The 288,358-nt window shown below is 44.0% G+C and overlaps 3 protein-coding genes and 1 pseudogene across 4 annotated transcripts; all 4 read left to right on the forward strand.

Moving 5' to 3' along the window:
* Positions 1-77,340: 77,340 nt before the first annotated feature.
* LOC121535236 (short transient receptor potential channel 3-like) lies at positions 77,341-182,954 on the forward strand. Of its 2 annotated transcripts, none has more exons than XM_041842111.2 (13): positions 77,341-77,357; positions 93,108-93,882; positions 94,303-94,353; positions 116,092-116,277; positions 129,772-129,936; positions 137,691-137,907; positions 144,789-145,022; positions 150,575-150,839; positions 152,186-152,381; positions 166,699-166,908; positions 175,043-175,117; positions 176,365-176,440; positions 176,800-177,208. In XM_041842111.2, coding segments are annotated over exons 1-13 (2,604 nt in total). In that variant the 5' UTR covers positions 77,341-77,355; the 3' UTR covers positions 176,952-177,208. The 2 variants fall into 2 exon arrangements, with proteins under 2 accessions (XP_041698045.2, XP_041698035.2); XM_041842101.2 differs by lacking the exon at positions 77,341-77,357 and adding an exon at positions 182,866-182,954 and having other exon boundaries at positions 93,131-93,882; positions 176,800-176,993.
* Positions 182,847-186,199, forward strand: LOC121535972 (annotated as a pseudogene).
* Positions 186,200-188,724: 2,525 nt separating this feature from the next.
* Positions 188,725-195,969, forward strand: LOC121535268 (glutathione S-transferase P). The gene is made up of 7 exons (XM_041842158.1): positions 188,725-188,820; positions 189,699-189,734; positions 190,952-191,058; positions 194,727-194,814; positions 194,941-195,044; positions 195,214-195,315; positions 195,569-195,969. Coding segments are annotated over exons 1-7 (627 nt in total). The 5' UTR covers positions 188,725-188,819; the 3' UTR covers positions 195,758-195,969.
* Positions 195,970-196,553: 584 nt separating this feature from the next.
* LOC121535261 (protein farnesyltransferase/geranylgeranyltransferase type-1 subunit alpha) lies at positions 196,554-206,911 on the forward strand. The gene is made up of 9 exons (XM_041842145.2): positions 196,554-196,777; positions 197,181-197,266; positions 197,427-197,541; positions 197,686-197,790; positions 198,066-198,192; positions 198,835-198,983; positions 199,370-199,432; positions 203,573-203,744; positions 205,261-206,911. The coding sequence occupies exons 1-9, from the start codon at positions 196,581-196,583 to the stop codon at positions 205,438-205,440; spliced, it is 1,194 nt and encodes a 397-aa protein (XP_041698079.2). The 5' UTR covers positions 196,554-196,580; the 3' UTR covers positions 205,441-206,911.
* Positions 206,912-288,358: the final 81,447 nt, after the last annotated feature.

Here is a 288,358-nt window from a genome sequence, read left to right on the forward strand (position 1 = left end):
CTTCAAGAACGACACCATCTCTGCAACACTCCACAAATCAGGCCTTTATGGTAGAGTTGCCAGACGGAAGCCACTCCTCAGTAAAAGGCACATGACAGCCCACTTGGAGTTTGCCAAAAGGCACCTAAGGGACTCTCAGACCATGAGAAACAAGATTCTCTGGTCTGATTAAAGTAAGATTGAACTCTTTGGCCTGAATGCCAAGCGTCACGTCTGGAGGAAACCTGGCACCATCCCTACAGTGAAGCATGGTGGTGGCAGCATCATGCTGTGGGGATGTTTTTCAGTGGCAGGGACTGGGAGACTAGTCAGGATCGAGGGAAAGATGAACGGAGCAAAGTACAGAGAGATCCTTGATGAAAACCTGCTCCAGAGCACTCAGGACCTCAGACTGGGGCGAAGGTTCACGTTCCAACAGACAACGACCCTAAGCTGACAGCCCCCGCACATTGACTATACACCGGTACCCCCCTGTATATAGCCTCCCTACTGTTATTTTATTTTACTGCTTGATAATGTAGTGATTGCTCACAGGCAGGGCAGGACTGAACCTTCAGGCAGGGCCGTAAGCAAGATTTGGTTGCGTGCTTCCCCCCTACCAAGCGGGTACATTTTGGCCCCCCTCTTAAGGGTGGAAAGAAACATTTACCTCTTAAAGTTAATTTCCTGCAATTCTACACATTTGGCATAGAGAAAATGTTGCAGTTTTAAAGCAAGTTATCTACAGTTCTTAACATTTTCCCATGGGGCGGAGAGAATATCTTGCTATTTTATAACATATTTCATGCAATTCTACTCATTTTGTCATTGGGTGGAGATACATTTTTGCAGTTTTAAAGCGAATTTCCTGCAATTCTACACATTTTCCCATGACTTATGCCATGTTAATATGACATCTGAGTGAGAGTGACTAACAAAATCAACGGGGGCCCCTGGGCACATGCCCTGCGTGCCCGGTCAGTATTCGGCCATGATTCTACAAGTTTAGATAGGCTAGACTAACTTACCAATATAAAATTGTTAGCTGACATGACTGTCAGTGACTGACATAAAATAAAAAAACTCCTGATGCACAGACACATTTCAAACTTGCACCTTATGTATTGTATCATTCTAATTCTCGACTGGCATGCCTTTTGTATATTATTATTTGCGTCACCAATCTGACCTGCTTGCGTCGGCCGACTACAGTGTCTCAGACTACATGTAGTTAGTCATGGGCCCTGGTGAGTACACTAGCTGTCTCCTTGGCCATTTAAATACAACACCTCATTCCCTTGCCTGACATTTCACGTTAAATGCTTCCACTCAGAGAAGTTACAGGATTTAGCTTATCCTGGCTTCCAAAGATTGTGCGAGAGTAGGAATTTGGATCGAGCAGCTAACCAGGACATACAGTGGGGGAAAAAAGTATTTAGTCAGCCACCAATTGTGCAAGTTCTCCCACTTAAAAAGATGAGAGAGGCCTGTAATTTTCATCATAGGTACACGTCAACTATGACAGACAAATTGAGATTTTTTTTTCCAGAAAATCACATTGTAGGATTTTTTATGAATTTATTTGCAAATTATGGTGGAAAATAAGTATTTGGTCACCTACAAACAAGCAAGATTTCTGGCTCTCACAGACCTGTAACTTCTTCTTTAAGAGGCTCCTCTGTCCTCCACTCGTTACCTGTATTAATGGCACCTGTTTGAACTTGTTATCAGTATAAAAGACACCTGTCCACAACCTCAAACAGTCACACTCCAAACTCCACTATGGCCAAGACCAAAGAGCTGTCAAAGGACACCAAAAACAAAATTGTAGACCTGCACCAGGCTGGGAAGACTGAATCTGCAATAGGTAAGCAGCTTGGTTTGAAGAAATCAACTGTGGGAGCAATTATTAGGAAATGGAAGACATACAAGACCACTGATAATCTCCCTCGATCTGGGGCTCCACGCAAGATCTCACCCCGTGGGTCAAAATGATCACAAGAACGGTGAGCAAAAATCCCAGAACCACACGGGGGACCTAGTGAATGACCTGCAGAGAGCTGGGACCAAAGTAACAAAGCCTACCATCAGTAACACACTACGCCGCCAGGGACTCAAATCCTGCAGTGCCAGACGTGTCCCCTGCTTAAGCCAGTACATGTCCAGGCCCGTCTGAAGTTGGCTAGAGTGCATTTGGATGATCCAGAAGAGGATTGGGAGAATGTCATATGGTCAGATGAAACCAAAATATAACTTTTTGGTAAAAACTCAACTCGTCGTGTTTGGAGGACAAAGAATGCTGAGTTGCATCCAAAGAACACCATGCCTACTGTGAAGCATGGACCATGACCTGTTTTTCTGCAAAGGGATCAGGACGACTGATCCGTGTAAAGGAAAGAATGAATGGGGCCATGTATCGTGAGATTTTGAGTGAAAACCTCCTTCCATCAGCAAGGGCATTGAACATGAAACGTGGCTGGGTCTTTCAGCATGACAATGATCGCAAACACACCGCCCGGGCAACGAAGGAGTGGCTTCGTAAGAAGCATTTCAAGGTCCTGGAGTGGCCTAGCCAGTCTCCAGATCTCAACCCCATAGAAAATCTTTGGAGGGAGTTGAAAGTCCGTGTTGCCCAGAGACAGCCCCAAAACATCACTGCTCTAGAGGAGATCTGCATGGAGGAATGGGCCAAAATACCAGCAACAGTGTGTGAAAACCTTGTGAAGACTTACAGAAAACGTTTGACCTGTGTCATTGCCAACAAAGGGTATATAAGAAAGTATTGAGAAACTTTTGTTATTGACCAAATACTTATTTTCCACCATCATTTGCAAATAAATTCATTAAAAATCCTACAATGTGATTTTCTGGATTTTTTTTCTCATTTTGTCTGTCATAGTTGACGTGTACCTATGATGAAAATTACAGGCCTCTCTCATCTTTTTAAGTGGGAGAACTTGCACAATTGGTGGCTGATTTAAATACTTTTTTCCCCCACTGTAATAATTAGAGCTACTGACATCAGTGGAGTGCATACTTTTCCATTTGTAATACAAACGTTGATCATTAACTCTTCAAAACACACACACACACACACACTGCAACATGCACTCACACTGACTAGCTAGCACAAAGCTTTGCCAGAGCTCTAAATTATATTAGCCTTTTATATCCAACCTCCCCTCCACTCACCCTCATCCCACAAAACTCTCCAATTTACTGCTGTGATGAAGCACTGGAGATAAACACACACAGCAGGGCAAAGACCAATCACCGGCCGGGCCTCGCTTCACTAATCACTCATATACAGATGAGAGAGTGCAGGGGAAAAGGGGTCTATATTTCAAAAGGGGTGAGATATGACTCTAGAGTCCATACAACATTCACACAGTAGGAAGGAACGAAGGACACATTTATCATTTTAGGCATGACTCCCAGTCCCAGCGCACTCGTTGGGAGACTGTTTGTTTGTTTGTTTGTTTGTTTGTTTGTTTTCCAGGGAGCAACTCCGAACTGGGTCTGTTTAAAAAATTTAATGAACTGACACACAAGATCAGCTAATCAACTCCTTCATCCTCGTGCTTTTATTGTTTGCAATTAAGACTTCAGCTTCTAACAAATCTCTGACACCCCATTGTCACAGCATCACAAAATCACCACTATGACTCACTGGTTGGTTTCAGGTTCCTCAAGGAGCAGTACATAATTGCCCCAATTTTAGAGGAACAGGAGGTTGTTCTCATGGGGAATGGGAAGTAGCAGGGTGTGGTGAAAGTCGAGTGAGGGAGAGAATACTAATAGTTGATGGTCAGACAGCTTCCTATCCTCACTAACGCCTGGCATATTTATGAGCTAGGAACTAAATTTGGGAAGGAATGTTGGGAATGATTCCAAACCTCACCCTCTCTATCCATGCATTCACTCTCTTGGTGATGGGTAATGGAGTGTATCTATCTGAAACTGTCTGCAAAACTTGATTAGAGTCGGGGGAAATTATATTAAGTGAACTCTAACGTGAATTTGTCTCAAGTGGCTGCACAAGGGAGGCTGGTTTTGGAGTGAATAACATTGCAGAGGATGTTAATAGATTATTATTAGTCGGTTGGGTCAATATGTTCATTCCTTTCATCAACAATGCTGCTGGACAATGCTAATGTGTCCCATGGCACATTTCTTAACTGGACAGCTGGACCCCCAAAAAATATTTGACCAAAAACACATTACACTAGGATTTTGTGCCACTTTTCTGTTATGTTACTGAGATAAGCCAAACCAAGCGGAACTGCGCTGTACTGTGCTAGCTGGATACACAGTATGGTTTGGGTTGGAAAAATAATGTGAAAAGGGTTCATCAAAGTTCTTACATATTTTCAGGTCTCAGAAGAATGATCAATATCTATTATCAAGATCATGGAGCAGATACTGTATCATTGCATGCAGAGGTCATCAGAGACTGCGTGGCGCAGCACATACTCCTTTCTTTAGTGTAAAGCAGCTTCTGTAGAGCAAATGTGTACAGTACAATGGATGAATGCCCTATGAGCTACACTAGTGGATTACTGTGGAGAACTGTAAAGGGTTTATCAGTGAAGTTGGAGTTTGTAAAGCATGTGCCGGGGCTCTGTCTCGAACCACAAAACCCTGGATCACACTCCGGGTTGCACTCCAGTGAATGCAGTATCCGCAGGAGAATACTGATGTTCATTTTAAGCTTTAATTGCTAGCCTCTTTTGTTCCCGGGCTCATCAAAAGGCTGGCTACAAAGTTAATTATTAATGTTTTCCTTACGTAGCAACACAGGAGTCTATGAGAGGGAATGGAAGAGCTACTATACAGTAGTCTTTGACTGGGCACAAACTGGCTGAATCAACATTGTTTCAATACAAATTGTCAACGTATTGTGACGTGGAATCTACGTGGAAAATACATTGGATTTGAAAAAAAGTCAATGTAAATTGTTGTTTTGAGGTACAAAATTTACCACAGGATTATGTCATCATGGTAACCACATTTTACGTAGACAACCCTTGTATAAAATATGTTTAATTTGTACCTTTAAAATAACGTCAGATTTACAACATTATATCCACTATCAGAAAAAATATATAAAATTGGCTTGGCAGCACCTCCTATTGGAGGACTGATCTATCTACAGCTACCCTGTCACGTTGTATAATGATTTGAAGACAGGCGCAGGAATACGTATTAGGGTTTTTATTTACTCCACCCAACACAAACACGTGTGTATACAGTTGAAGTCGGAAGTTTACATACACTTAGGTTGGAGTCATTAAAACTTGTTTTTCAACCACTCCACAAAATGTCTTGTTAACAAACTATAGTTTTGGCAAGTCGGTTAGGACATCTACTTTGTGCATGACACAAGTCATTTTTCCAACAATTGTTTACAGACAGATTATTTCACTTATAATTCACTTTTCACAATTCCAGTGGGTCAGATGTTTACATACACTAAGTTGACTGCCTTTAAACAGCTTGAAAAATTCCAGAAAATTATGTAATGGCTTTAGAAGCTTCTAATAGGCTAATTGACATAATTTGAGTCAATTCGAGGTGTACCTGTGGATGTATTTCAAGACCTACCTTCAAACTCAGTGCCTCTTTGCTTGACATCATGAGAAAATCAAAATAAATCAGCCAAGACCTCATCCTTGGGAGCAATTTACAAATGCCTAAAGGTACCACATTCATCTGTACAAACAATAGTACGCAAGTATAAACACCATGGGACCACACAGCCGTCATACCACTCAGGAAGGAGACGCCTTCTGTCTCCTAGAGATGAACATACTTTGGTGCGAAAAGTGCAAATCAATCCCAGAACAACAGCAAAGGACCTTGTAAAGAAGCTGGAGGAAACAGGTACAAACGTACAGTGGGGAGAACAAGTATTTGATACAATGCCGATTTTGCAGGTTTTCCTAATTACAAAGCATCTAGAGGTCTGTAATTTTTATCATAGGTACACTTCAACTGTGAGAGACAGAATCTAAAACAAAAATCCAGAAAATCACATTGTATGATTTTTAAGTAATTAATTTGCATTTTATTTTATGACATAAGTATTTGATCACCTACCAACCAGTAAGAATTTCGGCTCTCACAGACCAGTTCGTTTTTCTTTAAGAAGCCCTCCTGTTCTCCACTCATTACCTGTATTAACTGCACCTGTTTGAACTCGTTACCTGTATAAAAGACACCTGTCCACACACTCAATCAAACAGACTCCAACCTCTCCACAATGGCCAAGACCAGAGAGCAGTGTAAGGACATCAGGGATAAAATGGTAGATTCTAAATGGTGGCCTAGCCAGTCTCCAGACCTGAACCCAATAGAACATCTTTGGAGGGAGCTGAAAGTCCGTATTGCCCAGCGACAGCCCCGAAACCTGAAGGATCTGGAGAAGGTATGTATGGAGGAGTGGGCCGAAATCCCTGCTGCAGTGTGTGCAAACCTGGTCAAGACCTACAGGAAACATATGATCTCTGTAATTGCAAACAAAGGTTTCTCTAACAAATATTAAGTTCTGCTTTTCTGATGTATCAAATACTTATGTCATGCAATAAAATGCAAATTAATTACTTAAAAATCATACAATGTGATTTTCTGGATTTTTGTTTTAGATTCCGTCTCTCACAGTTGAAGTGTACCTATGATAAAAATTACAGACATCTACATGCTTTGTAAGTAGGAAAACCTGCTAAATCGGCAGTGTATCAAATACTTGTTCTCCCCACTGTATCTATATCCACAGTAAAACAAGTCCTATATCGACATAACCTGAAAGGCCGCTCAGCAAGGAAGAAGGCACTGCTCCAAAACCACCATAAAAAATCCACATTACGGTATGCAACTGCACATGGGGACAAAGATTGCACTTTTTGGAGAAATATCCTATGGTCTGATGAAACAAAATTAGAACTGTTTGGCCATAATTACCATTGTTATGTTTGGAGGAAAAAGGGGGATGCTTGCAAGCCGAAGAACAACATCCCAACCGTGAAGCACGGGGGTGTTAGAATCATGCTGTGGGGGTCCTTTGCTGCAGGAGGGACTGGTGCACTTCATAAAATAGATGGCATCATGAGGAAGGAAAATTATGTGGATATATTGAAGCAACATCTCAAGACATCAGTCAGGATGTTAAAGCTTGGTCGCAAATGGGTCTTCCAAATGGACAATGACCCCAAGCATACTTCCAAAGTTGTGGCAAAATGGCTTAAGGACAACAAAGTCAAGGTATTGGATTGGCCATCCCAAAGCCCTGACCTCAATCCTATAGAAAATGTGTGGGCAGAACTGAAAAAGCATTTGCGAGCAAGGAGGCCTACAAACCTGTCTCAGTTACACCAGCTCTGTCAGGAGGAATGGGCCAAAATTCACCCAACTTATTGTGGGAAGCTTGTGGAAGGCTACCCGAAACGTTTGACCCAAATTATACAATTGAAAGGCAATGCTACCAAATATGAATTGAGTGTATGTAAACTTCTGACCCACTGGGAATGTGATGAAAGAAATAAAAGCTGAAATAAATCATTCTCTCTACTATTATTCTGACATTTCACATTCTTAAAATAAAGTGGTGATCCTAACTCTTCTAAGACACGGACATTTTACTACGATTAAATGTCAGGAATTGTGAAACACAGAGTTTAAATGTATTTGGCTAAGGTGTATGTACATTTCCGACTTCAATTGTATATACAAAAGGCATGTAACCCAAACAAAAAGAGTGAGGTGTAACCCCTACAAAATACACGGGACGAGACCCGCAAACAACAAGAGCACTATACACGACTCGACCTCGGTTCCGCCCGTTTCCCAAACCGCGGAACCCCAGTCCAGGGCCAGTCCTTTGTGCCGAGATGACTGTGGCAACCCTGTCTCTCCAGGAGACAGCCTCGGTGTAGTGAGCGAGGTACAGGTCCCATTGCAGAAGGAATCCCTTGCATCTCACTGGCGTGCCGTCAAAGCGCTCCGGGAGGGACAGGGGTATTCCGCGGACCGGCTCAGATGGAACGGAGGCAGGTAGTGGTGGTGTGGAGGCTGGTGCCGGAACCAGTGCAGGATGGTTGCCAGCACGCTGTACATGGCGCTGCCGAGTCTGCAGAGACAGTCCTCGTGATGCTGGACTGTCTCTACTGTGGTCGCCAGCTCGGGATTTCCCGCTGTCTCCATTTTTATCGGTTGATTATTCTGTCACGTTGTATAATGATTTGAAGACAGGCACAGGAATACGTATTAGGGGTTTTATTTACTCCACCCAACACAAACACGTGTATATAAACTCAACAAAAAAAGAAACGTCCTCTCACTGTCAACTGCGTTTATTTTCAGCAAACTTAACATGTGTATACATATATTTGTATGAACATAACAAGATTCAACAACTGAGACATAAACCTAACAAGTTCCACAGACATGTGACTAACAGAAATGGAATAATGTGTCCCTGAATAAAGAGGGGGTCAAAAGTAACAGTCAGTATCTGGTGTGGCCACCAGCTGCATTAAGTACTGCAGTGCATCTCCTCCTCATGGACTGCACCAGATTTGCCAGTTCATGCTGTGAGATGTTAACCCACTCTGCCACCAAGGCACCTGCAAGTTCCCAGACATTTCTGGGGGGAATGGCCCTAGCCGTCACCCTCCGATCCAACAGGTCCCAGACGTGCTCAATGGGATTGAGATCCGGGCTCTTTGCTGGCCATGACAGAACACTGACATTCCTGTCTTGCAGGAAATCACGCACAGAACGAGCAGTATGGCTGGTGGCATTGTCATACTGGAGGGTCACGTCAGGATGAGCCTGCAGGAAGGCTACCACATGAGGGAGGAGGATGTCTTCCCTGTAACGCACAGCATTGAGATTGCCTGCAATGACAACAAGCTCAGTCCGATGATGCTGTGACACATCGCCCCAGACCATGACGGACCCTCCACCTCCAAATCGATCCCACTCCAGAGTACAGGCCTCGGTGTAACGCTCATTCCTTCGACGATAAACGCGAATCCGACCATCATCCCTGGTGAGACAAAACCGTGACTCGTCAGTGAAGAGCACTTTTTGCCAGTCCTGTCTGGTCCAGCGACGGTGGGTTTGTGCCCATAGGCGACGTTGTTGCTGGTGATGTCTGGTGAGGACCTGCCTTACAACAGGCCTACAAGCCCTCAGTCCAGCCTCTCTCAGCCTAATGCGGACAGTCTGAGCACCAATGGAGGGATTGTGCGTTCCTGGTTTAACTCGGGCAGTTGTTGTTGCCATCCTGTACCTGTCCCGCAGGTGTGATGTTCGGATGTACCAATCCTGTGCAGGTGTTGCTACACGTGGTCTGCCACTGCGAGGACGATCAGCTGTCCTTCTTGTCTCCCTGTAGTGCTGTCTTAGGCGTCTCACAGCACGGATATTGAAATGTATTACCCTGGTCACATATGCAGTCCTCATGCCTCCTTGCAGCATGCCTAAGGCACATTCACGCAGATGAGCAGGGATCTGGGCTTTCTTTTGGTGTTTTTCAGAGTCAGTAGAAAGGCCTCTTTAGTGTCCTAAGTTTTCATAACTGTGACCTTAATTGCCTACCGTCTGTAAGCTGTTAGTGTCTTAACGACCATTCCACAGGTGCATGTTCATTAATTGTTTATGGTTCATTGAACAAGCATGGGAAACAGTGTTTAAACCCTTTACAATGAAAATCTTTGAAGTTATTTGGATTTTTACAAATTATCTTTGAAAGACAGGGTCCTGAAAAAGGGAGTTTATATACAAAAGGGATGTAACCCAAACAAAGAGCGAGGTGTAACCTCTACACAATACACAGGATGAGACCCGCAAACAACAAGAGCACTATACACGGTACTCACGAGACCAATGGACATGGGACAATAATCGACAAGGACAATGGGGAACAGAGGGCTCATACAGTGGGGAGAACAAGTATTTGATACACTGCCGATTTTGCAGGTTTTCCTACTTACAAAGCATGTAGAGGTCTGTAATTTTTATCATAGGTACACTTCAACTGTGAGAGACGGAATCTAAAACAAAAATCCAGAAAATCACATTGTATGATTTTTAAGTAATTAATTTGCATTTTATTGCATGACATAAGTATTTGATACATCAGAAAAGCAGAACTTAATATTTGGTACAGAAACCTTTGTTTGCAATTACAGAGATCATACGTTTCCTGTAGGTCTTGACCAGGTTTGCACACACTGCAGCTGGGATTTTGGCCCACTCCTCCATACAGACCTTCTCCAGATCCTTCAGGTTTCGGGGGCTGTCGCTGGGCAATACGGACTTTCAGCTCCCTCCAAAGATGTTCTATTGGGTTCAGGTCTGGAGACTGGCTAGGCCACTCCAGGACCTTGAGATGCTTCTTACGGAGCCACTCCTTAGTTGCCCTGGCTGTGTGTTTCGGGTCGTTGTCATGCTGGAAGACCCAGCCACGACCCATCAATGCTCTTACTGAGGGAAGGAGGTTGTTGGCCAAGATATCGCGATACATGGCCCCATCCATCCTCCCCTCAATACGGTGCAGTCGTCCTGTCCCCTTTACAGAAAAGCATCCCCAAAGAATGATGTTTCCACCTCTATGCTTCACGGTTGGGATGGTGTTCTTGGGGTTGTACTCATCCTTTTTCTTCCTCCAAACACGGCGAGTGGAGTTTAGACCAAAAAGCTCTATTTTTGTCTCATCAGACCACATGACCTTCTCCCATTCCTCCTCTGGATCATCCAGATGGTCATTGGCAAACTTCAGACGGGCCTGGACATGCGCTGGCTTGAGCAGGGGGACCTTGCGTGCACTGCAGGATTTTAATCCATGACGGCGTAGTGTGTTACTAATGGTTTTCTTTGAGACTGTGGTCCCAGCTCTCTTCAGGTCATTGACCAGGTCCTGCCGTGTAGTTCTGGGCTGATCCCTCACCTTCCTCATGATCATTGATGCCCCACGAGGTGAGATCTTGCATGGAGCCCCAGACCGAGGGTGATTGAACGTCATCTTGAACTTCTTCCATTTTCTAATAATTGCGCCAACAGTTGTTGCCTTCTCACCAAGCTGCTTGCCTATTGTCCTGTAGCCCATCCCAGCCTTGTGCAGGTCTACAATTTTATCCCTGAAGTCCTTACACAGCTCTATGGTATTGGCCATTGTGGAGAGGTTGGAGTCTGTTTGATTGAGTGTGTGGACAGGTGTCTTTTATACAGGTAACGAGTTCAAACAGGTGCAGTTAATACAGATAATAATATATAATATAATATATAATAAATATAATATAATATGCCATTTAGCAGACGCTTTTATCCAAAGCGACTTACAGTCATGTGTGCATACATTTTTACGTATGGGTGGTCCCGGGGATTGAACCCACTAGTGAGTGGAGAACAGGAGGGCTTCTTAAAGAAAAACTAACAGGTCTGTGAGAGCCGGAATTCTTACTGGTTGGTAGGTGATCAAATACTTATGTCATGCAATAAAATGCAAATGAATTACTTAAAAATCATACAATGTGATTTTCTGGATTTTTGTTTTAGATTCCGTCTCTCACAGTTGAAGTGTACCTAGGATAAAAATTACAGACCTCTAGATGCTTTGTAATTAGGAAAACCTGCAAAATCGGCAGTGTATCAAATACTTGTTCTCCCCACTGTAACTTAGATTTTTGGTTGAGATGGAGACGTGAATCCAACATACTGTATGTAAGGGATAAAAGCCAACGTTCTGTACATTACATTGGAAATGTTGGATGGCCCAGCGGGACGACGCAGCAGGGCAATATTCTTTAAATTTGATGTTTTGGTGCCTCTAGGGCAATTCAGGAAGCTGATTGAGGACCTTATTACTGATTGATTAATGTGTTTTCTTTTTTTTATGGCAGTATTCTTCTTTCTTTCTGCTTGCAATTTGTATTTTGATGTGTGTATTTTCTGTAATTCAGGGTTCATCTGTAAAAGAGAGCTTGGTCTCAGTATGACTCCCTAAAATAAATGTATGTTAAAATAAAGTAAAGTTGTCCGTATATCTTTTCCAACTGTCCCGTTATCTGGTTTTATTGTCCATTCTAGAATGCCCTTCTAGCCAATCAGAAACGAGTATTCAACAATGCTGTTGTATAACAATTAAACATTTTCATACAACGGGTGGGTCTAATCCTGGAAGCTGATTAGTTAAAACCGCATTCCAGCCGGTGTCTATTACACAAGTTACCACCGGCTAAAGCTATGATGTTGAAATGCCTACAGTTGAAGTCGGAAGTTCATATAGACCTTAGCCAAATACATTTAAACTCAGTTTTTCACAATTCCTGACATTTAATCCTAGTAAAAATTCCCTGTTTTAGGTCAGTTAGGATTATTTTAAGAACGTGAAATGTCAGAATAATATTAGAGAGAATGTTTTATTTCTTTCATCACATTCCCAGTGGGTCAGAAGTTAACATACACTCAATTAGTATTTGGTAGCATTGCCTTTAAATTGTTTAACTTGGGTCAAACGTTTCGGGTAGCCTTCCACAAGCTTCCCACAATAAATTGGTTGAATTTTGGCCCATTCCTCCTGACAGAGCTGGTGTAACTGAGTCAGGTTTGTAGGCCTCCTTGCTTGCACACGCTTTTTCAGTTCTGCCCACACATTTTCTATAGGATTGAGGTCAGGACTTTGGGATGGCCACTCCAATACCTTTGAGGTCCTTAAGCCATTTTGCCACAACTTTGGAAGCATGCTTGGGGTCATTGTCCATTTGGAAGACCCATTTGCGACCAAGCTTTAACTTCCTGACTGATGTCTTGAGATGTTGCTTCAATATATCCACATAATTTTCCTTCCTCATGATGCCATCTATTTTGTGAAGTGCACCAGTTCCTCCTGCAGCAAAGCACCCCCACAGCATGATGCTGCCACCCCCGTGCATGGTTGGGATGGTGTTCTTCGGCTTGCAAGCATCCCCCTCTTACTCCAAATATAACGATGGTCATTATGGGCAAAAAGTTATATTTTTGTTTCATCAGACATGAGGACATTTCTCCAAAAAGTATAATCTTTGTCCGCATGTGCAGTTGCAAACCGTAGTCTGGCTTTTTTATGGCTGTTTTGGAGCAGTGGCTTCTTCCTTGCTGAGCGGCCTTTCAGGTTATGTCGATATAGGACTCGTTTTACTGTGGATATAGATACTTTTGTACCTGTTTCCTCCAGCATCTTCACAAGGTCCTTTGCTGTTGTTCTGGGATTGATTTGCACTTTTCTCACCAAAGTACGTTCCTCTCTAGGAGACAGAACGTGTCTCCTTCCTGAGCGGTATGACGGCTGTGTGGTCCCATGGTGTTTATACTTGCGTACTATTGTTTGTACAGATGAATGTGGTACCTTCAGGCATTTGGAAATTGCTCCCAAGGATGAACCAGACTTGTGGAGGTCTACAATGTTTTTTTCTGAGGTCTTGGCTGATTTCTTTAGATTTTCCCATGATGTCAAGCAAAGAGGCACTGAGTTTGAAGGTAGGCCTTGAAATACATCCACAGGTACACCTCCAATTGACTCAAATGATTTTCTGGAATTTTCCAAGCTGTTTAAAGGCACTGTCAACTTAGTGTATGTAAACTTCTGACCCACTGGAATTGTGATACAGCGAATTATTAGTGAAATAATCTGTCTGTAAACAATTGTTGGAAAAATTACTTGTGTCGTGCACAATGTAGATGTCCTAACCGACTTGCCAAAACTATAGTTTATTAACAAGAAATTTGTGGAGTGATTGAAAAACAAGTTTTAATGACTCAAACCTAAGTGTACGTAAACTTCAGACTTCAACTGTATTTACTCTGTTCCATCTCACTGTCTCATCAGCCCAGCCAGACAATTTATAAACTTGATTTCCACTGTAAAAATGATCTACACATTATCTCCCATTTCTTTTAGACCAGCAATTGGTTTTCAATAGCAGAGATTTGTATAAACCTGATTGTCTGTCTCTCTGACATTTGGAACATTGTTTCAGTATTGACATTCGATCTCCAGCTGTCCCATAGTAATTAACGTGTAGGGGTCGGGAGTCGTGATGAGACTAACAGGCAAGCAGCTTTTCTCAGCCAGTCGAAATCATGATTCAGCATAATTTTTATGGATATATACAAGGAAATGTCAATAGAACACAGTTAAAACGAAATGAAGTGCAGCTAGTTTGCAGTCTTTCCAGCTTCAGTTTGAAGTGATTGTGTTAGCTGTGTTCTTGGCTAGCTCCTCTGAACAACAGTCCTGATGAGGGAGCACATTTTCTATGCCAGGTGAAATTGCGCATCATTAGCTCATTTTGATGGATGTATCCAAATAAACGTCACTAGAAAACAGCTTAAACAAATGCAAATGCAGCTACTTTGTTGTTATTCTGGTTGCACTGTTTGACATGACCGTAATTTAGTCGTAGTTGGCTAGCTAGCAAGCAAGGGATAAGAACGTTGCCAACATTTATAACAAACGACTGGGTCACGTCCATAGATGAAGAACAAAAATACTTAATGACTGGGTCATGTCTCTGGCAACCGAACCGATAGAACGAATGACCAGCCGGCTTGGGTAGTAACCCTAGATTTGTGTTGGGACTATATCTTGTGTAAGGATGAAATAGTATGAATAAATTCATCAAAACAACGTTTTTAATGAAAATATGTAAATCATTATTTGAATATGTTGGTAACCCGTAGTATAAAAGTGATAATGCCCTCGAAGCCGGTGTTTGGAGGATATATTGGCACGGTTTTCCGACCCTCGACTTCGTCTCGGGCCTAACAACACCCATGCCAATATATCCTCCAATCACCGGCTTCTCTGGCATTATAACTTAAGTAGACAAACTGGAATTAAAGCCAGACTAAGTCAATATCACAGATGGAACTATCCAAGCAGAAGATACATCTCCTTTAAATGTTGATATTTAGTTGTGTTGACAACCAAACACAATACAATATCACTTTTGAAATACAATAACACATCCATGTCCACATTGAGGTTACTGTAACTATACATTTCTTCTTATGTAATCATATAAAACTTCAAGATGGCATGCATAGTTCATCGCAGGGCTGTGGAGATCTTGACAATTGCTGTAATAATCTGTGCAGAATCTCGAAAGGCATTGATCACTTGCACTATGTACATTTAATGTAATCTCAACTGCAATCCAGGTCATTTGGTTCTGCTATTAGATGAAGCTGTAGTATCTGAACAGTTTATAATTTTGGCTGACATTTGCAAATGGTGTGTTAGATGAACTTTACTTTGCCTTGCTGAAACATCTGGAAAGCATTACTATAGGGGCCCCTTGAAACAGAGGAGACTTGGATATGTGGAAGCCAGGGATTGGTCTATTCAAAACACCCATATTATGTTACATAGGATAAATACCATGTTTGAACAAAGGACTGGGAGAATAATCATTTTTAGATTGGTTAGTTGTTCTCCGGATTTCTGCAGAAATCTGTAAATTGATGCTGGAACCTTTGATATAATAAACCTTTATAATCAAGTACAGTGTCAGCTGATTCCTTGTCTACACAGCATATCAGCATCGTTGTCTCGACACCACAAAGCACAGGGATATCACATTTTATCTGTTATATAAATAAACACAATATCTGACTTTGTATTCCCATTCGAACTTTGCTGTACTTTTAAATGGTTGAATGTGCAGTGAGGTACATCTGGGTGACAACTAAACCAAAAATCAGACAATGTTTTGCGATTGGAATTTGGTTGTGCTTTCAGATAGCTGAAAGCATAGTGATAATAAGTGATCAATAAGTGATAATAAGTTGACGACGGACTCGCTCAAGCTGTTGGGACTAACCCACAACGTTAGACACGGACACAAATTATCTGCTTGGCATGTTGACACACTGGTGGTTTGTTGTGACCGAGTATTGGTGCTAAACCGTGTTGTTGGAGGCTGGCATGCTAGTTGGCTGTGGCGTCATAGGATTCGGTGCCCTGGACGGTTTTCACTGAATAATACTGTACCAAGTAAGCTAACTGAATAAACTAAGTTAGTCTATTCCTAGAAAACATTGAACCGCTGTAGTTTACAACAATTATAGTTTCTGAGGTGGAAGTTGGGAGAGTTATATTTGGGTGTTTCAGTGAAACGTAAGTTCCCAGATGTTTAGTTCATTTCATTCCGACCTCCTTTGCATTATTGTAGCCATTTTCTGTAGCCTGTCAACTATGCGTCTGTCTATCCCTGTTCTCTCCTCTCTGCACAGGCCATACAAACGCCTCACACCGCGTGGCTGCTGCCTCTCTAACCTGGTGGTCCCTGCACGCACGACCCACGTGGAGTTCCAGGTCTCCGGCAGCCTCTGGAACTGCCATTTCTGCGGCCAACAAGGCAGAGTTAATCTCAGCCTATGTTACCCTCCAGTCCCTCGACTTCTTGGCGCTGACGGAAACATGGATTACCACTGAAAACACTGCTACTCCTACTGCTCTCTCCTCGTCTGACCATGTGTTCTCGCATACCCCGAGAGCATCTGGTCAGCGGGGTGGTGGCACAGGAATCCTCATCTCTCCCAAGTGGACATTCTCTCTTTTTCCCCTGACCCATCTGTCTATCTCCTCATTTGAATTCCATGCTGTCACAGTCACTAGCCCATTCAAGCTTAACATCCTTATCATTTATTGCCCTCCAGGTTCCCTTGGAGAGTTCATTAATGAGCTTGACGCCTTGATAAGTTCCTTTCCTGAGGATGGCTCACCCCTCACACTTCTGGGTGACTTTAACCTCCCTACGTCTACCTTTGACACATTTCTCTCTGCCTCCTTCTTTCCACTCCTCTCCTCTTTTGACCTCACCCTCTCACCATCCCTCCCTACTCACAAGGCAGGCAATATGCTTGACCTCATCTTTACTAGATGCTGTTCTTCTACTAATCTCAATGCAACTCCCCTCCATGTCTCCGACCACTACTTTGTATCCTTTTCTCTCTCACTCTCCTCCAACACTACTCACTCTGCCCCTACTCAGATGGTAATGCGCCGTCGCAACCTTCACTCTCTCTCTCCCGCTACTCTCTCCTCTTCCATCCTATCATCTCTTCCCTCTGCTCAATCCTTCTCCCTCCTGATTCTGCCTCCTCAACCCTCCTCTCCTCCCTTTCTGCATCCTTTGACTCTCTATGTCCCCTATCCTCCCGGCCGGCTCGGTCCTCCCCTCCTGCTCCGTGGCTTGACGACTCATTGCGAGCTCACAGAACAGGGCTCCGGGCAGCAGAGCGGAAATGGAGGAAAACTAGACTCCCTGCGGACCTGGCATCTTTTCACTCCCTCCTCTCTACATTTTCTTCCTCTGTTTCTGCTGCTAAAGCCACTTTCTACCACTCTAAATTCCAAGCCTCTGCCTCTAACCCTAGGAAGCTCTTTGCCACCTTCTCCTCCCTGCTGAATCCCCCCCCCCCTCCTCCCTCTCTGTGGATGACTTCGTCAACCATTTTGAAAAGAAGGTTGACGACATCCGATCCTCGTTTGTTAAGTCAAATGACACTGCTGGTCCTGCTCACACTGCCCTACCCTATGCTTTGACTTCTTTCTCCCCTCTCTCTCCAGATGAAATCTTGCGACTTGTGATGGCCGGCCGCCCAACAACCTGCCCGCTTGACCCTATCCCCTCCTCTCTTCTCCAGACCATTTCCGGAGACCTTCTCCCTTACCTCACCTCGCTCATCAACTCATCCTTGACCCTTCTCAAAAAACCTACATTCGATCCCTCCGATGTCAACAACTACAGACCAGTATTCCTTCTTTCTTTTCTCTCCAAAAGTCTTGAGCGTGCCGTCTTTAGCCAACTCTCTTGCTATCTCTCTCAGAATTACCTTCTTGATCCAAACCAGTCAGGTTTCAAGACTGGTCATTCAACTGAGACTGCTCTTCTCTGTGTCACGGAGGCTCTCCGCACTGCTAAAGCTAACTCTCTCTCCTCTACTCTTGTCCTTCTAGACCTGTCTGCTGCCTTTGACACTGTGAACCATCAGATCCTCCTCTCCACCCTCTCCGAGTTGGGCATCTCCGGCGCGGCTCACTCTTGGATTGCGTCCTACCTGACAGGTCGCTCCTAGCAAGTGGCGTGGCGAGAATCTGTCTCCGCACCACGTGCTCTCACCACTGGTGTCCCCCAGGGCTCAGTTCTAGGCGCTCTCCTATTCTCGCTATACACCAAGTCACTTGGCTCTGTCATATCCTCACATTGCTTCTCCTATCATTGCTACGCAGACGACACACAACTAATCTTCTCCTTTCCCCCTTCTGATAACCAGGTGGCGAATCGCATCTCTGCATGTCTGGCAGACATATCAGTGTGGATGACGGATCTCCACCTCAAGCTGAACCTCGGCAAGACGGAGCTGCTCTTCCTCCCGGGGAAGGACTGCCCATTCCATGATGTTGCCATCACGGTTGACAACTCCGTTGTGTCCTCCTCCCAGAGTGCAAAAAGCCTTGGCGTGACCCTGGACAACACCCTGTCGTTCTCCGCTAACATCAAGGCGGTGACCCGATCCTGTAGGTTCATGCTCTACAACATTTGGAGAGTACGACCCTGCCTTACACAGGAAGCGGCACAGGTCCTAATCCAGGCATTTGTCATCTCCCGTCTGTATTACTGCAACTCGCTGTTGTCTGGGCTCCCTGCCTGTGCCATTAAACCCCTACAACTCATCCAGAATGCCGCAGCCCGTCTGGTGTTCAACCTTCCCAAGTTCTCTCACGTCACCCCGCTCCTCCACACACTCCACTGGCTTCCAGTTGAAGCTCGCATCTGCTACAAGACCATGGTGCTTGCCTACGGAGCTGTGAGGGGAACAGCACCTCCGTACCTTCAGGCTCTGATCAGTCCCTACACCCAAACGAGGGCATTGCGTTCATCCACCTCTGGCCTGCTGGCCCCCCTACCTCTGCGGAAGCACAGTTCCCGCTCAGCCCAGTCAAAACTGTTCGCTGCTCTGGCACCCCAATGGTGGAACAAGCTCCCTCCCCAGGACGGCGGAGTCACTCACCATCTTCCGGAGACACCTGAAACCCCACCTCTTTAAGGAATACCTTGGATAGGAGAAAGTAATCCTTCTACCCCCCCAAATAAAAGAAGAAAAAAATACATATTGTAAAGTGGTTATCCCACTGGCTATAAGGTGAATACACCAATTTGTAAGTCGCTCTGGATAAGAGCGTCCACTAAATGACGTAAATGTAAATGTAAATGTAAATGTGATAACATATTGGAAATTCAACTAACTTTTAGTTGTCTTTTTGAGTGGGTGAATATAGGTTGTAATCTAATTGATCACTGTCTCAATCAAAGGTTACCCAATTATCTACGTTGAAATGACGTAATGTTTATTTTGTTAATTGGATAGACACAGTGGAGAATGACAGGAAAGGCGAGTAGAAGTGTTATTTTGCATTGCCGGGTGGGGCAGACAGGTGTGCTAGACCAGCCCACCAATGGACCATAGTTGTCAATCAAATGTATTTGGTGTGTTGTTTTCACAGTTCTTTTAACAGGCACTGGGTGTCGGTAAACTAAAGCAAGGGTAATACTTTACTTGACTCCCAGCGTCATAACACGTTATGACATGGTCATAACCATGTCATAATATGTCATAGCTGACATAACGTTATAATATGATCAAAACATGACACATATTGAAAGTTGTAGTGACATATATTGCGTTATTTTATGACTGGTTATGACACCTACATAAGAATGTCAAAGTCTAACACACAACGCAAAACATTCCATTACACCATAGCCTACGTGTCAACCATACGTTTGTTATTTTTATATATACACTACCGTTCAAAAGTTTGGGGTCACTTAAAAATGTCCTTGTTTTTGAAAGAGAAGCAATTTTTTTGTCCATTAAAATGACATCAAATTGATCAGAAATACAGTCTAGACATTGTTAATGTTGTAAATGGCTAATGTAGCTGGAAACGGCTGATTTTTAATGGAATATCTACATAGGCGTACAGAGGCCCATTATCAGCAACCATCAGTCCTGTGTTCCAATGGGACGTTGTGTTTGCTAATACAAGTTTATCATTTTAAAAGGCTAATTTATCATTAGAAAACCCTTTTGCAATTATGTTAGCACAGCTGAAAACTGTTGTGCTGATTACAGAAGCAATATATCCTTCTTGAGACTAGTTGAGTATCTGGAGCATCAGCAATTGTGGGTTCGATTACAGGCTCAAAGTGGCCAGAAATAAATAACTTTCTTCTGAAACTCGTCAGTCTATTCTTGTTCAAGGAAATGAAGGCTATTCCATGCGAGAAATTGCCAAGAAACTGAAGATTTCGTACAACGCTGTGAACTACTCCCTTCACAGAACAGCGAAAAACTGGCTCTAACCAGAATAGAAAGAGGAGTGGGAGGCCCGGTGCACACCTGAGCAAGAGAACAAATACATTAGAGTGTGTAGTTTTAGAAACAGACGCCTCACAGGTCCACAACGGGCAGCTTCATTAAATAGTACCCGCAAAACACCAGTCTCAACGTCAACAGTGAAAATCAGCCATTTCCAGCTACAATAGCCATTTACAACATTAACGATGTCTACACTGTATTTCTGATCAATTTGATGTTATTTTAAATGGACCAAAAAATTGCTTTTCTTTTGAAAACAAGGACATTTCTAAGAGACCCCAAACTTTTGAACAGTAGTGTGTGTGTGTGTGTGTGTGTGTGTGTGTGTGTGTGTGTGTGTATATATATACAGTACCAGTCAAATGTTTGGACACACCTACTCATTCCAGGGTTTTTCTTTATTTTGACTCTTTTCTACATTGTAGAATAATAGTGAAGACATCAAAACTATGAAATAACACATATGGAATCATGTAGTAACCAAAAAAGTGTTAAACAAATGAAAATATATTTGTATATTTGAGATTCTTCAAATAGCCACCCTTTGCCTTAATGACAGCTCTGCACACTCTTGGCATTCTCTCAACCGGCTTCACCTGGAATGCTTTTCCAACAGTCTTGAAGGAGTTCCCACATTTGTTGAGCACTTGTTGTCTCCTTTTCCTTCACTCTGCGGTCCGACTCATCCCAAACCATCTCAATTGGGTTGAGGTCGGGGGATTGTGGAGGCCAGGTCATCTGATGCAGCACTCCATCACTCTCCTTCTTGGTAAAATAGCCCTTACACAGCCTGGCGGTGTGTTGGGTCATTGTCCTGTTGAAAAACAAATGATAATCCCACTAAGCCCAAACCAGATGGGATGGCGTATCACTGCAGAATGCTGTGGTAGCCATGCTGGTTAAGTGTATCGTATGTAAAAATCATCTGTCCTCGGTTGCAACACTCACTACCGAGTTCCAAACTACCTCTGTAAGCAACATCAGCACAAGAACTGTTCGTCGGGAGCTTCATGAAATGGGTTTCAATGGCCGAGCAGCAACACACAAGCCTAAGATCACCATGCGCAATGCCAAGCGTCGGCATTGGACTCTGGAGCAGTGTAAACGCGTTCTCTGGAGTGATGAATCGAACTTCACCATCTGGCAGTCCGACGGATAAAACTGGGTTTGGCGAACGCCAGGAGAACGCTACCTGCCCCAATGCATAGTGCAAACTGTGAAGTTTGGTGGAGGAGTAATAATGGTTTGGGGTTGTTTTTCATGGTTTGGGCTAGGCCCCTTAGTTAATGTGAAGGGAAATCTTAACGCTAGAGCATACAATTACATTCTAGACAATTTTGTGCTTCCAACTTTGTGGCACCAGTTTGGGGAAGGCCCTTTCCTGTTTCAGCATGACTATGGCCCTGTGCACAAAGCGAGGTCCATACAGAAATGATTTGTCGAGATCGGTGTGGAAGAACTTGACTGGCCTGCACATAGGCCTGACCTCAACCCCATGGAACACCCTTGGGATGAATTGGAACGCCGACTGAGAGCCAGGCCTAACTGCCCAATATCAGTGCCCGACCTCACTAATGCTCTTGTGGCTGAATGGAAGCAAGTCCCTGCAGCAATGTTCCAACATCCAGTGGAAAGCCTTCCCTGAAGAGTGGAGGCTGTTATAGCAGCAAAGGGGGGACCAACTCCATAATAATGCCCATGATTTTGGAATAAGATGTTCGATGAGCAGGTGTCCACATACTTTTGTCATGTAGTGTGTGTGTGTGTGTGTATGTATATATACACTGCTCAAAAAAATAAAGGGAACACTAAAATAACACATCCTAGATCTGAATGAATGAAATCATCTTGTTAAATACTTTTTTCTTTACATAGTTGAATGTGCTGACAACAAAATCACACAAAAATGATCAATGGAAATCAAATTTATCAACCCATGGAGGTCTGGATTTGGAGTCACCCTCAAAATTAAAGTGGAAAACCACACTACAGGCTGATCCAACTTTGATGTAATGTCCTTAAAACAAGTCAAAATGAGGCTCAGTAGTGTGTGTGGCCTCCACGTGCCTGTATGATCTCCCTACAACACCTGGGCATGCTCCTGATGAGGTGGCGGATGGTCTCCTGAGGGATCTCCTCCCAGACCTGGACTAAAGCATCCGCCAACTCCTGGACAGTCTGTGGTGCAACGTGGCGTTGGTGGATGGAGCGAGACATGATGTCCCAGATGTGCTCAATTGGATTCAGGTCTGGGGAACGGGCGGGCCAGTCCATAGCATCAATGCCTTCCTCTTGCAGAAACTGCTGACACACTCCAGCCACATGAGGTCTAGCATTGTCTTGCATTAGGAGGAACCCAGGGCCAACCGCACCAGCATATGGTCTCACAAGGGGTCTGAGGATCTCATCTCGGTACCTAATGGCAGTCAGGCTACCTCTGGCGAGCACATGGAGGGCTGTGCGGCCCCCCAAAAGAAATGCCACCCCACACCATGACTGACCCACCGCCAAACCGGTCATGCTGGAGGATGTTGCAGGCAGCAGAACGTTCTCCACGGCGTCTCCAGACTCTGTCACGTCTGTCACATGTGCTCAGTGTGAACCTGCTTTCATCTGTGAAGAGCACAGGGCGCCAGTGGCGAATTTGCCAATCTTGGTGTTCTCTGGCAAATGCCAAAAGTCCTGCACGGTGTTGGGCTGTAAGCACAACCCCCACCTGTGGACGTCGGGCCCTCATACCACCCTCATGGAGTCTGTTTCTGACCGTTTGAGCAGACACATGCACATTTGTGGCCTGCTGGAGGTCATTTTGCAGGGCTCTGGCAGTGCTCCTCCTGCTCCTCCTTGCACAAAGGCAGAGGTAGCAGTCCTGCTGCTGGGTTGTTGCCCTCCTACGGCCTCATCCACGTCTCCTGATGTACTGGCCTGTCTCCTGGTAGCGCCTCCATGCTCTGGACACTACGCTGACAGACACAGCAAACCTTCTTGCCACAGCTCGCATTGATGTGCCATCCTGGATGAGCTGCACTACCTGAGCCACTTGTGTGGGTTGTAGACTCTGTCTCATGCTACCAATAGAGTGAAAGCACCGCCAGCATTCAAAAGTGACCAAAACATCAGCCAGGAAGCATAGGAACTGAGAAGTGGTCTGTGGTCACCACCTGCAAAACCAGTCCTTTATTGGGGGTGTCTTGCTAATTGCCTATAATTTCCACCTGTTGTCTATTCCATTTGCACAACAGCATGTGAAATTTATTGTCAATCAGTGTTGCTTCCTAAGTGGACAGTTTGATTTCACAGAAGTGTGATTGACTTGGAGTTACATTGTGTTGTTTAAGTGTTCCCTTTATTTTTTTGAGCAGTGTATATAAGAGTGAATAAAAGTGCCTATTAGGGTGTCGTGCCTGGCCTGTAATTATGCAATCCAAAAGGTGTTATGCCTTCTGCTGACATTTTTAAAACATTCCAAATTATTACAAATGTGTTATGCAAGACATCTCTAAGATTTGAATGTTTGTTTCAGACTCTGTAGCATCCAGAGCGGAGGGTGTAGCATCCAGAGCGGAGGGTGTAGCATCCAGAGCGGAGGGTGTAGCATCCAGAGCGGAGGGTGTAGCATCCAGAGCGGAGGGTGTAGCATCCAGAGCGGAGGGTGTAGCATCCAGAGCGGAGGGTGTAGCATCCAGAGCGGAGGGTGTAGCATCCAGAGTGGAGGGTGTAGCATCCAGAGCGGAGGGTGTAGCATCAAGAGCGGAGGGTGTAGCATCCAGAGCGGAGGGTGTAGCATTCAGAGCGGAGGGTGTAGCATCCAGAGCGGAGGGTGTAGCATCCAGAGCGGAGGGTGTAGCATCCAGAGCGGAGGGTGTAGCATCCAGAGCGGAGGGTGTAGCATCCAGAGTGGAGGGTGTAACATCCATAGCGGAGGGTGTAGCATCCATAGCGGAGGGTGTAGCATCCAGAGCGGAGGGTGTAGCATCCAGAGCGGAGGGTGTAGCATCCATAGCGGAGGGTGCAGCATCCAGAGCGGAGGGTGTAGCATCCAGAGCGGAGGGTGTAGCATCCAGAGCGGAGGGTGTAGCATCCAGAGCGGAGGGTGTAGCATCCATAGCGGAGGGTGTAGCATCCAGAGCGGAGGGTGTAGCATCCAGAGCGGAGGGTGTAGCATCCATAGCGGAGGGTGTAGCATCCAGAGCGGAGGGTGTAACATCCATAACGGTCATTTTTGCTCTCTAAAATAATAATGGAAATCTTTTCAAAATTATCATTTTTGTGTTCAGCTATTTTGACCTAAGACTTACAAACTCACAGACTTTTACTAATATGTTCAGTCTCCCCCAAAAGTTGGTCCATTTCATGTAACATCCATGACACTTCTTATTTGCTTTATTTCTCCAACATGCCAATATTTAGAAGTCCGTTTTTTGGGGTATACACTCCCCCCAATAGGTACTATACATTTCAAAAGTTTCATTCATATTTTGTTTGTACATTCTGTGAGACATTAAAATTGTGACTTTGGGTAACGGCCATATCGCTGTGATCGACCATATATTTTTTTATGTGCAAAAAAAGTGCAAGAACAATCACAAGCCTTCTAATGAACTGCATGTTTGATGGGATTATCCAGTTCAAAACGTGAATGCACCCAACTCGTATTTAAGACTTCACAACAGGTAATTACCACCTTCCCACTTTGTTATGAATGCAGCATATATCTCTTTCCATTACACCCCAAAATATGTTTATTATGAACTTGTGTAGTAATATACTACAAATAATTTGCTGCCGTTGGCTTGGGGGCAATAATTACGTTTCTGTGTGTCTGTCCATCCTTCACTTATTCAATTTGACAATCCTTTTCTGATGCAATTGCATCATCCATTACTATAATGCCTATCTCTGAAATTCAAGAGAACTTGTGTTCAAAATAATTTGTGAATGTGTAAGAGGTTATGAGAGAAATATGAAGAGAGCAAGAGTGTACTGTAGCAGTCTGACACTGTATTGCAAAAGTTATTTGACAAAAGAGCTTCGTCGGAAACGTGCCAGCAATAAACATTAATGTAGGGAATTAAGCTACCATCCTGAACCTTCTTTTACTGAAGGTGAAATGGATGTTGAGAATTTCTCAACATTAGTCAGATGGCCAGGAAACAGGGTGGTGTAGGAGGGAGGGGGGATGTTGATCATAATATCATTCAGCTTCTGTCATCGCCACCGGAAAACGCCCAGAGGTCACAGGAGACACAAGCTGCAATGACACACAGACGTTCTGTCTGTAACTCGCAATTCACTTACCAGCCACCATCTTGCATTGAATTAGATTGGTAAATTTAGCACTACTGCTTTTTACTCCCCCTCTATACCAGAGCAGGTTGGCATTTATTGTCATGAATCTAGCTGGCACAGCCATAAAGTCATAACATCTGATTTGAAACCTAAACTTAACCACACTGCTAACCCTAATGCCTAACCTTAAATTAAGATTAAAAAGCTAAAAATAAATTCAAAGATTTTTACGATATAGCCAATTTTGACTTGCATCTGTCTCATCTATTGGAAATCGCTCAGTTCTGCCTCCAGGGCAAGATTCATGACAAACGTCAACTTGCTATACATGATTGCTCAGATTCATATTTCTTTCTGTCCTTTCATGCAAAGAATATATCTTGATTGAATGTGTTAAATTTAAATATTAATTTTCTATCTCTACTATGCCAGCTAGATTTTATATGTAATTGTGCTTGGGTTGGTCTTGAAAAGGACTTGTAAGCAAGACTCCTACCACCTATGTAAATGTCTTTATTTAAAATGTGAACTTTAGAGGATGCTCTGATATTACACCCTGCAGCTACCTCTAAGCTCTACAAATCTATATTTGATCTAGGGAATACTATCACAAGACCTTCATGTTCACCTGTCCACTTTTATCAGTTTTTACTGACCCATTGTTTTGCCAGGGAATCAAAGCAGTCTGGCTTCAATAAAAGCCCCCTCACTCTCTTACGGTCTTCAGAAGCTGCCAGCGTCATACTTCAAAGCCAAAACAGACACAGAAGTGCTGGCCATAATCATGTTAGCATAGCATGGCTGATGCAAGACAGACAGTTTAAGGATGAAATGTTTGTTTTGTCTCTGAGTGGTGGTTTTTATCCAGTGAGGGGCAAAAACGACTATAAATCCTCCCAGTCATGAAGATTTTATGTCAAAACATGAGCCAAGAGAAAGAAATCATAAGAATGTACAAAAAGACGAGCATACTGTATGCCATGGCTCCCAGACCTCAACCCAATTGCACACTTATGGGAGATTCTGGAGCAGTGCCAGAGAAGGGTTTTCCACCACCATCAACAAAACACCACATTTATTGTGGAAGAATGGTGTCACCTCCCTCCAATAGTTCCAGTCACTTGTAGAGTCTATGCAAAGGAACATTGAAGCTGTTCTGGTGGCTCATGATGGCCCAACGCCCTATTACATGTAAGACACTTTATGTTGGTGTTTCCTTTATTTTAGCAGTTACCTGTATATAGTGTATCAAAGAGTTAGAATAATATGATTTTATACATGTTACATTCCTAGTCTTAATAAGACATTTGGAACTACCAGAGAAATCATTACTATTTTGTCAAAGGAAGAGTACAACCAACTCTTTCAGTCATAGGAGGTAAACTCTAACATTAAAGGCCCAATGCAGCCTTTTTTTATATCAATATCAAATCATTTCTGATTTACTTTTATAGATTTCCATTAAAATGGGCAAAATAGCTTTGAGCAAAAATCTATTTCTCAAGCAAGAGTTTTGCTAGGACTGTCTGGGAGTGGTTTGAGTGGGAGGGGGGAAAATAGAAAACTAGCTGTTATTGGCAGAGAGGTATGGAACTCTTTGTTATTGGTCTAACCAATTTACTGCATGGTGATGTCACCATGGAAAGCATAAACTCCTGCCCATGCAAACCTGCTGATTAGAAGGTCCTGTGTAGATTATTGTATTTTCAACCAGCAACTATCAGGAAATAACACTGATCAAATGTTTTCACACTTTACAGTGTTAGTTTAATCAGCTGTTGTACGATATGATAAACACAGGAGAAATAATTTTGACTGCACTGGGCTTTTAAACTCAAAGGCACACTGGGAAATATGCAGATACAGTGAGGGAAAAAAGTATTTGATCCCATGCTGATTTTGTATGTTTTCCCACTGACAAAGACATGATCAGTCTATAATTTTAATGGTAGGTGTATTTGAACAGTGAGAGACAGAATAACAACAAAATAATCCCAAAAAACGCATGTCAAAAATGTTATAAATTTATTTGCATTTTAATGAGGGAAATAAGTATTTGACCCCTCTGCAAAACATGACTTAGTACTTGGTGGCAAAACCCTTGTTGGCAATCACAGAGGTCAGACGTTTCTTGTAGTTGGCCACCAGGTTTGCACACATCTCAGGAGGGAATTTGTTCCACTCCTCTTTGCAGATCTTCTCCAAGTCATTAAGGTTTCGAGGCTGACGTTTGGCAACTCGAACCTTCTGCTCCCTCCACAGATTTTCTATGGGATTAAGGTCTGGAGACTGGCTAGGCCACTCCATGACCTTAATGTGCTTCTTATTGAGCCACTCCTTTGTTGCCTTGGACGTGTGTTTTGGGTCATTGTCATGCTGGAATACCCATCCACGACCCATTTTCAATGCCCTGGCTGAGGGAAGGAGGTTCTCACCCAGGATTTGACGGTACATGGCCCCGTCCATCGTCCCTTTGAAGCGGTGAAGTTGTTCTGTCCCCTTAGCAGAAAAACACCCCCAAAGCATAATGTTTCCACCTCCATGTTTGACGGTGGGGATGGTGTTCTTGGGATAGGCAGCATTCCTCCTCCTCCAAACACGCGAGTTGAGTTGATGCCAAAGAGCTCGATTTTGGTCTCATCTGACCACAACACTTTCACCCAGTTCTCCTCGGAATCATTCAGATGTTCATTGGCAAACTTCAGACGGCCCTGTATATGTGCTTTCTTGAGCAGGGGGACCTTGCGGGCGCTGCAGGATTTCAGTCGTTCACGGTGTAGTGTGCTACCAATTGTTTTCTTGGTGACTATGGTCCCATTTGCCTTGAGATCATTGCCAAGATCCTCCCGTGTAGTTCTGGGCTGATTCCTCACCGTTCTCAAGATCATTGCAACTCCACGAGGTGAGATCTTGCATGGAGCCCCAGGCCGAGGGAGATTGACAGTTCTTTTGTGTTTCTTCCATTTGCAAATAATCGCACCAACTGTTGTCACCTTCTCACCAAGTTGCTTGGCGATGGTCTTGTAGCCCATTCCAGCCTTGTGTAGGTCTTCAATCTTGTCCCTGACATCCTTGGAGAGCTCTTTGGTCTTGGCCATGGTGGAGAGTTTGGAATCTGATTGATTGATTGCTTCTGTGGACAGCTGTCTTTTATACAGGTAACAAACTGAGATTAGGAGCACTCCCTTTAAGAGTGTGCTCCTAATCTCAGCTCGTTACCTGTATAAAAGACACATGGGAGCCAGAAATCTTTCTAATTGAGAGGGGGTCAAATACTTATTTTCCTCATTAAAATGCAAATCAATTTATAATATTTTTGACATGCGTTTTTCTTGATTTTTGTTTTGTTATTCTGTCTCTCACTGTTCAAATAAACCTACCATTAAATCATAGACTGATCATTTCTTTGTCAGTGGGCAAACGTACAAAATCAGCAGGGGATCAAATACTTTTTTCCCTCACTGTAATGCATCAACAGCACAATATGGTGTATGTAAAGGTTATTTGTTCACCACATATTTGTTCAACACACGGCTTTAGATCACACCCTGCTAGACCTGTGCTCATATATATATATATATATATATATATATATATATATATATATATATATATATATATATATATACATAAAAAATCCAACCTCAAACCCCGCCCATCTGGCACTCCAGGCAGTATGGAGCAAAACATCAACATAGTTGAATGATTTCAAATAGTATTTGAAGCCAGGTCTTCACCCTGCCTCGCTCATCAAACAGCAGCGAACATACAGTACATACCATAGAGTACTAAACAGCAGCAAACATACCATAGAGTACTCGTAATGAAAAGATAACTCATTCAACTGTGCCAGAGCTATTCACTCATGTTGCGTGCCCTTGCTCAGACATTGCATGCATCAAAATGTTTGCGTGCCACGTCATCGACGGATCCGTTGGGCAACAGATTGCTATACAAAATGATGTGGTTTGCTGATATGTAAAATACCTATTCAGGCGTAAGATCTGGCATGCGTCAGCAATGTCTGAGCAGAGGAACACAACCTCAATCTTAAGCTCATTAGAAAGACTGCTTCCCTGACCGGGGACTTATAAAGCAACAGGTGTTGCTAATGTTATCCTTTTTCAATAATGCTTCCTAATTCAATCTGAGATGTTCCCACTACATGCTGTTCAGCTGACTCAACATATTGAAGGATTTCACTGAGGCAAGACAGGTTAAGAGCTTTTATTGAGGGCACGCCAGGACAACAGCTTCCCTTTAGCCCACACTGACAGCATGCTAATTTATGCTAATGTAGATATACAACTTTATCACGATGGACACTTTTAAATGGCTAAATGTTTTGAGCCACTACGAACTGACCGACATGTTGTCTCGACGCAATGCGCAACATTCTTCAACTATCTCATTTCAAATTTTAACATGAATGCTAATTTGGTTAGTTTGTGAGGCATACTGTATAACTACACTTAACACAAATATAAACACAACATGTAAAGTGTTGGTCCCGTGTTTCATGAGGTGAAATAAAAGATCCCAGACATTTTCCATACGGACAAAAACCTTATTTCTCTCAAATTTGGTTCACAAATCTGTTTACATCCCTGTTAGTGAGCATTTCTCCTTTGCCAAGATAATCCATCCACCTGACAGGTGCGGCATATCAAGAAGCTGATTAAACAGCATGATCATTACACAGGTAGCACCTTGTGCTGGGGACAATAAAAGGCCAAAAGGTGCAGTTTTGTCACAGAACACAATGCCACAGATGTCTCAAGTTTTGGCATGGTGACTGCAGGAATGTCCACCAGAGCTGTTGCCAGATAATTTAATGTTAATTTCTCTACCATAAGCCGCCTCCAACGTCGTTTTAGAGAATTTGGCAGTATGTCCAACCGGCCTCACAACCGTAGACCACGTGTATGGCGTTGTGTGGGCAAGCGGTTTGCTGATGTGAACAGAGTGCCCCATGGAGGCGGTGGGGTTATGGTATGGGCAGGCATAAGCTACGGACAACGAACGCAATTGCATTTTATCGATCCTGAGGCCCATTGTTGTGCCATTCATCCGCCGCCATCACCTCAAGTTTCAGCATGATAATGGACGGCCCCATGTCGCAAGGATCTGTACAACATTCCTGGAAGCTGAAAATGTCCCAGTTCTTCCATGGCCTGCATACTCACCAGACATGTCACCCATTGAGCATGTTTGGGATGCTCTGGATCGACGTGTACGACAGCGTGTTCCAGTTCCTGCCAATATCCAGCAACTTCGCACGGCCATTGAAGAGGAGTGGGAAAACATTCCACAGGCCATAATCAACAGCCTGATCAACTCTATGCGAAGGAGATATGTCACGCTGCATGAGGAAAATGGTGGTCACACCAGATACTGACAGATTTTCTGATCCACAGCCCTACTTTTTTTTAAGGTATCTGTGACCAACAGATACATATCTGTATTCCCAGTCATGTGAAATCAATAGACTAGGGCCTAATGAATTTATTTCAATTGACAGATTTTGTTATATGAACTGTAACTCAGTAAAATCTTTGAAATTGTTGCATTTATATTTTTGTTCAGTATACACATTTATTTTAATTGAATTTTGGGTAAACAATTTGTACAGTTAAAAACTATATAAAAGTACAAAGATCCCTACAGGATGACCTATTAAAGCGATAAAAACACTTATTTCCAATGTGGTCCTTGTGTAGAACAAATTTTGACATTCTAATGAGACCATGTTGATTCTTGCGCTCTACCAAGTGAGCCACCACCTTGACCTTACCTGTCAACCTATCATATTGCCCACTGGGTCTCTGGACAGGTACATTTCATGCATGTGGCTAAAGCTGTGTTATACGGATCAGCCAGGAGTAAATTACCCTTTTAGCCTTTCCCCAGTAGAATGGCCTCCAGAGGATGTCCACAGTAATTGAACTGGCAAATGTAATTGATAGCTTTCCCTTCAGTCTCATTAAAATAACCTTTTCTTTGGCGGGATTAATAAGAAATCAGAACAGTGTGTGCTAAGACCATTAAAAAACGTTTATGCCGTTATATACCTCTGGCATATAGCGATATAGCTAACTAATCTAACCATAATTTTTACATTTGCAGTTATTGTGAGAGTGACAGAGGAGACTCGATTCAGATGGCAGAGAATTACCTCAAACTATGCTGCATTCACTTTCTCATAGGAACTTGGATTTTTTTCAGTTATGAAGTCGTCCAACATGATTGTGTTCAAGTGCTTTTGAAGTCAGAATGATTCTTCAAATAATGAGATTTTAGCTAGCTAGATGAGCTAGCTAACGTCGCTTGCTAATTATAAAGTTAGCAAGCTTGCTTAACGTTGACAATATGGTCAAACTTGCTACATTATCCACACTGATACATTTGCTTAATCATCTTTTGCTTGAAAAGGTGAATGGTTAGTGATGAAAATCTGACTTTGGAGGGTCGTACAACTTGTTATCTAGTCGGAAGCTCGTATTTCCTTCTTCCAAGCAACATTTCAAGGCACCATAAGACCTTATATAAGTATTAGATTAGGACGAGGCAACAGATTTGTGTCTCGTGAAATGTTCCAATGCTTTGTGCGAATACAATTGGAATGATATATTATTTATGTCCTTACCAAACAATCCACGTTGCATTCAGGCCACCTCCTGAACTAAGTCATTGCATCGCTATCTTAAGATTAGCAGTATATTTACAATGCTGTACACAATTATGTGCACTGTACAGAACCCATAGGGCTCTGATCAAAAGTAGTGCACTGTATAGGGAATAGGGTGCCATTTGGGACGCTATTTCAGACTCATGAAAATACATGCGTCATAGACAGTGAGGAACAAACCATTGGAGAAATGGGGTGGATGTAGATTGGCTGTTTTTGTTTGTTTGTTTGTTTGTTTGTTTATATAGTGCTAGGAGGAATTTACAATTACGGGACAGACTAAGTTCTGTTTTATGTGGGACAATACTAGCACTGCCTGAAATATCCTAAAATATTGAATTATTAATGAAAGACAACAATAGTCCTTGCAGTATTTATGTTAAAGCCACAAAGAAGGAGCCTCTAGCTTCGTTCTTATTGGCCTTAACACAGCACAAAAAACTTGTTTCTACAGAAGTTTAATGGAGTTCTCTATTGCTGTTGCTAGCCCTAAGGAACACAGCACAACATATTTAAAGTTAAGTTTGACAGTTTTGAAAAATACATCCACTTACAGTGATGGTTCTAGCTTGGCAGGGTCAGACTCAAAATAGGAATGTTTATTGAAGGACCACACAGAGATTGACGTAACTATTTAGAAATATTCTGAACCATTATTATTAATAGTTAATAAGCAAGACATATATTTTTGTTTGTATTCATATTGTGAATATTTCTATATTTATTTTTACTCTGGAAGTGTAGAGAACTGTAGGTTGTATAGATAATTAAAACAAATCCTAAATTGTAGTTCGCTGAACACCTCATATAGACAAAGCAATATAATAAATGTATCTGCAAGCAGCAATGAATGGTGACAAAGGTAGAGTGCGGACATATTTGAATGCAGCAAAAAATAAATCTCAACCATTAAAGACTGAGGTAATGAGTCCAAATGTGGTGGCCAGTGGATAAACTAATGATCAGTTGAACATACGTCTGAACATTTTGCCAGTGGTGTAATCATGTCTAACCAGTTTGCTAATGTAGCCTGTGTGCCCATGAGCTCTTGAGCTACTTTTCAGTCATAAACTAGCTATGTGTTGTACATACAGTGAGGGAAAAAAGAATTTGATCCCCTGCTGATTTTGTACGTTTCCCCACTGAATAAGAAATGATCAGTCTATACTTTTAATGGTAGGTTTATTTGAACAGTGAGAGACAGAATAACAACAAACAAAATCCAGAGAAACGCATGTAAAAAATGTTATAAATTGATTTGCATTTTAATGAGGGAAATAAGTATTTGACCCCCTCTCAATCAGAAAGATTTCTGGCTCCCAGGTGTCTTTTATACAGGTAACGAGCTGAGATTAGGAGCACACTCGTAAAGGGAGTGCTCCTAATCTCAGCTTGTTACCTGTATAAAAGACACCTGTCCACAGAAGCAATCAATCAATCAGATTCCAAACTCTCCACCATGGCCAAGACCAAAAAGCTCTCCAAGGATGTCAGGGACAAGATTGTAGACCTACACAAGGCTGAAATGGGCTACAAGACCATCGCCAAGCAGCTTGGTGTGAAGGTGACAACAGTTGGTGCGATTATTCGCAAATGGAAGAAACACAAAAGAACTGTCAATCTCCCTCGGCCTGGGGCTCCATGCAAGATCTCACCTCGTGGAGTTGCAATGATCATGAGAACGGTGAAGAATCAGCCCAGAACTACACGGGAGAATCTTGTCAATGATCTCAAGGCAGCTGGGACCATAGTCACCAAGAAAACAATTGGTAACACACTACGCCGTGAAGGACTGAAATCCTGCAGCGCCCGCAAGGTCCCCATGCTCAAGAAAGCACATATACAGGGCCGTCTGAAGTTTGCCAATGAACATCTGAATGATTCCGAGGAGAACTGGATGAAAGTGTTGTGGTCAGATGAGACCAAAATCGAGCTCTTTGGCATCAACTCAACTCGCGTGTTTGGAGGAGGAGGAATGCTGCCTATAACCCCAAGAACACTATCCCCACCGTCAAACATGGAGGTGGAAATATTATGCTTTGGGGGTGTTTTTCTGCTAAGGGGACAGGACAACTTCACCGCATCAAAGGGACGATGGACGGGGCCATGTACCGTCAAATCTTGGGTGAGAACCTCCTTCCCTCAGCCAGGGCATTGAAAATGGGTCGTGAATGGGTATTCCAGCATAACAATGACCCAAAACACACGGCCAAGGCAACAAAGGAGTGGCTCAAGAAGAAGCACATTAAGGTCCTGGAGTGGCCTAGCCAGTCTCCAGACCTTAATCCCATAGAAAATCTGTGGAGGGACCTGAAGGTTTGAGTTGCCAAACGTCAGCCTCGAAACCTTAATGACTTGGAGAAGATTTGCAAAGAGGAGTGGAACAAAATCCCTCCTGAGATGTGTGCAAACCTGGTGGCCAACTACAAGAAATGTCTGACCTCTGTAATTGCCAACAAGGGTTTTGCTACCAAGTACTAAGTCATGTTTTGCAGAGGGGTCAAATACTTATTTCCCTCATTAAAATGCAAATCAATTTATAACATTTTTGACATGCGTTTTTCTGGATTTTTTGGTTGTTATTCTGTCTCTCACTGTTCAAATATACCTACCATTAAAATTATAGACTGATCATGTCTTTGTCAGTGGGCAAACGTACAAAATCAGCAGAAGATCAAATACTTTTTTCCCTCACTGTATGTGTCTGAATTTCTCTATGGGGGCTTATGCCAAATGTAGTGATTTTCCGAGTGAGAGTAGCAGGTATAACTCCAGGTAAAAATACACTTTATCTTGTCTTTGGCCTATATCCTAACCTGACTTTGGTGCAGGTAATGTTCGTCTTCACATTATTGTCTCTGGTAAACACACACTATATCAAACCACATAAATTCTGATAAAAGTTTATTTGTCTCATGCACAGGATACAGCAGGTGTAAACGGTACAGTGAAATGCTGACTGCAGTATCAATATCAAAAATAGAAAAAGTGTAAATATAAAAGTATCAATATAAACAAATAGAAAAAGTGTCAATGCCAGTACAGAAAGAACACAATAATATACAGTATGTACAAGACCAATATCAAAAATGATGGCAGTGATACTGGTGCTAGATGAGGTAGTTACAGTATATGCATATAATCAGGGGTGGAGTGTCTGAGCAGCAGGATACATTTATAATAGGAGTCATGTGAGTGTGCATAATCGGTGCAGATAATCCGAGGGTGCAGGTAGACAGCCATTGATTAGCTGTTCAGCAGCCTTACTGTAGTGATGGACTGGGTTGTCTGCATCATGCATCAACAAGGGAATCTATATTCTGAGAGCTTGTTTCTGTCCTGCCCCCGACTTTGATGCAGTGCATGTGATGTCCATGGTCTCTTCATCGCAAAACTCCCTGATCTTCTTAAAAATATAGGCTTGTCGAGCTGTGTCCAGTCCGTGTGGTGTTTGTACAGGCAGACCATCTCTGGGAGGAAGAACGTCAGCGTTGCGCAGCTGCTGAAACCTGGCCCTGATTGAGTCTGAACACTCCTTGGCGACAACACCAGGCTGTAGGCTTACCCAGACACACTTGGCTAAGTTGATGGACCATAATAGCTGGCTATGAACACCACCAGACACATCTAGCTAAGTGGATGGGTCTTTTGTTTAGACATGTAAACATGTTCATGAACCACACAACAAACAAGAAATAAGACAAAAAAACAGAAAACTTCAGCGTGCATAACTATTCACCCCCCCCCCCAAAGTCAATACTTTTAGAGCCACCTTTTGCAGCAATTACAGCTGCAAGTCTCTTGGGGTATGTCTCTATAAGCTTGGCACATCTAGCCACTGGGATTTGTGCCCATTCTTCAAGGCAAAACTGCTCCTTCAAGTTGGATGGGTTCCGCTGGTGTACAGCAATCTTTGAGTCATACTACAGATTTTCAATTGGATTGAGGTCTGGGCTTTGACTAGGCCATTCCAAGACATTTAAATGTTTCCCCTTAAACCACTCAAGTGTTGCTTTAGCAGTATGCGTAGGGTCATTGTCCTGCTGGAAGGTGAACCTCCATCCCAGTCTCAAATCTCTGGAAGACTGAAACAGGTTTCCCTCAAGAATATCCCTGTATTTAGCGCCATCCATCATTCCTTCAATTCTGACCAGTTTCCCAGTCCCTGCCACCACCATGCTTCACTGGGGGGATGGTGTTCTCGGGGTGATGAGAGGTGTTGGGTTTGCGCCAGACATAGCATTTTCCTTGATGGCCAAAAAGCTCAATTTTAGTCTCATCTGACCAGAGTACCTTCTTCCATATGTTTGGGGAGTCTTCCACATGCCTTTTGGCAAACACCAAACGTGTTTGCTTCTTTTTTTCTTTAAGCAATGGCTTTTTTCTGGCCACTCTTCCGTAAAGCCCAGCTCGGTGGAATGTATGGACAGATACAGTGGTCCTATGGACAGATACTCCAATCTCCGCTGTGGAGATTTGCAGCTCCTTCAGGGTTATCTTTGGTCTCTTTGGTTTAATGGTGCTCCGTGGGATGTTCAAAGTTTCGGATATTTTTTTATAACCCAACCCTGATCTGTACTTCTCCACTACTTTGTCCCTGACCTGTTTGGAGAGCTCCTTCATCTTCATGGTGCCTCTTGCTTGGTGGTGCCCCTTGCATAGTGGTGTTGCAGACTCTGGGGCCTTTCAGAACAAGTCTATATATACTGAAATCATGTGACAGATCATGTGACACTTAGATTGCACACAGATGGACTTTATTTAACTAATTATGTGACTTCTGAAGGTAATTGTTTGCACCAGATCTTATTTAGGGGCTTCAGAGCAAAGGGGGTGAATACATATGCACACACCACTTTTTCAGTTTCATTATTTTGTATAATTTTTTGAAACAAGTCATTTTTTTCATTCCACTTCACCAATTTTGACTATTTTGTGTATGTCCATTACATGAATTGGAAATAAAAATCCATTAAAATTACAGGTTGTAATGCAAGAAAATAGGAAAAACACCAAGGGGGATGAATACTTTTGCAAGGCACTGTAACTAAACAGATTGTCATACTAGTGTTGCTAAAGTAGGGGTATATCTTTAAAATACAATCGTGCATTATGGGTAATGTAGTAAATTAACTTTTGTTTTTTTGATGGAATTGTTGTGTGACAGAGAGGTAGCGGAACTGTGAGATACGCTCTTTTTGCTCCATTAGCCCACTATTTTATTTTGTCATACAGACTACCTCATTTACAAGTTTAATAAATGTAAACTACTTCAGTGGAATTCCAGACATATTCATCATTAGCAGCGGATAAGATCCCTAAATGTGGGAATTACCCCAGAGCATCCGTAAATTGCTCTGGCCCTGGAGCTAGCAAGTGAAGGCTCCCCTGAGCCGTCCCAACTACGGTCTGGAGGCGAGCCAGGAAAGGTAACACTGGGGGCTCGTCCGGGTTTAATCCTGCCTGCATCGGTGAGTTTTTATTTATTTATTATTATTTCACCTTTATTTAACCAGGTAAGCCAGTTGAGAACAAGTTCTCATTTACAACTGCGACCTGGCCAAGATAAAGCAAAGCAGTGCAATTAAAAACAACAACACAGAGTTACATATGGGGTAAACAAAACATAAAGTCAAAAATAGAACAGAAAATATACATACAGTGTGTGCAAATGTTCCAAGTTATGGAGGTAAGGCAATAAATAGGCCATAGTGCAAAATAATTACAATTTAGTATTAACACTGGAATGATAGATGTGCAAGAGATTATGTGCAAATAGAGTTACTGGGGTGCAAATGAGCAAAATAAAAAACAATATGGGGATGAGGTAGTTGGGTGGGCTAATTTCAGATGGGCTGTGTACAGGTGCAGTGATCGGTAAGGTGCTCTGACAACTGATGCTTAAAATTAGTGAGGGAGATAAGAGTCTCCAGCTTCAGAGATTTTTGCAGTTCGTTCCAGTCATTGGCAGCAGAGAACTGGAAGGAATGGTGGCCAAAGGAGGTGTTGGCTTTGGGGATGACCAGTGAAATATACCTGCTGGAGCGCATACTACGGGTGGGTGTTGCTATGGTGACCATTGAGCTAAGATAAGGCGGGGATTTGCCTAGCAGTGATTTATAGATGACCTGGAGCCAGTGGATTTGGCGACGAATATGTAGTGAGGACCAGCCAACAAGAGCGTACAGGTCACAGTGGTGGGTAGCATATGGGGCTTTGGTGACAAAACAGATGGCACTGTGATAGACTACATCCAATTTGCTGAGTAGAGTGTTGGAGGCTATTTTGTAAATGACATCGCCGAAGTCAAGGATCGGTAGGATAGTCAGTTTTACGAGGGCATGTTTGGCAGCATGAGTGAAGGAGGCTTTGTTGCGAAATAGGAAGCCGATTCTAGATGTAACTTTGGATTGGAGATGCTTAATGTGAATCTGGAAGGAGAGTTTACAGTCTAACCAGACACCTAGGTATTTGTAGTTGTCCACATACTCTAGGTCAGACACGCCGAGAGTAGTGATTCTAGTCGGGTGGGCGGGTGCCAGCAGCGTTCGATTGAAGAGCATGCATTTAGTTTTACTAGTGTTTAAGAGCAGTTGGAGGCTACGGAAGGAGTGTTGTATGGCATTGAAGCTTGTTTGGAGGTTTGTTAACACAGTGTCCAATGAAGGGCCAGATTTATACAAAATGGTGTCCTCTGCGTAGAGGTGGATCTGATAGTCACCAGCAGCAAGAGCGACATCATTGATATACACAGAGAATAGAGTCGGCCTGAGAATTGAACCCTGTGGCACCCCCATAGAGACTGCCATAGGTCCAGACAACAGGCCCTCCGATTTGACACATTGAACTCTATCTGAGAAGTAGTTGGTGAACCAGGCGAGGCAGTCATTTGAGAAACCAAGGCTATTTATTCTGCCAATAAGAATGCGGTGGTTGACAGAGTTGAAAGCCCTTGCCTGGTCGATGAAGACGGCTGCACAGTACTGTCTATTATCGATCGCGGTTATAATATCGTTTAGGACCTTGAGCGTGGCTGAGGTGCACCCATGACCAACTCAGAAACCGAATTGCATAGCGGAGAAGGTACGGTGGGATTCGAAATGGTCGGTGATCTGTTTGTTAACTTGGGGCTTTCAAAAACTTTCGAAAGGCAGGGCAGGATGGATATAGGTCTGTAACAGTTTGGATCTAGAGTGTCACCCTCTTTGAAGAGGGGGATGACCGCGGTAGCTTTCCAATCTCTGGGGATCTCAGACGTTACGAAAGTGAGGTTGAACAGGCTAGTAATAGGGGTTGCGACAATTTCGGCAGCTAATTTTAGAAAGAAAGGGTCCAGATTGTCTAGCCCAGATGATTTGTAGGGGTCCAGATTTTGCAGCTCTTTCAGAACATCAGCTGTCTGAATTTGTGTGAAGGAGAAGTGGGGGGAGGGGGAATGGGCAAGGTGCAGCAAAATGCTTGTTGAAATTCTCGATTATTGTAGATTTATCGGTGGTGATAGTGTTTCCTAACCTCAATGCAGTGGGCAGCTGGGAGAAGGTGCTCTTATTCTCCATGGACTTTACAGTGTCCCAATACGTTTTGGAGTTAGTGCTACAGGATGCACATTTCTGTTTGAAAAAGCTAGCATTTGCTTTCCTAACTGATTGTTTATATTGGTTCCTAACTTCCCTGAAAAGTTGCATATCGTGGGGGCTATTCGATGCTAATGCAGTACGCCACAGGATGTTTTTGTGCTGGTCAAGGGCAGTCAAGGCTGAGGAGAACCAGGGGCTATATCTGTTCTTAGTTCTGAATTTTTTGAATGGGGCATGCTTATTTAAGATTGAGAGGAAAGCACTTTTAAAGAACAACCAGGCATCCTCTACTGACGGAATGAGATCGACGTCCATCCAGGATACCTGGGCCAGGTCAATTAGGAAGGCCTGCTCGCTAAAGTGTTTTAGGGAGCGTTTGACAGTGATGAGGGGTGGTCGTTTGACCACGGACCCGTCACGGACGCAGGCAATAAGGCAGTGATCGCTGAGATCCTGGTTGAAGACAGCGGAGGTGTATTTAGAGGGTGAGTTAGTCAGGATGATATCTATGAGGGTGCCCATGTTTACGGATTTAGGGTTGTACCTGGTAGGTTCCTTGATAATTTGTGTGAGATTGAGGGCATCTAGTTTGGATTGTTGGTTGGCCGGGGAGTTAAGTATATCCCAGTTTAGGTCACCAAGCAGTACGAACTCTGAGGATAGATGGGGGGCAATCAATTCAGATATGGTATCCAGGGCACAGCTGTGGGCTGAGGGGAGTCTGTAGCAAGCGGCAACAGTGAGAGACTTATTTCTGGAAAGGTGGATTTTTAGAAGTAGGAGCTCAAACTGTTTGGTCACAGACCTGGATAGTATGATAGAGCTCTGCAGGCTATCTCTACAGTAGATTGCAACTCCACCCCCTTTGGCAGTTCTATCTAGACGGAAAATGATGTAGTTGGGGATGGACATTTCAGAATTTCTGGTGGCCTTCTTAAGCCAGGATTCAGACACTGCTAGAACATCAGGGTTGGCGGAGTGTGCTAACGCAGTGAATAACTCAAACTTAGGGAGGAGGCTTCTGATGTTAACATGCAAAAAACCAAGGCTTTTATGGTTACAGAAGTCAACAAATGATAGTTCCTGGGGAGTAGGAGTGATACTGGGGGCTGCAGGGCCTGCATTAGCCTTTACATCACCAGAGGAACAGAGGAGGACTAGAATAAGGATACGGCTAAAGGCTTTAAGAACTGGTCTTCTAGTGCGTTGGGTACAGAGAATTAAAGAGGCAGATTTCCGTGCGTTGTAGAATAGATTCAGGGCATTATGTACAGACAAGGATATGGAAGGCTATGAGTACAGTGGAGGTGAACCTAAGCGTTGGGTAACAATGAAAGAGATAACATCACTGGAGGCACCGATTGAGCCGCTCTCCGCGTGTTTTGGGGGTGCAACAAAGGAGCTATTTGAGGCAGTTTGAGAGGGACTTGGGGCTCTACATTCTACATTCTACCGGAATATCAAAGAGAAATAATAATAAATACAAAAACTAGAATTGGACTTTCACGAGGTAGCGTAAACGGCTAACACATTTAATCATCATTGTCTGAGTAGTGGCTGATGTTCTAGCTAAAGTTGTGAAATGGCAGCTACACACAGAAACTCTGTTATTATGAGAAAGAATTTGCCTGAGGATTCGACGTGCTACTCAAACCCATTCATGTCGCTAAATACAGTGAACAAAGAAATGCAATCACAATGCAATCCAACTGGATGAACGAATTTGATGTTGCAAATGCCAACAGTAACTGCAATCCATTTATTCCAAGTTCAGATGTAGCTAATATGCAGCCAGCCACAGCTAATATGGCTGACTCATGCCGTGAATCAAAGACGTCTCCTCGACAGCCAAGGAGAGAAACGAATCCATTCAAGTCTCATGTGAAAAACATGAGACAGTGGAATCGAATCACAACTAAGTCACAACCAGAACTATGCCAGCTGGCATGCTAGATGCTCACCTGAAAATGCTATCTCTGGAAATGTGTTTCAGCCAACTACTGAAATGCTGCATTCTCCATGCACTAACCCTTCCAACTCTGCCAACCACAGACTCTATGCAGCGAGTACACCTGTAGATGCAGCTTACTCCCATTACCCACGCAGGATGCCAGCAGCTCTGCCCTCCATTCCAGCCATGCCTCGCAGGACAGAAGGCAATGAAATGTACTGAAGGTAATGAAATGTACTGTTATAAAAATGAACAGTCTCGCCCCAGGCGAGCAAGATCCAGTTCACATAGCAGGCAGCCCTGGCGTGTACATTATGATATCTCATCTGACAGTGAGGATGAATACGCTACTCAGAAGGAGAGGATCCCCACACTATGACCAGGTCCTATTTGATGGTTCTGGCTCATGGAAAGAGTTCTTACACTGCTTTGAGAGCTGTGCTAAAGCTAATGTCAGTCCAGCTGAGATTCTGTTTGGTGGGCGCTGCAGGGGCTATGGTCCACAAGAACCCTAGGTCTTCCCATTGGGACTACTTACGCATAGTGGGGGAGGTGGACTCGGCATACGGGCCAGCATCAGAGCATGCAGCTGCCATTGGCATTGAGTTGAGGCAGAGAGTGTGCAAACCACGTGAATCACTGCATATATTGAGAGATGACATTTTATGAGAAAGTGTCCATTGTGTGTGCAGATCGCTCTGAGGGAGAACAGGACTCCATCAGTGTGGAGGTCTTCACTAACACCATGGGAGACGCCGGCATTGTGCAGAAGCTACTGGAGAAGCATCCACGCACATTGGCATGAGCCTACGAGGTCGCCCACAGGTACGAAGCCACCAAGCGAGCAGCTAACAGTGTTGCTCAACTAAAGCAGTCTGGTTTGTGAACTACAGAGCGGAGAGCCAGAGCAGCTACCTTACGGGAATGCATCGACCACAGCGAAGATGAAGGCGAGAGTTGGACGACACCACCTGTAGAACGGAGTCGGAAACCTCCAAAGTCCAGCTTCAAGCCACACAAACCAAAGACTGGTGAGTGCAAAAATACAAATTGGAACGAAATCAGATGCCACAACTGCCAAGGCATTGGACACATGAAACAGAGCTGTCCATCACCAAGGATGTCAGCTAAGCCGCGGGCAGTCCCCGACTCGCCCAATTCCACTGAAAGCCAGAACACACTTGCTGTTCTCAGTGTCAAGGGCACAGGTCCCGAAATGTGTATCCACCGACTAATGTAGGACATGGAGGTATGTGCTCTTTTGGACAGTGGGGCACGGCGAAATGTGCTGCCTTGGTGCTGTTACGACACAGGCCAATAACCAAATCCCCATCAGGCTCTACAACCCAGGAACAGAGTCAGTGAAAGTAAGGAAGGAAGGGTGCTATCGCCAGATTCCTCCAGGCAGCTGATGTTGTTCAGCCCAGTGATATTTCTTCCATGTCACCACAAACTAGTTTAATCTCTCCAGAGGTTCACTTACAGTCGGTGTATATGGAAAGCTCTACTGCGCTAAGTGCAGATGAACGTTGTGGGCTGGCTCAACTCCTTAGTGCCTACGGGGATGTCTTCTCTACTGGACCCACTGATCTTGGTCGCACTAGTCTTGTACAGCATGACATTTGGACGTTGCCTGGACCCCCTGTGAAGCAGCAACCGCAGCGGATGGCATTCAAAAAGCAGCTCAATGCAGACCAGCAGATCCAACAAAGTCTTGAAATTAGAGTAGCCTCTCCAAGCCACGGCAGCTGGGCTTCTCCGATAGTCATGGTATGCAAAAAGGACCAGACATACCATCTATGTGTGGACTACAGGGCTCTGATTGAGCGTACTGTTAAGGATGCATATCCTCTTCCTCATTTCCAAGACACTCTAGAGACCCTGTCGACGACCACAGCAGCCTTTGGTGGCTCATAAGGATGAAGGAACCAGAAGGTCAACTGGCGAGGTGGCTCGAGAAGCTTGGGGAGTATAACTTCAAGGTCATACATCGTCCAGGACGCCACCCCAAAAATGCTGACGTCCTGTCCAGGAGGTCCTGCCGCCAGACTTGCCTCTGCACTATACAGGACCCTACCCAGAACAATGACCGTTTCAGGCACCAGAAAGTGCAGTGTGACCTCAGCCCCAGCATAGCTGATTATGCTGTGGAAGCTACGTTTATGGAGCTCCGCTCAGTGGGGGTATGAGAAGACCCCTGCCTACAGCCTGCACTCCCTGGAGCTTCTGGAGCTGCCTTCGACGTGGAGTCGGGTCATCGGGACAGTGAAGATGGCATGTAGGACATGGAAAAGATTTGCCTCACCGACGCAAGTGACACTGTTCTGTTCCATGGATGGACTACTGAGGAATTACGTCAAGCTCAGATGGCTGACTCTGACATGTGCCCCGTAAAGAGATGGCTCGAGGAAGGACAGGAACGCCCATCGTGGGGAGATGTGTCGCCTTTCGGGCCCGCGACTAAGGCTTATTGGATCCAATGAAAGAGACTATATGTCAAGGACGGCATTCTCTTACGGTGCTTCTACTATACCTAAGGTGCAGTTTTACCCACAGATACTTCTATCTCGTGTGTTCCGGACAGACATCATGAAGCAGATGCATGACGGCCCAGTAGGCGGTCACTTTGGCGTGGAATGCACACTTGACCGGCTGCAGACAAGATACTACTGGTACCGAATGAGAGAGGATGTCACCCTATGGTGTCGTACATTTACCAGCTGTGCCGTTAAAGCCAGACCTCCAAGGAAGCCCCAAGCACCTATGGGCACTGTCCGCGTGGGAGTACCTATGGAGAGGCTCGTCATTGATCTCACGGGCCCCATGAACGAGACCGAACGCTACAATCGCTACATATTGGTGGTTCAAGACTATTTCACAAAGTGGGTGGAAGCCTACCCTCTGCCCAACGATCAAGCCGTGACAGTGGCTGAAGTTCTGACAGCTGAATGGGTGTGTCACTCTGGAGCCCCACAGACACACCACAGCGATCAAGGCTCCAACTTCGAGTCTGAAGTCTTCCAAAGAATGTGTGAACTGTTAGGAATCTAAAAGACTCACACAACCCCCTTCAGACCGCAATCTGACAGGCAAGTCGAAAGATTTAATGCCACTCTACAGAAGATCAGGAAAGGTAACACTAGGCAAGACAAACTCATTTTCACGATTTCACTAATATCATCAAAATCAATAAATCATAGCATGTTTTTGGGCTCATTCAGTAGTATTTACCTGATTAAGTAGAATCTTGTTGAAACACAACGTTAAAAGGTATTCTACATGTAACTGTCGATAGAATACTTTCGCAAGCCACTGTATACCCAAGAAGCCTCAACCAATCACCCAACGGATATGAATGACTTGACCGGATATGCAATAACCCAGCATCTCCCAAAAATGGATGTTGAGAAAAATGTATCTAAGAAAAGTGAATTGTTAATAGTGTCCTTAGTTTTGCAGATATCAATACCAAACTTAGTCATCATGGTAATGTCTTTGATGGCCTTAAAAAGTTTCAAGTTGATAGCCCATTATGGAGTGTATTTACACATGGAGATGTAAAATCTGAGTTCCTGATTTCTCAATCACTCAGCCTTCTCTTAACCAATCCCTTAGCTTTTCTCAATCTACTGTAAGTTAAGAGATGTACCATGTGCCTACATACCAAATGGTGGCACTTCTTATAACAGTGCCACCTATAGGCCAATTGGTGCCATTATTTTAGACCAAGTTACTCATGGCCTTTAGTTTCTGTGTGCCAAATTAGAAAAAAAAGTTACCAATGTATGCTTCAGTTATTTGACCATGTCAATAAAAAATGTATCTAAGAACCCCTAATAATATGCTTTGCTGTGAACCCCTAATAATACGCTCCATCTGCCACCCCAGTCCTTGAGAAAGATGAGCTATTGTTCCATCTGTCTGTGTCTCCTCCACCTTGCTCTATAAGTGCTGCTCTGCTGCTTTCATCTCCTCTCCTGCATCAGTGTAGCGTCTGTCATGGCTGACAAAGAGCCAAGACTTATGGCAGGGCTGATGTGCAATAAGACAATCAAGACACGAGGCAGCCAGCCAGGCACAAAGCCCTCAAGCTCTCCCCAAGTAGACAATAACAATTCCGCACTTTTGTACTCAGCTATAGGGACCTAGCAGTGATTTTTTGGGATGTCACTTCCTGCCACTGGGGGGGCAGTAATACATACGGTAATGGGCCAGGACCATAAACTTGGATAGACAAAACATCTCTGTATCCGTGTCATGATGGCATCTGTGAGAGCATGGGCAGCGCCATCTCTATCTTGAAATAGTCATTTTTCTTTTTCACAAGTAAAATGAATGGGCTAATCCCTCCTGATGAACTGGTTGTCACAACTCCATGATTCATCAGTTCATGCCAACCGGGTCATTAGGAGGGATCAGCCAATGAAGTTGGAATTCCTGCCCAGCAGACTAAATCAAGATGGCAAAGTCCTCAATGGCGCTGCCCATGCTAACAGAGGCTTTTGACCACTAGAGGACTCCATACAACTCCATGTCCAGGACATACACTACATGTCCCAAAGTATGTGGATACCTGCTCGACGAACATCTCATTCCAAAATCATGGGCATTAATATGGAGTTGGTGCCCCCTTTGCTGCTATAACAGCCACTCTTCTGGGAAGGCTTTCCACTAGATGTTGGAACATTGCTGCAGGGACTTGCGTCCATTCAGCCACAAGAGCATTAGTGAGGTCGGGCGCTGATGTTGGGGGATTAGACCTGGCTTGCAGTCGGCGTTCCAATTCATCCCAAAGGTGTTCGATGAGGTTGAGGTCATGGCTCTGTGTAGGCCAGTCAAGTTCTTCAACACCGATCTCGACAAACCATTTCTGTATGGACCTCGCTTTGTGCATGAGGCATTGTCATGCTGAAACAGGAAAGGGCCTTCCCCAAACTGTTGCCACAAAGTTGAAAGCACAGAATCGTCTAGAATGTCTGACATTGCTTCCAGAGGCAGTTTGGAACTCGGTCAGGACAGACAAATTTTACGCGCTACAGCACTTGGTGGTCCAGTTCTGTGATCTTGTGTGGCCTACCACTTCACGGCTGAGCCGTTGTTGCCCCTAGACGTTTCCACTTCACAATAACAGCACTTACAGTTGACTGGGGCAGCTCTAGCAGGGCAAAAATTTGACAAACTGACTTGTTGGAAAGATGGCATTTTTTTTAATTTTTTTTATTAATTTCACCTTTATTTAACCAGGTAAGCCAGTTGAGAACAAGTTCTCATTTACAACGGCATCCCATGACAGTGCAACGTTGAAAGTCACTAAGCTCTTCAGTAAGGCCATTCTACTGCTAATGTTTGTCTATGTGGATTGCATGGCTGTGTGCTCGATTTTATAAACCTGTCAGCAACGGGTGTGTCTGAAATAGCCGAATCCACTAATTTGAATGGGTGTCCACATACTTTTGTGTATATATATAATCTAGGTTTTGTTAGGTTTAAATTATATATAAATCAATCCTATTGTGACTTAGATTTAAAAGATAAGTGCCTGGACTGGTGCAAGAAATATGGTCGAAGGAAACTCTCTTGCCCATGTTTACACCAATCCAATGCTTTTTAAAACTTTACAAGAAGATGTAAGAAGAATCAAGTACCTTTACCTTTATCTGACATAAAGAGAGAGGAAAAAAACAACAAATGGAGTAATGGCACATTTGACATGTTATGTTTTTGAAATATTAAACATGTATCACTGACTAACCCCTTCAAATAGGGTTAATAAAAACAGCTGCAACAACAGCAAAAACATAAGCAATATAACACTTCTTCATAAACTATCAGTTCACAGCCAGACAGCTTGTCTGTGTGCATGTACTGTGTGTGTGTGTGTGTTTCTGTTCAACCAAACAAGATTTTCTGGTTTATCTTCAAGAAGACTGCGTTCCAGAGAGGTGGTCGTTCGGTTTCTCAAGCCTGATGACAGTTGTCCACAGACAGAGAACATGTGACCAACATTTGAAATGGTGTGTTTTACATTGGTTAAAAGTAGAGACTCAGAGCTAGAAAATGGTACATCATACACTGCAGCTGAGGAACAGTGGAAAAGTAATTCTGCTTTGGAAGTTGATAAACTTGTAACCCCACATTTGCGAAAATAGCCCTTGAATGTTTTGGTAAACCTACTTGAGAACTCTTCTTTGTCTACACCCATTCAGAAAAGTTCACACCCTTTTAAGCCTTAGCCCCACCCATCTCTTTAGGGATTCACAAGTGAGGCCATGTGCTAAACAGAGTGAGTAAACAACCAAAGATTTCAAGACTAAAAGTAGTAAAAGTAGTAGCCTACAATAAGGAAAAACTCCAGGTAAAAATACACTTTATCTAGTCCTTGGCCTATATCCTAATCTGATTTAGGTAAAATCTAAGTTCATTTTTCACATGCACAGGATACAGAAGGTGTAAACAGTACAGTGAAATGGTTACTTGCATAGTAGCAATATCAAAAACAGAAAGTGTCCAGATAATTATTAGATGACGCTTACCCAGACACACTTATCTAAATTGATGGATCATGTGAAATAAATGATATAACCACTCCCCAGCCACATCTAGCTAAGTGGATAAGTCACAATTGTCTAGACATGTACAGTGCCTTGCAAAAGTATTCATCCCCCTTGGCGTTTTTCCTATTTTGTTGCTTTTCAACCTGTAATTTAAATTGATAATTTTTTTTCCATTTCATGTAATGGACATACACAAAATAGTCCAAATTGGTGAAGTGGAATGAAAAAAATAACTTGCTAAATGCTAAAGAATAATGAAACGGAAAAGGGGTGCGTGCATATGTATTCACCCCCTTTGCTATGAAGCCCCTAAATAAGGTCTGGTGCAACCAATTACCTTCAAAAGTCACATAATTAGTTAAATAAAGTCCCCCTGTGTGCAATCTAAGTGTCACATGATCTGCCACATGATCTCAGTATATATACACATGTTATGAAAGGCCCCAGAGTCTGCAACACCACAAAGCAAGGGGCACTACCAAGCAAGCGGCACCATGAAGACGAAGGAGCTCTCCAAACAGGTTAGGGACAAAGTTGTGGAGAAGTACAGATCAGGGTTGGGTTATGAAAAAATATCTGAAACTTTGAACATCCCACGGAGCACCATTAAATCCATTATACATTTTTTAAAAGAATATGGCACCACAACAAACCTGCCAAGTGAGGGCCCCCCACCAAAACTCACGGACCAGGCAAGGAGTGCATTAATCAGAGAGGCAACAAAGAGACCAAAGATAACCCTGAAGGAGCTGAAAAGGTCCACAGCGGAGATTGGAGTATCTGTCCATAGGACCACTTTAAGCCGTACACTCCACAGAGCTGGGCTTTACGGAAGAGTGGCCAGAAAAAAGCCATTGCTTCAAGAAAAAAATAAGCAAACACGTTTGGTGTTCACCAAAAGCCATGTGGGAGATTCCCCAAACATATGGAAGAAGGTACTCTGGTCAGATGAGACTAAAATTTGAGCTTTTTGGCCATCAAGGAAAACGCTATGTCTGGCGCAAACCCAACACCTCTCATCACCCCGAAGGAATGATGGATGACGCTAAATACAGGGAAATTCTTGATGGAAACCTGTTTAAGTCTTCCAGAGATTTGAGACTGGGATGGAGGTTCACCTTCCAGCAGGACAATGACCCTAAGCATACTGCTAAAGCAACACTTGAGTGGTTTAAGGGGAAACATTTAAATGTCTTGGAATGGCCTAGTCAAAGCCCAGACCTCAATCCAATTGAGAATCTGTGGTATGACTTAAAGATTGCTGTACACCAGCGGAACCCATCCAACTTGAAGGAGCAGTTTTGCCTTGAAGAATGGGCACAAATCCCAGTGGCTAGATGTGCCAAGCTTATAGAGACATACCCCAAGAGACTTGCAGCTGTAATTGCTGCAAAAGGTGGCTCTAAAAGTATTGACTTTGGGGGGGGGGGTGAATAGTTATGCACGCTGAAGTTTTCTGTTTTTTTGTCTTATTTCTTGTTTGTTGTGTGGTTCATGAACATGTTTACATGTCTAAACAAAAGACCCATCCACTTAGCTAGATGTGTCTGGTGGTGTTCATAGCCAGCTATTATGGTCCATCAACTTAGCCAATCTCGGCTATCTTGAGGGAATTAGAAGGACCTGGTGGCCCGCTTCCCTGATTCTCTCCAGAGTTGCTGGAATCAGGGGGAAGGTGTATAGCCTCTTCCTCTGCCACTCGTGTTCCAGGGCATCTAGGCCAAGTGGTCTGGGGGGTTGGATATCGAGAACCAGAGGGGGCACTGTGTGTTCCTCTCTGAGGCGCACAGATCCACCTCCGCTTCCCCAAAGAATACCCACATGCAACTCACTATTCGGGGATGTAGTCGCCACTCCCCTTCCGGAGGGCCTTCCCTGGACTGCCGCAGTGTTCAGGTTCCCTGGGAGGTGTACAGCTCTTAGTGAGGCCAGATTCTTCTATGACCACAGCAGAAGGTTTATGTACACTACCACTGTGGTGATGTCTGTCTGTACCAGCACATGTTTGTCCCGCAGTTGTGGAAGAAAGTTGAGCAGAGCAAGTTGGATGTTGATGTGGAGTTTGGGCCAGCAGGGCCTCCATGTCCCGTTGACCATCCACCCCCTCAAAACTGCTCCCCAGCTTGTCAAGGAGGTGTCTGTTTGAACCAGTTCCCTTTGCCCGAGGTTTCCCACCTGAAAGGAATTTCAGGGATCCCCAGTGCTCACGTGCATTCATTGGACACAGTCAGGCAATAATACCTGTGTTCCTTGGGATGTAAATCTTGAGCACTGAATCACCTCTGCAAGGGTTTCAAGTGTAGAAGGCCCAATAAGGTCAAAAGAGAGGCTGCGGAGAGGAGACCCATCAGTCTCTGACATTTGAAGAACAGTCATCTTCTGGTCTTGGACAAAAGGATTGAGGTGATCTACAATTTTCTGGACTCGCTCTTCGGCTCATTAGAGACGAGTTGATCCGCATGCCCACAAACGTCACAGTTTGTGTGGGGACCAGGTGGCTTTTTTGCCTGTTCAACCTGAGGCCTAGCTCTGACATGTGCTTCAGGAGAGATGTTGTGTCTGCTGCTGCCTGTTCTTGTGACTGAGTGCAGATTAGCTAATCGTCGAGGTAATTTAGTACTATCATCCCATAAAGGGTTTCTTCATAGATGCCGACAGCTGTCTGCGAGACGAGATAACCGTAGATAGGGCTTTGCCATTATCTCAGTGATATCTCAGCATTTAAGAGGGAGAGGAGTGTGGACACCTGAGTAATTTCATCTGTCAGCTCAGGGTCACCGTCGGTGGACAGGCGAGCTATCAGACTGTGCAGGTATACCTGCAGCAGAGTGGTCGCATTTGTGAGGCGAGCCACCATGGCCAAGGTCAGGAAGGTATCCTTTAAGTGGTTGTCAGCAGCCCGATGAGGTCCCGGAGGAAAGCGGGGAGACCTATCAATGATCTCCTTGTCTGGGAGGACCATGGCTGTAACAATGGGGTCCATGACCGGGTACTGGTCCAGTCCCAAGTCCTCGGGGAAGCCATGAAGGTCCAAGGCTTGCACTGGCTTGAGACATGGAACCTTGAGTTCACCTTAGCCCAAGTTTGATGCAGTTCATTGGAGAACTTCTGAAACTGGGGAATGTACACTCTGCCCGGTCTTCTGTTAGGGCCTGGATTAATATCCAGAGCTTTCAGAACCCTAGAGAGGAGCTCCTGTATATCAGCTGATGAACAGGGAGCTTCACTCTCAGCCCTCTCTGAGCCATGGATCGCTGACCCAGAACCGGCATCAGATGTCTCTTCGTATAGGTCTTTACCAGCAAAGATGGAGATAGCATCAGGATCCTGTCTTAAGTCTTCAACGGAGCCTGTCGGGCTGAGAGAGCGGAGCTGCGAAGACAGAGAGGCTGCCTGGGCCTCCAACTCATCCAGAGTAGGTCTCCTGTCCTTCTAGGACTGCTTGGTGGGCGGGCCCGCTGCTGAGGAGGGTTGTTTACGCTTCACTCTGCTCCTGGAGCCTCTAGTATTTGTCTCCTTCATCATAGCTAATCATGCTTCACATAGGCATGGGCCAAGAGTAGCATAATACATGCAGCTGAAGGGGGAATTCACAGCCTGAATGGCATACTCTAATCCTAGGCACATCATATAGGTGGAATGGGCAAGCCAAGCCAGCATTGCATTTATCGAAGTAGTATGGAATGGACAATCCTCTCCCTGTCTAGACAGAAGCAGAAATACAGATATGTCTTATAGAACAGTTAATCTGTATAATACCCCTTTAATACTATACTAGGTGTAAATATAAAGTAGTTCTGTTCTCAGGGCAATATGTGAATTAAGTAAGAATACAGTGAGGGAAAAAAGAATTTGATCCCCTGCTGACAAAGGAATGATCAGTCTATAATTTTAAGGGTAGGTTTATTTGAACAGTGAGAGACAGAATAACAACAAAAAAATCCAGAAAAACGCATGTCAAAAATGTTATAAATTGAATTGCATTTTAACGAGGGAAATAAGTGTTAGGCCTACTGCTGATAGGTAGCTCTCTCTGCTCTCTCCCTCCCCTCTGTCTGTCCTTGATTGCAGGAGTGAAGTCTGGTGTGCGGGAGTCAGGGTTCCAGCTGCAGCTCATTCACTATAATCACCTCAGCCTTTAAGACCCGGTCAAACTTACCACTCATCGTCAGATCATAGTCAAGACGACCATGTTAGTCTCGCTGCCGACTCAACCTGGTTATTTTTGCTCTTTGTGTTTTTGGTCTGTTCTATTTACTTTTTCTCCTGTGCCACAGATATTTGGAACCTGACTCCTGCCTCCGCTTCACTCCTGCCACCACCATCCTGCTCTCCATTACCGGACCTCTCTTTTGGACTCACCACGGACACTAGGACATTACGGTACCACACCTGCCCTGATCTGGATCTGTTACCCTCCCTGTACCTGGACTTGCTCTTCCCATATATTTGGAAACCTGGACTTTGAACATTGTAAATAAACCTGTTAAAACTTCTCTGGCTTGGTGTACTTGTCTGCATTTTGGTTCTTATCCAGTTAAATCATAACAATAAGTATTTGACCCCCTCTCAATCAGAAAGATTTCTGGCTCCCAGGTGTCTTTTATACAGGTAACGAGCTGAGATTAGGAGCACACTCTTAAAGAGAGTGCTCCTAATCTCAGTTTGTTACCTGTATAAAAGACACCTGTCCACAGAAGCAATCAATCAATCAGATTCCAAACTCTCCACCATGGCCAAGACCAAAGAGCTCTCCAAGGATGTCAGGGACAAGATTGTAGACCTACACAAGGCTGGAATGGGCTACAAGACCATCGCCAAGAAACTTGGTGAGAAGGTGACAACAGTTGGTGCGATTATTCGCAAATGGAAGAAACACAAAAGAACTGTCAATCTCACTCGGCCTGGGGCTCCATGCAAGATCTCACCTCGTGGAGTTGCAATGATCATGAGAACGGTGAGAAATCAGCCCAGAACTACACGGGAGGATCTTGTCAATGATCTCAAGACAGCTGGGACCATAGTCACCAAGAAAACAATTGGTAACACACTACGCCGTGAAGGACTGAAATCCTGCAGCACCTGCAAGGTCCCCCTGCTCAAGAAAGCACATATACAGGGCCGTCTGAAGTTTGCCAATGAACATCTGAATGATTCAGAGGAGAACTGGGTGAAAGTGTTGTGGTCAGATGAGACCAAAATCGAGCTCTTTGGCATCAACTCAACTCGCCGTGTTTGGAGGAGGAGGAATGACCCCAAGAACACCATTCCCACCGTCAAACATGCAGGTGGAAACATTATGCTTTGGGGGTGTTTTTCTGCTAAGGGGACAGGACAACTTCACCGTATCAAAGGCACGATGGACGGGGCCATGTACCGTCAAATCTTGGGTGAGAACCTCCTTACCTCAGCCAGGGCATTGAAAATGGGTCGTGGATGGGTATTCCAGCATGACAATGACCCAAAACACATGGCCAAGGCAACAAAGGAGTGGCTCAAGAAGAAGCACATTAAGGTCCTCGCCTAGCGAGTTTCCAGACCTTAATCCCATAGAAAATCTGTGGAGGGAGCTGAAGGTTCGAGTTGCCAAACGTCAGCCTCGAAACCTTAATGACTTGGAGAAGATCTGCAAAGAGGAGTGGAACAAAATCCTTCCTGAGATGTGTGCAAACCTGGTGGCCAACTACAAGAAACGTCTGACCTCTGTGATTGCCAACAAGGGTTTTGCCACCAAGTACTAAGTCATGTTTTGCAGAGGGGTCAAATACTTATTTCCCTCATTAAAATGCAAATAAATGTATAACATTTTTGACATGCGTTTTTCTGGATTTTTGTTGTTGTTATTCTGTCTCTCACTGTTCAAATAAACCTACCATTAAAATTATAGACTGATCATGTCTTTGTCAGTGGGCAAACGTACAAAACCAGCAGGGGATCAAATATTTTTTTCCCTCACTGTAGGTGTGTCCAAACTTTTGACTGGTACTGTATGTCAAATCTAAAAGCAAAGGAATTGTATCTGTTATTTATGCAAAAATGGTTGATGGTACAAACAAACCCTTTAAGACTAATTAAACATGGAATAATGAGTTTCCAGTATTAGTGGGAGACATTGAGTGGGAAACTGTGGATTAACATAAGTCAAGCATCATGGAACCCTAATCACCATACAACTATTTTAAACTTAATTCATAAAACGTATGCTACTCCACACAAAATATATAAAATGTATTTAGTACCCTCCCCTTTATGTACCTTCTGTTTACAGAAGGCCATCGGCTCATTTATGCATGTAATGTGGATTTTTCCTCAGGTGTATTGTTTTTGAAAAAAGATCACTATATCCCTATCCAACATACTTGGGAGTCGATGTACCTTGCTCTCCTGTTCTGTTGCTGTTGAATGACAGCCCATCAGTATCAATGTCGTTAGATCAATAAAGGACAGTGGCTAGCAGGCATACCACTGCAAAAATTATTATTGCCTAAGATGGAAGCCCCCACATACATTGGCATGGCTCCAATGGGTCTTCTCGTTTTTAGATGCTGTTCTTTTAGAATTGACCACTGCTCATTCTCATGGTGCCAATGAAAGAACCATATTAATGTGGTCAAATGCAGCTGAAAGTGTAAGATCTCTTGCTATGAGAAGTTAAATCAAAAGGGTCACTCGGGTGGGAGGGGTGGGATGGGTTTTATTTTGGGTTTATTTTCTAATTAATCTTGTTTTATGTTTTACTTGCAATGGTGGAATCAATTAGAGTAGCATCTACTGTTGCTTGGTAGGTGCATGTACAATGAATGTACCTTATGTTATTGATAAGCATGTAATTATTATAATGTGATATGGACGTGCGGTGACATGGTATGTCATTTGTCCAATGCTGTTTATTCTGCCGATTTAATTGAATAAAGAATAATAATACAAATTGTAAAACATTTAATGAAAATAAAACATCCCATCATGCTTAGGGTCATGTATACAAATGCTGGGCAGGCCATTATTTTGCCCATTATTGTGGTTACCATGGCTATGCTCCCATAGGATGACAATATCCCGATCCACAGGGCACGAGTGGTCACTGAATGGTTTGATGAGCATGAAAACAATGTAAACCATATGCCATGTCCGTCTCAGTCAACAGATCTCAACCCAATTGAACACTTAGGGGATATTCTGGAGCGGCGCCTGAGACAGCGCTTTCCACCACCCTCAACAAAACACTAATAGACCACCCCAATAGAGTTTTCAGACACTGTTCTGTCTTGTAGTGGCCCAACGCCCTATTAAGACACTTTATGTTGGTGTTTCCTTTATTTTGGCAGTTACCTGTATGTGTGCAGTGGTAGAAAACGACATGCTCTCAAGAACATTTACATAATATGGTATTACTACATTATGATATCAAAGCTCTTGCGTTGAACAATTTAAATAATTTCATAGAGATTTTTGTCAGAACCGCCTCTTACCGTTCAGGCTTATTAAATATTTTGATGTGTCTTTGCATCTATAATGAGGTAGCTAGCCTGCTATGCAAACACACACACACACACACACACACAGTTTCAAATATACAGGGCTTCAAACATCTGAGACTGCCCGTCTCCCTCTCTGTCAGCTCGGATTAATTCAGATGGAGGGATCTGACTTATCAAACTCGACAACACACACTCCAACTAATCAAAGAACATACAGTATGGACCCAGACCCAGGAATATCATTATCTGAACAAAGTAAAAGTACCATTACCCAGGCAAATGGAAGTCTGGGGAACTTATTTGCGCATGTGTGTGTTCGCGTGTGTGTGGTGGGAGCGTGTGTAAGAGCGGGTGTGTCTCCAGAAACGGTTAGCTGGATCTCTCTGTTCTGCGCATGGACTATGTATGATGATTAACTATCCATCCCTGTGCCCGCATCAGTACCACTCATGTGTAATTGGGTTGGCTGGCATTTGTCTGAATCAGTCGGGGCAGATACACGGAACGGAAGGCTTGAGCAGGGGAAACTTACTCAAGTGTTCTGTTTCAGGGAAATGTACAGTCCCAACCTCCTTACTAAACTCACCATAAACTCACTATAGTAACCATAGAGTATAGCTCAGTAACACAAATACTATAAAATTGACTAGGTTAAATGCTAGCCATTCTGCTCACAGAGCCAATCATTTGTATATACAGGTAGATAACCAACCACCAACTTCAGGGTTTATAGCAGGGTTGGCGGCAATTCCAATCGAAATTCACTTTCTGAATTGAAAATAGCCAATTAAGGTCTGTGAAGATATTGTCAATTCACTTCGTGAAATTATCAAATTGAAAAAGGAATTGACCCTGGTGTTTAGATTACAGTCACTTCAGAGCCAATGTGTTGCTTCGCTGACCACCAACACGGCATTGGTATCATAGTATAATATAACCACTAAGCATAGAGTATTGCTCCCAGAGCCTTGGAAGACAGGACAGCAGCAGACAGAGGACAAGCCATTAATAAACCTATTTACATGAATAACACAGCCCACATGCCAAATCTACAGCTGCCGCCAGAGGCTCTGGTTGCATCCCAAATGGCACCCTATCCCCTTTATCGTGCACTACTTTTGGCCAGAGTCCTATGGGGCCCTGGTCAAAAGTAATGCACTATAAACGGAATAGGGTGCCATTGGGGACGTAGCCTCCGAGACCGTTGCCACATCCTCCTGTCACACGAGCATCAAACGATGTGGCTATAGCACTGCCTGGCTGCAAGATAGATCATATTTCATAAGAACTAGCCAGTCTGGAGCCATACACTAATGCAAAGGCTTTTGGCAGCCGGGAGCTGTTGATCGTAGTGCAGGGGTACTATGTCATTGGTTAAGGGTGGGGGGAGGGTTGTGTGTGTGTGTGTGTGCTCGTGCGTGATCGTGCGTGCGTGTTTGCATCTGTGTTAGTGGACAATAGAAAATGTCCGACAAGCAGTAACCCTGACACTTTTCTGACAGTAACAAATGCCATAGGCAGAGTTATTGGAAATAGAGATTAGGAGGGATGAAGGTACAGCAAAGAAAAAGGGAGACCTTGAGAAGAAGTCAATAACATAAACATGTATCAGGTAATATGTATATATTACCTGATATATACATAAGGGATGTTTTTCAGCGGCAAGGACTGGGAGAGTAGTCAGGATCAAGGCAAAGATGAACGGAGAGAGATCCTCGATGAAAACCTGCTCCAGAGCGTTCAGAACCTCAGACTGGGGAGAAGGTTGACCTTCCAACAGGACAACGACCCTAAGCACACAGCCAAGACAACGCAGGAGTGGCTTCGGGACAAGTCTCTGAATGTCCTTGAGTGGCCCAGCCAGAGCCCGGACTTGAACCCGATCGAACATCTCTGGAGAGACCTGAAAATAGCTGTGCAGCAACGCCCCCCATCTGCAGAGAAGAATGGGAGAAACTCCCCAAATACAGGTGTGCCAAGCTTGTAGCGTCATACCGAAGAAGACTCGATGCTGTAATCGCTGCAAAAGGTGCTTCAACAAAGTACTGAGTAAAGGGTCTGAATACTTATGTAAATGTGACATTTCCTTTTTTTATTTTTAATAAATTAGCAAAAAAGTATTTTTATTATATTTTTGCTTTGTCATTATGGGATATTGTGTGTAGATTGGTGAGAAAAAAGCTATTCAATCAATTTTAGAATAAGGCTGTACGCAACAAAATGTGGAAAAAGTCAAGGGGTCTGAATACTTTCCGAAGGGACTGTATGTTGCAGTGCAGCCTACAATCCACAAAGGCAGAAATAAAATTTAAGGGAAAAAAGTGATCCTTCTCAAATGTTTTTCCTAATTTGTGTGCTGCCAGAACTGCCAGACGTATCAATGCTTAAATGTTACTTTCGGTATTGCCCTGAAACCATTATTATAACACACCAGGTTAATGAGGTCTCCTTCGTCTTATTGAGATACAGAATCAACCTACAGAGTGACTTTAAAGCCTGAATCCTGAATGGTGAAACCGCCACATCCGTTTGCGAACAAATAAGTTGCTGCAAACAACGAACACTGTTTCTTCCCCTCGGACATCATTGCACACGCAAAGAGCACAATATTTACTGCAATTATTATATATTTTTTCACCATGCTGCGTGAAGTCTCCTCAGCTCGGCAACAGAAACAATAACAACGATGGTGGGGCGGCCGTGGCACTGTTTCCACCTACTGCGGAAAAAATTATAACTGGAAAAGAATAACCATTTTAAATGTTTATAGCTTTCTAATGTCAAATTATCTTTATGTCTTTGGAAGAGTCATTTTTACTTAACCAGGTAGTCCCATTGATGGCAGAAGACCTCTTTCCCAAGGGAGAATGACAGACCACTTGAAGAGAGTGACAGATCTGGATAATAAAAAACTATATAGACAATCAAAAAGAAAGCATGGGCGGATTGGCAAATGGCAGAAGGGCCGCACCATCTTTTATTGGGGTGGGCTGGTTGAAATAACGACAAAAAGAAAAAAGTATATATTTTAAAAATGTCCAGAGGCCCATGGGCCTGTTTTTTTAATAACATTTGTGCTATTTCTCTGTTGTCATAAACATCTATATTGAGCATTTGGCTGACCAGTGGGCAACAGCCTGCCCCCCTACCAAGATGGGCCGGCCCGTTTTCTGATTGGCTGAGCTGAGGTGGCGCAAAAAGGTGGTACCGAAAAAATTAGACCAAAAAAGGGCTCTTGAGGCCGACGCTGCTAAATGTGTGAAATGAACTGACTTATTTGCTAAAAGTTCTGATTCTGCTGGTCCGAGTGCTGTGTCTGTGTCTGTGAGAAATTACAGATCAGCTGCTGTGGTACAGTCGAAGTAGGAAAGACATTCAAGCACACTGACACAGATCATGTAGCCTACAGTTGCCAGTTGGGCCTAATATTTTGGCTGTATATTGTATTAAATATATTTCATACCTGCTATATACTGTAGTAGGCTAATTAGGGAAGGAGGATTCAGGGGAACATTTAGACACTAGGCTACTTGCAAAATAGCCTAAGAAGTCATTAGATTGGCTTTTATAACACATAGGTAAGGCAATAGGCTAACAAGTAGGCCTAACGAACAGCAAAAGCACTAGCCTATGTCAATCTACTATCCCCCATAGTACAAAAGCTGACCTATTCTAGTCTGTGCGAGAAATAAATATTCCAAACAGTCTGGGACAGTTGTGGGATTCGATAGATCCCAAATTAATACAACCACTAGCATGAAAAAAACTTTTTTACACAATGAGGCTTATGTAACAGATCAGAACGTTTAGCTTAAAATGTGATAAACTATTAGGCTATTTCTTCACATTATAAGCGCAGCAATGGGATACACGGCAGTAGCAGGAAAACACCATTCACAAAAGTGACTGCAAATGCGATCACGCACGTAATGCTTTTATTATAAAGGTGCATTTTTATGGTGAACATTATCTTCCCTAAACTTGAAGCTCATGCGCTGCTTATGTATGCCAGTTAGGCTCTACACCCCCTGTAAAGAGGATTAATGTGCTTAATTTTAAGAAGTTATTTGGCCACTTTAGTAAATAACCTTCTCAAAATATATAGGCCTATGGGCTAGGCTACATGAGGTGTGTGACTATGATTCAAAAAAGTAGCAAAGAAAGGCTTTGTTTCTTGCCTTACGCTGAGCATCATTCACAAGTGATAATATATAATTCACAAGTGATAGGCTAATATTGTCACCCATCAGACTATTCTTGATTTAATCTTTAAATTTACTAAATAATATACGTGTGAAATATGTTTTGATTTAGAATGGACCATTATCATGCACCTGTCTCGAAAAAGGGGCAGGTGGAAAAAAATACATGTCATCTATGCACTTAAATAGGACTAGGATGCTTTTCCCATTGTTCATTTTCAAGCCAGCCAGGTAGGCTATACTCCTGTTGTAAAGATAAGCAATGTGCTTAATATTAGGAAAGTTGAGAAAATATAGTAGGCCTAGCCTATAGAAAGCTGATGGGATCCTCCTCTTTTTAATAGAGGCCATCGCTCTGTTTTATAAATTATATATATGTGGCGCCGGAGAAGATGGCTGTCGTTTTACAGCTCTCTAACCAATTGTACTATTATGTTTTATTGTGTTTTTTCGCGTTATTTGTAATTTATTCTGTACATAATGTTTCTGCCATCGTCTCTTATAACCAAAAAGAGCTTCTGGATATCAGGACAGTGATTACTCACCTCATATTGGACAAAGATTTTTTCTTCAACGAGTCGGACGCAAAGGAAATCCTACAGACACCCGACAAGGCCCAAATCCCTGTCATTCGTAGGAGAAAGAGACAGAGATATCGTGGACGTAGGTCGGGGTGCCTTGTAAGGATCCGATGGCGAGCGAGTAAACTGCCTCTTCCATCAATCCTATTAGCCAATGTTCAATCATTTGAAAATAAATTAGATGACCTAATATTACGGTTATCCTACCAACGGGACATTAAAAACTGTAATATCTTATGTTTCACCGAGTCGTGGCTGAACGACGACATGGACAACATACAGCTGACGGGATAAACGCTACATCGGCTGGATAGAATGGCTGACTCCGGTAAGACAAGGGGTGGCGGACTGTGTATATTTGTAAACAACAGCTGGTGCACAAAATCAAATACTCAGGAAGTCTCAAGGTTTTGCTCGCCTGAGGTAGAGTATCTTATGATAAGCTGTAGACCACACTATTTACCAAGAGAGTTTTCATCTATATTTTTCATAGCTGTCTATTTACCACCACAAACCAATGCTGGCATTAAAGATTGCACTTAATGAGCTGTGAGGGAAAAAACTTATTTGATTCCCTGCTGATTTTGTACGTTTGCCCACTGACAAAGACATGATCAGTCTATAATTTTAATGGTAGGTTTATTTGAACAGTGAGAGACAGAATAATAACAAAAAAATCAAGAAAAACGCATGTCAAAAATGATATAAATTGATTTGCATTCTAATGAGGGAAATAAGTATTTGACCCCTCTGCAAAACATGACTTAGTACTTGGTGGCAAAACCCTTGTTGTCAATCACAGAGGTCAGACGTTTCTTGTAGTTGGCCACCAGGTTTGCACACATCTCAGGAGGGATTTTGTCCCACTCCTCTTTGCAAATCTTCTCCAAGTCATTAAGGTTTCGAGCCTGATATTTGGCAACTCGAACCTTCAGCTCCCTCCACAGATTTTCTATGGGATTAAGGTCTGGAGACTGGCTAGGCCACTCCAGGACCTTAATGTGCTTCTTCTTGAGCCACTCCTTTGTTGCCTTGGCCATATGTTTTGGGTCATTGTCATGCTGGAATACCCATCCACGACCCATTTTCAATGCCCTGGCTGAGTGAAGGAGGTTCTCACCCAAGATTTGACGGTACATGGCCCCGTCCATCGTCCCTTTGATGCGGTGAAGTTGTCCTGTCCCCTTAGCAGAAAAACACCCCCAAAGCATAATGTTTCCACCTCCATGTTTGACGGTGGGGATGGTGTTCTTGGGGTCATAGGCAGCATTCCTCCTCCTCCAAACACGGCGAGTTGAGTTGATGGCAAAGAGCTCGATTTTGGTCTCATCTGACCACAACACTTTCACCCGGTTCTCCTCTGAATCATTCAAATGTTCATTGGCAAACTTCAGACGGCCCTGCATATGTGCTTTCTTGAGCAGGGGGACCTTGCGGGCGCTGCAGGATTTCAGTCCTTCACGGCGTAGTGTGTTACCAATTGTTTTCTTGGTGACTATGGTCCCAGCTGCCTTGAGATCATTGACAAGATCCTCTCGTGTAGTTCTGGGCTGATTCCTCACCATTCTCATGATCATTGCAACTCCACGAGGTGAGATCTTGCATGGAGCCCCAGGCCGAGTGAGATTGACAGTTCTTTTGTGTTTCTTCCATTTGCGAATAATCGCACCAAGTGTTGTCACCTTCTCACCAAGCTGCTTGGCGATGGTCTTGTAGCCCATTCCAGCCTTGTGTAGGTCTACAATCTTGTCCCTGACATCCTTGGAGAGCTCTTTGGTCTTGGCCATGGTGGAGAGTTTGGAAACTGATTGATTGATTGCTTCTGTGGACAGGTGTCTTTTATACAGGTAACAAACTGAGATTAGGAGCACTCCCTTTACGAGTGTGCTCCTAATCTCAGCTCGTTACCTGTATAAAAGACACCTGGGAGCCAGAAATCTTTCTGATTGAGAGGGGGTCAAATATTTATTTCCCTCATTAAAATGCAAATCAATTTATAACATTTTTGACATGCGTTTTTCAGGATTTTTGTTGTTTTTATTCTGTCTCTCACTGTTCAAATAAACCTACCATTAAAATTACAGACTGATCATTTCTTTGTCAGTGGGCAAACATACAAAATCAGCAGGGGATCAAATACTTTTTTCCCTCACTGTATAAGACCATAACTAAACAGGAAAACGCTCATCCAGAGGCAGCGCTCCTAGTGGCCGAGGACTTTAATGCAGGGAATCTTAAATCCGTTCTACCTAATGTTAAATTTGCAACCAGAGGGAAAAAAAAACTCTAGAGCACCTTTACTCCACACACAGAGATGCCTACAAAGCTCTCCCTCGCCCTCCATTTGGCAAATCTGACCATAACTCTATCCTCCTGATTCCTGCTAATAAGCAAAAACCAAAGCAGGAAGCACCAGTGACTCAGTTAATAAAAAAGTGGTCAGATGACGCAGATGCTAAGCTACAGGACTGTTTTGCTAGCACAGACTGGAACATGTTCCGGGATTCTTAGATTGCAATTAGGAGTACACCACATCAGTCACTGGCTTCATCAATAAGTGCATCGATGACGACCACTTACCAGACAACCGGACGACCACTTCTATGTTCGCTTCGAGGCAAGCAACACTGAAGCATGCATGAGAGCACCAGCTGTTCCAGATGACTATGTGATCACGCTCTCTGTAGCTGATGTGAGTAAGACTTTTAAGCAGGTCAACATTCACAAGGCCGCAGGGCCAGACGATTACCAGGACGTGTACTCTGAGCATGTGCTGACCAACTGGCAAGTGTCTTCACTGACATTTTCAACATGTCCCTGACTGAGTCTGTAATACCAACATGTTTCAAGTAGACCACCATAGTCCCCGTGCCCAAGGACACTAAGATAACCTGCCTAAATGACTACCGACCCGTAGCACTAACGTCTGTAGCCATGAAGTGCTTTGAAAGGCTGGTCATGGCTCACATCAACACCATTATCCCAGAAACCCTAGACCCACTCCAATTTGTATACTGCCCCAACAGATCCACAGATGATGTAATCTCTATTGCACTCCACACTGCCCTTTCCCTCCTGGACAAGAGGAACACCTACGTGAGAATGCTATTCATTGACTACAACTCAGCGTTCAACACCATAGTGCCCTCAAAGCTCATCACTAAGCGAAGGATCCTGGGACTAAACACCTCCCTCTGCAACTGGATCCTGGACTTCCTGATGGGCAGCCCCTCAGGGGTGGTAAGGGTAGGTAACAACACATCTGCCACGCTGATCCTCAACACAGGGGCCCCTCAGGGGTGCGTGCTCAGTCCCCTCCTGTACTCCCTGTTCACCCATGACTGCATGGCCAGGCACGACTCCAACACCATCATTAAGTTTGCCGACGACACAACAGTGGTATGCTGATCACCGACAACGATGAGACAGCCTATAGGGAGGAGGTCAGAGACCTGGCCGTGTGGTGCCAGGATAACAACCTCTCCCTCAACGTGACCAAGACAAAGGAGATGATTGTGGACTACAGGAAAAAAATGACAACTGAGCACGCCCCCATTCTCATCGACGGGGCTGTAGTGGAACAGGTTGAGAGCTTCAAGTTCCTTGGTGTCCACAACACCAACAAACTATCATGGTCCAAACACACCAAGACAGTCGTGAAGAGGGCACGACAAAGCCTATTCCCCCTCAGGAGACTGAAAAGATTTGGCATGGGTCCTCAGATCCTCAAAAAGTTCTACAGCTGCACCATCGAGAGCATCTTGACTGGTTGCATCACCGCCTGGTATGGCAACTGCTCGGCCTCCGACCACAAGGCACTACAGAGGGTAGTGCGTACGGCCCAGTACATCACTGGGGCCAAGCTTCCTGCCAACCAGGACTTCTATACCAGGCTACCAAGTCTAGGTCCAAATGGCTTCTCAACAGCTTCTACCCCCAAGCCATAAGACTCCTGAACATCTAATCATGGCTACCCGGACTACTTGCACAGCCCCCCCACCCCCACCCCATCTTTTTACACTGCTGCTACTCTGTTAATTATTTATGCATAGTCACTTTGACTCTACCCACATGTACATATTATCTGCACCGGTACCCCCCTGTATATAGCCTCCCTACTGTTATTTTATTTTACTTCTGCTCTTTTTTTCTCAACACTTTTTTGTTGTTGTTTTATTTTACTTTTTTATTAAAAAATAAATGCATTGTTGGTTAAGGGCTATAAGTAAGCATTTCACAGTAATGTCTACACCTGTTGTATTCGGCGCATGTGGCAAATAAAATTTGATTTGATTTTGTGTGTTCACCTTTTATTAAAGGTTCACTATGCAGAAATCTCTCTGCCATTTCCTGGTTGCTAAAATTTCAGTTTATGTGACAAAAGAAGCAAGTATAATGTAGAGAATCATTGTACCATCTAAACCGTTGTAAAAGCTGGTGTACAAAACCGAAAGTAAAAGATGCAAAAACTATCATAAACTTAAGAATGGGAAGCACGGAAACAGTGCACATAGAACAGATCTACCGCTTTTTAGACTTGCTTTTAATGAGAATGACGGATCTATACCTCACATTTCTTTGTGTATTTAGTTGGGTCGTCCAAAAAGTTTCATATTGAAGCTTTAATCATTACTCCCACATTAATAAACCATTTACTAATACTTACTCAAGTATTTTTGCAGTTCCTAATCTAAGCGCTATTTATACTTTATAAATGTTTTGGGTGACCATTGTAATTTCTCACAAAAAGATGGGCATGCCACTGGTAGCCATTCCTGCTGCATGTGGGCTTGTGTCGCTGAAATGCCAGGGCAGAATTTTTGTCCCAATCCGCCCCTGCAAGAAAGACACCCAAATGTACTGTACTATTAGCATGACCTACATTTATCGCTTATGCTCAAAGCTGCTAGTCCATAGGGACTAACATCATCAAAGCCTGTCTGGATCGTAAGAATACGAACAAATGCTAATGTGAATGCACGGATATAAATTAATGCTAAATGCTAAAAAGCTAATATTGCTAAAATATGATTTCCATTGTTGTCAATTGTTTCCTAAATGATACTGTTAGATATTCAGACAGCCTTGAACAAGGTCAAATGATTGCCTTTTCCGCCAACATGCGATAACAATTTAGGCCTACACAATATTAAGCATATCACACATTTCTCAATTTACTCATTTGGTACATATATCATGAGAACAGCTTTTCAGATGAATAATCAAATTATCTGTCCCCATATCGCAAACAGACCACTGTAGACAGAATTACAAATATGATTGGTGTACCAAGAGGTCATCTGGAGGTCAGTGCCACTTGCAGCCTACAGGTTTTCACTGATGGGCAATTGTATTAATTCCACCCACAGTGTCAGGTCATGTCTCACTATCCCCAGTCCTGTATGTGTAACATCTCAGAGTAGGAAAGTTCTGAGAGGAGAGAAAATGTAGTTCTACTTTTTGATGGCCTGATAAATCCTACCCCCGCAACCATATTTGAACTTTCCTCCACATCTAAATGTGATGAGTTAGCGGCATATTTCAGAGATAAGATAACAAACATTAGGCTGGGTATCAGTCAAGCAAGACCTGATGAGAATGTGATGTTATGTGCCCTAGCCTACCACGCAAAGGCAGTAAGGCACTATGGATTTATTTTCCCTGGTTGACACAGACATGCTCAGGAAAGTGATATCACAACTTAAGAATTCTACTTGCCTTCTCGATTCTATCCCCACCAACTTCTTCAAAACAGTTTTTAATTACATATCTGAAGAAGTGCAAGTTATTGTTAATCACTCCCTGTTCACAGGCACTTTCCCCACTGCACTAAAAACTGCTATGGTGAAACCCCTATGAAAATAAAAATAATCTAGATTCTTCAGTTCTTATCAATTTTCGGCCAATCTCCAATCTTACATTCTTAAGCAAAATTGCTTTTCAAACAGCTAAATTATTTTTAAATGCCAACTGCATTTTAGAATAATTTCTATCTGATTTTCGTGCCAATCACAGCACATAGACAGCCTTAATTAAAGTGGTAAATGATCTTAGAGCCAACACAGATGCCAAACAGCTCTCTGTCCTTGTACTTTTGGATTTAAGTGCTGCATTCGACAATGTTGACCATTATGTCCTTCTGGACAGACTGGAGAGGTGGGTTGGCCTCTATGGTCCAGTTCAAAATTGGTTTAGGACCTATTTAACCGGTCAAGAGTTTTCTGTCACCCTTGGTGAACATAACTCAGAGAAAATACATATCACGTGGCGTTCTACAAGGTTCGATTTTGGGTCCGGTACTGTTCAGTTTACAGTATATATGTTACTCCTTGGAAGTGTTATCAGAAAGCACAACATTGATTTTCACTGCTACGCAGACGATGCACAACTTTACATTTCTGTGTCACCAGAGGATTTTAGCTCCACAGATAAATTATAATACTGCATTAGTGATTTAAATACTTGAATGGCTCACAACTTCCTCCAGCTAAATCAAGACAAGATTGAAGTACTTATTGTTGGAGCCAAAGCACAGAGAGAGAATATGGCCGCACATTTTAATTCACAGGCAATAAAGATAAAACCCCAGGTAAAAAACCTAAGGGTTATTTTAGATTCTGAACTCAATTTTGAATCACATATTAGCAATGTGACCAAAATAGCTGTTTACCACCTGAGGAACATTGCCAAGGTGTGGACGTTTCTCTCTCAGGCTGATACAGTGAGACTCATCCATGCTTTTATTACAAGCAGGCTTGACTACTGTAATGTTCTCATGTCTGGTCTACCCAAGAAAGCCATTGGTCAACTGCAAAACATACAGAATGCTGCAGCAAGGGTACTGACTAAGTCCAGACGGAGAGCACACATTATACTGGTTAAAAGGTCTCTGCAGTGGCTGCCTGTGACTTTTAGAATTAATTTAAGAGTATTCTATTGTTTTTTAAATCAATCCACGATCGTGCACCCCAATACATGTCTGACATGCTTTTAAGTTATGTTATGTTTCTCTGCAAGTTAATGGAAAAAATATTATTCTTCTTCTTGTTTTTCTTATTTTGTAGTGAACCACATTCATTTCATGATTAACCTTGCTTGAGACCTGAAGACTTGCATTAGCTCGGCAAGCTATTGCCTAGATTTTAGCTCAGTGGGCTAACACAGTCTTGTACAAAGGAGACCTGTGTTCGAAACCCAGTGGGTCACACTGGCAGTTATAAACTCTGATCAAGCAATGCCAGGCAATGGCTAAATAGACACTGCATTTGTCAGGTTTTGGCCATGACTGTTCGGGTTTTGGTCACTAGATGTCCCCATTGCACCTTTTTTGTACCTTTTGTTTTTCTTGCTCTAATTATTGTTTGCACCTGTAGGTCATTCCCTTGTTAGTATTTATACCCTGTGTGTTCCTCAGTTCCTTGCTCAGTGTTTGTAAGTTAGCACCCAGCCCCAGCCCAAGCCTTGTTTTATATAGATATTTCTCTGGTGGGATTTTCCAGAGGTTCTCTGGTTTAGTTCTTGTGTTTTGTTTGAGTAGTCTTTTGAGGTTTGTTTTTCCCTGCTGTTTTTTACCACTTTGTGGAGTTTCTTTTGTTTTTTGGAGGTTTTCCTCTTTGTGCCTCTTGGCTTTATTTTTGGACATTGTGGATTTAGTTTCTTTGCCTGAAGATTTTGTTCTTTAATTAAACCACCATCTCTAGTACAGCTGTGTCTGCCTCATCTTCTGGGTTCTGACAATTATTAGTGACTGTTTCTCGCACCGGGTCGTGACAGAAACACTGAGCCATTATTATGAACCCAGAGGCAGCCAGTACCCAGGATCTTTTTTCCATGCTGTCCCACCATGAGGGGGACTGTCCAACGCCACGAAGCTGCTCTGGTTCAGCAAGAGGCCTTAATGGCTAGACATTCTCAACTTCTGTCAGAGATGCTGACTTCCATAAAGCAGATTTCGGATCGACTTTCCCCGGCAACCGCTTCTGCTCCAGTTCATCCGATTCAAGGGCCCCTGGCAGTTAATCCCCTGGCTGAACCTCGTCTGCCGCCTCCCCAACGGTTCTCAGGGGATCCGAGTGTTTGTAAGGGGTTTTTCACCCAATGTTCTCTCTCCTTTGAGCTGCAACCATCGTCGTTTCCCACCGACCGGTCCAAGATAGCATATATCATCACCCTGCTGTCGGAAAAGGCCCTAGCCTGGGCTACTGCTGTGTGGGATGCCCAAAGTCCCTGCTGTGCCAGCTACTCTACCTTTGCTGAAGAATTCAAGCGAGTGTTTCAAGGTCCTACCAACGGCCCTGACTCAGCCAAACAGCTCCTGACTCTCCGCCAAGGTCGGCGCAGCGTGACGGACTATGCCATCCAGTTCCGCACTGTGGCAGCAGCAAGTGGCTGGAACGACGAGGCGCTCACAGTGTGTTTTTTGAAGGGTCTTTCTGACACCATCCAAGATGAACTGGCCACTCGGGAACCACCGGACAACCTCGAGTCCCTTATCAAGTTGGCTTCACGCATAGACCAGCGTCTGAGAGAGAGAGAACAAAACCATAGACCGCTCACCCTAGCTCCTATCGGTTCCAGCTCCGAGTCTCCACCTTTATCCTCGCTGGCTCCACCAGAACCCATGCAGGTTGGACGCATCTCCCAGGCTGAGAGAGACCGCCGGATGAGGGAGCGATGCTGTCTATATTGCGGCAAACCGGGCCATTTCCGCTCCACGTGTCCCGGGCTCCAGGGAAACGCACTCTCCCGTGCAGGCCTGGGAGGACTGTAACGGGAAACATAACCTCCTCCCATCCATCCAACTCCCGCCTGCTCATTCCAGTTACCCTTTCCTGGGACAACCACGAGTTTTCTCTTCAAGCCTTGGTAGACTCTGGAGCCGCAGGTAACTTCATGGATGGGATCTGGGCGAAGGAGAATGGCGTTCCTTCTGAACCTCTAAGTGACCCCATAAGGGTTACTACGTTGGATAGAAGTCCTTTGGGATCTGGACTTGTCACTCATGCCACTACCCCCTTACGACTTTCAGTTTCCCAACACCAGGAAGTGATGAACTTTCATCTGATCTCCTGTTCCGAGTTTCCTCTCGTCCTTGGTTATCCCTGGCTTCACAGCCATAACCCTCACATCGACTGGTCTGTGGGCACTATCAAGCAGTGGGGTCCTACGTTTCAAGCCACTTGTATCTTCCCGAGTTCCCAGAGTTCTCCTTCCGAGTCTCTAGAATCCATCGACTTGTCCCGAGTTCCCGAGTGTTACCATGACCTCAAACTGGTATTTAGCAAACAGAGGGCCACCAAACTACCACCCCATAGACCTTACGATTGCACCACCGACCTGTTGCCGGGGACCTGCCCTCCCAGGGGTCGGATCTTTTCCCTTTCTCCTCCCGAACGAGCTGCTATGGATACCTACATCAAGGACGCTCTGACAGCAGGCCTCATGCGTCCATCTACCTCGCCGGCGGGAGCAGGGTTTTTCTTTGTGGCCAAGAAAGACGGTGGATTACAACCTTGCATCGACTACCGGGGACTCAATGCCATAACCGTCCGTAACCGCTACCCGCTACCCCCTTATGGCCACAGCCTTTGAGCTGCTCCAGGAAGCAGTTGTCTTCACTAAGCTTGACCTGCGGGAACGCATACCATCTTGTGCGGATCAAACCCGGGGACGAGTGGAAGACCGCTTTCAACACGCCTACTGGTCACTACGAATACTCGGTGATGCCCTTCGGCCTGACCAACGCTCCGGCTGTGTTCCAAGCGCTCATAAACGATGTGCTTAGGGATATGCTTAACATCTTTGTGTTTGTTTACTTGGATGACATCCTCATCTTTTCGAGCTCCCTTCAAGAACACACTAAGCATGTCAGACAAGTGCTCAAACGCCTCCTAGACAGCCATTTGTACGTTAAGCCGGAGAAGTGTGAATTCCATTCCTCTCGAGTACAATTCCTGGGATTTATAGTGGAACCCGGACAAGTCCAGATGGACCCCAAGAAGGTAGAGGCGGTAGCGGATTGGCCCACCCCCAAGTCCGTTAAGGAAGTTCAGCGCTTTCCTGGGCTTCACCAACTTTTACCGCAAGTTCATCAAGAACTTCAGCTCGGTGGCAGCCCTCTCTCGGCGGTAACCAAGGGTGGCAACACAAGGTTTCTGTGGGGTAGAGAAGCTGAGACGGCCTTCCAAGGACTCAAGCAGCGCATCCTCTCTGCTCCCATCCTGACACTACCAACGGCGGATGAACCTTTTGTGGTGGAGGTAGACGCATCAGAGGTTGGGGTTGGAGCTGTCCTGTCTCAGAGGGGTGAAGACAAGAAGCTTCATCCTTGCGCCTTCTTCTCTCACCGGCTTACCCCCGGCCGAGAGGAATTACGATGTGGGGGATCGTGAACTCCTAGCGGTTAAGATGGCATTGAAGGAATGGAGACACTGGCTCGAGGGGGCTTCTCAACCGTTTCAAGTGCTTACGGACCACAAGAATCTGGAGTATATCCAGCAGGCGAAGCGGTTGAACGCCAGACAAGCTCGATGGTCTCTTTTCTTCAGCCGATTTCAGTTTATCCTCACCTATAGACCCGGGTCGAAGAATCTCAAACCGGACGCCTTGTCACGAATCTACTCTCCTGCCATTCGAGAAGATACTGACATGACTGTCCTTCCGGCCGCTAAGATCGTGGCTCCGATCTCGTGGCAAGTGGAGGATACCGTGAAACAAGCTCAAGCCATCGAACCGGGCCCTGGAGGAGGTCCTGCTAATCGGTTGTTTGTTCCCAAGGCAGCAAGGTCCCAAGTCCTTCGGTGGGGGCACTCCTCTCGCCTCACCTGTCACCCGGGCGTAGGCCGCACCTTGGAGTTCATCCAGCGTAAGTTCTGGTGGCCCACCATAAAAGAAGACGTTGCCACTTTCATCAAGGCCTGTTCCGTGTGCTGCCAGGGCAAATCTTCTCACCTCCGCCCTCAAGGACTCCTTCACCCTCTATCTATTCCCCACCGACCCTGGTCCCATATCTCGTTGGACTTTATTACTGGCCTTCCTCCGTCCCATGGTAACACTACGATCCTAGTCATCATCGACAGGTTTTCTAAGGCGGCCAGGTTTGTTCCTTTGACCAAATTACCTTCTGCCAAGGAAACAGCTGAGTTGGTGATTAACCATGTGTTCCGAGTCTTTGGGATTCCACAAGATATGGTTTCCGACAGAGGTCCCCAGTTCGCCTCAAGGTTTTGGAAGGCCTTCTGCCAACTCATAGGGGCCACGGCCAGTTTATCTTCAGGGTACCATCCGAGTCCAATGGCCAAACTGAGAGGATGAATCAGGAGCTGGAAACCACCCTCAGATGCATGGTTTCCAACAACCCGTCCACTTGGTCATCCTTCATTGTTTGGGCCGAGTACGCGCACAACACCTTGTGCTCCTCCTCCACTGGTATGTCCCCGCATGAGTGTCAGTTTGGCTATGCGCCTCTATTGTTCCCCGACCAGGAGGCAGAAGTCAGAGTGCCTTCAGCCTCGAGGTTCATCAGACGCTGTCGGCTTACGTGGAAGAAGGCACGTCTTAATCTTCTGCGTTCCTCTCAGCAGTACCAACGACAAGCCAACAGAGGTCGCCGTCCCGGTCCTACCCTGTACCCCGGCCAGAGAGTATGGCTCTCAACTAAGAACCTACCACTACGGGTGGAGTCTCGCAAGCTGTCCCAGAGGTTCATCGGTCCCTTTAAGATTGCCAGGAGAGTCAATCCCGTTACTTTTCGCCTGCACTTACCCAGATCACTTAAGATCAATCCAACATTTCACATTTCTTTATTAAAACCTGTTGTTTTTTCTCCCCTTATCCCGGCAGGCAGACCTCCCCCTCCGCCCCGTGTCATCGGTGGCCAGTCGGCTTATACCGTCCACCGGATACTGGATTCCCGCCGGGTGCAGCGGTCCTGGCAGTATCTGGTGGACTGGGAAGGCTACGGTCCCGAGGAGCGCTCCTGGGTTCCTGCCAAGGACATACTGGACCCTGACCTCATTCGTCAGTTCAGGGCCCTCCACCCTGAGAAGGCTGGTAGGAACGTCAGGAGCCATTCCTAGGAGGGGGATTCTGTCAGGTTTTGGCCATGACTGTTCGGGTTTTGGTCACTAGATGTCCCCATTGCACCTTTTTTGTACCTTTTGTTTTTCTTGCTCTAATTATTGTTTGCACCTGTAGGTCATTCCCTTGTTAGTATTTATACCCTGTGTGTTCCTCAGTTCCTTGCTCAGTGTTTGTAAGTTAGCACCCAGCCCCAGCCCAAGCCTTGTTTTATATAGATATTTCTCTGGTGGGATTTTCCAGAGGTTCTCTGGTTTAGTTCTTGTGTTTTGTTTGAGTAGTCTTTTGAGGTTTGTTTTTCCCTGCTGTTTTTTACCACTTTGTGGAGTTTCTTTTGTTTTTTGGAGGTTTTCCTCTTTGTGCCTCTTGGCTTTATTTTTGGACATTGTGGATTTAGTTTCTTTGCCTGAAGATTTTGTTCTTTAATTAAACCACCATCTCTAGTACAGCTGTGTCTGCCTCATCTTCTGGGTTCTGACAATTATTAGTGACTGTTTCTCGCACCGGGTCGTGACAGCATTAACATCTGAATGGAGGGAGTTTACACTTGATTTAGGAATTGGCAGTCCCATTCAAGCTCATTTTGATATCACTCGCTACCATTCAACTTCCTGCTACAAATGTGGCTCCTGCTTTGCACCAGTCTGTGATCTAAGACTTCCAAGACACACCATAATGCTGGAACAAGCCTGTTGCCCAACAGGCTCAAAACACTACAGTTCACCTCCTGTTCTCAATGATAACTTATTTTGAGGCCATCAAAAATCCACCAACTCAAACATTTTGTAACACGATCTGTCAGTTGGTTGAAGACAGAGTACTCCCACCACATTGTGGAGCCCCAAAAAACAGACTGTTCTGTCTGACTGAGACATCTTCCGCACTTCAAGCACAGACACACAGAGCTTATTGTGCCAAGTGGGCCACACTCAGCAATAGAGGAGCTGTACCAATCAATCCCTCTAGTGAACTCCTCCATTGCCTCTGCACATCACTCAATAGAGGTCTGGTTATGCTGCAGGCGGTCTCTCTCTTTATTGGCTAACGGCCCTTATTTTTAGAGGGAGCACAGAGGGCTATGTGCTAATCATTGTTAATGGAAACTAAAACCCAAAGGACAGCCTGGTAGCTGGTTGGATGGCAACATCAGTGTTCTAGCATTCACATGGTCAAGCCTGGAGTTATCACACTCACTGGGGACCTATGGGGCATACATGACTGTACAGTACAAGTGAGAAGTGATATTTTGATTTAGGCTACTATAGCTCATATGATTGATAGATCATTATTACTGGTGCATTTCTACCAGCAGGAAATGAAAGATGAGGGTAGGACAGCAAATACTTTCCATAAACTGCAGTGAGCTCAGTGATGCTGTACAACAAACTAGTAATCTGTCTGAACCTATAGCTAGTCTCCAGTCTTCCAGTCCCCAATGCACCTTCTGATACGTCCATTCATATTGGCCATGAACTTAAATCCAGTTGGCAGCATATGTTGAATGATTTGAGTCAGAATACCAACTTGGCATTGGGCCAAATGTGTGCCCACAGTGATTCCTCTGCTTGCCTTGATGTGCGAGGTGCCAGGAACACTCTAAATGAAATCCTTCCTGCCCTGTACCCCCTGGACTCTTCCGGTGCCTGTTGTGTTCTTTGTCCTCATCAGAAGACACAACATAAAGGTTGTGAGATCTGGGAATGTCACATCCTCTTCTGCTACTCCTTCTTCTATGCAGCCTTCTAGTGACTTAAGACGACTGCTGTCCACCCTCAAAATATGAACTGATTACCTGGCATTGGTATATTAATGAGGCATGCAGTTGCACATTAATTCAAAGCCAGTACATTGATTTGAATCCCTTACATATTTTAGCAGTGGTGCCATCTGCACAGTGCGACAAATCTCTGCATAGGATGATCTGTTTGTTGTCTGAAAAAGTTGATGTTTCCCAAACCAGAAACTTGCAGCATGCAAGTGAATATCTCCTCCAACCCCTTGGGGTTCAATTGGAGTAAACGAAATAGCTTAGCTCACTTTGTACCATATGGTCTGGATGGGCAGACAAATGCTGATCAGCTGCACAGTCGTGCTGAGTGAGTAACGCTGCAGTGCTGTCCTTGGTGAGCAGGCTGCTGTGGCGAGTCGAGCTGTCCATGGTGCTGAAATGGGAGCCAAAATTGAGCTTTAGTACACAGAGCTATCTATGGTGCTAGAGTTGCCAATAAGGTACTTAGTGGCATTGTCCATGGCACTGTAATGATGGCCAACACGGTACTATAGTACATCTTGCTGTCTATGTTGCTGAATGGCCATTTTGGTACTTAGTGGAGCTGCCTATGGATCTGAAATGAACAGCACTGCATTGAGTTGATCTGTCTTGCCATAGGTTTTCAGCACAATTAATCGAATTCACATCAAAATCGCAGTGATGTAAAGTACTTAAGTAAAAATACTTTAAAGTATTTTGACTTTTACTCAATTTGTATTTTACTGGGTGATTTTCACTTTTACCTGAGTAATTTTCTATTAAGGTATCTTTACTTTTACTCAAGTATGACAATAGGGTACTTTTTCCACCACTGCAAAATTGCAATATTGACATGTGCAATATCCATTTGTGCAAGAGATCCATATCGCATGCAATATGTTTTAACGCATCTCAGCCACATTTAACCCCCTAGAGTCGATTGATGCACCAGTGTGTCAATTTAATTTACATAACAAAATAATCCCCATCAAAATCCATCACTTTAAGCTAGAGATATCTGTTTTTTTGCTAGAGATATCTGTTTTTATTGCATTGGATGAGTTTCACTCCACCACATCCGACAGTGTTGCATTTCCGCATCTCTGGTGAAAGATGGCAGAGCTAGAGCAGTGTTTGTCAGACCCACGTAAATGTCTGTAGCGTTCGAGCCGTTTGGGCTACAAACTAATGGGACCCCACTGATTCTCAGTTTTGCTCCAGGACCACAAGTGTCATGGGACCCGTCTGAAGGTAACCGGTACCAGTTAAAAAAACGAATTGAAGTATGAAGGTAGTTTTGTATGAACCCAAAAAATAACCAAAATATTTCCTGAGTTTTTTTTATATCTCCTAGATTTAGAACAGACACAAAATCTTATTTCTTATGATTACATTTTTGACTGTCCTTGAATGTGATCTTCAATGTGTTTCTATGGGCTTTAGTAGTAAAGGCCAAAATCACTATTTTATCAAACAATTTTGTAATATATATTTTCTATACCTGAAGGGGTCCTAAAATTAAAAATCAAATAGCTAAATTATCCATAGTATGACCATCTTAAAACCATCTTAAAACAATTCCATAATTATGTCTTAGACTCAAAATATTTGTTTTATATACTTTTTTAAATAGTTTTATAGTCTGCTATAGTGTGTTTTCTATTGTCGCTCATGACCTTTGGGGTCAAACATTTCACATATCAAACATTTCACCCTAACATTTTACACATCCCCCCCTGTCACACCCACTTTTTGTTTTCTCTGAAAATATAGGCTATTGGTGTAATGTTATGGTTTTAATTTGGGCCTGCCTGATATTCATGGTAAAACCTCTCCTGTATTACAGGTCAACCAGATGATGATCTTGGGAAAATATTTCCTCTGAAATCACACACACACACACACACACACACACACACACACACACACACACACACACACACACACACACACATATATAACACACAAACACACACAACAAACAGACACACACACACACTTGAGATCAAAGAGGTGATACAGAGGTGGCCAGTAATTAAGGGTCTTACATCTAGCATTTACTGTGTGCATATTTCATGTGCAATATGCCAAATGTTTGAATCATGTAACAGTACCTTGGGGGATATGGTGCCACCATGCATACATACTTTCATAAGCAATTAGAACCACTCTAGAAACTGAGAAGCAGATTAGATGCAGATTAGATTGCTGTAAGAGTGCTGTAAGAGTGCTGCACTAGTATTCAGATGGCTGAGGGCTACATCAAACCAACAGCTCTGTGATTTATAATCCAAAGAAAGCAATAATGGAAAGCAAGCAAACATCTTTCAGTTCCAAGGCAAATACTTAACCTTCTACTTGTGTGCTTTTAGTAACCTAGTGGTGGTGGTGGTAGTGGTAATGATGAATACGGTGATTGATGAGCGTTCATTTGGCAGAAATGGGCTGGGCCACTACAACCTCCCATTCAGTTCACTTGTGCAAACTAGCCCACAGTTGTACAACGGCCTGGGGAAATAGACCGTAGGCTGGCTACCTGCTGAGAACGCAAGCACGAGCCGGCTTCATTCCGAAGCCAAAACGGACGTGCTGACTTCAGAATTTTGCCGCCAAAAAGGAGACAGTAGAAAGTGACTACTGCCCATAAATTCACGAAGGGCTGAAAGTATCACAAGAGAGGATCGTTCTCCGAAGAGGAGGATGAACAGTGCTGGATAGAGGAAAACAGCGTTGTGGATGCACATTACCTAATATCCGTCCAAAAACTCCGGGACTCATCGGGATATTATGCTTATAATATGTGAGTAGACTAGCCTACTGTCTACGCATAACTCATGGGAGGCTAGATAAAGCTGGCACAATAATTTAGATACTATCTTTGTGTGGATTAAGATTTTTACTTAAAACTGTTGATATTTCATTAATTATTATTTTAGGACACAGGCTACTTTAAATTGACTTTTCTGCCTTTGGTCCAATGAAAAATCAACATTTCTCATGCGCTCTTCGAAGATCAAGCCTATTCATATTTGTTGCACTGACAGGTCATAGAAAGTCCTCCGATATGAATCCTTTAACTGGTAGCTAATAGTGCAATGATGTTGTTTTGGGCCAAACCCAAATGTATAATTATAGTCTATTATCAAATCTACCTACATCTTTGGACATTGGCAGCATTTGTGATAACACTTGCGCCACTTCGTTCGTGATCACACATGACGTAATGCAGACGAGAGAACATGATGCTGTCTTCACTCCCAGTTAGGCTGATAATGCATAAACCGACATGTAGTTTACATACACTACATGACCAAAAGTATGTGGACACCTGCTCGTGGAACATCTCATTCCAAAATCATGGGCATTAATATGGAATTTGTCCCCCCTCTGCTGCTATAACAACCTCCACTCTTCTGGGAAGGCTTTCCACTAGATGTTGGAACATTGCTGCGGGGACTTGCTTCCATTCAGCCACAAGAGCATTAATGAAATCGGGCACTGATGTTGGGCGATTAGGCCTGGCTCGCAGTCGGCGTTCCAATTCATCCCAAAGGTGTCCGATGGGGTTGAGGTCAGGGCTCTGTGCAGGCCTGTCAAGTTCTTCCACACCAATCTCGACAAACCATTTCTGTATGGACCTCGCTTTGTGCACGGGGGCATTGTCATGCTGTAACAGGAATGGGCCTTGCCCAAACTGTTGCCACAAAGTTGGAAGCACAGAATCATCTAGAATGTCATTGTATGCTGTAGCGTTACGATTTCCCTTCACTGGAAATAAGGGGCCTAGCCCGAACCATGAAAAACTGCCCCAGACCATTATTCATCCTCCATCAAACTTTACAGTTGGCACTATGCATTCGGGTAGGTAGTGTTCTCCTGGCAACCGCCAAATTCAGATTCGTCCGTCGGACTGCCAGGTGGTGAAGCGTAATGGCTACACCCATGGTGGCGATCTTTACACAGTTTGGAACTCGGTAGTGAGTGTTGCAACTGAGGACAGATGATTTTTACGCTCTACACACTTCGCGGTTGAGCCGTTGTAGCTCCTAGACGTTTCCACTTCACAATAACAGCACTTACAGTTGACCAGGGCAGCTCTAGCAGGGCAGAAATTTTGCGAACTGACTTGGAATGGTGGAATCCTATGACGGTGCCACGTTGAAAGACACTGAGCTCTTCAGTAAGGCCATTCTACTGCCAATATTTGTCTATGGAGAGTGCATGGCTGTGTGCTCGATTTTATACACTTGTCAGCAACAGGTTTGCCTGAAATAGCCGAATCCACTAATATGAAGTGGTGTCCACATACTTTTGCTGAAAAATGAATTTGTCTCCCAGCGTCTGTTGGAAAGAAAACTGAACCCGGTTTTCCTCTAGGATGTTGCATGTGCTAAGCTCTATTCCGTTTCTTTTTATCCTAAAAACTCCCTAGTCCTGCCGATGACAAGCATACCCATAACATGATGCAGCCACCACCATGTTTGAAAATATGAAGAGTGGTACTCAGTTATGTGTTGTGTTGGATTTGCCCCAAACATAACATGTTGTTTTACTTTAGTTTCTTATTGCAAACAGGATGCATGTTTTGGAATATTTTTATTCTGTACAGGCTTTCTTCTTTTCACGCTGTCGTTTAGGTTAGTATTGTATAGTAAAGACAATGTTGTTGATCCATCCTCAGTTATCTCCTATTAGAGCCATTAAACTCTGTAATGGTTTTATAGTCACAAATAGCCTCATGGTTAAATCCCTGAGCGGTTTCCTTCCTCTCCGGAAACTGAGTTAGGAAGGACGCCTGTGTCTTTGTAGTGAATGGGTGTATTTATACACCATCCAAAGTGTAATTAATAACTTCACCATGCTCAAAGGGATATTCAATGTCTGCTAATAGGTGCCCTGCTTTGCGAGGCATTGGAAAACCTCTCTGGTCTTTGTGGTTGAATCTGTGTTTGAAATTCACTGCTTCGCTGAGGGACCTTACAGATAATTGTATGTGTGGGGAACAGAGATGAGGTCGTCATTCAAAAATCATGTTAAAAACTATTATTGCACAGTCCATGCAACTTATTATGTAACTTCTTAAGCAAATTGTTACTCCTGAACTTTTTTAGGCTTGCCATAACAAAGGGGTTGAATACTTATTGACTCAAGACATTTCAGCTTTTCATTTTTAATTAATTTGTAAACATTTCTAAAAACATAATTCCACTTTGACATTATGGGGTATTGTGTTTAGGCCAGTGACTCAAAATCTCAAATTAATCCATTTGATATAAATCCCAAACTATAACACAACAGAATGTGGAAAAGGTCAAGGGGTGTGAATACTTTATGAAGGCACTGTACATGTAGCACAGGGCTATGGTAAGTAGTATAGTGTTTAACATCCTTCTAACTATGGATGTAAACTCTGCGTTTTGGATGTTCTTTATGATTAGCAAGCTGGTGCCATCTTACATTGTCAGGCTAAGCTGAGTTTACGGCTGTATATTAAAAATCCTGTTTGAAAAGTCAGTAGAAATACTTTAAAATGAACCTGTCAAACAATAGTAGGCCTACCACAGTCCCACAACCATGCTGTGTTGGGGATAGTAATAGCTCAAGTCTTGTGTGTTGAAATTTTTATATTTACTTAGATATTCCTTAGGTATATGTTCAGTTTGTGAATACAACAAAAGTGGATGTCTTGCATTTTAAGATACCAATGCCATTTTATGCCTTGCCAATGGTATGCCTTGCCATCATGTGATTTGCGCCCTAGGTGTAGAGACCCTAGCCTGGTCTCAGATCTGTTTGTGCTCTTACCAAATCCATTGCTCATTGCCAAGCCAAACATGTTTGACATGACAATCAGTGACAAGGAATTGGCATGATAACACAACCAGACTGGCACGCAGGCTACGCAGGCTACGCAGGCATAGAATTAGAATGAGTATAATTTATATATATATATTTCTTCAGTCCATGGATTTTATTAGTGGTCCACTCAATATGGCAACACAATAGTCACTTGTGTGAGTAGAATAGTGAGAGAATTCTGACAGTATTTTCAGCAGAAGATTCTCACTGACAGAGAAAGCATTGTTCGACCTCGACCACCCAGGAATTAAAGTTAATGAATTCCTCCAGGCAGTGAAATTTATCCTCTGAGAAGATCATCTGTGACCTTCCAAGAGCTGCCATTGTCTTATGGTCTTTAGCCTAGACAAAAACAAAAACATTAAGACCATGTACTGGGTCGTTCCACGAATTGAGTTCCTTTTGCATCTCTTTGATAATTTAAGTAGAAATTGTGCACAAATATAGAATTTCAAAAGCCTGCTATATTAAATGAAGTGCTCTTTATTATAGACCACTTGGAAAATTCTACCAAACTGATTGAATAAAGACTTGCTAAAGTGCCAAATTTCAGCATTTTCAGTGCATCCTCTGTGACTTCTAGGAATATTTTAACCCACTTAATCCCAACATTTACCCAATAATTCACCATCATTGGAAAGCCCTAGTTATGTTGTTGCTTTGACAAAGTAATTTCTGAAGATTATTATTTATTTAATGTCATTAGTGATTCAAGGGGAAAAAATAAAAATAAAACTGTCCCTCATTTTAAGGTCAACCCTGTTACGTGAACTGAACTCTCGTTTTAATATGAAATCAAAGTTTATTGGTCGCGTACACAGTTGAGCAGGGGTTATAGTGGGTGCAGCGAAATGCTTATGTTACAACTCCTAACAATGCAGTAAAATGTCAAACAATGAAATGTAAGAACATAAAAAACTACATGAAATCAAGAACGGCAGGACGAATCTGATTAACAACCCAAATACCACTGTAGCAGTAATCAAATGCAATCTGTAAGTATGTACATACACTGGGAGAATTTACACAATATCAGCTAAGAACGATATGTACAGCAGGAGATACTGTATATTAGAGTAAGCAATGTCAAAAATCCAGTGTATAAATAAATATGCAATGTGTATAAACAGTGTAACCGAAATACAATGTACAGTAATATATTTATTATGATGAACTACGTCGGGGATACAATATTTAAATGCACAGTGTGAAACGGGAAGTGACCAGTGGTTCAATGTCTCTAGCATGGGACAGCAGCGTTGGTCCTTAATGATTTTCTTGGCCTTCCTTTGACACTGGGTGCTGTAGATGTCCGGGAGGGCAGGCTCCGTGCCCCCGGAGGTGAAACTATTCCTTTTCAAATAATGTCAAATCATAGTGTAAAAGCAGGTGAGCTGGTTCTACTCTTTTTGGCCATTTTCTGGTGGCCAAAAAGTGAGCAGGTCGAGCACAACACGATAACCCTGTTACCCATAGATAGACAAGCTAGAAATGTTTGAACAATTTCAATGTTTTAGTGAAGCTTGCATTCAATTGCCCCTCCCTGTTGCACACAACATGGGGATTTACAGTGCCTTGCAAAGGTATTCATCCCCCTTGGCATTTTTCCTGTTTTGTTGCATTACAACCTGTAATTTAAATGTTTTTTTTATTTGGACTTCATGTAATGGACATACACAAAATAGTCCAAATTGGTGAAATGAAAAAAATAACTTGTTTCAAAAAATTCTATAAAATAAATAACGGAAAAGTGGTGCGTGCATATGTATTCACCCCCTTTGCTATGAAGACCCTAAATAAGATCTGGTGCAACCAATTAACTTCAGAAATCACATAATTAGTTAAATAAAGTCCACCTGTGTGCAATCTAAGTGTCACATGATCTGTCACATGATCTCAGTATATATACACCTGTTCTGAAAGGCCCCAGAGTCTGCGACATCACTAAGCAAGGGGCACCACCAAGCAAGAGGCACCATGAAGACCAAGGAGTTCTCCAAACAGGTCAGGGACAAAGTTGTGGAGAAGTACAGATCAGGGTTGGGTTATGAAAAAATATCTGAAACTTTGAACATCCCACGGAGCACCATTAAATCCATTATTAAAAAATGGAAAGAATATGGCACCACAACAAACCTGCCAAGAGAGGGCCACCCACCAAAACTCACGGACCAGGCAAGGAGGGCATTAATCAGAGAGGCAACAAAGAGACCAAAGATAACCCTGAAGGAGCTGCAATGCTCCACAACGGAGATTGGAGTATCTGTCCATAGGACCCCTTTAAGCCGTACACTCCACAGAGCTGTGGTGGCAGCATCATGCTGTGGGGATGTTTTTCATCGGCAGGGACTGGGAAACTGGTCAGAATTGAAGGAATGATGGATGGCGCTAAATACAGGAAAATTCTTGAGGGAAACCTGTTTCAGTCTTCCAGAGATTTGAGACTGGGACGGAGGTTCACCTTCCAGCAGGACAATGACCCTAAGCATATTGCTAAAGCAACACTTGAGTGGTTTAAGGGGAAACATTTAAATGTCTTGGAATGGCCTAGTCAAAGCCCAGACCTCAATCCAATTGAGAATCTGTGGTATGACTTAAAGATTGCTGTACACCAGCGGAACGCATCCAACTTGAAGGAGCTGGAGCAGTTTTGCCTTGAAGAATGGGCAAAAATCCCAGTGGCTAGATGTGCCAAGATTATAGAGACATACCCCAAGAGACTTGCAGCTGTAATTGCTGCAAAAGGTGGCTCTACAAAGTATTGACTTTGGGGAGTTGAATAGTTATGCACGCTCAAGTTTTCTGTTTTTTAAATCTTATTTCTTGTTTGTTTCACAAAAAAATAATATTTTGCATCTTCAAAGTGGTAGGCATGTTGTGTAAATCAAATGATACAAACCCCCCAAAATCAAATTTAATTCCAGGTTGTAAGGCAACAAAATAGGAAAAATGCCAAGGGGGGTGAGTACTTTTGCAAGCCACTGTATGTTACGGTCAATCCTGTTACTTTATTTGGCACTAAATAGGCACTTACTATAGTAATTTTATTTAACCTCTTAAAATGGAAAACATGTTATTTATTAAGTTGAACATGTGTTCTTTATGAATGTTAAAATTATGTGAAATAACATGTATTTTTTCACCAAGTTACACTACTCAAAAGGCACCTAATTGGTGGAACAACCCTACTATTGTACTGGATGTGTCTTTACACATTGGATTGGGGTTCTAATTATGGTGCAAAGCAACTGTATTGTCAAACCAAAATGTTTTGGTAGTTTGTTCCAGCGCTGTGGTAATATTTCCCTTTCCTGCCAGAATTGGCAAAGTTCTGACCTTTCATATGCTTTCTTTTGGACTTAAGGTATATCAGACAAGCTACTGGATCAGTGATTTATTAATGAATGTAATTAACAGACCTGTTCAACATGTAGTCCTGATCATGTGACCTAATGTCACTCAAAGTATTGCAGATTCTCACAATGCACTCTGCACTGTAAATTGTTATCATGACACTTGTACCTGTCTTACCTGTACTAAAACCCTCTGGAGTGTCATGGAAATAGTGTAGGCCTACAATAGTAATTAGGACAATAATAAGGCCCTGCAATAGACTAGCATACTGTCCAGTAGGTGTACTTGTACGTTAAGCAGCCTCACGCTACAGAATCAGGAGACAGTCCCCTGCACTATGGGCCATTCTGGCTCTGACAAGGCTACCTACAATATCAATTGAGGCTTTTGTATTGTATAATTAGTTGGGGCGAAGCTGGGACTAAATGGCTTTGTCAGGTCCAGGCATTTTCTTAGGCAGTGTATTAGGCTCTGGCCAGTCTGTGTCGCCACCGGCTGTGACTGTAAAAAAGGCCAAGCCTGTGCATGTGACTTTCCCCGATGTCAGCAGATGAAGACACAAGTTTGGCTGCCGACCAAGTTATCAGTGTTTACTAGAAAATTGTGCGTGTCTCTTATACAGAGGCAGTGAAAATTGTCGAAGCAGCAAGTAGAGACGATGAAGCCATGGCAGTGGATGCCCAACAGTCTGTGGATGTCAGTCAGTTGAGAGATCCTGAAACACAAATCGTGAAGAAGGTTGATTTTGTTGCGTTTATTGCGCAGGTTATTAATTGTACAGGACAAACTAACAAAAAATCGAAGAAACTGGAAATCATTGTGAAAGCGGCTAAAAGGTTCTTGGATCTCCAGGATTTCACGGCTGAAACATTGCAGAGAATACTGTCTGAAGAAGCTTCCCCCTCTCAGGCCTCAGAGCCTGTGTAGGGATCTGAGTACATTGACTTTGTTTACCCCACCCAGTAGGTGGCGGCAATACACCTTTTTGGATGTAGTACACCAATAAAACTTTAAAGAAGAACAAGAACATTGTGCACACATCCATAAAGTGAGTTGTGGGTTTACTGTTGTGGGTTTTATGCTGTTAGCAATGCTCAGTCACTTATAGTTACTTTCTTACATTTGTAACTGTGCATAAAGTACTGTTTGTAACATTCAGCTAATGTTTGTGTATATTTCAGATATAACATCTGCATGTTGTTTATATTGTCTGTGCCAGCATTGCCTTAATTGCATGAGTATTTATGCATAATATGTTAGTTTAGAGATGCTTATTGTATAGCCTGTAGTTTATGCTCATGCTAGTTTATGCACATGGCGTGTTTCTAGAACCTAATAGAAGTTTCAGAGAAGGTTCTTGGATCTGGAGCATGCACAGTGTAATTTACGACCCTGTGGCACCAGGGCAGATCAGATAAGATCTCCACCAGTCCGCAGAGGGCCATAAATCTAGCCCGTCAGAGTAATTTGTTTCTTCTCTCTCCTTTTCATTCCTGTTATATATTCCTATTGCATGTACAACTATATTAATACTGTCATATGTATATGTTTCTTCTCTTTAGAACCACAAGTCCATCCTATGCACAAATATACTTCTATGGGGTGTGTGTGCAACTGTGTGGTGGTGACCAAGATATAATAAACCTCTGGATATGGACACACCTGCCTTGTTCTTGCCGGACAGCCTGTAGCGAGTCAGAACCAAACCAATCATCATTAAGTACTAGTGGGTGAGGGCATTCACAGCCAACCACAAAGACGAACTCCAGCTAGCAGTTTTTACATGGTCCTTCATTTCGCCGGATTTAACAACCAACAGTTTTTACATGGTCCTTCATATCGCCGGATTCTGACCTGGCTACAGTGAAGATGTTCCAGTACCCAAAAGAGGAGTTGTTTCTGCACCCCAGGATACAGAGAAGTTATCCTGCAATCCTAAGCCGTATGGGGCTGCTGTCACGCACCTCTCTCATCCTACAGTTGACCAGACCTGCTCCAGGCCTCCTCACCAGGGGTTAGCTGCTGAGGGAATATGAGGACCTAAGTCATGAAGCGCAAGAGATCACGAGGGTGTACTCTAGGCTCTCCCGGTCTGAGTCACCGCCACAGGAGCACCGGTACCGCCGCTACTCTCCTGACCACCACCGCTCTAGGCCTCCCCGGCTAGAGCCATCGTCAGCGCCACATGAGCGCCACCACAGCCAATACTCCCAGAGTCAGCCCGTCTACTCCAGGCCCACCTGGTCTGAGCGTTCGCCCCCTCTAAGGGAACATTGAGACCCCCACTACGTCCCGAGGTGGCCCAGCTATTCAACAGATCGTTGTCGCTCCAAGCCCCCCCTGCTGGAGCCTACATTGTATCTACCAGAACGCCACCTCCCCCCGAGGTGGTCCAACCGCTCTCCCGACCGACGTCCCTCTAGGCCCCCCGGCCAGAGGCACGGCAGCGTCGGGTCCACTTCAGCTCACCAGAGCGGCTTAGCTCCCCAGCAGATGAAGATAACTCCAGAGTGCACAGTCCACCACACTAAGGTCTGCACCCCCCTCAGCCAGAGCCTCGACTAGCCATAGTTAAGGAGACTTCCACTCCAGTCGTGGAGCCACAGCCAGCCGCTGCCATGGGGCCTGTTCTGGTTGCAGTTGCGGAGTCATCCTCTACTTTCTGTGAGGAGACCATGCTATTCGAGGCAGATGCTCGGGTGCCCGAGGTTCGACTGTCTGCTACCCTGGAACCTTCAGCCACAAAGACTCCACCTAGTCTCCATCAGGAGCTCCTCCCTGCTCCTGGCCCAGAGTCCAAGCCTGCACTGGATTATTTGCCCGCTCCTAGGAGGGAGCCACAGCCAGCCACTGCCATGGGGCCTGTTCTGGTTGCAGTTGCAGAGTCGTCCTCTACTCCCTGTGAGGAGACCATGCTAGTCGTGGCAGATGCTCGGGTCCCAGAGGTTTGAATGTCTGCTACCCACGGCCTGGTGGGATCAGCCCCGGCCTGTCTTCGAAGTTCAGCTTTCGCTGTCAATTTCCAGGCTGCGGCCACAAGGACTCAGACCACTTCTGCTAGTCCCAGGCCTGAGGACCCTGCTGGCCCGCTTGCTAGCACCCTGCTAGCTCCAGCCTTGAGGACCCCGATTCTTCCAGACCTCGCCTCAGGGGACCCTCCAGTCCTCTCCATGGGGGTCACCAGACATCACCCCGGGTGACCCACCAGAAGGCACCTTCAATGACCCCCTGACCTAGATGTAGGGTCAGAGTTCCCTGTCTCCCTCTTGGGGTTTACGTTTCCTGTCTTCCCAGTAGGCCAAGTGTTTCCCCAAGTAAGGTTAGAGTTCCCTGCCTTCCCGGTAGGTCCAGTCTATTTTGCCCCCTCGGTAGGTCAAGAGTATTCTGGCCCTTCGGTAGGTCAGATGTATTCTGTCCCCCAGTAGGCTCTCAGTTTCCGTGATGCAACCGGTCAGGATGCTCTCGATGGTGCAGCTGTAGAACCTTTTGAGGATCTTTTCAGTCTCCTGAGGAGGAATAGGCTTTGTCGTGCCCTCTTCACGACTGTCTTGGTGTGTTTGGACCATAATAGTTTGTTGGTGATGTGGACACCAAGGAACTTGAAACTCTCGACACGCTCCACTACAGCCTCGTCAATGTTAATGGGGGCGTCTTCGGCCCTCCTTTTCCTGTAGTCCACGATCATCTCCTTTGTCTTGCTCACATTGAGGGAGAGGTTGTTGTCCTGGCAACACACTGCCAGGTCTCTGACCCCGTCCCTATAGGCTGTCTCATCGTTGTCGGTGATCAGGCCTACCACTGTTTTGTCATCAGCAAACTTAATGATGGTGTTGGAGTCGTGCTTGGCCACTAGGTCTGCAACCTTTGCCCTGAGTTGGTCCGCAGTCCCCAGCCTCAATCGGCAAGCAGTCAGCTCCCTTAGTGCTATACGCCAAACCTCCTACCCTAGTTCTAGTTCCTGGGTATCCCATCCCGCTAGGTTCTGAGTTTTCTGCTCCTCTAGGTGTGCAGTCCCATCCCCTAGCCAGTTCGCAGCCCCAAGCCTCAGCCGCCGCCCAATCGCCTATATTAGCACTAGGCTATAAGTTCCCTGCTCAGCTAGGTTTGCAGCCTCCCCCCATACCTGGCTTGCAGTCCTCAGTCTTAGTAGTAGGTTCCAAGTCCCCTGCCCTGTCAGGCCCCGAGTTTCCTGCCCTCAGCCCCCTGACCCGGGGGGCCTGCTGTCTTTATTTCTGTTATGTTATTCTGCAATCTGGACTCAGGGGTAGACGTAATATTGTAAACATATATACAACACTGCAATTAGAATGATATGTTATGTTTTGTGTGGTATGTATTAATTTGTGGATGTCCATCATCCATTTTGTATGATATGTTACGAATTATAATTTGTTGTGGCTAGCGTTATACGCACACCCATCCACCCCGACCACCCTACTTTAATATTTGCTTTAAGTAACCTTCTGTCTTATCTAACTATACCAAACGTAACATACAGTGGGGAAAAAAAGTATTTAGTCAGCCACCAATTGTGCAAGTTCTCCCACTTAAAAAGATGAGAGAGGCCTGTAATCATAGGTACACGTCAACTATGACAGACAAATTGAGAGAAAAAAATTCCAGAAAATCACATTGTAGGATTTTTAATGATTTTATTTGCAAATTATGGTGGAAAATAAGTATTTGGTCACCTACAAACAAGCAAGATTTCTGGCTCTCACAGACCTGTAACTTCTTATTTAAGAGGCTCCTCTGTCCTCCACTCGTTACCTGTATTAATGGCACCTGTTTGAACTTGTTATCAGTATAAAAGACACCTGTCCACAACCTCAAACAGTCACACTCCAAACTCCACTATGGCCAAGACCAAAGAGCTGTCAAAGGACACCAGAAACAAAATTGTAGACCTGCACCAGGCTGGGAAGACTGAATCTGCAATAGGTAAGCAGCTTGGTTTGAAGAAATCAACTGTGGGAGCAATTATTAGGAAATGGAAGACATACAAGACCACTGATAATCTCCCTCGATCTGGGGCTGCACGAAAGATCTCACCCCGTGGGGTCAAAATGATCACAAGAACGGTGAGCAAAAATCCCAGAACCACACGGGGGGACCTAGTGAATGACCTGCAGAGAGCTGGGACCAAAGTAACAAAGCCTACCATCAGTAACACACTATGCCGCCAGGGACTCAAATCCTGCAGTGCCAGACGTGTCCCCCTGCTTAAGCCAGTACATGTCCAGGCCCGTCTGAAGTTTGCTAGAGTGCATTTGGATGATCCAGAAGTGGATTGGGAGAATGTCATATGGTCAGATGAAACCAAAATAGAACTTTTTGCTAAAAACTCAACTCGTCGTGTTTGGAAGACAAAGAATGCTGAGTTGCATCCAAAGAACACCATACCTACTGTGAAGCATGGGGGTGGAAACATCATGCTTTGGGGCAGTTTTTCTGCAAAGGGACCAGGACGACTGATCCGTGTAAAGGAAAGAATGAATGGGGCCATGTATCGTGAGATTTTGAGTGAAAACCTCCTTCCATCAGCAAGGGCATTGAAGATGAAACGTGGCTGGGTCTTTCAGCATGACAATGATCTCAAACACACCGCCCGGGCAACAAAGGAGTGGCTTCGTAAGAAGCATTTCAAGGTCCTGGAGTGGCCTAGCCAGTCTCCAGATCTCAACCCCATAGAAACTCTTTGGAGGGAGTTGAAAGTCCGTGTTGCCCAGCGACAGCCCCAAAACATCACTGCTCTAGAGGAGATCTGCATGGAGGAATGGGCCAAAATACCAGCAACAGTGTGTGAAAACCTTGTGAAGACTTACAGAAAACGTTTGACCTGTGTCATTGCCAACAAAGGGTATATAACAAAGTATTGAGAAACTTTTGTTATTGACCAAATACTTATTTTCCACCATAATTTGCAAATAAATTAATAAAAAATCCTACAATGTGATTTCTTTGAATTTTTTTTCTCATTTTGTCTGTCATAGTTGACGTGTACCTATGATGAAAATTACAGGCCTCTCTCATCTTTTTAAGTGGGAGAACTTGCACAATTGGTGGCTGACTAAATACTTTTTTTCCCAACTGTACTTAACTCCCCGGCCATCCAACAATCCAAACTAGATGCCCTCAATCTCACACAAATTATCAAGGAACCTACCAGGTACAACCCTAAATCCGTAAACATGGGCACCCTCATAGATATCATCCTGACTAACTTACCCTCTAAATACACCTCCGCTGTCTTCAACCAGGATCTCAGCGATCACTGCCTTATTGCCTGCGTCCGTAATGGGTCCGCGGTCAAACGACCACCCCTCATCACTGTCAAACGCTCCCTAAAACACTTTAGCGAGCAGGCCTTCCTAATTGACCTGGCCCAGGTATCTTGGATGGACATCGATCTCATTCCGTCAGTAGAGGATGCCTGGTTGTTCTTTAAAAGTGCTTTCCTCTCAATCTTAAATAAGCATGCCCCATTCAAAAAATGCAGAACTAAGAACAGATATAGCCCCTGGTTCTCCTCAGCCTTGACTGCCCTTGACCAGTACAAAAACATCCTGTGGCGTACTGCATTAGCATCGAACAGCCCCCGCGATATGCAACTTTTCAGGGAAGTCAGGAAGCAATATACACAATCAGTTAGGAAAGCAAAGGCTAGCTTTTTCAAACAGAAATTTGCATCCTGTAGCACTAACTCCAAAAAGTTTTGGGACACTGTAAAGTCCATGGAGAATAAGAGCACCTCCTCCCAACTGCCCACTGCACTGAGGCTAGGAAACACTGTCACAACAGATAAATCTACAACAATCGAGAAATTCAACAAGCATTTTGCTACGGCTGGCCATGCTTTCCACCTGGCTACCACTACCCTGGCCACCAGCTCTGCACCCTCCGCTGCAACTTGCTTCTCCTTTACACAAATTCAGACAGCTGATGTTCTGAAAGAGCTGAAAAATCTGGACCTCTACAAATCAGCTGGGCTAGATAATCTGGACCCTTTCTTTCTAAAATTGTCGCAATCCCTATTAATAGCCTGTTCAATCTCTATTTCGTAATGTCTGAGATCCCCAGAGATTGGAAAGCTGCCGCGGTCATCCCCCTCTTCAAAGGGGGTGACACTCTAGATCCAAACTGTTACAGACCTATATCCATCCTGCCCTGCCTTTCGAAAGTTTTTGAAAGCCAGGTTAACAAACATATCACCGACCATTTCGAATGCCACCGTACCTTCTCCGCTATGCAATCCGGTTTCCGAGCTGGTCATGGGTGCACCTCAGACTGTAAACTCTCCTTCCAGACTCACATTAAGCATCTCCAATCAAAAGTTAGATCTAGAATCGGCTTCCTATTTCGCAACAAAGCCTCCTTCACTCATGCTGCCAAACATGCCTTCGTAAAACTGACTATCCTACCGATCCTTGACTTCGGCGATGTCATTTAGAAAATAGCCTCCAACATTCTACTCAGCAAATTGGATGTAGTCTATCACAGTGCCATCCGTTTTGTCACCAAAGCCCCATATACTACCCACCATTGTGACCTGTACACTCTTGTTAGCTGGCCCTCAATACATATTCCTCACCAAACCCACTGGCTCCAGGTCATCTATAAATCAATGCTAGGCAAATCCCCGTCTTATCTTAGCTCACTGGTCACCATAGCAACACCCATCCGTAGTATGCGTCCAGCAGGTATATCTCACTGGTCATCCCCAAAGCCAACACCTCCTTTGGCCGCCATTCTTTACAGTTCTCTGCTGCCAATGACTGGAACGAACTGCAAAAATCTCTGAAGCTGGAGACTCTTATCTCCCTCACTAACTTTAGGCGTAAGTTGTCAGAGCAGCTTACCGATCACTGCACCTGTACACAGCCAATCTGTAATTAGCCCACCCAACTACCTCATCCCCATATTGTTATTTATTTTGCTAATTTGCACCCCAGTATCTCTATTTGCACATCATCTTTTGCACATCTATCATTCCAGTGTTAATACGAAATTGTCACTATTTTGCACTATGGCCTATTTATTGCCTTACCTCCATAATTTACTACATTCGCACACACTGTATATATATTTTCTGTTGTATTTTTGACTTTATGTTTTGTTTACCCCATATGTAACTCTGTGTTGTTATTTTTATCGCACTGCTTTGCATTATCTTGGCCAGGTCGCAGTTGTAAATGAGAACTTGTTCTCAACTGGCTTACCTGGTTAAATAAAGTAGAAAAAAAGAATAAAAAAAATAGGACAGAAGCCTATCTCCTGTTCCTGAAGCTTGAGGCAGCTTGATGTACAAGTACTCCCCCTTGTCTATCAGGGCATTATTTGAATGTATGATCCTCCAGTGTTCTTGCCTTATGACTCAAACTGAAATTGAGTTGGATGTTTTTAATCAAAACTGGACTTGAGTTGAATTGGCCCAGAGAGGGAATGGAACCGAATTGAATTAATGGAATAGACTATTAATTGGCTACTCATTTATTTTGATAAATGTGTATTTTCATATCAAGCATTATTTGGTCCATTTGAGGTGGGCTGGTTTAATAATAATTTCCAAGTTCAAGTACATTTTATGGACCAACTCCTACTACTCAATTACCAATGGTGTACAAATACTTACCAAATACCCTCGGATATTATTAAGCCACTATCAAAAATAAGTAATCCAACGTATTTTATGACTATGGCTCTCATCTCTGGCAAGTGCAGTTGCTTGAGTTCATACCTGGCACAGAAACCCATGATATATCAGTGCAACCTGTAGTTGTATCACTCAGGCATCTGTTGTGTGTCATTAAAATGCTATTAACACCACAAGGATTTCTCACACAGTCTGTGGGGTGCTCTGTCACTGGCTCACCTCTCACTAAGACGGCTGGGGTGGCTAGGTTCTAATGAATACACTGCTGTCCGGCTGCCACTCTCCACTCTGTTGTGAACGTAGGGGTGGCATGGGGTGGTGGAATTATGTGGCTGTGGGCCAAGGAACAACAGAAACTGTGCAGACATCAAAGATGATGCTCTAGATAAGCCCTTGTGCCAGAACGCAACAAAAGCGCCGAGCTTATATCACTGGTCTCTTTGAATGGTGAAGGGTCATTTAGTAGACTTTGTAAAACATAGGCCTACAACTGAAGTCATCTATTTATAGTTGAAGGACAAAGCAGCTTGTTTTAACTTGTAGGGTAGTTTATCTTTACTATCCCAGAGGGGCAATTGTCTTTATAGCTGGTAGTCAGTCAAACTTGGTGGTAAATATGTTTGCAAAAGTCAAGGCTCTTCACAGAGGAAGTAACCATGATGTCGTTTTCTCTGTCTCTGCAAGGAAATCCGCAGCGGAACTCGAGCTCCCCGCCCACCAGCGGATGACGGCGGCGCGGGAGAAGGGTCGCCGACCGGCGATGCGCGGGCCGGCCTTCATGTTCAACGACCGCACCACCAGCATGACCGCCGAGGAGGAGCGCTTTCTGGACGCTGCCGAGTACGGCAACATCCCTGTGGTCCGCAAGATGCTGGAGGAGTCCACCACGCTCAATGTCAACTGCGTGGACTACATGGGCCAGAACGCATTGCAGCTGGCGGTGGGCAACGAGCACCTGGAGGTGACGGAACTGCTGCTGAGGAGGGACAACCTGGCGCGCATCGGTGACGCCCTACTCCTGGCTATCTCGAAAGGCTATGTCAGGATCGTGGAAGTAATCTTGGCCCATCCGTCCTTCCAAGCCAGCGAGCGGCTGACGCGGAGTCCGTGCGAGCTGCAGGACGACGACTTCTACTCGTACGACGAGGACGGTACACGCTTCTCGCCCGACATCACCCCCATCATTCTGGCTGCGCACTGCCAGAAGTATGAGGTGGTGCACATGCTGCTGTTGAAGGGTGCGCGCATCGAGCGGCCACATGACTACTTTTGCAAGTGTGCAGAATGCACCGAGAAACAGGGCAAAGACTCTTTCAGCCACTCACGCTCGCGCATCAATGCCTACCGGGGCCTGGCTAGCCCAGCTTACCTGTCGCTGTCTAGCGAGGACCCGGTGCTCACCGCACTGGAGCTCAGCAACGAACTGACCAAGTTGGCCAACATCGAGAAGGAGTTCAAGGTAGGACACTTATGAACTACTCGCACAGGGTTGCAAAATTCTGGAAACGTTCCCAAATCGCAGGTTTTTCAGAAATCTATTTCTAAGAACGCTCTCAATATTGTTAGCTTTTTCAGAAAAACCTAGGAATTTTGGGAAATTTCACAGAATTTTGGAAACCTTCTACTCAGAAGCTAATGCGCGATGTCTGTTTTTTCGACATTTATTTTGATGGCATAACCATGTTTGATCGGTTTCTTGACATAGTACTAACAAGATTGATGATTGTTATCAGGTAAAGTCTTGTACAATAGCAATGTGTTGATGCTGCTTATCTACACCTAATTTCTGCCTCATGTTTTCATTTTAACACAGATGTTGTCATGTAATGAATCTTCAACCTGTGTGTGTGTTTGTGTGTTATGCTGCTGTCGCCACCAGGATAAAAAGAGCCATAAAAAAGAGACCATGCAGCACAATTGCTTTTCCCTGGTAAATATGTTTAACTACATCAATTCATTGACATTGATTTAAAAAATGCCTAGCCTCACACTGGCTAATTACTTGCTGTTACTTCAAGGGTAAACTGTCTTTTAGCATTTCTGGCTGACTGTCAGCTTGTGCATTAAGTTGTTATTTAGACACACATTGTGAAAGAGACTTGAATTACAAGACTAGTTAATGGGAGAGAGGGAAAACTGTGGTGTTTCAAAAAACAAATGTCCTCTCCTTTAAGAACTGCTTTGATTTTTTTAAAATTATTTGTCTAATTTGTATTGATTGTAAAAATGAGTTCACTGAACCATATTGCCACAAAAGCTTATTACCCAAATTTGCTAAAGTGTTCCATGCTGTTAAACATATTAACAACCATTTTGAGCTTGGCATGATGCAACAAGCTGGACTGAATTTGTTTTAAATTAGAACATTTTAGGAAAGGATGCTTGTTTGTAGTCTGGATACCAGTCTTTTTAGCTAACATTCCACTCCTTGCCACTCCCCACTGGGCACAAACTGGTTAAATCAGTGTTGTTTCAACGTAATTTCTCAATGTATTGTGACGTGCAATCTACGTGGAAAATACATTGGATTTGAAAAAAGTATTTGTTTTGAGGGTGAAATTACAACCACATGACTGGCATCATGGTAACCAATTTTCAACATTGACAAACCTTGTATAAAATATGTTGAATTTGTACCTTTGAAACAATGTCAGATCTTCAATGTAATGTCCACTATAAGAACAAACTATAGGCTGGGCAGCACCTCCTACTGGAAAGTTGATCTATCTACAGTTACCTTTTGGTATCCCATCCAGGGTTTTAACCAAGCCCAGTCCTGCTTAGCTTTGATATTTGTCACCAGCTGTTACCAATGTGCTATCGTGAGGATGATTGTTGAGAAATCTCCACTAAATAGATTCACTGTTGCTATCAAAGTCATTTCAACAGGTAGGTTTAACAGAGAAAATGAAATTTAACCATACTGTATCAATCATATATCATCATGATGCTATTTGGGCATGTATAGCATTTGGGAAGTCATCAACAGCTATTGTTTAAATTCAACCCAGGATTCAACTAAAAATAGACAATACATATAGGCCTAGGTTACATAGCTCTCAATATCGGACCTCATACAGGGCTTGTTATGTTTTGTGCTGATACCTGTTTTCTTCAATCTGTTCTCTGAATTGTCCTTTTGCTTCCCTCTGTGAGAGATGCAGTGAGATGATGGAGGTATATCGGAACATGTTCTAGTGAATCAAATGCAGTAAATGGTTCACTGCCTCTTACCACATGGTGCAATGCTTCACTTTAGAGTTGGAACATAATGTTCAGTTATGAGTGACTGGAAATGTAGGGTTTGGACTTGCCAAAAACTGCATTCAAATTGTCTCCCATTCTATGTCTTTGGACAGATGGATTAGGACAAATCGATCATAATTAGAAAGAATAAAGCAAAGACATAAACAAAGTGGCAGATGCACTCTGAACAAAGTCTAGTTGTTCCATGGAAATTAAATCCAGAATAAATGCTCTCAGCAAACAATCACATTTAAAAGCACATTGACTGTTCTCCATGCTCCTATCTGGCAGGCGGTATCAAGGCTTAGACCAAAAGACTCATAAACAGCTTCTATCCCCTGGCCATAAGACTGTTAAATGGCTAACAACTACTGCTCCCCCTCACACCTACGCTGCTGCTAAAATGATTATTGATTCGATATATTACTACCATTACGCTGCTGTTCATTGAAGATTGATTGCCATTAGTATCTATCTATTTATCCTGCTACTGGTCACTATTACTCCTGTTTACATGTATAGTACCAGTGAAAAGTTTGGACACACCTACTCATTCAAGGGTTTTTCTTTATTTTTAATATTTTCTACATTGTAGAATAATAGTGAAGACATCAAAACTATGAAATAACACATATGGAATCATGTAGTAACCAAAAAAGTGTTAAACAAATCAAAATGTATGTTATATTTTAGATTCTTCAAAGTAGCCACCCTTTGCCTTGATGACAGCTTTGCACACTCTTGGCATTCTCTCAACCAGCTTCACCTGGAATACTTTTCCAACAGTCTTGAAGGAGTTCCCACATATGCTGAACACTTGTTGGCTGATTTTCCTTCACTCTTCGGTCCGTCTCATCCCAAACCATCTCAATTGGGTTGAGGTCGGGTGATTGTGGAGGCCAGGTCATCTGATGCAGCACTCCATCACTCTACTTCTTGGTCAAATAGCCCTTACACAGCCTGGAGGTGTGTTTTGGGTCATTGTCCTGTTGAAAAACAAATGATAGTCCCACTAAGCGCTAACCAGATGGGATGGCGTATCGCTGCAGAATGCTGTGGTAGCCATGCTGGTGTTTCTTGGCTCAAGCAAGTCTCTTCTTTGCAGCAATTCGACCTTGGCCTGATTCACGCAGTCTCTTCTGAACAGTTGATGTTGAGATGTGTCTGTTACTTGAACTCTGTGAAGCATTGAGGGTTGAAGTCAGAAGTTTACATACACTTAGGTTGGAGTCATTAAAACTAGTTTTCAACCACTTGCAAAAACCTATAGTTTTTGCAAGTCAGTTAAGACATCTACTTTGTGCATGACACAAGTAATTTTTCCAACAATTGTTTACAGACAGATTATTTAATTTTTTATTTACTGTATCACAATTCCAGTGGGTCAGAAGTTTACATACACTAAGTTGAATGTGCCTTTAAACAGCTTGGAAAATTCCAAAAAATATGTCATGGCTTTAGAAGCTTCTGATAGGCTAATTGACATAATTTCAGTCAATTGGAGGTGTACCTGTGGAAATCAGCCAAGACCTCAGAAAAAAAATTGTAGACCTCCACAACTCTGGTTCATCCTTGGGAGCAATTTCCAAACGCCTGAAGGTACCACGTTCATCTGTACAAACAATAGTACGCAACTATAAACACCATGGGACCACGCAGCCGTCACAGGAAGGAGACGCGTTCTGTCTCCTGGAGATGAACATACTTTGGTGCGAAAAGTGCAAATCAATCCCAGAACAACAGCAAAGGACCTTGTGAAGATGCTGGAGGAAACAGGTACAAAAGTATCTATATCTACAGTAAAACAAGTCCTATATCGACATAACCTGAAAGGCCGCTCAGCAAGGAACAAGCCACTGCTCCAAAAGCCAGACTACGGTTTGCAACTGCACACGAGGACAAAGATTGTACTTTTTGGAGAAATGTCCTCTGGTCTGATGAAACTAAAATGTAACTGTTTGGCCATAATGATCATCGTTATGTTTGGAGGAAAAAGGGGGTTACTTGCAAGCCGAAGAACACCATCCCAACTGTGAAGCACGGGGGTGGCAGCATCATGCATCAAATTATGTGGAGATATTGAAGCAACATCTCAAGACATCAGTCAGGAAGTTAAAGCTTGGTTGCAAATGGGTCTTCCAAATGGACAATGACCCCAAGCATACTTCCAAAGTTGTTGCAAAATGGTTAAGGACAACAAAGTCAAGGTATTGGAGTGGCCAACACAAAGCCCTGACCTCAATCCTATAGAACATTTGTGGGCAGAACTGAAAAAGCGTGTTCGAGCAAGGAGGCCTACAAACCTGACTCAGTTACACCAGCTCTGTCAGGAGGAATGGGCCAAAATTCACCCAACTTATTGTGGGAAGATTGTGGAAGGCTACCCGAAACGTTTGACCCAAGTTAAACAATTTAAAGGCAATGCTACCAAATACTAATTGAGTGTATGTAAACTTCTGACCCACTGAGAATGTGATGAAAGAAATAGAAGCTGAAATAAATCATTCTCTCTACTATTATTCTGACATTTCACATTCTTAAAATAAAGTGGTGATCCTAACTGACCTAAGAAAGGGAATTTTTACTAGGATTAAATGTCAGGAATTGTGAAAATTGAGTTTAAATTTATTTGGCTAAGGTGTATATAAACTTCCAACTTCAACTGTATTTGTGCTGCAATCTGAGGTACAGTTAACCAAGATGGCGTAGCAGTGCGGTCGTGTATTCTGTAGTGTGCTCGTGTAGCCAATTTTTATTTTTTTGTATTTTTCGTATATATTTCTCAATCTCACTTTTCATCCTTCAACTAAATATACTTTCCTGCAACCCGCCTCACCCAATGTGGAACGGATTCTATTATTTCTTATACCTTTTTATCAAGAACCTCCATCTGAAACTAGCCAGCTAGCCAGCTAACTAGCTACTTGCAAGCTACTTGCTATTAGCCACCGTTAGCGGTTTTCACCATTGTCCGTGGCCTGCACTACCTACCAGCTAGCTCTAGCCTGGACAATTATCGGCCAGTCTGCACAGCACGCTATTGATCCAGAACATATTGGATTTTCTGCCGGAATCACTGAATCACTGGACCTTTAACATCGGATCATCGCAACTAGCTAGCTGCAACCGAATGGATGTTGTTGTTGGCTAATCACCACTGCCCCGAAACAAGCACCAGTTAGCCTTGAGCTAGCCTCGAGCCAGGCCCATCTCCCGGCCATCTACCTCTCTGTCAACCGGACGGGACCTCCTAGTGTAGACATGGAGCCCCGCCGATCCATCACGACTGGTCTGCCGACGTAATCGTCTGATGTGGTTTCAACAGGCTTCCCATTGCGGCGACCACAAGATCCATCTGCTAGCCCCGGCCCGCTAACACACGCAATCAACAGCCGAGCCTCCTGCTAGCCTGTGCAATAGCAGCCATCGAACTGCTCCCGGACTCTCCTTTTGCTGTTCACTGGACCTTATGATCACTCAGCTACACAGCTGATGCCTGCTGTACTGTTCCCTTACACGATACCCCATCCTGTTAATCTGTCCTGTTTATCTGTTTAGCCTCAGCCCAAACTTTCGTCTCCATTAACCAGTTGTTGTCTTAGCTCTCTCGAATAACACCTGTGATTGTGTTATGCTTCTCTCGCATGTCAATATGTCTTGCCTATTGCTGTTTCGGTTAGTTCTTATTATGCAATTTCACTGTAGAGCCCCCAGTCCCGCTTAACCTGCCTCAGATAGCTCCTTTGGCCCACCCCCCAAACACGCGGAGACCGGCTCAATCGGTGCCTCCAGTGATGCTATCTCTTTCATCGTTACCCAACGCTTAGGTTTACCTCCACTGTACACATATCCTTCCATATCCTTGTCTGTACATAATTCCCTGAATCTATTCTACAACGCCCGGAAATCTGCACCTTTTATTCTCTGTACCCAACGCACTAGAAGACCAGTTCTTAAAGCCTTTAGCCATATCCTTATTCTACTCCTCCTCTGTTCCTCTGATGATGTAGAGGTTAACCCAGGCCCTGTAGCCCCCAGTATCACTTCTACTCCCCAGACGCTATCATTTGTTGACTTCTGTAACCGTAAAAGCCTTGGTTTCTTGCAAGTTAACATCAGAAGCCTCCTCCCTAAGTTTGAGGAATTCACTGCGTTATCACACTCTGCCAACACTGATGTTCTAGCAGTGTCTGAATCCTGGCTTAGGAAGGCCACCAAAAACTCTGAAATGTTCATCCCCAACTACAAAATATTCCGTCTAGATAGAACTGCCAAAGGGGGCAGAGTTGCAATCTACTGTAGAGATAGCATGCAGAGCTCTATCATACTATCCAGGTCTGTGACCAAACAGTTTGAGCTTCTACTTCTAAAAATCCACCTTTCCAGAAATAAGTCTCTCACTGTTACCGCTTGCTACAGACCGCCCTCAGCCCCCAGCTGTGCCCTGGACATCATATGTGAATTGATTGCCCCCCATCTATCCTCAGAGTTCGAACTGCTTGGTAACCTAAACTGGGATATGCTTAACACCCCGGCCGTCCTACAATCTAAACTAGATGCCCTCAATCTCACACAATTTTTCAAAGAACCTACCAGGTACACCCCTAAATCAGTAAACATGGGCACCCTCATAGATATCATCCTGACTAATTTACCCTCTAAATACACCTTCAACCAGGATCTCAGCGATCACTGCCTCATTGCCTGCTTCCGTAATGGGTCCGCGGTCAAACGACCACCCCTCATCACTGTCAAACGCTCCCTAAAACACTTCAGCGAGCAGGCCTTTCTAATTGACCTGGCCTGGGTATCCTGGATGTATATTGACCTCATTCCGTCAGTAGAGGATGCCTGGTTGTTCTTTAAAGTACTTTCCTCTCCATCTTAAATAAGCATGTCCCATTCAAAAAATTCAGAACTAAGAACAGATATAGCCCCTGGTTCACCCCAGACTTGACTGCCCTTGACCAGCACAAAAACATCCTGTGGCGTACTGCATTAGCATCGAACAGCCCCCTCGATATTAAACCTTTCAGGGAAGTCAGAAACCAGTATACACAATCAGTTAGGAAAGCAAAGGCTAGCTTTTTCAAACAGAAATGTGCATCCTGTAGCACTAACTCCAAAAATTTGGGGACACTGTAAAGCCCATGGAGAATAAGAGCACCTCCTCCCAGCTGCCCACTGCACTGAGGCTAGGAAACACTGTCACCACTGATAAATCTACCATAATCGAGAATTTCGCTACGGCTGGCCATGCTTTCCACCTGGCAACCCCTACCCTAGCCACCAGCTCTGCAACTTGCCCATGCCCACCCCCCCTTCTCCTTTACCCAAATTCAGATAGCTGCAAAATCTGGACCCCTACTATTTTTTTTACATATTAGTCATTTAGCAGACGCTGTTATCTAGAGCGACTTACAGTTAGTGAGTTTTTTTTATTATTTTTTTATACTGGCACCCCGTGGGAATCGAACCCATAACCCTGGCATTGCAAGCGCCATGCTCTACCAACTGAGCTACACGGGGCCCCTTGCTGGGCTAGACAATCTGGACCCTTTCTTTCTAAAATTAGATCCCCAAAGATTGGAAAGCTGCCGATGTCATCCCCCTCTTCAAAGGTGGTGACACTCTAGATCCAAACTGTTACAGACCTATATCCATCCTACCCTGCCTTTCGAAAGTATTTGAAAGCCAAGTTAACAAACAGATCACCGACAATTTCGAATCCCACCGTACCTTCTCCGCTATGCAATCTGGTTTCCGAGCTGGTCATGGGTGCACCTCAGCCACGCTCAAGGTCCTAAACGATATTATAACCGTGATCGATAAAAGACAGTACTGTGCAGCCATCTTCATTTGGTTTCTCAAATGACTGCCTCGCCTGGTTCACCAACTACTTATCAGATGGAGTTATATGTATCAAATCGGAGGGCCTGTTGTCTGGACCTCTGGGAGTCTCTATGGGGGTGCCACAGGGTTCAATTCTCGGGCCGACTCTATTCTCTGTGTATATCAATAATGTCGCTCTTGCTGCTGGTGACTCTCAGATCCACCTCTACGCAGAGGACACCATTTTGTATACATCTGGCCCTTCATTGGACACTGTATTAACAAACCTCCAAACGAGCATCAACGCCATACAACACTCCTTCCGTAGCCTCCAACTGCTCTTAATTGCTAGTAAAACTAAATGCATGCTCTTCAATCGAACGCTGCTTGCACCCGCCCACCCGACTAGAATCACTACTCTCGGCGGGTCTGACTTAGAATATGTGGACAACTACAAATACCTAGGTGTCTGGTTAGACCGTAAACTCTCCTTGCAGACTCACATTAAGCATCTCCAATCCAAAGTTAAATCTAAAATCGGCTTCCTATTTCGCAACAAAGCCTCCTTCACTCATGCTGCCAAACATGCCCTCGTAAAACTGACTATCCTACCGATCCTTGACTTCGGCGATGTCATTTAAAAAATAGCCTCCAACACTCTACTCAGCAAATTGGATGTAGTCTATCACAGTGCCATCCGTTTTGTCACCAAAGCCCCATTTACTACCCACCTTTGTGACCTGTACGCTCTCGTTGGCTGGCCCTCACTACATATTCGTTGCCAAACCCACTGACTCCAGGTCATCTATAAGTCTCTGCTAGGCAAATCCCCGCCTTATCTTAGCTCATTGGTCACCATAGCAACACCCACCCCAAATCTCTGAAGCTGGAGACTCTTATCTCCCTCACTATCTTTAAGCATCAGTTGTCAGATCAGCTTACTGATCACTGCACCTGTACACAGCCCATCTGTAATTAGCCCACCCAACTACTTCATCCCCAGATTGTTATTTATTTTGCTAATTTGCACCCCAGTATCTCTATTTGCACATCATCTTCTGCACATCTATCACCCCAGTGTTAATACTAAATTGTAATTATTTTGCACTATGGCCTATTTATTGCCTTACCTCCATAACTTACTACATTTGCACACACTTTATATATATTTTCTATTGTGTTATTGACTGTATGTTTTGTTTATCCCATGTGTAACTCTCATGTGAGCCAGTTTCATCATAGCGCTTGATGGTTTTTGCGACTGCACTTTCAAAATTCTTGATTGACTGACCTTCATGTCTTAAAGTAATGATAGACTGTCGTTTGTCTTTGCTTATTTGAGCTGTTCTTGCCATAATATGGACTTGGTCTTTTTTTGCCAAATAGGGCTATCTTCCAATTATTCAGTGACAACTTTTTGAAGTTTGTGACAGCAACTATGTGAGCTTATTACAGTATTATAGACACTATGTCCTGGGATTTCCTATGATCTTCTATGTAGAAGAACCCTTTACCTTCTAACAACTCTTGTGTAGGTTGTGAGTGTCATAGAGCAAGAGTCTCAGCTTTTCATAGATAGCTTTTAATAGTGTGTAGCTCAAACCATTCTACAGATGTTTTTGTAAAAATGCCTTGCCCCGGGCCCCTTCGGGATCTGCCCTTGTCTCACAAACACCGCTCTAGCTCAGCCCCCGTTAATCACACAGACATGTTTGGTGTCTACGGATGCAGAAGACACACAATGTTTAAAATGGGTTGGCGTTACGGTGGGACTGTTTGGGTTAATGCATCTTTAATTGTGTTCTTAGAGCGAGGTTGAAACAACAATGTGATTGATTATATTTCACTCCAAGCTGCATTTGTTTTGCATTGTTTTTGTAAGATAATATTATTTCCATTTCAATAATGAATGTACTTTGCTAAACTCAAGTAAAAGTGGTGTCTCGTGAGTATCGGTTATTCAATAAATAATTATGACCATTATAGACGGGACCTATCCCTATTATAGGGATAGGATGTAGCTCAGTGTTAAATTCACCATATATAAGCCAATATGACACCAATCTCGATGAAAATTAGCAAATCAACTTGATTGGAGGTACACAAAACACTCCCCGCATTTCGTCAAGAGCCGTCCGGCCGTTACCGAGAACCACATACTGGATTTTGTAACAGGGTCGTTAGCAATTGATTTTGAAGAGTATTCCTTGAGCATACCTAGTTCAAATTCTAAACATCAGATTAAAACGAGACTATAGTGTCCATAAAGTGACCATTGGACTTAAAAAATGACGGATTGACTAAGTTTGTAGGTAGAACAGTTTTTATTAAATGTATAATTTATCGCTCTCACGTGCTCATTTCTGTCCATTAAGAACCAACGAGGTGCTACCTTTTTGTAGCATTTCTGACAATGCTAACATATTTTTTAGCCGAAATTCAGAGTTCTAACACTGGGTTGGTTGCTCGGACACAACACAGCTGCTTGCACCATGCTACCAGTCATAAGAAGTGTATGCGAACAAACCTAGGCTACTGTACATAGCTAGCTATATGGTGGTATTCAAGCTGAGGTTAATCAATAAATGCAAACAGATATTTTGATTAGCTAGGTAGCCAACTAGCTAACGTTACGTAGCTAACGTTAGCTTACTTGTACAAAATCCAGCAGCTAGCCTCTGTAGCTAGCTAACGAACAGGCAACTAAAGGTAGCTAGCCAATGAATGTGGTTTTATTTTGATTAGATGGGTAGCTAGCTAGCTAGCTAACATAATGTTGTACTAGTCAGATGAGAGCTAACGTTGGCTAGGTAGCTAACCAACAAGCGAGGAAAGCTAGCTAGCTAGCTATATTTAGCCAAGTAAGGTTTTTCACATAAGGCTGAAGTCATGTGTAAACTGCTGATCTAGACACTCGCGTGTAATCGAAGCACAAACAAATATGCACAATTAAACTAGCGAACGTCATTGGCTGCTATGATAGCCAATTAACTTTAGTAAGCAAAGTAACCATAGCTAACGTAAGCTCGTAATGTTAGCTAACGTGGATGGCCGGTTCATGCACCACAATAGATCATACTTTCTTACACACAACATAACTAGCAAAATACTAGCAAAATGCATAGGGCTTACAATTAAAAAGGTATTGTCGGATATTATTAATCTTAATCAGACAGGCTTTTTACATCAACGATACATTGGAGATAATATAAGACAAGTACTGGAAATAATAGAACACTATGAAAAATCTAGGAAACCAGGCCTGTTATTCATAGCTGACTTTGAAAAGGCTTTTGATAAAGTACAACTGGAATTTATATATAAATGCCTGAAATATTTCAATTTTAGAGAATATCTTATACAATGGGTTAAAGTTATGTATAGTAACCCTGGGTGTAAAATTATAAATAATGGGTACTTCTCATAAAGTATTAAACTTTCAAGAGGAGTAAAACAATGCTGTCCACTATCGGCATATCTATTTATTATTGCTATCGAAATTTTAGCTATTAAAATCAGTTACAATAATATCAAGGGACTAGAAATCCAGGGCTTAAAAATAAAGGTGTCATTGTATACTGATGATTCAGGTTTTATTTTAAATCCACAATGTGGATCCCTCCACAGCCTCAAAAAGGATCTAGATAATGTGTATAACCTCTCTGGATTACAACCAAATTATGGTACGTGTATTATATTACGTATTGGATCAGTAAGAAATACAACTTTACATTCCTGTGTAGTTTACCAATAAAATGGTCTGACAGTGATGTGGACATACTCGGTATTCCTATCCCGAAATAAATAAATGATCTCACTACAATCAATTTTAATAGAAAGATAGCAAAAATAGATAATATTTTGATACCATGGAAAGGAAAATACCTGTCTATTTGTGGAAAAAACACCCTGATTAACTCTTAAGTCATATCCCAGTTTACCTATTTTCTTATGGCCTTGCCTACACCTAGCGACATGTTTTTTGTATTTTATGAGCAAAATATATTCCATTTTATTTGGAACGGCAAGCCAGACAAAATTAAACGGGCCTATTTATATAATGAATATGAATTCGGAGGGCAGAAATTATTAAATATTAAAGCATTAGACCTCTCACTAAAGGAACTGGTTCTCTATCAGATTAGTAAGAATATCTCACCCAATGTTCAAGAATGGCCTTTTCCCCTTTATTCAGATTACAACCTCTCACTTTCGGTTATTTGCAAAATCATCTCCAAAATATCGCTATTTTTAAAACAAGCCATAGAAAGTTGGTTGCAACTTCAATTTAATCCTCCTGAAAAGACAGAACAAATAATACAAAAAATCTTATGGTTAAACTCAAATATAGTAATTTATTTTAAAAAACATAGTTTTGGGAAGAAAAAAAAAAATATATATATAATCTTTGTAAATTACAGTGGGGAAAAAAAGTATTTAGTCAGCCACCAATTGTGCAAGTTCTCCCACTTAAAAAGATGAGAGAGGCCTGTAATTTTCATCATAGGTACACGTCAACTATGACAGACAAAATGAGGAAAAAAAATCCAGAAAATCACATTGTAGGATTTTTAATGAATTTATTTGCAAATTATGGTGGAAAATAAGTATTTGGTCAATAACAAAAGTTTCTCAATACTTTGTTATATACCCTTTGTTGGCAATGACACAGGTCAAATGTTTTCTGTAAGTCTTCACAAGGTTTTCACACACTGTTGCTGGTATTTTGGCCCATGCCTCCATGCAGATCTCCTCTAGAGCAGTGATGTTTTGGGGCTGTCGCTGGGCAACACGGACTTTCAACTCCCTCCAAAGATTTTCTATGGGGTTGAGATCTGGAGACTGGCTAGGCCACTCCAGGACCTTGAAATGCTTCTTACGAAGCCACTCCTTTGTTGCCCGGGCGGTGTGTTTGGGATCATTGTCATGCTGAAAGACCCAGCCACGTTTCATCTTCAATGCCCTTGCTGATGGAAGGAGGTTTTCACTCAAAATCTCACGATACATGGCCCCATTCATTCTTTCCTTTACACGGATCAGTCGTCCTGGTCCCTTTGTAGAAAAACAGCCCCAAAGCATGATGTTTCCACCCCCATGCTTCACAGTAGGTATGGTGTTCTTTGGATGCAACTCAGCATTCTTTGTCCTCCAAACACGACGAGTTGAGTTTTTACCAAAAAGTTATATTTTGGTTTCATCTGACCATATGACATTCTCCCAATCCTCTTCTGGATCATCCAAATGCACTCTAGCAAACTTCAGACAGGCCTGGACATGTACTGGCTGAAGCAGGGGGACACGTCTGGCACTGCAGGATTTGAGTCCCTGGCGGCATAGTGTGTTACTGATTGTAGGCTTTGATACTTTGGTCCCAGCTCTCTGCAGGTCATTCACTACGTCCCCCCGTGTGGTTCTGGGATTTTTGCTCACCGTTCTTGTGATCATTTTGACCCCACGGGGTGAGATCTTGCATGGAGCCCCAGATCGAGGGAGATTATCAGTGGTCTTGTATGTCTTCCATTTCCTAATAATTGCTCCCACAGTTGATTTCTTCAAACCAAGCTGCTTACCTATTGCAGATTCAGTCTTCCCAGCCTGGTGCAGGTCTACAATTTTGTTTCTGGTGTCCTTTGACAGCTCTTTGGTCTTGGCCATAGTGGAGTTTGGAGTGTGACTGTTTGAGGTTGTGGACAGGTGTCTTTTATACTGATAACAAGTTCAAACAGGTGCCATTAATACAGGTAATGAGTGGAGGACAGAGGAGCCTCTTAAAGAAGAAGTTACAGGTCTGTGAGAGCCAGAAATCTAGCTTGTTTGTAGGTGACCAAATACTTATTTTCCACCATAATTTGCAAATAAATTCATTAAAAATCCTACAATGTGATTTTCTGGATTTTCTTTTCTCATTTTGTCTGTCATAGTTGACGTGTACCTATGATGGAAATTACAGGCCTCTCTCATCTTTTTAAGTGGGAGAACGTGCACAATTGGTGGCTGACTAAATACTTTTTTTCCCCCAATGTATATCTTAAATAGGACTGGTGGAGATATGTCACACATGCAGCTACCAAAAATATATGGAAATGTCTGCTCTACCAAAATTACAACCAACAAATTGCAGCATTACCGCAAAAATGGAAGAGGCAAGTGGAAGGGGAAAAAAGTAAGGAACTTGTTTGTCGGCCCTGCATTAATGACCAAAATTGGTTAAAGGACCAAAAATTTTACAGCTGCACCATATAGATTGCAAAATAGTTGGGAAGAGATTTTCGATGTACCGATTCCATGGCACAGGGTTTATGAACTGATACAAAAAATGACGCCAGATTCAAAACGTAGTATTTTTCAATTTAAATTATTATACAAAATTCTTGCAACCAATAGAATGTTATATATATGGGGGATACAACCATCCCAGCTCTGCAGATTGTGCTGCGAAGAGACAGAATCATTAGATCATTTGTTTTGATACTGTCCATTTATAGCTTGTTTTTGGTCGCAGGTTCAGGAATGGCTGAAGAATTGCAACATTTACCTGGAGCTAACTCTGCAAATAGCACTGCTGGGTGATTTGAGAAGTAATAATCAATCGAACAATAATACAATAATACTTTTAGCAAAAAAAAGGATCTTTCATTTACAATCTGTAGAAACTATGAGAATAGAAATGTTCAGAACTTTTGTGAAACATCACAGCACAGTTGAAAAATATATGGCAAATGGAAATGGGAGAGGTTGAGGGTAGCTGAAGGATTAAAAATAAACAAAAGATAACTATTGTAAAATACACTATGTCCCTAAATGTACACTGCTCAAAAAAATAAAGGGAACACTTAAACAACACAATGTAACTCCAAGTCAATCACACTTCTGTGAAATCAAACTGTCCACTTAGGAAGCAACACTGATTGACAATAAATTTCACATGCTGTTGTGCAAATGAAATAGACAACAGGTGGAAATATAGGCAATTAGCAAGACACCCCCAATAAAGGACTGGTTTTGCAGATGGTGACCACAGACCACTTCCCAGTTCCTATGCTTCCTGGCTGATGTTTTGGTCACTTTTGAAAGCTGGCGGTGCTTTCACTCTAGTGGTAGCAAGAGACGGAGTCTACAACCCACACAAGTGGCTCAGGTAGTGCAGCTCATCCAGGATGGCACATCAATGCGAGCTGTGGCAAGAAGGTTTGCTGTGTCTGTCAGCGTAGCGTCCAGAGCATGGAGGCGCTACCAGGAGACAGGCCAGTACATCAGGAGACGTGGAGGAGGCCGTAGGAGGGCAACAACCCAGCAGCAGGACTGCTACCTCCGCCTTTGTGCAAGGAGAAGCAGGAGGAGCACTGCCAGAGCCCTGCAAAATGCCTCCAGCAGGCCACAAATGTGCATGTGTCTCCTCAAGCGGTCAGAAACAGACTCCATGAGGGTGGTATGAGGGCCCGACGTCCACAGGTGGGGGTTGTGCTTACAGCCCAACACCGTGCAGGACGTTTGGCATTTGCCAGAGAACACCAAGATTGGCAAATTCGCCACTGGCGCCCTGTGCTCTTCACAGATGAAAGCAGGTTCAGAGTCTGGAGACGCCGTGGAGAACGTTCTGCTGCCTGCAACATCCTCCAGCATGACCGGTTTGGCGGTGGGTCAGTCATGGTGTGGGGTGGCATTTCTTTGGGGGGCCGCACAGCCCTCCATGTGCTCGCCAGAGGTAGCCTGACTGCCATTAGGTACCGAGATGAGATCCTCAGACCCCTTGTGAGACCATATGCTGGTGCGGTTGGCCCTGGGTTCCTCCTAATGCAAGACAATGCTAGACCTCATGTGGCTGGAGTGTGTCAGCAGTTCCTGCAAGAGGAAGGCATTGATGCTATGGACTGGCCCGCCCGTTCCCCAGACCTGAATCCAATTGAGCACATCTGGGACATCATGTCTCGCTCCATTCACCAACGCCACGTTGCACCACAGACTGTCCAGGAGTTGGCGGATGCTTTAGTCCAGGTCTGGGAGGAGATCCCTCAGGAGACCATCCGCCACCTCATCAGCAGCATGCCCAGGCGTTTACAGGCACGTGGCGGCCACACACACTACTGAGCCTAATTTTGACTTGTTTTAAGGACATTACATCAAAGTTGGATCAGCCTGTAGTGTGGTTTTCCACTTTAATTTTGAGGGTGACTCCAAATCCAGACCTCCATGGGTTGATAAATTTGATTTCCATTGATAATTTTTGTGTGATTTTGTTGTCAGCACATTCAACTATGTAAAGAAAAAAATATTTCATAAGATTATTTCATTCATTCAGATCTAGGATGTGTTATTTTAGTGTTCCCTTAATTTTTTTGAGCAGTGTATAAACAGTGCATTCGGAAAGTGTTCAAACCCTTCACTTTTTCTTCATTTTGTTACGTTACAGCCTTATTCTAAAATGGATGAAATAGTTTTTTCCCCTCATCAATCTACACACAATACTCCATAATGACAAAGCAAAAAAAGCTTTTTAGAAATGTTGGATAAAAAAATAAAAAAAATAAACAGAAATATCACATTTACATATGTAGTCAGACCCTTTACTCAGTACTTTGTTGAAGCACCTTTGGCAGCGATTACAGCCTCAAGTCTTCTTGGGTATTACACTACAAGCTTGGCACACCTGTATTTGGGGAGTTTCTCCCATTCTTCTTTGCAGATCCTCTCAAGCTCTGTCAGGTTGGATGAGGAGCATCGCTGCACAGCTATTTTCAGGTCTCTCCAGAGATGTCCGGGCTCTGGCTGGGCCACTCAAGGATATTCAGAGACTTGTCCTGAAGCCTCTCCTGCGTTGTCTTGGCTGTGTGCTTGGGGTCGTTGTCCTGTTGGAAGGTGAACCTTTGCCCCAGTCTGAGGTCGCGAGCGCTCTGGAGCTTTCCCTCGATCCTGACTAGTGTCCCTGCCGCTGAAAAACATCCCTACAGCATGATAATACCACCACCATGCTTCACCGTAGGGATGGTGCCAGGTTTCCTCCAGACGTGACGCTTGGCATCTTGGTTTCATCAGACCAGAGAATCTTGTTTCTCATGGTCTGAGAGACCTTTAGCTGTCTTTCGCCAAGCTCCAAGCGGGCTGTCATGTGCCTTTTACTGCTTCCGTCTGGCCACTCTACCATAAAGGCCTAATTGTTGGTGTGCTGCTGAGATGGTTGTCCTTCTGGAAGGTTCTCCCATCTCCACAGAGGAACTCTGGAGCTCTGTCAGAGTGACCATCTGGTTCTTGGTCACCTCCCTTACCAAGGCCCTTCTCCCCCGTTTGGCCGGGCGGCCAGCTCTAGGAAGAGTCTTGGTGGTTCCAAACATCTCCCATTTAAGAGTGATGGAGGCCACTGTATTATATGGGACCTTCAATGCTGCAGACATTTTTTGGTTCCCTTCCCCAGATCTGTGCCTCGACACAATCCTGTCTCGGAGCTCTACGGACAATTTCTTCAACCTCATGGCTTGGTTTTTGCTCTGACATGCACTGTCAACTGTGGGACCTTATATAGACAGGTGTGTGCCTTTCTAAATCATGTTCAATCAATTGAATTTACCACAGGTGGACTCCAATCAAGTTGTAGAAACATCTCAAGGACGATCAATGGAAACAGGATGCACCTGAGCTCAATTTCAAGTCTCATAGCAATGAGTCTGAATACTTATGCAAAAAAAAAGAAGAAGCTGTTTGCGCTTTGTCATTATGGGGTATTGTGTGTAGATTGCTGAGGAAATTGTTGTATTTAATCCATTTTAGAATAAGGCTGTAACGTAACAAAATGTGGAAAAATTCAAGGGGTCTGAATACTTTCCGAAGTATATACAGTACCAGTCAAAAGGTTTGACACACCTACTCATTCCAGGGTTTTTCATTATCTACATTGTAGAATAATAGTGAAGACATCAAAACTATGAAATAACACATATGGAATAATATAGTAACCAAAAAAGTGTTAAACAAATCAAAATATATTTTAGATTTGAGATTCTTCAAATAGCCACCCTTTGCCTTGATGACAGCTTTGCACATTCTTGGCATTCTCTCAACCAGCTTCATGAGGTAGTCATCTGGAATGCATTTCAATTAACAGGTGTGCCTTCTTAAAAGTTTATTTTTGTCACGCCCTGGCCTATAGAACTCTAGCTAGTTTGGTCAGGGTGTGAATTTCTAGGTTTGTATTTCTATGTTTGGCCGGGTGTGGTTCCGAATCAGAGGCAGCGGTCGCTCGATTGGGGATCATACTTAGGCAGCCAGTTTTCCTGCCTGTGTTGTGGGTTTTTGTTGTGTTCCTGTTTTAGGCTTGTGTGTTAGCCTTTTTTTTTATTTATTTTTTATTTCACCTTTATTTAACCAGGTAAACCAGTTGAGAACAAGTTCTCATTTACAACTGCGACCTGGCCAAGATAAAGCAAAGCAGTGCGATAAAAACAACAACACAGAGTTACATATGGGGTAAAACAAAACAAAGTCAAAAATAAATAAATAATACAACAGAAATACATATATATACAGTGTGTGCAAATTTAGCAAGTTATGGAGGTAAGGCAATAAAATAGGCTATAGTGCAAAATAATTACAATTAGTATTAACACTGGAATGATAGATGTGCAAGAGATGATGTGCAAATAGAGATACTGGGGTAAAAATGAGCAAAATAAATAACAATATAGGGATGAGGTAGTTGGGCGGGCTAATTTCAGATGGGCTGTGTACAGGTACAGTGATCGGTAAGGTGCTCTGACAACTGATGCTTAAAGTTAGTGAGGGAGATAAGTGTCTCCAGCTTCAGAGATTTTTGCAATTTGTTCCAGTCATTGGCAGCAGAGAACTGGAAGGAATTGCGGCCAAAGGAGGTGTTGGCTTTGGGGATGACCAGTGAGATATACCCGCTGGAGCTCAGACTACGGGTGGGTGTTGCTATGGTGACCAATGAGCTAAGATAAGGCGGGGATTTGCCTAGCAGTGATTTATAGATGGCCTGGAGCCAGTGGGTTTGGCGACGAATATGTAGTGAGGACCAGCCAACAAGAGCGTACAGGTCACAGTGGTGGGTATTATATGGGGCTTTGGAGACAAAACGGATGGCACTGTGATAGACTACATCCAATTTGCTGAGTAGATGTTGGAGGCTATTTTGTAAATGACATCGCCGAAGTCAAGGATCGGTAGGATAGTCAGTTTTACGAGGGCATGTTTGGCAGCATGAGTGAAGGAGGCTTTGTTGCGAAATAGGAAACCGATTCTAGATTTAACTTTGGATTGGAGATTCTTAATGTGAGTCTGGAAGGAGAGTTTACAGTCTAACCAGACACCTAGATATTTGTAGTTGTCCACATACTCTAGGTCAGACCCGTCGAGTGTAGTGATTCTAGTCGGGTGGGCGGGTGCAAGCAGCGTTCGGTTGAAGAGCATGCATTTAGTTTTACTAGTGTTTAAGAGCAGTTGGAGGCTACTGAAGGAGTGTTGTATGGAATTGAAGCTCGTTTGGAGGTTTGTTAACACAGTGTCCAATGAAGGGCCAGATGTATACAAAATGGTGTCGTCTGCGTAGAGGTGGATCTGAGAGTCACCAGCAGCAAGAGCGACGTCATTGATATACACAGAGAAAAGAGTCGGCCCAAGAATTGAACCCTGTGGCACCCCATAGAGACTGCCATAGGTCCAGACAACAGGCCCTCCGATTTGACACATTGAACTCTATCTGAGAAGTAGTTGGTGAACCAGGAGAGGCAGTCATTTGAGAAACCAAGGCTATTTAGTCTGCCAATAAGAATGCGGTGGTTGACAGAGTCGAAAGCCTTGGCCAGGTCAATGAAAACGGCTGCACAGTACTGTCTATTATCGATCGCGGTTATAATATCGTTTAGGACCTTGAGCGTGGCTGAAGTGCACCCATGACCAGCTCGGAAACCGGATTGCATAGCGGAGAAGGTACGGTGGGATTCGAAATGGTCGGTGATCTGTTTGTTGACTTGGCTTTCAAAAACTTTTGAAAGGCAGGGCAGGATGGATATGGGTCTGTAACAGTTTGGATCTAGAGTGTCACCCCCTTTGAAGAGGGGGATGACCGCGGCAGCGTTTCAATCTCTGGGGATCTCAGACGTTACGAAAGAGAGGTTGAACAGGCTAGTAATAGGGGTTGCGACAATTTCGGCGGCTAGTTTTAGATAGAAAGGGTCCAGATTGTCTAGCCCAGATGATTTGTAGGGGTCCAGATTTTGCAGCTCTTTCAGAACATCAGCTGTCTAGATTTGTGTGAAGGAGAAGCGGGGGGGGCATGGGCAAGTTGCAGCGGAGGGTGCAGAGCTGGTGGCCGGGGTAGTGGTAGCCAGGTGGAAAGCATGGCCAGCCGTAGCAAAATGGACCGTCACGGTTAAGTTTTGTTATTTTGGTTACTGTGTCGTGTGTTTATTCTTTAATAAACATGTACGCCTTTCACGCTGCACCTTGGTCCGTCCCGTTCCTTAACGTACATGACAATTTGTGGAATTTCTTTCCTTGTTAATGCATTTGGGCCAATCAGTTGTGTTGTGACAAGGTAGGGGTGGCATACAGAATATAGCCCTATTTGGTAAAAGAGCAAGTCCATATTATGTCAAGAACAGCTCAAATAAGCAAAGAGAAATGACAGTCCATCATTACTTTAAGTTACTTGATGTATTTTTAAATATAAGCCTGTAAATGTGTAGTATTGTTGCGTCACCATCTTTATTGCAACAAGAAATACAATACAAACATTACTTTAAGCTACACATTATTTTGACAGAGGTAATGAACTGTCCATTGATCAGCACAGCAATTGATAAAACAGGACCATGTTTGAAACACAAGTGATTCTGAGCTTAATTAAATATTACACAATATTACACACGTAAGCTAACAGTTACAGGAATCAGGAATGCAGACAGGCTCTACTTGTCTGAGCTACTGTGTCCAACACACCACCTGTTGTGATGTTGGGCACCTACTGCCCAACATGAAAAAAAAATCAATGACAAGCGTTGCTTAAATAAATGTTTAAGGAAGTACATACATGCACCACATTACTATAAGACAAAGTAGCTCAATCAAGCCTTATGGTCTTGTAAGTATAAAAACAAAGCTTGCATTCATGTAATTTTAAAAAAGCATGAAAAGGTAGCGTAATGGGATAATGTCTTACTGTTGTTTGTGAAGAGTCCAATACTTTACCTTGTATGCGGTACAAATCACATTATTGTGAAAGCACCTTCTCTAAGAGTATGAATTAGGCTGTTTGAGAAGGTTTGAATCCTAAGCAACCTGCCTACACATAGTTTGAAGTACAATACCAACATAGCTACTGTAGTAGGTCAAAGCTGTGTGCTGGAAAACCTTGGCAGAGCATTGGTGGAATAGGCATTGTGGTGCTCATGTGAATTCCCTTTCTTTATCGGCTTCAGACCAATGCCTATTCTCACTTAAAACATATTATTTTGCTTTTCTAGTTAAAAGGGATAGGCTACTGCTTGGCAGTGTGTTATAAGGACGGTTCAAAGTGAGATGTGCCAAAACCATTAAAAACTAATGTTTTATCATGAGACTGCATGCATTTGAAATGTGCAAATGTATTCCGTTGTCAACTCAACACTTATTATATAAGTTGTGTAAACATTATACAATTTTATATTGATATCTGAATTATACCATTGAAACATGCATGGTTTGTTCCTTCCTTGTAGCTATATATTACATTTATTTTGGATAGATAATCAACAAATAGAGGGATCCAAGCTAGCGATAGTTGATCAGAAGTTCAATTAACAGCTTAAATATGATACTAAGTAATGCTAAGGGCATACTTTTTTAATACTGTGCTGGATGCAGTCAATCTGGTCACCTGGCAAGCACAGTAATTATATCAAAACACAGAGATGTCATTTAGCATAGGACTAGACTATTATCAGTGGACCCACAAGTTTATTGGAATTAGGCCTATTTGTGGTAATAAACGGGAATAAAATTGCGGATGCGCTCAGATAACAATTACATTACCTGACCCATAGCAGTAGGAAGTAGGGTATTTTTTATATATTTTTTAATTTATATATTTTTTAAATATAATAATCCACAATATTTGTGAACTAGGCCTTTATTATTCCTTTATGAGCAGAGAAAATACTCCTCAGCACCTCCCCAAAACATCTTCCCGCGGCCATGACCTTACCTCCCCCTTGTACACTGCACAGTATTAATATGTAAATGTATTTCAGATTTTCCTACTTGAGTAATAATACAATGTTATGAAATGTGCATATACAACACTGCTCTTGTGAGTTCAGCTATTGCCGAGATCATTACACACAGATATTCCCATTGGGTCACCACTACCGTAGGCCTATGGCTCTTTTTGTCCAGCCAAGGAGTACTCAGTTACTCGGGAATGCTAAAAGGGTTTTCTGAGAAAAGGAGTTGTTTTCTCACTGAAAAATATACCACTGTAAGTTTATATTATGTTCGTGTCACATATTACCTTTGTAAATGAGATTTATGCCGACGAGCTTGCATTTCCCTGTCTACAGCAGCTGTCTTGGCTTTAACCTGTGTTTTCTCTACCTCCATCCAGAATGACTATCGCAAGCTGTCTATGCAGTGTAAGGACTTTGTAGTGGGAGTGCTGGACCTCTGTCGGGACACGGAGGAAGTGGAAGCCATTTTAAATGGAGATGTTACCGCCGAGAAGGAGGCGGGGCAGGGCCTTCGCTCTCTCCTGAGCAGGGTCAAACTGGCCATCAAGTACGAGGTGAAAAAGGTAAGTAGGTAACAGTTTCCTTTATCTATCCTAAGGCCTTGCAAGTAATTTACTTCTCTTTCTATCTTGTAAGTTATTTCTAGAATATACAGTAGTTCAGTCAAAACAATTCCCAAGACACCCCACTTTACATCCAAGGGACTCCATTGCTACTTGTCTGTGTACCAGACCTGCATCCTTGGCCCTTCTGTCCCTTCTACCCCTCTCCACTGGCCCTGCCTACAATATTCACCTGCCAAACTTTAACCCGAGCAAAAAACGTATCACGCCTTCCAACTCATTAGGGTTTACTTTTGTGAAACTATCTTTCTCATATGCAGCATCCATCCATTTTTCATCAACATTTTGGCTCTACACTTTGTGCAACAGTCAGCCATTTTCATTGCTTCGATGCTGGGTGCTTTTGTTTTTTGCCAGAACTACAATATGTGATACTAGAAATCCCTGTGCTGTACCTCAAGGTTCAACGGTCAAGTAAGACTTTATTTTTTTAAATTGTTTTATTTATTTAACCTTTATTTAACTAGGCAAGTCAGTTATGAACAAATTCTTATTTACAATGACGGCCTACACCGGCCAAACCCGGACAACGCTGGGCCAATTGTGCGCCGCCGTATGGGACTAAACATAACCTTCCTGTTCAGAGTGCCTAGAAGTAACACAGCATAATTCCAACCAAACCACAGTCAACATATTGAACGTACATGCTCAGTGAGCTCCAAAGGTATTGGGATATTTGAAATGGTACAATGACTATGAGGTTGAAGTGCAGACTGTCAGCTTTAATTTGAGGGTATTTTCATCTAATATCGGGTGAACCGTTTAGAAATTACATCATTTTTTGTAAATAGGACCAAAAGTATTGGAACAAATTCACTTATACTGTATGTGTATTAAAGTAGTATAAAGTTAAGTATTTGGTCCCATATTCATAGCACACAATGTCTACATCAAGCTTGGGACTACAAATTTGTTGGATGCATTTGCTGTTTGTTTTGGTTGTGTTTCAGATTATTTTGTGCCCAATAGAAATGAATGGTAAATAATGTATTATGTCATTTTGGCGTCACTTTCTTTGTAAATGAGAATAGAATATGTTTCTAAACTCTTCTGAATTAATATGGATGCTACCATGATTACGGATAATCCTGAATGAATCGTGAATAATGATGAGCAAGAAAGTTACAGAGGCATAAATATCATACCCCCCAAAAAAAAGAAATCTCCCCTGTTATTGTAATGTTGAGAGGTTAGCATGTCTTCGGGGTATGATATTTGTGCGTCTGTAACTTTCATTCAGGACTATCCGTAATCATGGTAACATCCACATTAATGTAGAAGTGTTTAGAAACATATTCGATTCATATTTACAATAAAAGCTGACAGTCTGCACTTTAACCCCATAGTCATTGTATCATTTCAAAACCAAAGTACTGGAGTACAGAGCCAAAACAGCATAACATTGTGTCACTGTCCCAATACTTTTGGAGCTCACTATATATGAATAAATATGCAATGATTATAGTTATTAGTAAATCCAGTGTATGACAGTACCGATGATCCAAAAGAGAAAATAATAATGAATTAACGAAGAACCAACGAAAAACACAATTGACAGCAAAATGACCCTGAGTTTGAGGCATTGAGGCATGCAAAGCGCCAGCCTACCAGCCAGCCAGCCAGCCAGCCAGGCAGCCAAGCCAGTCACATGTATGTTATACACCAGTCAGGCAGCCAGCCAGCCAGCCAGATTTTTGTTCAGAGGCAGGCAGCAAACTTCTTAGTGCAGTTTAATCACAGGACTGGGTGAGTTTTGCCTACTCTGTGGGATTTCCTGCGCTCAAGGTCGTCCAGTGATGTGATGTTAATCAAGCTAACACTTACAGGGTATGGATAAAGTGCTGCACTCCCTGCATAAAGGGGCCATCATACACTGCAATTTAAAAGATTAGATTTTGACAATATAATATAAACCTCACTAAGGCCTTCTTCTTCCTATAATGTGTGAGGTTCATTGAGGTGTTTGCATGATGGAAATGAAACCGACATGAAGTTGATTGATTAATTAGCAGCCGTGGCCACAATGGTAAAGGATGTTGGATCCTACCCTCTGGGCACACCACGTCATTTCAACGTGGAGCATTGGGTAATATTTGTTAGATACATTGATCAATGAGATTCCAACCTATTTTCACCCACACAAAAAGACAGCCAAACGTTTGTTGAAATCCCAATGCGTTATTGCTATGCTTTCAACCATCTAGAAGAGCAAACAAATTCCAATAGAAAATCTGTCCGATTTTTGGTTTAGTTGTCACCCAAATGTGTAATCACTGCACTTTTAACCATTTTTAAAGCACATCGAAGTTCAAATGGGAATACAATGTCAGATATTTAGTTTATTTATACAACAGCTTAATGTGTTATCACTGTGCTTGATCTAATACCAAATTACCTGGATTGCAGTTGAGATTACAATAAAAGTTCATTGTGCAAGTGATCAAGGCTGTTGGAGATTCTGCACAGATTATTATAGCAATTGTGAAAATCTCCACAGACCAGCGACCTTTGCAGGCTATCTTGAGCATGCACGCTTTCTATGATTATGTAAGAAGACATTTAGTTACAGTTACCTCAAAATGTGGCCATGGATGTGTTACTCATTAAGGTTGAATAAATACTGTTACATTAGTTGGTATGGTAGAATTAAGATGTGTGGCTCAGTTGGTAGAGCATTGCGCTTGCAACGCCAGGGTTGTGTATTCGATTCCCACAGGGGGCCAGTACAGAACAAAAATATGAAAATGTATCCACTCACTACTATAAGTCGCTCTGGATAAGAGCGTCTGCTAAAGTGTAAATTAACTTTAGGCTATATACTGTATTACAAATTGATATTACCAAATATCAACATTTGAAGGATATATATTTTGCCACTGATTTATTCTGGCTTTATTTCCAGTTTGTCTACAAAGTAATAATTTATATGTGGATTCACATCTCCATCTCAACCAAAAATGTAAGTTAAAGAATAGGACTACATCAAATGAAACTTTATTTAAAGCGCATTTAAAGTTTGATTTGATTTAGTGTCACGGTCGTTGAGAGACGGTCAGACCAAGGTGCAGCGTAGTATGCGTACATGTTTATTAGAACGAATAAACACTCGACAAAACAACAAAAGCAACGTAACCGTGAAGGTCCTAAGGGCTAACACCACATCCTATCAGGAACACAAGATCCCACAACTAAGGTAGGCAACCAGGCTACCTAAGTATGATCCCCAATCAGAGACAACGAGCGACAGCTGCCTCTGATTGGGAATCACACCCGGCCAAACCTAGACATACACATACTAGATCTCCAACATAGAATATGATCACATAGATCTCAAACTGAAACTCACACCCTGACCCAACCAACAAGAGTTCTCTAGGTCAGTCAATTTGTAGACAAACTGGAATTAAAGCCAGCCGAAGTATGTGGCACAGACGGAACTATCCAAGCAGAAGATACATCTCCTTCAAATGTTGATATTTGGTTGTGTTGACTGCCAAACACAATGTAATATCCAGTTTGTCTGCAAATTAATAATTGATATGTTGGATTCACTTCTCCATCTCAACCAAAAATGGAAACAGGAGACAAAGGGCTGTGAGACAGAGGTTTAATCCTAGACACGTGAAAAGTGGGATGTACAGTTGAAGTCGGAAGTTTACATACACTTAGGTTGGAGTCATTAAAACTTGTTTTTCAACCACTCCACAAATTTCTTGTTAACAAACTATCGTTTTAGCAAGTCGGTTAGGACATCTACTTTGTGCATGACACAAGACATTTTTCCAACAATTGTTTACAGACAGATTATTTCACTTATAATTCACTGTATCACAATTCCAGTGGGTCAGAAGTCTACATACACTAAGTTGACTGTGCCTTTAAACAGCTTGGAAAATTCCAGAAAATGATGTCATGGCTTTAGACGCTTCTGATAGGCTAATTGACATAATTTGAGTAAATTGGAGGTGTACCTGTGGATGTATTTCAAGGCCTACCTTCAAACTCAGTGCCTCTTTGCTTGACATCATGGGAAAACCAAAATAAATCAGCCAAGACCTCAGAAAAATAATTGTAGACCTCCACAAGTCTGGTTCATCATTGGGAGCAATTTCCAAACGCCTGAAGGTACCACGTTCATCTGTACAAACAATAGTACGCAAGTATAAACACCATGGGACCACGCAGCTGTCATACCGCTCAGGAAGGAGACGCGTTCTGTCTCCTAGAGATGAACGTACTTTGGTGCGAAAAAGTGCAAATCAATCCCAGAACAACAGCAAAGGACCTTGTGAAGATGCTGGAGGAAACGGGTACAAAAGTATCTATATCCACAGTAAAACAAGTCCTATATCGACATAACCTGAAAGGCCGCTCAGCAAGGAAGAAGCCACTGCTCCAAAACCACCATAAAAAAGCCAGACTATGGTTTGCAACTGCACATGAGGACAAAGATCATACTTTTTGGAGAAATGTCCTCTGGTCTGATGAAACAAAAATAGAACTGTTTGACCATAATGACCATCGTTATGTTTGGAGGAAAAAGGGGGTTGCTTGCAAGCCGAAGAACACCATCCCAACTGTGAAGGACGGGGGTGGCAGCATCATGCTGTGGGGGTGCTTTGCTGCAGGAGGGACTGATGCAATTCACAAAATAGATGGCATCATGAGGAAGGAAAAATATGAGGATATGTTGAAGCAACATCTCAAGACAGATCAGTCAGGAAGTTAAAGCTTGGTTACAAATGGGTCTTCCAAATGGACAATGACCCCAAGCATTCTTCCAAAATGGCTTAAGGACAACAAAGTCAAGGTATTGGAGTGGCCACAAAGCCCTGACCTCAATCCTATAGAGAAATTGTGGGCAGAACTGAAGAAGTGTGTGCGAGCAAGGAGGCCTACAAACCTGACTCAGTTACACCAGCTCGGTCAGGAGGAATGGGCCAAAATTCACCTAACTTATTGTGGGAAGCTTGTGGAAGGCTACCCGAAACGTTTGACACAAGTTAAACAATTTAAAGGCAATGCTACCAAATACTAATTGAGTGTATGTAAACTTCTGACCCACTGGGAATGTAATGAAATAAATAAAAGCTGAAATAAATCATTCTCTCTACTTAGATACTTATATTCTAAGGATTTTATAGATGGGGAAAGGTCTGAAAAAGCGGGGGGAAAGTTCACGGGACTACACCCGGAGGGGCAGATCCCAAGTGGACAGCCATACCCTCTGCCCGAGACAATAGCGGGGAGCAGGGGCCCAGTGGCGGTCTGCCTGTCGCCGATACCTGGAGGTGGTCTTGAGAAGAGTGGACCGGGCTCTCTTCCAGGTACGGCGACAGCGGCGGACAAACATCTGGGCAGAGGATATGCTGACTTCTTCCTCTTGCTCAGGGAAGAGCGGGGGCTGATATCCCAAGGAACACACGAAGGGCGAGAGACCAGTGGCCGAGCAGGGAAGGGTGTTGTGGGCGTATTCCACCCACACTAGTTGCTTGCTCCAGGTGGTGGGGTTGGCAGAGACGAGGCAAGGAAGAGCTGTCTCCAGGTCCTAATTGGCTCTTAGACTGGGGATGAAAACCGGAGGACAGGCTGGCCGACGACAAAATTAGGGTTGAGAACGCCTTCCAGAACCGGGTCGAGAACTGAGGACCGCGAAGTCCATGGATCCGGAAGACGTGCTGCACCATGAGCTGGGCCATCTCCTTCGCTGAGGGTAACTTGGGAAGGGGAATGAAATGGGCGGCTTTGGAAAACCTATCCACCACCATAGGGATAGTGGTGTTGCCATCTGATGGAGGGAGACCAGTGATGAAGTGTTGTGGAATGGCATCTCATGAAAAAACAGCTGATCATCACAGTCATTGTCTGGGGGTGCATTAAACATCAAAACTGCAGTCATGTGAGAAGCTAAAGACGAACAGATCAATTTACAACAGGCTAGCATCATAATAATACCAGCCAAGAAAACTAAACCAACTATAACCCACTGGGCTATCTGTGATCCCCAGGCCTCGAACAAACCCTCTGACCATGTGGTAAGCTGCCACCCCACTGGTCCCTGATGACGTTTGGCAGTGTCTGCAATACAATTGGCCAGATGAGTCACATTAAAGGCTACATCTGGGACAAAAGTGCAACACTCATCTCCAATTATTGCACACGTGCCACCCTGGCCTGCCAAAAGGTAGTCAAGCGCTTTCTGTTTTGCAGGACAAGTGTTCTAAATTGCTTAACTTCCCCATTTAGAGCCACTAGAGCATCTCTGGTGGCATTTCCCATTTTCGCAATTTTCATTACCAAATCACGAATTTGATCAAGGGCACAAGCTACCCCATATAAAGGCACGAGCACACCCAGAAACCACGAGCCAGATGTCTGAACGTGAGTGATACCAGCAAGGGAGCGCTTTGTTCTCCTTTTACGAGGAGCAAACAGGCTTCTCTCATTTGCATCAGTTTCCTCTAGCACCCTCATTGCTGGAACCACAAAACCGACAGTACATGTGCCACCCCAGTTAGGGGGCAGGTTATAATAGGCGTTCTTACCACACAGCCAATATGTTCCTGTTCAAATAAGGGGATCCCTTGACACAGCATTAACTTTCACAAAAATACAAAAATAGACAAATTAGTCAGGCTGCAATTGTTCACTCCCTCCTGGTCCAGTGTACAATTGCAGACTGTCTCTCGCACATGATTACTACCTTTCCCTTTAATACACCAGGGGGCCACCATAGAACCCACAATGGGGATAGGGGGGTTACTACTATTATCAGGACGTGCATAAGCATCACAGAGTTTGGGGGCTTTATACATCTGGTAAAAGGTCATGTCGTCTGGTCTCTTTGGGGGATAGGTTAAAGGGCGGGACTGACATCACACTTAGGGTGTAATTCACTCTCAGGGGGACCCCCATATATGGTAGTCCCTTGTTTCGCCCTTGAGGAGCAAGCCTACAGACCCAACATGACCTCTCACCAACTGTTGCTGTAGCCACCAACAGCTCTACTCAGAAAACATTTGTGCTGTTCTTCGACAGGGGGGGTGGTTCCTTCAATGCCCTCCCCTGTCTGCTGCTTCTAACTTCTGGGCCTATACTCCGGGCCTGCGTTGGTCCCTTTGGCTCAGGACTCCTTCTACGATGACCATCTACTTATAGTCATCATAGACTTGATATCTTCCTCTCTCAGTCTTCTTTCTCTTTCCTCTCTCATTCGTTATTTTTCTCCTTCTTCATGTTCTCTTTCACGTTCCTCTCTTTCCTTTTTATTGCGTTCTTCTCTCTCTTTCCTCTTGTCTGTTTCTTCTCTTACTCTGTCTTCCTCTTTCCGTCTCTGGGTTTAATCACTTTCCCATTGACCTGGAGAGGGACATGTTTCAGCAACGGGCATTATTGCTGCTGCTTCTCCTCTGCTCGCTCCACCTCCAGGCTGATAGGGAGGGGTGCCGATGCCAGAGTCTGGTAATTATCGGTCTTCATCATCACGTCTCTTTCGTCGTCTTCTCTTTTCCCTCTTCTTCTTTATTTTCTTTGTCCTTCTCAACATTGGCTTTCAACATCAAACCCTTTGTAGTTTTCTCCTTCTGTGTCTCAGCTTCTCTCTCCCATTTTCTAAAATCGTCCCACTTCACTTTCTTATTTTTCTCCTTTTCTGCTTTTTCAAGTACCTTTCGTGCTTCTTCCAATTTGTCAGTACTCATAGTACCTTCAAAAGGGAACACCCCGTTCGTCCACTCGGTCCAGTTCTCTGTTTGCCCCAGTACCCCCTTACCAATTATTTGTACCATTATTGCCAGAGCCCCCCTGGGCTCCCAACATGGATCCTCCATCCTACTTTTTGAGTGCTTCCCACCCATTTTCTTGGCTATTAATCTTATCCTTTACAGTCTAAGAATTAACAATCCACACTCTCCTTATTCACACAGGAGGCTATTCTTCCTGTCAAAAAGGTTAGTTATTCACACTTATTCTCTCATGCATGCATGTTCAACACACCCCTGTACAGTATTCAACTCCCACTTCTCTACTTTCACTACTCGTAGCTCTCAGGCTACATAGACATTTCTATTATGCCTACAAACAGTACTGCACCAAATCCCCTCTCTGGGATTTAGGATCCTTGTCACTACTTTTAATTTCACTACAAATTCATTTAAATTGACTTACTGAAATTCAGTGGGTTGTCCTGTTCAGATTCGTGAATGTGGTGCTTTCCCCCAGGCAGTCACCAGTAGAGGTCTGGTAAGTGCGGGTCCACATCGTCTTTAGTTGGACAGGAATTTCCCTCACTCTCCCACGGAGAGTGCCACCGGTGTCTCCTTTGCAAACCCTTACTGATGCCTTCCCCAGACAGAATCACACATCCGGAGAGATTACAGACAAACAGCACTTCATGTGGAGTTTAGTCAGAAGCTCTGACGAGGTATTTCCCCCTCAGCATATTAATACTATCGCTACAGATTACATAAAGATAGTCAAGTGCATCCTTTCTCAGCAAAGCGTTTGCTCCCAGAGACTGGTTGCAGAGGAGGAGAACACCTGGCAACCACAGTCTGGGTTTTCAGCCAATATTTCCACTCCCGCTGAGCCGACCTTTGTGAGAGCAAACCTCAGACACCCTGTCTGTTTACAACAGGCACATTTCTAAGTATGCAACAGGTCAAACATGTAGAATAAGTGTGAGACACTGAAGAAGATGAAAGAGACACAGTAAAATTCCACTACAGTAGTCCAGGGATATATGGGACCAGGGGCAGTGAGGAACAGGGAGTGGTTGGAGGCCAGCCAGAGCTTGCCGTAGAGTCTTATTCTGTGCACACAGTGCAGACGGCAATGAACGCGGAGACGTCAGGAACCATGGTGGGCCACCAAAAACGTTGTTGGATGAAAGCCAGGGTCCGACGGGAGCCAGGGTGGCAGGTCAGTCTAGAGGAATGTGCCCATTCCAGGACCGGGGAACGGGCAGAGTCCGGGACAAACAGTTGAGTGCAGCCGCTAGACAGGAGGTAGGGAGGATGGTGTCGGGGTCAGACGGTGTAGCAACTGGCCTATACAGGTGTGAAAATGCGTCAGGCTTCACATTCTTGGACCCATGGTGGTAGGAGATAGTAAAATTGAACCGAGTGAATAACAGGGCCCATCGAGCCTGCCTTGAGATGAGGCGCTTAGCGGTGCGGAGATATTCCAGGTTCTTATAAATAATAAAATAATTAGTCATTTAGCAGACGCTCTTATCCAGAGCGACTTACAGGAGCAATTAGGGTTAAGCACCTTGCTCAAGGGCACATCGACAGACTTTTCACCTAGTCGGCTCGGGAATTAGAACCAGCGACCTTTCGGGTACTGGCACAACGCTCTTAACCACTAAGCTACCTGCCGCCCATTATATGGTCAGTCCACACTAAGAATAGATGTTCCGCCCCCTCTAACCAGTGCCTCCACTCCTCCAATGCCATCTTGACCGCGAGTAGTTCTCGATTTCCCACGTCATAGTTCCTCTCAACGGGTTTAAGATGATGGGAAAGGAAAGCACAGGGATGCAGCTTTTGGTCCTGGGCAGAACGCTGGGACAGGACGGCCCCCACTCCGACGTTCGAGGCATCGACCTCCACCACAAACTGACGGGACGGGTCCAGATGGATTAAGATGAGAGCTGTAGTGAACCGATGCTTGAGGTCCAGGAACGCCCGGTCAGCTGCTGGAGACCACGTGACCGGAACCTTGGGAGAGGTGAGTGCTGAGAGGGTGGAAGCCAAGGTGCTGTAACCAGGGTGCTGTAACCCCGGATGAAGTAGCGGTAGAAATGAGCAAACCCCAGGAAACGTTGCAGCTGCACTCTGGATGTGGGTTGAGGCCAATCCACCACCGCTCTCACCTTGTCAGGGTCCATCTGAATATTTCCTGCAGCAATGACGTATCCTAGGCAGGAAATGGTGGAGCGATGGAACTCACATTTCTCTGCTTTAACAAAAAGCTGGTTCTCCAGGAGACACTGAAGCACCTGTCAGACGTGGAGGATGTGCTCTTGAGCTGAACGGGAAAAAACAAGGATGTCGTCGAGGTAGACAAACACGAACCGGTTCAACATGTCACGGAGCACATCGTTGACCAGGGCCTGGAACACTGCGGGAGCGTTGGTCAGTCCAAATGGCATAACAAGGTTCTCGTAGTGCCCGCTAGCCGTGTTAAAGGCTATCTTCCATTCGTCTCCTTCCCGTATCCAAACCAGATGGTAGGTGTTCCGAATGTCCATCTTCGAGAAGATCGTCCCCCCCTGGAGATGCTCGAAAGCCGAGGAGATGAGTGGTAGAAGGTAGCAGTTTTTATCCGTGATGTCATTAAGGCCCCGGTAGTTGATACTCTGGAGGAGGCGAGTCGACAGCCATCGGTGATTCCCTAAGGAACTCGGGTGACATTGGATTCTCCCGGTGTTGTAGATGCCGGGGACTTCCGGGATTCCTTGGAGGCGAGGTGGGAGCCATGGACGAGCGAGTGTGAGTGGGAACAGACCTCCTCTCCCTCCTACGTTCCCGTAGCCGCCCATCAATCCGTATGGTCAAGGCTATGAGAGTCGAGGTCCATGGGAAGCTCCCGGGCTGCGAGCTCATCTTTAACTACCTCCGATAATCCATGAAGGAACGTGTCGAACAGAGATTCCGGGTTCCAGGCACTCTCGACGGCCAAAGTGCAAAAATATACTGCGTAGTCTACCACACTACGGGAGACTTGACGCAGTTGAAGTAGCTTCCGAGCAGCCTCTCTCCCGGACAACGGAGAATCGAACACCTTTCTAACCTCCGCCACAAACTCCTCCAGACTGAGGCAAACGGTGGGTTGTTGCTCCCACACCGCCACCCAGGCGAGTGCCCTCCCGGACATCAGCGTTATCAGGTAAGCTATCTTCGAGCGATCCGAGGGAAACGAATAGGGCTGCAGCTCGAAGATGAGGGAGCACTGGGAGAGAAGCGCCCGGAAGGTTCCTGGATCTCCAGCGTAGCACCGCTGGTAACGGGGTTACTGAGAGTCTGGGGGGTTACTGTTATGGCTTGATGCCTAGTAGATCATCTGCGGAATTGCTCCAGACCCTCCCTGTTTCAGTCGATATTCTTCCGTTTTGTGCTTAATAAATACGACCCATTCCATTACTACATTATTGATGTAAATCCAATCAGCACCTTAGTTAGTTATATTAACTCTACAATAGGGTAAGAGAGTTTACATTGAATATTTACAGTGTAGAGCAGTACATTCTATGCTGAAAAGGAGAATCAAATGTAGTAGCCTGAATAGGCAGTTCTTTATTAAAGCCACTAACGGTATTATTACTCATTGCCAATATAAATATTAAATTAAAGGGGTAGTTCACCCAAATAACAAATTAACCTAATTTTCTTGGATAACTAACAAGAGAACTGGATCCTGAGAGTCAGTGACCCAAAAATATTGCTTTATTTAAACAAATGGGAGTGGAAGAACCCCTAATAACATTCTAAACTAGTCAATTAACTAATTAGTTGGCTATATCATGGACCATGAAGCTGGAGCATGTTATAAAAAACTAACTCAATTACAAATTGCCACCTTTAAAGGCTTTATACTCTTATGTATGTGTATTCAGCCTATTTAATTGGCAAATATGTGCCAAATGACCATTTGCTCCATGTGTTAAAGTGGACAGTAGGGTGCAGTCCTGGGCCAAAAATGTATGTATTTTGTCGTTTTAAAAGTCAAACGTTTCCAAATAGTTCAGATAGTTGAATATAAATGGTCAACTCAAGGCAGCGTCATTAGTCTCTGTGATTTTAAGTTTGATATATACTATTGTATCATCATATCTGAAGTGTGCACCTGCTATGATTAATAATGCTGAGTGTTTGGTGTAATCACTGTGCCTTGCTGTTTTATGGTTGTTGTTATATTGTCATTATAGTTTATTTGTATGTATTATTATGTTGCTGCCTGTTGGCCAGGGCGCCCTTGAGATTTGCATTTAAATGGGACTCACAAGGTTAAAGAGGCAATCTGGAGTTCAAACAATAAATGCCGTAACCCCGCCACTTGTTTTGGAAAACATCTGAGAGATAGGGTTGGAGAAATATAACCATTCTCAAATTCATAGACAGCCATGGATGCAAGATCAAAATGATAGTTTTAACCATGGTTTGAGGCTATACAGTGTTTGTTTACCATTACAGTGTTTTCAAACAATGGAGTAAACAAGCTTATATTTTGGGTTCTGATGGGGTAAGACAGTTGAACTAAGCTCATGATGCATTTATACGTTATATTCTTCAAGAATCAATGGATATATATTATTCATCTAAAAGTCCAAAAATGGATGTAGCAATCACAGATTGCCCCTTTCAATTAATCATATAGACACATGAAATAAATAAAAAATCCTTAGTTGGCACTTCAGACTAACTGAAACAAAAACCATGCCATTACAGTTAGCTTGTAAAATGGGAATCGCAAGGTTAAATAACACATCAAATAAATTAAATGTATAATTCACAGAGAACAGAGTTGCATAGCAAGTTGAATCCTTAGTTGGCACATTAGAAAATGTAATCAAATACCATTCAAAAACTTTCAGGATGACCAAAACCACCATTAAATATTTTGAACACCTACACCTTACAGACATTTTGAGTTTCTACCTATAGATTTTTGGCAAGATTTTCTCACATTAAGTGTTTTAAAATGTCCTTTTTCCTGTAACTGCAAGGTTCATTTTCACCTCTCAACTTGTCCCAGGCTTTTAGTACATCCCTCACAGTCCACTCATACCAATAATTTACGAATGTCACACATTTCTGCCTTTCCAAAGAATCTGGCATGCAGTGTCAAGGAAACCCACAGAGAGAACTGTCCACTTCATTAATGGCTCGTGGGTTTTGATTAAACACTTCCATTACAGGGAACACCACCTCCCCAGGTCTCCCCACACCAGCCGCCACTGGCGAAAGCCTAATGCATTTCTCCCAGATTTGAAAAAGCCAGTTAATGTGATTATATGAGACGCTCTCTCTCTCTCTCTCTCTCTCTCTCTCTCTCTCTCTCTCTCTCTCTCTCTCTCTCTCTCTCTCTCTCTCTCTCTCTCTCTCTCTCTCTCTCTCTCTCTCTCTCTCTCTCTCTCTCACGCACCACACACACACACACACACACACACACACACACACACACACACTATAGGCCCACTTAAAATGCAAATGACCAACCAATGATTGGTGCCTACACTCCAGCAGTCCCTTTTCCTGGTTTCCGCCTGGTGCCTACAGAATAGATTCGGAACTGGGTCTTCATCCTCATTTTCCAGACTGAACTGCGTGGCAGCCTAGAGGATGAACCAGGCCTGCCACTCAGCCTCTTTTCTTCCCCAGACTGCTTCCCCATCGCATTAACTTTTCCTGTTCTCTCTCTCCTCCCCGACAGTTTGTGGCCCACCCCAACTGCCAGCAGCAGCTGCTGACGATCTGGTATGAGAACCTGTCGGGCCTGAGGGAACAGACCATCGCTGTGAAGTGCCTGGTGGTGGTGGCGGTGGCCGTGGGTCTGCCCCTATTGGTTGTGGGCTACTGGTTCGCCCCCTGCAGTCGGGTAAGAGTACCACGTCCACTGACATACCCGCTGAGTGTCATTTACCAACCTGAAACACTTTGGTAAGAATTTAGATGTAGTAGTAGTCAGAGCAATGTTGATGGAGTATGTTGTTCACAAAAGTGCACAAACGCTCGTACGAACGTGCACACTCACACATGCACACAGACCGGTTAACCAGGACTGCCGGAAAACGTGTGGCAAAACGTGTGACACCATTTTTGATTTAGTTTAATAAAATATATCGATGCAAAGCATTAAATAGGGGCAAAGTACTGTTTTTTGGTGTTTTTTTGCCTCATGATTTGTCAGCTCACGCACAATTTCTCTGTCCTTCACATTGGAGTGCTGCTGCAGGCTCTTTGCATGTCTTGACCAGTCAGATTCACGGAAATTGCAGGTTGCGCGGGCCGGGCACAAAGCTCAAGGCACGCTCTCCACTTTCCTCCGGTAATTATTTAGCAAGTGTCACATCACTCCCAACAGACACAAGCAACAACTCTATAAATAAATGTTGTAGCAGCCTACACCTAAACATTAGCGATCTGACATGCTGTATTGCATGGAAACAATACTATTTTTGAGTGTGATCAACTGTAGGCTACTAACAACAGAAGCTGCATAGTCCAGCCTACTATGCGCCTTGTCCCTCTGGCCAGGGTAAACGAAGCGGTAACGTTGGTTATTTATAGCCCATTTGGTTGTGAGAAAATGTGAATGGGATCAAATTTGGTTTATATTCAAACTTGGGCTGACTAGGCAACCTAGTTATTAGAACATAGTTATTTGCAACTCTTCAAAGTTCAAACCAATATAGATGATTGTCCCTGACCTGCTGTTTCGACTCTCTCTCTCGCTCTCTCTCTCTCTCTGACCTGCTGTCTCGACCTCTGAATGCTCGGCTATGAAAAGCCACCAACTGACATTTACTCCTAAGATGTTGAACTGTTGCACCCTCTTTAACCAATGTGGTTATTATTTCACCCTGTTGGTCACCTATGAACATTTGAACGTCTTGAAGAACGATCTGGCCTTAATGGCCATGTACTCTTATAATCTCCACCCATCACAGTCTGAAGAGGACTGGCCAACCCTCGGAGCCTGGTTCCACTCCAGGTTTCTTCCTAGGTTCCTGGCATTCTAGGTAGTATTTTCTAGCCACTGTGCTTCTACATTGCTTGCTCATTGGGGTTTTAGGCTGGGTATCTGTATAGCACTTTGTGACAACTGCTGATGTAAAAAGGGCTTTATAAAATCAATTAGATTGATTGAATTTGATTGATAATTGTTTTGCGATATGAAAAGTAATATACGCCAAGAGAGTATAGATAGAAGTCTGGCATGCAAGGCCACCCACCTCCATCATTCCTGCCACTCAGAACCTCACAGGTAGATCAACTGGAGTATGTCCAGGCTGTAGATTTCAATTTGAAATACAGAGGCTGTGTTGGGACAAAATTCACCAATTGTGATCCCTTCAATTATCTCAACTCAAACCAGAGCATATGAAGAGTATCGTGTCTAGCTCATATAATTACATATAGAATAGTAATGTATAGGGCCTCGTGTCCATTACCCGAACTGTTCCTCTTAAAAGTAAAACAAAGATATTTACAGCCACCTGTGATTTAAGTAAGTAAGTCTAGGAGTGTGAGAGTGTAGTGTGTTTATTTGATTATATTCACTAACCCTGCTCTGCCCAGGTGGTTTATGGGTACATGCCAGTAGTATAACGAGTCTCTTGCTACGCTCCAATGAATGTTAGTGTTACATTTTATATATTTAGGGACGTTGTTTACCCTCTGATAAAGCCAAGACTAAGAATGTGTGTTTTAATCATAAAGGATTTTAGGACTGGAGAGGAGCAGAGCCACAGCACAGCATTTTAATGGGTTAGGTGTGTGGGTACAATGCCAATCTGGGTTGTTGGCATCATTACAACGGCTGGCATCATTTGGATTCAGGGGTGGCACCTTGAGAGCACTTTGATTAGTTTTTCAGGAGACGGGGTCGTTCAGGTGCTTTGATGGCCAATTGGTAGGAATAGAAAAGTGAATTCAACAGACTAGGAGTACCTTTTCTAGTATGCTTTAGCACGTAATTGTATAACACAGATGTATGAAAAAAACATTTCAAGGCTTGGAACAGTTGTATACATCATTAACGACACCAACAAAGTTTGTTAGATTTTCTGAAGAAAGTCTAAATCAAATACTACAACCACCTCAACTGAATTGATTTGTGTTTGTTTTGAAATTACTCCAGACTTCACTATAAACTAATTTCAATCAGGTTAAGTGGTTGTAGCATAGTTACTCTATAGACTTCTTATCGACTGAATTCTCGCTTTGCATCCCACTGATCCCATTGAAGGCTTTACTTGCAATGATTGATATGTGGTTGTTTTACCTACATACAGTTGAAGTCAGAAGTTTACATACACCAAATACATTTAAACTCCGTTTTTGTCACGCTCGTTGAAGGACGGGTCAGACCAAGGCGCAGCGTGAAATGCATACATGTTTATTCAAAAGATAAACACACGAACAAAAAACAACGTAACGTGAAGTCCTCAGGCTAAACACAATACAAGCCTCTACACGGAACAAGATCCCACAACTAATGAGTGCCAACAGGCTACTTAAGTATGATCCCCAATCAGAGACAACGAGTGACAGCTGCCTCTGATTGGGAATCACACCCGGCCAAACATAGAAACACACAACATAGAATGCAAACATAGAAATACTAACATAGATATCTACACCCTGACTCAACATACAAGAGTCCCATAAGTCAGGGTGTGACAGTACCCCCCCCCAAACCCCCCAAAGGTGCGGACTCCGACCTCACAAACCTTACATAACAGGGTAAGGTCCGGGTGGGCATTCCGCCTCGGAGGCGGATCCGGCTCCGGGCGTGACGACCACATTCTCTCAGCCTCCCCGTTGCGCCCCTGGTCTGGTCTGGACCTCGGCGCGCTGCTTCCCCTCTCCTTCCTCCCACGATACACCAAGCCCTGTCTGGACCCTGGTGTGGGAGACCCCGAACCTGGAGAAGGGCTGACGTCTGGGTCTGGACTGGAGCCGCTGACCGGAGCTGGACTAGGCACCGGTGGAGCCGACTGCTCTGGCTCCGGAGTGAAGCTGCTGACCGGAGCTGGACTATGCACCGGTGGAGCGGACTTCTCTGGCTCCGGAGTGGAGCTGCTGACCGGAGCTGGATCAGCCACCGGTGGAGCGGACTGCTCTGGCTCCGGAGTGGAGCAGCTGACCGGTGCCCGACCAGGCACCGGTGGAACGGGCACGGGCCGTGCCGGACTGGACACACGCACCACTGGTCTGGTGCGAGGAGCAGGCACGGGCCGGGCCGGACTGGGAACACGCACCACTGGCTTGGTGCGGGGAGCAGGAACGAGCCGGGCCGAACTGGGAACACGCACCACTGGCTTGGTGCGGGGAGCAGGAACGGGCCGGGACGGACTGGAGACACGCACCACAGGTCTGGTGCGAGGAGCAGGAACGGGCCGGGCCGGGCTAGTGACATGCACCACAGGCTTGGTGCGGGGAGCAGGCATGGGCCGTACCGGACTGGGAACACGCACCACTGGCTTGGTGCGAGGAACAGGAACGGGCCGGGCCGGACTGGCGACACGCACCACTGGCTTGGTGCGGGGAGCAGGTACGGGCCGTACCGGACTGGGAACACGCACCACTGGCTTGGTGCGAGGAGCAGGCACGGGCCGGGCCGGACTGGGAACACGCACCACTGGCTTGGTGCGGGGAGCAGGAACGAGCCGGGCCGAACTGGGAACACGCACCACTGGCTTGGTGCGGGGAGCAGGAACGGGCCGGGCCGGACTGGAGACACGCACCACAGGTCTGGTGCGAGGAGCAGGAACGGGCCGTACCGGACTGGGAACACGCACCACTGGCTTGGTGCGAGGAACAGGAACGGGCCGGGCCGGACTGGGCACACGCACCACTAGCTTGGTGCGAGACGCAGGCACAAGGTGTACCGGACTGGGAACTGACGTTAGACATCTCCGACTGTGCCAGTCTTTCACTCTCCACACCCAGTCCTCCTCCCGTGAGGACTCCTCCCTGAGCCCCCACGAGTGCAGTGGTCGGGGCTCTTCTCCATCGATCCCGATCACCCTTTTAGCACCCCCCCCCCCAGAAATGTTCTTGGGGCTGTCTCTCGGGCTTCCTCCTCGGCCGGCGCCTTCTGCGTTGCCGTTGCTCCTCTCTAAACCGGGCCTCCACTGTCTCCTCCCAAGGACGGCGATCCATCCCAGCCTGAATCTCCTCCCATGTCCAGGATCTCCTCCCATGTCCACGATGTCTGCTCCTGGGCACGCTGCTTGGTCCATTTTTGGTGGGATCTTCTGTAACGCTCGTTGAAGGATGGGTCAGACCAAGGCGCAGCGTGAAATGCATACATGTTTATTCAAAAGATATACACACGAACAAAAAACAACGTAACGTGATGTCCTCAGGCTAAACACAATACAAGCCTCTACACTGAACAAGATCCCACAACTAATGAGTGCCAACAGGCTACTTAAGTATGATCCCCAATCAGAGACAACGAGTGACAGCTGCCTCTGATTGGGAATCACACCCGGCCAAACATAGAAACATACAACATAGAATGCAAACATAGAAATACTAACATAGATATCTACACCCTGACTCAACATACAAGAGTCCGGAAGTCAGGGCGTGACAGTTTTTCACAATTCCTGACATTTAATCGTAGTAAAAATTCCCTGTTTTAGGTCAGTTAGGATCACCACTTTATTTTAAGAATGTGAAATGGCAGAATAATTGTAGAGAGAATGATTTATTTCAGCTTTTATTTATTTCATCACATTCCCAGTGGGTCAGAAGTTTACATACACTCAATTAGTATTTGGTAGCATTGCCTTTAAATTGTTTAACTTTGGTCAAACGTTTCGTCTAGCCTTCCACAAGCTTCCCACAATAAGTTGGGTGAATTTTGGCCCATTTCTCCTGACAGAGCTGGTGTAACTGAGTCAGGTTTGTAGGCCTCCTTGCTCGCACAAGCTTTTTCAGTTCTGCCCACACATTTTCTATAGGATTGAGGTCAGGGCTTTGTGATGGCCACTCCAATACCTTGACTTTGTTGTCCTTAAGCCATTTTGGCACAACTTTGGAAGAATGCTTGGGGTCATTGTACATTTGGAAGACCAATTCCAAGCATCTGCCTCTAACCCTAGGAAGCTCTTTGCCACATTCTCCTCCCTGCTGAATCCCCCCCCCCTCTCTCTCTCTGTGGATGACTTCGTCAACCACTTTGAAAAGAAGGTTGACGACATCCGATCCTCGTTTGTTAAGTCTAATGACACTGCTGGTCCTGCTCACACTGCCCTACCCTATGCTTTGACTTCTTTCTCCCCTCTCTCTCCAGATAAAATCCTGCGACTTGTGACTGCAGGCCGCCCAACAACCTGCCCGCTTGACCCCATCCCCTCCTCTCTTCTCCAGACCATCTCCGGTGACCTTCTCCCCTACCTCACCTCGCTGATCAACTCATCCTTGACCGCTGGCTATGTCCCTTCCGTCTTCAAGAGAGCGAGAGTTGCACCCCTTCTCAAAAAAACCAACACTCGATCCCACTGATGTCAACAACTACAGACCAGTATCCCTTCTTTCTTTTCTTTCCAAAACTATTGAGCGTGCCGTCTTTAGCCAACTCTCTTGCTATCTCTCTCAGAATGACCTTCTTGATCCAAACCAGTCAGGTTTCAGGACTGGTCATTCAACTGAGACTGCTCTTCTCTGTGTCACGGAGGCTCTCCGCACTGCTAAAGCTAACTCTCTCTCCTCTGCTCTTGTCCTTCTAGACCTGTCTGCTGCCTTTGATACTGTGAACCATCAGATCCTCCTCTCCACCCTCTCCGAGCTGGGCATCTCCGGCGCGGCTCACTCCTGGATTGCGTCCTACCTGACCGGTCGCTCCCTACCAAGTGGCGTGGTGAGAAGCTGTCTCCGCACCACGTGCTCTCACCACTGGTGTCCCCCAGGGCTCAGTTCTAGGCCCTCTCCTATTCTCCCTATACACCAAGTCACTTGGCTCTGTCATATCCTCACATGGCCTCTCCTATCATTGCTACGCTGACGATACACAACTAATCTTCTCCTTTCCCCCTTCTGATAACCAGGTGGCGAATCGCATCTCTGCATGTCTGGCAGACATATCAGTATGGATGACGGATCACCACCTCAAGCTGAACCCTGGCAAGACGGAGCTGCTCTTCCTCCCGGGGAAGGACTGCCCGTTCCATGATCTCGCCATCACGGTTGACAACTCCGTTGTGTCCTCCTCCCAGAGTGCGAAGAGCCTTGGCGTGACCCTGGACAACACCCTGTCGTTCTCCGCTAACATCAAGGCTGTGACCCGATCCTGCAGGTTCATGCTGTACAACATTCGGAGAGTACGACCATGCCTTACACAGGAAGCGGCACAGGTCCTAATCCAGGCACTTGTCATCTCCCGTCTGGATTACTGCAACTCGCTGTTGGCTGGGCTCCCTGCCTGTGCCATTAAACCCCTACAACTCATCCAGAATGCCGCAGCCCGTCTGGTGTTCAACCTTCCCAAGTTCTCTCACGTCACCCCGCTCCTCCGCACACTCCACTGGCTTCCAGTTGAAGCTCGCATCTGTTACAAGACCATGGTGCTTGCCTATGGAGCTGTGAGGGGATCGGCACCTCTGTACCTTCAGGCTCTGATCAGTCCCTACACCCAAACGAGGGCATTGCGTTCATCCACCTCTGGCCTGCTGGCTCCCTTCCTCTGCGGAAGCATAGTTCCCGCTCAGCCCAGTCAAAACTGTTCGCTGCTCTGGCACCCCAATGGTGGAACAAGCTCCCTCACGACGCCAGGACAGCGGAGTCACTCACCACCTTCCGGAGACATTTGAAACCCCACCTCTTTAAGGAATACCTGGGATAGGATAAAAAAAAACATATTGTAAAGTGGTTATCCCACTGGCTATAGGGTGAATGCACCAATTTGTAAGTCGCTCTGGATAAGAGCGTCTGCTAAATGACGTAAATGTAAATGTAAATAAGTTAAATGCACCAATTTGTAAGTCGCTCTGGATAAGAGCGTCTGCTAAATGATGTAAATGTAATGTAAATGATGTCTTGAGATGTTGCTTCAATATATCCACATATTTTTCCTTCCTCATGATGCCATCTATTTTGTGAAGTTTTTTTCTGAGGTCTTGGCTGATTTATTTTGATTTTCCCATGATGTCAAGCAAAGAGGCACTGAGTTTGAAGGTAGGCCTTGAAATACATCCACAGGAACACCTCCAATTGAATCAAATGATGTCAATTAGCCTATCAGAATCTTCTAAAGCCATGACATCATTTTCTGGAATTTTCCAAGCTGTTTAAAGGCACAGTCAACTTAGTGTATGTAAACTTCTGACCCACTGGAATTGTGATACAGTGAATTATAAGTGAAATAATCTGTCTGTAAACAATTGTTGGAAAAATTACTTGCGTCATGCACAAAGTAGATGTCCTAACCAACTTGCCAAAACTATAGTTTGTTAACAAGAAATTTGTGGAGTGGTTGAAAAACGAGTTTTAATGACTCCAACCTAAGTGTATGTAAACTTCCGACCTAAACTGTAAGTTGAATGCACTGATTGTAAGTCACTCTGGATAAAAGCAAAATGACTGAAGTGTAAATGTGATCCTTCTTATTTTCTGTAGCTGGGCAATGCCCTGCGCAGCCCCTTCATGAAGTTTGTGGCCCATGCCGCCTCCTTCATCCTCTTCCTGTGCCTGCTGTTGTTCAACGCATCAGACCGCTTCGAGGGCATCACCACCATGCCAAACGTGACCGTCACTGACCATCCCATGCAGATCTACCGGGTCAAGACCACTGAATTCAGCTGGACCGAGATCCTCATCATGGTCTGGGTCACAGGTGAGATAACATTTTGTGGTACTGTGAAGGGTTGACGGCACCAGAGGGGCTTGAAAAGGTGTGGTCAAAGGCAAGGAGATATATCAGAGTCATGTTTCAGGGTGCAAAAAGATTCCATAAAGCTTCATATTGAATTTGGCCTTTACTGCAATAGGCCATAAAATTGCATTAAATAACACATTCATAAATTACAAAACAGACAGTCAAAAAGTAAATCATAAGGAATAAGGTTTTGAAATGTCTATCCTATATTTAGGAGATATAATAAGCTTCATGAGGTAGTCACCTGGAATGCATTTCAATTAACAGGTGTGCCTTGTTAAAAGTTAATTTGTGGAATTTCTTTCCTTCTTAATGCTTTTGAGCCAATCAGTTGTCCATATTATGGCAATAACAGCTCAAATAAGCAAAGAGAAACGGCAGTCCATCATTAATTTAAGACATGAAGGTCAGTCAATCCGGAAAGTTTCAAGAACTTTGAAAGTTTCTTAAAGTGCAGTCACATCAAACACTATGATGAAACTGGCTCTCATGAGGACTGCCACAGGAAAGGAAGACCCAGAGTTACCTCTGCTGCAGAGGATAAGTTCATTAGAGTTAACTGTACCTCAGATTGCAGCCCAAATAAATGCTTCACAGACACATCTCAACATCAACTGTTCAGAGGAGACTGCGTGAATCAGGCCTTCATGGTCGAATTGCTGCAAAGAAACCACTACTAAATGACACCAATAAGAAGAAGAGATTGCTTGGACCAAGAAACACGAGCAATGGACATTAGACCGGTGGAAATCTGTCCTTTGGTCTGATGAGTCCAAATTGGAGATTTCTGGTTCCAACTGCCATGTCTTTGTGAGACGCAAAGTAGGTGAACGGATGATCTCTGCATGTGTGGTTCCCACTGTGAAGCATGAAGGAGGAGGTGTGGTGGTGTGGGGGTGCTTTGCTGGTGACACTGTCTGTGATTTATTTAGAATTCAAGGCACATTTAACCAGCATGGCTACCACAGCATTATGTAGCGATACGCCATCCCATCTGGTTTGCGCTTAGTGGGACTATCATTTGTTTTTCAACAGGACAATGACCCAACACACCTCCAGGCTGTGTAAGGGCTATTTGACCAAGAAGGGGAGTGATGGAGTGCTGCATTAGATTACCTGGCCTCCACAATCACCTGAAAGTGGTGGCAATTGTTACTGAGTGGACTATCCTGGTTAGATTAAAATTAAATTAAATATAGCATTTAAAACACAGCAGCTGTATGGCACAATCGTCAGGAGACTATCTCTGCCTTTAAAACACTGATATAAACACTGACAGTAATGAGGTCTTTTCAATGAAAAGTGAACAATTTCAATTCACTTTCCATAGCTTCACTGGTCAGTTGTACTTAATGCTTAACAGCCAGACTGATCTAAATTGGAACGAGCAGGTGACAATGCATACTTGCGAGCGAGAGGATCAGGGAACTCTCTGGGGAGAGCGAAATCAGTTGAGATTTTGGCGAGGAGCAGTCTTCAGTCCCCCTGCGGCTCCCGGAAGATTGAAATACCAATTATGGTGACACATCCGCAAATGGACCTTCTCCTTCCTCTCCTCTACCCAACAGTCTCCATTCTGTTCTCAGCATGGGGAAGATTCCAGGATTGTGTTCATTTGGCATCAAATGGAAGAAAACGGACTGAAACAGGCAGGAACTACCTGGACTTGTCCAATAAGAAACACCAATTTTAGTTTTCTGTTGCAAAATGTTTTAAATCGGTTTCCGTTGCGTGCCCAAATGAACACGGCCCTCATCGGACCCGGTCGAGGGTGACACCATTGACAGGTACTGCAGGTTTTGACTAGATTGGATACAGTTTATCCCTAAATCTACTTTTCGTAGCAAGTTAGGCAAACTTACATAGCAGGTTAGGAAAATTAACGTAGCAGGTTAGGAGAATTAGGTTAAGGTTAGGAAAAGGGTTAAGGTTAGGGTTAGCTAAAATGCGAAACATTTAAACTTTTGATGTCAATTTGACATAAGCTGTATTCTATCTAGACATGACCGATGTTGCGAGGTCGCTCCGCCATTAAAGATGCATCTCGTTTGGTCGGATAGGAAGTTATTATAATGAGTCACTACCGGCCTTTTGACATGACCCAAGAGGTCCTCTGACCTTCATTTACCAAACCACAGTACGGTATGAAGATGGGCAGAAACTGCTTTTCCAATAGAAATCCCTGATCACACTTGTAGGCGGTATCATGGGGATGTTGGCTAGCTAAGCTCATGTGCAGAAGCACGTCATCAAGTCTAACGGTCATCTTGTGCCGAACTGCACATGTGCAGGGCGTCAAATCAAAGGCATTCCTTCGATATAAAGTTGTTTTTCACAAAAATGAAAGCGTGTCAGTTTGTCACTTTCAACTACTTAAGACATTGGCTCGGTTGTGCCTTTAGATTTTGCGAAAATTAACAACTAAGGAAGAATCTTTCACTTCTCTCATTGACTTCTCAAACTCTGGCCTGGTCTGCTTGGTCTGTTTCGCAAGCATTCCCGGAAGTCTCACGATGTTGCACCTCTGGGTTTAGAAACTCTGTGACCAAGCATCTAAATGCAAGATCAATTGTCTCTGAGGAGGGAACATTTCTTCCTTTTTCTCTCCCCCTATGACGGATTGAGTGAACAAATCGATGCAGTGACTATGCCTATGTTCCATCTTCTGAATTTTGAATCGCTATGTAACGCACAGTTCAGACGTCGAATTTATGGTGCGTCAAACTGAATAGAAATTAATAGCGGGCTGGCATGATTGAGAGCTTTGCTTGATACACCGATTGGTTTCATACAACCCCACTCTCAACACTGCAGACTTCCTAGTTGTTTTTGGGCCGAATTCAGGCATAACAACGCCCTCTTGTGTAAAAGAAACCACAAAGTTTATTGCAGTAAAAGGTATGTTTGAAACAGTGAATATGATTGGTTTAATGTGTCTCGGTTAACATAACGTGTCTTCAGATTGCTTAACTCCCTTTTACTATCACAAGGAAGCTTGATAAGTAGCCTTTCTGTAATATCTGAAATTATTGGATAGCCTTTGCTGTGATGAATACAGTGTAGCCTTATTAGGAACTGTGTTTCAGATATCTCTATAAAGCTCTTATAATGAAAGGTGCTATGTTAATAGTTCAAACGCAGCGCTATCATCGCACCGAACTAACAAAAGTCTTCCAACTGCGAATCCGAGGCCATGATTGTTCTTCCGTTGTAGGTGTGGTAGTGAAGCAATTTTTATTTGCACGCAATTAACATTATTAATATGCATTACCATTACTCCTGACAGTAGAAGAACTGCTCTGACGCGCTGCATGAAACAGGGGCACGCTTCACCCGCACTGCGCCGAAAGAGCGGCAGAGCAAGGTTATTATAGTTTTGTGAATTAATATTCGTTTTTATTTGTCAAATTTTTTTTTTTGAAATTCAGTTTAGTTTCAGTTAGTTTTCAGACTTGATTTACTCATTTTTATTTAGTTTCAGTTTGATAAAAAAATATATATTTAGTTTTTATATAATTTAGCTAAAGTTTAAGTTTTAGTGTTAGGGAAAAAAAGTAGCCATTTTGTGGGAGGCTAGGAGCCATTTATGTGTTGTAGGCCTATAGTTATTTTTTTGGGGGGTGTCTTCTTGCCACTTGAGGGCAGTAATACATAAGGGGATGGGAGAGGACGATAGACTTGGACAGATGTAACATCTCTATCTGTATCATGATGGCATCAGTGAGAGCATGTGCAGCGCCATTGAGGCCATCTCCGTCTTGAAAAATAAAATGTTCTTCTTCATAAGTAAAATTTGTTGGCTGATCCCATCTGATGACCCGGCTGTTACGAATCCAACCGGGTCATCAGGTCATGCCAACCAGGTCATCAGGAGGGATCAGCCAATGAAGATGGAAGTCCCGCCCAGTTGGCTAAATCAAAATGGTGAAAGTTCTAAATTGCGCAGCCCATGCTAACACAGGCTTTTAGCCAGTAGAGGACTCCATACAACTCCATGGCCAGGACATAGGTTTAGTTAGGTTTAAATTATAAATCAATTCTAATGTGACTTGGATTTAAAGGATAAGCGCCTACACTGGTGCACGAAATATGGAGGAAGGAAACTCTCTTTGGTAGTAAACACTACCATTCAAAAGTTTGGGGCCTCACAGGTCCTCAATTGGCAGATTCATTAAATAGTACCCGCAAAACACCAGTCTCAACGTCATCAGTGAATAGGCGACTTCGGGATGCTGACCTTCTAGGCAGAGTTGCAAAGAAAAAGCCATATCTCAGACTGGCCAATAAAAACAAAAGATTAAGATGGGCAGTCTGAGATATGGCTTTTTCTTTGCAACTGCCTAGAAGGTCAGCATCCCGGAGCCGCCTCTTCACTGTTAACGTTGAGACTGGTGTTTTGCGGATACTATTTAATGAAGCTGCCAGTTGACGACCTGTGAGGTGCCTGTTTCTCAAACTAGACACTCTAATGTATTTGTCCTCTTGCTCAGTTGTGCACCGGGGCCTCCCACTCCTCTTTCTATTCTGGTTAGAGACAGTTTGCGCCGTGAACGGAGTAGTACACAGCGTTGTACAAGATCTTCAGTTTTTTGGCAATTTCTCGCATGGAATAGCCTTCATTTCTCAGAACAAGAATAGACTGACGAGTTTCAGAAGAAAGTTCTTTGTTTCTGGCCATTTTGAGCCTGTAATCGAACCCACAATTGCTGATGCTCCAGATACTCAACTAGTCTCAAGAAGGCCAGTTTTATTGCTTCTTTAATCAGCACAACAGTTTTCAGCTGTGATAACATAATTGCAAAAGGGGTTTCTAATGATCAATTAGCCTTTTAAAATGATAAACATGGATTAGCAAACACAACTGTATTTCTGATCAATTTGATGTTATTTTAATGGACAAAAAAATTGTCTTTCTTTGGAAAACAAGGACATTTCTAAGCGACCCCAAACTTTTGAACGGTAGTGTATGTAGGACGAATCAAATACCTTTACCTTTATCTGACAGAAAGGAGGGAGAAAAAAAAAACTAATGAACTCATGGCACATTAGACATGTTGTGTTTATGTAATATTAAACATGTGTCATTGACTAACCTCTTCAAATATGGTTAATAAAAACAGTTGCAACAATAGCAAAAACATAAGCAATACAACCAAACAAGATTTTCTGGTTTATCTTCAAGAAGACTGTGTTTCAGAGAGGTGGTCGTTCGATTTCTCAAGATGACATGCTGAATAATGTCTTGAATGCTTGGGATGCAGGGGCAGAAACCAGATCCAGTTCCACAGGGCACAGCTTTGGATGAACAGCCATCCTTGCCTGCCAGAACTGGAGAGGTGACTCTTCCAGGTATTTCTGCAGCGCATACGGGGCACTTAATGCCCTGCCAGGTTGACCCCCGTATGGACAGCGACCTCAGACACAATCTTCGAATTGAGGAAATCTTTATTTCTCAAGAACTGTGTTTGAGATGCTTGCTGGATTCATCGTGCTGGCATCTTGCTGGGGTCCTGCTGCTCCACACTCTCTGATTTGCTGAAGTACAAAAGACTCTGCTTCCCTCATCAGTGGCCATCACTGTTGAGCGAAGGGCCAGAGACACACTTAGGTCCATCAGGCAAGCTGCTGCAGGGATTGGATCGAAGTTGGCTGCCAGAGGATTCAGTATGCATGCAAAGCACTCACACAGTGACTTCAGGAGGACCTGTGTCAACTGTTTTGCAACAGTAGTTGACTGCAATTGTGCCTCAAGGTTGAGAAGGCACGGCACCACATCAAACAGCATGTCAGTTTGAAGTTGGTCGGTGTGGATTGCGAACAGCTCCTGCAACTTCAAGCTGCGCTAGCTTAGCCCAGTCACGCACTACTGGCAGCATTTACCCGCCAGATTCAGAAGCTCGAAAACCCCATTATAGTTTAGAAGAAACAAAACGTAATTTTTTATGGTTTTTATTTAATTTTAGTTAGTTTTGCAGTCAAAGATAATAGTTTCAGTCTAGTTTTAGTTTTTCTGATGTTTTTTATTATTAATTGTTTCACTACATTTACATTTAGCAGATGCTCTTATCCAGAGCGACTTACAGGAGCAATTAGAGTTAAGTGCCTTGCTCAAGGGCATCTCGACAGACTTTTCACCTAGTCAGCTCAGGGATTAAAACCAGCGACCTTTTGGTTACTGGCCCAACGCTCTTAAACGCTAGGATTTTCCTTTTCAGCGTATACTAAATAGTTTTTCCAATGTATTTTTTTATTTTTTTATTTTTATTTTTTATTTTTTACTATAATAACCTTGCTGCCGAACTATTGCCAAAAGTCAGACGAGGTGCACTGCATAGTTTCAAATGGCACTCTATCCCCACTCTTCAGTCCAAAGAGAAAGTGGCATATTTTTTTGTTCGGTGCGGCGATAGAGCTGTGTTTGTACTAGGGCTTAGAGGTTTTATTCTGTAGTGATTCAGTAAATGCACAGATAGATTAATTAAGTTGATTTAATAAACAAATTAACCTATTGTCAGGCCCTCAAGGTGGTTTCATTAGGTAGACATTAGGTGGTTACTGAATCAACACACTGCAGTCTCACTATTGCCAGATGATTCAATGGTCATGTTAATTAGGGCACGACATAGCAAGGGAAAACAAAAACCTGCATTTCTTATTGGATACGTCCAGATAGTCCTTCCTCGTTTCAGACCTTTTTTTTCAGTTTTTAACCTAAGAAACACAACCCATGTCCTCTTGTTGTTGTTACCTCTGCAGAAATGTTTCTCTCAGTTTCAGAACCTTTTAATCTGTTTGGTGCCTATTGAACACAACCCACAACTTTGTTGCCTCCTCTGCAGGGATGATGTGGTCGGAGTGTAAGGAGCTGTGGACAGAGGGGCCCAGGGAGTACACCCAGCAGCTGTGGAACGTTCTGGACTTCGGCATGCTCTCCATCTTCATTGCCGCTTTCACAGCCCGGTTCTTTGCCTTTGTACAGGCCACCAGAGCCCAGCAGTACGTCAACGAAAAGATCCACGCCACCGACCTCTCCCTGGTGACCCTACCCCCGGAGGTCAAATACTTTACCTACGGTGAGAGAAGAGCTCTTGTATACATTTTTTCCTCAAATCAGGATGCACCCAATCAAATGTTATTTGTCACAGAAATAGTGACACGAGCAATAAATACACAGTGAATAATGAATAACATTAACAAGTAAAAGTAACATGGCTGTATAGAGAGTACCAGTACCGAGTCGATGTGCAGGGGTACGATGTAATTGAGGTTGCTATGTTCATATAGGTAGGGGTAAAGTGACTAGGCAACAGTATAGATAACAGACAGTAGCAGCGTCGTGTGTGTGTGTATGTGTGTGTTGGGATGTCAGTGTAAGTATGTGTGAGAGTAGAGTCCAGTGTGTGTGCATGGAGTGCAAGAGAGTTAGTGCAAAACAGTGTAAAAGCAGGTAGTCCGGGTAGCCATTTTATTAGCTAATTAGCAGTCTTGTTTAGCAGTCTTATGGCTTGGGGTTAGAAGATGTTCAGGGTCCTGTTGGTTCCAAACTTGACAACAGTGTATGGCTTGGGTGGCTGAAGTCTTTGACAATTTTTTGGGCCTTCCTCTGACACCGCCTGGTATAGCGGTCCTGGATGGCAGGGAGCTCAGCCCCAGGGATGTACTGGGCCATACTCACTACTCTCTGTAGCGGCTTGCGGTCGGGTACCTTGCAGTTGCCATACCAAGCGGTGATGCAGCCAGTCAAGATGCTCTCAATGGTGCAGCTGTAGACTTTTTTGAGGATCTGAGGGGCCATGCCAAATATTTTCAGCCTCCTGAGGGGGAAGTGGCACAAACGTGCCCTTTTCACAACTGTGGGGATGTGTATGGACCATGTTAATTCCTTAATGATGTGGACAAAGAGGAACTTGAAGCTCTCGACCCGCTCTAATACAGCCCCATCGATGTGGATGGGGGCATACTCACCCCTCCATTTCCTGTAGTCCACGATCAGCTCCTTGCTGTAGTTGAGGGAGAGGTTGTTGTCCTGGCACCAAACTGCCAGGTCACTGACTTTCTCCCTACAGGCTGCCTCATCAACATTGGTGATCATTCGTACCACCGGCTTGTCATCAGAAAACTTGATGATGGTGTTGGAGCCGTGCGGGCCACGCAGTCGTGAGTGAACAGGGAGTACAGGAAGGGACAAAAGCATACTCCCCTGAGGGGCCCCGTGTTAATGGTCAGCGTGTCGGATGTGTTGTTGCCTACCCTCACCGTCTGGGGGCGGCCTGTCAGGAAGTGCAGGATTGAGTTGCAGAGGGAGGCGTTCAGTCCCAGGGTCCTGAGCTTGGTGATGAGCTTGGAGTGCACTATGATGTTGAATGCTGAGCTGTAGTGAATGAACAGCATTTTTACATGGGTATTCCTTTTGTCTAGGTGGGTGAGGGCAGTGTGGATCACAAAAGAGAAGGCGTCATCTGTGGGTCTGTTGGGACGGTATGCGAATTGGTGTGGGTTCAGGGTGTCTGGGATGATAGTGTTGATGTGAGCCATGACCAGCCTTTCAAAGCATTTCATGGTTATAGATGTGAGTGCTATGGGGCGATAGTAATTTAGGCAGGTTACCTTGGCGTTCTTGGGCATGGGGACTATGGTGGTCTGTTTGAAACAAGTTGGTATTACAGACCATTTCAGAGATGGTTGAAAATGTCAGTGAAGACACTTGCCAGCTGGTCAGTGCATGATCAGAGTACGCGTCCTGGTATTCCGTCTGGCCCCGCGGCCTTGTGAATGTTAACCTGTTTAAAGGTCTTACTCGCTACTTAGAGCGAGATCACACAGTCATCCGGAACAGCTGGTGTTCTCATGCATGGTTCAGTGTTGCATGCCTCGAAGGAGCATATAAGGCTTTTAGCTCGTCTGATAGACTCATGTCGCTGGGCAGCTCACGGCTGGGTTTCCCTTTATAATCCATGATAATTTACAAGCCCTGCCTCATCCGTCGAGCATCAGAGCCGGCGTAGTAGGATTCGATCTTAGTCCTGTATTGATGCTTTGCCTGTTTGATGGCTCGTCGGAGGGTGTAGCGGGATTTCTTATAAGCTTTGGATGAATGTCCCGCTCCTTGAAAGTGGCAGCTCTAGCCTTTCGCTCAGTGCGGATGTTGCCTGTAATCCATGGCTTCTGGTTGGGGTATGTACAGTTGAAGTCGGAAGTTTACATACACCTTAGCCAAATACATTTAAACTCAGTTTTTCACAATTCCTGACATTTAATTCTAGTAAAAATTCCCTGTCTTAGGTCAGTTATGATTACCACTTTATTTTAAGAATGTGAAATGTCAGAATAATAGTAGAGAGAATGATTTATTTCAGCTTTTATTTCTTTCATCACATTCCCAGTGGGTCAGAAGTTTACATACACTCAATTAGTATTTGGTAGCATTGCCTTTAAATTGTTTAACTTGGGTCAAACATTTCGGGTAGCCTTCCAGCAGCTTCCCACAATAAGTTTGGTGAATTTTGGCCCATTCCTCCTGACCGAGCTGGTGTAACTGAGTCAGGTTTGTAGGCCTCCTTGCTCGCAAACGTTTTTTCAGTTCTGCCCACAAATGTTCTATAGGATTGAGGTCAGGGCTTTGTGATGGCCACTCCAATACCTTGACTTTGTTGTCCTTAAGCCATTTTGCCACAACTTTGGAAGTATGCTTGGGGTCATTGTTCATTTGGAAGACCCATTTGCGACCAAGCTTTAACTTCCTGACTGATGTCTTGAGATGTTGCTTCAATATATCCACATAATTTTCCTTCCTCATGATGCCATCTATTTTGTGAAGTGCACCATCCCCTCCTGCAGCAAAGCACCCCCACAGCATGAAGCTGCCACCCCCGTGCTTCACGGTTGGGATGGTGTTCTTCGGCTTGCAAGACTCCCTTTTTCCTCCAAACATAACGAAGGTCATTATGGCCAAACAGTTCTATTTTTGTTTCATCAGACCAGAGGACATTCCTCCAAAAAGTGCGATCTTTGTCCCCAAGTGCAGTTGCAAACCGTAGTCTGTCTTTTTTATGGCGGTTTTGGAGCAGTGGCTTCTTCCTTGCTGAGCGGTTTCCTCCAGCATCTTCACAAGGTCCTTTGCTGTTGTTCTGGGATTGATTTGCACTTTTCGCACCAAAGTAGGTTCATCTCTAGGAGACAGAGCACGTCTCCTTCTTGAGCGGTATGACGGCTGCATGGTCCCATGGTGTTTATACTTGCATACTATTGTTTGTACAGATGAACGTGGTACCTTCAGGTGTTTGGAAATTGCTCCCAATGATGAACCAGACTTGTGGAGGTCTACACATTTTTTTCTGAGGTCTTGGCTGATTTATTTTCATTTTCCCATGATGTCAAGCAAAGAGGCACTGATTTTGAAGGTAGGCCTTGAAATACATCCACAGGTACACCTCCAATTGACTCAAATTATGTCAATTAGCCTATCAGAAACTTCTAAAGCCATGACATCATTTTCTGGAATTTTCCAAGCTGTTTAAAGGCACAGTCAACTTAGTGTATGTAAACCTCTGACCCACTGGAATTGTGATACAGTGAATTATAAGTGAAATAATCTGTCTGTAAACAATTGTTGGAAAAATTACTTGTGTCATGCACAAAGTACATGTCCTAACCGACTTGCCAAAACTATAGTTTGTTAACAAGAAATGTGTGGAGTGGTTGAAAAACTAGTTTTAATGACTCCAACCTAAGTGTATGTAAACTTCCGACTTCAACTGTACATACGGTCACTGTGAAGACAACGTCGTCGATGCACTTATTAATGAAGCCGGTAACTGATGTGGTAAAACTCCTCAATGTTATCGTATGAATCCCGGAACATATTCCATTCTGTGCCAGCAACATAGTCCTGTAGCTTAGCATCCGCTTCCTCAGACCACTTCCGTACTGAGCGCATCACTGGTACTTCCTGTTTGAGCTTTTGCTTGTAAGCAGGAATCAGGAGGATAGAGTTAGGGTCTGATTTCCCAAAAGGAGGGCGAGGGAGGGCCTTGTATGCGTTTCTGAGTGTGGAGTAAAGGTGATTTAGAGTTGTGTTGCCTCTATTTGCACAGGTGACATGCTTGTAAAAATCTGGTCAAACGTATTTCAGTTTTCTTGCATTAAAACGCGGCCTCTGACTGTGCATTTTCTTGTTTGTTTATGGCCCTAAACAGCTCGTTGAGTGTGGTGTTAGTGCTAGCATTGGTTTGTGGTGGTAAATAGACATCTACGAAAAATATAGATGGAAAGTCTCTTGTTAAATAGTATGGTCTGGAGTTTATCATGAGGTATTCTAACTCAGGCAAGCAAAAACTGTAGGCTTCCTTAACATTAGAGATCACGCATCCCTCCCCCTCTCGCCTTACCCAAGTCTGACGTCTGATCATGACGATGCATAGAAAAACCAGCGAGTTGTATATCCATGTCCTCGTTCAGCCACGACTGAGAAACATAGGATATTACAGTTTTTTCAGGTCCCGTTGATAGGATTGTCTCGAATGGAGCTCATCCAGTTTGTTCTCCAGTGACTGCATGTTCGCCAACAAAACAGAGGTCAATGGTGGTCTACTTGCTCGCCGACGTAGTCTCGTCAAGACACCACCTTGCTTGCCTCTCTTTCGCCGCTGCTTCCTCTTCCGAGTCCCATGGATCAGGGCCTGGTCCGTGGTAAGCAAAATGTCCAAAGCTGTCAACTCGTTGAAGTAGAAATCGTCATCAAATCGAGGTTAATGATCGCTGTTCTGATGTCCAGAAGCAGTTTTCGGTCATATAAAATGATGGCGAGAAACATTATGTACCAAAAAATGTAAGATCAGCAGGTTTAACAATTTTTTTATAGCAGAATTCGTCAGGAGCCGTAAGACGGCAGCTATCCACTGCAGCGCCATCTTCTTATACCCGTGATACAGTTGAGACAAGTAGGCATCTTACACACATCTACAAATACCACCACAAATGTCAATACTAATTTTTCCTAACCACTTGCCCTGCAAGACGTGTAACGGTGTTATCAATGATTATGCTTAAGGGCAGGCACACTAATCTCAAGAATCATTAGATTATTAACACAGGTTAAGCTCTAATTGTCTAATTGTGCACAGTGAGATACACGTACATAATTATTTTAAGTGCAACATCATCCACCTGGTACACTGCACACAGAAGGGAGAAAAAGGATCATTAGATATATCATTAGAACATGCAAAAGGGCAACATTTAAAATCACACAAACACCTGTTTTTAATTTGACATTGAGAGCATAAGTGGCCTATGCAAATAGTGGTAGCATTTTATTTTATAGTCCTGTTTCATTTAGTTTTACCTGATATTTACTGAGAAATTACGAGGTTTACTGAGAAATTATATGTATTGATGCTTGTGTTGATGAATCCTAAAGAAACAAAAGACTACTTTTAGGGGAATTATTATATAATTACAATTTGCTGTGTTACTTCAAAGCCCACAAAGACCTAGTCGGACTGTAAAACAAAGTGTAACCCAACCATTGTGTAGAACAGTCATATAGCACAATGCATTAAACACATTGTACATGTTACTGTGAGTGATAAGAAAACGACTGACTGTTGCCCATTCTTCCACGTAGCAAGGGACAAATGGCTGCCGTCGGACCCCCAGCTGATCTCAGAAGGACTGTACGCCATCGCTGTGGTGCTGAGCTTCACACGCATTGCCTACATTCTGCCGGCTAATGAGAGCTTTGGACCACTCCAGATCTCCCTGGGCCGCACGGTCAAAGACATCTTCAAGTTTATGGTCCTGTTCATCATGGTCTTCCTGGCGTTCATGATCGGCATGTTCATCCTCTATTCTTACTACTTGGGTGCCAAGGTCAACCCGGCCTTCACCACGTGAGTGATATAGCAGACATATAGAGGACACTTGTGTATAGAGGACACTTATTGGAATAGACGTATGGGGAGATACTTATGGGGACAGACTTACTCACCACATAAGAGAACCTTAATTGATGGTCACTCAGGGAGGTCTGGAGTCAGTGACAGGAACTACTCCGTACACAGTTACTGTGTATGGACTGACAGTCAGTAGGGAGGCTTTGTACACATTCAACCATACTGTTTTGTCCCCAAAGCCCCTAAAATGAATACACTTCTAAAACATAAGACTAGAGAATAAGATTGGTACACATTTATAAAGTAAGACTGCCTGGGACCTATCTACATTAAACAAATTTTTTAAAAAATTCAACAAATGAGTTCTCCATTCATGTAGGGAGCTCTTTTCTTCCTCTATTGAGCCCATTCATGCAGTGCTAGCTCACTCAGTCTATCGACTCAGTCATTGTAGTGCAGAATCAAGTTGAAAATGGCCCACCTTGGACTCCCTTTCTAAGAGTTCCTCAAAACTGAATTGGAAAAGGCACCGCCGAGCTTGTGGCAGCTCAGCAAAAATAACTAATTTCACACTGGAGTGGATTACCGCCAAGGTTACTCTTTCCAAGCTGAGGCTGAGAAAATGAAATCCTTCCCATTGTTATGGTTATTGTTTTCCTGAATTGTCTTAGTGTCCATATTGAATTTCATTAGGGCCCCGTGTAGCTCAGTTGGTAGAGCATGGCGCTTGCAACGCCAGGGTTGTGGGTTCGTTTCCCACGGGGGGCCAGTATGAAAAATGTATGCACTCACTAACTGTAAGTCGCTCTGGATAAGAGCGTCTGCTAAATGACTAAAATGTAATTAGCCAAGTTGCCTTGGCATAAATGGAACACACACACATCTAACATTGCCAGGAGTCACAATGGTCATTTCTGCCCTTACCAAGGACATCTGTGGAAATCATATTACACAAAATATAAAATACAGCAACATCACCTGAAATAAAAATATATAATTTCATGGCAACAATTCTCACGAAGCTGTCCTTCAATCTCGTTATAAATGTTTGGCAAACAGGGACTTTGGCAAACAGAATACTATAACACAGGATGATGCAGTCATCTAATTTTAGTATTAAGCAAGACATACTAAGATATTTGGTTCATTCCCCACACATCATACAGCTACATGTTTGCCCCTTATAAGTTAGGCTACACATGAGCACACTTTATTTGAAGCAGCACTTTATCGCCTGTCACTTTGGGCAAAAGCTAAATGTAGTTTAACCACGAAATAGAAACCCCCAATCTGATCAGCCTGTCCTGTAACTTTCTTATCCCCTTCCTTCCTTGTCACAACAGGGTGGAGGAGAGCTTCAAGACTCTGTTCTGGTCTATATTTGGACTGTCTGAGGTGTCCTCCGTGGTGCTCAAGTACAACCACAAGTTCATCGAGAACATCGGCTATGTGCTCTATGGAATCTACAATGTGACCATGGTGGTGGTGTTGCTCAACATGCTGATCGCCATGATCAACAGCTCTTATCAAGAGATCGAGGTGAGTCACTGGTGTAGTGAAGTTGCCCCTAGATGCTGATCTTGGGTAAATGTAACATTTCCCCCACTAATCATTAAGGTTAGGATTGGGGAAGTGAAGCCAATCCTAGCTCTGTACCTAGGGGGAAACTTCACCCCAGAGGTAAGTTAATGGCACCTGTAGACCCACCATTTCATCTGGTTATAGTTATAGGGATACTAGTGTATTTTGGGGTAATCTTTTTATATACAGTGCATTCGGAAAGTATTCAGACCCCTTCACTTTTTCAAAATTTTGTTACGTTACAGCCTTATTCTAAAATGGATACAATTATTTTTTCCCTCATAATGACAAATCAGAAACAGATCAAATCAAATCTAATTGTATTTGTCACAAACACGTGTTTAGCAGATGTTATTGCGGGTGTAGCGAAATGCATGTGCTTCTAGCTCCGACAGTGCAGTTATATCTAACAAGTAATATCTAACAATTTCACAACATATACCCAATACACACAAATCTAGTAAGGAATGAAATGTAAGAATATATACATATATGGACAAGCAATGACAGAGCGGCATGGACTAAGATACAGTAGAATATTATAGAATAGAAAACAGTATATACATATGAGATGAGTAGTGCAAGATATGTAAACATTATTAGCTCAGAAAGTGTTTTGCATCATTACATACAGCTGGGGGAAACTATTGGATATCAGAGCGGCGGTAACTCACCAGCATTACGAACAGGAATACAACTTCCCCGAAGCAGATCCTTTGTTTGCTCTCCCCAGGGCAACTGAACTGATTCCAGCGACTGACCCAAAACATCACCGGCGGAGGAGAGGCACTCGGAGCGGCCTGCTGGTTCTACTTAGAAGGCACGCACACCACCCACCGCTTCCAAGTTTCTACTCGCTAATGTTGTAGGCTAATCACCACTGCCCCCATAGCACCAGTTAGCCTTGAGCTAGCCCCGGCTATCTACCTCTCTGTCTACCGGACGGGAGTAGCCAGCTAACCAGCTAACTAGCTACTTGCTATTAGCCACCGTTAGCGGCTTTTCTCCATTGTCCGTGGCCTGCACTACCTACCAGCCAGCTCTAGCCTGGACTATTATCGGCCAGTCTGCACTGTCTGCACAGCGAGTTATCGACCCAGATTTTCTGCCGGAATCACTGAATCACTGGACCTTTAACACTGGATAATCGCAACTAGCTAGCTGCAACCAAATGAACGTTGTTGTTGGCTAATCAGCCTTGAGCTAGCCTTGAGTCAGGCACATCTCCCGGCTATCTACCTCTCTGTCAACCGGACGGGACCTCCTAGAGTCGACACGGAGCCCTGCCGATCCATCACGACTGGTCTGCCGACGTAATCGTCTGTGGTTTCAACAGGCTTCCCGTTGTGACGACCACGAAGATCCATCTGCTAGCCCCGGCCCGCTAGCACATGCAAACTACAACCGTGCTTCCTGCTCGCTGTGCTGAAGCACCAATTTGAACTGCTCTCAGACTCACATATTGCTGTTCACTGGACCTTATGATCACTCAGCTGCACAGCTGATGCCTGCTGGACTGTTCCTTTACACGGTACCCTGTCCTGTTTATTCTGTTTAGCCTCAGCCCAAACTTTATCGCCATTACCAGTTGTTGTCTTAGCTCTCTCTAATAACACCTGTTATTGCTTTATGCCTCTCTCCCATGTCAATATGCCTTGTCTATTGCTGTTCCAGTTAGTTCTTATTATACAATTTCACTGTAGAACCCCAAGTCCCTCTCAAACTGCCTCAAATAGTTCCTTTGTTCCACCCCCCATACACGCCGAGACCGGCTCAATTGGTGCCTCCAGTGATGCTATCTCTTTCATTGTTACCCAACGCTTAGGTTTACCTCCACTGTACTCATATCCTTCCATATCCTTGTCTGTACATAATGCCCTGAATCTTTTCTACAACGCCCGGAAATCTGCCCCCTTTATTCTCTGTACCCAACGCACTAGAATACCAGTTCTTAAAGCCTTTAGCCGTATCCTTATTCTACTCCTCCTCTGTTCCTCTGGTGATGTAGAGGCTAACCCAGGCCCTGCAGCCCCCAGTATCACTCCTACTCCCCAGGAGCTATCATTTGTTGACTTCTGTAACCGTAAAAGCCTTGGTTTTCTGCACGTTAACATCAGAAGGCTCCTTCCTAAGTTAGAGTTATTCACTGCGTTAGCACACTCCGCCAACCCTGAGAATTTCAACAAGCATTTTGCTATGGCTGGCCATGCTTTTGTCACGATCGTCAGGAACCGATGAGGACCAAGGCGCAGCGTTGCAGGCAAACATACTCTTTATTGAGCGAAACACGATCAAAACAACAAAGACGGTAACGTGACAGTTCACGGTCAAACACAACCAACTTGAAACAAGAACCCACAAAAACAAAGGAAAAACCGACAGTTTAAATATGGCTCCCAATCAGAGACAACCAGCAAACAGCTGACACTCGTTGCCTCTGATTGGGAGTCACTCAGGCCAACATAGAAATAGAGTACCTAGATCTACACACCCTGGCTCAACATAACAGTGTCCCCAGAGCCAGGGCGTGACAGTACCCCCCCCTAAAGGCGCGGACTCCGACCGCGCCAACTAAATACCACAGGGGAGGGACCGGGTGGGCACTCCGCCTTGGCGGCGGATCCGGCTCCAGGCCTGATCCCCACTCCCTCTCCAACCCCCAAAGTACCCTGGTCCGGTCTGGCCCTGCTGGCCGGAGCCGGACTGACGACACGCACCCCTGGCTTGGTGCGTGGAGCAGGAACGGACCGGACCGGGTGACGATGCGCACCCCTGGCTTGGTGCGTGGAGTAGCAACTGGCCGGACCGGGCTGACGATACACACCCTGGCTTGGTGCGTGGAGCAGGAATGGACCGGACCGGGCTGACGATGCGCACCCCTGGCTTGGTGCGTGGAGTAGCAACTGGCCGGACCGGGCTGACGATACACACCCCTGGCTTGGTGCGTGGAGCAGGAATGGACCGGACCGGGCTGACGATGCGCACCCCTGGCTTGGTGCGTGGAGTAGCAACTGGCCGGACCGGGCTGACGATGCGCACCCCTGGCTTGGTGCGTGGAGTAGCAACTGGCCGGACCGGGCTGACGATACGCACCCCTGGCTTGGTGCGTGGAGCAGGAATGGACCGGACCGGGCTGACGATGCGCACCCCTGGCTTGGTGCGTGGAGCCGGAACGGGCTTTACAGGGCTGGCGACGCACACCGTAGGCTTGGTGCGTGGAGCAGGGACAGGCCGGACTGGGCTGGCGACGCACACCGTAGGCTTGGTGCGTGGAGCAGGGACAGGCCGGACCGTACTGGGGACACACACCACTGGCTCTACCTCGGGATCTGGAACGGGCCGGACCGGACTGGTAACACACCCCAGTACCTCTCGCCGTGCCTCTACACTTTCCTTCCCCTTTAACACCAGTGGCCCCCGTAACCTGGCGGCCTCCTCTGCCGACCCGCTGGACCGCTCTATCGCGGCCTCCTGCTGCCCCGACGTCCACGTCGTGAGCCCCCCCCTAAAGAATTTCTGGGCGGCTCTCCTCTTGGACCAGGCCTCCATGTCTCTAGCCAGACACTCACTCCACTGCTTCAAAGTCCAACCTTTCTGCTCCTCACTTGGCTTGGCCCAGTCGAGACTCTTACTCCACTGCTCCATAGACCAACCTCTCTGCTCTTCACGCTGCTTGGTCCTGTCTTGGTGGGTTCTTCTGTCACGATCGTCAGGAACAGATGAGGACCAAGGCGCAGCGTTGCAGGCAAACATACTCTTTATTGAGCGAAACACGATCAAAACAACAAAGATGGTAACGTGACAGTTCACGGTCAAACACAACCAACTTGAAACAAGAACCCACAAAAACAAAGGAAAAACCGACAGTTTAAATATGGCTCCCAATCAGAGACAACCAGCAAACAGCTGACACTCGTTGCCTCTGATTGGGAGTCACTCAGGCCAACATAGAAATAGAGTACCTAGATCTACACACCCTGGCTCAACATAACAGTGTCCCCAGAGCCAGGGCGTGACAGCTTTCCACCTGGCTACCACTACCCTGGCCACCAGCTCTGCACCCTCCATTGCAACTTGCCCATGCCCCCCCAGATTCTCCTTCACACAAATTCAGACAGCTGATGTTCTGAAAGAGCTGCAAAATCTGGACCCCTACAAATCATCTGGGCTAGAAAATCTGGACCCTTACTTTCTAAAACTTGCCGGCGAAATTGTCGCAACCCCTATTACTAGCCTGTTCAACCTCTCTCTCGTAACGTCTGAGATCCCCAGAGATTGGAATGCTGCCGCGGCCATCCCCCTTTTCAAAGTGGGTGACACTCTAGATCCAAACTGTTACAGACCTATATCCATCCTGCCCTGCCTTTCGAAAGTTTTTGAAAGCCAAGTTAACAAACAGATCACCGACCATTTCGAATCCCACCGTACCTTCTCCGCTATGCAATCCGGTTTCCGAGCTGGTCATGGGTGCACCTCAGCCACGCTCAAGGTCCTAAACGATATTATAACCGCGATCGATAATAGACAGTACTGTGCAGCCGTCTTCATCGACCTGGCCAAGGCTTTCGACTCTGTCAACCACCGCATTCTTATTGGCAGACTAAATAGCCTTGGTTTCTCAAATGACTGCCTCGCCTGGTTCACCAACTACTTCTCAGATAGAGTTCAATGTGTCAAATCGGAGGGCCTGTTGTCTGGACCTATGGCAGTCTCTATGGGGATGCAACAGGGTTAAATTCTTGGGCCGACTCTTTTCTCTGTGTATATCAATGATGTCGCTCTTGCTGCTGGTGACTCTCAGATCCACCTCTACGCAAACGACACCATTTTGTATACATCTGGCCCTTCATTGGACACTGTGTTAACAAACCTCCAAACAAGCTTCAATGCCATACAACACTCCTTCAGTAGCCTCCAACTGCTCTTAAACACTAGTAAAACTAAATGCATGCTCTTCAATCGAACGCTGCTGGCACCCGCGCACCCGACTAGAATCACTACTCTCGACGGGTCTGACATAGAGTATGTGGACAACTACAAATACTTAGGTGTCTGGTTAGACTGTAAACTCTCCTTCCAGACACACATTAAGAATCTCCAATCCAAAGTTAAATCTAGAATCGGCTTCCTATTTCGCAACAAAGCCTCCTTCACTCATGCTGCCAAACATGCCCTCGTAAAACTGACTATCCTACCGATCCTTGACTTCGGCGATGTCATTTACAAAATAGCCTCCTACACTCTACTCAGCAAATTGGATGTAGTCTATCACAGTGCCATCCGTTTTATACTACCCACCACTGTGACCTGTACGCTCTTGTTGGCTGGTCCTCACTACAAATTCGTCGCCAAACCCACTGGCTCCAGGCCATCTATAAATCACTGCTAGGCAAATCCCCGCCTTATCTTAGCTCATTGGTCACCATAGCAACACCCACCCATAGTATGCGCTCCAGCAGGTATATCTCACTGGTCATCCCCAATGCCAACACCTCCTTTTGCCGCCATTCCTTCCAGTTCTCTGCTGCCAATGACTGGAACGAATTGCAAAAATCTCTGAACCTGGAGACTCTTATCTCCCTCACTTACTTTAAGCATCAGTTGTCAGAGCACCTTACCGATCACTGCACCTATACACAGCCCATCTGAAATTAGCCCACCCAACTACCTCATCCCCATATTGTTATTTATTTTGCTCATTTGCACCCCAGTATCTCTATTTGCACATAATCTCTTGCACATCTATCATTCCAGTGTTAATACTAATTTTAATTATTTTACACTATAGCCTATTTATTGCCTTACCTCTATAACTTGCTACATTTGCACACACTGTAAATATATTTTCTGTTGTATTTTTTGACTTTATGTTTTGTTTTACCCCATATGTAACTCTGTGTTGTTGTTTTTATCGCACTGATTTGCTTTATCTTGGCCAGGTCGCAGTTGTAAATGAGAACGTGTTCTCAACTGGCTTACCTGGTTAAATAAAGGTTAAATAAAAAAATAAAGAAAATGTTCAGTCTTTGGTTAACAAGCTCGACGAACTACGGGCAAGGATTTCTTTCCAGAGAGACATAAAGGCCTGTAACATACTCTGTTTCACGGAAACATGGCTCTCTTGGGATATTCTGTCGGAATCGGTCCAGCCAGATGGGTTCTCAGTTCATCGCGCAGACAGGAATAAATATCTCTCCGGGAAGCAGAAGGGCGGAGGTGTGTGTTTCATGATTAACGACTCATGGTGTAATTGTAGTAACATACAGGAACTTGAGTCCTTCTGTTCACCCGACCTAGAATATCTCACAATCAAATGCCGACCGTATTATCTCCCAAGATAATTTTCTTTGGTTATAGTCACAGCCGTGTATATCCCCCCTCAAGCCGATACCACGACGGCCCTCAAAGAACTTCACTGGACCTTATGCAAACTGGAAACCACATATCCTGAGGCTGCATTTATTGTAGCCAGGGATTTTAACAAAGCAAATTTGAGGACTAGGCTGCCGAAGTTCTATCAACATATCGACTTTTTTACTCAAGCTGCTAAAATCCTCGACCATTGCTATTCGAACTTCCGGGATGGTTATAAGGCCCTCCCCCGCCCTCCTTTCGGCAAATCTGACCAAGACTCCCATTTTGCTTCTCCCTTCCTATAGGCAGAAACTCAAACAGGTGCTAAGGACTATTCAACGCTGGTCTGACCAATTGGAATCCACGCTTCAAGATTGTTTTGATCACGCGGACTGGGATATGTTCCGGGTAGCTTCTGAAAATAATTTAGACGTATACACTGAAACGGTGACTGAGTTTATCAGGAAGTGTATAGGAGATGTTGTGCCCACTGTGACTATTAAAACCTACCCTAACCAGAAACCGTAGATAGATGGCAGCATTCGCGCAAATCTGAAAGCGCGAACCACCGCATTCAACCATGGCAAGGTGACTGGGAATTTGGAGCTACTCACTCCAAAGGCAATTAAACTGGCAAAACATCAGTATAGAAACAAAGTGGAGTCGCAATTCAACGGCTCAGACACGAGACGTATGTGGCAGGATCTACAGACAATTACGGACTACAAAAGGAAAACCAGCCATGTCGCTGACACCGACGTCTCGCTTCCAGATAAGCTAAACACCTCCTTCGCCCGCTTTGAGGATAACACAGTGCCACTGACGAGGCCCACTACCAAGGACTGTGGCCTCTCCTTCTCCATGGCCGACGTGATTAAGACATTTAAGCATTGTTAACCCCCGCAAGGCTGCCGGCCCAGACGGCATCCCTAGCCTCGTCCTCAGAGCATGCGCAGACCAGCTGGCTGGTGTGTTTACGGACATATTCAATCTCTCCCTTTCCCAGTCTGCTGTTCCCACATTCTTCAAGATGGCCACCATTGTTCCTGTATCCAAGAAAGCAAAGGTAACTGAACTAAATGACTTTCGCCCTGTAGCACTCACCTCTGTCATCAAGAAGTGCTTTGAGAGACTAGTCAAGGATCATATCACCTCTACCTTACCTGTCACCCTAGACCCACTTCAATTTGCTTACCGCCCCAATAGACCCACAGACGATGCAATCGCCATCACACTGCACACTGGCCTATCCCATCTGGACAAGAGGAATACTTATGTAAGAATGCTGTTCATTGACTATAGCTCAGCTTTCAACACCATAGTACCCTCCAAGCTCATCATTAAGCTCGAGGCCCTGGGTCTTAACTCCGCCCTGTGCAACTGGGTCCTGGACTTCCTGACGTGCCACCCCCAGGTGGTGAAGGTAGGAAACAACATCTCCACTTCGCTGATCCACAACACTGGGTCCCAACAAGGGTGCATGCTCAGCCCCCTCCTGTACTCCCTGGCAAAGCACGCCTCCAACTCAATCATCAAGTTTGCAGACGACACAACAGTAGTAGGCTTGATTACCAACAATGACGAGACCGCCTACAGGGAGGACGTGAGGGCTCTGGGAGTGTGGTGCCAGGAAAATTACTTCTCACTCAACATCAACAAAACAAAGGAGATGATCGTGGACTTCAGGAAACAGCAGAGGGTGCACCCCCCTATCCACATCGACGGGACCGCAGTGGAGAAGGTGGAAAGCTTCAAGTTCCTTGGCGTACACATCACAGACAAACTGAAATGGTCCACCCACGCAGACAGTGTGGTGAAGAAGGCGCAACAGAGCCTCTTCAACCTCAGGAGGCTGAAGAAATTCAGCTTAGCTCTTAAAACCCTCACTAACTTTTACAGATGCAATATCACCGCCTGGTACGGCAACTGCACCTCCCACAACCGCAGGGCTCTCCAGAGGGTGGTGCGGTCTGCCGAACGCATTACTGGGGGCAAACTACCCACCCTCCAAGACACATACAGCACCCAATGTCATAGGAAGGCCAAAAAGATCATCAAGGACATCAACCACCCGAGCCACTGCCTGTTCACCCCGCTATCATCCAGAAGGCAAGGTCAGTACAGGTGCATCAAAGCTGGTACCGAGAGAATGAAAAACTGCTTCTATCTCAAGGCCATCAGACTGTTAAATAGCCATCACTAGCACATTAGAGGCTGCTGCTGCCTATTGAAATCACTGGCCACTTTAAGAAGGATGATCAATGGAAACAGGATGCACCTGAGCTCAATTTCAAGTCTCATAGCAAAGGGTCTGAATACTTATGTAAATAAGGTATTTTCAGTTTTTTAATTGTAATACATTTCCAAAAATGTCTAAAAACCTGTTTTTGATTCGTCATTATGGGGTGTTGTGTGTAGATTGATGAGGGAACATTTTTAATTTAATCAATTTTAGAATAAGGCTGTAACATAACAAAATGTGGAAAAGGTGAAGGGGTCTGAATACTTTCCGAATACACTACATGACCAAAAGTATGTGGACAACTGCTCGTCGAACATCTCATTCCAAAATCATGGGCATTAATATGGAGTTGGTCCCCCCTTTGCTGCTATAACAGCCTCCACTCTTCTGGGAAGGCTTTCTACTAGATTTTGGAACATTGCTGCGGGGACTTGCTTCCATTCAGCCACAAGAGCATTAGTGAGATCGGGCACTGATGTTGGGCAATTAGGCCTGGCATGCAGTCGGTGTTCCAATTCATCCCAAAGGTGTTTGATGGGATTGAGGTCAGGGCTCTGTGCAGGCCAGTCAAGTTCTTCAACACCCATCTCAACAAACCATTTCTGTATGGACCTCGCTTTGTGCACAGGGGCATTGTTATGCTGAAACAGGAAAGGGCCTTCCCCAAACTGTTGCCACAAAGTTGGAAGCACAGAATCGTCTAGAATGTCATTGTATGCTGTAGCGTTAAGATTTCCCTTCACTGGAACTAAGGGCCCTAGCCCGAACCATGAAAAACAGCTGTCGTGGAAATTCTAACCAATGAGGGGAGTCTTTGTTATTTCTTCAAACAATCATACTTTGTCTATTAATTATTGCAATAATGGAGCTGGTCAACGAGAGCCCAAATGACACGAGGAGTACAGAAACCTTATATAGGCAAGCCATCTTTTGCAAGCATGTACAAAACTTGTGATCTTGGTGTGTGTATGTGCTGGACAATGAGACAGAGCTGGGGTATAGGGTACAGACCAGCTGTGAAATAGGTTGTCTCATTCTGAGGACAATAGGTGTTAAAACAACAGGAAATCTTCCCAGACATAGTTCCTCAAAAGTAGATTAATGGTCTCTCGAACCAGGCAAGCAAGCGTTTTTCGCTGTCTGCCTAGATATGTGGGGTTTAACACACACACATACACACAAAGAAGCTTGAACCTTTTGCCCAGCAACAGGTCTTAGGCAGGACAACAGCTTTATCATTAGTGCGCAGAATTTAACACTTTGCTTCAGTAGATGAAGAGGAACTGGTTATTTTCCTTCTGACTATCAGGAAACCATAGGTCTCACCTGTTAGCTCTGGGCTGTACATACTTCTCTAAAACTAGGTTCTTATGCTACACACACAGAACAGTTAGAAACAGGCCCATACCCATGCACAATCCCATCTCATATGATCTAGTTATATTAACAATCTCAGAATTAATGCCTAAACAACTAGGCTTAAAGAAAAAGCTTCTATTACACAAGCATGATAAAGGTTTAACAGAAATTCCCATCACACAGCCCCAGACTATTATTCCTCCTCCACCAAACTTAGCACTATGCATTCGGGCAGGTAGCGTTCTCCTGGCATCCGCCAAACCCAGATTTGTCCGTGGGACTGCCAGATGGTGAAGCGTGATTCATCACTCCAGAGAAAGCATTTCCACTGCTCCAGTGTCCAAAGGCGGCGAGCTTTACACCACTCCAGCCGACGCTTGGATTTGCGCATGATGATCGTAGGCTTGTGTGCGGCTGCTTGGCCATGCAAACCCATTTCATGAAGCTCCAAACGAACAGTTATTGTGCTGCCGTTGCTTCCAGAGGCAGTTTTAAACTCAGTAGTGAGTGTTGCTACCAAGGACAGATGATGTTTACTCACTACGCGCGCGCGCGCTTCAGCACTCGGCGGTCCCATTCTGTGAGCTTGTGTGGCCTACCACTTTGCGGCTGAGCCGCTGTTGCTCCTAGACCTTTCCACTTCACAATAACAGCACTTACAGTTGACCAGGGAAGCTCTAGCAGGGCAGAAATGTGACGGTGCCACGTTGAATGTCACTGAGCTCTTCAGTAAGGTAATTCTACTGCCAATGTTTGTCTACGTGGATTGCATGTCTCTGTGCTTGATTTTATACACCTGTCAGCAACGGGTGTGTCTGAAATAGCCGAATCCACTAATTTGAAGGGGTGTCCACATACTTTTGTATATATACTGTATATATACAGTGGGGGAAAAAAGTATTTAGTCAGCCACCAATTATGCAAGTTCTCCCACTTAAAAAGATGAGAGAAGCCTGTAATTTTCATCATAGGTACACGTCAACTATGACAGACAAAACGAGGAAAAAAAATCCAGAAAATCACATTGTAGGATTTTTTATGAATATATTTGCAAATTATGGTGGAAAATAAGTATTTGGTCAATAACAAAAGTTTCTCAATACTTTGTTATATACCCTTTGTTGGCAATGACACAGGTCAAACGTTTTCTGTAAGGTTTTCACACACTGTTGCAGGTATTTTGGCCCATTCCTCCATGCAGATCTCCTCTAGAGCAGTGATGTTTTGGGGCTGTCGCTGGGCAACACAGACTTTCAACTCCCTCCAAAGATTTTCTATGGGGTTGAGATCTGGAGACTGGCTAGGCCACTCCAGGACCTTGAAATGCTTCTTACGAAGCCACTCCTTCGTTGCCCGGGCGGTGTGTTTGGGATCATTGTCATGCTGAAAGACCCAGCCACGTTTCATCTTCAATGCCCTTGCTGATGGAAGGAGGTTTTCACTCAAAATCTCACGATACATGGCCCCATTCATTCTTTCCTTTACACGGATCAGTCGTCCTGGTCCCTTTGCAGAAAAACAGCCCCAAAGCATGATGTTTCCACCCCCATGCTTCACAGTAGGTATGATGTTCTTTGGATGCAACTCAGCATTCTTTGTCCTCCAAACACGACGAGTTGAGTTTTTACCAAAAAGTTATATTTTGGTTTCATCTGACCATATGACATTCTCCCAATCCTCTTCTGGATCATCCAAATGCACTCTAGCAAACTTCAGACGGGCCTGGACATGTACTGGCTTAAGCAGGGGGACACGTCTGGCACTGCAGGATTTGAGTCCCTGGCGGCGTAGTGTGTTACTGATGGTAGGCTTTCTTACTTTGGTCCCAGCTCTCTGCAGGTCATTCACTAGGTCCCCCCGTGTGGTTCTGGGATTTTTCCTCACCGTTCTTGTGATCATTTTGACCCCACAGGGTGAGATCTTGCGTGGAGCCCCAGATCGAGGGAGATTATCAGTGGTCTTGTATGTCTTCCATTTCCTAATAATTGCTCCCACAGTTGATTTCTTCAAACCAAGCTGCTTACCTATTGCAGATTCAGTCTTCCCAGCCTGGTGCAGGTCTACAATTTTGTTTCTGGTGTCCTTTGACAGCTCTTTGGCATTGGCCATAGTGGAGTTTGGAGTGTGACTGTTTGAGGTTGTGGACAGGTGTCTTTTATACTGATAACAAGTTCAAACAGGTGCCATTAATACAGGTAACGAGTGGAGGACAGAGGAGCCTCTTAAAGAAGAAGTTACAGGTCTGTGAGAGCCAGAAATCTTGCTTGTTTGTAGGTGACCAAATACTTATTTTCCACCATAATTTGCAAATAAATTCATTAAAAATCCTACAATGTGACTTTCTGGAAAAAAAAATCTCAATTTGTCTGTCATAGTTGACGTGTACCTATGATGAGAATTACAGGCCTCTCTCATCTTTTTAAGTGGGAGAACTTGCACAATTGGTGGCTGACTAAATACTTTTTTACCCCACTGTACAGTACCAGTCAAAAGTTTGGACACACCTACTCATTCATATTTTTACTATTTTTTACATTGTAGAATAATACTGAAGACATCAAAACTATGAAATAACACATATGGAATCATGTAGTAACCCATCAATATATATTTTATATTTGAGATTCTTCAAATAGCCACCCTTTGCCTTGATGACATTCTCTCAACCAGCTTCACCTGGAATGCTTTTCCAACAGTCTTGAAGGAGTTCCCACATATGCTGAGCACTTGATGGCTGCTTTTCCTTCACTCTTCTGTCCGACTCATCCCAACCATCTCAATTTGGGTAATGTCGGGGGATTGTGGAGGCCAGGTCATCTGATGCAGCATTCCATCACTCTCCTTCTTGGTAAAATAGCCCTTACACAGCCTGGAGCTGTGTTGGGTCATTGTCCTGTTGAAAAACAAATGATAGTCCCACTAAGCCCAAACCAGATGTGATGGCGTATCACTGCAGAACGCTGTGGTAGCCATGCTGGTTAAGTGTGCCTTGAATTCTAAATAAATCACAGACAGTGTCACCAGCAAAGCACCCTCACACCATAACACCTCGTCCTCCATGCTTTACGGTGGGAAATACACATGAGGAGATCATCCGTTCACCCACACCGCGTCTCACAAAGACACAGCGGTTGGAATCAGAAATCTCCAATTTGGACTCATCAGACCAAAGGACAGATTTCCACCGGTCTAATGTCCATTGCTCGTGTTTCTTGGTCCAAGCAATCTCTTCTTCTTATTGGTGTCCTTTAGTAGTGGTTTCTTTGCAGCAATTCGACCATGAAGGCCTGATTCACACGGTCTCCTCTGAACAGTTGATGTTGAAATGTGTCTGTTACTTGAACTCTGTGAAGCATTTATTTGGGCTGCAATTTCTGAGGCTGGTAAGTCTAATGAACTTATCCTCTGCAGCAGAGGTAACTGTGGGTCTTCCATTCCTGTGGCGGTCCTCATGAGACCCAGTTTCATCATAGCGCTTGATGGTTTTGCGACTGCACTTGAAGAAACTTTGAAAGTTCTTGACATTTTCCGTATTGACTGACCTTCATGTCTTAAAGTAATGATGAACTGTCATTTCTCTTTGCTTATTTGAGCTGTTCTTGCCATAATATGGACTTGGTCTTTTACCAAATAGGGCTATCACCTTGTCACAACACAACTGATTGGATGAAACGCATTAAGAAGGAAATAAATTCCACAAATTAACTTTTAAGAAGGCACAGCTGTTAATTGAAATGCATTCCAGGTGACTACCCCATGAAGCTGGTTGAGAGAATGCCAAGAGTGTGCAAAGCTGTCATGAAGGCAAAGGGTGGCTATTTGAATAATAATTTGTTTAACACTTTTTTGGTTACTACATGATTCCATATGTGTTATTTCATAGTTTTGATGTCCTCACTATTATTCTACAATGTAAAAATAAAGAAACGCCTTGAGTGAGTAAGTGTGTCCAAACTTTTGACTGGTACTGTGTATATGTATTGCTTTAATCAATAATGTTATGTGTTGTGGGAATTTCCTTTGCTAATGCACTAAACAAGCAACAACAGGTGACATGAGGCCTCTGCTGTAATTTCCTATCAGAGACAACAATTAGTGTGTGACCTTTAAATGGCAGTATTAGGCAAATGCTGTTATCTAAAAGTCACAATCTATTGATGTCTCATAGATTAGGCCTACAGCAAAGGAAGTGAATAGGTTATCATTAGTTCAAATAGGTTGATAATGTGTGTTTGTAACATTAACTGAGCTAGCGTCTCTAAGTCAATCTCTTAAGGGGGTGTTTGCTCAGAGAGAGAAATAACTCTGCTTATCTCTCAGGATGATGCAGACGTGGAGTGGAAGTTTGCACGCTCCAAGCTGTGGCTGTCCTACTTTGACAACGGCAAGACACTGCCTCCTCCCTTCAGCATCGTTCCCACTCCCAAGTCCTTCTACCACCACATCAGGTGGATAGTCGGCATGCTGCATTGCAGAAAACGGAGTGTGAAGAAGGATGTAGAGCTGGGGATGGACAGTTCAAAGCCCAGGGTATGGATGGATGGATGGATGAGTGTGTGTGTGTGTGTATGTATGTACAGTGCCTTCAGAATGTATTCATATGCCTTGACTTATTCCACATTTTGTTGTTACAGGCTGAATTCTAAATGGATTAAATATGTTTTTCTTTTAACTCATCTACACACAATAAACCATATTGACAAAGTGAAATATGTTTTTAGAAATGTTAGTACATTCATTGAAAATTAAACACAAAAATAACACATTTACATAAGTATTCACACCCCTGAGTCAATACTTTGTTGAAGCACTTTTGGCAGCGATTACAGCTGTGAATCTTTCTGGGTAAGTCTCTTGTGCAACATTTGCCCATTATTATTTTCAAAATTCTTCAAGCTCTGTCAAATTGGTTGTTTATCTTTGCTAGACCATTTTCAGGTCTTGCTACAAATTTTCAAGCAGATTTAAGTTAAAACTGTAACTCGGCTACTCAGGAACATTCACTGTCTTCTTGGTAAGCAACTCCAGTGTACAGTGAGGGAAAAAAGTATTTGATCCCCTGCTGATTTTGTACGTTTGCCCACTGACAAAGACATGATCAGTCTATAATTTTAATGGTAGGTTTATTTGAACAGTGAGAGACAGAATAACAACAAAATAATCCAGAAAAACGCATGTCAAAAATGTTATAAATTGATTTGCATTTTAATGAGGGAAATGAGTATTTGACCCCTCTGCAAAACATGACTTAGTACTTGGTGGCAAAACCCTTGTTGGCAATCACAGAGGTTAGACGTTTCTTGTAGTTGGCCACCAGGTTTGCACACATCTCAGGAGGGATTTTGTTCCACTCCTCTTTGCAGATCTTCTCCAAGTCATTAAGGTTTCGAGGCTGACGTTTGGCAACTCGAACCTTCAGCTCCCTCCACAAATGTTCTATGGGATTAAGGTCTGGAGACTGGCTAGGCCACTTCAGGACCTTAATGTGCTTCTTCTTGAGCCACTCCTTTGTTGCATAGGCTGTGTGTTTTGGGTCATTGTCATGCTGGAATACCCATCCACGACCCATTTTCAATGCCCTGGCTGAGGGAAGGAGGTTCTCATCCAAGATTTGACGGTACATGGCCCCGTCCATCGTCCCTTTGATGCGGTGAAGTTGTCCTGTCCCCTTAGCAGAAAAACACCCCCAAAGCATAATGTTTTCACCTCCATGTTTGACGGTGGGGATGGTGTTCTTGGGGTCATAGGCAGCATTCCTCCTCCTCCAAACAAGGCGAGTTGAGTTGATGCCAAAGAGCTTGATTTTGGTCTCATCTGACCACAACACTTTCACCCAGTTCTCCTCTGAATCATTCAGATGTTCATTGGCAAACTTCAGATGGGCATGTATATGTGCTTTCTTGAGCAGGGTGACCTTGCGGTCGCTGCAGGATTTCAGTCCTTCACGGCGTAGTGTGTTACCAATTGTTTTCTTGGTGACTATGGTCCCAGCTGCCTTGAGATTATTGACAATATCCTCCCGTGTAGTTCTGGGCTGATTCCTCACCGTTCTCATGATCATTGCAACCACGAGGTGAGATCTTGCATGGAGCCCCAGGCCGAGGGAGATTGACAGTTATTTTGTGTTTCTTTCATTTGTGAATAATCACACCAACTGTTGTGACCTTCTCACCAAGCTGCTTGGCGATGGTCTTGTAGCCCATTCCAGCCTTGTGTAGGTCTACAATCTTGTCCCTGACATCCTTGGAGAGCTCTTTGGTCTTGGCCATGGTGGAGAGTTTGGAATCTGATTGATTGATTACTTCTGTGGACAGGTGTCTTTTATACAGGTAACAAACTGAGATTAGGAGCACTCCCTTTAAGAGTGTGCTCCTAATCTCTGCTCGTTACCTGTATAAAAGACACCTGGGAGCCAGAAATCTTTCTGATTGAGAGGGGGTCAAATACTTATTTCCCTCATTAAAATGCAAATAAATTTATAACATTTTTGAAATGCGTTTTTCTGGATTTCTTTGTTGTTATTCTGTCTCTCACTGTTCAAATAAACCTACCATTAAAATTATAGACTGATCATTTCTTTGTCAGTGGGCAAACGTACAAAATCAGCAGGGGATCAAATACTTTTTTCCATCAATGTAGATGTGGCCTCGTGTTTTAGGTTATTGTCCTGCTGAAAGGTGAATTCATCTCCCAGTGTCTGGTGGAAAGCAGACTGAACCAGATTTTCCTGAAGGATTTTCCTTGTGCTTAGCTCCATTCCATTTCTTTTTTATCCTGAAAAACTCCCTAGTCCTTAACGAGTACAAGCATACCCATAACATGATGCAGCCACCACTATGCTTGATAATATGGAGAGTGTTCCTCAGTAATGTGTTGTATTGGATTTGCCCCAAACATAAGACTTTGCATTTAGGACAAAAAGTTAATTGCAGTATTCCTTTAGTGCCTTGTTTGAAGCAGGATGCATGTTGTAGAATATTTTTATTCTGTACAGCAGTGTCCTTCCTTTCCGGCAACTGAGTTATAGGAAGGACGCCTGTATCTTTGTAGTGAGTAGGTGTATTGATACACTATCCAAAGTGTAATTAATAACTTCACCATGCTCAAAGGGATATTCAATGTCTGTCCCCCCCCCCCATCCCCATCTACCAGTAGATGCCCTTCCTTGCGAGGCATTGGAAAACCTCCCTGGTCTTTGTGGTTGAATCTGTGTTTGAAATTCACTGCTCAACTGAGGGACCTTACAGATAATTGTATGTGTGGGGTACAGAGATGAGGTAGTCATTAAAAAATCATGCTAAACACTATTATTGCACACAGAGTGAGTCCATGCAACTTATTATGTGACTTGTTAAGTAAATTCTTACTCCTGAACTTATTTAGGCCTGCCATAACAAAGTGGATGAATACTTATTGACTCAAGACATTTCAGCTTTTCATTTTTAATACCTATTTTTTTTATTCATCAGAAAACATCAATCCACTTTGACATGATGGGGTATTGTGTAGGCCAGTCACACAACAAATCTAAATTTTAAATTCAGGCTGTAAAAAGTCAAGGGGTGTGAATACCTTCTGAAGGCACTGTATGTAATGTATGTAAGTATGTATGTATGTGCCCAATTAAATAACATACCCAAATCTAACTGCTTGTAGCTCAGGACCTGAAGCGAGGATATGTATATTCTTGATACCATTTGAAAGGAAACACTTTGAAGTTTGTGGAAATGTGAAATTAATGTAGGATAATATAACACATTAGATCTGGTAAAATATAATACAAACCAAAAAATAAGTTTTTGTTTTGTTTTTGTTTTTCATCATCTTTGAAATGCAAGAGAAAGGCCACAATAAAATATTGCAGTTTAGGTGCAATTTATGTAGGAGAATAGAACACATTAATGGCTGTGATAGATTTTGGCCACTAGATGGCAGCAGTGTATGTGCAAAGTTTCAGATTGATCCAGTGAAGCATTGCAATACTGGACTATTTTGTATCAAGTCTGCCCAAATGTGCCGAATTGGTCAATTCATACAAGTACATAACTATAGAGAACATACAAAAATGATATGGTAATGCAAAATGTAAGTTTACACACTCCCAGGAATGTCATACATGATGGATCATTAGCTTATACACTAACTTTCACAGATCTAGATGGCCGGATGTGGAACCGGGTGTGGAACCAGAGACAGCAGGGGTTCAAACTGTAGAACCCAGTTCCTACATTTGAATATAAACATTTATTTTATCAAACAAAACTATGCTACATTTTATCTCTGGGACCCTTAGGATGACAAATCAGAGCAAGATTACTGAATGGAAGTACATTATTTACCTTCAGAGGTGAATGTATCAAACCAGTTGCCGTGATAAGTTTTTTGTTGTTGTGCACTCTCCTCAAACAATAGCATGGTATTTGTTCACTGTAATAGCTACTGTAAATTGGACAGTGCAGTTAGATTAACAAGATTTTATGCCTTCTGCCCATATAAGACATGTCTATGTCCTGGAAAGTTTGCTGTTACTTACAACAGTCATGCTAATCACATTAACGCACGTTAGCTCAACCGTCCTGTATACGGGACACCGATCCCGTAGCGGTTAAGAAAACCAATGGTTGGCCCTCATGTCTCTATCACAATCTATTCAAAAGTCATTGGAGTTTTTACCCTTGTTGTTTGGACAAAATTAGATATCGATTTTGAGACATGATATGTAGTATTTTCATAATTTAGTATACACTTTTAACATTAATGCTAAATTCCTGTTCTTTTTAGAAGATTTCTCTGAAAAATTTCAACGGAGCACTGTAATAGGTTACAAAATCGGATATACTGTTTATGATATGTTAGAGAAAGACTCCACTGAACGTTTCAGAACATGAAGAATTATATTTGTCTTGGTAAAATGTATTTTATACCATAAGGAAGTGAAATTTCATCACCAAAGCACGTTTTCACCCACTCTGGGTTTCCCTGCCGGTTGGTAAGTAGTGTTCCTAGAGATGATGTCTTTGTTGACGGTAAAGTTCTTTGGGGTGTAACTGTACACATTAGGGCTGTAATTACTTTCAGAGGCCAGGCTACGGAATGATGTGCAAATAGGATGCCGTCCGTATACAACATCCATCGTAGTTGCAGTCCCGAAGCTAGGCTGAAACATGGGGTTGCCCATATGCCCCATTTGGCTAATCATGAGCTAGATCCCAAACTCTAAACATGATCTTGATATAAGCAATGTATTGATGACTTTAATGTCCCCAAAAAAACTTGCATAAACACAGTGAATTTAATGTAGGCCTACCTGTTACAATTGACCCGTGTTACATTTAGGTTTCCCCTATGCACTCACAGCGAATTGCAGGGAGCTAATGTGCCTAAACCATGCTGATATAGCCAACTAGGTAAATTACTATTCTAGGCCTACTATGCGGTTGTCCGATTTACTGGTCTTGTTGGCAGAGGAAAAGTAAACATGGACAGTTCTAGCATCTTCAAAGTGCGCCTCGGCAGATTATTTTTTTCATGTTCCATATTTCTGGGGTGTGGTGGCAACAATTTAGCAGAGGCGGAGCCGCTCCAGCCGAATAGGCTACATGAGCAACGCTGTAAAGCCACTCCAGCCGGATACAACATGGCGTACATTTAATGGGGTGAACTCTGTTTAAGGGGTTTATGATTGTCCTTGTCCATTGTAATATCCGTATAGGATTTCCCAATGCAATGTTGTCTCTGTATTGTCATAATTTGCACTCCCCTCTTTTTGACCCTAGAGAGGATCAATGGCATTTGCATTATGTCTGTGGCTCGCCATATTTACATTGAAAATAATTATGTACGCTATCCACCTAAAGAGATGCATATAGGCTATTTATTGATGCATCTGGAGTACTAGAGTCTAATAAGAGCACATGGACTATTATTCAAGTCCTACTTGAAAATGGCAACTGAAACATGTATCATATTTATATGTATGGAGATGACTGTTCTCTGGAAATTCCCATTTAAGACAAGTTTAAACCAATGTAGTTTGATGCCTCTCTCTAATTTGATCCCTTGGAGGAAATAATTTACTTAAAACTTCAATCAGTAGGCCCCCATGGCATATATAGAATAACAGTATCAAGATGATTCGTGTGGCCAAGGTCACTTTCTTTCTCTCTGTGTCGTCTGTCGCCCTCTCTCTCTGTCTCTCTTGCTGTCTCTCTCTCTGTCCCTCTCTCTCTCTTTGTCTCTTGTTTTCCCTTTACATTAACTACATTTGACCACATTGATTTCTCCTCTGAGGCCTATTTCAAATGGAAATCTGACAACTGGACTGGAAATGTTGCGGCATTGTTATCTCAATAGGCAAGCCACAAGGAAGACCCGTTGCAGTTGGTCTACAATGTTTTCTTTACCAGAAACATTCATAGTAATATAGACCCCTTTCCATTACACGACACACTGACGTCACGCAGAGATGCGCGCGACTCTTGGTTGCAGTAAGAAAGCCATCGCCATCTGAGCCCATTCAACATAGCCTAGATTTACGATTTTATTATTTCTAAACAAAATAACTTTTTTGGGTTCTCATACGCTTACAATGATGTTTTGGTTCTTGCTTGAACAGTCACTAAGATTATATTTGGTTGTGACCTTTGCAAAATAACTATTTTGGATGCAGCGGTTGTTAGCTAGAATGCTAACGCTAATTTACGTACATTAGGCTGCAGCAAAAGCTAGCCAAAGAGCCATTTTACTAGTTGAAGTTGAAGTGTTTTTCAAGTATAATGCAGTTGATTTGTGATGATGACACAAACATTATATTAAGCAGGACATTTATACGAGCTTTAAAATCCAATTATAATCCAAAAGTAGTGCGAAATGCACTCATAAGCAACATGTAAATAGAGGCTTTTTTTGCTGCCGTGCTATAAGAACTCCCCTGTGTTCTGCCTCCAACTTGCACGCATCGCCCTCGTGTGGCAATGTTTGCAAACACAGAAAGGGGTCTATAGTGTGTTATGTTGTTTTTGGTTTTAAAACATGCAAATATGGGGTACATTGAATTCCATTGGTTTTTGGTCAGACACATGCTATTTATTTATGTATTTATTTTTGGGGAGGGGGGCTAGAAACAAAATGGGTTGACACCGCTTCTGTTACACTGAACTCAAGGTATTTCTTCCATTATCTACCTGCAGCAGATTGATCGGTGAGGTGGGGGGCCAAGAATGTCTTTGGGTAGACCCCCTGTTAGCCTGTAGGGAATCTAAGAGTGGCTGGGTAGTGGGTAGAAGAAGCCACGACTGATGACTAATAAGGCTCACTGTGCACTTGAGGCCAGATGGCCTTTGGTCAAATATATATTTTTTTAACCACACTATCGAACTATACTTGGTAAGTGAAGCCTCTCCAAGCTCCTTAGCCAGAAGACACTGACAGCTAATGCACGGCCTTCATCAGTGACAGGGCCAGTTGAGACCCTGGTATTTTGACAATGTTCCAGGTATGATGTGAAACAATGTAGTATTAGCTTTTTGATCTCCCAAAACGTATGTGTGCGTGTGTGTGTGTAAATGTACGGGCGTGTGTGCTTGCAAGTGTTAAAACCAGGGGTTGGAAGCAAAATTATTTTCCAATTGTTTTGTTCTGAACAGAAACACTATTTATTTTGTTTCGTACCACTGTTCCTACCAGCAAAATAAAGTTCTGAACCGGTTTGATCAAGTTGATATTGTTCCTTTCTGTTCCTTTTTAACGTGAAATCAACAGTTTTTTACATTTAGTACATTAAATGACTTCACCAATCAGTGCGGAGAGAGCAGGCAAGCTAGTTGTTTACATGTGTGATGGACAGACAAGTGTAGCCTATGGCGCAAGATGCTACTGAAATTTTGCGGGTGGGGAGAGGGCAAGAGAGACATTTTGCAGGTGGAGAGAGAGTTGAGCAGGAGGCTTGAAGCGCTTGGCATCTTGTTATGACATGCATTATCTGAATTAGGTCCACAGAATTATACCAAGGAGGAGCGGCTTCTATGGAGGAGCTTTGAATGTCCTTTGAGCTAGCTAGCTAACAAGCTTGAGCTAGCTAGCTAACAGGCTTGTGTGTGCAGAGCGGCACCAGAATTAAAAACACGTCTTACCTTTTTGTAGTTAATAAATCCAACGTGAAACGTTTAACTAGGCTATAGTATCCTTAACTAGCATTGAAAAAGTTGATCCATTCCTCTCTAGCCAATTAAAAATCTCCCTCCCTATCTTCTGAATCAAGCTTGTAACGTCAGTATGTTTAGGAGGGGGGAGGGCTGCAGGTAACTTAAACATGCACACTCACAGGCAAAGATTTTCAGCTTGCAGGCAGACACTGGAATACGTTTCCGAGTGAGTAGGGCTTTGCATAGGTGCTGGAATGTAAAAGGACATTATTAACTGGTTCCCATGATTTATAAATAATGGTTCTGTTCCAGAACAGTATGGATCACTTTCGTTCCAGGTTCCATATCTGTTCCTTGAAAGATGTAGTTATTTTCCGGTTTTCTGTTCTGTTCCCTGAACCGGTTCCAACCCCTGGTTAAGACTCTCATTGATCATTGGTCCTTATTTTTATAATGGTTAATTGAGTATTCAGATAAAATATCCAAATGTGCTTTTGTTTGTGTTTGTCTGGGGTTTGCAGCTCAATCTCTTCACCCAGTCCAACCTGCGCATTGCAGAGTCCCACCGCATCCTGAACCAACCCACTTGCTATCAGGTAAGGTGGCCTCTCCGTCAGTCTAAATATAATGTTTAGCCAAAATGTCACATTAAAGATCGACTGCCCCTAAAAAGCAACTTCTCATTTTGAAAACGCTCTATGTGGCATCGATATGAGTCAGAAACATTTATTCTAATGTCAAAATTGACTACAGAGTATAAATAGGATAATTTTGGTCATAAAGTCAGTCTTGTCCAAAACGGAGATTTGCGAGATGATAGGTCACGGAATGAAGGGTACCATAACAGTTTTCCTTGGGTTGGGTTTACTTCAATCCTGCTCACATGCACACGTAATCATTTACATTTTAGCAGATGGTCTTATCCAGAGCGACTTACAGTAGTCAGTGCATACATTTTCATACTGGTCCCCCGTGGGAATCAAACCCACAGCCCTGACGTTACAAGTGCCATGCTCTACCAACTGAGCCACACGGGACATCATCAATTTGGAGCACAGCTGCACGGTACCTGAGTTCGATATCCCAATGGGGCTAGTTAGGGACCATCAGTAAATGACCTCAATGTACATAGGACAATATTTAAAAAATTTGAATAGCTCCAAATTTCAATGACTTAAAAACCTCAAACCAATTATAAATTGCAGAAATTCATATACAAATATTGAAAGCATTTAATGAGACAACTAAAAGATGTACATGAAAATATTGTCCCATTTACATTGTGTAATTTATTGACGGTTCCTAGCTAGCCCCAGAGATAGGCTACCCAATGTCAAACCAATTTTGCCACAGTTGCACACCAGGCAGGTGAAGCTATATTGCAAAAGAAGTTGCCCAAAAAATAATCTAACCACGCACTTAGCTGTACTACAAGTGTTCTGAGGCAGGCAGATTACAAGCATTTTCAAGTGTAACGTTAATTATGATGGTTTTGGGAAACAGATTAGAGATTTAACGATGCTCATGCGAAGGTTCTAATGATGAACTTAGCCTTAAGATGCTTTTGGGAGACCGGGTCCTGGTTAAACTGTTTCAAGTTATCTAGAAGGGTGAGCGACTGTAATGGTTTACTGTTTTGGCAGAGTGAATGTACAAACACTTGCCACTTGCGAACACCCACAATAAACCACCCCTCCAAGACAACTCTCGTTTGGCTTCAGTCATGGCCGCTGCATTTCTTAATGACCAAGCTGAAAAACAAGGCCAAATCAAGAAGTTTAGCCTTCCTTTAACATAATAGCATATAGGCGTACATTTTTCATATTTTCCTTCCTTTTTACAGCAAATCATGAAGCGACTCATCAAACGCTACATTTTGAAAGCACAAGTGGACAAAGAAAACGACGAGGTCAATGAAGGTAAAGTTACATCTTCACTTTTACTTTGAAGTACTTCATCTGAAATAGTATTTGAGAATCGTTTGCAGTGCTGTTACACAATGCAGAAAATAAACAATTCAAGGTTAGAAAGAGGTCTAGAAACTGTGCAAATTCCACAGGGTTCCCATTGGTGTTTGAAGCTCAAATAAACCGTGCTAACTGCATTGTGTATATAAAAATATATTGAATTATGGAGAGGACATCAGTTTAACATTGTCATGCATTGAATATTTCAGTAAATATTGCATTTGAGAACCCTTTAACAGAATTCTTCAATACAAACAACTTGAACGGACCTCACATTATTTCTGTTATGACCTCACATTGTTCCTTTGCAGGTGAACTGAAAGAAATCAAGCAGGACATCTCCAGTTTACGTTACGAACTCCTGGAAGACAAGTCTCAGGCTACAGAGGAGCTGTCCTTGCTTATCCAGAAACTGAGTGACAAACTGAACCTAGGCCCTACTACACGCTTGCCCTACAAGTGACCCCACCGCCACACCACAGTTCAAGAGATGCAAGAGAGGAGAGTGTGTAATAAAGCAGCCAACATCCCAGCATTTCCCCACACACTACACAGCAACTCACTGGCCAGGTTGTTTTGGAAAAGATAATGTGTTTTATTGCATGAAGGTAGTTTAAACAGACAAAAAGCACAAGGCAATAGCAAAAAGGATTGCTTCACTATTCTGTTGTAGGGAGAGGCTGCCCTTAGACACTGATCTTGGGTCAGTTTGCATATTAAATATTGAGGGGGGTGGGGGGGGGTTCTAAGCTGACATATGGAATTGTTTTAAGATGGTCATACTATGGATCATTTAGCTATTTGATTTTGAATTTTAGGACCCCTTTAGGTATCCCCCAAAATTATTTGATAAAATATTGAATTTGGCCTTTACTACTATAGTCCAGAGAAACACATTGAATAACACATTCATAAATGGCCAAAAAGACAGTCAAAAATTAAATAATAAGAAACAAGGTTTTGAAGTGTTTGTTCTATATCTAGGAGAAGTAAGAAAGCTCAGGAAATATATATTTCTATATATTTTTTACACATATTTAACCCCTTTTTTGGGAAGGTACAAAACTACCTTCATACTTCAATTTGTTTGTAAAACTGGTACCGGTTACATTCAGACAAATCCCGTGACCCTTGTGTCATAGAGCAAAACGGAGAACACCATCGTGTTCGTGAGAATCTCCTCTTTCCACACTGGGGTCACATTAGTTTGTAGCCCAAACGGTTTGGATGCTACAAATAGAAGTTGGCACATTGACAGAACCAACTTCAGACGAGTCCCCTGACACTTGTGGGGTTCATAGAGCAAAACAGAGACCACGTCGTGTTCGTGAGAGTCTCCCCTTTCCATAGAGTGATAAGCAAACTCTCATAGACAAGTAGGTCAAAGCATTGGCCACTACAGACGTTTTCGTGAGAAGACCGATTTTCGGGATGTCTCGCCGCTCTAGCTCTGCCACCTTTCACCGCAGATGCGGAAGTGCGACATCGGCGGATGCGGTGGATTGAGATGCATCCAATGCAAAAAAAACAGATATAGTATTATAGTTCCGATATACAGTAGTTGACATTCCATCTTAGATGGGACTTGGTTGAGCATTCAGGTCAAATGTTAAAAATTCTATATAACATGCCTCTTATATTCTATGATATAACACATACTTATATGTGGGTCTCGTTATTCCATTAAAAATTCCTTGTACTGCAAATGTCAAATACACCATACAAGGCTATGTTGAATACATTGCCACCTTATTGATAGAGGTCCTTGTGTGGGTCAACCTATTTTCTCTGTGTAGCGTAACCCTGGTGTAAAATTGTGGATAGAAAGTGGAATATTGCCTCTCCGGGGCCAGGCTTGGTTTACACCTGCACTTAAGCATTTATTGGTATGATAAATATCTTTAGATTTCCTTAATGACCTATGCAGGATATTTCATTCCCTTTGTCCGATAACCATTTTGTAATTATACTAGGGAACAGAAACATACATTTGATTACATATTGTATTTGATAGGAAGACTTTCCTTAGGATGTCCTTAGACACTGTAAATAATGTTTATTCTAGCTCAATAACTGTAACATTTCAGTTATAGTGTTCTCTTTTCAATCTATTTTTGAGGACAAAATAAATAGCAAATATTTGTATGCATATATGAAAATCCATAGCTGCTGCATTATAAAGAAGGCTTGAGATAAGCAATGGAAAACCTCATACAATATACAGTGGGGAAAAAAGTATTTAGTCAGCCACCAATTGTGCAAGTTCTCCCTTTTAAAAAGATGAGAGAGGCCTGTAATTTTCATCATAGGTACACGTCAACTATGACAGACAAATTGAGATTTTTTTTCTCCAGAAAATCACATTGAAGATTTTTTATGAATTTATTTGCAAATTATGGTGGAAAATAAGTATTTGGTCACCTACAAACAAGCAAGATTTCTGGCTCTCACAGACCTGTAACTTCTTCTTTAAGAGGCTCCTCTGTCCTCCACTCGTTACCTGTATTAATGGCACCTGTTTGAACTTGTTATCAGTATAAAAGACACCTGTCCACAACCTCAAACAGTCACACTCCAAACTCCACTATGGCCAAGACCAAAGAGCTGTCAAAGGACACCAGAAACAAAATTGTAGACCTGCACCAGGCTGGGAAGACTGAATCTGCAATAGGTAAGCAGCTTGGTTTGAAGAAATCAACTGTGGGAGCAATTATTAGGAAATGGAAGACATAAAAGATCACTGATAATCTCCCTTGATCTGGGGCTCCACGCAAGATCTCACCCCGTGGGGTCAAAATGATCACAAGAACGGTGAGCAAAAATCCCAGAACCACACTGGGGGACCTAGTGAATGACCTGCAGAGAGCTGGGACCAAAGTAACAAAGCCTACCATCAGTAACACACTACGCCGCCAGGGACTCAAATCCTGCAGTGCCAGATGTGTCCCCTCTGCTTAAGCCAGTACATGTCCAGGCCTGTCTGAAGTTTGCTAGAGTGCATTTGGATGATCCAGAAGAGGATTGGGAGAATGTCATATGGTCAGATGAAACCAAAATATAACTTTTTGGTAAAAACTCAACTCGTCGTGTTTGGAGGACAAAGAATGCTGAGTTGCATCCAAAGAACACCATACCTACTGTGAAGCATGGGGGTGGAAACATCATGCTTTGGGGCTGTTTTTCTGCAAAGGGACCAGGACGACTGATCCGTGTAAAGGAAAGAATGAATGGGACCATGTATCGTGAGATTTTGAGTGAAAACCTCCTTCCATCAGCAAGGGCATTGAAGATGAAACGTGGCTGGGTCTTTCAGCATGACAATGATCCCAAACACACCGCCCGGGCAACGGAGGAGTGGCTTCGTAAGAAGCATTTCAAGGTCCTGGAGTGGCCTAGCCAGTCTCCAGATCTCAACCCCATAGAAAATCTTTGGAGGGAGTTGAAAGTCCGTGTTGCCCAGCGACAGCCCCAAAACATCACTGCTCTAGAGGAGATCTGCATGGAGGAATGGGCCAAAATACCAGCAACAGTGTGTGAAAACCTTGTGAAGACTTACAGAAAACGTTTGACCCGTGTCATTGCCAACAAAGGGTATATAACAAAGTATTGAGAAACTTTTGTTATTGACCAAATACTTATTTTCCACCATAATTTGCAAATAAATTCATAAAAAATCCTACAATGTGATTTTCTGGCAAAAAAATTCTCATTTTGTCTGTCATAGTTGACGTGTACCTATGATGAAAATTACAGGCCTCTCTCATGTTTTTAAGTGGGAGAACTTGCACAATTGGTGGCTGACTAAATACTTTTTTTCCCCACTGTATCTCATATATACAGTATGTAATATTTCATATGTGCAATATTATCAAAGAGTGCTTTGTTGTAGGCCGCTCCACTAGTTTTGGATAGATGCACCAACAATTTGTGGGGAAAAGCTTGCATCATAATTTTTTGGTAACATTAGGGTATTTTTTTTAATTTAAGCTATGCATTTTCATATATCCATATGTATGACTTTATTTTGATGGTTATAATTACATAATTATACAATGAGATGATCTAGAAACTATATGGTGATGCATATTTTTAACCTGTTTTCTATATAAAATGCCTTTGGAAAAAAGCAGAGTTGGATTGATTTTGTTGTATGTTTTGTCATGAGTAAATGTAATACTAAGGTATTAGATAGATTTGGGACCAGGCAAAGCACTCCGTAGAGTCAAGTGAACATAAGCACAAAGTAAAATGGCAACCTTGGGAGTCAAAGTACACTCTCCTCCTCTTTTAGCACAAACAAAAGGAGATGAGAAAACAAACATTGTGTAATACAAATCCAAAAGAATTCATGTTTTATTACAATCATGTTTTGTCATGAGTAAATGTAATACTAAGATATTAGGTAGCAAAGCCCTTATATCGAGTATAAACCTGGTAGGAGAGCGTCACCATGAGGGAAACATTCAAGACACATACGTTCACTGGCACCCAGTGGGATCCTTGCAAATAGTCTTTCCAAGCTAGAGGGCAGTAGTGCGCTATAGACGATTGGGATTTCTCACACTTAGGTCCCAATTCAATCAGTTGCAGATATAACAAACTACACTGAGAGTTCACTCAGACTGTTTACGCTGTATTTTAAGGATAGTTGTGGTTTCACGTCAATATCCAATAACAATGTCTGCAAGGGAAGAAGAAGAAGAAGAAGTGGAATAGATTTGGGCATTTTAATGTGGTTAAAGTAACTACCCAGTGAAAATCACACTTTTAAAAGTTCATATTCTGTTAACTCATACCCAAATAATGTTGTTGAATCGTCCTATACTCGTATTTGTGGCAAAGCATAAATTGTAGAAAAAACCCTTTAAAAAAACCCACCTCAAACTTGTATCTCAAACAGACTGTTTAAAAAATGCTTGCTATTTCCTCATAGAACATGATGTCATATCCATGAGGAGGATGGGCTGGCCAATCAGCGGTCTAGAGGAGGATGAGCTGGCCAATCAGCGGTCTACTTGCGTTCATATTTTTAATGACCAGTATATGCCCACACCATTCTGTTGTTGGGGTACGCCCACACCATTCCAACACAGAAAAGCTGATTTTAAACATACTTCCTTAAACTGTTTTGGAAGTAAAACTATTTTACTCATATTGTAAGTAACTATAGGTCATATTTAATAGAAATCTGGAAACACTGCGCAGGTACTTTAACATGTCCAATACAGCATAAAAATTCTGAATGAACCCACAACGTGGTTTTCTTTTATCTGCAAGCTGATAATGCTAAACTACACCTGTCCTGAAATTACAGTGTAAACATTTTGAATGAAACATCAGTGCAGTTTTTGCAATTGATTGAATTGTGACCTAAAAATCCATAACTTTATGTAATTGACCATATTGCTCAGACAAAGTATTACCATGACCTTTCACCAAAGTAAATGTAGTTAAATAAGCTGTATGTCAGTAAATGTTGCTTCCATTCAAAAATATAATCAGATACCTGTATATACACTGAACAAAAATATAAACGCAACATGCAAAAATGTCAAAGATTTGACTAAGTTACAGTTCTGGTTGAGAGAATGCCAAGAGTTTGCAAAGCTGTCATCAAGGCAATGGGTGGCTATTTGAAGAATCTCAAATGTAAAATATATTTTGATTTGTTTAACACTTTTTTGGTTACTACATGATTCCATATGTGTTATTTCATAGTTGTTATGTCTTCACTATTATTATACAATGTGAAAAATAGTAAAAAAGAAAGAAAAACCCTTGAATGAGTAGGTGTGTCCAAACTTTAGACTGGTACTGTATGTTGACCTGATCAATGTTACATCAATGTTGAACTTTTCAGTTTTAAGAATGGACAGCTATTGAAGTGCAAAATACTGTAGCGAACATTTAGCCTGGCTGTCAGTCTGTTTCTGCTCTCTTGCCAACACCTTATTGAATTGTCATGCCAAACCTGGCTATTGAAGTAGACTTTTTAAAGGCCCAATGCAGTCAATAACGTGATTTACCTGTGTTTTTTAAAATATATTGATATACCTTTTCTTTTAAACAACACAGAAACAATTATTGATATAGAGTTTGCTTATTAAACAGTAAATTGTATTTTGCCCTAAACTCTCTTTGTAACCTTGTTGTAAGAACCAGACATCCTGGCACGCAGGAAGTAGGCTCTAGTATGGTTTCATTTGGCAGAGATTAAGCGCATTCACACTGCACCTTAGCTCAGGGCTAAGAGCCTCCTTTGCCCGGGGCTAAGAACAATGCAGTGTCAAAATGCCAACAAATTTTCCTGTGCCATAGAATTAGGAATTAGAATACACTATAATTTAATAGGATCTCTATGGTCTGTGCTATAACAGGTTGTGCTGAGGTCATCCGAGTGATCCTCAAAGACCAAGGGGCAGAGTTTGATGAGAAGGTCATCACCATGGAGATGTGGATGGAGGGCACTCTCAAAGCCAGCTGTGTGAGTAACCCGGTAACCAGTGTACATTGCATTTCACATCACTTTTACATGCAGACAAAAATGTCTTAATTAATTCAGGGGTATCTGATAGATTAATTATTAATGACTAATTATTACACCCTGAAACTGTGTGTAATGTGTTAGAAATGTGTGAGTGTAGGACCAGTAAAGGCTATGGCATTGAGCCACTATTTAGCAATGTGAGTAAGAGTTAGGCCAGACAACAAAGGCAACTGATAACTGAGGAATTTAGGGAGTAGAGAAACTGTTATGAAAACATGGTGCAGAATATTGTGAGAACGGCAATAACTGAGTAATGCAGGGAGTAGGCTATGATGAGTGTGTGTATGCATGTGTGTGTGTGTGTATGTATGTGTGTATGCATGTGTGTGTATGTGTGTGTGTGTGAACTGATGGTCAGGAGAGCAGTTTTAGAGTGGAAAACTACAGCCCGCCTACAGAGGGGAGGGATTTTTTTGTATGAGTATAAAAGATGGACTCCGAAATTGTGATGGCAGAATTCTCAATGAATAAATCTCTGAATATGCAGATCGAGACTCTGTCCGTTATTTAAATCCCAAAAGACTTACAACCTTTTGGGAGACGCACAGAGACACTGAAATAGTTTGATAAATAATTCACGTAACAGTATCTGGGGAGGGAGTAACCTTCTCAACATTTTGACTTTCAAAAAGTGACTAAATGTGTATCCTTATGTGTTCTCTTAATATCAATCAAATGAATGTTGCTGTTTTACACAAGGTCTCTATGTCACACCAGCCTTCGCTTTGGCTCCCCCTCCTGTCCAGCTCAGGTGTTCGGCGTCGCTGGCTTTTTTAGCTGCTGCCGAACCTACTGCTGGCAAACGCCCTTCACTCATCAACCCCGGACTTGTCTCGTCATCATTACACACACCTGGTTCCAATCCCCACTCTATCACTGTATATATACTCCCTCTGCCATTTGTCTTTGTCGGTCATTGTATTTGTTACTTGTTTTCCTGAGAGGTATCTCACCTACTATTTTCGCAGTACTTAATATTTTGCACTTTGGGTTACCCCTATGCCTTTTAGTTTATGAAGATATTTTTTGAGCACAACAGCGTTTGGGTTTCGTCCCGCTTTGATCTATGGTGCTTAAATAAATTCAGTAGTTCAAAACCTGCGACTACCTCCTGCCTACTCCTCTCTACACCAGTGACACTCTAGGACCAACTTATAGTCAAAATGTTTACCTATCGGAAAACAGTCATTTTGACATATGACAGTGAGTTTTATTAGCACTATGTGTTCGCTATTCACTGTAAAAATGCTGCATCAGCTATACAGAACACCCCATATGGTGCATGCAGGCTTTGATTCACTCCAAGGGCTTTTTCGACTTGCCCTGACATATTTTTGTGGGAATTGGCTGAATGTTTACTGAAACACCATTGACAATGTTCTCCTAACAAGGCAGTTTAGATAGCAACTAAGCAAACATGACACTGGCATCCCGGGCTTCTAAGCAACAATACCCATGTGGGCCTTACAGAGACGTAGAGAGCCCTTAACAAGCTCCATATGGGGAGGTTGGATGCAAGATCAGACAAACGGAACTTGACAAACATATCAATAGAAAACACACCTACTACAAATACTGTCTTTATAAAAAGCACGTTCTGTGCATTATGCATAGCTCACAAGGTGTTGTTAATGCATTATGAAGAGGGTATTCATATGAGGTGTTACCAAAATGTCATCACAGAATCATGAATTTGAATCATGATGTTTAGATGCTAGGTGATTGAGGAGGTGATGAATCACAGTTATGATTTTTGACAGAGGATTAGAAGTGAATTGTTGATAATTTTTCCTTTACTTTTCATTCACAGTTGTTTGGTATATTTGAAGACGGTGACCTCACTTTGTACCAGACCAATGCAATAAGGAGACATTTCGCACAGAAACTTGGTAAATGGAGGACGAACAGAAAAGCCTGCTTGCAACATAATGAGATTAATATTGACTCACCCAATATGTCTTGATCAATCCTCTGCTCCAGGAGTCTATGGCTAAGACCAGAGGGAGGCTGCTCTCATTGACATGATGGATGAAGCCCTCCAAGATCAAAACAAATACAGAAATGTATGGTACATGTAACCACGGTGGCAATTTGATCTAAACCCATGGTCTCCCTCATAGTATAGGTCTGTTGCTGGATCTTAATTTGACCAGTTTTGTCACAGGAGTAAAACAATCCTGCAGCAGGAGGATTTGATTATTCTCCAAAAAGTGATTTTTTTAAAACAGAAATTAGTTTGTATATCCTACAGTAGGCTTTTGTTTGTGTTTGAGCTCTAGTGAGAGAAAAATTACTTTATGTTACTACTAGGGCACTTTGAGTTTCCTGCAGAGCAGGAACATTCTCTGCGACAACAGTGATCAAATTAAGATACTATATCTATATCATAGTATAGTTTAGTAGTATATAGTATTGACTGTAGGAAAAAGAGCTACTTACCTACTGTAACTGCAATGCAAGTTTGATTGAATTGAGACCCAAAATGATTAATAATGATATATATATTTGGTTCCCCAGGACTCCGGTAAAGAGGGGTACCTTAAGGCACTGCCAACAGATCTCAAGCCTTTCGAGAAAACCCTGTCCAGCAATAAAGGAAGATTTCTGGTTGGCGACAAGGAACATTTATTTATGTTATCAAATTATCAAAGACGTCAACTGGTATATACTGTACATGGGGGTAGGGGGTAGGGGTTGTTTTGGACCTGGACTTCTCATGTACTCATGCTGTCTTTCTTTCTCTGGCAGATCTCCTTAGCCGACTACGCCCTGGTGCTCCTACTGATCCACCACCAAGTCCTCACCCCCTCTGCCTGGATGCCTTCCCCTCCCTCCAGAGCTACCTGAAGAGGCTGTGTGCCCGGCCCAACCTGCATATTTACCTCCAGAGCGACGACTTCAAGAACAGACCCATCATTCCTGGGAAGAGAGCCTAAAGTCCATGTGGCCCTAGTCCTCTTATCGTACATCAATATTATATCATATCCAATATGCCTCAATATGTATACATTCAACCAGAATAGATCACCTTGCATTGTAATTTGGCTGTATATTGAGTACTGTGTGTCTTGGTGGAGTAGGTCTCTATCTGTTTGTGCCCAGTACCAGTGCTACCCACTTGCAGAGATGAGTGCCAATTCTTTTTCTATGAAATTAGGCTTGCTTTAAATCTGGTTGCGTCAATGATGTTACTGTTTAATAAAGTACATTTGCATATACATAGCATTTTTGCTATTGTTTTGTTTATTGGCAGATCACTTTTATATAAAAGCAATAATACCCTTGAGGCTGTGGTCTATCTGATATATTGTAATAGCTAGGCAGTTTTCCAGCCACCTCCTCCTAGCCATGACAATATATCCAATATACCATGCCCTCCTGGGCATCATTGCTTAAATATTTTACATCTAATAGTGGATCCTTTTGGCACGCACAAAAAGCTTATATCTCTCACATTTTGTGCACACATTTGTTTACATCCCTCTTAGTGAGCATTTCTGCTTTGCCAAGATAATCCATCCACCTGACAGGTGTGGCATATCAAGAAGCTGATTAAACAGCATGATCATTACATAGGTGCACCTTGTGCTGGGGACAATAAGAGGCCACTATAAAATGTGCAGTTTTGTCACACAACACAATGCCACAGAATTCTTAAGTTTTGAGGGTGTGTGGCATTGGCATGCTGACTGCAGGAATGTCCACCAGAGCTGTTGACAGAGACTTTAATGTTAAGTTCTCTACCATAAGCCACCTCCAATGTCATTTTAGAGAATTTTGCAGTACATCCAACCGGCCTCACAACCGCAGACAATGTGTAACCACGCCAGCCCAGTACCTCCACATCCGGATTCTTCACCTGCGGGAACGTCTGAGACCAGCCACCCGGACAGCTGATGAAACTGAGGAGTATTTCTGTCTGTAATAAAGCCCTTTTGTGGGGGAAAACCCATTCTGATTGAGTCTTTGCCTTCCCAGGCCCACCCACTTGGGAGCCAAGCCCACCCACTGGGTAGCCAGGCCCACCCACTGGGGAGCCATGCTCAGCCAATCAGAATTATTGGCTGTGCCCTTGCTCAGTCATGTCAAATCCATAGATTAGGGCCTAATGAATTTATTTCAATTGACTGATTTCCTTATATGAACTTTAACTCGGTAAAATCGTTGAAATTGTTGGATGTTGCGTTTATATTTTTGTTCAGTATAATTGAAAGAGACTCATTGGGCTTAGGAAATGTCAACTTTTTGAAGCTCTACATTTGTTTGCTCTCAATTTCATAATAGCTGTGGCTTGGCCTAATTCCTAGCATGCATGGAATTCATGGACAGTTAAACTGAAGCATGTTCATGGACCACACCTCAGAGAAGGCCTTTTTAAATGCTCACATGAGTAGATATGCTTGAAGATAGGCCTACAGTACACTCTTAGAAAAAGGGCTTAAAGGGTTCTTCGGCTGTCCTCATAGGAGAACCCTTTGAAGAATCATTGTTGGGTTCCATGTAGAACCCTCTCCATGGAGGGTTCTACATGGAACCCAAAATGGTTCTACCTAGAACCAAAATGGGGTTTTACGTGGAACCTATGAGGACAGCCGAAGAACCCTTTTGAAACCCTTTTTTCAAAGATTTAGACAGGCTGACTCAGAATAATAAACAGATTTTCTGGTATGCACTGGCTGGCCACAAAAGTCTTTATGCAGACCATGAGAAATTACCATAATAGTTGTCTGTAGATGTATAGTACTCACATTTGAGTTACCCCTAAATAGCACAAAGAACCTTCCAGAGACAAACAAAAAAAGCACACACCTTCCCTCAAGTCATTGAGCCTATATTGTTCCAAAGAATAGACCTAGTGTGATATTACAGTTAAGTACACTGAACAAAAATATAAACTCAACATGCAATAATTTCAAAGATTTTACAGAGTTAAAGTTCATATAAGGAAATCAGTCAATAAATTCATTAGGTCCTAATCTATGGATTTCACATGACTGGGCAAGTGCGCAGCCACGGGTGGACCTTGGAGGGCATAGGTCCACCCACTTGGGAGCTAGGCCCAGCCAATCAGAATGAGTTTTTCACCACAAAAGGGCTTTATTACAGACATAAATACTCCTCATCCCTGGTCATCCCTACTGCCTCTGATCTGGCGGACTCACTAAACACAGATGCTTTGTTTGTAAATTATGTCTGAGTGTTGGAGTGTGCCGCTGGCTATCCGTATACTTAAAAGACAAGAAAATGGTACCATCTAGTTTTCTTAATAAAAGGAATTTGAAATTATTAATACTTTTAAGTATATTTTAACAATTACATTTACTTTTGATACTTAAGTATATTTAAAACCAAATACTTTTAGACATTTACTCAAGTAGTATTTCACTGGGTGACTTTCACTTTAGTAATTTTCTATTAAGGTGTCTTTACTTTTACTCCAGTATGACAATTGAGGACTTTTTCCACCACTGTAAATAAGCAATTGACTTGCAGACAATGAGAATGTGACTATGACCTTGAAGGTCATGCTTGAGACTTCGCTTGGGATTTGCATTATTGATATCACAAGACTACAGCATATTGTTGGAAACAAAGAAGCTTTGCAACTCATTCAAGGCAACAGTGTAACTTCAGTGATGGAAAGTCATAATGACTTTGCAGAAAACGACAAATGTGGGCGTGTATTTAGGAGCTTAGAAGAAAAGGAGAAGCCCCGTTCCATTTTCAATCACAGGTTTAATTCACTCGTTACTGTCAGGGCCACCACGACTCTTGCAGCACAAAAGTAAGTAATGGCTTTTAAACATTATAAAGCGATGTGCAATAGCTAATCTAAATTAGGATTTACACCTCATACTAGCGCACAGTCAGCTGTCTGTCCTTTAGTCGGTCGTGCACTCGCTATGCCTTTTAAGTAAGCTAACTAGAACTAGCCTAGCTATCTAGGCCTAATCGTTTTTGCAACTTGATCTTCCACGTTAAACGAAAAATACGACCGAGAAACACTCTACTTAGCTGGAAGTTATGCTATTTTCTTGGCGTAAACCGAGGGTTCTTATGTAACAACACAACCGATAGCCCTTCCACTCAGTTATGCATGGTTGACGTTTTAATTCATTTCATTCTAGCTAGCTAAAGTTGCAATGTTTTCATGTGCATATTAAAACTTCGCATTCGAGGATGTCTATTGTTGAGTCGGTTGAGATATATGTTGTCAGACAGTGGCCAACGATTTTTATGCTCCTTACATAACAGTGGTGTGGGGGAACTTCAGCCTGTTGGCTAACTAGACCTGAAATGACCCGGATACTCGATATGCTAAAAAGCTACAGACACCACACTGGCCACACTGACATTTGTTTGGCAACAAAATTATGTAAAGCAATATTGAAGTTAATGTTGCATGGCATTTTCACATGCAAATAGCACTTAATACTATACCATACTAAATCCGTAGTATTTGATAATACATTCTCTAGATAGTTTTGGTTAAAAAAAAGTCTAGCAGTTGTACTTTCTTCAATCAGCTATGTCATTAATTGAAATGGCAACGGGGCACAAAACAGACCTGTCTGAATCCATGTAATAAGTCTGACTAATACAAAAAATGTTTTAATCAATGTAGTTTCTTTGAATAACTTGACTTTTATCTCCTCTCCCCAGTGGGTCCCTACACAATTACTTACTTTGGAGTCCGAGGTATGTGGAGTCAGTTAATCCTATTCAACATCACATGATAGAGCCTGGCTATTGTTTTTAAGTAATAATAGCCTACTATTGGAGAGTGTATTCCCTGTTATAAGCTTTTCATATTGATAATTTATTACTAAATATTTCCTTCAATTTGACAGCCATAAATGTATTGTGATGGAGTACGATTGTTTGAAGTGAAAGACAAAAACCTTGCACATGCTACTGCGCATATTCATGAACTTTAATTTAAGTGTCATATCCTAAGACCTTATGTCATTCATTACCCAATAGCCCAGGGTTTCCCAAACTGTGTGAGTTTTTTAGTTTTTTGCCCTAGCACTACACAGCTGATTCAGATAATCAACTAATCATCAAGCTTTGATAATTTGAATCTGCTGTGTAGTGTTAGGGCAAAAACCAAAATGTTTACCCCTAGGGGTCCCGAGGACCGAGTTTGGAAAATGCTGCAATGGCCTGCTGCAGCAGCTTGAATCAATACTCAATATTGTGTTTCTATTGGTTTTAAACTGTAGGTGAAGTCATTCCAGGTAATCTCAACACCATGTGTGATCTTTCACACAGATGATATGACCTGGATTTCACCCACAGTGGCAGTTTAGCCTCACCCATCCCTTTTGATTGTTATCACAGAAAATACTTGGGAGTATTAGTTTGGCTCAGCTGGCCACCATGATCACTGTTCATATACTGAAACATTTGTTTCCAAAGTACTGGTGCTCCTTCTGTCTGTTTACATTATTCATGGCGCTTTAGCAATGAGAAGGGCTGGCTTTCTGTCAGGAGCATGTGACCCAGATTAATGTGGAGTGCACTGGTGAGCAATTGGGTCATGGGACTAAGGGTTCATTGAACCCAAAAAAGGTTTTGGACTTGAATAATGAAGAAAGGTCGTATAAATAATCCCAGAGAGAAGGTATAGTTTTATTTCTGGATAGAACCTGCCTTTTTATAGCCCTACTATTGCTGTACATCAATAAGGAAGCAAACTTTGAACATGTTAATCAAAGGGAAATAGAATAACAAACTTTGTTTTACTTCACCTTACAACATTTATTGTACCTTTTTCAATACAATTTTAACTAGTCTGTATTTGCCCAACACTAGTGCTATGTATGACTTGTTAGATCTGTGTCAAATTGTCTGTTATGATTTGAGATCTGTTTTGGTTCACCTGTGCTAACAGAGACCCTTGTTTACCACAGGGCGCTGTGGCGCTATGAGAATCATGATGGCCGACCAGGGCCAGGAGTGGAAGGAGATCGTGGTGGACTTTGCAGACTGGATGAAGGGAGATCTGAAAGCCACTTGTGTGAGTGGGGAATGGATAATTCCTTTGTTATCATTTACGTCATTTAGCAGACTCTCTTATCCAGAGCGACTTACAAATTGGTGCATTCACCTTATAGCCAGTGGGATAACCACTTTACAATATCTTTTTTTTCTTTCTTTGGGGTGGGGTAAGGGAGGGTAGAAGGATTACTTTATCTTATCCCAGGTATTTCTTAAAGAGGTGGGGTTTCAAGTGTCTCCGGAAGGTGGTGAGTGACTCCGCTGTCCTGGCGTCGTGAGGGAGCTTGTTCTACCATTGGGGTGCCAGAGCAGCGAACAGTTTTGACTGGGCTGAGCGGGAACTGTGCTTCCGCAGAGGTAGGGGGGCCAGCAGGCCAGAGGTGGATGAACGCAATGCCCTTGTTTGGGTGTAGGGACTGATCAGAGCCTGAAGGTACAGAGGTGCCATTCCCCTCACAGCTCCGTAGGCAAGCACCATGGTCTTGTAGCAGATGCGAGCTTCAACTGGAAGCCAGTGGAGTGTGCGGAGGAGTGGGGTGACGTGAGAGAACTTGGGAAGGTTGAACACCAGACGGGCTGCGGCATTCTGGATGAGTTGTAGGGATTTAATGGCACAGGCAGGGAGCCCAGCCAACAGTGAGTTGCAGTAATCCAGACGGGAGATGACAAGTGCCTGGATTAGGACCTGTGCCGCTTCCTGTGTAAGGCAGGGTCATACTCTCAATGTTGTAGAGCATGAACCTACAGGATCGGGTCACCGCCTTGATGTTAGCGGAGAACGACAGGGTGTTGTCCAGGGTCACGCCAAGGCTCTTCGCACTCTGGGAGGAGGACACAACGGAGTTGTCAACCGTGATGGCGAGATCATGGAACGGGCAGTCCTTCCCCGGGAGGAGGAGCAGCTCTGTCTTGCCAAGGTTCAGCTTGAGGTGGTGATCTGTCATCCACACTGATATGTCTGCCAGAGATGCGATTCGCCACCTGGTTATCAGAAGGGGGGGAAAGGAGAAGATTAGTTGTGTCGTCTGCGTAGCAATGATAGGAGAGGCCATGTGAGGATATGACAGAGCCAAGTGACTTGGTGTATAGCGAGAATAGGAGAGGGCCTAGAACTGAGCCCTGGGGGACACCAGTGGTGAGAGCACATGGTGCGGAGACAGATTCTCGCCACGCCACGAGCGACCGGTCAGGTAGGACGCAATCCAAGAGTGAGCCGCGCCGGAGATGCCCAACTCGGAGAGGGTGGAGAGGAGGATCTGATGGTTCACAGTGTCAAAGGCAGCAGACAGGTCAAGAAGGACAAGAGCAGAGGAGAGAGAGTTAGCTTTAGCAGTGCGGAGAGCCTCCGTGACACAGAGAAGAGCAGTCTCAGTTGAATGACCAGTCTTGAAACCTGACTGGTTTGGATCAAGAAGGTCATTCTGAGAGAGATAGCAAGAGAGTTGGCTAAAGAGTTTTGGAGAGAAAATAAAGAAGGGATACTGGTCTGTAGTTGTTGACATCGGAAGGATCGAGTGTTGGTTTTTTGAGAAGGGGTGCAACTCTCGCTCTCTTGAAGACGGAAGGGACATAGCCAGCGGTCAAGGATGAGTTGATGAGCGGGGTGAGGTAAGGGAGAAGGTCACCGGATATGGTCTGGAGAAGAGAGGAGGGGATAGGGTCAAGCGGGCAGGTTGTTGGGCGGCCGGCCGTCACAAGTCGCAAGATTTCATGTGGAGAGAGAGGGGAGAAAGAAGTCAAAGCGTAGGGCAGTGTGAGCAGGACCAGCAGTGTCATTTGACTTAACAAACGAGGATCGGATGTCGTCAACCTTCTTTTCAAAATGGTTGACGAAGTCATCCACAGAGAGGGAGGGGAGGGGGAGGAGGATTCAGCAGGGAGGAGAAGGTGGCAAAGAGCTTCCTAGGGTTAGAGGCAGATGCTTGGAATTAAGTGGTAGAAAGTGGCTTTAGCAGCAGAAACAGATGAAGAAAATGTAGAGAGGAGGGAGTGAAAAGATGCCAGGTCCGCAGGGAGTCTAGTTTTCCTCCATTTTCGCTCGGCTGCCCGGAGCCCTGTTCTGTGAGCTCGCAATGAGTCTTCAAAGCCACGGAGCAGGAGGGGAGGACCAAGCCGGCCGGGAGGATAGGGGACATAGAGAGTCAAAGGATGCAGAAAGGGAGGAGAGGAGGGTTGTTGAGGCAGAATCAGGAGATTGGAGGGAGAAGGATTGAGCAGAGGGAAGAGGTGATAGGATGGAAGAGGAGAGAGCGACGGTTGCGACGGCGCATTACCATCTGAGTAGGGGCAGAGTGAGTAGTGTTGGAGGAGAGCGAGAGAGAAAAGGATACAAAGTAGTGGTCGGAGACATGGAGGGGAGTTGCAGTGAGATTAGTAGAAGAACAGCATCTAGTAAAGATGAGTTCAAGCGTATTGCCTGCCTTGTGAGTAGGGGGGGATGGTGAGAGGGTGAGGTCAAAAGAGGAGAGGAGTGGAAAGAAGGAGGCAGAGAGTAATGAGTCAAAGGTAGACGTAGGGAGGTTGAAGTCAGCCAGAACTGTGAGGGGTGAGCCATCCTCAGGAAAGGAACTTATCAAGCTCATTGATGAACTCCAAGGGAACCTGTAAGGCGATAAATGACAAGGATGTTAAGCTTAAATGGGCTAGTGACTGTGACAGCATGGAATTCAAATGAGGAGATAGACAGATGGGTCAGGGGAAAAAGAGAGAATGTCCACTTGGGAGAGATGAGGATTCCTGTGCCACCACCCCGCTGACCAGATGCTCTCGGGGTACGTGAGAACACATGGTCAGACGAGGAGAGAGCAGTAGGAGTAGCAGTGTTTTCAGTGGTAATCCATGTTTCCGTCAGCGCCAAGAAGTCGAGGGACTGGAGGGTAGCATAGGCTGAGATGAACTCTGCCTTGTTGGCCGCAGAACGGCAGTTCCAGAAGCTGCCGGAGACCTGGAACTCCACGTGGGTCGTGCGTGCAGGGACCACCAGGTTAGAGAGGCAGCAGCCACGCGGTGTGAGGCGTTTGTATAGCCTGTGCGGAGAGGAGAGAACAGGGATAGACAGAGGCATAGTTGACAGGCTACAGAAAATGGCTACAATAATGCAAAGGAGATCGGAATGAAATGAACTAAACATCTGGGAAAGCGAGAGAGCGGGGCCTTCCTCACTTACGTTTCACTGAAACACCCAAATATAACTCTCCCAACTTCCACCTCAGAAACTATAATTGTTGTAAACTACAGCAGTTCAATGTTTTCTAGGAATAGACTAACTTAGTTTATTCAGCTAGCTAACTTGGTACAGTATTCTTCAGTGAAAACCGTCCAGTGCACCTAGTCATATGACGCCACAGCCAACTAGCATGCCGGCTCCAACAACACGGTTGTTGTCAACCTGTTCAGTTTAGCCAGTGATAATGGTCTAGTGATAACAGCTGGGATGTGCTTTTGAAGGAGGATCGATTTGTTTATTGTACACTGTTTTTTTTTCTACAATCTACGTCTGTGCTTTCTGTTATTCATATTTAAGGAAAGAGATTTACCTCATGAGTTTTGTGTTGCAGTATCTACCTGTATTATCTTCTGTTATCATCAATGTAGGGTTGATTCAGCTACAACAAATATGTAAACCCCATGTCCCTATTAGTTGTTAAACTCTATAATAAATGACACAATTCCATTTTTTGGTTTTAGGTATTTGGTCAGTTGCCCAAGTTCGAAGATGGAGGATTTGCCCTGTACCAGTCAAATGCCATTCTGAGGCACTTGGGCCGCAATCATGGTAATTTATCTCAATCGTTATGTCATATATTTACATTGTTTTCCTCACTCTATTTATCCTTTTTAAATAGATCAAATATAACCATGAAATGTTAATTATACTTTCACCTAACTCGAACACACACAGATGCCTATGGGAAAGATGGCAAGGAGGCTGCCCTCATTGACATGATGTGTGATGGCGTTGAGGACCTTCGTCTTAAATACGTAAAAATGATTTACCAGGAATACGTAAGTATTCATCAAAGCTGAAATTCGGACTAAGGGTACAGTTCATAAAATTTTTTTACCTGTACTGTGCAGTAAAAAAACATTTGGTTCAAAGTTTTTTTTTTATGCAGCTTAATGGGTAAACATTTATGAAGTGTCATTATGATTAATCACATTCTCCTTTTCATAGGATACTGGTAAAGACCCATATGTCAAAGACCTTCCTAACCACCTCGACAAGTTTGAAGCTGTGATGGCCAAAAACAAGACTGGTTATCTTGTTGGCGACAAGGTAACCGATCCTGCAATGCACCCAAAAAGAGGGCTCTTAAATTATGGAGTTCTAATTTAGTACATACTGCAATCAGTAGTGTGGCCCAAAAAAGCCTAATTTACCAAATGGAGATACTAAATGGTTTGGTTCTCTTGTAATCACAGTACCGTCTGTTACCTATCACAAAACTAGAATGAGTAGAACAGGTATCCCCATTGAAGTTAATAATGCCATAATGAGAGATTATATTTCTGCTCCATATCCTACATAGCCTTCGTTTGCCGACTACAATCTTTTTGAAGTGCTGCTCAACCACCTGGTGCTCTGCTCCAGTTGCCTGGATACCTTCCCCTCCCTGAAGAGTTTTGTCGAGAAGATGTCTGCCCGTCCCAAAATCAAGGCCTTCCTAGACTCTGACGCCTACAAGAAACTGCCCATTAACGGCAATGGCAAACAGTGACTTCTGCTGAACAAAGGAGGTTGAATTCCATCTGGTTACTTATACCTGAATGGTCATGGATAATAGCAATTGTTTTTATACTTCCAACTTACACATCAGCCTACGATAAGCTTGTGGTTAACTTTATGTACAATTATGTTAGATTCTAATGACTTTTGTATGACATGATGAATTGTCATGTGTTCAAAAAATAAAGGGCTTTTTGAAAAGTATCCACTGACACGGTATCGGTCTTTATGGAAAAAGCACTTTTGAACTTAAACTTAATTATTTTAGTAGACACTTACAGGTTCTATAGTACATTTATCACTTCTCTGCTGTTCTGTGAACATGTCAATTGCCATTATAATGACAAGCCATGAAGAATAATTGGTACAGTACATACAGTAGATGGTCAGTAGGGGGAACCCCTCTCCTTGGTCGTTTGGCATTTGTGGATAGACCAGTGATGGGATAAATTCTTGCTAAAACGTGTCATTCTTAAACTCAAAACGATGTACTGAATCTTTTGTTTCTAAAGATTCAAAACACTGTTTCCATTCCACTAATCCGGTGTAGGGAATGAAATACATGTTCGTGCCCAATGTAATAGTTTCTTTGGTAAACCTGTGTGCATACTTACAAAACACACCTTATATGTTCATCCGTTTTGAAGACTATTTATTCGAGAATGAGGTAACAAATTGCGGACATAAACACTCGTTTTAAAAACTCCTTTATATATATATATATATATATATATATCAACCACTACGCGGACCATACGTGCTCCAGTACACTGTTCCTTGTAAAACGATTAACAGAGTTGCACAAAACAGAGGAAATGACGTCCATGAGTGCAATATCACAGACGTCCGACCTAACAAATAAGGCAGCTCTTATTCAGCCTGCAACCGAAAGACCAGTTTATTACAGAATGTCAGGTATTGAAGAAACTTCAAATGTACTTCAGAAGGAGAGGAGGAGCGAGGAAGAGCCCGAGATTGACTATGAAGACCCGTTCCGTTATGTGTTTTACAGGTAGGCTAAGCTAGCTAGTTAGGCAAGGCTAAGTAGCGTTGCTAGTTACAGTAGCTAGCTGGGCCGAGGAGGAGACGATGAGTATGTGAAGTCAAAGATTATTCTCTGTGGAGAATAATTTTTTTCCCCACTTCCCTAACCGGTGTGAGGTAGTTCGCTAACTAGCCATTGCTCGCCATGGCTTGATCTGTAATTGATGATAAACTTACAATTAGCAAGTTATTGTTTTCTATGTTTAATTTTATTAAAAGTGATACCTGAAAAAATCAGGCCAATTCGATAATACCACAATTGGCCTGATTTTTTCAGGTATCACTTTTAATGAGACTGAACAGTTACCCCATTCACTAATGTCTCTATCTTTACCTTCCCCTCTCTCCCTCCCGTCTCCCCTCACATACAGAGACAGAAAAGAGTGGGCTGATTTAGAGCCTGTTCCTCAAGATGATGGTCCCAATCCTGTTGTGAAGATTGCCTACTCTGACAAGTGTAAGAAATTAAACTTAGCATATCATTTAAAACCAGACATCCATATTGTTTTATGTTGTCAATGTCATGCATTTAGCCTACTAAATAACTCTGAAGTCACTTTATTTGACTTTGCATCAGAAACTTTGCACACCAAACATGTCACATTTGTCTCCAATAGTCACAGATGTGTATGACTATTTCCGAGCGTTACTGAAGAATGATGAAAAAAGCGACAGGGCACTCGCGCTGACAGCTGAAGCCATTGAACTGAACGCTGCAAATTACACTGTATGGTAAGCAGGTGTTATTGTGATTTATGAACACAACAGTAGAAAATCAATACTTTTCTTAGATATTATCCTCTCCTTCGAAAATGAAAAGTGCAAGACCATAAAGAAAGGGTGAACATTTCCTCTCTCCATTTTGTGTGTGTGAAGGCACTACCGGCGAGTGTTACTGCAGGCCCTGGAGAAGGACCTGAGAGAGGAGATGAGGTACATCACAGCCATCATCGAGGACCAGCCCAAAAACTACCAAGTCTGGTGAGCTCTGCCAATCTAGATTTTAAGTGTTGTCGCTATACCAGTATCACAATCCGACCATAGTTGAGGCAGACTAAACTCTATGGTTCTTTAAGAACCTACTTTATGTAATATATTGTGTACTATACTTTTAAAAAATTACAAATGTGGTTGGATGACAACATTGGGTTGTGAGCATAAAGACACATTTCCGTTCTCTGCAAGTTGGACAGTAAAGTTCGTATTTTTCTTCTTCGGTTCTACACAAAGACTTAACCGTCTGCTCCCTATCCTAGGCACCATAGACGAATGGTGGTGGAGTGGCTGAACGACCCCTCGGAGGAACTGGAGTTCATTGCAGAGATCCTAAGTCAGGACGCTAAGAACTACCATGCCTGGCAGCACAGACAGTGGGTCATCATGGTAGGAGCCTCAACAACCAGGCTGCGTTTGTAACCGATGGTGAATTGTTAGCTAGTAGCGTCATACAGTAGTGTTACATGATTTGCAATCAAACTGAAAAAGCATTGTGAATGTAGCCTACCTCAGACTCAATGGCCCAATTTTGAATATGTTATCAGCTCCAGATTTATGGTAATGAAACCAAACGCTGTTGATTAGCATAATTTATTTTTGCATGTCTATGTAAATGAAGTTACATTTGCATTCTGCCACCAAACAGGCTCTCTGAAATGGACTGCATTGATTATATGACTGCAGTTTTATTTTACTACAGTTATGTGTGACTGAATAGATTGTAGATTATTGTCTTGGAAAGTGTCTAGTAGCGGATGGATCAAAAATATGTCTCTAGGATATCAGAATGAATGGCGATTTCTGAACAAGAAAATCCTTTATGTGCAGTGAATATGAATCACAAATCAGAATGGTCACATGCCATTGGAATACACAATAGCAAGGACAATGGTGTGTTTGTCTGTCAGTACTAAATAAGTGTACTCCAGAAGTACAAGCTGTGGGACAGTAAGCTAGAGTATGCCTCTACTAAGTTAGTTTTTATGGAGTGTGTGTGTCAGTACTAAATAAGTGTGTATTATTTTCTAGGAGTACAATCTGTGGGACAGTGAGCTGGAGTATGTGGAGCAGTTATTGGAGGAAGATGTGAGGAACAACTCCGCATGGAACCAGAGGCACTACATCATCTCGCACACGAAAGGCTACTCAGACCAAGCCATACGCAACAGAGAAGTGCAGTATGTACCTGCTTTCCCTACAAGCTGTATCTCATGTCAGCCCCACACCTTACTACTGTTGAGTAGAAACTGAACATGGGAAAGGCTTGGTCCAGAAAAAACCTCCTAGCCGCTACCCATTTGGCACTTCATCCTCCTAGCCCCTACCCACTCCATTTATCTGAAAGGATGTGACAGGTATGAGCAACATGATAGTAACTCCACCTTGCCTTCTGATAGGCTTGGTAGGACTTCCAGCATTATACCTATCAAACCCTTTAGAATTTCCATGGGTAAGGGATTGTTTTTGAAAATGGGGTAGGGCTTGTTTCTGGACTGGGCAAAGATTTACAGTGTGCTACGTCGGACATATGTGATGAATGTGTTCTCATTCTGTCTTTTTTAAGGTACAGTCTCAAACAGATTAAGAAGGCTCCCCACAACGAAAGTGTGTGGAACTATTTAAAAGGGTAAGTGTCATACAGGATTCATTCAGTAGGGAATTAAATCATACATAATTAATAACGTCTACATAATAACGAGTCTACAGCGTTATGGGTAATAACACACTTAACTTACTATATGACTGTGCAGTTTTGTTTTACTACAGTTATGTGTGATTGAATCGATGTATTGTCCTGGAAAGTTTCTATCCCCACCAGCAGATGTCCCCTGTAGCTCAGCTGGGAGAGCATGGCGCTTGCAACGCCAGGGTTGTGGGTTCGTTTCCCACGGGGGGCCAGTATGAAAATGTATGCACTCACTAACTGTAAGTCGCTCTGGATAAGAGCGTCTGCTAAATGACAAAAAAATTTAAAAAATTTAAGTCACCATGTTTACTTTAGGACAGGGGTCTGCAACCTTTATGATCGGAAGAGCCCTTTTTTCCTCACAAACAGTGTTGAGAGAGCCACACAATACATTTGAGCCTTTGCCAGCCAATAGCAGCAATATCTGATATTCAGCACCTCGGATAGCAGTCAGATCAAATTACCATGAAATCTGACTTTCAGGGTCACAGAGCAGTGGACTCAGCGTTTCTGGTGAAGGTGTAGGGAGAATCAATCTCGTGAACATACATTAAATATGCTACAGGAGTGATGTTACTTTTTGTGAGGAAAAACAGCCTGGACAACACCCTGTCGTTCTCTGCAAATCTCAAAGCAGTGACTCACTCCTGCAGGTTCATGCTCTACAACATCCATAGAGTATGACCCTACCTCACACAGGAAGTGGGGCAGGTCCTAATCCAGGCACTTGTCATCTCCCGTCTGGACTACTGCAACTCCCTGTTGGCTGGGCTCCCCGCTTGTGCCATCAAACCCCTGCAATTTATCCAGACTGCCACAGCCTGCCTGGTGTTCAACCTTCCCAAGTTCTCCCATGTCACCCCGCTCCTCTGCACAGTCCACTGGCTTCCAGTGGAAGCTTGCATCCACTACAAGACCATGGCACTTTGCCTACGGAGCAGCAAGAGGAACTGCCCCTCCCTACCTTCAGGCTATGCTCAAAATCTACACCCCAACCTGTGTACTAGGGATGATTATTTTCTCCTAAATCTACGAAGTTTCAATACCGGGAATAATTCATATTTATCACGAGAGTCCCAGGAAATATCGCAAATTGGAAGTGCCCATTTAAAGCGTTTAAAACCAAGATATGGCCACTATGCCAGGGTTCTCCCCAAATAAGATGGGCGCTGCGCCACCTTGTCGGCTTGGTTGCCCCACTATGTAAAGATGTCAGAGCAAATTAAACTGATATTTAGTAATGATAGAGTAAATGTTTGATCGGCATTGATGTGAATTGCAAAACAAGCGGTTCATAAATTCAGAGCGGTATCATGTTCCTCAATTCAGGGCATTTCAGCAGTAATCCATCTCGACACAGCACACCCCGTGTATAGCGTTGTCGAATCATACAAACTTTCTAACGGCAGTCAAACAAAAGTCAAATGACCAAAGTTGCTAAGCTTGCTAGATATTCTGTCATTAGTTGGAGGTTATCTCCTATATTTGGCTAAATCGAGTTGATGATTATACAGATAACAGATCAGCTCATGAATAATGGTCAGATGAAGAGTGGAAATAGTTTAAATATCAAGGTATCTTAACTGGGACCAACTCTGTTTAATAAAATATCCATATCTACTCTCATACCGTATGTTGATCACACATTCTTTACCGAAGCTCTCATATGGGCAGCAAGAATGAGAAGTGGGGGAAATGTTATAGCGGTATTTTGACATGCATAGGCGAGACGTGCTTTGATAATGTAACCTATGGATTACAGAAGAAAGAATTTTCATGCGAGACAGGAGTCAGGATTTTGGTTTTCACAGACTTAATGTCTGTGACAGAGATGCCTATGTAGTGAATTGTGCATAGGCCTATCAAATGTATGACTGGAGTCACAATGACAGCTCAAAGAGGCACACGCTATTTATAGGCTATACTGTAGGGGTTTCCTGTAGGGTTTATTAACAAATCGGGTCGCGTGTGCTTTGTGTGAACTAAATACACTAGGCTAAAGGCTTCCATGCGACAACCTGTTTTGATAATGTGCTATTACATTTTTTGCTAATCTGATGCTGCACATGTTGTGTATCTTATGGAATTGCTTTAGTGCCGACATTGGGGCAAAATATAATTTCCTGGGTCTTGTCATTTTTTTTGGGGGGGGGGAATTAGAAGTGTTCCCGGGATCCCAGTTACCCATGTCAATCCATACAGAGTACTCCATTCTGCTACCTCTGGTCTCTTGGCCCTCCCGCTCAGCACAGTCAAAGCTCTTTTCTGTCCTGACACTCCAATGGTGGAACCAGCTTCCCCCCTGAATCTAGGACAGCAGAGTCCCTGCCCATCTTCCAAAAAAAATCTGAAACCCGACCTCTTCAAAGAGTATCTTAAATAATCCCACTGCAGTTTATGCATAGGCAAATGAGCCCGAAAGAAACACCTGAATTGAAGTTATGATTGTGCCATTATATAATACACAGCCAACTGCATATTATGCATGGCAGAAAACAAAACTGATTTAAGATGCCTTTGCTACATAATTGGTCTAGCCTATACTCCAAAATTAAACAAATTTGAGTAATCGCCTTTGAGTGTGGACTGTATTATTATGCATAGTGGATGGACTGGTTTACTTAAGCTGTGCTCCAACATTTATATCCATGAGTCTGGTAGAGAACGTATAGCCCTAGGCGATGCTGTTGGTTCACTGATTGTGCATGGCACCTTACAGTTAGCCTACAATGAGTGAATTTGATTTTGAATCGCCTAGTAATAGGGAATTTTTTATATTTTCAATTAATTGGGTGACATTATCTTTAGATAAACAGAATCTCACCACCATGCGTTTCCATCTCTCAATCCTTTATTCCTTTCTCGAGCACGCAGACGGGCTGTCAACTGTTTAGAGAAACATGTTATTGTCGATGTTACCGAACAGATTACACTTGGTTTCCCAAATTAAGCACTGGGTAGCTGCAGGAACAAGTTTAGAAGGCCCATGGCATACAGAGTTTGGGCTGAATATCACCTGTCGGGCAGCGACAGCATGCGCCTCGAACAGTGGTTGATGCAGTGGAGTAAAATAAGTGTTAGATTTATTTCTCAAAGCACATGCATGCTCCGCTATAAAACCGAAGTAGCTTACAAAACGGACCGACGGGAAAGCGCACGGCCTCCCTTCGCTATTCGAGTGCAAACAGATGACATGTATTATTATTATTTTTTTCATATTAGTAAAGACAAGATTCAATTCAGAATAGTCTGATGGCGGGTGAAAATATGATCATTTGATGAGAGAAGAGATGTGCAGCCTGAGGCAAGGAACGGAGCACAAGCTTTTTTTTTTTGCTACTTTCTCAAACCATCAATAGCCTATAGTCGTACCATTCAGCCCATAAGGTTTATGTCATTCTCAACTAAAGTTGCCAAATAACTCTAAATGTAGCATATAGGACCTGTTTCAAATTATCACTTTTATGCTCAACATAGCCACTTCATATATGCGCACTTGCTCCATAATGGGAGAAATAAACGTTAAATTATATTCTTCTTACTATAAAATCATGTAAAATAAAATAATGGCACAGGACTTAAGCATATCTTCTCAGCTAAATGAACAAGCCTACAGCCTGGAGCATAGCCAGATAACATAGGCATACTGTAGGCCAACTCATATTCTGTTCTTCTGAAATACATTTTCTTCATATAATAATGTTTCTTTAGACCTGACTAAAATAAATAATGGATGTTTTGTGATGGTGTATATTACATTTATTTATTAGACTTTTTAAATTGTAGATGTTCCAAAGGCCCGCATCAGTGGCTTGTATGTGTGGAGATGCTTAACATGTTTATGGTAATTAATGGTAAAATACAGTGAGACCGACAGTCTTTTGCATGCCAATAACCGGCTGTCAAAATGTAATGACTGCCACAGCAGCCCTAATCTCAGATAGTCCCGATCTTTCCAAACCCATGGGGGGGGTCGGTCAAGAGCTGCTGGTTGCCGACCCCTGGTTTAGGAGCTCTGAATAGGGATACTGCTTTTGCGGAGTTGGTCTACGCTTTTCACACCCCTCTTCCCCCCCCCAGGATTCTACAGGACCTGGGCCTGTCGTCCCACCCGGGTCTCGTGGAGCAGATCCTGGAGCTCAAGGAGACCCACTGCTCGCCCTACCTGTTGGGCTTCCTGGTGGACATCTACGAAGACTCCCTGGAAAACACCTCGGGACACCAGGAGGAAGTCCTCAGTAAGGCCCTGGAGGTGAGCAGCACTGGGACCTATCTGACTTTAAGGGATAGTTTAGCACGCTGTCCTACTAGACTTAAAGGGATAGTTCAGCATGGGGACCTGTCTGATTTAAAAGAAGAGTTCAACATGGGGACTTCTCCCACTTAAAAGGATAGTTCAGCACATGGACCGAATGTATGCGACATTAGGCACTATCTTATTTGGGATTACTCTAAAGTAGTGTAATCCCAACTCTAAGCTAATTTAGTGCAGAAGTGGGATTGTGCACTCACGTGAAAGTCTTTAGATTACTGATTCTCAATCAATTTCCTGGAGGACCCGAAGGGAGTGCACATTTTTATTTTAGCCCAGCAGTAGCACACTTGATTCAACTAAACACCAAGCTTTGACGAGTTGAAACAAATGTGCTAGTGCTCGGCCCGAACAGAAATGTGCACATCTCATCTTGGGGATCCCTCAGGAATGCACTGGGAAACTTGTGTAGATGCTGAAGAACTTGGCAACAATGTGCAGAGAATGGAAATTGTGTCTTCTACCATAGCCGAGACATCTTCCTTTGTACACCTCGAGTATAAAACATTGACTGAGAGTCAATCAGGGTAGAGCAGCCCTCGCACAAAGAGTTCAAGGCTGAGGAACAAGGAAAATCAGTCGGAATTATTCAACAAGTCGGATTTGAAAACGCTTTATCCTATCGCACCGGATTTCTTGCATGTTTTTCCAAGTCTCCAATGACAGTCCCTGGCAGTTTGAGTGACAGCTCGTATGTTGCCTCTATTTTGGGCAACTAAATGCTCGGGTGTCTGTCGGAGTTAATTAGGTTTCTTGGGAAGTGTTTAATTTTTTTTGCTGTTCTCAATTGTTTAAAAATAAATAAATAACTTGGCTATGCTTATAATCATCAACATGGGCATTGTCCCAGTCAGAAAATGCGCTACAGGAGCTCTGATGCATATTTGAGTTCCGGCTAATCAGAAATGCATGCAGCAGGAAGGGATTTCATTAAATTGGTTGTTGAAAATGAGATTCTTATTTTTCCACCTTTATTAACTTAGAAAAAGGATGTTTCTCAATGCTAGTGCAACCGTGACAGGTGTAAAATGTATGTTGAGTAGCCACTAGCCAGCTACTTCACTACCAGTATGTCTACCATGGCTATGTTAGCTGTGGTAATGGATGGAATATAAATAATGACCAGGTAATTCGATTTGCACATAAGCAAACAAGCAAGTGTTAGCAAATCAGCACAAAGTTACAAACCCTTGGGTTGCAAGACAATGCAAAAATAAACATTTTGATTTGGCATTCTTTGAGCAATAAAGTGAACATTATCTGTTTTTTTTTTACCCCACATAACATTACCACATCAATTCTTCCTTTAATCTTTCTGCTCTGTTGTGTAAATAGATATTGTCCACTCTGTCCATCTCTCGTCCCTTGCACCTTCAACCCTTTAATCCTGCTATATCCCTAACCCTCTCTCTGTCTCTCTCCATCCCCCCTCCCTCTCCTCCTGTTCTCACCCCAGCTCTGTGAGCTCCTGGCCCATGAGAAGGACACCATCCGGAGGGAGTACTGGAGCTACGTGGGCCGCTCCCTGCAGACTAAATACGGCTCCAGTGACCCCTCTACCACCACCAGCGCCCCAGGAACTGACCCAGGATCAGCCTCAGGCTCCATTCACCAGGAGACACCCTGCAGTAGCTGAGAGAAGAAGACATAGAACCCAATGGGAGTCGAGGGAGCAACCGCTTTTAACCAGCCCAAGTTTGTTTGGCAATAGCGCAGCATTACCACATACAAAGAGAGAAGTAACAAAATAAACACTTCTAGCTTACTGTAAAAGAGGTAACTCACTCCAGATAAGTGTTATGAATTAGGGTTGGATCTTCCCTGGATTTCTAGATATGGACAGCTGCTGTCATTGTCATGCATTGAAGTTTATAGCCATAGTTGAACTAGATTGGATGTTGATTGTGAGTGTGTGTGGTAACGAGTAATTACTGTGAAATTAGGCTTGTTTTGGATTTCTTCTGTTGCGCAGTACACAGGAACACTGTAGCTAAGAAGCCGTTAAGCCATTAACTAATCTCTGTGTAGATTCATATTGATGACGTTGCCAAAACGGTATAACCAAACTCTGCATTGCTGTAGGCTACAGTCTTTTGTACGCTACAACTAATTATATGATTATTCTAAACTGGAAGTTTTGCCCTAGTCTTTTTTTCCCCTCTCGATTCTAACACACGTGTCTCTCATTCTAACGTACCTACTTTTCAGTCATTTTCGTTCGCTGTACTTGGCATAATGAGCCTGTGTGTTGGAGTTCAGCCAGTAATTGTCTCATCTGGATTCGCTCCCACTAACGAGCGAGATGAATAAAACACACCCGCTCATTGAACACCTATTTCACCGTATTAACGGTTAGCCGCTGAGCTAAAATACATTAACCAGGGATTGTTTTTGGTCATTTGGATTTACACATCGAAAGCATGACTCAATCGCAATGGCTTCCCCAAATGAAATTGGCCCCGTATTGCGAAACCAAATTATTATTTTGTACTTTGCTTCGACTGTAATTTATAGCTGATAGGTTAGGGGGGGAAAAGGCGTATCATCTTAAATCACTGTGCTAAAAGAGTCAAATCACAATTAAATGGAGCAGCATGAGGTTAGCTTCCGGTCTTTTCTTTCTAGTTAATTGATTCTGGAGCCATTGCATCCATCTCTGCAGCTCCAAAGGCTATAAAAGGACCGTTGGATCAAGTCATTGGATAGCTGGGAGTGGGAGTTCCCTTCATGGGACTGTTTCACTGGGCCAGCTATGGAAGGTCAAGGTATTAAGGGTAGACCTGTGAAATGGTTAACTGCAGATGGTTCCATTCCGTAATACAAGTCCAAGGGTATGAAGTCCCATACTAGGAATGGGACCATAACAATGTGTCTTTTACAGTGTTGTAAGTGCAACATTAACTTTCATGAAAAATATTCCTGCATTGCAAATTGGTATGTATTTCAATGCAGACATTTTTCAACAGACTGAAAAAAATGTATTTAGTCAGAATCGTTATGAAATCATGAAGACTTAGGGTACATACATATGGCAAGTCTTACAGTACAATGCATTATAACCATATAATACATTATCCCTGTTGGCTTTAATCAAAATGTTATCCACATCAGTTGTGCTGATTCTCTGTAATTCCTCCCAGTCACATCAGTATTTAAAGGGCATAAATAATAGGGCAGAATGTAATCAGACCTCATGAATGCCGTACTGTCCAGAGAGTCCAGCCTGACAGCCTTGCATCCATTAGCACACGCCACGCTTATTAGCAAGATTATAGGCAGATTATCTATATTGACAAGATAGCTGAGTGAATGCTCTAACAATGGACATACATGTCCTCAATGATTGAAGGCAGGCGAGATCCGGTGGGACCATTCTAGCCAAAGAGAGAGAGATACGTGTGTGAACAACAGGCGCAACTAAGGTCATTTCCGATTGAGCCGACATATGCAGTGTTTACCGTGAATGCAGTCTCTGCTAAAGCACTGCCCATTGCCTTTAAACTTCAATCACACTGTAAAGCTGAACTTCCACGATGCCGATTGAATAGAGCCTTAAGTCGTTTTTCTCAAAGCTGCTGGAATGTCACGTGCATCCACATACAGTGAATTGCAAAAGTATTCAGACCCCTTGGATTTCTTAACATTTTATTGTGTTACAAAGTGGGATTAAAATTGATTTCATTGTCATTTTTTGTCAATAATCTACACAAAATACTAATGTCAAACTGATTTTTTATTTATTTTCTACAAATTAAATAACTAAAATATAGTATTTGCATATGTATTCAGCTCCCTGAATCAATACAGGTTAGAAATACCTTTGGCAACGATTATAGCTGTGAGTCTTATTGGGTAAGTCTAGAAGATCTTTGCACACCTGGATTGTACAATATTTGCCCATTATTCTTTTCAAGCTCTGTCAAAATGTTTTGGATCATGGCTTAACAGCAATTTTCAAGTCTTGCCATAGATTTTCAAGCAGAAACTGGAACTTGGCCACTCAGGAACATTCACTGTCTTCTTGGAAAGCAACTCCAGTGTAGATTTGGCCTTGTTTTAGCTTATTGTCCTGTTGAAAGGTGAATTCCTCCCATTCTCTGGTGTAAAGCAGGTTTTCCTCTAGGATCTTGCTTGTAATTAGCTCCATTCCGTTTATTTTATCCTGAAAACCCCCAGTATTTGCCAATGTCAAGCATACCCATACCATGATGCAGCCACCACCATGCTTGAAAATAAGGAGGTAGTTACTCAGTGATGTGTTATGTTGGATTTGCCCCTAACATAATGCTTTGCATTTAGGCCAAACAGTGTATTCCTTTGTGTTTTTTTGCAGTATTACTTTAGTGCCTTGTTGCATACAAGATGTTTTGGAATACTTTGATTCTGTATATTTATATTCTTCTTTTCACTCTGTAATTTAGGTCATTGACTACAATGTTGTTGATCCAGCCTCAGTTTTCTCCCATCACAGCCATTTAACTCTGTATCTGTTTTAATGGGAACATCCCTGAGCATGGGAACATCCCTGAGCAGTTTCATTCCTGTCCTGCAGCTGACTTCAGAAGGACGACTGTATCTTTGATGTGTCTGGATGGTTTAATACATAATCCACCGCATAATTATTAACTTGACCATGCTAATATTCTGAACCGTTCTCTCCATATATTCTAGTGAGTCTGAGAAAATTAAAGTTACACCAAATTTAAAAGGATGGCTTTAGATAAATGTACTGAAAACCCTAATGAATGAAAAATCCACCAGAAAATCTGTTGGCCAGCAAGTGGGACGGTTCAGCAGTTTAATTACATTTATTCAGCACGTGCAAGGGAACCACGCCGGCAAAGCCCGTTACACACCTGCATAAAGTCTGAATACCAACTACTGAGAAGAGTGTAGGAAAGGCGTACATTTCCTAAGTCTGAATCGGGCCCTTTGAACAGAGATTGTTAAGTTTGTATTTATTGAGAAGTGTTTCTGTGAGAGGACATTTGAACTGAGACGCATGGAATTGTCAACATACTCCAGTAACGTTGTCTACTTCAACCGTGAATCACCCTAATGTACTAACTCTCTACAGAGTAAACTGCGAGAGGTCAATTTGCAATGATATCAAACAGTCAGTCTTAACCCAACCCAACCCAAGCCAAACAAACATACTGTCTCAGGCCTGGCGCCTTGTGGTGATAGAAATGCATGACTGAATCCCAATTGTTCCCAGTCTCAGACATGGCTCTCTTAAGACAATTTACAATGGAGTAGCAACCCATTATACTGTAAGACAGAGGATGAATGGAAAGTAATTTTCTGTTTTAGCCCTGCAAACAACTCCCCCCTCCTCTTTAAGCTAACACACACACACACACACCCCCCTTCCTCCCTGCTACGTGACCAAGTCTCCCACCCAAAGCAGTCCCGGTAATTTCCATTGGTATAACAAGATGTCATGGCAGAGGTGGGAGCCCTGGCTATTAGCCCCATGTCTGTCTCCCATGTGTTCAGGGAAGCCTAGGAGGGATTGGCTCTGGTGCTGACAACTCCATTACATGGGCTCTCTCCTCTGTCTCTCTCTCCTTCACACTCACCACCAGACAATCTGGGACTCACAGCAGGGCATCTCTATATCTCTCCCTAATGGATTCAGGCTGTAGGCTCTGGCATCTTGAGCTCTCCACTTTTCTCAATCTCTCTCTCTTTCTACAGTGAGCTTCGGTTGGTCAATAGGGCCGCGATGCCACAGAATATTTGCATAAAGTTCAGCTTTCCCCAACTTCGGTCCCGCCTTGTTCACGCTCCCTAGCCCACGCTTGCATCGCCCAATGGTCTCCCGCCCACGTCGCTTGCCTCCATTGAAAATGAATGGCTTCCGATGTTTCATCGCCCCCTATCATGTTCCGTTAAGAGGTACTGTTAGTGTATACTTTTTCAATAGTTTTTCTCCATAATCACAACTGTTCATAGTTCCGAAGTTGAACTATGTTGCAAGATAGGTACTTAGGGTTAGATTCTATCAGATCCGCGCTAGCCGACACCCGCATAGCGGTTGTTTTGACTGTGACGGAAGTGGAACTGTGTAGGGCTGTCAAATCCACAACCGGCTCCCGATGTTATGATACTGATGATTCGCCACAGATGGTTTGTTTACGTTTCTACCATTGTGGCTAGATGGAGTAGGCCTACAGCTCCAACTAGTGGTCGCGTCTAGGAAAACAGTTGTTGACACTTGTAGCATTGTAGCTAAACCTAACCCTAACCCTTCTCCTAACCTGCCACGTTAATTAACCTAATCTGGCACGTTAATAATCCTAACCTGCAAAACATCTGTGGCGACAAATCATCAGTATCACCACACCGGCATTATACCTAAAGTGGACATTTCCATTGGCTACAAGGAGTTGTGTTAAGAGAAATAACATGGAGCCTTGTTTACAAGTTCGAACACTGGAATGTGGGATGTACTTTACACCTCAATTAGGCTGATTAGAAATCCTCATTTTCGTTTCATGGTTTTCTATTTAAGTGTAATTATTTCTATATAGCCTACACTTACTCATTCTGAACTTCTAACGCGAGTAGGACGGGTGTGGCTTCGTGACATTAACCACACAAGCAGTCGCTCTAATTTCACAGCTTTAACACAGTTACACCTCAGACACCACCAGCTATGCGGATGTCAGTTATCGCCGAACGCTTGACCTTATTGAATCTAGGCCTTAACCCGAAAGCCAAAGCTGCTTTCACAATTCTTCTACTTCTCTTTTTATGTTTGATTTTGATAGTTGCAGGACTCAATATGCAAAAGTATTAACTCATAGCCTCTGTTGCAAGGCAGGGACTTACCCCAAAGCCACCTTAATTTAAAAGGTCTACCTGTCTAATTGACCTAATAGAAACACAAAGAAAAACAAAGTAATTCAGACTCAAGGTTATGAGGCAGGGATTCTCCTAAGCCCTGTTTATACCTGGTGCTAACATGCGCCCTTTGTCATTCTGTCTACATTCTGATTGTGGCCAAATTTTTAGACAGGTGTAGATGATTAAAAGACACATTTTGATCTGATTGTGATCTGATTTTCCTGACCTAGTCAGGCACACATTGATGTGTTGGAGTTGGAATGAGTAGTCATGCTGTACTTCGCGCCGCAGGTAATATGACACACATTACATTACAATGGAACGATTTAATTCGTTTAATGTTGGCTAGCTACATAGTTGTCTTTGTATCAAAGATAAAGGTGTAGTATAGAGAAACTATCGAGGTTAGCTAGCCAGCTACATACGTTCGCAGCGACGCCGTTTTTCAAACAAAGTCAACACTGCAGCCATTGCTAGCTAGCCAACACCACCAGCTAGCAGTACTGTAGCAACTAAATACAATATAATTTTAGTCAATGAGAATTTTGCAACGTGGACTACACATTCGAGATGTGTAGTCCACTTGTGTAGCTAGAATGACTGACTTTGTGCTAGCTAGCCAAAGTTGAATTATTTATGCGTTATGAAAGGAACTAGACACGGACACGAATGATCTGTTTAGTGTGTTAACACACTATTGGTAGTTTGTTGTAACCAAGTATTGGTGCTAAACTGTGTGTTATTGGATGCTAGCATGCTAGTTAGCTATGGCGTCATAGGATATGGTGCCCTGGGCGGTATTCACGGAAGAATACTGTACCAAGTTAGCTAGCTGAATAAACTAAGTTAGAGTCTAATCCTAGAAAACATTGAACTGCTGTAGTTTACAACAATTATAATTTCTAAAGTGGAAGTTGGGAGAGCTATATTTGAGTGTTTCAGTGAAAGGTAAGTGAGGGAGGCCCCGCTCTCTCGCTTCACCAGATGTTTAGTTAATTTTATTCAGATCTATTTTGCATTATTGTAGCCTTTACTGTAGCCTGTCAGCTATGTGTCTGTCTATCCCTGTTCTCTCCTCTCTGCACAGGCCACACCGCGTGGCTGCTGCCACTCTAATTTGGTGGTCCCTGCGCGCACGACCCACGTGGAGTTCCAGGTCTCCGGCAGCCTCTGGAACTGCCGTTCTGCGGCCAACAAGGCAGAGTTCATCTCAGCCTATGCTACCCTCCAGTCCCTCGACTTCTTGGCGCTGACGGAAACATGGATTACCACAGAAAACACTGCTACTCCTACTGCTCTTTCCTCGTCTGATCATGTGTTCTCGCATACCCCGAGAGCATCTGGTCAGCGCGGCGGTGGCACGGAATCCTCATCTCTCCCAAGTGGACATTCTCTCTTTTCCCCCCTGACCTATCTGTCTATCTCCTCATTTGAATTCCATGCTGTCACAGTCACTAGCCCATTCAAGCTTAACATCCTTGTCATTTATCGCCCTCCAGGTTCCCTTGGAGAGTTCATCAATGAGCTTGACGCCTTGATAAGTTCCTTTCCTGAGGATGGCTCACCGCTCACAGTACTGGGTGACTTTAACCTCCCTAAGTCTGCCTTTGACTCATTTCTCTCTGCCTCCTTCTTTCCACTCCTTTCCTCTTTTGACCTCACCCTCCAACACAACTCACTCTGCCCCTACTCAGATGGTAATGTGCCGTCGCAACCTTCGCTCTCTCTCTCCCGCTACTCTCTCCTCTTCCATCCTATCATCTCTTCCCTCTGCTAAATCATTCTCCCTCCGATCTCCTGATTCTGCCTCCTCAACCCTCCTCTCCTCCCTTTCTGCATCTTTTGACTCTCTATGTCCCCTATCCTCCCAGCCGGCTCGGTTCTCCTCTCCTGCTCCGTTGCTTGACAACTCATTGCGATCTCACAGAACAGGGCTCCGGGCAGCCGAGCGGAAATTGAGGAAAACTAGACTCCCTGCGGACCTGGCATCTTTTCACTCCCTCCTCTCTACATTTTCTTCCTCTGTTTCTGCTGCTAAAGCCACTTTCTACCACTAAATGTCAAGCCTCTGCCTCTAACCCTAGGAAGCTCTTTGCCACCTTCTCCTCCCTGCTGAATCCTCCTCCCCCTCCCTCCTCCCTCTCTGTGGATGACTTCGTCAACCATTTTGAAAAGAAGGTTGACGACATCCAAATCTCATTTATTAAGTCAAATGACACCGCTGGTCCTGCTCACACTGCCCTACCCAATGCTTTGACTTCTTTCTCCCCTCTCTCTCCAGATGAAATCTTGCAACTTGTGACGGCCGGCCGCCCAACAACCTGGCCGCTTGACCCTATCCCCTCCTCTCTTCTCCAGACCATTTCCGGAGACCTTCTCCCTTACCTCACCTCGCTCATCAACTCATCCTTGACCGCTGGCTATGTCCCTTCCGTCTTCAAGAGAGCGAGAGTTGCACCCCTCCTCAAAAAACCTACACTCGATCCCTCCGATGTCAACAACCACAGACCAGTATCCCTTCTTTCTTTTCTCTCCAAAACTCTAGCGAACTCTCCTGCTATCTCTCTCAGAATGACCTTCTTGATCCAAACCAGTCAGGTTTCAAGACTGGTCATTCAACTGAGACTGCTCTTCTCTGTGTCACGGAGGCTCTCCGCACTGCTAAAGCTAACACTCTCTCCTCTGCTCTTATCCTTCTAGATCTAGATTATTATTATTATTATTTTATCTATCTGCTGCCTTTGATACTGTGAACCATCAGATCCTCCTCTCCACCCTCTCCGAGTTGGGCATCTCCGGCGCTGCTCACTCTTGGATTGCGTCCTACCTGACAGGTCGCGTGGCGAGAATCTGTCTACACACCACGTGCTCTCACCACTGGTGTCCCCCAGGGCTCAGTTCTAGGCCCTCTCCTATTCTCTCTATACACCAAGTCACTTGGCTCTGTCATATCCTCACATGGTCTCTCTCTAAAATGTAAATGTAAATGTCTCTCCTATCATTGCTACGCAGACGACACACAATTAATTTTCTCCTTTCCCACTTCTGATAACCAGGTGGCGAATCGCATGTCTGGCAGACATATCAGTGTGGATGTCGGATCACCACCTCAAGCTGAACCTCGGCAAGACGGAGCTGCTCTTCCTCCCGGGGAAGGACTGCCCACTCCATGATCTCGCCATCACGGTTGACAACTCCATTGTGTCCTCCTCCCAGAGTGCAAGGAACCTTGGCGTGACCCTAGACAACACCCTGTCATTCTCCGCTAACATCAAATCGGTGACCCGATCCTGCAGGTTCATGCTCTACAACATTTACATTTTAGTCATTTAGCAGACGCTCTTATCCAGAGCGACTTACAGTTAGTGAATACATTTTTTTTTTTTTATTACTTTTTTTTGTTATACTGGCCCCCCGTGGGAATCAAACCCACAACCCTGGCGTTGCAAACGCCATGCTCTATCAACTGAGCTACATCCCTGCCGGCCATTCCCTCCCCTACCCTGGACGACGCTGGGCCAATTGTGAGCCGCCCATGAGTCTCCCGGTCACGGCCGGCTGCGACAGAGCCTGGATTCGAACCAGGATCTCTAGTGGCACAGTTAGCACTGCGATGCAGTGCCTTAGACCACTGCGCCACTCAGGAGTACACATTCGCAGAATACGACCCAACCTTACACAGAAAGCGGCACAGGTCCTAATCCAGGCACTTGTCATCTCCTGTCTGGGTTACTGCAACTCGCTGTTGGCTGGGCTCCCTGCCTGTGCCATTAAACCCCTACAACATATCCAGAACGCTGCAGCCCATCTGGTGTTCAACCTTCCCAAGTTCTCTCATGTCACCCCGCTCCTCCGCACACTACACTGGCTTCCAGTTGAAGCTCGCATCTACTACAAAACCATGGTGCTTGCCTACGGAGCTGTGAGGGGAACGGCACCTCCTTACCTTCAGGCTCTGATCAGACCCTACACCCAAACGAGGGCACTACGTTCATCCACCTCTGGCCTGCTAGCCCCCCTACCTCTACGGAAGCACAGTTCCCTCTCAGCCCAGTCAAAGCTATTCGCTGCTCTGGCACCCCAATGGTGGAACAAGCTCCCCATGACGCCAGGACAGCGGAGTCACTGACCACCTTCCGGAGACACTTGAAACCCTACCTCTTTAAGGAATACCTGGAATAGTATAACAGTAATCCTTCTACCCCCCCCAATAAAAAAAAGGGTGGGAAAAGGGTGGTTGTCCCACTGGCTATCCTAAGTTGAATGCACCAATTTGTAAGTCGCTCTGGATAAGAGCGTCTGCTAAATGATTAAATATAAATTATATACAGGTAACTGCCTAAATAGAATAAATGAGGTATACAAAGTATATTGAAAGCAAGTGCTTCCACACAGGTGTTCCACAGCAATTAACATCCCATCATGCTTAGGGTCATGTATAAAAATGTTGGGCAGGTCATTATTTTGGCTACCATGGCTATGCCCCCCTAGGATGACAATAGCCCATCCACAGGTCTCGAGTGGTCACTGAATGGTTTGATGAGCATGAAAATGATGTAAACCATATGCCTCAGTCACCAGATCTCAACCCAATTGAACACGTATGGTAGATTCTGGAGTGGCACCTGAGACAGCGTTTTCCACCACAATCAACTACATACCAAATTATGGAATTTCTCTTTTAAGAATGGTGTCACATCCCTCCAACAGAGTTCCAGACACTTGTAGAATCTATGCAACGGTGAATTGAAGCTGTTCTGGCTCGTGGGGGCCCCATGTCTTATTAAGGCCTAGATTCAATCAGATCAAGCGTTAACCGGTGATAGCAGACACCCGCATAGTGGATGTTTTGGTGGTGATGGAGGTGGTGGAACTGCATTGGAGCGGTCACTAAGCCACACAGCCCCACTTGATTAGAAGTTCAAAACGAGAAAGTGTAGGCTATATAGAAATAATTAAGCTCCAAAAAAAAAAAAAAAAATTCAATAAAATTAGGATTTAGATCATCCTAATCGAGGTATAGATTACATCTCACATTCCAGTGTTCGAACTTGTAAAGAAGGCTGCATGGGATTTCTATTAATGCGACTCTTTGCAGCCAATGGCAATGTCCGCTTTAGGTATAATGCCGGGAGCCACTTGTGGATTTGACAGCTCTAAAGCAGTTCCACCCCTGACACCCTGTCAAAAACAACCGCTATGCTGATGTTGGCTAAAGCGGATATGATTGAATCGAGCCCAAAAACACTTTGTTGGTGTTCCTTTATTTTGGCAGTTACCTGTATATCAAGTGTAACCAGATCGATGGTCAAACCATTTAAATCAGTATAAAAGCCTCTAAAAATGTTGGCAGGTAGCACCATTGACTTATGGCATCAGTAATGGTCTTGAAAATAAATACACATTTGCATACAGGGAGGCGCCAGCTAACCTGGTCACAATGCGGACACAGTGGATGGATAAGAGACACATTTTAATACAGTGTGTAGACGCAACAAACCTTGATCAGATAGTGATAAGATCATATTGATCACGAAAGTCACGTTATCGCGTGGTGTAAACAAGGCTCTAGTGTAGAGCCACAACCTCATGAACCTCCAGCCAGCCTCCCATTGTGTGAATTTGAGAAATGTAGAAGAAAAAAACTGACAATGGTTAGGGAACAGAATTGGAATTTGAACATACAATACAAATTGCTTCCAAACGACACCAATTGTACTATTATGTGTATTTTTTCGCATTATTTGTAATTTATTCTGTACATAATGTTTCTGCCACCATCTCTTATGACCAAAAAGAGCTTCTGGATTTCAGGACAGCGATTACTCACCTCGTATTGGACGAAGATTTTTTCTTCAACTAGTCAGACGCAAAGGATATTCTACAGACACCCGACAAGGCCCAAATCCCCGTCATGCGCATGAGAAAGAGATATCGGGGACGTAGGTCGGGGTGCCTTGTAAGGATCCGACGGTGAGCGAGTAAACTGCTTCTTCCATCAATCCTATTAGCCAATGTTCAATCATTTGAAAATAAATTGGACGACCTACGATTTAAGGTTATCCTACCAACAGGACATTAAAAACTGTAATATCTTATGTTTCACCGAGTCGTGGCTGAACGACGACATGGATAACATACAGCTGGCGGGATATATATGCTACATCGGCAGGATAGAACGGCTGACTCCGGTAAGACGAGGGGTGGCGGTCTGTGTATATTTGTAAACAACAGCTGGTGCATAAAATCTAATACTAAGGAAGTCTCGAGGTTTTGCTCGCCTGAGGTACAGTGAGGGAAAAAAGTATTTGATCCCCTGATGATTTTGTACGTTTGCCCACTGACAAAGAAATTATCAGTCTATAATTTTAATGGTAGGTTTATTTGAACAGTGAGAGACAGAATAACAACAAAAAGATCCAGAAAAACGCATGTCAAAAATGTTATAAATTGATTTGCATTTTAATGAGGGAAATAAGTATTTGACCCCCTCTCAATCAGAAAGATTTCTGGCTCCCAGGTGTCTTTTATACAGGTAACGAGCTGAGTTTAGGAGCACAGCTTGTTACCTGTATAAAAGACACCTGTCCACAGAAGCAATCAATCAATCAGATTCCAAACTCTCCACCATGGCCAAGACAAAAGAGCTCTCCAAGGATGTCAGGGACAAGATTGTAGACCTACACAAGGCTGGAATGGGCTACAAGACCATCGCCAAGCAGCTTGGTGAGAAGGTCACAACAGTTGGTGCGATTATTCGCAAAAGGAAGAAACACAAAATAATTGTCAATCTCCCTTGGCCTGGGGCTCCATGCAAGATCTCACCTCGTGGAGTTGCAATGATCATGAGAACGGTGAGGAATCAGCCCAGAACTACACGGGAGGATCTTGTCAATTATCTCAAGGCATCTGGGACCATTGTCACCAAGAAAACAATTGGTAACACACTACGCCATGAAGGACTGAAATCCTGCAGCGCACGCAAGGTCCCCCTGCTCAAGAAAGCACATATACAGGGCCGTCTGAAGTTTGCCAATGAACATCAATGATTCAGAGGAGAACTGGGTGAAAGTGTTGTGGTCAGATGAGACCAAAATCGAGCTCTTTGCCATCAACTCAACTCGCCGTGTTTGGAGGAGGAGGAATGCTGCCTATGACCCCAAGAACACCATCCCCACCGTCAAACATGGTGGAAACATTATGCTTTGGGGGTGTTTTTCTGCTAAGGGGACAGGACAACTTCACCGCATCAAAGGGACGATGGACGGGGCCATGTACCGTCAAATCTTGGGTGAGAACCTCCTTCCCTCAGCCAGGGCATTGAAAATGGGACGTGGATGAGTATTCCAGCATGACAATGACCTAAAACACACGGCCAAGGCAACAAAGGAGTGGCTCAAGAAGAAGCACATTAAGGTCCTGGAGTGGCCTAGCCAGTCTCCAGACCTTAATCCCATAGAAAATCTGTGGAGGGAGCTGAAGGTTCGAGTTGCCAAACGTTAGGCTCGAAACCTTAATGACTTGGAGAAGATCTGCAAAGAGGAGTGGGACAAAATCCCTACTGAGATGTGTTCAAACCTGGTGGCCAACTATAAGAAACGTCTGACCTCTGTGATTGCCAACAAGGGTTTTGCCACCAAGTACTAAGTCATGTTTTGCAGAGGGGTCAAATACTTATTTCCCTCATTAAAATGCAAATCAATTTATAACATTTTTAACATGCGTTTTTCTGGATTTTTTTGTTGTTATTCTGTCTCTCACTGTTATAGACTGATCAAATCAGCAGGGGATCAAATACTTTTTTCCCTCACTGTAGAGTATGTCATGATAAGATGTAGACCACACTATTTACCAAGAGCGTTTTCATCTATATTTGTCATAGCTGTCTATTTACCACCACAAACCGATGCTGGTACTAAGATTGCACTCAATGAACTGTAAAAGGCCATTAGTAAACAGGAAAAAGGAAGTGGTCAGATGACGCAGATGCTAAGCTACAGGACTGTTTTGCTAGCACAGACTGGAATATGTTCCGGGATTCTTCCGATAGCATTGAGGAGTACACCACATCAGTCACTGGCTTCATCAATAAGTGCATCGATGACGTCGTCCCCACAGTGACCGTACGTACATACCACAAGCCATGGATTACAGGCAACATCCACACTGAGCTAAAGGGTTGAGCTGACGCTTTCAAGGAGCGGGACTCTAACCCGGACGCTTATAAGAAATCCCGCTATGCCCTCCGACGAACCATCAAACAGGCAAAGAGTCAATACAGGACTAAGATTTAATCGTACTACACCGGCTCCGACGCTCGTCGGATGTGGCAGGGCTTGAAAACTATAACAGACTACAAAGGGAAGCACAGCCGTGAGCTGCCCAGGGACAAGCCTACCAGATGAGCTAAATCACTTCTATGCTCGCTTCGAGGCAAGCAACACTGAAGCATGCATGAAAGCGTCAGCTGTTCCAGATGACTGTGATCACGCTCTCTGTAGCCGATGTGAGTAAGACTTTTAAGCAGGTCAACATTCACAAGGCCGCAGGGCCAGACGGATTACCAGGACGTGTACTCCAAGCATGCGCTGACCAACTGGCAAGTGTCTTCACTGACATTTTCAACATGTCCCTTACTGAGTCTGTAATACCAACATGTTTCAAGCAGACCACCATAGTCCCTGTGCCCAAGAACTCTAAGATAACCGACTACCAACCCGTAGCACGCATGTCTGTAGCCATGAAGTGCTTTGACAGGCTGGTCATGGCTCACAACACCATTATCACAGAAACCCTAGACCCACTCCAATTTGCATACTGCCCCAACAGATCCACAGATGATGCAATCTCTATTGCACTCCACACTGCCCTTTCCCACCTGGACAAGAGGAACACCTACGTGAGAATGCTATTCATTGACTACAGCTCAGCGTTCAACACCATAGTGCCCTCAAAGCTCATCACTAAGCTAAGGACCCTGGGACTAAACACCTCCCTCTGCAACTGGATCCTGTACTTCCTGACGGGCCACCCCCAGGTGGAAAGGGTAGGTAACAACACATCTGCCACGCTGATCCTCAACACGGGGGCCTCTCAGGGGTGCGCGCTCAGTCCCCTCCTGTACTCCTTGTTCACCCATGACTGCATGGCCAGGCACAACTCCAACACCATCATTATGTTTGCCGATGGCACAACAGTGGTAGGTCTGATCACCGACAACGATGAGACAGCCTATAGGGAGGAGGTCAGAAACCTGGCCGTGTGGTGCCAGGATAACAACCTCTCCCTCAACGTGATCAAGACAAAGGAGATGATTGTGGACTACAGGAAAAAAAAAGAGGACTGAGCACGCCCCCATTCTCATCGACGGGGCTGTAGTGGAACAGGTTGAGAGCTTCAAGTTCCTTGGTGTCCACATCACCAACAAACTATCATGGTCCAAACACACCAAGACAGTAGTGAAGAGGGCACGACAAAGCCTATTCCCCCTCAGGAGACTGAAACGATTTGGCATGGGTCCTCAGATCCTCAAAAAGTTCTACAGCTGCACCATCGAGAGCATCCTGACTGGTTGCATCACCTCCTGGTATGGCAACTGCTCGGCCTTTGACCACAAGGCACTACAGAGGGTAGTGCTTACGGCCCAGTACATCACTGGGGCCAAGCTTCCTGCCATCCCAGGACCTCTATACCAGGCAGTGTCAGAGGAAGGCCCCAGCCAACCTAGTCATAGACTGTTCTCTCTGATACCGCACAGCAAGCGGTACCGGAGTGCCCCGTCTAGGTCCAAAAGGTTTCTTAACAGCTTCTACCTCCAAGCCATAAGACTCCTGAACAGCTAAACATGGCTACCCGGGCTATTTGCATTGCTCCCCCATCCCACCCCCACCCCCTCTTTTATGCTGCTGCTACTCTGTTTATTATCTATGCATAGTCACTTTAACTCTACCCACATGTACATATTACCTCAATTACCTTGACTAACCGGTGCCCCCGCACATTGACTCTGTACCGGTACCCCCTGTATATAGCCTCCCTACTGTTATTTTATTTTACTGCTGCTCTTTAATTATTTGCTATTTATATTTTGTACTTATCTATTTTTTACTTAACACTTTTTCCTTCTTATTTATTTTTTTTAACTGCGTTGTTGGTTAAGGGCTTGTAAGTAAGTATTTCACTGTAAGGTCTACACCTGTTCTATTCGGCACATGTGGCAAATAAAATGTGATTTGAATAATTTCCCACATATTTCAAAATAATTAGCTTCACATTAACGGAACATATCACATTATAAAACACTGGTTTTACAAGAAGAGATCCATGTATTTCAGGGTGTGTCGCCATCAATTGAGCAATTCCGGTGGTGAGGATAACGGCAACATCAAATTTACATTAAAAACAATGGGGCTAAATGAGGGGAAGGGGGAAATTAAACCTATACTGTTATAAAAGGTATACGATTTATTTTATTAGACAGCGTTGCTACTTTTGGATTCCTGAGTTTACAACTCATAATTTATCAGCAAGCAAGCTCAGCATTCATAAGTTATTGAGGGAAATGCCAAGCACATGAAAACAAATGGGGTAGAACGGCATTGGAGGAGGTGAGTGGGAAAATACTGTCAGATACACTTCCTTCCTCTACAGCTATCCATAATAAATCAGATGCGGAGTCCCTGTCAAGGAACAATGACGCACAAGACCAGAGGTCGGTCTCACACGCACGCACCCACACACACATACGCAGGGCTGAGTGATATGATAAGATGGTTGTATACTGTACAAAAAAAGGGAGGAGTGACTCTGGACTCCACACACCATCCACTATGACAATGGCTAACATGCTCTAACAAGGAGCACTGAGACATGATTAGAGAATAGCTATGCTTCAAGTGACAGCTTCAGCAACAATTGTCACTTCAGAATAAAGCTCAGAGAACCTATTAATTTCACCCAATCAGTTAGCAGCAGCAATGGGCCCAGTTCCATTTCACACAAGAATGTTAGGGCACCTTTCAATCAGATCTGCTTCAGCCACATCGCAATTGTTTTGGCGGTGTCGGAGGTGGAACTGAGTTAAGAGCTGTCAAATCCACAAAAGGCTCCCGTCGTTATACCTAAAGCGGACATTGCCATCGGCTGCACGGAGTTGCATTAACAGAAATCTCATGCAGCCTTGTTTACAAGTTTGAACACTGGAATGTGAGATGTAATCTAGTCCTCAATTAGGATGATAGAAATCCTAATTATTTCATTTAATTTGAGCTTATTTATTTCTATATAGCCTACACTTCCTCGTTCTGAGTTTCTAACAGGAGTGGGGCGGGTGAGGCTTCTTGACAATGAGCATCTGCTCACCGATTTGTTGGCTCCAATGCAGTTCCACCACCGGCACCGCCAAAACATCCGCTATGCGGGTGTCTGCTATGGCCGGTTAACTCTTGATCTGATTGAATCTAGGCCTTACACTATAATTTGACCCTGACACAAATTGTCTTTCAGTGATTCCTCCCCTCAGACCTTCTTCTCCAATGCATCTTGATGAGGATGCAAGTAATCGAGAAAAGATGAATTGAGAAAGAGACAACATTTTCCAAGAAGCAGAGTTCTTAGTAAGGGACAGCTAGGGCTGTTGCAGTGATTATATTACCGCCACACCAGCGGTCACGAGTCATGAAGGCAGTCAAATTCCACGTGACAGTTTAGTCACGGTAATTAGGCTTCTCCAAGCTCTAATGCTGCTGATGGTCATTAGTAGCCTACCAAACTTGCTAACTGCCTGGTACTCAGCACTGTATTGTCCCTCTTATCATTCTGACATCAATGCAAATGTAATCGAAAATCTAATCAAACACTTCATGAGAGCCCATGAGCTCATGTTGCGCAACATTTCTATAGGCTATGCAAATGTACGACAAAACAGAGTGATGGCCTCTATTAAAAAGAGGAGGATCCCATCAGCTTTCTATAGGCTAGGCCTACTATATTTATTTCTCAACTTTCCTAATATTAAGCACATTGCTTATCTGTACAACAGGAGTATAGCCTACCTGGCTGGCATGATAATGGTCCATTCTAAATCAAAACAAATTTCACACATATTATTTAGTATATGTAAAGACAAGATTAAATCAAGAACAGTCTGATGGGGGAAAATATTAGCCTATCACTTGTGAATGATGCCCAGCGTAAAGCAAAAAACAAAGCCTTTTTTTGGTGCGACTTTTTCTAAATCATAGTTGCACACCTCATGTAGCCTTGCCCATAAGCCTATACAGTGGGGAGAACAAGTATTTGATACACTGACAATTTTGCAGGTTTTCCTACTTACAAAGCATGTAGAGGTCTGTAATTTTTATCATAGGTACACTTCAACTGTGAGAGACGGAATCTAAAACAAAAATCCAGAAAATCACATTGTATGATTTTTAAGTAATTAATTTGCATTTTATTGCATGACATAAGTATTTGATCACCTACCAACAAGTAAGAATTCCGGCTCTCACAGACCTGTTAGTTTTTCTTTAAGAAGCCCTCCTGTTCTCCACTCATTACCTGTATTAATTGCACCTGTTTGAACTCGTTACCTGTATAAAAAGACACCTGTCCACACACTCAATTAAACAGACTCCAACCTCTCCACAATGGCCAAGATCAGAGAGCTGTGTAAGGACATCAGGGATAAAATTGTAGACCTGCACAAGGCTGGGATGGGCTACAGGACAATAGGCAAGCAGCTTGGTGAGAAGGCAACAACTGTTGGTGCAATTATTAGAAAATGGAAGAAGTTCAAGATGACGGTCAATCACCCTCGGTCTGGGGCTCCATGCAAGATCTCACCTCGTGGGGCATCAATGACCATGAGGAAGGTGAGGGATCAGCCCAGAACAACACGGCAGGACCTGGTCAATGACCTGAAGAGAGCTGGGACCACAGTCTCAAAGAAAACCATTAGTAACACACTACGCCGTCATGGATTAAAATCCTGCAGCGCACGCAACGTCCCCCTGCTCAAGCCAGCACATGTCCAGGCCCGTCTGAATTTTGCCAATGACCATCTGGATGATCCAGAGGAGGAATGGGAGAAGGTCATGTGGTCTGATGAGACAAAAATAGAGCTTTTTGGTCTAAACTCCACTCGCTGTGTTTGGAGGAAGAAGAAGGATGAGTACAACCCCAAGAACACCATCCCAACCGTGAAGCATGGAGGTGGAAACATCATTCTTTGGGGATGCTTTTCTGCAAAGGGGACAGGACGACTGCACCGTATTGAGAGGAGGATGGATGGGGCCATGTATCGCGAGATCTTGGCCAACAACCTCCTTCCCTCAGTAAGAGCATTGAAGATGGGTCGTTGCTGGGTCTTCCAGCATGACAACGACCCGAAATACACAGCCAGGGCAACTAAGGAGTGGCTCCGTAAGAAGCATCTCAAAGTCCTGGAGTGGCCTAGCCAGTCTCCAGACCTGAACCCAATAGAAAATCTTTGGAGGGAGCTGAAAGTCTGTATTGCCCAGCGACAGCCCCGAAACCTAAAGAATTTGGAGAAGGTCTGTATGGAGGAGTGGGCCAAAATCCCTGCTGCAGTGTGTGCAAACCAGGTCAAGACCTACAGGAAACGTATGATCTCTAATTGCAAGCAAAGGTTTCTGTACCAAATATTAAGTTCTGCTTTTCTGATGTATCAAATACTTACAGTGAGGGAAAAAAGTATTTGATCCCCTGCTGATTTTGTACGTTTGCCTACTGAGACAAGGCTATACTCGGCCTTGTCTCAGGATTGTAAGTTGGTGGTTGAGGATATCCCTCTAGTGGTGCGGGGGCTGTGCTTTGGCAGAGTGGGTGGGGTTATATCCTTCCTGTTTGGCCCTGTCCGGGGTTTCTTCGGATGGGGCCACAGTGTCTCCGGGACCGCTCCTGTCTCAGCCTCCAGTATTTATGCTGCAGTAGTTTATGTGTCGGGGGCTGGGGTTAGTTGGTTATACCTGGAGTACTTCTCCTGTCTTATCCAGTGTCCTGTGTGAATTTAAGTATGCTCTCTCTAATTCTCTCGTTCTCTCTTTCTCTCTGAGAACCTGAGCCCTAGGACCATACGTCAGGACTACCGGGCATGATGACACCTTGCTGTCCCCAGTCCGCCTGGCCTTGCTGCTATTCCAGTTTCAACTGTTCTGCCTGCGGTTATGGAACCCCTACCTGTCCCAGACCTGCTGTTTTCAATTCTTAATGATCGGCTATGAAAAGCCAACTGAGATTTATTCCTGATTATTATTTGACCATGCTTGTCACTTATGAACATTTTTGAACATCTTGGCATGGTTCTGTTATAATCTTCACCCGGCACAGCCAGAAGAGGACTGGCCACCCCTCATAGCCTGGTTCCTCTCTAGGTTTCTTCCTAGGTTTTCGCCTTTCTAGGGAGTTTTTCCTAGCCACCGTGCTTCTACACCTGCATTACTAGCTGTTTGGGGTTTTAGGCTGGGTTTCTGTACAGCACTTCGAGATATTAGCTGATGTAAGAAGGGCTATATAAAATAAAATTGATTGATTGATTGATGATCAGTCTATAATTTTAATGGTAGGTTTATTTGAACAGTGACAGATAGAATAACAACAACAAAATCCAGAAAAACGCATGGCAAAAATGTTATAAATTGATTTGCATTTTAATGAGGGAAATAAGTATTTGACCCCTCTGCAAAACATGACTTAGTACTTGGTGGCAAAACCCTTGTTGGCAATCACAGAGGTCAGATGTTTCTTGTAGTTGGCCACCAGGTTTGCACACATCTCAGGGGGGATTTTGTCCCACTCCTCCTTGCAGATCTTCTACAAGTCATTAAGGTTTCGAGGCTGACATTTGGCAACTCGAACCTTCAGCTCCCTCCACAGATTTTCTATGGGATTAAGGTCTGGAGACTGGCTTAGCCACTCCAGGACCTTAATGTGCTTCTTCTTGAGCCACTCCTTTGTTGCCTTGGCCGTTTGTTTTCGGTCATTGTCATGCTGGAATACCCATCCACGACCCATTTTCAATACCCTGGCTGGAGGTTCTCACCCAAGATTTGACGGTACATGGCCCCGTCCATCGTCCCTTTGATGCGGTGAAGTTGTCCTGTCCCCTTAGCAGAAAAACACCCCCAAAGCATAATGTTTCCACCTCCATGTTTGACGGTGGGGATGGTGTTCTTGGGGTCATAGGCAGTATTCCTCCTCCTCCAAACACGGCGAGTTGAGTTGGTGCCAAAGAGCTCGATTTTGGTCTCATCTGACCACAACACTTTCACCCAATTCACCTCTGAATCATTCAGATGTTCATTGGCCAACTTCAGACGGGCCTGTATATGTGCTTTCTTGAGCAGGGGGACCTTGCGGGCGCTGCAGGATTTCAGTCCTTCACGGCGTAGTGTGTTACCAATTGTTTTCTTGGTGACTATGGTCCCAGCTGCCTTGAGATCATTGACAAGATCCTCCCGTGTAGTTCTGGGCTGATTTCTCACCATTCTGATGAAAAGTAAATGTGGACAGTTCTTCCAATATCTTCTATATGCACCTCGGAATTGGATAAGGACGTGCGCAGTTGCATCCCCATGTGTCTGTCTTCACTTGTAGCCTGTGAGAATGACCCGATCACGTGATGGAGAGCCATGTGAGTGAGAGGTGCTTTGGAGCATGCAGCACTCAGGGAGAAGGGAATTATAATTATTATATTTAGCCCAAGGGCAAAAAGGCCACTGGACGCAAAAGGCATGGATTTTTTTAAGGATGCATTACGGCCACACAAAGGGGATGCCGCTGGGGAATTCGAGGCATTATCAAGCGCTTGTCAAATTGTGAATGAGACTGATGAAGTGTGTACAGCCTGCGCAAAATAACAAAGCAGAGCTCATGCCTTTCAAGCGACTTTTTGCGCATCACGCCACCTTAAAATGTATTACAAATCAAAACATTTAGTGCAACGTTTGTAGAACAACTAAAGTTACATTAATAACTCTTAATTAAGCATATAGGAGTACCTATTTCTTAACTGCGCAACACAGAATAGCCGCATGTGTGCACTCCCTCAAATCGTTTGGAGAAAATATCCTTTCTATTTTATTCATACTATAAAATAATGCCACGGAATTCTAAGCAAATCTTGTCTGCTAAATGAACTAGTGTAGCCCTCAGCCATATGGCATAGCCAGATCAGGACCTAACATAAGGACAACTCAGAGTATGCTATTCTGTTCTTCTGAAATAGACTACATTTTCTTCATATCATGTTTCTTTAGACCGGTCTAAAATAAATAATGGATTTATTGTGATGGTGTAGGCTATATTACATGACTTTATTAGACTTATTAAAATGTAAATGTTCCAAAGGTCTGCATCAGTGGCTTGTAGGCTGTGTGTGAAGCCAGGAGATGCTAAATGTGTTTGTTAATTAACGGTCAATTACCTTGAGACCGACAGTTATTTGCTTGACAATCACCGGCTGACGAAATTGTGTGACCACCACAGCCCTAGGGACAGCTACCTGTTAGCAGTGTGCTTGGTTTGTTGCCTAAAGTGTCTTGGCTATTGATCTAATTAACACATTTTGTGATGGACTCCTACTGAGATTAATCAACATGTTCCAATAAAATATTCAAAAAATACAGCTATGTGATGTTAAGTAGTGTGTGTGTGTGGGTGTGTGTGCTCAAGAGTGAATGTATAGGCATTTGCATTCTTTCACAGGTACTGGGTTTGCCTGATTCCTTTTGAAGGGTGCAACATCTGTCTTTGGAGCATATTGTCCCACAAATATAACATTTAGTGTAGTGTCAATAATTCAACAGCAGTCAGCTGAACTGTGAAGAGCGAAATGTTCTGAGCAGTGCCTGACATTAAAAGGTGACTGCACTTCGTAATTTGGCCTCATTTTAGATTTGGTTCATTAAGAAATGCTAGTGGCCATGACTGAATGTAAACTTCAGTTGGTTTCGGGGTGTGGTTTGATGTGGGTGTCTCTTGTGTGTGTTCGCAGGTGGGAAGAGTTAGCCAAATAATTTGTTGCCAATTAACTCCAGCTGGCTGGTGTGCGACTGGCAAGGTTGACTTTGGATAGCCTCCGGGGCTAGTCAGTGACCGTCAATAAATTACACAATGTAAATGAGACAATATTTTCAGGTTGCACACCTTTTAGTTTTCTAAAAAATGCTTTCAATATTTGTACATCAATTTGTACAATTTATAGCTGGTTTGTGTTTTTTAAGTCATTGAAAGTTGGAACTATTGGAATTTTTACAGATTGTCCCATGTACATTGTGTAATTTACCAATGGTCCCTAACTAGCCCCATAGGGATATCCAAAGTTATCCCAAATTTACTTGCGTGCAGCTGGCTGTGACAAACCCAACCTTAATTTACGTTGTGATGCAATCTCACAAAACTCAGTTTTCGACGAGACTGACTTTATGACCAAAATTATCTTATTTGTAATGACAAGAATGGTGTAGATTACATCTCACGTTGTAGTCCATTTCGACAGTAGATTAAGTGTTTCCGACTCATATCGATGCCACAGGTGCTATTTTCTAAATGAGAAGTTGGTTTTTAGGTGCAGTTGCTCTTTAAAGTCATTTCATTACCAATGTGGAAAATAATAAATAAATAAATAGTCATTTAGCAGACGCTCTTATCCAGAGCGACTTACAGGAGCAATTAGGGTTAAGTGCCTTGCTCAAGGGCACAGACAGATTTTTCACCTAGTCCGCTCGGGGATTAGAACCAGCGACCTTTCGGTTACTGGCAAAACGCTCTTAACCACTAAGCTACCTGCCGCCCATAATGCTCTGTACTGGTGAGGTATGAAGACTTTGCTTATATACTGTACATCAGAGAAGGCACATTGTAATGGCTGGAATTGTATCAAACACATCAAAGACATGGAAACCACATGTTTGATTCCATCCATTAATTCCTTTCCAGCAATTACAATGAGCCCATCTTCCTATAGCTCCTCCCACCAGCCTCCTCTGCTGTACATGTCCATTGATGTCCACATTCCCCTTGTTCGCATGCACCATCATTGTCATTGAGCACCATCAAGGCATCACACGCTACATTGCATTTGTCCTCATTTTTTGAAAAAAATCACAGTGAGAAAGAGAGGATGGTTGCTTAGCGACGCCGGGTAAAACTTGGTTCATTCAGCCCTTATTATTGTGGTATGAGTGAGAAGGGGAATGAGTTTGGAGGTGACAAATGGAAACCCCCTCCTCCCTCACCTTGTCACGGCGCAGGTAAACAATCTATGGCCCGGCTGGGGCCGAGAATACTGATGAAGGAGGGATGGGCCGCCTCGCCTAAATGTCTCACATTGGCCTGTGCCGGTCTAGATTCGTCTCACACTTATTATTTGAAGCGTGAGAGCATTTAGTTTAGGATTTTTCTCCTGTTAGATCGGTGTTGTGATGCCATTGTCTGAGTAGTTTATTCAACAAAGATGGGACACTTCCATCCAATGGACTGAAATCCTGTAGTGAGTCCTAAGTCTGTGGCCTTTGGCTTGTTAGTGGCAGTGTCTAAGGGACTGGACTCTAGCATCTTCCTGTCTGGGTCTCAAAGGTTAGAGACCCACTGATGTGTACAGCTTCTTGAGGCTATCAAGTAACAAGAGGAAAAATGGCCAAAGATTGTGCTGAATTGCTTTGCACAGATAGGCTAACCTTTGTGTGAGAGAGAGAGAGAGAGAAACACACACACACTACCTAACATCACATAGCTGTATTTTCTGAATATATTATTGGAACATGCTGATTCATCCCAGTAGGAGTCCATCACAATAGGTGGTCATTAGATCAATAGCCAATAAACTTTAGGCAACAAACCAAGCACATTGCTAACAGGTCTCTTAGTAAGAGCCTTTGTTTGAACTCTGCTTCTTTCCAAAGATGGAATATGTTGCCTCTTTCTCAATCAATATTTTTTCTCGATTCCTTGCATCCTCTCTCCTTGCCTCCTTCTCAAGATGCATTGGAGAAGAAGGTCTGAGGAGAGGAATCACATAAATACAATCTGTGTCACGGTCAAATGATAGTGTAAGGCCTAGATTCAATCAGATCAAGATTTAACCGGCCATAGCAGACACCCGCATAGCTTTTGGCGGTGTCGGAGGTGGAACTGCATTGGAGCCAGCAAATCGGTGAGCAGCTGCTCTTGCGATCATTGTCAAGAAGCCTCACCTGCCACTCCTGTTAGAAATTCAGAACGAGAAAGTGTGGCTATACAGAAACAATTACGCTCAATTAAATGAAATAATGAGCATTTCTATCATCCTAATTGAGGTGTAGATTACATCTCACATTTCAGTGTTCAAACTTGTAAACAAGGCTGCATGATATTTCTGTTAATGCATCTTCGTGCAGCCAATGGCAATGTCCTCTTTAGGTATAATGCCGGGAGCCTTTTGTGGATTTGACAGCTCTTAACTCAGTTCCACCTCCGACACCACCAAAACAACCGCTATGCGGTTGTCGGCTAAAGCGGATCTGATTGAAAAGTGGCCTAACATTTTTGTGTGAAATGGAACTGGGCCCATTGCTGCTGCTAACTGATTGGGTGAAATTAATAGGTTCTCTGAGCTTTATTCTGAAGTGACAATTGTTGCTGAAGCTGTCACTTGAAGCATAGCTATTCTCTAATCATGTCTCAGTGCTCCTTGTTAGAGCATGTTAGCTATTGTGCTTTGCACAGGTAGGCTACCCTTTGTTATCTCTCGCACACACACAATACATATCTATGTTTGCTGCCCTCATTAGGCTTGGGTTGTCTGCTGGTGTATTTCATGTCAGACAGACATACAGGAAACTCTCCCTACCCTGCTCTCAGATGGTTTAGATTCAGCAGTATTCATGCTGTTGACAGTTTTGCTCCTCCCTATTTTCCCCGATCACTCCCAGGATAATATTTCTGGAAAACGACAGTTTTCAGCTGTGCACTTAAGCGGTATACCTTATTTTACTATATACCGGTATTGATGCACAGACCGGTTTGGGTTTTTACTTTATCTTCTATAACGGTATTTGAATGTTAAATGTGATATGCCATGTGTAACATCCATTTTTATAGTTTACACCGCTACTTGAGTCATTCCTCTCCGTGCTGCTTTCCACACAGACATAGCACCGCCACCTGTCACTCAAGGAGCACATTTGTTGTTGCTTGACCACAAGACACTTGTGTTCAGTCTGCATGGTCAATGCAGCAATGTTGTTTCCACTTTGCTTCTTAATCTAAACATTTTTTTTGTCATTTAGCAGACACTCTTATCGTACTGGTCTCCCTTGGGATTCAAATCCTCAACCCTGGCGTTGCAAGTGCCATGCTCTACCAACTGAGCCAAACTGAGTTATATAATTACACTATTAGCTTGTGTTTCTTACATCTGCAAACAGCTAGTTTGTCTTTTCTTAGCAAGTTTTAGCTAAATCGTGTTAGCCGCTAATGCTAATCGCTAGTTAGCTGGCTAGCTAGCTAATAAATGTACTGAGTCAGAGCAAACGTAACTAGCTAATACAGCCTGATACCAGTGCTGGTGTAGGCCTAAATCAGCATGTTGTTTGTGCAACAGTATTTTCTAAATCAAAGACGAATAGGCGAAGCATGAATATGTTGGCTACATGAAGAAACATTTAATGTAGCCAAAGATTATAGGGTCCCCTAGGACAGTGGTTCCCAAACTGTGGGACGCGCAAGGGATCGGCAGGGGGAAACTTAGTCCGGCTAACTTTTTTTTATTTAGTTGTTTTAGCCCATGGATTTTGTTGTAATTTATTAGTCACTCAAATATCACATGAATACACATTAGACATGACAAATGTATAGAATTGAAAGAAAATTAGCTTTAAAACTGTTTTTTTTAAATGCGCCCCATGACAAAATGAGTAGAATTGCAGGAAATAAGCTTTAAACCTGCAAAATGCTCTCCCCCAACAAGAGGGGTGTGAACAGTTTGAGTCATGAACAGTGCTTGTGCCCATAGAAATAGACGTGGCACGTGCGCAGGGATGTTCCCCAACGCTGGAAGGGCGGCCCGAGTGGAAAAAGTTTGGGAACCTCTGCCCTATTAAACACTGACCATCTCTTTGGTTCCTACCCTGTCACAATAACTCCTCCCTGGCATTTTCATTCGTTGTCATGTCAAACAACACTGTATTCAAAGTGCCTACTAGTATTTATATTCTAACTCTCTCTGCACACTCGAGAAAGGAATGAAGGAGAGAGGAGGAGATAGAAACACACGGTGGTGAGATATTCTGTAGCTAAAGGTAATGTCAGCCTATTAATTATGAAAATAAATAAAAATCCCTATTCCTAGGCAATTTAAAATCACTAGAATTGTAGGCTAACTCTGTAAGCATCCCCTGCACAATCAATTAACCAACAGCATTGCCTATGCCTATCTATGTTCTCTCCCAGACTCATGGATATAAAGTTTGGAACGTAGCATAAGGTAACCAGTTCATCCAGTATGCATAATAATACAGTCCACAGACAAAGGCGATTACTACAATTGGTTTAATTTTGGAGTATAGGCTAGACCAATTATTTACCAAAGACATCTGAAATGTTTTTTTATTTTATTTTATGTTTTTCTGCCATGCGGTAGGCTACGTGTTGTATAAAGGCACAATCATTATTTTAATTCAGGGTTTTTTTCAGGCTTGGGCTCAAAAAGTATTTAGTCAGCCACCAATTGTGCAGGTTCTCCCACTTAAAAAGATGAGAGAGGCCTGTAATTTTCATCATAGGTACACGTCAACTATGACAGACGAATTGAGAAAAAAAATCCAGAAAATCACATTGTAGGATTTTTTATGAATTTATTTGCAAATTATGGTGGAAAATAAGTATTTGGTCAATAACAAAAGTTTCTCAATACTTTGTTATATACCCTTTGTTGGCAATGACACAGGTCAAACGTTTTCTGTAAGTCTTCACAAGGTTTTCACACACTGTTGCTGGTATTTTGGCCCATTCCTCCATGCAGATCTCCACTAGAGCTGTGATGTTTTGGGGCTGTCGCTGGGCAACACGGACTTTCAACTCCCTCCAAAGATTTTCTATGGGGTTGAGATCTGGAGACTGGTTAGGCCACTCCAGGACCTTGAAATGCTTCTTACGAAGCCACTCCTTCGTTGCCCGGGCGGTGTGTTTGGGATCATTGTCATGCTGAAAGACCCAGCCACGTTTCATCTTCAATGCCCTTGCTGATGGAAGGAGGTTTTCACTCAAAATCTCAAGATACATGGCCCGATTCATTTTTTCCTTTACACGGATCAGTCGTCCTGGTCCCTTTGCAGAAAAACAGCCCCAAAGCATGATGTTTCCACCCCCATGCTTCACAGTAGGTATGGTGCTCTTTGGATGCAACTCAGCATTCTTTGTCCTCCAAACACGACGAGTTGAGTTCTATTTTGGTTTCATCTGACCATATGACATTCTCCCAATCCTCTTCTGGATCATCCAAATGCACTCTAGCAAACTTCAGACGGGCCTGGACATGTACTGGCTTAAGCAGGGGGACACGTCTGGCACTGCAGGATTTGAGTCCCTGGCAGCGTAGTGTGTTACTGATGGTAGGCTTTGTTACTTTGGTCCCAGCTCTCTGCAGGTCATTCACTAGGTCCCCCCGTGTGGTTCTGGGATTTTTGCTCACCGTTCTTGTGATCATTTTGACCCCACGGGGTGAGATCTTGCGTGGAGTCCCAGATCAAGGGAGATTATCAGTGGTCTTGTATGTCTTCCATTTCCTAATAATTGCTCCCACGGTTGATTTCTTCAAACCAAGCTGCTTACCTATTGCAGATTCAGTCTTCCCAGCCTGGTGCAGGTCTACAATTTTGTTTCTGGTGTCCTTTGACAGCTCTTTGGTCTTGGCCATAGTGGAGTTTGGAGTGTGACTGTTTGAGGTTGTGGACAGGTGTCTTTTATACTGATAACAAGTTAAAACAAGTGCCATTAATATAGGGAACGAGTGGAGGACAGAGGAGCCTCTTAAAGAAGAAGTTAGAGGTCTGTGAGAGCCAGAAATCTTGCTTGTTTGTAGGTGACCAAATACTTATTTTCCACCATAATTTGCAAATAAATTCATTAAAAATCCTACAATGTGATTTTCTGGATTTTTTTTCTCAATTCGTCTGTCATAGTTGACGTGTACTTATGATGAAAATTACAGGCCTCTCTCATATTTTTAAGTGGGAGAACTTGCACAATTGGTGGCTGACTAAATACTTTTTTCCCCCACTGTATATAGGCCTATGTGTATACGTAAGCTCCAAAAATGAAAATTGTGTTTTGAATTAATCATCACCTTAGAAAGTGTGGTCCATTTTGTTGTGTTAGGCTTTGAAACAACATCCACAACAACCATGTTTTCCACTCAGTTTCAACCTGTTGAACTTCTTTCTTCAACAAAATCACAGTGAGGTTTTAAAAGCATGATACTGTTTTGATAAGAGTTTAATGTGATTTTGATTGGATTTGCATTGATGTCAGAGTGGTTAGAGGGACAATAGAGCCCTGAGTATCAGGCCATTAGCGACCTGAAGGTCATTAGCGAGTTGGGTACTACCAACGCATGTCCTGAGTGCATAAGAGGAGATTACCGTGACTCAACGGTCACATGGAATTTTACTGCAGTCATGACTCATGACTGCCGGTGTGGCGGTAATATGGTCACCGCAACAGCCCTAATGTAGGCTAATTAAATTGTTATGGAGCGGAGCACAGTCCAAGCCATAGCAGTTTGAACCCGACGCATGGCACAATACTTGGCTGTGTCATCACACAGTTCCATGGTTAGTGCAGGCAATAGAGTAGGATATAGCCTCCTATTGTACACTATTCTCCCTATTATAATTCTATGTACACTAATCTTCCAACATTACCATGGGTTAATGAAATGAATATGGCAATTTTCAGAATGAATCAAACCACTGTATTTTTGATTAATCAATATAATTTTGTGAGTAAAGGCTCACCAAACCAGTTTTTTTTTTATTCATACATACTTTCCTAACCCTACAATTTTCCTAAATAATCTACAAGATCAGAGTACTTGGTATCTACCAGTTGGTGTTGAAACAGGGATGAATATGCATATTAGATGGCTTTCTTTCATTGATCCCTATTTTCTGAAGCCGTTCTCTCGATGTATTCTAGTCTGTTGACAAAATTCTAATTAAAGGTACACCGTATTTAAAAGGATGGCTTGAGATAAATGTACTGAAAATATGTTGGCCAGCAAGTGGGAGGGTTTTCAGCGGTTGAATTACATTTATTCAGCGCGCGCAATGGAACCACGCCTGCAAAGCCCGCTAAGCACCTTCATAAAGGTAAGTCTGAATACCAGCTACTGAGAAGTGCATAGGAAAGGTGTGTGTAAGAAAGGCATAATTTCTTACGTCGGAATCGGGCCCTTAACGAAAAGCAAAGTTTCCCATTGTCTCTCACTCGCAGTGGCTGCCTGACGCCATGGCAACCAGAGCAGCGGTGGGGTCGATGCAAAAACATTAAGGGAGAAAAAATAAACAACAAATAGAAATCTCATCATCTGTCTTCATGGTGCGTTTCTTTTTATTTTACCCAGCAAGCGTGAACAAACAAGCTGGCAACACAGTCAAAAAGGACACATGTACAGATGTCTCACATCAACACATGCACAAGTAAAAAATAAATACATAAGCATTATGTTGCTCATGCATATGTATGCTGGAAGGTATGCATATGTACACGTAAGCATGTGCATAATATCAAAGATGCTATACGAGAACAGTGTGAAGGGATTCATAACCATGGTATAATTAAGTTATCCCCTTTGGTAGCACTTTCTATGAGCCACCTGGTTTGTAATGCATTATAAATACATAGGCATTTAAGCATTTAGTCACGCGCTTTGCTTATATCATGTTTTATAATGCATATGACCATATTTCTGCAGAGTCAGTCTAAGATTTTTTATGAATGCTTATGCTTTATAATGTGTATGTCCATGTGAGTAATCCTTTAAGAATTGACTTTAGGCAATTATAAAGGGTGTTAAAAATAGCTATCAATAGATATGACTGCTTATAGCAAGTCTTATACTTGCACTATGTGGTGATATTAAGCACTACAAGTGCATCCATAATGTATTATAAACAGGTGGCTCTTAGAAACGGCTATTATGGTCCCTTCTTCTAATAGCCACCAGTTTATGAAAGGTGTTTGGTTGAAAACCGCTGATTTGTTATTTTGTTGGTCTAGTTTCAGTTTCCCATCTCCACACTTTTTCTGGAGTTTGTACCTTCACATGCCGTAATACAATAAGGCCATTGATGTCTTTGGAGCCCAGAGGCCAAAACTGTATTACCTGAGCTATCCAGGCCTATCTCTTGCATGGACTGCAAACGGTATGTTCTGCTCTGGCCATGGTGCTGAAACACCTCTCTCTAATTTGAACTCTACAACTGTATGTTTTGAGTTGTCAATGGTGCAGAAACACACATATCTAACTTCAACCCTGCATATACACTACCGGTCAAAAGTTTTAGAACACCTACTCATTCAATGTTTTTTCTTTATTTTTACTATTTTCTACATTGTAGAATAATAGTGAAGACATCAAAACTATGAAATAACACATATGGAATCATGTAGTAACCAAAAAAGTGTTAAACAAATAAAAATATATTTGAGATTTGAGATTCTTCAAATAGCCACCCTTTGCCTTGATGACAGCTTTGCACACTCTTGGCATTCTCTCAACCAGCTTTACCTGGAACGCTTTTCAATGAACAGGTGTGCCTTCTTAAAAGTTAATTTGTGGAATTTATTTCCTTCTTAATGCATTTGAGCCAATCAGTTGTGTTGTGACAAGGTAGGGGTGGTATACAGAAGATAGCCTTATTTGGTAAAATACCAAGTCCATATTGTGGCAAGAACTGCTCAAATAAGCAAAGAGAATGAAGGTCAGTCAATACGTAATGGAAGACCCAGAGTTACCTCTGCTGCAGAGGATAAGTTAGAGTTACCAGCCTCAGAAATTGCAGCCCAAATAAATGCTTCACAGAGCTCAAGTAACAGACACATCAACATCAACTGTTCAGAAGAGACTGTGTGAATCAGGCCTTCATGGTCGAATTGCTGCAAAGAAACCACTACTAAAGGACACCAATAAGAAGAAGAGACTTGCTTGGGCCAAGAAACACGAGCAATGGACATTAGACCAGTTGAAATGTGTCCTTTGGTCTGGAGTCCAAATTGGAGCTTTTTGGTTCCAACCTCTGTGTCTTTGTGAGACATGGTGTGGGTGAACGGATGATCTCCATATGTGTATTTTCCACCGTAAAGCATGGAGGAGGAGGTGTTATGGTGTGGGGGTGCTTTGCTGGTGACACTGTCTGTGATCTATTTAGAATTAACACTTAACCAACATGGCTACCACAGCATTCTGCAGCGATACGCCATCCCATCTGGTTTGGGCTTAGTGGGTCTATCATTTGTTTTTCAACAGGACAATGACCCAACCCACCTCCAGGCTGTGTAAGGGCTATTTTACCAAGAAGGAGGGTGATGGAGTGCTGCATCAGATGACCTGGCCTCCACAATCCCCCAACCTCAACCAAATTGAGATGGTTTGGGATGAGACGGACCGCAGAGTGAAGGAAAAGCAGCCAACAAGTGCTCAGCATGTGGGAACTCCTTCAAGACTGTTGGAAAAGCATTCCAGGTGAAGCTGGTTGAGAGAATGCCAAGGGTGTGCAAAACTGTCATCAAGGCAAAGGGTGGCTATTTGAAGAATCTCAAATCTCAAATATTTTGATTTGTTTAACACTTTTTTGGTTACTACATGATTCCATTTGTGTTATTTCATAGTTTTGATGTCTTCACTATTATTCTACAATGTAGAAAATAGTACAAATAAAGAAAAACCCTTGAATGAGTAGGTGTTCTAAAACTTTTGACCGGTAGTGTATGTGTTTTACACACGCACGCACACACAAAGTTTGGACCCGTGTTCAGGGGTATTCTCTTTAAGATAGCAAGTCAATCAGACATCGGGATAAGCAGTTAATTGCAGTTATTACTTGCTTAGCAGGGGATAATGGAGGTTTTCACTGGTGGAGATGAGTGCCTTGGATATCTATGGATTATGTGAAAGGAAACACTTTGATTTGTTTAAATGAATCTGTGCCTTTTGGAGAAACTATTGTCAACCTCTACATGGTTTTAGTTCCAGTGAGTAGATAAAGGTGGGGATGCTCTCTAGTCTGAATTCTAGATAGACTTTCCGGATGCAGGACTACAGGTCCCAGAAAAAGTAAACCTTTTCTCATACATCGTTCTTAATAAACTACCCCTCAGACTGCTGACAATATACATTTTCTTCTACTGCCACAAGAAGATCTAATAAACAGAATATAATCTCAGTCTCTAAAACCCTGTTTTAAATGGCTAGGCGATTCATTTCGTTATCAATTTCCACAGCTGGATACATACACTGAGTGTACAAAACATTAGGAACACCTTCTCTTTCCATGACATAGACTGACCAGGTGAATCCAGGTGAACACTAGGATCCCGTATTGATGTCACTTGTTAAATCCACTTCAATCAGTGTAGATGAAAGGGAAGATACAGGTTAAAGAAGGATTTTGAAGCCTTGAGACAATTCAGACATGGACTGTGTATGTATGTGTGCCATACAGAAGGTAAAGGGGCAAGACAAAATATTTAAGTGCCTTTGCACGGGGTATGGTAGTAGATGCCAGGCGCACCGGTTTGAGTGTGTCAAGAACTGCAACGCTGCTGGGTTTGTCACGCTCAACAGTTTCCCATGTCTATCAAGAATGGTCCATCACCCAAAGGACATCAAGCCAACTTGACACAACTGTGGGAAGCATTGGCATCAACATGGGCCAGCATCCCTGTTGAATGCTTTCGACACCTTGTTGAGTCAGTCCATGCCTGACGAATTGAGGCTGTTCTGAGGGCAAAAGGGGGTGCAACTCAATATTAGGAAGGTGTTCCTAATGTTTTGTACACTCAGTGTATATTGAAGGCCTAAAACATAAAATATTAAATGTCGACATGCATTGATCAAAAACTTCTTATTTTAAAGAGTGGATCCAAGGTTAACTGTACAATGTTTTGAATTTAATTCTGCTCCCCACCAACTTGCAGCTAAATTCACAACACCCTAAAGTTGCTCAAAACAATCTGTCACCACAAGACCCTGGGTGTTTACAAATGGGAACTAATATGGCACTAAATCTTGTCACTAACAAAAACAAATCCCGTCATCTCAGTGTCAGTCTATAAATTGATTATGATTTGACACCTGCGCCTACCTGAACGAAATTATGTGGACAGTAATGCCTTAAATCACAGACATGATGTTACGTGCCTAGGTTGAAATTAAAATGGACACAGACTAAAAAGCATGGGGCTATTTGTTTTATTTTCAAAGCAAAACCACACCATTGTGGGTCTGCTACCAATTATTCACGAGTCAGGTTGGATATGACTTTAGCCAAAGGAGTAATGGGGTAGAGTGGGCAGCCAGTATGGCCATTTGCTATAAGCCGCAAGCCTGCGGGATTCTGAGCAATTTAAAAGCCTCCTTCTCCCCTCCCTTCTCCCCCGGAATAGTTATTCTGCGCTCCCAGCCGCACTCCACTGCCGCATGCTGTTTAGCACTCACTGTATGATCGCAATCACGCGACATGGGAAAAAACACGGGTTTGAGCTAATCGTCCTCCATAATCATTTGGAACCGCGTTTGGAAATGTGGATGCATGCATAACAGTGTGGATGGGGGGCGAGCAGGGTCATGAGGGTGATCATTACCTTTCAGTTGGATTTCGGGGGTCGCTACCACAGAAGGAACGCGCTCTTCCTATTAATAATTAATCCAATCCTGAAGCAGCCGGAAAGGGGGAGAGAGCACGCAGCTCCAGGTTTTGAACTGCAGTCACCGGCGTATCATGTCACAATCTGACAGTGCTTCGAGACGGGCTGACGAGGAGGACAAAGGAGGATGAAGGAGGGAGAGGGACCGGGAGAGGTAGAGGAGGAATATAATGAAGTTGAGTGGGAAAGGACTGTGTACCATCGTCTCCAGCACCCTCCTCTTCATCTGCGCCGTGAGCGAAGTTGTTGTCGGATTCAAATGCATCTCGCTGGGCACCAAAGTAAAAGTGCATTTTCACCTGTCGACGGCGGCGGGGGCTTTCTACTCGGGGATACTGGTCGGACTAGGGCAGGCGCTTCTGGGCTTTGCGCTGCTTTGTTGCAAAGGGAAGCCCGGGTGTCGGAATTTCTTTCTCTTGGGTATCTTGGTGTTCTTGTTGGGAGTTCTCACCGCCTTCTCCGGCGCGGTGGTGGACGGGGACACTGTCTCTCTTGTGGATCGCAAATATTCCCATTATTGCCTAGACATAGACTCTGTGGAATTAACCACCATCTGCAACCAACTGAAGGATTATCAGAGAAGTCTAGTCATCTCGACCATTCTTAGCACTTTGGAATGCCTTCTTGGACTTATGAACTTGGTGATCATCAAAAGGTACAAAACAGCGCAATTTTACAGACGGAGGCAATCACAGAGGCAGAGCGCGGGGGCTATTCTTTGCAGCGAGGAGCAGGACTTTACCGTGTCCGAATTCCAACCGGTTTCCTACATTAACTTGGGGATATTTCACGTGTTCGACGAGGCAGGTGTGGAAGTACAATGCAGGGGCCACCCGTCTATCGAGCTCCCGGGTTACTCACCCACGGATCCCGAGCTCAACCATTCCTACCCGTTTTCTTACCCGCTTCCGAACGAGCTACCGCCCGCGTACGAAGACATTTTCCCTGGAGACGACAGTAACAAATAGCAACTCACTCTGAACAAACAAAAAAGTTGCAACATGGGCTCTAAATTCTGCAGTGACAATCACTGTATTTCCCCCTTCGGCCTATTTAGTGCTGAGACAAACAATCGTGGAGAGATTCTTACCTAAACAGTTTTCCATTCACAGCCCTAAACAGCGTCGCCTTCATGCTTATTTTTCTTAGCAAAGTTAGCCTCCTTCTGGTACACTGGCAGTACATGCACATCTATCATTATACTGCCAATGAACTAGCCTATTGCCATCGATCAAAATAGTCCGTGGTAATAAATAAATATACTTACAACAAATCTATAGACCATTAGATGCTACCATACGAGTTCAGATATCAAAGAAGCATTTGTGTTTTGAATTCAGATTGTATACACATCATATGCCCATATAGTTTGCTGTTGTTATTGTTTCCTTTAAAATATGAATAAAAGTGTATTTACTCTCACCTGATGTTAGAAGTTCTATTAAAAAGTCAACCTCCATTTTACCTTCATACTCTTAACATCTACAATGGGCCTGTAATGTGTCTTGCACACACAACAGGTGTCGCCCATTAAATTAGGCTAGTGCTTGACTGAACAAGATCATAGACAGGCCCACATCATTTTGATTAGAAAATTAATGTCTTTACCATATAAATGCAATACAGTAGTAATTAAAAGATAGATGTATTCCCCTTCCACCTTTTTTCTCACGTAGCAGAGCCAATTGCTCTTACCATAGTATAGCCTAATGGGTAGCGTGCATTTGTCCCACATACGTGACTAAATGGCCACTAAACCATTGAGTATAATGTTGCGCTCCAAATGGCACACTATTCCCTACATAATGCACTACTTTTTACCAGGGCTTATAGGGAGTTCCACATATTTAGAAAGACATGAGCATGTACTGTATGGGACAGTGGAACTGTAGGGCTATATGCCTCTCAAATGTATTGAATCATCTGATATATACGTCCATTTAAAACAAATTGTCTCTGACTTCAAACTGGTGTCTTTATGTGGTCATAGTATTGCAGTTTGTAATGTGTTTTACAAAAGGATACAATATATTGTGAGTTGAGATAAACAACTAGTTTGTTTCAGGGGGAGATAATGGATTGAATGGGGTCTACATCAGGGGCAGATTGGCCATCTGGCAATTCTGCCAAATGCCAGATGGGACTGGACAATTTCTTTAGATGGGTGCGCTGGTCAAAATTGACACACACAAAAATAGTTTTTTTTTTTTATATAAAAATGAAAAAGGTGGCATGGCCGGCGGCCCATGGGCCTGTTAAGATTATTTTTTAAAGATTATTGCACAATTTCTCTGATATACTAATCTATAATGAGCCTTTGGCTGATCAGTGGGCAACGGCTGACCCCCCTGCCAAGATTGGCCGGCCCAGTTTTCTGATAGGCTGAGCTGTCATGCAAACTCACATTCAAAGTAAAACGCGGCATCAGCAAAGAGACCTGCTCTGACTCTGTCATCACTTAGACAGCCAAGATCATGGATCATAAAAAAACAGAAAGGGTGCCTACATAGAAAGACACATTCTACACTGTCAATTCACTCAAAACTTCCTATTTTGGGCGGCTAAAACCATGATTTGGTCAAACAGCAAAGTGCATTATTCTCATGATTCCTGTAATGAAAGTGTCTGCTTCTCTGGGGCATGCTGCTGTGATGAGCGAGACACTCTCCTCTTCCCCCATGCAAAATGAGTTCTGAATTCAATTGTGGTAAAAAGACAGCTTTGGAAGCTTCGTCCACTTGTCCCCAAAGAGAGGATGGTTTCAGCTTTCTGTAGATATAGTTTTTATTTCTCAACTCTCAATATTCAGTTTAATAGCAACTATTTTACAACCAAGATATTTGTTATGGCTTTGCGATATGGAGGGGCCCGCGCGCGATATGTGCACCGGCCATTGAGAGGTCATAGGCCTATAGGTCTCATGGTCAGTAGCCTACAACTGCAATGTTTGTTTTAGGACATTGAATTTACTGTTGGATGAATACATGGCTACTAGCAGAGGGTAATATATTTAGAGTTAGCAATCTAGTTAAGCGGTTTTGAGTTTCCAGTTCCTCAGGTGTTGAACCCCAAATGAATTAGCCTATGGTATTTGTTAGTGCACATAAATATGTATGTAATTAATCTCTATTGAACAAAACAGAACATCTGGAAATTTTGGAGTCCTATTTTGACAATACAATATAGCAACTATAGTCTAATTGTCAACCCAAAATTCATGTCAATCACTGCATTCCTGCTTGGACTTGTTAGATGAAAAAATGTATTTCTTGAATACCTCAGTAGTCTTTTTAGTACACTTCTAATAAAGCACTATTAATTACTTTATAAGATGATTACTCATGATTTGGGTCCAACCAAATCATGGACTAGTGACACCAACTGTAAAAGTTAGTGGCACCAGTGACAACAGGGGAAAATGTTTGTCTGGAGCCATGAAGTAATTAACACAGACAGAGAACAAGAAGAAGAACAGAGTGACAGCAGAGAAGATGCTGAGACTGATAGACAGCACAACATGGAGGCAAACAAAATGGCTAGAGCAGAGACACAGTTATAATGGTGAGTTGTATCTCCAGTGGTGTTTTTACATATTGTATTTGTTTTAAACATGAGCAGGTTAAAAAAGATGTGAAGGACCATGTCTCGTGCCCATATTGAGGATCTTTTGAAAATAGGAAACTTTCATTTGACCATACAAAGACATCAATCAATCATATTTATTTATAAAACAAAGTGCTATACAGAAACCCATCCTAAAACCCCAAACAGCAAGCAATGCAGATGGAGAAGCACAGTGGCTAGTAAAAACTCCCTAGAATGGCAGAAACCTAGGAAGAAACCTAGAGAGGAACCAGGCTCTGAGGGGTGGCCAGTCCCCTTCTGGCTGTGCCGGGTGGAGATTATAACAGTACATGGCCATTAAGACCAGATTTTTCTCAAAGATGTTCAAACGTTCATAGATGACCAGCAGGGTCAAATAATAATCACAGTGGTTGTAGAGGTTGCAACAGGTCAGTACATCAAGGTGAATAAAGGTGAAATGTTGGTGGAATATGGTCCTACAATATTGCAGGGCCTGCTAGTTGTTGCAGTTCATTATAGTCTATCTGAGATCTCAATGAGAAACTGATTTCTTGAATTGCCTAGGGACCACAAGCTTTGTTGCTGTCTGCTGTCAGTTTTACCTTGGATATTTTACAGAACTGTTTGCATAATAGGCTACCTGTATGATTATGCTTGCATGTATCGTTATTTCCTACAGGAGATATACTGCAATACATTATTTTGCTACTAATTAAATTATGTCATTACCAAGCACAAAATAGGTACAGTATGTACTTGCAGTTACAATATATAGTGCTCAGTAGTGATCTTTCAGTATCAAACCTAGCAAGTCGTTTATATGCTATTTTACATACTTTGGACACTATGATGTAAGGTGTGTCTATAATGTTACATTGATGGCATCTTGGCATCCTGTCTTTCTGAAAGGTCTATTGTACATCGAAACATGTTAATTTAAAGGTCACTAAAGTTATCCTTGGTTGATAAAATCCCTGCAGTTTAATTAGCTTAATGTAATGTATTGCAATCTAATGCAATCTTCTCACTTTGTTCCTGCTAACGTCATCCAATTAGTGATTATTCAAATGTCCAGGAAAATAACAATCAGAGCTGTTTCAGAAGGCACATGCCCCAAGGCTGTTAATTAGGCTAATACAAATTATTTCCCAGTTGTAAATTCTAACATCATCACTTATTTGTCAGACAGACAGACTTTCCTGTGATGTGTGATGTCATCAAGTACATAAAGGTTCAGAGCGTCTTCTTTGAAAGCAGTGATACAACTGTCACGTTGTATAAGGATTTGAAGACAGGCGCAGGAATACGTAATAGGCGCAGGAATACGTAATAGGGGTTTTATTTTCCCCACCAAGGTACGTCATGAACAACGACGGGGACAAAGCCCAAAACAAACACGTAAATATATATATATAACACAGGGATATAACCCAAACAAAAGAGCGAGGTGTAAACCTCTAAACAATACACGGGACGAGACCCGTAATAACAAGAGCACAATACACAGTACTCACAAGACCAACGGACATGGGACAATAATCGACAAGGACAATGGGGAACAGAGGGCACATATATACACATACTAATCGGGGGAATGGGAACCAGGTGTGCGTAATGAGACAAGACAGTCCGGGGTTGGTGGTAATGAACGAGATCAGTGATGCCTAGAAGGCCGGTGACGTAGACATCCAGAGCTGGTGAACGGAGTGAGCAGCAGTACCGGGTGGATCCGTGCCAGTAACCCCCGACGCGCTGTACCAGCAGCGGGATGACACTGGCCTCGGGGACGACCACAGGAACGCGGTGCCGGTTGGTCAGGGTGCTGACGGCGAAAATCCCTGGTCAGTGAAGCGTCCAGGATGCCCACCGCAGGAACCCAGCACCGCTCCTCTGGGCCGTACCCCTCCCAGTTGATGAGGTACTGGAGACGCCCTGCCCGACGCCTCGAATCCAGGACTTCACGAACCGAGTATGCCGGACCTCCCTCGATGTCCAGAGGAGGAGGCGGGGCCTCACTGGGTCCAGCCTCAGCGAGGGGACTAGGCACCACTGGCCTGAGGAAAGACACATGAAAAGTCGGGTTAATGTGGTAATCAGCAGGGAGTTGCAAACAGCACGTTCCCTCATTAATCCTCCTCAGGACTTTAAACGGCCCCACAAACCACGGGCTCAGCTTCCGGCAGGGCAAGCGGAGGGGCAGGTTCCGGGTGGAGAGCCAGACCCGGTCGCCTGGAGAGAAAACAGGCGCCTCACTGCGGTGGCGGTCGGCCCGTTCCTTGTGCTGACACATGGCCCATTGGAGTCGAGTGTGCGCAGCATTCCAGATCTCCTCAGTGCGCCGAAACCACTCGTCGGCCTCGGTCTGGCTCGGATGCCAAGGTGCCAGGGCCGGCTGATACCCCAACACGCACTGGAAAGGAGTGAGGTTAGTGGAGGAGTGGCGGAGGGAATTATGCGCGTAGTCAGCCCAAGGTAGAAAATCCGCCCACTCCCCCGGCCGGTGCTGACAGTAACACCTCAGGAACCTGCCCACTTCCTGATTGACCCTCTCCACCTGCCCATTAGCTTGAGGACGGTACCCGGAGGTGAGACTGACCGTGACCCCCAGGCGTTCCATGAACGCTTTCCATACACGTGAGGTGAACTGAGGACCACGGTCTGACACAATGTCCTCCGGGATCCCGTAGTGCCGGAAGACGTGCGTAAAAAGAGCCTCCATGGTTTGCATGGCCGAAGGGAGCCCAGGCAGAGGAAGGAGGCGACAAGCTTTGGAAAACCAGTCCACAATGACGAGAATGGTGGTGTTCCCCTGGGAGGGGGGATGGTCAGTGACAAAGTCCACCGAGAAGTGAGACCAGGGTCGTTGTGGAACTGGCACGGGAAGGAGCTTTCCATAAGGGAGGTGTCTGGGTGTCTTAGACTGGGCACAGATGGAACAGGAAGAGACTTAAACCCGGACGTCCCTAGCCAAGGTGGTCCACCAGTACTTCTCAGTCAGGCAGGCGATGGTATGGCCTATCCCAGGATGTCCCGACACAGGCGCCGTGTGCGCCCAGGAAAGGAGGCGGTCCCGCACACCCGTGGGCATGTAGGCGCGGTTTTTCAGGCGCTGTGCAGGTGCAGGTTCCGTACGCAGGGCCTGCTGTATGTCGGCGTCCACATCCCACACCACTGGCACGATGATACGGAACGGAGGGATGATGGGGGTCTCCTCTTCCTGCCTCTCCTCTGCCTGGGTTGGAGCAGGGGAATTCCCTGGCTTGTCACCTCCTTTCTCCACCATAGGAGCAGAGGCTCAGATTCCTCCTTCTCCTATGCTCTGCCTCGGGCAAACGTGCAGAGCCCACCTCCATCGGCTCTGGCCACGGAGCAGGTGTAACCATGGGCTCCGGATTCCACGCAGGTCTTCGTTGGGACCGGAGGAGGTTGTCCAACTGGATCACCATGCTGATGAGCTGGTCAAGTGACAGGTTGTCATCACAGCAGGCTAACTCCATCTGTACCTCCTCCTGCAGTCCGCTGTGGAACACGGTGACCAGAGCCGACTCATTCCATCCGGTGGAGGCAGTGATGGTCCGGAACTTCAGGGCAAACTCTGAGGCGGTCCTAGATCCCTTGCGTAGTCGGAGGAGATGTGCACCCCCCTCTCGGCCCTCCACAGGATGATCAAACACTGAGCGGAAGAGGAGGGTGAAGCACTCGTAGGACTCAACCACAGGTCCACCCAAACCGTGCCACCCCAGTCCAGGGCCCGTCCGGTCAGTGCCGAGATGACAGTGGCAACCCTGTCTCTTTCCCGGAGACAGCCTCGGCGTAGCGAGCGAGGTACAGGTTGCATTGCAGAAGGAATGACTTGCATCTCGCTGGCGCGCCGTCAAAGCACTCCGGGAGGGACAGGGGTATTCCGCGGACCGGCTCAGATGGAACGGAGGCAGGTAGTGGTGGTGTGGGGACTGGTGCCAGAACCAGTGCTGGAGACTGGAGGGAGTGCACTTTCCCCTCCAACCACAGGATGTTTGCCAGCACGCTGTCCATGGCGCTGCCGAGTCTGGAGAGACAGTCCTCGTGATTCTGGACTGTTTCTATGATGGGAAAGGCCAGCCCGGCCTTTCCCGCTGTCTCCATTTTATTGGGTTGATTATTCTGTCAAGTTGTATAAGGATTTGAAGACATGCGCAGAAATACGTAATACGGGTTTTATTTTCTCCACCCAACACAAGGTACGTCATGAACAACGACGCTGACAAAGCCCAAAACAAACACGTAAATATATATATAACACAGGGATGTAACCCAAACAAAAGAGCGAGGTGTAAACCTCTAAACACGGGACGAGACCCGTAATAAAAAGAGCACAATACACGGTACTGACAAGACCAACGGACATGGGACAATAATCAACAAGGACAATGGGGAACAGAGGGCACATATATACACATACTAATCAGGGGGAATAGGAACCAGGTGTGCTTAATGAGACAAGACCGTCCGGGGTTGGTGGTAATGAACCAGATCAGTGACGCCTAGAAGGCCAGTGACATAGACCACCGGAGCTGGTGAACGGAATGAGCAGCAGTACCGGGGGGATCTGTGACAATAACCGTAGATGTCATGGCCCATGTTCTTTCTGACTCTCAAATAGCAATTCATAAGGAACTGTAGTGCTGTCGCAGTGGGCTATAGTATCGAGGTTAAGCCGATGGCTTAGGGAGGGGATGATTTAGAATGATGACGTAGGTAGGCAATCTAACCTAGGCAATTTAACTCTGCGAAGGTCGGTGTGGGTGCATGTTTTTGTTCCAGCCAAGCAGTAACACATCTAATTCAACTAGTCAGCTAATCATAATCTTCAATATAAACTTTCCAATTTGTTGAATCGGGTGTAGCCTACCGCTTGACTGGATCAAACGCCTGCATCACTACTGTCCAGCCCTAGATAAGACTGGCCACCTTCTAATGTGTAGAGCAGTGATCATCAACTAGATTCATTAGCGGGCCGATTTTTTCTGAGCAGATGGTCAGGGGGCCAGAACATAATTACAAATAATTTATAGACTGCAAATTGACCACAAGAAGCCCAAACAGATTACTACCACATAATCACTTCAAACCTTGTGTACATTTGTATACAATCACATATATCTCTAAATTATGCGTGATAATACATTGGAAGAGATTTCCAAAATTAAAATCACTTGGAGCTGATTATGCCGGTCTTTTTACAGTATTTTATGTACAATAATAAAAAAAGGTACTTTTTTCCCAGAAAAATTGGGATGCCATTTGCAGAACCCTGGTGAAGAGGAAACTTTGGCTTCAGAGCCCCTCAAGCTTGGATGGTGTTGTGCGTAGCTCTCGGTATTCTGATGCAAACCAGGTATCTGAAGCTGGCATTTTTTCCTGCAGTGTTTCTGTGTGTTTCTCTGTCAGTGCTCCAGACAAGGTCCTGACACCCACACTGTGGTTTCTGCACTCACTCAATTGACAGGGAGGAGGAGGAAAGGAGGAATGGTGGAAGGGAGGGTGAAAAAACAGTGCTTTCTGCTCAGCAACAAAGAGCTGGCAAAGGGAAAATCACAGCCCTAGGAAAGGTGGGGGAAAAAATTATCCTGGCTAACTTCATGTTCTCTGCTCAGATGACTATTTCGCTCTCCATTTTGTCTCTTCAAAAGTTGTTTGATAAAGCTACAACCTGGGATTTGTGTGTCAGCCCAACGGCAGTCCCATCACTTAACCTTGTACTGCAGTGGGCTAAATCAGGGTCACACAGAGTGTTTCTTGGTAGTCTTAAACAAATCTACTTTAAAACAAAAGTATACACATCACACACATGGTTATGGGCTTAAAAAAAAGAAGACACCTGTAACATGTCAGATATAGAGTTGAAATGTATTACATTTTGAGTTTGCATCCTAATATTACACTTTATATACATCACAGAAGACTGAAATATAACAAAACTGTTTGACATAGATACACTGGAATTTCGGCTGGATTTTGGAAATAATGTTGATTAATTCTGAAATTCTGAAAAATATTAATAACATTCCACCCGTGAGGCCACTAGGTCATTTAATTGCAGGAAAGGACTACACTGAGGGATTGGGCTGGAGAACAGTAAACAGTCTTAAATTGTTAGACACATTTCTGGTTGCGAAGACAGTTTATGATATCAACATCTGCAAATATCCCAGATTGCACCTTTAAGGTAACATTTTTTCAGCCTGATCAATCTCAGGTGGAATCTTCAAACCCAGTGAGACGCGTTGCATTAAAACAGCCCTTTCATTTGACGCATATCAGGTGTTTAATAAAACCTGTTTATTCAATTTGGCTTTATTGCTTTTCTGGGCAATTCCACTATAATTACTGCAATGCCTCTCACCGACCACCAAGTGGATAATCTAAATCAGAGGACTGTGAGCCTATATCCCAAATGGCACCCTATTCCCTATAAAGTGCACTACTTTTGACCAGGGTCCATAGGGGTGTAGTGCACTATGTAGGGAACAGGGAGCCATTTTGGACACAACTAGACCTTGTAAACTTTATCACTCCGTATTCACCTCTCCAACTGGTGTCTTCATTTAAATACAGTACATGTATACTTCCCTATCAACTTTTAGACCTTATTAGCATTATTTAGTAGTTAAAGATGGGGTTTTGGATTGTATCTAAGAATTAAAATGAGAATTAAAATGATGTGCTGTCAAGTGCTCAAAAGCCAACCTTTACAGACTGGAGGGAGAAAAAGGAATGTCCTTGTTATTTCCTTTCCCAGTGAAAAAACTGTATTTTATGGAGGTTTCTTAACAAGTCAAAAATTACCACCTGTTTTTGAAGACACAATTTAAACAATTTTGCAGCAATTAATACTAGTCTGTTTGAGGACCTGAACACTGGAAAATATCAGAAAGATAACTACACATGCTATTACAATTGAACCTCCACTGTGCTGACATAAATGTGAATTTTGACAGAAAAATGTTGATACAGAAACACTTATGTATAAACATGAGCCGTAATGACAAACAGAATTTAAGAATGTGTCTTAAAACCATGATTGGGTTTATCTGCAAACCTCTCTGGAAATATGGCATTAGAGCAATAATATGATGTCTAATTTATGATATCAAATATACCAAATTCAAAATGGTGTGGTCAACATTCCAAACAAGCCATTTTCAATCCAAAAATGCAAAAACTATAAATCCACAGATTACGTTTATCTTTCAAATTGCCTCCACTGCTCCATTGACTCCACTATTTCACTTTGATAAAGATTTACTGGAAATTGGCTGATAAGACAACTAACAGAAATATCAGCCAAAGAAAATACACAACAGGCCTCATTTATTGGCTTTTTCCATAATTTAATTTATCATGAGCAAATTTCAATATGTTCTGTAGACACAGAAATGCTTCTTTGAATACATTTTACTTATTTTGTTATGAGCAAGATAAGCACCTCACAGACTCACACAGCCTATAGAAGCCTCCAATTCCCATCTTGGCAGGGGAGTATTCTGTGGGCTGCATCAAACACAGATTGCAGGCTATTCTTTCCCTTATTCGATCAGTTGAGTAGAAAATACATACACTATATATACAAAAGGATTTGGACACCCCTTGAAATGAGTGGATTTGGCTATTTCAGCCACACCGATTGCTGACCGGTGTGTAAAATCAAGCACACAACCATGTAATCTCCATAGACAAATATTGGCAGTAGAATGGTCTTATTGAAGAGCTCAGTGACTTTCAACATGGCACCGTCATAGGATACCACCTTTCCAACAAGTCAGTTCGTCAAATTGCTGCCCTGCTAGAGCTGCCCCAGTCAACTGTAAGTGCTGTTATTGTGAAGTGGAAACGGCTAGGAGCAACAACGGCTCATCCGCAAAGTGGTAGGCCACTCAAGCTCACAGAATGGGACCGCCGAGTACTGAAGCGCGTAGCGCGTAAAGATTGTCTGTCCTTGGTTGCAACACTCACTACCAGTGGAGGCTGCTGAGGGGAGGAAGGCTCATAATAATGGCTGGAACGGCACGAATGGAATGGCATCAAACACATGGAAACCATGTGTTTGATGTATTTGATACCATTCAGCTCCAGCCATTACCACAAACCCATTCTCCCCAATTAAGGTGCCACCAACCTCCTGTGCTCACTACAGAGTTCCAAACTGCCTCTGGAATCGACATCAGCACAATAACTGTTCGTCGGGAGCTTAATGAAATGGGTTTCCATGGCTGAGCAGCCACACACAAGCCTAAGATCACCATGCACAATGCCAAGCATCAGCTGGAGTGGTCTAAAGCTCGCCGCCATTGGACTCTGGAACAGTGGAAACGAGTTCTCTGGAGTGATGAATCACGCTTCACTATCTGGCAGTCCAACGGACAAATCTGGGTTTGGTGGATGCCAGGAGATCGCTACCTGCCCCAATGCATAGTGCCAACTGTAAAGTTTGGTGGAGGAGGAATAATGGTCTGGGGCTGGTTTTCATGGTTCGGTCCAGGCCACTTACTTCCAGTGAAGGGAAATCTTAACACTACAGCATACAATGACATTCTAGACAATTCTGTACTTCCAACTTTGTGGAAAATGTTTGGGGAAGGCCCTTTCCTGTTTCAGCATGACAGTGCCCCCATGCTGAAAGCGAGGTCCATACAGAAATGGTTTGTCTCGATCGATGTGGAAGAACTTGACTGGCCTGCACAGAGCCCTGACCTCAACCCCATCAAACACCTTTGGGCTGAATTGGAATGCTGACTGCGAGCCAGGTCTGATCGCCCAACATCAGTGCCCGACCTCACTAATGCTCTTGTGGCTGAATGGAAGCAAGTCCCCGCAGCAATGTTCCAACATCTAGTGGAAAGCCTTCCTAGAAGAGTCGAGGCTGTTTATAGCAGCAAAAGGGGGACCAATTCCATATTAATGCCCATGATTTTGGAATTAGATGTTTGACGAGCAGGTGTCCACATACTTTTAGTCATGTAGTGTACATAGAGTTTGTGGCAGCAACTATGACGAACTAAAACCTGGGGAAAATCTGAGACCCTTATAAATAAAATCTGGTGTTTCGTGATAAATGAAAAACATTCTCTTCCTTGCACTGCAATAATGCACTTTCTGTTTTTACTAAGCAAAGCAATGTTTACAATCTAAAACATAAAGAAACTAAATTGCCCAATAAGTATTAATGCGTTCTCTCTGCAAGGGAAGACAGTGAACAGGGCCCCCTGTATCCCACACAAGTTAGTTGTCAGCTTATCCCCATGGCCTTATGTTCCCGACTCCCCGAGCTCTATTCACGAAATGTCCTCAGCTCAGTTCATGAGTAATAGAGACACGGCTGCTGAGAATGGATGCTCATTTTTGAGAAATGGCCTCCTGTGATCACCCCATTGCTCTTTTCTTTGCCTGTGAAGATGTAGAGATGGTCTCCCGAGTGGCGCAGTGGTCTAAGGCACTGCATCGCAGTGCTAACTGTGCCACTAGAGATCCTGGTTTGAATCCAGGCTCTATCGTAGCCGGCCGCGACCGGGAAACCCATGGGGCGGCGCACAACAGGCCCAGGGTAGGGGAGGGAATGGCCGGCAGGGATGTAGCTCAGTTGGTAGAGCATGGCGTTTGCAACGCCAGGGTTGTGGGTTCGATTCCCACGGGGGGCCAGTATGAAAAATAAAAATGTATGCACTCACTAACTGTAAGTTGCTCTGGATAAGAGCGTCTGCTAAATGACAAAAATGTAAGATGAAGAGATTTCTCTCCCATTTCCTCAGCCCCCAAGTCTCAGACATACAGGGGAAGCCTGTTGGTACAGTCACCCTCTCCCTCTGACTCGTTTCACATTATAAACACTGCTTGAGCATTACCCAGGGAATGCCAACATCTCTGGCAGCCATTTTTTCTTTCTTACGGTGCCTGGCGTACTTGCTCCGAGTTCCTAGTTCTGCTATTGAAGCTTGTTTTGGTTAAGAAATCAAGACGTTGTATTCTGCCTCGTTTTTTTCACTTACAGGAAAATCCTCTACCTCTTTAAAAAAAATTATACAGTTTTCTTTCATACCTAGTATGTGTACAGTGGTCTTCAACATCTAATTGAAGTGGAGCTGGTATATGTTATAGTTTACAAACACACTGTATTAATATCTGATGTAACTATTGCCAATGCATGCAAAATGACAGTGGCCTTTAATTTGTCAAACGGTTCAAATCAAGTGTCACCGTTGCAGTGACGTTAGCCTTTAGTAGACATGGATACTGTCAGCGGATACAGTAGTTAGTACAATTTATTAATTGTTTGGAGGTGTACTGTATACTGTACTATCACATCCCACTTTACAAATCAGTAGTTGGTGCATTTTGAGTCAGTTTTGACTTGGCTTCCAGTGCCCAGGCATCATCAGGGAACAGGGGCAGACTGGCCATAGGGCAGTTCTGGCAAATGCCAGAAGGGCTGGTTCTTTATTTACCCAAGTGGGCCTGTCTACAATTATTTAATTGTTCTTTCCTTTTTTGCTGAAAATGACCATTATTTTGCTAATAATGGAGGCTTCAAGGAAAAGCCGTGCGGGGGCCTTGAGAATATAACAAAGGTCTGTTGTTAGAAATACCCAGGCCGATTTCTGGTCCCATTCCGTTCCTGGAAACCACTCTCAGATTCTCCAGTACTGATGATAATGGGAAAATAACATCATCAGAGGCAAGACTGCTGAGCGGCGATCCCTGGTGATTGGCTTCTCAGTGGCTGTTGCTATTCAAACAGCCAGTTGATGACATTGTTGGGGCTCCTGGTTAGGCTACGCACTGGTGGCCTGAGGAACTAACTGAGGGTGTGGCCTAAATGGGATCAACTGTGAAAGAGGTAATGTCTCTGCCAGCTCTCTCTCTGGGCTGAACGTGTGTTTGTGTGTGCGTGTGCATGCGTGCGTACGTGTTTGTACTTTAGGTAAGGCTGCTTAGATGGAATCATGAAAAATAAAATGAGAAAAACAGTATTCAGTCATAAGGGTAGAACAGTCAAAGACAAAGAGAAACAACACAGACTTATTAGCCTACAATGAAAGCCAATGCTAACACAGACTAACCTATACATTCCCAGTTACATAGCTCAGATTTCAGACAGAAGGCCAGAACGTGTCAGCACCTCTCAGCCTAAGTGCTTTTTGAGCCTATTTAAAGCACATCAGTTCATCATAAGTGCTTTTTGCGTGTAGCCCTGCTGTTCCGTTCCACAATCCTAAACCAAACAGTTTGCACAACTCAAGATCATAGTTTGGGGTGGTGTAGCAAAGACATGTTAGGGTTAGGGGTAGTCAGGTGTAAAGGCAGGTCTGTTAGCCAGAATATATGTTTCTTTTTCATTTCATACATCGTTTTGGAGAGAAGTGCTGCATTAGTTTAATCACAGCCAAAGCACTGTCCGTACATTGCCGAAGTCGCTGACTTGCAAATCAAACTAGCTACTGTAATTCATTCCCAGTGATACATGGGAGGGATTCTTACGCAACACATTACACAGAGGAGAATTGAGATGAATGATAACTTATCAACAGCGGTACGTGTTTGGGAGGAATTGGTGGTTGAGGTAGCCCTAAAGGTAAAGGGCTGGGAGAACATAATAATAATAGTAATAGGAGGATAGATCAGCGACACAGACATGATTAATCAATTTGATCTACACAACGGTGCGTAATTACCTTTATTAAAGTCATTAGTGGTGCTGACTAAGGAATAATCCACTAACCTTAGGGGAACAATTAGTTTATATCTTGATTGATCATGGGGTGGATAATTTCCTTATCATTGGACTAGCGCCACACCCAATTTATAATGGAATCGTTTGGGAAAAGATATCTAATTACAGCATATTTTACATTGACGGCATTTGAAAGTGGGTAAGAAAATAGGGCCATAAAGCAGTTAAGAGGCAAAGAGGCAGCTTTGATATAACATTTTTCTAAATGGCCAAACAATTGCAGACAACCTTGACATTAGAAGGTAGAGGAAAAACAAAGGGGACATCAAAGCAATTATCACAAGGGTATTCAGGCAGCAATACCTCGGCCCAGTAGCGTTTTTCCCCATTCCCATCCAGAATCCAAATATATTTCAAAGGAAAAACATCCAGCAACACCAGTGGGAGAAAAAAAATCGATACCCCCTAAAAGCCTTTCATCCATTTGTCTATGCAGAGCTGCCAAGGAAAAGTCACTGCTGGAGGGACTCCAGTCCAGTGGGTTTAAAAAGCCAACCATGGGCCTTCCCTTCCTGTGACCAAACCTGCTTCATTACCTCTGTGTGGGCTTCCAAGCCATTAGCCTTGTTTCAATTCTCTCCAGCTGCTCACACGGACAACAGCCAACTGACACGCTTGAGTCTTTCTCGGTAAAAAGAGACAGAAAGAATCAAGGACCCGCTTTGTTTATGACAGTCAAAAGACAAAACAAGCAGTTCCAGGAAAGCATTACATTTTCCACAACATGTTGTTTTCCTTACAGACAGATAATATCTGCGGTAACATCGGACATGACATGTTCCAAGGGCGTAGAATCAGGTACAATGGTCCAGGACACACTCTTTTCACGCCAGTTCGCCCATAGGGCGGTGCTATACGTCACGGTGGGTGTAGATTTCAGTGTGCATATGGGTGCACACAGTGTCGAGAACGACATGTCCGCATAGTGGAATCTGTTCAACACACCTCTGAGCCATAGGGAAGATCTCAATTGCATACTCTTGCGTCCTCTCTCTTCATCTCCTTCTCAAAACCCATTGGAGGAGAAGATCAGAGGGGAGGAACCTCTGGCATTCTCATCCAATGGGTTTTGAAAAGCAAACAAGGATTGAGGAAGCGAGCAGTATGCAATTGAGATCTTCCCATAGAGTACAGGTTGGCGAAACCTACAGTAACTACAGTAATGGATGTTACTGTTTCATCAGGGAGCCACAAAGATGAAGTAAACAAATGTAATTACTGAATCACGTGAAAAGTGGTGTGAAAAGAGTGTGTCCCAAAATACTTGCTCGCTACAGAATTACTTGCACAATCTCCCTGTCTTAGTCTTCATCATAGGGTCAAAAAGTTAGCAATGGATGTGCCATCAGTCAAGAAGAGAAAAAAAACGGGACATAAGAGTTTTTTTCAAAGGAGTGCAAAGAACTATAAGTAAGGCTCTTGGTAACTGCCCGCACACCACAACTGGCAAATTTGAGTGCTTTTAGCTTAGATGTAGGAAGCATTAGTCTCAAAGACTTAGTAACTTAGTTGTAGTCATGATCTAGTCACCTATAAGTACAAACATAGTTATGGTTTTGGGTTATTACATATTATTAACTTATTTCCGGATATCTTCTAAACTACCCACAATGCACTATTTCTCAACGTCATATGGAGGATCTACTCTGTGCTACCAAATTTGTATGCTAGCTCGGTAGCTAGCTCAAGCTGGCTAATATTAGCCACTAGCCATGCAAGCATGTAATTACATTCCAGACCAAGTGTTGGTGTTGGTGAGCTACAATCCATCAATCATGGGAAGTGTGATGTAAACAAAGAGCATGTGCTGCCATGCAGGATGCTCTTCACAGACTTTGTGGCTGTGTTATCTAGTGGGAACCCTTTAGCACGGCAGGCTCTGGTGCCTTCTTGCCGTGGGCTCAAAACGAAAGAGAAAATCATACCTGCTTCCTCTAATTTTGTAGTACCTTGTCTATTCTTCTTTTTGTTTTGTCAACTTTTCGGCATGTTCTCTGTAAAGTAGGCTATGGGAGTTTTGCAACTTTTTCCACCCTAGCTGATGGACATCTGGAATATATCTATTTTGAATTTCCCTGACTCTGCATCGGCCGGTGAAGCGCCCGCCTCCCCCTAGCTTTAATAGCTAACTGAGCCTGCACAAATTTTACCATCTGATGGGCCTCAGCCATCAATCTGTAAGTCTCTGCTCTCGCTTTGCTTTGATCTGTGGTTGTTTTAGTTATGTGGTGTTAGTTGTGTTCTAGCTGGTCTCCAGTAGTTGGGTTCTGGCTTGCCAACCATAACCAAGGTGGCTGGCTAGGCTGGCTAGGCAAATAGCTAGTTGGCTAAATAGATAACTGGTTAGATGGCGTTATGTATTTCCAAAACTTTGGTTTACTTGAATGTAGCTGTAAGCTAGGTGTTGATAGCAACAGGCTGACTCATGTACTGCAAACGTAACGTTAGCGGGCTGGTAGGGCTAACGTTAGCAGGCTAGTTGGTTAGAAACCTTGCAAGTTGATTTGTAACAATACATTCATAAAGTATTTGCTTGTAAGTTTACTGGAAATTCAATTGAAAGCAGTAGTCATGAGTGCAAACGATTTGGTTTAATTTTAAGTTATACATTTGAAGTTAGTTCTGTTGGAGTTTACATTATTGGGAATAGGCTGGGTTGCCGGGTCCTCAATATGACATGACTTCGGCATTCTGATAGGTTTTATGTAATAACTCGAAAGAAAATTGAAAAGTCGGTTGTAACTTTGCATTGGGACTTTTTATGCATATACTAATGGAAATCCATATGTGTAACGAGTGTCGGTGTAATGTGGTGGATCGAAGTCAGGCGCAGGACACAGAACTCGAAGAAACGTTCTTTACTGAAAATGAGTAAAGAAAACAACACAGAAATACCTCCACACAGGAAGGAACTAACCCGCTCACCAACAACACACGAAACGAAAAACAACCACGCACAAAACACATTGGGAGCCACTGGGTTAAATAGGGAAGGCGTGATTACAATAATGGGCAACAGGTGTGTGACATTAGACAACAGGTGCAACATAGAAACATAGATCGGCAGTAGCTAGTATTCCGGTGACGACGAACGCCACAGCCTGCCCGAGCAAGGGGGAGGAGCAGCCTCGATAGAATCCGTGACAGTACCCCCCCGATGCGTGGCCTCTGGGACGGCCAGGAGGACGCGGCGCGGGGCGAGTCGGATGACTACGGTGGAAATCCCTCAACATCGAGGGATCGAGGATGTCCCTCCTAGGGACCCAGCACCACTCCTCCGGACCGTACCCCTCCCACTCCACGAGATACTGCAGGCCTCCCACCCGACGCCTCGAATCTAAGATGGAACGGACCGAGTACGCTGGTGCCCCCTCGATGTTCAGTGGGGGCGGAGGAACCTCCCGTATCTCAGACTCCTGGAGTGGACCAGCTAACACCGGCCTGAGGAGAGACACATGGAACGAGGGGTTAATACGATACTCAGGAGGAAGCTGTAACCTATAACATACCTTGTTCAATCTCCTCAGGACTTTGAATGGCCCCACAAACCGCCGACCCAGCTTCCGGCAGGGCAGGCGAAGGGGCAGCTTTCGGGATAAGAGCCAGACCCGGTCCCCCGGTGCATACACCAGAGCCTCACTGCGGTGGCGGTCGGCGCTCGCCTTCTGCCGCCCGATGGCTCGCTGCAGGCACACATGGGCAGCGTTCCAGGTCTCCTGCGAGCGCCGCAACCATTAATCCACCGCAGGTGCCTCGATCTGGCTCTGATGCCAAGGTGCCAGAACCGGCTGATAACCTAATACACACTGGAATGGAGTAAGGTTAGTGGAGGAGTGGCGGAGTGAGTTTTGGGCCATCTCTGCCCAGGGGAGGAAAACCGACCACTCCCCCCGCCGGTCCTGGCAATACGACCTCAGAAACCTACCCACCTCCTGGTTGACTCTCTCCACCTGCCCGTTACTTTCAGGGTGAAACCCTGAGGTCAGGCTGACCGAGACTCCCAGACGTTCCATGAACGCCCTCCAAACCCTCAAGGTGAACTGGGAACCCCGATCAGACACTATATCCTCAGGTATCCCATAGTGCCGGAAGACGTGTGTAAATAGGGCCTCAGCAGTCTATAGGGCGGTAGGGAGACCGGGCAGAGGAATGAGGCAGCAGGACTTAGAAAACCGATCCACAACGACCAGGATCGTGGTATTCCCTTGTGAGGGAGGAAGATCCGTCACGAAATCCACTGATAGGTGGGACCACGGTCGTTGTGGAACGGGTAGGGGTTACAATTTCCCTCTGGGCAGGTGTCTAGGAGCCTTACACTGGGCGCACACTGAGCAGGAGAAAACACAAACCCTCACGTCCTTAGCTAAGGTGGGCCACCAGTACTTCCCACTAAGACAATGCACTGTCCGACCGATACCAGGATGACCAGAGGAGGGTGACATGTGAGCCCAATAGATCAACCGATCGCGGACCTCCAGCGGGACGTACACACGACCCTCTGGACACTGGGGAGGAGTGGGTTCATTACGCAACGCCCGCTCGATGTCCGCATCCACCTCCCACACCACCGGTGCCACCAGACACGACGCCGGAAGTATGGGAGTGGGCTCCACGGAACTCTCCTCTGTGTCATACAGTCGGGACAGAGCATCTGCCTTAGCGTTCTGGGAACCTGGCCTGTATGACAGGGTGAAACAAAAACAGGTGAGAAACATTGACCACCTTGCCTGGCGAGGGTTTAATCTCTTTGCCGCCCGGATGTACTCCAGATTGCGGTGGTCAGTCAAAATGAGAAAAGGGTGGTTAGCCCCCTCAAGCCAATGTCTCCACGCTTTCAGGGCTTGGACCACGGCCAACAGCTCTTGGTCCCCCACATCATAGTTGCGCTCCGCCGGACTGAGCTTCTTAGAAAAGAACGCACAGGGGCGGAGCTTGGGTGGTGTGCCCGAGTGCTGGGAAAGTACAGCACCTATCCCAGCCTCCGACGCGTCCACCTCAACGGTGAAGGCCAAGGAGGGATCTGGATGAGCCAGCACTGGAGCCGAGGTAAATAGGTTCTTCAGAATATTGAACGCCCTGTCCGCCTCAGCTGACCACCGCAGACGCACCGGTCCCCCCTTCAGCAACGAGGTAATGGGAGCCGCTACCTGACCAAAGTCAGGTGACGACGAACGCCGCAGCCTGCCCGAGCAAGGAGGAGGGGCAGCCTCGGCAGAATCCATGACAATATGTTACATGTGGTTACGTTTATGCTTCCTACCCTGTAGCCCTTGCCTGCAGTCAAATGATCAAGTGGCCTCATGGGTGGAATGTTATTCATATTTTTCATAATTTCATAATTAATCAAAGAAATATGTTTTTTAAGCCACCGAAAATCTGGAGTTTCTATTTATAACGGTTTTGCTATATTTCAGTCTTCTGTGATGTAAAGTGTAATATTGGGATGCAAACTCAAAATGTAAAACATTTTAATTATATATCTGACATGATACAGGTGTTTCCTTTTTTTTAAGACTTTAACCATGTGTGTGAGGTGTCAACTTTAGTTTCAAAGTAGATTTGTTTAAGACTACCAAGAAACACTCTGTGTGACCCTGATTTAGCCCACTGCAGTAAAAGGTTAACTTCATCACAATGATTATGGGTCATGAATAGGGCTGTTGCAGTGACCGTATTACTGCCATACCAGCAGTCATGAGTCATGACTGCAGTCTCCTCCTTTGCGCTGTGTACATGAATGGTGCTGATGCGTTGGTAGTACCCAACTCACTAATGATCATCAGGTCTCTAATGGCCTGGTACTCAGCACTCTATTGTCCCTCTAATCACTCTGACGTCAATGCAGTGTACATGAATGGTGCTGATGCGTTGGTAGTACCCAACTCACTAATGATCATCAGGTCTCTAATGGCCTGGTACTCAGCACTCCATTGTCCCTCTAATCACTCTGACGTCAATGCAATGCAATGGAAAATCAAATCAAACACTTATAATCGAAACAGTATCATGCTTCTAAAACTCTTAGGCTACATTGTTTGACCTCACTGTGATGATCAATTTGAAGAAAAAGGTTCAACAACAGAAGAGGTGGTCTTCACTGATATATCCCTGAAACAATGTAAGCTATGCTTTGGTCCTATTACTGTATTCCTCACACAATTTATATTTGGCACAAAATTGAAAAACAAAGTAACTGAGAAACTAAATGGCATGCCCATACTCTAATATTTCACAAGAATGCCTTGCGATCTGGAGGGTGGCCTTTTGCATCCCCCCAATGGTCCAAATGTGGAATCCGAACCCTTACAGAAATAATGGACAGTAATGGTTTGAGAACATTCCAAGACTTGAAAAACACATCCACATTACCAGGCAACTCCTTTTTTCAATATTTACAACTTAAGTAAGCTATGCTGGCCTTTGGAGTCCCTTGGGAAACCCAACTACCGAAACATCCAATGATAAGATTTATACAGTGCATTCGGAAAGTATTCAGACCCCTTGACTCTATCCACATTTTGTTACGTTACAGCCTTATTCTAAAATGGATTAAAATGTTTTTTTCCCCTCATCAATCTACACACAATACCCCATTACGATTAAGCAAAAAATGGTTTTTAGAAATGTTTGCAAATGTATAAAAAATAAAAAAACAAATATCACATTTACATAAGAAACACTGGGTGCAACAGCTCTTTATGTCAAGGCATCATTGATGAGACCATGTTAAAAGACAAGGCTCACAATTTTTGCCCTGACACAATTGCACATCAATCGGGCTTTGTTGAATCAGGTGTCTTGCTGCCAGAATCCAAAGCACTCATGGGGCCCTAGCAGGGCTTTCTTGAAGTCTGCAAACTGATGACTGATCCAAATGAGTAGAATTCCCATGATCACAAACCTTTAAACTGTCAGGTTCTTCTGATGTGGAGGAAGTATCCATTGTGCTACTGCATTTTGAGATTCATATACTGTTATGGTTATGGTTGTTATGGTTGTACACATTATTGTTAACTGAGCTTTTTTTTTGTGTAACCATGTTGTTTTGCATCACCCAGGAAACTTCTCCTTTTTGTGACATGCATATCATGGTGATCCATAAACACACTACTCAAAAAAATAAAGGGAACACTAAAATAACACATCCTAGATATGAATGAATGAAATAATCTTATTAAATACATTTTTCTTTACATAGTTGAATGTGCTGACAACAAAATCACACAAAAATTATCAATGGAAATCAAATGTATCAACCCATGGAGGTCTGGATTTGGAGTCACCCTCAAAATTAAAGTGGAAAACCACACTACAGGCTGATCCAACGTTGATGTAATGTCCTTAAAACAAGTCAAAATGAGGCTCAGTAGTGTGTGTGGCCTCCGCGTGCCTGTATGACCTCATGCCTGTAGGAACCCAGGGCCAACCGCACCAGCATATGGTCTCACAAGGGGTCTGAGGATCTCATCTCGGTACCTAATGGCAGTCAGGCTACCTCTGGCGAGCACATGGAGGGCTGTGCGGCCCCCCCAAAGAAATGCCACCCCACACCATGACTGACCCACCGCCAAACCGGTCATGCTGGAGGATGTTGCAGGCAGCAGAACGTTCTCCACGGCGTCTCCAGACTCTGTCACGTCTGTCACATGTGCTCAGTGTGAACCTGCTTTCATCTGTGAAGAGCACAGGGCGCCAGTGGCGAATTTGCCAATCTTGGTGTTTTCTGGCAAATGCCAAACATCCTGCACGGTGTTGGGCTGTAAGCACAACCCCCACCTGTTGACGTCGGGCCCTCATACCACCCTCATGGAGTCTGTTTCTGACCGTTTGAGCAGACACATGCACATTTGTGGCCTGCTGGAGGTCATTTTGCAGGGCTCTGGCAGTGCTCCTCCTGCTCCTCCTTGCACAAAGGCGGAGGTAGCAGTCCTGCTGCTGGGTTGTTGCCCTCCTACGGCCTCCTCCATGTCTCCTGATGTACTGGCCTGTCTCCTGGTAGCGCCTCCATGCTCTGGTCACTACGCTGACAGACACAGCAAACCTTCTTGCCACAGCTCGCATTGATGTGCCATCCTGGATGAGCTCCACTACCTGAGCCACTTGTGTGGGTTGTAGACTCCGTCTCATGCTACCACTAGAGTGAAAGCACCACCAGCATTCAAAAGTGACCAAAACATCAGCCAGGAAGCATAGGAACTGAGAAGTGATCTGTGGTCACCACCTGCAAAACCAGTCCTTTATTGGGGGTGTCTTGCTAATTGCCTATAATTTCCACCTGTTGTCTATTCCATTTGCACAACAGCATGTGCAATTTATTGTCAATCAGTGTTGCTTCCTAAGTGGACAGTTTGATTTCACAGAAGTGTGTAGTTACATTTTCAAGGATTTTACATTTCTTAACAATTTTCACTTGCATTTCTAATCAATGCTACTAACTGGATGGGATTGGTTTGCAACTCCTCCACATGTTCTTGTGACTCAATCTTATTTCCCGTTCCTTGAAATGTATTTGCCTAAACTGAAGTCAGCTGCTTCTCTGTGACATCAGTTCAAGGGGCAAAATGAGACAAAAAAAAAAATAGTGATATTCTTCAAGAATCAATGGTCAACAAATCGATGTACCAATTCCGGATTGCCCCTTTAACTGGCAAGCTGACTGCTGACTAACAAAGACACCAAACGTACCATACAACAAATTATTAAACAGCATCTCAGAAAATGTTGGTGTAGACATGCATAACTTCCATCATTCTTAGACAAGTTTACAGCAAGCAGATCCTGTAGACAAGCAGTCACATATCAAAGAGCTGGACAGATGACATGTTGACATTGTATCTATAGTTGTAGTGGCAATAGAACAGAGCTCATGCTCGCGATCGAAACCGAAGAGACATTGATCTATTTTTCATTCAACTCAGGATGTCAATTCAACAGTGCTCAACTGAGAATCATAATAAAAAAATTCCTCAGAGGTGTGCAATTTGGTGATGGATTTTTATTTATTTACAACCATCATACATAATGACTGAGTCTCAGCGAGCGGTAATACTGATGAGAAGCGGACAGGCCCACAGCTTCTGTGAGTGACAGTGAGAGGTCTCTGTCTATGACATGCTCTGTTTCAGTTGGATGCCGTCTGCAAATGTTGAAGAGCGTTGGGGAAATGTTCTGACTTTTTAAAGGGACATTAACACTCCAATATATGTTTTCAGATCTCAAAAGTAGCCCAATGCCAAGATGAGTCCACATCCCTTGACATCGATAATGTAGATTCAGCTACTGTGTATGCCTCAACCCCAAATGAATGAAAAAAATTTACTGTACAGTGCCTAGATCTACAAAACAAATCATCAGGGAGGTTGACTCCTGAGTGGCGCAGTGGTCTAACCGGCCGCGACCGGGAGACTCATGGGCGGTGTACAATTGGCCCAGCGTCGTCCAGGGTAGGGGAGGGAATGGCCGGCAGGGATGTAGCTCAGTTGATAGAGCATGGCGTTTGCAACGCCAGGGTTGTGGGTTCAATTCCCACGGGGGGCCAGTATAAAATATATATATATTCACTAACTGTAAGTCGCTCTGGATAAGAGCGTCTACTAAAATGTAGACTTCTTTCAACGAACAGAATACCAATTTTGACGTCTGAAAACATTGCACAAACTTTGATTTTGGAGTGTAATGTTGCTTTAAGCATCAATTGCAGAGTTGCAAAACGATCCACTCTATGAGACACAACAGGGGTTCTCCTTGCGGACACAAGGACAGAAGGTTCTCACATGATTTGCAGCAGTCTCTATGGAATACATGCCTGTTTAAATATGTGACTATCATATATTGAAGGAGCTTGAAATATGGTCCGGCACCAGGAGTTTACACAGATTTAAACAGTCAATGCACCAGGAGTTCACACAGAGTGCCCACAGAACCCTTCACAATGCATGATTAGTCTTCGGGCTACATTTTCTCTCTGCAAAACACAGTTGAACTCTGCGAAAAAACCTTATTACTGTTGCGATTATTTATGCAGATATTCAAGTAAACAGCAAACAGACAAAATGATTTGCATACAATGTTAGCTGCTGTATTCCAAACTAGTTTTTGATTAAGTGGCATCTACTTAAAATGTTATAGTTATTGAGGGAAACTTTGCATTGTGAGGGCTGGGTCTTTGGAGCCTTTTAGTTTAAGATGGTTCCAAACCACTCAAAAAGGCTTGATATATACATAACTTGGACCTGTGGAGGTGAGTGGTAGAGTAAAATTTGAGAAGTATCAGAATGAGTGACATGTGCATGAGAGGGGCTCTGTCCTTAGAGCGAGACCATCAACCAAACCGTCTGTGTTGTGACGGCCACCGCACCAGAAACGGGCCACTGTGCTCATCTCAGCGGCAAATTGCTTGGTGACTCTATTTGATGAAGTCAGCAGAAACAAGTTATCCAGCAGCTGCAGTGTGGAGGAATATCAGGGCATACTGTACCATGCACTATTTCATCTATTAGGGCTCTATTCAATAAATTAGTGCTCTGTTTAATCTATTGGGGCTCCATTCAGTCAGTTAGGGCTCTATTCAGTCAGTTAGGGCTTTATTACTACAAAGGCTCTCCCAGTAGTCTTCACTGACATTTTCAACATGTCCCTGACTGAGTCTGTAATACCAACATGTTTCAAGCAGACCACCATAGTCGCTGTAGCCAAGAACACTAAGATAACCTGCCTAAATGACTACCGACCCATAGCACTCACGTCTGTAGGCATGAAGTGCTTTGAAAGGCTGGTCATGGCTCACATCAACACCATTATCCAAGAAACCCTAGACCCACTCCAATTTGCATACCGCCTCAACATATCCACAGACGATGCAATCTCTATTGCACTCTACACCTGGAAAAGAGGAACACCTACGTAAGAATGCTATTCATTGACTACAGCTCAGCGTTCAACACCATAGTGCCCTCAAAGCTCATCACTAAGCTAAGGATCCTGGGACTAAACACCTCCCTCTGCAACTGGATCCTGGACTTCCTGACAGGCCGCCCCCAGGTGGTAAGGGTAGGTAACAACAAATCTGCCACGCTGATCCTCAACATGGGGGCCCCTCAGGGGTACGTGCTCATTCCCCTCCTGTACTCCCTGTTCACCCATGACTGCATGGCCAGGCACAATCCAACACCATCATTAAGTATGCCGATGTCAAAACAGTGGTAGGCCTGATCGCCGACAACGATGAGACAGTCTGTAGGGAGGAGGTCAGAGACCTAGCCGTGTCATGCCAGGATAACAACCTCTCCCTCAACGTGATCAAGACAAAGGAGATGATTGTGGACTACAGGAAAGAAAAGAGGACTGAGCACGCCCTCATTCTCATCGCCGGGGCTGTAGTGGAACAGGTTGAGAGCTTCAAGTTCCTTGGTGTCCACATCACCAACAAACTATCATGGTCCAAACACACCAAGACAGTCGTGAAGAGGGCACGACAAAGCCTATTCCGCCTCAGGAGACTGAAAAGATTTGGCTGCACCATCAAGAGCATCCTGACTGGATGCATCACCGCCTGGTATGGCAACTGCTCGGCCTCTGACCGCAAGGCACTACAGAAGGTAGTGCGTACGGCCCAGTACATCACTTGGGCCAAGCTTCCTGCCAATATTCCTGCCATCCAGGACCACTATACCAGGCAGTGTCAGAGGAAGGCCCTAAAAATTGCCAAAGACTCCAGCCACCCTAGTCATAGACTGTTCTCTCTGCTACCGCACGGCAAGCGGTACCGGAGCACCAAGTCTAGGTCCAAAAGGCTTCTTAACAGCTTCTACCCCCAAGCCATAAGACTCCTGAACAGCTAATCATGGCTACCCGGACTATTTGCATTGTCCCCCCCCCTCACCCCACCACACCCCCTCTTTTACGCTGCTGCTACTCTGTTTATTATCTATGCATAGTCACTTTAATGCTACCCACATGTACATATTACCTCAATTACTGTACCTCGACTAACCGGTGCCCCCGCACAATGACTCTGTACCGGTACCCCCTGTATATAGCCTACTGTTATTTTATTTTATTGCTGATCTTTAATTATTTTTATTTTGTATTTTTTGACTTATCTATTTTTGACTTAAAACTTCTTCTTTTTTTTTACTGCATTGTTGGTTAAGGGCTTGTAAGTAAGCATTTCCCTGTATGGTGTACACCTGTTGTATTTGGCACATGTGGCAAATAAAATGTCATTTGATTTTAGTCTGGTTATCTTTTTTCTTCCTGTTCGCTTACGCCTTTTTTTTAAAAAGGATATTGATGGATCTTGAGGATCGAGTCAAGCCATATTTGTGTAAACGTCCCACTCAAGACGTACCACTGAAATGGATAATAGCCTTTTGGTGAGTGACATGGTGGCAATATATCCTCCTCACAATGTTTGTGACATAGAAAATAAAACTGCTGTCACCTGAGGATGAGATTCCTTTATCTATTTGCCTTTAGAGTGATAAGCACCGCAGGCTAAATATGTTCTGTGTTGCCTGTGTGTTTGTGTGTGTGTGTGTTTGTTTGTGTGTATGTGTGTGAGTCTGTGAGTGATTGAAAAGGAATAGCCTGCATATTTCAGAATACTGTCCAATGATTGATTGATTTGAATGCCTGATATCCTTGATTGGTTCTAATTCATCATAAATTGACCAAGGTATGTAAAGTGCAAGTTCAAAAGTGATATAACCTTCCATAATCTGGTGTGTGCGTGCTGTTGTGTGTGTGTGCGTGCATGTGGGTGTGCATGCGTATTTATGGGAGGGTTGGTGAGCATAGCATACTACTTAGCCCCTGGAGCTATCAGCTAGCAGGCTGAAATTGGTGTGCCTCAGCAATGAATAACTTGGAAACCATCCAATGGAAATCACATTCACGTCCCAAATGAAAGGCCAGGCGAGAGGCATCGTCAGTGGCACAGCTTATGGGTAGAGCAACTCAGTGCTTGTCACACAGCATATTGAGTGAAGGAGAGTTCAGTCCCACAAATAGCCAATCGAGAGATACTGCAAAAGAGAGCTTTATCTCTTTTTAACTATATTTCATTTAGATGTCGAGACTACATTTGAAATTGAAATCCATTTATACCTACTGTACTGTAAACCCTCCAGCAAATACGATTTTAATTGTAATCCATTTATACAACCGACCACAACCCTCCACCCCACCACCCCACGCATATACACAAACATTTGAGTACACAGTAAATAATTGGCACAACATGCAGTCAGTGACATGTCGTAGCCAAACTCCAAGGCCATTTACTCTAATCTCTATACGTAACACTTTGGCTCCTGCGCTGTCCTTGTGAATAGGTCACCGGCAGCGTTGATGACTCATCAGCCATCCATCTTGTTGGCAACACTGAGGCTCAGTGGGGGATCAGTGGGGGATCGCGCCCAGTGGCCCAACATCCTCGCCAGCCGGCTCTCCATGGGGACCCCTCCCCTCCCAGCTACACTGTCAAACTAGGCCCTCACTCAGCAATTAAAATCTTCTCCAAGGGGGGTCTCTGGCAGTGCTATCTATCTCCTCTCCCTCTGCCCCCCTGTAACTAGGCTGAGTCCAGCCTGGGTACATGAGGATGCTGAGGTGGACAATTTTCCTCAGCGCCCATTGGGAGGGATGACTATATTGCGGGATGCCAAGTTCCATCTCTGAACTTCTCTCTGTGCCATGACCATTACTAATGTTTAAGTTTTATCTAAGTGGCTATCCAACTCCAAGCTAGGAAAGACTTACCGGACCACTGGTGGCTATGAGGCAGCACACCATTGTGGGCAAGCTGTCACGATCGTCATAATGAGCGGACCAAGGCGCAGCGTGATATGCGTACATCTCTTTAATAGTGTACTTCAAACAACAATTACAACAACAACAAAACGAAACGTGAAGTCCTCGGTCATACACAAACCTACACGGAACAAGATCCCACAAAACACAAGTGCACAACAGGCTGCCTAAGTATGGTTCCCAATCAGAGACAACAAGCAACAGCTGATTCTCGTTGCCTCTGATTGAGAACCACCCCGGCCAACATAGAAAACACAAACCTAGAACAGAACATAGAAAACGAAACATAGACACTACACAAAGAAATTAACACCCTGGCTCAACATACAAGAGTCCCCAGAGCCAGGGCGTGACAGTACCCCCCCCCCCCCCAAAGGCGCGGACAGCGACAGCGCCAACATAAACCCAACAGGGGAGGGGCCGGGTGGGCATTCCTCCTCGGAGGCGGATCCGGCTCCGGGCGTGACCACCACCCTCTAACAACCCCCCCGTAGCGCCCCTGGTCTGGTCTGGCCCCGCTGACTGGAGCTGGACTGGACATTGGTGGAGCGGATTGCTTAGGCTCCAGTGTGGAGCAGCTGACCGGTACCTGACCAGGCACCGGTGAAACAGGCACGGGCTGTGCCGGACTGACGATGCGCACCACAGGCTTGGTGCGGGGAGCAGGGACGGGCCGGACCGGGCTGGCGACGCGCACCACAGGCTTGGTGCAGGGGAGCAGGAACGGGCCGGGCCGGGCTGGCGACGCGCACCACAGGCTTGGTGCGGGGAGCAGGAACAGGCCGAGCCGGTTTGGCGACGCGCACCACAGGCTTGGTGCGGGGAGCAGGAACTGGCCGGGCCGGGCTGACGACGCGTACCATTGGCTTGGTGCGGGGAGCAGGAATGGGCCGGACCGGGCTGACAAAGCGCACCACTGGCTTGGTGCGGGGAGCAGGAACAGGCCGGGCCGGGCTGGCGACGCGCACCATTGCCTTGGTGCGGGGAGCAGGAACGGGCCGGGCCGGGCTGGCGACGCGCACCACAGGCTTGGTGCGGGGAGCAGGAACAGGCCGGGCCGGGCTGGCGACGCGCACCATTGGCTTGGTGCGAGGGGCAGGAACAGGCCGGGCCGGGCTGGCGACGCGCACCACAGGCTTGGTGCGGGGAGCAGGAACAGGCCGGGCCGGGCTGGCGACGCGCACCACAGGCTTGGTGCGGGGAGCAGGAACAGGCCGGGCCGGGCTGACGACGCGCACCATTGGCTTGGTGCGGGGAGCAGGAATGGGCCGGACCGGGCTGACGAAGCGCACCACTGGCTTGGTGCGGGGAGCAGGAACAGGCCGGGCCGGGCTGGCGACGCGCACCATTGGCTTGGTGCGGGGAGCAGGAACAGGCCGGGCCGGGCTGGCGACGCGCACCACAGGCTTGGTGCGGGGAGCAGGAACAGGCCGGGCCGGGCTGGCGACGCACACCATTGGCTTGGTGCGAGGGGCAGGAACAGGCCGGGCCGGGCTGGCGACGCGCACCATTGGCTTGGTGCGAGGGGCAGGAACAGGCCGGGCCGGGCTGGCGACGCGCACCACAGGCTTGGTGCGGAGAACAGGAACAGGCCGGACCGGGCTGTGGAGACGGACTGGAGGTCTGGAGCGAAGAGCTGACACAACCCGTCCTGGCTGAATGCCTATTTTAACACACTCTGTGTGAGGCATCAGCACAGGACGTACAGGGCTGTGTACTCGTACTGGCACTACAGCACGTGGCACTGGCGCAGGATATCCGAGACCGAGGAGGGGTACTGGAGGCCACAAGCGTTGAGGTGGCACACTCCGTCCTGGCTGCATGCCCACCCTAGCACAACACGTGCGTGGTGCTAGCACAGGACGTACAGGACTGTGCTGGACCACTTGCGGCACAGTACGTAGCTCCGCATACCTCGGAACCTGCCCAGTCTCACGCTGCCTAGCCTGAGTACGGGGAGTTGGCTCTGCTCTACCTCTAGGCTCCCTTCCAGTCCCCCAAACCCGGTGGCCTCCTCTCCTATTCCACAAAATCGCCCTGTAGCTGCCTCCAGCCGCCCCGTCGTCCATGCCGTGTGCCCCCCACCAAACATTTCTTGGGGGTGCCTCTCGCCTGTCCAACGACGGCCCGGTTGGCGCCGCTACTCCTCTCCTGCCTGGGTCTCCCCCTTCATCGTCCTCCGGTAACGGACGGCCTCCTCCTCCGTTATCTGCCCCCAACCGAGGAGGACATCCACTAACGTTACCTCCGGCGTTTGCTCCTGGACACGCTGCTTGGTCCTGTATTGGTGGGATCTTCTGTCACGATCGTCATAATGAGCGGACCAAGGCGCAGCGTGATATGCGTACATCTCTTTAATAGTGTACTTCAAACAACAATTACAACAACAACAAAACGATACGTGAAGTCCTCGGTCATACACAAACCTACACGGAACAAGATCCCACAAAACACAAGTGCACAACAGGCTGCCTAAGTATGGGTCCCAATCAGAGACAACAAGCAACAGCTGATTCTCATTGCCTCTGATTGAGAACCACCCCGGCCAACATAGAAAACACAAACCTAGAACAGAACATAGAAAACGAAACATAGACACTACACAAAGAAACTAACACCCTGGCTCAACATACAAGAGTCCCCAGAGCCAGGGCGTGACACAAGCCAGTAACGGAGCCTGTGTCGACAGCCCATACCGCTAGCAGCCCAATAGCGCACCAACAATGGCTAACGGATAACTAAAAGAAGCTGGTGAGCAAAATGGGAAGTGGGCCTGTAACTTTGTAACCCTATGGGCCCTGGTCAAAAGTGGTGTACTTAATAGGATATAGGGTGTAATTTGGGATGCAGACTCAGACTGGAGCAGTGGAGCACAGACAGTGGCTCCTTGCACCTGGGTGAACAACACAACAACATTACAGCGTCCACTGGAGGTTCTACAGCTACAGCCAGACTCTATCACTCAGCCAGCAATCTGGTAGCGACACACTCCTCTTCTGTCTCACCCCATGCCTTATTCTGACTCTCTTGTCTGAGAGTGTATTAGCATTCAAATAACAAATCTGCCATGCTTTTTCCATGTCCCTGTGCTTGGCTGAGAGGACAACATTTGTCTGTGGCAGATAATAGCTGATGCGGCATTTAGCGGCCTCTGGAACGGTGACAGAGTGCATTCTGGGAGAATAATGGGTCCTGTCGGATTAACATAAACATTGAGAGCCAGGGAGATAATTTGAAGAAGGATGAGGTGGTTGGTGGTTCAACAGTGCATCTGATTAGCATGACCTAGAATAGCTGCGGCATCAATTGACTTGGTTAGCATGTATGTTTATCTGAGGCACCCTTCGTCACCTGAGTGTTTTTCACCCCAAACTATTGAATGCTGTAGACAAAACAACAACAGGATATTAGCATAATAACAGAGGTTGTTCTAAAATGGACACCGTACATTGGCACAAAATGAAGGTGACAAAATGAAGTTGACAAAGCCTCTACATAGATTGGAATGCAGACGTTATTATTTTCTATTCATATGACAAGCATGATGGTGTCTGCTTTAGTGCCAGGTGTGGTCTAAAATGAAAGTTGATGTCCTTCAAACTGATATTGTAAAAATTTGCATGAGCTTATTTAAGATTGTTGAAATCATGCAACACAAATGTCACAATTTTAATTATTGAAATGGTTTATACATTTCAGTTTTTACAAATTCTATGAGCGACTTATACTACCCAGGGCCAGTGAGACAAGAGTAGAAACACAGGCCTAACATGTATTTTTTTATTCTCGCCCTGCACTGGCTCACCTGATTCAACTACTCAATGGCTAAGTGATTTGTGGATTAGTTGAACCAGGTATGTCAGTGCAGTGCTATGACACAAATATGGGGCGCAATCCCAAATGGCCCAAGGCTCATAAGTCTCTATAAGGTGGATAGGGTGTCATTTGAGACACACTCATGGACTGTCTGATGGTGCCCCAGGAGAGGGGTTGGGAAACCCGGTCCCATTGCCTTAGGTCCTCTATTGAATAGCGGTCTCAAAAAGTTCATCCAGGCATTGGGGTGGTGTAGGGCAAGCAGGCTGGACAATGAGCCATCTAAACAGGCACCAGAGGGACATTCAAAGGTCCATGCTATCAGAATCCTTGGGATGTCTCTACCCAATTTGAAGTTGACATTTAAAATGGTTAAGGGTTGAGGTTAGGGTTAGGTAAGGGTTATGGATGTGGATGTGGTTAGGGTTATGGTAATGGTAGGGGTTAATGTTAGGGTTTAGGGTTTAGGGTAGGAATGTCCCAAGGATCCCAGATAGCACTGACCGAGACTCAACTAGAGAGCAGCTTTTAGGTAGCTAGTTCCCCAGCTTCTCAGAGTGCTGTGCGGTTGAAAGGCAGCCTTTAATCCCTGCCAGGTTGATAGCTCAATCCCCTGCAGCTGGGTGATTGTAGAGTGGCTTCAGCTGCAGCTGTCCAGGGTCCTGAATGGAGATGTCCAGGGTCCTGTAAGGCTGGACGGCGGTGCTGAAGGACAGCTCCCCACGGTCTTGCCTTCTGTAAAGGCACATTGTAGAGTGGCTTTAGCTGCTGGGCTGAAGTGACCAGTAAATGTCCAGTGTCCTAAAAGGCTGAAGTGTGGTGCTGAAGGACAGCTCCTCTGTTCTCAATGGTCCTTCTGTAGAGGCTCAGCGGTCCGAGAGACAGCATTAAAGTTTGTAACCTCTCACAGTGGCACATTAAGTTGGGATTATATGTCAATATCCTCCGACACATTAGTTAAGGAGCGTGGTTTGGCGGGTCATGTTTTGGAGGACGCATGACTCGACCTTCGCCTCTCCCGAGCCCGTTGGGGAGTTGCAGTGATGAGACAAGATTGAAAAAGGGGGTAAAATAAAAAAGGAAATGTCTGTGAGATGTCAAGCCCCGAAGGCAGTTGAGGTCTATCAGTGTAAATATACTGAGTAAAAACTCCATGTGACTATTTTGGCATACTTATTATTGCGTTTATAGATTCAAAATTCATTATGAATACTCATTGATGTAAATCATTACTGTCTATCTTCTGCTCTGATGAATTGGGAGACCAAAGAGTAAATGGAGGGAGTGATTTCGACAGTGGGGGCATGCATGCAGTTTCCTCCTGGCCCTAGATGAGCTCTTAGCTGGGCCTTGTGATAACTGTCAGCGGCTGAGCTGAGACAATAGGTTGCTAGGCGACAGCATGTTGGACAGGCAGGTATTTCACCTCCGTGTGAGTGGGATAGTGTCAACACCCAGGAGACAGCCTGTCATCTGGCTTTGGCAACTCTATTTCTCGCTCTGAAAATTGGTCACGGAGAGGAAAAAGAGCTGTTGATTAGATTAGATTAGTTTATTAGTCAATGGTACAGCGTCGCAGATGTAATTGCAGGGTACAGTGAAATTCTTAAGCTCTGAGCTCCAACAGTACAGGTGAGAAAGAGAGGTGAATGAAACAATGACAATAATAAAAAATTACAATAATAATATATACAGTTGAAGTCGGAAGTTTACATACACTTAGGTTGGAGTCATTAAAACTCGTTTTTCAACCACTCCACAAATGTCTTGTTAACAAACTATAGTTTTGGCAAGTCGGTTAGGACATCTACTTTGTGCATGACACAAGTAATTTTTCCAACAATTGTTTACAGACAGATTATTTCACTTATAATTCACTGTATCACAATTCCAGTGGGTCAGAGGTTTACATACACTAAATTGACTGTGCCTTTAAACAGCTTGGAATATTCCAGAAAATGATCTCATGGCTTTAGTAGCTTCTGATAGGCTAATTAACATAATTTGAGTCAATTGGAGGTGTACATGTGGATGTATTTCAAGCCCTACCTTCAAACTCAATGCCTCTTTGCTTGACATCATGGGAAAATCAAACGAAATCAGCCAAGACCTCAGAAAAAATAATGTAGACCTCCACAAGTCTGTTTCATCCTTGGGAGCAATTTCAAAACGCCTGAAGATACCACATTCATCTGTACAAACAATAATACGCAAGTATAAACACCATGGGACCACACAGACGTTATATCACTCAGGAAGGAGACGCGTTCTGTCTCCTGGAGATGAACGTACTTTGGTGCGAAAAGTGCAAATCAATCCCAGAACAACAGCAAAGGACCTTGTGAAGATGTTGGAGGAAACAGGTACAAAAGTATCTATATCCACAGTAAAACAAGTCCTATATCGACATAACCTGAAAGGCCGCTCAGCAAGGAAGAAGCCACTGCTCCAAAACCGCCATAAAAAAGCCAGACTACGGTTTACAACTGCACATGGGGACAAAGATCATACTTTTTGTAGAAATGTCCTATGGTCTGATGAAACAAAAATAGAACTGTTTGGCCATAATGACCATTGTTATGTTTGGAGGAAAAAGGGGGCTGCTTGCAAGCCGAAGAACACCATCCCAACCATGAAGCACGGGGGTGGCAGCATCATGCTGTGGGGGTGCTTTGCTGCAAGAGGGACTGGTGCACTTCACAAAATAGATGGCATCATGAGGAAGGAAAATGATGTGCATATATTGAAACAACATCTCAAGACACCAGTCTGGAAGTTAAAGCTTGGTCGCAAATGGGTCTTCCAAATGGAAAATTACCCCAAGCATACTTCCAAAGTTGTGGCAAAATGGCTTAAGGACAACAAAGTCAAGGTATTGGAGTGGCCATCACAAAGCCCTGACCTCAAGCCTATAGAAAATGGTGGGCAGAACTGAAAAAGCGTGTGCGAGCACGGAGGCCTACAAACCTGACTCAGTTACACCAGCTCTGTCAGGAGGAATGGGCCAAAATTCACCCAACTTATTGTGGGAAGCTTGTGGAAGGCTACCCGAAACGTTTGACCCAAGTTAAACAATTTAAAGGCAATGCTACCAAATACTAATTGAGTGTATGTAAACTTCTGACCCACTGGGAATGTGATGAAAGACATAAAAGCTGAAATAAATAATTATATCTACTATTATTCTGACATTTCACATTCTTAAAATAAAGTGGTGATCCTAACTGACCTAAGAAAGGGAATTTGTACTAGGATTAAATGTCAGGAATTGTGAAAAACTGAGTTTAAATGTATTTGGCTAAGGTGTATGTAAACTTCTGACTTCAACTGTACATATTTACAACTGTAAAAACGTGTGTGTGTGTGTGGGGGGGGGGGACAAGCCTCCAGCACTGGCGTAGAAGTCTTTCTCTCTCTCTGTACTTCAGGTGGTATGTTTGTTCTCTAATCTACTAACAGTGCACGTTTTCAAGGAATGTTTCCAACAATGGACACCACACAGCTACAAGGATACTACAGTTATGAAAGAACTAAAGAGTGAGCCAAACTCAGTAGAGGCAAGGCCCTTTAAAACGGGTAGGTCTTCCTCAGACAAGGTTGTTTATGAATGATATATAAAATGAATATATTTTTTATCCTCTATAACAGAGTCATTTCAGAAGATACGGTAAATGTCCTGCCTTGTGCCACTTTGGAAAAGTAACTTTTGATACAAGAAAACGGTCAGGTGCATAACAGTACATCAGGAAGCTAGCTGAGTAATCCCCTCACAGAGACACAAAAAGGCAGAACAGATCATGCTCATCACACTCACTCACATAATGATCCCATCATGGATGACAACCAGAATGTATTTGATGTAAACTCAAATGGCATAGCATGTGCTTGTGCCATATGTGACATCTCTCTCAGTATCTCAGCCCAGTATTTTCTGGTTATCTGGTAGCTCTTGCACATCATGATTCTAATCGCTTGGTAGCACAAGACACACCTCCCAAGCTGTCTGGTAGCTAGACATCTCCTAGATATTTTCATTAGATATTGACACAAATCCACTTTCATCCTTATCCCCATCCAATATTTTATGTGAACCCAAACCAACAAAATGTGTGATTGAATTCACACCTATATAATCCTATTTCTGGTAATGTGGTAAGATTATATATTTGTTGGTACTTACTTTGAATAATTAATCACAATTGGTAGTCTAACTGCCTGTTTGTCAAGGTGTCAGTGTAATACGGTAGGCGAAGTCAGGCGCAGGACACAGAGCTAATCAGAAGCGTACTTTACTCAAAGGTAAAAGAATGAACAGCAAACCTCCACGCAGGGAGGGAACAATCCCGCACACTAACGACAACCAAGACTAAAACAAACACGCACAACACACAGTGTGAGACAGAGGGTTAAATAGGGAAGATATAACTACATGATGGGAAAACGGTGTGACCAATTAAGACAAAACAAGTCAAACATAGATACATGGATCGGTAGCAGCTAGTACTCCGGTGACGACGAACGCCGAAGCCTGCCCGAGCAAGGAGGAGGGGCAGCCTCGGCTGAATCCGTGACATTACCCCCTACTTGACGTGCGGCTCCAGCCGTGCGCCGACCCCGGCCTCGGGGACGGCCAGGAGGACGCGGAGCAGGGCGGGTCGGATGACTCTGGTGGAAATCCCTCAACATGGAGGGATCGAGGATGTCCCTCCTAGAGACCCAGCACCGTTCCTCCGGACTGTACCCCTCCCACTCCACGAGGTACTGCAGGCCCCCCACCCGACGCCTCGAATCGAAGATGGAATGGACTGAGTACGCCGGAGCCCCCTCGCGTACCTCAGACGTACCCCGTACCTCAGACTCCTGGAGTGGTCCAGCTACTACCGGTCTGAGGAGAGACACATGGAACGAGGGGTTCATACAGTAATTAATAGGAAGTTGTAACCTATAACAACCCTCGTTCAATCTCCTCAGGACTTTAAATGGCCCCACAAACCGCCGACCCAGCTTCCGGCAGGGCAGGCGAAGGGGCAGGTTTCGGGTCGAGAGCCAGACCCGGTCCCCCGGTGCATACACCGGGGCCTCACTGCGGTGGTGATTGGCACTCGCCTTTTGTCGCCTGATTGCCAGCTGTAGGTGTACATGAGCAGCGTTCCAGGTCTCTTCCGAGCGCCGAAACCACTCATCCACCGCAGGAGCCTCGATCTGGCTCTGATGCCAGGGTGCCAGAACCGGCTGATAACCTAACACACACTGGAAAGGTGTAAGGTTAGTAGAGGAGTGGCGGAGTGAGTTTTGGGCTATCTCTGCCCAGGGGATATAACCTGACCACTCCCCCTGCCGGTCCTGGCAATAGGACCTCAGAAACCTACCCACATCCTGGTTAACTCTCTCCACCTGCCCATTACTCTCGGGGTGAAAACCTGAGGTAAGGCTAATCGAGACCCCCAGACGTTCCATGAACGCCCTCCAGACCCTTGAGGTGAACTGGGGACCCCGATCCGACACAATATCCTCAGGTATCCCGTAGTGCCGGAAGACGTGTGTAAACGGGCCTCAGGAGTTTGTAGGGCTGTAGGGAGACCTGGCATAGGAATGAGACGGCAGGACTTAGAAAACCGATCTACAACGACCAGGATCATGGTGTTCCCTTGTGAGGGGGGAAGGTCCGTCACAAAATCCACTGATAGGTGGGACCACGGCCATTGTGGAACAGGTAGGGGTTGTAATTTCCCTCTGGGCAGGTGTCTAGGTGCCTTACACTGGGCGCACACCGAGCAGGAGGAAACATAAACTCTCACGTCCTTGGCTAAAGTGGGCCACCAGTACTTCCCACTAAGACAGTGCACTGTCCGACCGATGCCAGGATGACCAGAGGAGGGTGACGTGTGAGCCCAATAGATCAATCGATCACGAACCTCGAGCGGCACATACATCCGACCCTCTGGACACTGGGGAGGAGTGGGCTCGGTACGTAACGCCCACTTGATGTCCGCGTCAACCTCCCACACCACCGGTGCCACCAGACACAACGCCAGAAGTATGGGAGTGGGCTCAATGGACCTCTCCTCTGTGTCATACAGTCGTGACAGGTTGTCTGCCTTAGCGTTCTGGGAACCTGGTCTGTAAGTGAGAGTAAACACAAAGCGAGTGAAGAACATGGCCCAACTTGCCTGACGAGAGTTCAGCCTCCTTGCCGCCCGGATTTACTACAGATTACGTGTCATCAAAATGAGAAAAGGGTGTTTAGCCCCCTCAAGCCAATACCTCCACACTTTCAGAGCTATAACCACAGCTAACAGCTCCCGGTCCCCCACATCATAGTTGCGCTCCGCCGGACTGAGCTTCTTAGAAAAGAAAGCACAGGGGTGGAGTTTTGGTGGCATACCCGAGCGCTGAGACAGTACAGCTCCAATCCCAGCCTCGGACGCGTCCACCTCAACCTGGAATGCCATGGAAGTATCCGGATGAGCCAGCACCGGAGTTGAAGTAAACAGGTCCTTCAGATGCCCAAAAGCCCTGTCCGCCTCGGCTGACCACTGCAGACGCACCGGTCCTCCCTTTAGCAAGGAGGTAATGGGAGCTGCTACCTGACCAAAGCCCCGGATAAACCTCCGGTAGTAATTGGCAAAACCCAAGAATCGCTGCACCTCCTTCACCGTGGTTGGAGTCGGCCAACTACGCACGGCTGAAATGCGGTCAATCTGGATTCTTGGAAGAACAGACATTTTTCCGCCTTCACATACAGGTCATGCTCCAACAGTCGCCCAAGCACCCGACGCACCAGGGACACATGCTCGGCCCGTGTAGCGGAGTATATGAGAATGTCATCAATATACACCACTACACCCTGTCCATGCAGGTCCCTGAAAATCTCATCAACAAAAGATTGGAAGACTGAAGGAGCATTCATCAAACCGTATGGCATGACGAGGTACTCATAGTGCCCCGAGGTGGTACTAAATGCAGTCTTCCACTCATCTTCCTCCCGGATACGCACCAGGTTGTACGCGCTCCTGAGATCCAATTTCGTGAAGAAGCGCGCCCCGTGCAATGACTCCGTCATGCTCGCAATCAGAGGTAATGGATAGCTGTATTTTACAGTGATCTGATTTAGACCACGGTAGTCAATGCACGGGCGTAAGCCACCATCCTTCTTCTTCACAAAAAATAAACTCGATGACACAGGGGAAGTGGACATCCGAATGTAACCTTGTCTCAGAGATTCGGTGACATATGTTTCTATAGCCGCCGTCTCTTCCTGTGACAGAGGATACACGTGACTCCGGGGAAGCGTAGTGCCTACCTGGAGATTTATCACACAATCCCCCTGTCGATGGGGTGGTAATTGAGTCGCCTTCTTTTTACAGAAGGTGTGAGCCAAATCGGCATATTCAGGTGGAATGTGCATGGTGGGAACCTGGTTTGGACTTTCCACCGTAGTTCCCCCTACGGAAACACCTAAACACCTCCCCAAGCACTGACCTTGGGAGCCCTCTGTTGCCATGAAATAGTGGGGTCATGAGAAGTTAACCAGGGAAGCCCCAACACCACTGGAATCGCAGGAGAATCAATCAGATATAGCCTAATTATTTCCTCATGCCCCTCCTGCGTCTTCATCCAGAGTGGCGCTGTGACCTCCCTAATCAGACCTGACCCTAAAGGGCGACTATCTAGGGCATGTATAGGGAAGGGCACATCAACTGGCACAATAGGAATCCCTAACCTACGGGTAAACTGACGATCAATAAAGTTCCCAGCTGCGCCTGAATCTACTAGCGCCTTATGATGGGAATGAGAAGAAAACTCAGGAAATACAACATTTATACACATATGCGCAACAGGGAGCTCTGGGTGAGTTGGGTGCCTACTCACCTGAAACGGTTCATCAGTGCGCTGCCTACTGCCTCGACTCCTTGAAGGCCCTCCCCAGCACCGACCAGCAGTGTGTCCTCTGCGGCCACAGTTGGTGCAGGGGACGGCCCCTCTACCGGCCTCCCTCATAGCAGCACCTCCGAGCTCCATAGGGGTAGGATCGGAGGTGCTGGGGGATGGAATGGACAGCCCCTCTACCGGACATCCGCGGGTGACCAACAGGTTATCCAGTCGGATTGACATATCCACTAGTTGGTCCAGGTTTAGGTTGGTGTCCCTGCAGGCCAATTCCCGACGAACGTCCTCCCTTAAGCTGCAATGGTAGAAGGTCCTGCGCTGGCAGCCAGAGTCCGAAAGTCCAGTGCAAATTCCTGCGCGCTCCTCTTCCCCTGTCTGAGGTGGAATAGACGCTCACCCGCTGCTCTCCCCTCTGGTGGATGATCGAACACCGCCCTAAAGCGGCGGGTAAACTCTGCATAGTTTACAGTTGCGGCGTCTATTCCCCCCCACTCGGCGTTGGCCCACTCCAGCGCTTTACCGGACAGACAGGAGATGAAGGGGGCGGACACACTCTTGTATCCCGAGGGAGCCGGGTGGATGGTTGCCAGGTAGAGCTCTACCTGGAGCAGTAAACCCTGACACCCGGCAGCTGTACCGTCATAAGCCCTCGGGAGCGAGAGCCGAATCCCACTGGACACAGATGGTGAAGAGATGGACATCGGTGTAGGTGGTGGTGTAATTGGAGGAGGTATAGGGATACCTCCTCTCTCCCATCGCTCCATAGTATTTACTACTCGTTCCATAGCTGTGCCGAGAGCCTGGCCGCTTGTTGTTGGACGCGTTCCTCCATCGATCCGGCAGGCATAGCTGTTCCTGCTGACTCCATGTTATGGTGCGTGTTTCTGTCAAGGCTTCAGTGTAATGCGGTAGGGGAACTCAGGCGCAGGACACAGAGCTAATTAAAAGCGTACTTTACTCAAAGGTAAAAGAATGAACAGCAAACCTCCACGCAGGGAGGGAACAATCCCGCACACTAACGACAACCAAGACTAAAACAAACACGCACAACACACAGTGTGAGACAGAGGGTTAAATAGGGAAGACATAACTACATGATGGGAAACAGGTGTGACCAATTAAGACAAAACAAGTCGAACATAGATACATGGATTGGTAGCAGCTAGTACTCCGGTGACGACGAAAGCCGAAGCCTGCCCGAGCAAGGAGGAGGGGCAGCCTCGGCTGAATCCGTGACACTGTTACCAGACAATATGCAGTGTGGTGCTTGTTTCAATGAATCCCAAAGAAAAAAGTAACTAATAGTAATGATTATGTAATCACCATGTTACCATGTATTCCATATACATAATGCTATGGTAATTGCAAGCTGTGTGTAATACCCTGTTAAAACCATGTTAGAAACACTATGTTTTACCACAGACTTTGCTGTTGAGCCTATGTTGGTTTGCATTGCATCAAATACTTTTGTTACTTTCATGTGAAAACTTTAAAGCAGTGGTCACCAACCGGTCGATCTTCAAAGCATTCCTAGTCGATCGCCAAACATTTTTGTAGAAAAGGCAACGATAAGAGAAGGGTGAAACTGCAGCCCGCAATTCGGGGCGTTCCTGCATGTGGGCATTCTTGCATCTGCAGGAACCCCTCTTTATACTTCTATTGGTCCATTTTTAAGCTATGACTCCAATAAATAGGCGGGAGGCAGGTGCGCTCCAGTACAGTAGGCTAGATGGCAGTAATGCATCGTGGTCCTCTGTAGCTCAATTGGTAGAGCATGGCGCTTGTAACGCCAGGGTAGTGGGTTCGATCCCCGGGACCACCCGTACGTAAAAATGTATGCGCACATGACTGTAAGTTGCTTTGGATAAAAGCATCTGCTAAATGGCATATTATTACATTGGATGCCAATTGCCGATAAACCTCACTGTAGGGCACTGTTTTCCCACTGTAGCTAATATCATTCTATTCTACGCATTTTGCAATGAGGCTGAGATAATTTTGTGTTTTTAAAGCTAATTTCCTGCAATTCTACACATATTTACATTGGGCAGAGAGAAAATGTGCAGTTTTATAGCTAATCTCATATTATTCTACACGTTTTGCAATGAGGCTGAGAGAATTTAGCATTTTGAAAGCTAATTTCTTGCTATTAAATACATATATATATTTTGTATTCTGAATGTATTTTAATTTGTGGCGGGGTGGGGGGGGGGGTTAGGTACCCCCAGAGCCCGTGGGCCTTGCAGGGGCTGCGCTACGGGGGGTTACGGTATGCCAGTGACTATCCCTAGGCATTGCCATCTCGTGTTAGTGGGCAAGTGGACATGATTGTAATCCAAACCCAACCCTCATGTAAATTGTGACGACCTCAGTTACACACATCTCACAAAACACAGTATTGGAATGTACTGACTTTATGACCAAAATTACTTTTTGTAAATTATTCTGCCTAATATCAATGCCACATAGGCCCTTTTCAACCAGAGAAGTTCATTTTTGCGTTCAGTTGCTCTTTAAGGTACAACTCAAGTGTTTAACCGTGTGCTCTGGCTTTGATCCACCACTCTGACAAAGGCTGCCTTAACCATCCTAATTTAAATGCTTTCCTAATTGGATACACCAGTGTCAGTACAGCCCTTTAACATTCTTCAGGATCAATTGTAAAAAGAAGCCTTGATTCTTTTTAAGATTGAGGCAGCCATTTTTGTATTATTCCAATTGGGCTTTTCAAATTTCATCCAAGAAATGGAAGAACTAGAGAGCGATTACTATCATACTAAGCTGTTCTTGTTATACAAGATTAACTCCCGATAAACTGAGCAATTACAGGTGTTTCGAAGTAAAAGGTTTGAAAAGTATTTAGGAAAAGTAAAAGGAGCAATCAGATTATGATCTTCATCGGTGCAATAATATTTTGCTGTTAGAGCAAACCTTCCTTGACTAACTGCAAATCAATTCCTTATTGATAAATAGATAAGTATGTATATGGCTCTGATGGGTTGTTTTTGGCAGCATCTGAGCATCACTTTGTTAATCAACAAAAGGAAGAAATTGATCAAATCTCAGTTGGTTCCATGTATGGAGAACATGCAGGACTTCCACAAAACGTGTTACATCAAATTGAATAAGGATGCAGAGTTTATGATAGAAATCATCATCGAGTTCTATAGATATACTTCAATAGATTACTGTTCAAAGTCATCATGGGAAAGCAACACATTCTGGAACTATTCTATCACATTCAAATTTAACATCCAACTGTTTGCATATTGTAATGTAGATGCAGGGAGTCAGGAAGCAGGTGCAGATGGTGAGTTTGATAATAATAAACATGGAGAGTTACAAAACAAGAGAAGCGTCTGGACATGAAAACTGAACCAATACTGCCTGAAGAGTGATGCTAGGGAGTGCTAGATAAAGGGGGAGTAATCAGGGTAGTGATGGAGTCAAGGTGTGCCTCATGATGGGGCGCAGGTGTGCGCGATGAGGGTTGCCTCATTTTGTACTGTGTAAAAAACAGTAGCAACACCTGCTTTTTCCATGACATAGACTGACCAGGTGAATCCAGGTAAAAACTATGATCCCTTATTGATGTCACTTGTTAAATCCACTTCAATCAGTGTAGATGAAGAGGAGGAGACAGGTTAAAGAAGGATTCTTAAGCCTTGAGACAATTGAGACATGGATTGTGTATGTGTGCCATTCAGAAGATGAATGGGCAAGACAAAAGATTTAGGTGCCTTTGAAAGGGGTATGGTAGTAGGTACCTGTTACAGGAGGGGGTCGCAGTTCCGGAGCGACCCATTAGGTGTCATCCTCCGACAACAACTTAGGCACCTCCTCACTCACAGTCTGGACTAATCAGTATCCTATTGGTGACACCTGTGTCTACCTGTTCACCTGTGTATTTATGCCCTCACTTCCCTTGCTCAGTTTTCTCTGTTATTTTCTTCATGTCCAGCAGTATCGGAGTCCTATGTACAGGTACTTGAGAAGTGTTCTCCCTGTTTCGTTATGTGTTTCAGTCGTAGGTAGTATTTCGTATTTTGGCTGTCAGCCGGTTTTTGGAGACTTATTTGCTCCGCCTGTCTTTTATCGGGATAAGTCCGTTATTTTGTATTCTGGCTTTGGGACCACCAGTAAAGATCCTTGTTTCACCATCTCTGCCTACTGCTGCTGGGTTTTTCACACTCAACATTTTCCAATGTGTATAAAGAATGGTCCACCACCCAAAGGACATCCAGCCAACTTGACACAACTGTGGGAAGCATTGGAGTCAACATGGGCCAGTATCCCTGTAGAACACCTGACACCATGTAGAGTCAGTCTATGCCCCAACGAATTGAGGCTGTTCTGAGGGCAAAAGGGGGTGGAACTCAATATTTGGAAGGTGTTCCAAATGTTTGTGCACTCAGTGTATGTCGTCCCCCCCCCAAATAATTTTTTTTTGGAAGAGTTAAGGTCTTTGGCAGTCCTTACCCCGTCACTGTTTTGGTAAAAAGTTGAGTGATGTAACCACTCACAAATTCATAGACAGAACTATGAATTTAATTACTGACCATCCATGATATCAGAGTTATAGTTTTAACCATGTTTTGAGGCTATACAGTGTTGGTTTACAATTACATTGTTTCCAAACAAAGGAGTAAAACAAGCTTATATGTTGGGTTCTGGTGGGGTTGGTTGAACTAAGCTCATTAGTCATTCATAAATTATATTCTTCAAGAATCAATGGCTATATATCATTCATATAAAAGTCCAAAAATTGATTTAACACCTTTAAAGATCTATGTCACTTTCTAATGCATGGATCCCTCTCCATACATACCTACCATTTTCTCTCGCTGCTCCGCTAGTGATTTGTTAGTCTGTGGATACATGATATACACACCAAGCAAAGCACCAGCGCCATCCTCCACCAACCACTGCCAGCAACTTCTCCAGGTCCTGCTGGGGGTCTTACTTTGAACTTCTCAACAACCTCCCTGAGTGTTGTGTTGACCTGTAGTTCAGGTCTTCTGGGGAATCTCTCCTGACAGAGTGGACACTGGAATAGGTCAGTGCTATCCCAGTATCCTGTGATACAGATCTTGCAGAAGTTATGTCCACATGAGATGGTGACTGGATCTGTGAACATGTCCACATAGAGCATAGGAAGTGATCTTCAGATAGGATACTTCTGGAAACAAACACACTATTACCACAGATAGAACAATGAGACAGATATTTCACTGGATGTATAAATGTGAAGCATCCGGTTGGCGTTTCCACTCATTACCAAATATGGTAGTGAGAGGAATCCCACTGGCGGGCAGTGGGAGAAAATGAAACAAGATGGATTTTGGCCGACATTCTGCACATTTTCTCATCGATTAAACATTTGATCTCAATACAGTTTTCTGTTCCCAGAACTAGAATCTGTTATGAACAGAGTGGACTAAGTTTTGTAGACTTAACAATTTTCTTGAAAATCGCGCTGTTTAGAAGGAGTGCAAAGGCGAATTGAGTTATTGCACACGCACACTTCACAGAGTAGGTGTTCCCTAATGGAAAAATGCAGATGCATACTAGAATGCGCCAATAGGATATCGCTAGCGCATGCTTGGCTCTGCCCATCTCCTTGCTTGTTCTGCCCACTATAACTCATTTGTTCCCATTGGAAATGACAAGCTGTGGTCTATCTTGGTTTAGTTATAGAAATCTTTGCTATTATTGTTGTTATGCCTGTAATCCACCCCTGGATTTAAATTACTCCTTATATGGAAGGCAAGACTACTTCCAGACGGTATGATACCAGGAATTACAAGTAGCAGTAACATGTTCTTGGGTATGTATTGTTTTATGGTTGCACCTTGAACAGTCCAAAGTATGCCTCCTGTAGCTCAGTTGGTAAAGCATGGCGCTTGCAACGCCAGGGTTGTGGGTTCGTTTCCCACGGGGGGCCAGTATGAAAACATTTATGCACTCACTAAATGTAAGTCACTCTGGATAAGAGCGTCTTCTAAATGACTAAAAATGTTACAAAAATGTATGACAACTTGTGTTGATATGTCGGTAGATCGGTATATTCACAAGAGGCAACAATAAACAAGGAAATAGCCAAAAGAAAAATAACTAAAATGGTTTAATTTGTAGTTTGAGCCATTATAGCATGTCTCTCTCTCTCTCTACTTACCCAAGTGTGTGTAGACTCTCTTCTTTAGTGTGAATCAGATGATGTCCATAGGTTCAGAAAAGTCAGTGGAGTTGTGTGGAGAACCTTGATAAGCAGGTTCAACTAACTGAGGGTAAATTGCCCCACTTTACTTTCACTTCAGTATAGTGTTGTGATTACCCCACCTACAGCCAGGTACAGTTGACTTCTGATAAATAAAATGGCGTCAGTCTGTTGTTGTTGCAGTAGCTGCAACAGTTGTGATAGTGTGCACCAAACCAGAGCATGCAGATATCTAGGGATTACATCGGTACAATCAGATTTTGCTGTCAGAGGAAACTGCAATTCAATTGGACATTATTAAATAATAGATAAGCACGTTAAGGTATCTGATGGGTTTTGTTAGGCAGCATCTGAGCGTCACATACATTTATTTAAAAAACAAGAGAAGGAGAAGGAAGAAAATGATAAAATCTCAGTTGGTTCCAAGCAACTTAGCAGGTTGTCTTTGTACTCAATACATGCATGGAGAAACAAGATTAAATCAAATGTAATAGTTTTTCTGATTCTGTGAAAGTTTGGCATGTATTGCAGAAACATTTCCATGCATGTCACTGATCCCCATTGAACGTTTTATTAGCTATCATAGACCTGGTGGGTGTTAACAATATTGTGTATGTATTTTCTTGTAAATAATTAATTACAATTGATGATTGGCGTATGTGTGTGCCAAAAGAGATGTTTCAGTTAAGAATCCATTTTTGCATGTCGTAAGAGCACGTTTCTGCATTGGAAGGAAACCATAGCAACAAAATACATGACAATATGTTAAGGCAAGCGTGGGGGTAAACAAAGCAGAGAATAAAATGATACTCAAATTTCCATAGGATTTTACTAAAGTACAAAGGATCATCTAATACAAACAAATGAGTTCTTAACAGAATCACTTGCAAAACATGAACTCCCTTTATTTGTAGTTTCCCCCCACTGCAACACTAGACTTTATTTACTCAATGTCAAACAGAGGAGAAATCCCCCAAAAGGCATCATAGCAAAGTAGCATCAATAAAGTTAAACTCAACTCACTTTCAGGGTAACTCTAGGGAAATGAAAAGAAGATGTCCAAATAAGTCCCAGGAATAATAAAATAACAAAACAAACAGGAGTTGTTACTTTTAAACACACAAAGTAATAAAAAAAAGTGCTTCCAACTATTTGGTTGATATTTACTAAGTGTTTGCACCGCTGCAAAGTGTGCAGGCTAAAATGAAAACTGAAGATAAAATAAAGGTGAAAAGAAGGAATATTTTCAGATAACATGTCACTTTCAGTTTATTTTCTTTGTCCTTAATTCCCTTCTGAAAACAATGGCTGCAAACTTCACACAGGCTCAATAGGTATCGCTACCAAATTCCTTGACACAGTTTACACTAACAAAATTCAAGTAACCTTGATCAGACAACAATTTATGTTATGGACACTTTCTGTCCCCTAAACAGCTCTCACAATGTGTCAAATTTCAGAGATCTGACAGAATTTCACACATTTCAAATAGACAGCAGAGCAGTGGAACGAGTCTGGAACTAGTTTGGAATAGCTGCAAAGGTATTGTCAGGAATGCAGTCATTTTGCATATTTCCACACTGTTTAACAGCTAGAAAATGTAATCCATGAGGTCTGACCTGGTTAGCTATCTGAATTCAAGAGTGATGTAATATCTGACAATTAAAGTGTATCTGATAGGTTCCATTT

The sequence above is a fragment of the Coregonus clupeaformis genome, chromosome 2 (genome assembly GCF_020615455.1).
Source record: "Coregonus clupeaformis isolate EN_2021a chromosome 2, ASM2061545v1, whole genome shotgun sequence".
Lineage (NCBI taxonomy): Eukaryota > Metazoa > Chordata > Actinopteri > Salmoniformes > Salmonidae > Coregonus > Coregonus clupeaformis.

Bases quoted from the DNA above. Each gene is read 5' to 3' on its own strand.
- LOC121535268 (XM_041842158.1), top strand. The intron at 194,815-194,940 runs GTAATTTATCTC...GAACACACACAG, and splicing joins GCACTTGGGCCGCAATCATG to ATGCCTATGGGAAAGATGGC. The intron at 195,316-195,568 runs GTAACCGATCCT...TATCCTACATAG, and splicing joins GTTATCTTGTTGGCGACAAG to CCTTCGTTTGCCGACTACAA.
- LOC121535236 (XM_041842111.2), top strand. The intron at 129,937-137,690 runs GTAAGAGTACCA...TATTTTCTGTAG, and splicing joins GGTTCGCCCCCTGCAGTCGG to CTGGGCAATGCCCTGCGCAG. The intron at 175,118-176,364 runs GTAAGGTGGCCT...TCCTTTTTACAG, and splicing joins ACCAACCCACTTGCTATCAG to CAAATCATGAAGCGACTCAT.
- LOC121535261 (XM_041842145.2), top strand. From the start codon at position 196,581: ATGACGTCCATGAGTGCAATATCACAGACGTCCGACCTAACAAATAAG. The intron at 198,193-198,834 runs GTAGGAGCCTCA...ATTATTTTCTAG, and splicing joins ACAGACAGTGGGTCATCATG to GAGTACAATCTGTGGGACAG. The intron at 199,433-203,572 runs GTAAGTGTCATA...TCCCCCCCCCAG, and splicing joins GTGTGGAACTATTTAAAAGG to GATTCTACAGGACCTGGGCC.